This window comes from Protomyctophum bolini, assembly GCF_963924005.1.
Source record: "Protomyctophum bolini genome assembly, chromosome: 9".
NCBI lineage: Eukaryota > Metazoa > Chordata > Actinopteri > Myctophiformes > Myctophidae > Protomyctophum > Protomyctophum bolini.
In genome coordinates, this window is record NC_137870.1 from 20,424,891 (window position 1) to 20,700,685 (window position 275,795).

At 42.5% G+C, this 275,795-nt stretch overlaps 13 protein-coding genes across 24 annotated transcripts in view; 6 read left to right on the forward strand and 7 right to left on the reverse strand.

The window, feature by feature from the left end:
• The window catches only part of dqx1 (DEAQ box RNA-dependent ATPase 1), a 9,961-nt gene extending 6,477 nt beyond the window's left edge, over positions 1-3,484 (reverse strand). For both annotated transcript variants that reach the window (XR_013964603.1, XM_080772232.1), the window contains exons 1-4: positions 3,237-3,484; positions 1,002-1,360; positions 725-918; positions 1-382 (exon numbers count right to left, since the gene is read on the reverse strand). The exon at positions 1-382 is cut by the window's left edge and continues 75 nt beyond it. Coding sequence is in view for 1 of the 2 variants with exons in the window: in XM_080772232.1 (XP_080628358.1) it covers positions 1-382; positions 725-918; positions 1,002-1,301 (876 nt within the window). In the remaining variant the exon portion in view is untranslated. The remainder of the gene's footprint in view (positions 383-724; positions 919-1,001; positions 1,361-3,236) is intronic.
• Positions 3,485-4,794: 1,310 nt separating this feature from the next.
• On the reverse strand, positions 4,795-24,151 carry LOC308321156 (putative E3 ubiquitin-protein ligase HERC6). The gene is made up of 23 exons (XM_080771990.1): positions 23,851-24,151; positions 21,161-21,317; positions 20,847-20,923; positions 20,496-20,723; positions 19,983-20,074; positions 19,574-19,701; positions 19,202-19,356; positions 18,557-18,612; positions 18,328-18,437; positions 18,153-18,212; positions 16,171-16,270; positions 14,294-14,474; positions 13,710-13,861; positions 13,376-13,495; positions 13,079-13,183; positions 11,498-11,677; positions 10,475-10,615; positions 9,657-9,823; positions 9,252-9,318; positions 8,704-8,774; positions 6,219-6,402; positions 5,897-5,999; positions 4,795-5,461 (listed from the first exon to the last, which is right to left on the reverse strand). Exons 1-23 carry the CDS (start codon positions 24,056-24,058, stop codon positions 5,241-5,243), a joined length of 3,063 nt encoding a protein of 1,020 aa, XP_080628116.1. The 5' UTR covers positions 24,059-24,151; the 3' UTR covers positions 4,795-5,240.
• Positions 24,152-25,412: 1,261 nt separating this feature from the next.
• On the reverse strand, positions 25,413-28,660 carry mrpl44 (mitochondrial ribosomal protein L44). The gene is made up of 4 exons (XM_080772433.1): positions 28,473-28,660; positions 27,319-27,787; positions 26,420-26,598; positions 25,413-26,148 (listed from the first exon to the last, which is right to left on the reverse strand). Exons 1-4 carry the CDS (start codon positions 28,640-28,642, stop codon positions 25,974-25,976), a joined length of 993 nt encoding a protein of 330 aa, XP_080628559.1. The 5' UTR covers positions 28,643-28,660; the 3' UTR covers positions 25,413-25,973.
• Positions 28,661-28,849: 189 nt separating this feature from the next.
• LOC308321769 (dynein axonemal assembly factor 1-like) lies at positions 28,850-30,878 on the forward strand (the record flags this gene model as incomplete). Its single annotated transcript, XM_080772859.1, has 2 exons — positions 28,850-29,795; positions 29,938-30,878. The coding sequence occupies 2 exons, from the start codon at positions 28,850-28,852 to the stop codon at positions 30,876-30,878; spliced, it is 1,887 nt and encodes a 628-aa protein (XP_080628985.1).
• A 627-nt stretch (positions 30,879-31,505) lies between these two features.
• mffa (mitochondrial fission factor a) lies at positions 31,506-39,274 on the reverse strand. Of its 2 annotated transcripts, XM_080771437.1 has the most exons (8): positions 39,101-39,274; positions 36,849-37,063; positions 35,805-35,977; positions 35,152-35,243; positions 34,078-34,242; positions 32,883-32,939; positions 32,549-32,633; positions 31,506-32,254 (listed from the first exon to the last, which is right to left on the reverse strand). In XM_080771437.1, exons 2-8 carry the CDS (start codon positions 37,057-37,059, stop codon positions 32,123-32,125), a joined length of 915 nt encoding a protein of 304 aa, XP_080627563.1. In that variant the 5' UTR covers positions 37,060-37,063; positions 39,101-39,274; the 3' UTR covers positions 31,506-32,122. The 2 variants fall into 2 exon arrangements, with proteins under 2 accessions (XP_080627563.1, XP_080627564.1); XM_080771438.1 differs by lacking the exon at positions 34,078-34,242.
• A 1,211-nt stretch (positions 39,275-40,485) lies between these two features.
• On the forward strand, positions 40,486-46,886 carry LOC308321094 (putative E3 ubiquitin-protein ligase HERC6). Its single transcript, XM_080771886.1, has 6 exons — positions 40,486-40,534; positions 41,064-41,130; positions 41,617-41,687; positions 42,204-42,387; positions 46,490-46,615; positions 46,758-46,886. The coding sequence occupies exons 1-5, from the start codon at positions 40,506-40,508 to the stop codon at positions 46,535-46,537; spliced, it is 399 nt and encodes a 132-aa protein (XP_080628012.1). The 5' UTR covers positions 40,486-40,505; the 3' UTR covers positions 46,538-46,615; positions 46,758-46,886.
• On the reverse strand, positions 43,044-52,215 carry yif1b (Yip1 interacting factor homolog B). Its single transcript, XM_080771885.1, has 8 exons — positions 52,088-52,215; positions 49,081-49,189; positions 48,187-48,316; positions 47,291-47,395; positions 46,741-46,877; positions 45,158-45,313; positions 44,691-44,784; positions 43,044-44,594 (listed from the first exon to the last, which is right to left on the reverse strand). Exons 1-8 carry the CDS (start codon positions 52,122-52,124, stop codon positions 44,439-44,441), a joined length of 924 nt encoding a protein of 307 aa, XP_080628011.1. The 5' UTR covers positions 52,125-52,215; the 3' UTR covers positions 43,044-44,438.
• A 37,172-nt stretch (positions 52,216-89,387) lies between these two features.
• On the forward strand, positions 89,388-121,040 carry LOC308321965 (HHIP-like protein 1). The gene is made up of 14 exons (XM_080773107.1): positions 89,388-90,566; positions 102,669-102,948; positions 103,709-103,988; positions 104,392-104,517; positions 104,869-105,012; positions 112,002-112,114; positions 113,277-113,417; positions 114,106-114,180; positions 114,494-114,620; positions 116,634-116,779; positions 117,331-117,412; positions 117,577-117,659; positions 117,948-118,250; positions 119,109-121,040. Exons 1-14 carry the CDS (start codon positions 90,258-90,260, stop codon positions 119,855-119,857), a joined length of 2,958 nt encoding a protein of 985 aa, XP_080629233.1. The 5' UTR covers positions 89,388-90,257; the 3' UTR covers positions 119,858-121,040.
• A 19,683-nt stretch (positions 121,041-140,723) lies between these two features.
• LOC308321656 (eukaryotic translation initiation factor 4 gamma 1-like) lies at positions 140,724-198,869 on the reverse strand. Of its 8 annotated transcripts, none has more exons than XM_080772674.1 (33): positions 198,821-198,869; positions 186,317-186,368; positions 184,615-184,726; positions 184,296-184,376; positions 181,229-181,261; positions 179,452-179,472; positions 178,666-178,860; positions 176,404-176,497; positions 167,024-167,274; positions 158,904-158,996; positions 158,664-158,754; positions 156,431-158,410; positions 155,834-155,922; positions 155,525-155,702; positions 155,018-155,151; positions 153,851-154,027; positions 152,654-153,073; positions 151,034-151,180; positions 150,386-150,619; positions 148,802-148,906; positions 147,896-148,177; positions 147,329-147,455; positions 147,050-147,182; positions 146,608-146,879; positions 146,390-146,523; positions 146,089-146,261; positions 145,707-145,832; positions 145,500-145,581; positions 145,230-145,328; positions 144,930-145,064; positions 144,054-144,135; positions 142,907-143,047; positions 140,724-142,598 (listed from the first exon to the last, which is right to left on the reverse strand). In XM_080772674.1, exons 3-33 carry the CDS (start codon positions 184,675-184,677, stop codon positions 142,417-142,419), a joined length of 6,354 nt encoding a protein of 2,117 aa, XP_080628800.1. In that variant the 5' UTR covers positions 184,678-184,726; positions 186,317-186,368; positions 198,821-198,869; the 3' UTR covers positions 140,724-142,416. The 8 variants fall into 8 exon arrangements, with proteins under 8 accessions (XP_080628800.1, XP_080628798.1, XP_080628799.1 ...); XM_080772672.1 differs by having other exon boundaries at positions 176,395-176,497; XM_080772673.1 differs by lacking the exon at positions 198,821-198,869 and adding an exon at positions 198,430-198,478 and having other exon boundaries at positions 176,395-176,497.
• A 2,038-nt stretch (positions 198,870-200,907) lies between these two features.
• Positions 200,908-213,644, reverse strand: psmd2 (proteasome 26S subunit ubiquitin receptor, non-ATPase 2). Its single transcript, XM_080771826.1, has 21 exons — positions 213,443-213,644; positions 212,294-212,350; positions 211,828-211,992; positions 211,317-211,438; positions 210,329-210,553; positions 209,715-209,873; positions 208,988-209,132; positions 208,359-208,419; positions 207,943-208,089; positions 207,726-207,832; positions 207,382-207,509; positions 207,060-207,147; positions 205,617-205,779; positions 204,802-204,903; positions 204,476-204,621; positions 203,243-203,326; positions 202,789-202,957; positions 202,445-202,539; positions 202,171-202,297; positions 201,820-201,938; positions 200,908-201,225 (listed from the first exon to the last, which is right to left on the reverse strand). The coding sequence occupies exons 1-21, from the start codon at positions 213,569-213,571 to the stop codon at positions 201,043-201,045; spliced, it is 2,721 nt and encodes a 906-aa protein (XP_080627952.1). The 5' UTR covers positions 213,572-213,644; the 3' UTR covers positions 200,908-201,042.
• Positions 213,645-214,137: 493 nt separating this feature from the next.
• Positions 214,138-230,205, forward strand: prss59 (serine protease 59, putative). The gene is made up of 9 exons (XM_080771633.1): positions 214,138-214,362; positions 214,769-214,950; positions 216,124-216,356; positions 218,010-218,145; positions 222,273-222,387; positions 225,802-226,003; positions 226,583-226,673; positions 226,846-227,048; positions 228,080-230,205. Exons 1-9 carry the CDS (start codon positions 214,150-214,152, stop codon positions 228,187-228,189), a joined length of 1,485 nt encoding a protein of 494 aa, XP_080627759.1. The 5' UTR covers positions 214,138-214,149; the 3' UTR covers positions 228,190-230,205.
• Positions 230,206-230,520: 315 nt separating this feature from the next.
• On the forward strand, positions 230,521-243,383 carry serpine2 (serpin peptidase inhibitor, clade E (nexin, plasminogen activator inhibitor type 1), member 2). Of its 2 annotated transcripts, none has more exons than XM_080771635.1 (9): positions 230,521-230,656; positions 232,833-233,117; positions 233,945-234,172; positions 234,642-234,839; positions 238,327-238,525; positions 240,365-240,462; positions 240,758-240,844; positions 240,991-241,074; positions 242,596-243,383. In XM_080771635.1, exons 2-9 carry the CDS (start codon positions 232,850-232,852, stop codon positions 242,631-242,633), a joined length of 1,200 nt encoding a protein of 399 aa, XP_080627761.1. In that variant the 5' UTR covers positions 230,521-230,656; positions 232,833-232,849; the 3' UTR covers positions 242,634-243,383. The 2 variants fall into 2 exon arrangements, with proteins under 2 accessions (XP_080627761.1, XP_080627760.1); XM_080771634.1 differs by having other exon boundaries at positions 230,572-230,770.
• A 9,273-nt stretch (positions 243,384-252,656) lies between these two features.
• Positions 252,657-275,795, forward strand: part of wdfy1 (WD repeat and FYVE domain containing 1) — a 42,459-nt gene continuing 19,320 nt past the window's right edge. The window contains exons 1-12 of one of the 2 annotated variants that reach the window (XM_080773036.1): positions 252,657-252,855; positions 257,995-258,062; positions 258,675-258,748; positions 258,907-258,961; positions 259,547-259,697; positions 260,437-260,549; positions 263,268-263,394; positions 264,231-264,336; positions 266,667-266,768; positions 267,262-267,392; positions 267,740-267,848; positions 268,334-272,575. In XM_080773036.1, the coding sequence (XP_080629162.1) occupies positions 252,719-252,855; positions 257,995-258,062; positions 258,675-258,748; positions 258,907-258,961; positions 259,547-259,697; positions 260,437-260,549; positions 263,268-263,394; positions 264,231-264,336; positions 266,667-266,768; positions 267,262-267,392; positions 267,740-267,848; positions 268,334-268,393 (1,233 nt within the window). In that variant the 5' untranslated portion in view covers positions 252,657-252,718 and the 3' untranslated portion in view covers positions 268,394-272,575. Of the gene's footprint in view, positions 252,856-257,994; positions 258,063-258,674; positions 258,749-258,906; positions 258,962-259,546; positions 259,698-260,436; positions 260,550-263,267; positions 263,395-264,230; positions 264,337-266,666; positions 266,769-267,261; positions 267,393-267,739; positions 267,849-268,333; positions 272,576-275,795 lie in introns of those variants that run through there. The other variant, XM_080773038.1, reaches the window with a different exon arrangement.

Genomic DNA, 275,795 nt, shown 5'->3' on the forward strand with positions numbered 1-275,795 from the left:
TGCAACCAAGGGTTCTCTCCCCTGTGGTGGCTCGCGGTAAACTATCTCCACCTCACGTGATCCCCCTAGTGTCCTTTCTGTTGTCTCCGTGTCCACCTCCCCTACCTGGTCCGTGTCAAGCAACTCTGTGCTTATAGTGTCCAGTGTGAGGACAGGGATGTCTGGCCCCAGGAATGTGGTGAGGCGGGGCAACAGTGTCGGGTGGCTGAGCAGGACCACACGGAGGTCGTGTGGCCTCTGACTGCAGACATCACAGAGCAGGCCGAGGAGGACATCGGTGGGTACGGTGCGCTCCTGAAGTTCATCCAGCACGAGCACGCCGTACTGCCGCAGTAGTGGATCTGACATCATCTCCTCCAACAGAATAGAGTCTTTGACAAATCTGAGTGCAAATCAAAGAGGAAAAATTAAGAGTAAACAATATAAAAAGATTTCATAATAAATAATATATACAGTAGTAAAACTCATTGTCGATTTGTTCATGCCGTGAGCTGGCATCTCTCTGATTGGTTCACATAAGTCCCTGGTTTTAAAAATGCAGAATTTTAGATCTAAGAAAAGAAAGAATGGGTACGATTATCATTTAATCATATACTAATTAATACGGTTATGTCTGGGGTGTTTTTAAATCAGTGTTAATAAAGTGTCATATATATGGTTGGATAGTTCCTTTAACATGCTGGTCTATCTTCTATGCGTCAAAATATTGATTATCCTTCCTAACCTGAGCAGAGTGTCTGGTGTACAGCTGTCGTCATGTGGAACCCTGTATCCCACCTCCAAACCCAGGCTCAAATCCATCTCATCAGCCACTCGCAGCGCCAGGCTCCCAGCCGCTACAGAATGTGGCTGAGAGCAGCACACTAGCCCCTGAGAGAACTCGTGGGACAAAGCATACTCTACACACCACTGGGGCACCTGGAGGAAGAGGAGGGGGACATTAGTTCAACCTGAGTGTAAATGCGGCCAGCAGGTATTCATCTTTAAACATCCTGTCCTACCTGGGTGCTCTTGCCGACGCCACTGGGTGCACTGAGCAGCACCATGCTGTGGTCCTCCAGGTGCTCTAGCAGACTGCGCTTAAGCTTCGAAACGGGCAACCGCTGCCTCTCTTCCAACAAGGCGTAGTAACGTGAGGAAAAGGGCAGGCCGTCATATGGGTTCACCTCCAGGTCTCCGAGATCCTCCTCCTCGCCGTCGTCGTCGAACTCCTTAGAGAGCAGGGACGAGACGGAGAGAGTGTCCAGAGGCCCGGGATGAGCCAGTGAAGTAGAGGTACTTGCTGGATGCAACGACATCATCGGCAGAGAAAATTAGAATATGGACGAAGGAAAAGCCTCACGGAGAGGCTTAAGATCACCTAAAAGAAAAATAGGAAAAGAATGAAATTAATTTGTTTCCAATTATTGAGTGATCACTCACAAACTTTCAACCTTCCAGTACTATTGCAGAGGTTCCCAACCACTCGTACTCCCTCTGGTGGTACACAGAGGGGTCGCCCCAAAAAGTGAAATTAAATATTTATATTAGTACAGGTAGTTCTTCTGAGTTCATCTGACCAAGCAATTGGTTGAAATAGGCTATCCAGCCGTGCTGGAATGGGCATGACAGCACACCTAGCCATTAATAGACGCTTTGAGAATTGATTAATCACATCGAAATTTCATCAGAGCAACAGCGATATTGGCTTAGGAATGGAACAAAATGGGCATGTATACGCTTCCTGTATTTTAACTAAATACATAATTCATATTTATTATGGTGTTGCCAAATATATATTTTTAGGCGGTACTCCAGTATAAAAAGGTTGGGAACCAATGCTCTATCGATTTGCATGTCTCCATCATGGTTGCCTTTGCAGGGAGCTCACTCCTGACTGAGCTGCATTTTTGCCTCAGGCGGCACATCATCTCAGGATGGCACTATATATCTCAATATTAGTAATTGAATATGTAGTACAACGTCTGAAGCTGAATATTGTAACATTTTAATAATTGCAGTATAATTAAATGCAGTAGAGACAAGAGACTGCTGTTGACAATTGGACCAATGACAGATATTAGACAGCTTAGTTAAATACTTAATTCTGATTGGTCAATCAAGCCAGACATCAATATTGTTGTATGTATTTTGTTCGTAAGTGGCTGTGTAAAAGCAGGATAATTTGTCTAGGTGCTGTATGGGGCAATTAAGGGACATTTTACTCTGAGAAAAACACTTTCTCTTCAAGTGGCAAAATTAGAGCACAGAACAAGGAAGGAAAAACATTCAGCATGAATGACAGTTCAGTATTTCCACAAATTACCAGTTTAAAATATTCTGGGCAGGAACCCCTTTTGTTGTTTTAACCCTTCAGGAGGAGAACCTGGTTCTTGTTGCTATGTACACTATATAGCAACATAACATTAAAAAAAAAGTGAATAAAATATAAGGCATTGCCCAGGTCGTATAACCAGCGTTTAGAAATAGTTGTGAGAAATGGAGTGAACGCAGAATGGGAGGAGGTTGCAGACCAGCAAAGAGTGAGTTGCAGTCACGCTGACTGAGGCTTGGATAAGAGCTGGGTAGACTCCTTAATATTGTTGAATTGTTCCGTTGTCTTGATTGATTCTTGTTCAGAATGAAAGGGATTTGGGGCCTGACATAGGCCTACCAACAAGGAGGACTGGACCTGTATTGATTAAATGCCATTAAAAAAAACACATGCCTCCTTTGGCAGTGAATATGGGATACAAAAATGGATTTACTCTATATTTCCGCATAGTGAATGACAGCCTTTGGTGTAAGGGGCAGAGATCACTGTTTCACAATAAGCCTTTTTACAACACTCTTTATCTGGTGGGCGACACAAGTGTGACTGTCAAGAGACTCCAGTGGGACAAATAAGCGCCAAAGCTCTGCCCTTATTATATGATCTCCTGTGATGTCACCACCAGTGACCGAGTCCATTGAAACTGAACGCGGCCGCGCACGACCTGGATCACGCAAATAATACATTCATCATTCATGCACGCGGACCAATGGGCGCTTTTCATCAGGATAGGGTGCAATTATTTCAGCAGTGACTGCAGCAGTCAGAACAGAACACGATAAATATGATAAACGTCATCAATGTTGTCTATGCATGCGTTGAAAACAGGCATTATTACAATTGTGGTGGTGAACATAGCAATGTACAGACAGGATAGATTGTGTCAGAACTCGGGACATCAAGACCCGGACAGTGATCATCATACCTCCGGGAGTCCGGGTGATGTCTTGTCTGTGTAGAAAACAAACAGTCGTGTGATGATCTCATCTGTTGTCATGTGACGTCTAGGAGAGCCATGACGGGAACAACAACTGGGTAATCTGTCCTTCACGCTCCCATTTGGTCATTCCCTGTGTGTCTGTGTAATTCACCAATGACCGCGATCCATTAAACGAACGAACCGATCATAATCGTTGATATTGTCAGGGTTTCCGCCATGTTTGTGCCGTGTCACACGCGTGACGCGTCGTGCGTGTCACAGTGGGGCAGGTGGAGTCCACAGTCGAATGGGTGGAGCTGCTGTGTATGTTGTTGTGACTGTATCCTGGGAACCAGATGAATTTGCTCTTCTCAGGTTTCATTTGCTCTGAATGATGCCAGGGGCTACGGTTTTCCCCCAGATGAATTAACCACATTCAACCTGGCGTCTATATATTTCGGGCATGTTATACGTGCAAATGCAATAAATTGTAAATACGACTGAAATTGCGTATATCTGTTGTCATATTCATTCATAACCATGTTAAAAATATATACGGCATCGAAACCTCCAGTAGTAGTTGCTAACGTTATTTCCCATTGGCTAGTGATATACATCTTTATCAGTTGGTTATTTTAGTTATCCCTTCACCTATTGGGAAGTGTGAATTTGATTTGTATTATGAAGTCAATATGCTCAATATTCTCTCATGTACCTACCCTACATAAATGTGTATTTATTTATAAAAACTTTATTTGATTTGCCTTTAACCAATTTACCTATTTCTAAATGAGACGTGACTCCTTTGTGGCAAGTTTCAGTTTTGGATACCAATTGTTTGTGCCCACTTATGCCCTTGGGATAGTTGGGCAGTTCAGTCAGGGGCAGGGCGCACTTACCAACTCAGTGTACTAGTAGCAGGCTTGTGTAACAAAGTCCTGGGAACTGATGGTAGGTGTGGCGCTCCACCTCAGCAATCCATCTCCCAGGGGTCAAGTGCATTGTCTTACTTGGCCTACTTAATTATGGTGTCAATACAGAACATATGAACAATAAAGAATATAGCCTACATGCATGTTTTTTTTTTTAACTTTCATTTTAATATAATAAACATTACAAAATGAACATGGGTCAATGTCAATGCAGTTTACATCATAAAAAGTAAATTAGAAAAATATTTGACCCCAAACATGATTGTAAAATGTCCCTAAATAAATACTCCAGGCCATAGAAGAAATGTTAGCATTTATCTTGTTTTCCGTTTATGGCACATTAAACTCAAGAAAGACTAAATCGTTTATTCTGAGGCCTTTTCACATGGAAGTGACCATTTTCAACGAGAGGTGATTGTTCAGGTAAGGAGGTATGGGTAAACTTACATCATGGGAAGGGACAAGCGCTGAGCGGGCTCTCTCCCCTGAAACAGTGACCTCCCCCAAGGAAGGCTGGACCTCACTTTGAGAAGCAACCACACCACTGTTCCAGGCGATGTGTAGAAACACATCTGTGTGAATGCAGGGAACGCAGAGCTCCCCCACAGATCCAAGTGAGTACGCAGACGTAGTGTTGCTCCCCATAAAAGGCATTTATTTTCCTTCCATACAGCAGACAATGTTTTGGAATCATAAGTAAACACAGAATGAATAAAATGGCTAAAATATATATGCATCTTCATTCAGTCAGTGGTTTCAACGTGACTGTCTCGACACCGTCTAATCTCTGCTACTTAAAACGTGTAGAGAACCTCAGAAAATATGATATGTTTAGATGGTTAGAATTTGTGCTATAAATATAACTCCTTTCTTGCCTGCATACTCTTAAAACACAAAATCTTATTTATAAGTTCAAATATGTCAAATCAAAACAATGGAATCAAATTTGACAGAACATGTTTGTAAGTTTTAGTTAGCAAAGGGGTCAAATGTTCGGTTAAATCAAACGAAGTTTACAATGAGCTTCCATGTATTTTCTCAATGACCGTGGTTGTGATTTTACTTAATCTACACGGCATCATTCCATCCAGAAGCCTCTCTTATGGTTAATAGCTACCATAAGTCTGTTATGCAGTGTCCTCTTGACTGGGTATCTCTGGTAGATGGGCAGTAGCAACAGGGAATCACAGGGGAGGGATTCTGGGAAATGTAGTTCAAAGGACTGGGGCCGGACAGCAATTTTCATCTTAATCTGGTCCATTCCCAGGATTGGTACACGGTCACAACCTGTAACAAACACTGGGAATAAACAGTGGAATAGAATATTACAAACTGCAATTTGGCCTTTAAAGTTTAAGCAACAACAATTTTTAGATCAATGACATCACATTACATTACAAGTAGGTACAACTCAAATATTTGATGGTTGATTAATAAGTGGGTGGTATACAAAGCTGTTCTAGCTGCTACTGTGCACTCAATAACATCAATAGTGTATTATTTTGTAGCAAACATCCATGGGTGAAAGTCTAATCAAATGTATAAAAACAAGGATTAGTGGTAAATATTATTAATCTGTGCGTGCCAGCTCCATGCTGGTCTATCAATATCTATGAAATGCAAAAAGAAATATGTTGGAGAAGTAAGATGTAAGGACCTTACTTTTAAACACGAGGAAAACCAGGGTTACAATTGTTCAAAGTGAATTAAAACCACAAGCAAAATTATACTTACATAGGAAGCTTTTCTTCTGATCTTCTGTCAGTTCTTCAAACACCTTCCAGAATGTAATGATGTTGGGATGTTTGGAGTGATACTCCCCCTCATACTCAGTGTTCTAGATGGAATTACAATAAATTATAGCAATTATTGCCATCTCATGTTTAATCCAACATAGTCAGTAAAATATAATTCTACATCTAAATCACTATGAGGTCAAGCCATTCTCACCGAGCTATGAATGAAACCACCAGAGGGCAGCACAATATCATAATTACCTCTCCATTATACATCTTTTCTGGCTCAAAAGTAAGACAAAAACTGTTTTCAAACTAACCTTCTTCAATACATGCCAGTCGTATGCGTCTTGTCCCACCATCACTGCTTGTAACTCATCTGGTTGGAATAGTTCCACTGCATCTCTGTCACACACCTTGTAGAAGCCCTGCTTGAACGCCTCGAAGACTCGCTCCACAGATGTGTTGAATGTGTAGTTGACGAAAGCGTCAACAAACTCCTTCCTAGTAAACAGCAGACATAGATTGAAATCAATCAAAAGTCAAGGGATTAATTCAGAAGAACAAAATATAACCGAGCAATCGTGTAAATTGACAACGGTCAGCATATGAATACGTATGCTGCTACTCTGAGTGCAAAGGACCGTTGGCAGCTACAGAAATCCTTAGTTGATTAATAGTTAAATCAACACATCGATTAATCCTTGACTAGCCTGAGCTAACGTGTTAGGTTTCTGGTCTAGAGGGGCGGGTCGCGGCTGAGATTTGCGCACGCCCTGATTGGATCTCATCGATCTGTCCGTCACCCCCGGCCCCTCCTCTCCCCCTAGTGCAGCGCTACGTCACATAATTTGGAGCGACGCCCACCCGGAAGGGTTGACTCCCACTTTTAGACCAGAGCGGCCAATGCGTTCCTCCAGGCTTTCAATTTTTGCACCAACAAAAATGAAAGCCTGGTACCGAGGCTAATCCTTGACCGACAAATTTATAATAAGTTTGCAAAGTCAAATAGTCAATTACTGATTAATTAACAATGAAGAGGCAGTCCTAACGTGTATACTCAATACAATACAAGTGCAATTATTTACTTATTTATTCATACTATAGTTCTGTGTATACAGAATACTGTATATGCTACTACCCTCTGTAAACATCAACACATTAAACATTAATTATTTCACGTGTACCATGCCTTCGATAAGAAGTCAGTGGCATACTATATTCCATTATAACCAGAGAAAAGAGAAGATTTTGTCTGTAAATCTGCATATGCCCACACCTTGTAGCACAATGTAGCAGTGACAATCAGCAAATGCTGAAACTATATGATGCTCCTAGTAGTAAAAGTTAAAGAAAATCTGGAATGAGCCTTAAGGAAAGGCCGCATTAAGGCCACGTTCTCTTTTTATGCTCCAAAATTATGGAATACACTTCCTCAGGAAATCAGAGGCCAACTCCATCAACATTTTCAAACTAAAACTAAAAACACACCTCTTCAGATGCCCCAGCATGTATTTTTTTGTATTATTTTTCAACAAATATCTTAAATGCTTGACCTTCTCATGCCTATTTTTATCTTGATGTCTGACTTTATGCACATTCACTGTCTTGTATTATTTGATATAACCTATGACCTAACTGTAAAGCACTTGATGTATGTCCTGTCTGTGAAGCACTTTGAACTGCAACCCTGTATGAAAGGTAACAAGAACACTCGGCGGATTTACCCTTTTTGCCGACTTCTCAAGACAAGTCGGCAAACCGTGGAGAATATTCGGCAGAATCTGAAGAAGAGTCGTCGCGCGGCGAATCTTCTTAAGATTCTGCCGAATATTCTCCACGTTTCGGGGCACTTTCAGCAGCTGCAGCTGCAAGTTTCTGAATGTTAGCTACTGTGCTAACGACGATAACCAAAACAAACCCAAACCAGAAAAATAGCTGTCTACTTCCTGACTGAATTACATCTGAATAGCAACGCTAACAATGCAGAAGACGCTAACACTGAGGAGCTAAGCTAAAGTAAACGTGACGTTGTTGTGATTAAACATGCGTTCGTCTGTGGACGTCCTAGCGACGTCCAAACGACACGGGGCGAGATAAGAATATTCAGAATGATTCCCATTTGTTTTTTTGGCATTTCGCTTTTCGCTTGCCGTATGCTAATGCTCTGTGCAACTATTAGCTTGTCATTGACTCCCATGAATGACTCGTATCTCCTCATCCAGGGCGCTCTCCGTGGTGATAAATGGATCGATATGATGGCGCTTCATTTCTGCTCCTCATCCGTCTGTCCCGCAAAATATGAACGCTTTTTGGAGCGTATATAAATATATTAAGATGATCGGAGATTGTGAGGTCACTTTGTGCGCGCGCGCACACACACACACACACACACACACACACACACCGCCTCCTGGCACACACACACACACACACACACACACACTGTGAAGGCCGTAGTACTGTAAATATGACATGAATATGAATGCAAAGTAGCGGTCCAAGCTTTTGCATGCTTTTATTGATCTGCTGTCTGATCAGCGTGCATGATCATCATGCAGTAGCTAGATGCGCGCTCCAGCGCCGAGATTTCTTCCCGTTTCGGCGACTCTTCGTCACTTTCCGTCCGAGTTCTCAGACAGAACTCGGACCGGAAAGTGACGAAGAATCGGCGAAAGGGGAAGAAATCTCGGCAAAGATGAAGAACAGTCGGCGACCCGAGTTCTCCAGTATTCGTATGAAAGGTGCTATATAAATAAAGATTATTAAGGTAATCTCCATATCAATCACATATCTTATACATACTTGTTTGAGTTTGCGACAGGCTTTCCTTTTAGTTTCGGATCAAGTTCAACATTACTGCCGTCCCACGGAACCTATGGAATAAAATTATTAGATGTGCAAACGAAGGACCATTGCACCAATCTTGTAGATCAAAATCTTTAGTGAAATATCACCTACCGGTAATTGCACGTTACAGAAAATGCACAAAAGTAGGAAATCGATCTACTTACCGTTAACATCTCCCAGTATAGTGCTAAAGGTATACTGTATCTTCCCATTTTAAATCAATAGATCAATAGACTATATTCCAATCGTTTACCAGATACAGCATTGAATGCTGAAGTGATGAAGGCTAAACACCAAAACGTGTACATTGTGCTCACCCGTGCCAACTGAATAAAAGTGCCTTGTGGACATTTCCGTGAATTATGGCAGTTCCTCTTATTGTAAGGAAATCTCTCTCAGTGTACATTCTACATTCAAATCTAGATGTCCTGCTTTTCAGCTGTATATTTACTGTCACATACATGATCATACGTACATGATTGATGATAGACGAGTCAACCTACCGTGAAAGTGATCAGCAGGTTGTCAACGACATCGTCAGTGTAGTCCTCCAGGATGCAACGCAAACTCCTGAATGCATAGAAAGTGTTCAAACAGAAAAAGGTGTTCATTATTACCTCTGCTCTGTGGGGAGCCACATTTTCTTCTACATGACAGAAATGCCTTTATGCACATCAATACATTATCTTGATTGATTTAGGTTGTGTTCAAGCTTCCCCTAAGTCGTAAAAATAAAACAAGCCAATAACAGCATGGCTGCTCTGCGTAATCTGTAGCTATGAATAGCAAGTTACCAGGTGTGAGGTTTCTGAACTAAGCACAATTGGAATTTCCTTCTTTAGATACACATGTGACTTGTACCAAATTTCTGCCAGGTACAATAACATATTTGTGTCACCCAGTCTTACTCTGCAACTGCAGGTTCAAACTCCTTCATGTCGTCCAATGAGGGTTTGAAGTAAAGCAGCTTCTTGAAGAGGACCAATGGGAATGGCAGGTGAATGAGAATGTTGTTGAACATAGCCATGCCAACGAGAACCCCAAACAGGAAGTAGCTCTTCACCTCAACTCTGGGCTGTTGGCATAGATGTAGACCATCAGGGAAAGCAGTAATAGATTTTTTTTTTATTAGAATTTAGGCAGAATATCAGACAAAACCATCATCTCTTGAGGTAAGAGAATATTCAAACAAAATCACAAAATCTTCTATTCCTTTCAGCTTTTCCTTTCAGGGGTCGCCACAGTGAATCATCTGCCTACATCTTACCCTGTCCTCTGCCTCCTCTTCTCTCACACCAACTAATTTCATGTACTCTTTCACTACATCCATAAATCTTCTTTGGTCTTCCTCTAGAACTGCCAGTGCCAGGCAAGAGCCTGGCAGTTCCAAATTCAACATCCTTCTACCGATATACTCACTAATCCCTCCTCTGAACATGTACAAGCCATCTCAGTCTGACCTCTCTGGTTTTATCTCCTAAACATCTGACATGTGCTATCCCTATGATGTACTCGTTCCTGATCCTCTCCATCCTCGTTACTCCCAGAGAGAAACTCCACATTTTAGCCTCTTTAACCCTTAAACCTTTTCCTCAGTGCAAATATTCAAACATACATAAATGAGAAAAATAAATAATTAAAAACAAAGTACTAAATGACGATCACAGGCAGAAATAAAACAAGCACATGACATTAGGTGATTTCGAGCATGTGAATAATGCCGTACCTTGATAGGAAACCAGGCTAGTGTCCGAGTCTCATTGTACATGAACATCTGGGACTCTGGAGCCATCAGGTCATCAAAGACATGGAAGAAAAAGTCTCTTCTGTTGACTTCAGTCAGGTTCAAGTCCTCTTCAAACTGCACCTATGACATTTGTAGTGAAGGTGTGTAGGTGTAGGGGATATCTCCTCCTATTGTTACCTTCAATTTGAGTATTTGGCCTGACATTTGTTAAAGGACCACTTCACCACTCTTCAACCTACCGGTATCTTCTTCATATAATTGGTCCTCACTTTGTCCGTGTCTCATAGGAGGGCTGTGGGCAATTCAGAAACCTGCCCACCAGTGACATCATGGTTAGGCAGATTTTTTTTTAATTACACGGGTCGCTGAGGACGAGTCGGCTCGTCTTAAGGCTTTCGATAATGCTATAAGAAAGCCTTGCAGTCGCTCTGTTTCATTTTTGGAAGCGCTCCGGTTGCTACGGACGCTTGCTAAGGCCTCGCCGAGTCGCCAGCACTGCTTCTGTTTCTCCTTTCACAGAGAGACGGTGCCGTCTGTGGTTTTGAACATTTGTGATTATCCGGTGATCAAGATTGGAACATTGGCGTTTTCTAGGATTGGCCCCAAAACCAGACGTGCGTCATAGTGGAATTGATTCTCATCACGTGTCAACCTAAGCACCACCACTTTCGTTCACCAGGTGGTACGCAATGTATATAATATATATTTTTTAATCTAGTTTATCATGAGAATGATGGCTACCATTTTCGCATTGCAACTTTTCAGGAATAGAAAGCCTGCAGTTTCTATTAGCTTGGATTCCCCATTGATGATGTCACTGGTGGACAGGTTTCTGAACTGCCCACATCCATCCTATGACAGTGACACAGACTAAGTAAAAATAAATGGTCCTCACTAATAATCATGATAAAATAGCACCAATTATATGAAGATGGGTTGAAAAGTGGTCCTCGTTAGAATACCATGTCATAAAGTCAAACAAGAAAAAAATTAACTATTTACCATTAATTCACCACGGAAAGCATTGTGGACAGCTGCATCTAGTAGTCTGAAGGTGTCCTCTACCAAGTGTGACCGTCTCAGCTTCAGCTGCAAGTCCGGGGCAGGGGTAGCATCTGGGATATCAGGCGATGATCCAGCAGGCCACATCGAAGACCATTTATCAACCAAAATGTGTACTCTCTATAATCACAGAGAATTATTATTAATTTGTAAACATTAGTTTCCAAATTATTTTTGAATTTTTAGCAGACATACCATCAGACACAGGTTAGCCTGTTGAGCTAATCTGGGGCTAATGCGCCCGAGACACATTTTAGGGGCAGAGGCAAAACATGAAGGTGTGGCAAAACATGAAGGAGTGTCCCAAATAGATATCCCATTGCTCTAGGCCGGGGTAGGTTCACACCTGGCAGTTCAATTTAATTCCATTTTATAGTGCCAGGACACTTCACATTAGTTGAGACCCAACATCCATCAGTCATGCTCATAAGGCTTTGAGTTCTGACACTATTATTTGTCCTACAGTCATTAGACCGACAACCTACCTCAAACCCTAACCATAACCTCAAGCACGGGAGCAGCGCATGTTCGAGCGCTAGTCCGACCATTGTTCCCGCATGTCGGACTAATGCTCCGTCAGAATTACCATTGGATCCCGAGTTATATCCTACTATAAGTGTGTGTGTGTGTGTGTGTGTGTGTGTGACTGTGTGTGTGTGTGTGTGCGGGCGGTTGTAATGCACATAACTCGAGAACCGTTTCACCCACCGACTCAAATTCAACACACACGTTCCACACCCCCACAGGGAGTGCAGTGCCAGGTATCGAGTTGGTCGGACCCACGCTTCTCCAGAACCACCACAAAAGGCTCTGCTCTGACAGTGGGCCTAATGAGGCCAACTCCTTTCACCTGTGCAATTTACAGCCTCAGCCAACTGAGGCTCAACCAATATGGCTCTGCCAGTGCCAGTGGGTCGAATTGATTTTTAGCAATATTACACGAGGGTGTGGGTTAACGTGATTATTGCCACAACAGTCAGGAACGAGACAAAGTCGAGTTCCGCAAGCATCACTGAAGTGGCAATAATCACATTAAACAATACCCTCGAGTGTAATATTGCAATTCTACCACAGTTACCCTTAAAACTAAGAATATATATTACTATATTTTTTTAATGACAGATGTAGTCACTACGACCACAAATGTCCCAAGAAACGACCTAGCCTAGCCACCGAGTTTGCTAGCGCTCTGGGAGAACAGAGCAGCTGAATTCTTTGTTTTGATTAGGTGTTGAACGGTGCTGGTTTAACCCACGCCTAGAAGGCTGTTTCGACCAATCAGATTGCTTCCTCGAAACGACCTGTGGTAGAATGCCAAATACACTTTTCAGTTTGTAGTCTTCACACAGGCACATACAGTTCTCCATGTGGGACACCGGCTGACGGGTGCTATGTCAACGTATATCATTAGGTTCCCAAGTTGCATCGTTCCCAAGTAGGCCGATGGCCAACTGCGACGGGCACGTAAAGGTCTAGTCTATAATATAGTAAGATATTAAGTAAGTTTTATGTGTCTCATACCTTATACACCATTGATCGGCGTGTATCAATATTGAAGACTGCAATCTTGCAACCAGGATTTAACAGAAATGGGTAGCGGCAAAAGATGGCTGGAGTCAGTTCATCCTTAAAAAAGAAAAAGGACATCCATCATCATTAATCATCAAACTGTAATAATACCTGTACCCGTGTATAATACCTGAAAAAGGGTATTATATTTTAACCATTAATATATTATCCTGTGCTTTTTCGGGGAAATCTTTTCCCAACATCAAGAGGCATTGTTAGTAGTGATGTTACCCTGAAATTTGTTTTTACCTTCCAACTTGCGCACTGACGCCAGGCAAAGGCATCTACAAATGGATCCACATTACCAGCGATTTCCTCCACATAAAAGGTACTCAGTGGGACCTTTGGGTACTTCTCAGATTTGTTTGCCTGTAGTATGAAAATGAAAAACAAGTATATTAATTGAGGTATAATAAATGTATAATATAATAAATTATATTATAGTAATAAATATAATAAAGTATAGTATAATAAATTAGGTAATAGCTTTTTGCTAAAAGGAGAAAATGATCATATTAATTGGATCACACATACTTTCTCAAACAGAATAACTAAGTGAATGATTTTAGAGATAAATACTGACTTTGTAGACTAGTTTGAGGACTTTTAGCAAGTATTTGATCCCTAGATTGTTGGTGTGCAAAAGTCCAGTTTTCAGCATGAAGGCCATGGCCTTTTTGAACACCAGGATGACCCTCAGCAGGTTTTCAGCTTCTAGAGAAGCCCACCAGCCTCCTGTAGAGCAGAACATCATATGTATGCATTACCCAACACATTATGCACAGATGTTGAATGTCTGATCATTATGAAATGAATTATTATACACCCTTTAACCTCTTAAACCCTGTAAACTTAAAGTGAGTTGGCTCTGTAACCCGCTCTACAACAAAATGACCTACAAGCTTCATTATTTTGCGATGCATTGTAGATCTGCCATTTTCGGCTAATGTCCTTTAGGCCAAGGTCATGTTATAAATTCCCTATTTTATCACCCTACGGAAAACAGATCTGTTGCACCTATTTTATCATATTAAAAAAATAGGTGTGATAAAATAGGTGCAACAAATCGGAGATCAAGCTCAAACAGCAATTAGTCATCCTTGCATATATCCCCCAACCTACAAAATCAATATAAAAGAACAAGGGAAAACAACATGAATTGTTTACTTAGCGTTTCCAAGGTCTTCTCATTCAGGTCTATTATACAGATGGCCAGGGGTACCACAAAGTTCATGACGTGCTCCTCAAATTGGAGAAGTGGACATGTCAGAAGAATCATGAAGATCTCTGGTGATTTCATGACCTCTCTTGCCTCTATGATCTGATCCATTATATGAGCAAACTTTATCTACACGGGGAAAAGGTTAACAGTAAGATAACAGCGATTTGTACATGCCTATACCAATATATGGAAATATGTCCAAAAGCATTTCATAAAATATAGGATTAAGGACCCAGGTGGGGTAGAGGTACAACTCTCCCCCAGAGGGTTCCTCTGGCTTCATTGGAAGAAATTGCAGATTGAGGCTTTCATAAAAATGTCTGACCATTAAGGTTTTATAGAATCAAATAATACATTGACTGAAATATTTTTTCACCTACGTTTAAAGGAGAATTCCATACTAAAAGGCTTTCTTACCTTTCTTTGTAGTTGTTACGTCCCCATCAAAGAGGTCCAGGTGTTATTTTGTGCAAAAGCTCCTTATTGGCTATTTCCCCTACCATAAGCCCTAAATGAATTGCATTGAATTGAATGGGATGTATGGGATGTTGTGATAATTCGCTTATTTCCATCGCTCAAAATTATAATTTTTTTGTATATATCCTCTCTTCATAATGTAAATAATAACCCAAGCGGCACACTTTACTACTTATTTCGATTGAAATAAGCGAATTAGCACAACACCCCATACATCCCATTCAATTAAATGCAATTCATTTAGGGCTTATGGTAGGGGAAATAGCCAATAAGGAGCTTTTGCACAAAATAACACCTGGACCTCTTTGATGGGGACGTAACAACAAAGAAAGGTAAGAAAGCCTTTTAGTATGGAATTCTCCTTTAAGGGCCTACTGAAAGAATGAGTCCTCAATCATCATTTGCAATTTTAGAATCTAGTTTAACCTCTTCTGCAAATGATACATTTGTTGTTACCTAGTTTGTCGATACCATTTTTCACTCAGCTCGATAGCGCTTAAGTTATGGACTGCAGCTTGAAGTAGAAATTCTGTTGCAACTGTGACAAAATGTCTGCATTTATAAAAAGCACCGAAGTCTGACGTCAATATCGGTAGAGGGCGCAAATACACGGATTCATGTACTTTTTATTTGCATTGTAATCCCCAGAGGAGATAAGAAGTATGTTTAAAAAATAAACAAATCATCCAGGCCGTTTCACTCATATGGATATGAAGAATCAACTGACAGAGAAAACTCTATTGCCACTGAATTAGTTACATTTTCACTAGAAACAGACCATCATACATGAGTGACCCTGACAATAACGCAGAGACTGCGTGTTTCTTTTTGGACCACAGTGCTTATATGAGACGATTTTAAGGTGACCCCATGTTATTCTCCATAGAGAAATTACTTCCGTTAACCAGGCAAGACCAGGGGATGAGCGAGTGATGTCAAGACATTATATTCTATACAGGCCATGTTAGCCTGACCTTTTCTTATAAATGTGATCTAAACATGTTCTGTGCCTTAACATTGTGGTATGATTAAATTAAGTATTGCCTCTAATAAGTCACTTGAAATTTTATTGGTGAACAATTTATCTAATATATATATATTTAATATTGATTAATAGCAGTTAAGAATAATCTACTTGAAAATTGATTCATTATTGATTAGTTATTAAGACCCCATGCCCGTCAGTGTGGGGTGTAGAAAGGTGAGGACGTAGCCACGTAGGACAGAGGCCCTACATCTGCCGAGTGCGGGCTCCTCCTAAGTGGCATAATGACTAAAGTGGGAGAAAACTTCATTGGCTCTAAAAACAAAAAATATATACCGGTAATTTAAACTTGTACTTAACCTGTTCTTTGATCCATGGTCTTCTCAACATCAGGTCAAAGGTCCTATTGGCAATGTCAACATCCACCGTTAAGGCATCTGTAGCTAGTGGGGGGCCTTTGCTAAGAAAGAACAAATAACATATCAAATAACAGCCACCAAACATGTGCTGACTATGTATCCACTCACTCAGTTATTATTAATTTATAATGGAGTGTTGTAGTCGAGCAAAAAGCAGACTATTCAAACATGAAGAGTAAGGTGCTATTTAACCTATTGACGCCTGGTGCAACGTATACGTTGTTCTACCCTTGATGCCGGCGCGCTCTCTGTGTCTCATCAGCTATTGCTATACATGTAGCAACATAACTATTAAAAAAAAGAAAATCATCAGAATTTGAAGGTTTTCAGAAACCTTAGGTCAGGCCCTAGAAGGCGTTCCCAGATTCGGCATCAGGCATCAACGAGGATGGTGTTCATAGAAAACGGCAAAATAAAGTATCGTTTGCTGCTGTCATTTAAACGAGAACCGTGTTCTCAGGAGGTGAAAACGCAACAAAGTGAAACCACCTTCCAGAGTGGAAATCTTTGAGAACGCCGTTTTATCCCTTCTCCGTGTAAACAGGCAAAACGGTGAATTCGCAAAACTTATGACATCATCGCTCACGTTGGCTCACAGCGCATATGTTTATTACATTGATGCAGAGCCATATATGATATAATAGAGTTCCTGAACAAGCCTACCTCCTCGCCTACAAAGTGCTGCTCATCAGCGATGGTGAATGTAAAACCATGATGTAAATAAAAAGCCTTGTGATAGGTGGCAGCCGCGGCAGCAGCGTTTATGTAGCCTAATGTATTATAAAATATATAACCATCCCCTGGCGCGCTTTGCCTGCATGCTCTGGGCTGCGCCTGTCAGCCCAGAGCAGTGTTGTGCGGCACTCTTTTTTTGGCAAATCTAAGCCAGCAAATTTAAGACGATCTCTTCAAAATAAGAGTACCCTCTAGAGTATTTAAAAAAAGTTATTTGCACATTAACCCATTCTGACCTGAGATCAGATTCTAAAAATGTCAGTCGTTCTTCGATTTTTCAAAAATAGCAGACCTACAAGCTCGTAGCGCGCCACTCGGTGGCGCGCTATGAGCTTGTAGATCTGCTATTTTTCAATAGCTAAAGCATAACATGATGCTGACACCAAAACGGGTTCCCGGTCAGAATGGGTTAAAACTACAAATTAAGCATTTATGATGCTATAAGACACATTATGTTTCCGTGTTATTTAATTACTTATTTTTACACAGAAACATAATGTGTCTTTACAATAACTGTAATGTAATAATAATACTAATAATGTAATGTAATAATTATTTAATTAACGAAACTTTTATTCTGAAAGCAACCGAATGTCTTAAATTTGCTAGCTCTCAAACAGGAAGTTCTAGATTTGCCAAAAAGACGGAGCAGTGTTGCACAGGCTTGCGTGAAGGGGTTTTTCTTCTTGTACGTGGGTGACTGGTCTATTTGGCAGCCTGTTATCGCCACCTAGCGACATTATAGCATAATAGCACATAATAGCATAACGTGTGCGTTCTCGTGTGAAGGGTAAGAAAAAATGAGAACGCAACAAAACTTTGCCGTTTTATCTGGAGATGGTCCTCGTGTAAATAGCACATTAAAAACTAAAGATACAAGAGCTTATGCACATTACAACCCAGCTTATGTCAGGTCTAAAAAGGCCCAATGAGTGCATCATCACAGCTACTGCTCCAGATCTATGAAACATATTATGGCTGTCGGGCAGAAACCGAAAATGCATTTTTTGCCATTTTCCACCGAATATAACATAACATCACAAATTTAATTTATTGAAATTATTTGGTTGGTTCGTTTCTGCCCGGCAATATATTCTTCTGGTACCTTAATCTACAGTATTCTTTGTTTTAATTGAATTAATGTATTTATTATATTTTTCTATATGTCTCTAATTATAATGACCTTACCTGGGTTTTGTGAAGCTAGCCACAAGGCACGAACTTGTATAAAACATCATGGTTAAGTATCTGTTGGTTTAACGACATATTGGACAGCTCTGTGAATACTGCAGTGATGAATAACTGACATTCAACTTGTGCAGTGATCAAAAATATTGTAAAAAAAAATGAAAAAGGGGTGAACCTTATTGCCTCTTCAGTGCTTTTTCCCATTAGCACCCATTTCTGAAACTTCATCTGATAAAGTATCCCGAGTGGCTTCTGCACCTCACAATTTAATACCTTAATATAGTCCTAGAACAACGAAGAAAATAAAATAAAATATGCAACCAATCTACAATCAATCTCATTAAATTGAACTGGCAGACATTCATGTTATTACTACTTAAAATAGGTTTACAGCAGTACAGTACCTCAGCAAGTGCACAACAAATGTAGTTTGTACTCCATCCAGAGGATAAAACCATATCTGTTCAAACAAATGAAAACAAATGAACAATGTGAATCTTAATAATAAGCTAGCATGAGCTAATGCTAACATTAGCCTTTTCTTACAATGGAGCTGCAATGGAGGTCTGCGAACAGGGAAAACGGAAAAACATGAGTAGTAATCTCACCAATTCCAGCCCGCACAAGCTATTTAGTATTTACCACTTGTGGCCACACGGCCGCAGTCACCCACAAACATGGCTGATTGTGTTCGTTGGGAGTGCCCAGCCAAACGAGATAAACCATAGATTAACCAAACCCGTCTCCACATTGAGACACATGGATATCCTAAAAATAGGTATTTTTAAATTGGAGAAGCACTTGGATTGTAGGCATTACATTTAGTTTCGACAGATAAATATTGTGAAGAAAATAGCAGATGAGCTTGTAGATCTGCCATTTTCAAAATGTGTGCATCTTTCTTATACGAATTGACAATTAGGCCAATGTTTCACCAGTTTTTATAGTAGTTTGATGCAGTAATGGTCTTTTTTCTTAAATGGCAATGCCTGTGTGTGTGTGTGTGTGTGTGTGTGTGTGTTAAACATTATAACAGAAAATGTGTCTACCTTTGGCTTTGATTGTGGGTTTATCAGTGGTCCACGACAGGTGAACCAGCTTGGGAGTCAGGCTCCCTTCCAAGCTACCAGTTCCAAGCTGACCTTTCTCCCCATTTCCAAAAGACCATAGTTGGCCTGAAGACACCAATACGGTAGTATGGTAGCTGGAAGACCAAAACCACAAGACAGGATAAATATGTAGATATACCCTAGTATTCCAAATTATCACTACACCCCAGGTATTTTAATAAAGCAAGTGGTATGAATACATCAGGGTTATAGTAAACAGAATGTAAGTTTGAATTTTACAAAGAAAAAGAAAAAAATTATTCTCGCAATCTATATACACGTATGATACTAACAACACTGCAGTGAACATACCTGCCACATTTAATCTGTGCTGCACGGCCATCAATACCCTCTACCTGTCTGGGTATCAGTTCATTAGCAGTGGAGTTGTGCCCAAGCTGACCTTGACTTCCCTCTCCAAAGGTGAATACCTTGCGATCCTAGGGTACAATAGGAACCAGCAATTACTAGAGTGTATGTATTGCTAACTAAAAGTCACTTAATATGATTTAATGAAGATATTATGGTTCAATAGGATTTCACTTGGTGGTTGAATAGAGTGCAACAGGGATGATGTCTTATTGTACGCCAGAAGCGGGAAGTTATCTTTGATATTTTTCAATGAATTTCTGCATTGCATTTGTAAAAAGGTAAGAAATCATTTTAACAATAGTTGAACCACACAAGCAATTGGAGTGAAAGGAATGATGAAGTGCAGTACCTTTGTTAAGATAGCAGAGTGTGCATATCCGCAGCTCATGTGGGACACTACTACTGTTCTGAGGGCAGGTACTAAACACACATTGAACCTACCTGAAAAATAAATATATGTAGACAGAGGACATGATCATTTCCCCACAGAAATAATAGTACAGTTAATTAATTGATGGATGCATTTACAACAGTTTCAAGTTCAGACTTAATCTTTTCATGGTGTTGTAGCAATCAACAACTAATCTGTAGTCTACATGTTATGCCAAACAACTGAACTCCATCTACTCCAATCTGTTACTGCGCTGTCACTCATTGTGATCTGGGAATTGCGCTTAGTTAAGGGAACTACCGTTAGAAAAAGAAAAAAAAAAAACAATGACAATGAGCGGTCAACCGTAGCCTTATTATTTTATTCCTTCCCCTTCTTAAGTTCTTTCTCATCCCAATAACAATTTATGACATTCTTTAAATCAGCAATGGTATATGTGCCTGTCTGAATTCAGTGTTAGTCAAGTTATACCCTTCTCGTCCACCCGGTTGAGCCCAAGTTGGCCGTATTTGTTGGCACCACAGCAGTACACCAAGCCTGAAAGAGTGAGGAACAGGGAGTGCATCCCTCCTGCTGAGATCAGGCTCACTGCTGTCCCAGTCAGAGAGAAAATCCGGGCAGGTGACGGCTGCACTGAAATGTCCTTCCCCAGACCCAGCTGACCATGACTGTTCGAACCCCATGTGAAGACATCTCCCACTAGAAAATAAAGCAATGAATTAAACACAGACTATTTGAGGAAGAGTACACAAAGAATTGAACCAGAGATGAACAGTATTTTAATGACCATTTTTCCGTGCCCAAAAGTGTTAAGTATCTTACTTATAGTTAAGGCCACAGTATGGGAGGTCCCGCAGGAAACCTGCACCACCAGTGTTTCCAACATCATGGGGACAGGTCTGTAAGTTAATAGAAATATCTTAACATGTTAATAAAGAAAACATCATATTTTATATCACTTGTTTGAACTCAATCTAATTCTAATAATGCTTTAAATAGGGCTTAAGTGGTTAAGCTATGGTATTAAGAAGCAGTAATTTGCTTTTCAATATTATTACTACTCAGGTGTCCACTGTCCACTTAAAATCATAAATGGTGTGTGCCCATCGTGGATTTGTAATATGATGAGGTCTTACCTTGGTGTGTAAAGTTTGGTCGGACAACTGGGACCAGTACCGAGCTGTCCATCAACTCCTGCCCCCCAGGCATACACATCTCCAGAACTGGTCAGAGCCATAGAGTGATCCTTACCACAAGCCACTGTCACAATGTCATTAAGACCCTCCACACGGCCTGAAAAACAGACAGTCACACACATAAGAAATGTACACCGGTCCTTAACCACTTTCAACCTGGCATCCCCATGTTTTTGAGAACTGTAATATACACTAGAATTTTGCCGCGCTTCGGGCTGCTCATCCTAGAGTTACGTTGCAGGGCAATATGGGAAGAAGAAAATTACGGGATTTGACTGACTCCACTTCATGTTTCAGCTGTGTTTTTTAACCCAGTGTTGTGCCCTGCACATGTAGTAACAGATGGGTTATTATTATTATGTGTTGTTAACTTGTTTTGTATTATTTTGATTAGGGATACTGAAATCAAACTGCACACGCACGCGTGCGTGAGTCCGTGGTGGGACTGGGAAATAAATAATGCGCCGAAGAACTTGGCAGGCGACTGCGCCTTTTGTGGCGTGTGTGTGTGTGTGTGTGTGTGTGCCCCAACGGCTACGCCTGCAGCCTTGCCTGCCACGGCGGCTGAGGAGGGAGATCGGGCCCAATCCCCATCCACAGAGCTGGTCTTTGATATTAAGATCGAGCTCCTGGACTTGTACAGGCAGGCGGCGACAAGGAGCAAGGTCACAAGGTGGCCTGGCCAGCGAGTACTGCCACCACATCTACGGCGTACAACAGCTTCGGCCCAACACAGTCCCAGCCCCAAGAGAAGCAGAGGCTTTCAATGGTGTCAGGCTTCACAGACATCTTGTCGGACCGTGGAACACCATGTATTTTCTGTGGCGGCACTAGGCACCACCCCACCAAACGGTGCGGAGTAAGCAATGAACCCTCTAGCACGTTGCCTGCCAAAATGGCGAGAATGCGGGGCACACCCTTGGGTGCTCTCCACCATCTCGAAAGGCTACAAGCTGCAATCCCCCCCCCCCCCCCCCCCCACCATCAGCATTGAAGTACAGGTTGCAGACATTCAGGCCGAACTCTTTCCCTGCTGCACAAAGGTGCTATACAGGACGATCCAAGACAGGAACAGGTTTTACTCCCGCTATTTTCAGATGAAAAAGAAGGGGGGGGGGGTTGGGGTGAGGTCGTTCCAGAACTGCGTGGAACGATCTCACCCCTTCGTGTTCAGCAGGAAACACATGTAAGGTCCCATTTCTGAACGTGGCAGGTCTCATGGCCTCTGCCATTTCCGTTGTACGGTTATGAGACCTTTTCAGAGGTGGATGCGAGCACCGACCCACCTCCCCATCGGCAGTGTGTGCACTGCAGCATCCACCGGGCTATCGCCAAACTTTGGTCAAATTATCTCTGTATGCATTTATAATTTTATTTTACAGAGGCACTGGATGGTAGCCATTGCGCTGTCTGCGTGCATCATCACATTGATTAAATGTAGCCTACAAATAAAGAGTGCATAATATGCTTTTATTTGGTAAAATGACAATAAAAGCCAAATAAATCAATTGAACAGAATATTAAATGATGAGAATTACAATGTTGTGCACTGAAGATTAGACCCATCTGTAGCCTGATAACAACTGCACTTAAATAGAAAGACAGAAAATTACGTTTACTTAATACGTTTACATTTATGGTCTGTATCCAGGGAGCCGTTTACAATTATTTCTAACATTACGTATTACACATGTCCTTACTCCTTAGAGTTAAACATAGGCCATTTGGTTACATTATTTTCAGCTCTCACATCCTGTGAATACTGACGTAACTGCAGTGTCCCACAAATTGATACCCTGTCCTACATTGTGACTGACAAGCTCAAATGCCCTATTAGTCTCCTAATAGTTTGCTTTCTGTTGTAATTTGTAAAGCATATACATTCCATAATCCATACATGGACATATATGACAATGACATCATTAACTTGCGATGTCTCCCATCCCTATTGACTGAAAGATTATCCATTCATGAAATAACTAAAATATTGGTGTTTTTCATTTTAGTTATAGGGGTAAGTATGTTTTAAGGCATATTTGTTTTATTAGCCAGGGATTCTTTTATATTTAATTGGATAATTTCTTAACGGCGATTAACATCCCTTCAGAGTCCAAAGGTAACCGATTTGGAGCACACGGCTTTCAGACCGAAAGTCAAAAGGGCTCCAGCAACGAGCGCAAACCACAAAGTAAACAAACTCGAGAAATGCCGACTTCCCCCTGCCGCCATCCACATTGGTTTATTCTTTTAGGTGGTCATTATTATACTGGTTCGTCTACTACAGATGGAACGAATATACAAGTTTGGCCCGCCCACCGACCGTTTAAAACTGGGATGAAGAAACTAAAATGTGACTTCTTGGGACTTTAAAATGTCGACGCCATACATAGATCATGTATAAATGTCTGTCAACGACTTTACCTGTATATAACAAACATACATACATGAAACCAAGCTAATCTTAAACTATAATTGTTACATGTGCTACTGCTACTGTTGACAAAAAGACGGTAGGCTAGGCAGTGACTTGTGTATTTTTTGTTTATGATGAAGGCATGAAGCCCCATGGAACCTCTCCCCCTAGCTCGGAGCGAGAGCGGTTCCGATTGGAGCCATTTATGATGACTCACCTGGCGTCTTTGGATCGGAAACACGCTCTCTGCCGAGTTGTCCTTTAGAGTTGTTTCCAAATGACAAAACATTCCCTTTCCTAGTGAGAAATAAAGTGTGCCGCTTCCCGCAGGCGACGTTGAGCAGTAGTTCAGGTTTGTTCCACGACCACGGTTCAGGAGTCGATTTGTGGTTTTGTCCAACTTGTCCCCAGCAGTGCAGCTCCATCTTTATGCACTTCCTAAATGGCCAAAACTAAACTACTTAGCTACGACAAAAACTTAAAAGCACAGGGCCAAAGATGGCCGAAACCAGTGGCTTGTTGCCCGATAGAGAAATGCATGCAGCGCTTTGTTGCGGGAAGTAAACACGTGGTTGATGACGTTTGACGCAAACGTGCCACTACGTCTACCCGCCAGAGTGGTCTACGGCCTACGCAACTTCACCCCTGCACCTAGTAGGTGGTGGAAAGCTGGTGAAAAGTGGCAAAGAAATTAGCAATTAGACCACATACATCTGCAACTATATACAGTTCTTCTTGTTTCCTACTTATTTATATGATGTTTTTGCATAATTGCGAAAGCAGTGAGCACTTACTATGAGACCTAGCAGATCATGTCTGTCTGTGTGTCTGTCTGTCTGTCTGTGTGTGTGTCTGTCCCGCTATCCAAATATGGAGTGTGTTGCATCAGCAATCACTCAGCTCCATATATTGGCACAAAAGGGGCCAGGTCCACTCAGCTCCATATATGGGCACAAAAGGGGCACCATATAAGGAGTCCCCAAAGCAGCTATACGTCCAAAACCCAAATATGTACGAGCTGCGTTCGCTTCCCGCGTTTGCGCGTCTTACTCGTATTGTGTATGTGACTATGTGTCAGTCTGTCATTAATGTTTTTCGATTGAGTACATAGGCTTTCTTCTTGGATTCACCCTTTCAATACTTAGCAGACCTTGTATTGTACTGTACTTCCCTGTGCTTGTCATGTCCATGCAAACTGTTAATTAATTCAATCAATCAATGACAGCAGCCATTAAATAATTATTATTTTATTATTATAATTATTCTATTCAGGCCTAGTCGTTGACTCATTGGCAATCTGGCAACCCATCGGCAAAAATAAAATAAAAACAGCGCCCTCTTTTCCTTTGAATTTGCGAGTCTGTCGAGACTATAGCTCACTGGAAATGACTAGTGTCATTGGTAACAACTTTACACTACCATTTGATGTCAAAAATATGGCTTTTGCTAGTTTAAGCCATTCAAGCCATTCTATTTTCACGTACAAGGCACATTCAGGGAAATACTTTTGATTACCGTTACACAGGTGATACTCGTCTTGTAGATCAATAATAGCTTTAATTCGACAAGTGTCTGTTACAGTGATTTTGTAAACACCCATTGACCTTCTATAATAATAAAAATCACACTTGTGTGAAGTGAGGGCCGCTCTTATCATCACATTCCGTGCTCAGCCAATCAAATCATCACAAATGAAATGGGGTACACACACATCTGGGCATAGGGGGGGGTGGGTTCCCCAATTAATTTTCCTCAAGGGCCATATTTTGACTACGGTACCAGGCTGGGGGCCGAGTCGGCACGCGCAAGGTCGAGGTCTTGCCCTGAAATGAATGTTCAGGGCAAGACCCCATTTGAAAAGGACCCCCAGTTTGACATGCAGAGGCTACTGACCCCAATTTAATGCCATTTATATCTGGGACACCCCCCCAAAAAAAAAAAAAAAGATTGGGTGGGCCACAAGGAGGCACTCCGTGGGCCGCAGATGGCCCGCGGGCCGCTAATTGGGGAACCCTGGGCTAGCCCCTCAAAAATGTAATTATCTACTTTACTTTTCACTTTACTTAGCAGTCCCTCTCAGTTTAGAGCCTAAGCCTACTATAGGCTACTACTGTCTAGTATAAACTAGTATTACTCATCAATGAATTAGTGAAATACAGATGTTGCCTAGCCTATCTCTTCTTGATAAAGATGTGCACAGAAATATTCATGATGTAGACATTTTATTACTGATCAACAATGTGGTACAAAGACATCATAACACGTCATAACATGACCCGGCCATTTGGTTAAACTTTGTACATTCTCAGAGTTAACACTGAGGATTTAACTGTGTGCATACTAGGCAGTGCTGCTAGATTGGATGGCTTGCTGCTGAAAGTTCTGTGGTGGAGAGAAGTCCGATGGTCTACGATTCTCAGTGAAGCCATAGAATTTCCTCAGGGCCACACGAGCTGCTTCCTCCTCCGCAACCAGAACAGTCTCTCCTGGACCCTGACCCAGAAGCTTCTTATCACTGAAAAACATTTTGGCAATATGTTGGCATTTTGAAATTACCAGACTATCAAATCACCATTTCTTTGAGACTTCATCAGTGGTGTGGCTTTTGCTGTTGACAGATAATGTCTTGCCATGAATTTTTAAATCTGTTCCTTTCACTCCCCTACTTTTTGAGAATTACATTTCACTCCATTCTCCCACTCACAAAACAGAGTAAACTAACAGAAATGCACTCACTGACTGCACTGCAAATGTGATTCACCATATTCAAAACATGATTTACATACCTATACAGTCCCACAAAGTAGAGTGGGAGAACTGTGCTGGCTCCAGCAGACCTGATGAGACGGGGCTCTGGAAGAGGAAGGTTCTGCCGTGCAAATTCCTCCACCAGCAAGCCCATTGGGTCAACCACCATCCACATATCAAACAAGTCCTTCCCTATCAGCTGGGTGGCCAGGAAATCCTAAAGGAAGAAAGGAGAAAGAAAAGATGAAAACTACAGTGAGAGAAATAACCAGTAGGCCTATCATTCAGATCGTTTAATATTTTCTACATTGTAGAATAATGGTGAAAATAACAAGGAATCATGTTATGTAGTAAAAAAAAAACAATAATAGTATCCACTGTTTGCTTTGATGACAGCTTTGCACACTCTTGGCATTATCTTTTTTGATTGACTGAATACTTTATTAACAGTTTGCAAAATAGTACAGAGCATATCACAAACACAAAAAGTCCTAAGGGCTTGTTTCCATTGTGGTCTCAAAACACAAACATGAGGAAGTCACCTGGAATGATTTCCAATTAACACAGTGGGCTTTGTAAAAGTTAATTTGTGGAAGGTAGGGTTGGTAATGGTATACAGTAGCCTTATTTGGTAAACGGCCAATATATTAACATCTCATCTAAGCAAAGACAAATAAATGTCAAGTCTGTTAGTCAGTAAATCCTGAAAATGTCAAAAACTTTTAAAGTTTCAAGTGCAGTCGGATAAACCAGTGCTATGATGAAACTGGCTCATGACGATCACCACAACAAAGAGCACCCACAGTTAGGTCTGTGTATATTTATTACAGTTACCGGACCAATCACAAATGAAATACACCTCAGACAATTGGCCAATAAACAAGATACATTGTATTGATTGTAATATAGTTCAGAGGGAATAAACATGGCTTTTTACCCTGAGGAAAAATCCGGCTTGCTCTGCTCCACTGCTCTGCTGGAGTGCTCCAATTACAGCTGTGAAGGTTGAATACAGCACGACATCAGGGACAGGAAACTCTGCACTCATGGTGAGCTCTTCAATGCCCAGGTTCCTCGCCACATGGCATATGACTGCAGAACTGGTCAGGTGACTTACAATAGCAGTCAAACCCTGATTTGGCAAGCATGGGAAGCTGGCCTTGCTCCAGTCACTTAGGAAGCTTTGAGTGAAACCTAGACCCTGTGCACTCAACTGAACATTGTCGCCTAGGACAAGAGCGGTTGTTTCTGTGTCCATGCCTAAGGCTTGCCTTCTTTGTTGCTCCGACTGCACGTAACATGGACTGACAAAGGCCGTCTTCAAAAGCTCCAAAGAGAAATCTTCGTGAAGACGGATGCTGAAAGCTTGGACTTCAGCATGGTAATCCCAGTTAGGATGCTGAGAGCTGGAGGATAATGGGACAGGACAGGATAGTATTAATTTAGTAAAAACAACAAAAAAGAAAGACAGTGTTAGATGCTGGCTACACTGTAACATCTAACTCTGAGATTGTACAAATGGAATAAATTCAACTTTATTTGGTTCCATAAAACGTGGAGATGTAAAGTACAGAATTTTATGCAACAGTGACAACACTACCCTAAATATCAAACTTCAGGTCTGCTACAAGCCACAAGCAACTTGGATGCTAGAATGCTTTCTGGCATGTAGTTTTAATATCACCCTTGACAGGCTGACAGCCCATTTACCCAAACAGGAAAGTCCTATCTGATTGTATTAAACCAAACTCATCAGGATTACAGCTGTATGGAAAGATTGGATTCTCCTCTTTGTATCTGTACATTTTTTTGTTTCATAAAAATACAAAAAAGGAAAAAACAGCGCACTGTTTTGTATTAGCATTGTATTAGCCTAAGATTTAGACTCTCGTAGTGGTTCATCGTAGCCCCGCTCGGACCCTACGTACAGTTCGTTTACACTACGTAGGGTTCCGAGCGGGGCTAGGGACGATCGTAGAATGTCAGGACTCAGAATCGAAAAATACAGAGTCTAAACCTTAGGCTAACATTGTATATAGGCCTATTGGCCTTGAGCTGATCTCTACAGTGAACTGGCTAGGGAAACGTTACCGTGGTTTGGGAGGTGGAGGTCCTTCGAGTTTTAACTTTCTTGCCATGATGCTGGTATATGCCTTCATCCATCGCTTCTTTTCTCTGATCTGTGTGAATGAAACATTTCTACCAACATGTTGGTAATGAATACCTAATGTTCTCACACAATTTACAATACCAGACGCCATGACACTTCTCACAGATAGCGTGTGCGGCAGTCAAAACAGTCCGACGCGCGCGGACCAAACTCGTGATTTTAGTTCCAAGCCGACCGCTAACGTTACCATGGAAACGAAGAGACCAAACAACAAACTAACGAACAAACGAATAACAGCTCGTCTCTCAACTCAAGCATTATTCAGTATTTTGAGTTTTGGACAGACATAAATATAGTAATGGCAACTCAACTTCTTGAAGCTCAAGATGACAAGATAGTACATTATCCTCCTCTCATAGATGGAGAGAACAAACAGCAGATCACGGCAGGAGTGAACAGCGACCATTCAGAACAAAACAGGCGAAATAGCAAAACATCACATCCAGATAAAAAGGACAGAGAATCAGGACCAAGGATCACCAAGAAATTCCTGAAGGACCATTGCAAGGAACACAAACTTTATTTAACACCTTACCTGAATGATACATTATACTTGCACTTCAGAGGTTTCTCCACCATAGAGAACTTGGAGGAGTATACAGGACTAAAATGTCTCTGGCTGGAGAGCAACGGCCTGCGACGCATTGAGCACCTGCAGGCACAGACTGAGCTGCGCAGCTTGTTCCTGCAGCAGAACCTTATATACAAGCTGGAAAACCTTGAACCTCTGAACCGACTCTGCACCCTGAATGTCTCCAACAATTGCATACGAACCATAGAGAACATCTCCTGCCTCCTTGAGCTAAGCACTCTGCAGATTGCCCACAACAAGCTTGAGACGGTGGCCGACATGGAGCATCTGAGTCAGTGTCCCTCCATCAGTGTCCTGGACATGTCCCACAACTTGTTGAACGACCCGGAGATCCTCTCTGTGCTTACGTGCATGCCAGAGCTGCGGGTATTAAATCTTATGGGAAATGAAGTGGTGAAAAAGATTCCCAACTACAGGAAGACTGTGATTGTACGCCTGAAACAGCTCACATACCTTGATGACCGGCCAGTGTTCCCCAAAGACAGAGCATGCGCAGAGGCATGGGCAGTGGGTGGGCTGGAAGCCGAGCGCACAGAGATGGGGCTATGGGAAACACGCGAGAGGAGAAAGATCCAGGATGGTTTGGACACCTTGGCAGCCATTCGAGAAAAAGCCCTGGAGAGACGCTGTCTCAGAGAGCAACAAGAGAGAGGTAGTTGGCACCGTTTTTATTTGTCCCTGTACCCCACCCTCCCCCAAAACAAACACACACACACACACACACACACACACACACACACACACACACACCACCAAGTGTCTCAGCCTTTGAAGTTTATTCTGTTTCATTATAGGTCAGCATGAGGCCTTGAGAACTCCAGAGTCTCACAATCCCAGTGAGAGGCGTGAGACCCAGGCTTTGAGCTCATCACAGGGAGTGGGTATTCAGGCATCTGAGCAGGACAGCTGGGAAGATTTTCTACACACAACAAAGGCCTCATATGATAAGATAGACGAGGAACAACTTGAGGGAAAGTCATTAGAAGAGTTAGATGTGAGCCAGCAGCTAGAGAATCATCTACATGGTAATTCAGAGACGGCGCATTCTGTCCAAGAGACAGAGGGAGAGAATTTAGGACAGAAAAGGCAACTGAAAGAGGGACAGAGCATAGGCATGGCAGCAGTGTTGTTGGAGAGAGAGCAAAATCCAGAGACAAAACAAACATACAAAATCCAGTCTGTGAGAAAGCCATGGGTGAAAGATCAGGGGAATGAAGGAAAGTTTGAGAAAAAGCAGTCGGAGCATAAACAGCCTCTTCCTACCATGAGAGCAGATGAGGAGGTAGCAGTGCATGGTCCTGGGGCCCTGGTGACAGAAATGCAAGCAGCAGAGCACCTGGAGACTATTCACCTCCAACCACATAGCTCTCTGTATATTGATGATTTGCCTGATCTAGAGGAGGTTGACATGGAAAATCCAGACTCAGCCGGTATCTTATCCTGTAAGCAAATGTCCAGGCCAAAAATAGAGGTTATATCAAGCAATGGTGATGATGATGATGAAGTAGTAGTCAAATATCAGAGTGTGACAGAGCTGGCTTATATGTCTAAATCTACTTCTGGTCCAGAAGGAGAAGTGTTCATCAAGAGGAGTGACAGCAAGGCCTCAGCTGAGCTCCTTAACATTTCCTTGTATGGTGAGCATGTCCCAGATGTGATTTCAAAGCCAGAAAGCGAGCCCAAACCAAAGCAAGTGTCCTGCCCACCTTGCTTTCTGATTGAGGAGATCGACTAAGGCGCGATTCATATTTTATTTTAGAGCCGAATAAAAGTCTGTCTTGTCTGGCTCTGTAGAGCCTACAATGTGAGGAGGGGGGGGGTACCGTCCTAAAGTCGTCTCTTCGGTGCTACTGAAAATGTCTGACGAGCCGAAATCATTTCGGCACTACAGCGGTAAAATAGGAGTATGAATCGGCCCTAATGACCTTCATGAAATTGAAACATTCAGAAGACATCTCCCCATTTTATCTTGGTTATTTACTAATAGACTTTATTTGTGTTTGTTTTTATCTTCCCTTTTTGTTGTTTTTCTTGGTCTCATTCAGCCCTGTTTGATGTCCCCTAAAAGTAAAATTAAAGCTGTATATAGGACGGGCTAGCGCCCCTCAAAAACAGAATCATGGTGATATCTTAACAATGATAACTAACCAATAAAAAATAAAAATAAAAGTAAGATTTACTTTATTTTTATACTTTAGGGTATACTTTAGGGTAGGCGTTTCATATTCAGTACAAGAGCAGAAATGTTTTCTTTTGCCAAGGCCAAATATAGTAGCTTGTTAATGTTATCACACTTTTTAAACATAATCACTCAAATCTAATTTAGCAGTTCTAAGAAATAAGTGTCAGTGCTACAGTTAACTACAGCAGCAAGCATTTATTAAAATGGAATCTGTCATTTTAATTCATGAAATATTATTTATATCCATAGGATTGATGGCTATTAAGGTCCTTACAATAGCAAAATAATGGAAAATCAAAAAAGCATTGTCTATTGAATTCAGCATATCTTTAAAAATACTATAAGAATCCTCTTACAATACAGCAGTACAGTTCTCAGATTTATTCACATATTACTCTGCTCCCAATAAATACATTCTGTCCATAGGTATACATCTAAAATGTGGCTCAATTTGTCTTTTCACACACTTATGTTGTACATCTTAGGATCATTGACTACCACAATTTAGAGTGACAGAAACAAATATTTACAGCCAAACGTGCTTAACATTAAGAAGAAAGTTGTTCATAAAACAGAATGGTTTACATACAGAACTGTAAAAAATAAATGTACATGTCATGTATACAATAAATGAAATCAAAATATCCCTTTGTGCAATGGGTCTTCTGTACACACAGCTAGGCTTTGCTTGTATGGGGGACTGAGTGCAGTGGATAGGGTTTTGCTAACATTTGACACAGAACAAGAGAGAAGGCTCTTACTTCTCTGGTGTGGTTTAATTATAAGGCGGAAAAGCTTCAACGGCGGAACCACACCCAGCTGTTGATGAGCCAGAAAGCTACAGTAACCGAGTACAGGACCATCTCACGCTTTGCTCGCTCCTTGTTCTCCTCTTCCAAGAGCTGGAGTCTCCGATTCAACTTGATGATCTGTCAATAAAAAGAAAAAACAATATCTTATCGAGTTGCAATAATTAATCAAGTTTATCAATTTAAGAGATTATACAAATTTATATTGATTTATACATTTTCAAAAATAGGATGTACAAGGTCACAAGGTGTCACAAAGCCATGAGTTGTGAGCTTGTATGGCTATTTGACATATTGTAGGTACTTTTAGTAGATAATTAAAAATCGATTCAATAGATAATTAAAAATCGATTCAAATCATTCCACATTGATTCGGTTGACAAAGCTGAGGTAATATATTTGCAAATGGCTAACCTGACGTCTCAGGGTTGCTGCATCAACCACAGCCATATCATCTGACCCTCCATCCATAGAGGCGTCTAATGTAGATAGCGCAAGCCTTGAATAGAATGTGGGAAACTGTTAGGACAGTAAACTTACAAATGAACATATGATATTAGAACCGATGTCTACTTTGCACACTTGAAATGGATTTCCTTTGAATCTTTTACTACCTGCTAATTTGGTAATATGTGATAATAACCCTTTTGTTGTGCTGATCTTAAATGAGAATCAAGGACAGAAACCAAGAAAGAAGGAAAATCAAGATAGGAAAAGCTTGGAATCTCTGAGTGCCAGGTGGAGTTACCTGGATTCATGCAGGGGGTTGGAGATAGATGCCGACCCCCCTCGCAGTGATGGTTTGCTGAAGTGGTAGGAACAACACAGGAGAAAGAAAGGAAAGAGACAAGACAGAGACAGATAGTGATGGTAGTATGGTACTGCTGCAATACATGTAGCCTCAGCTCACATTCCCCTCCTACACATTTATTGCTTTTCTGAACACTAGTTCTTTAAAGAATGTACAGACAGTGCCTTCACTGCCTTGTAACACAATGGGGCAAATTAGGTTTTGGCTTTACTAAAACAAAACTGCAAAAAACAAACAAAATAAAGAACATTGTGGATGGAAAAATAAGGTAAGGTGCAGCAGCAGCAGTGGTCACGATCTGGTCAGGTCTCACAAAGTAAACTCAAACTGTGATTGACTATTTTGGAATCAAAGCCGAGTGTGGAAGGTTGAGCCAGAAAGCCAACAACTTTGAGTACCACAGGACCAGCGACTGATAGTGCCATTTCAATTTGTGAGAGTTCCTGATGGTGTCTGTCGTATTTGATATAAAGTACAAGGAAAATCACTCACTAGTCACTACACTAGTATTATCACTTTTTGAAGATGAACCGTAATTAGATTTCCTGTTAACTATTTTAGACATAACAGACATGTCTTAAGGTGGCTTTCTCTTCAATGCATTGAGCCAAACACAGAGAAGCCATCGCTAGTTAGAAAGGAGAAAGAGTGCAATCTGTGTAATTAACATGCAATATTAATAGTGTTAGAAACATTCATGTCAATTGATTTTGCGTGATTTGCTAGGGATGACTTCAAAACACTCCCAAACTTTCAACACACCTAAATAATGCAAGTGCACTTTAGAGGCATATAAGAGTCATTCAGGTAATAACTATTTTGTAATGTTTTTTTGTAATTCCCAAGAATATTCACTAGGGGTGCCACAGAGCAGGGATTGAATCCAGAATTCACAGTCAAAATAGTGAGACTTCATGTGTTTCAAAATGACAGCTGATCCCAGATAACTTGAGCAAATTGACCAACTGGACATAAACAATTTATACAGATAGTATAACTTAAATAAATCGTGAAATAAAAAAGGTGGCAGGTCGGGAACGGGTCGGTAGGTCAATATTTCGGAAGGGTGTGAACAGAGTGGGAGAGCTCAGTTGCGTCACGGTCCTAGCAGGAGGGGTGATTGACAGATCACCTGCTATGGTTCTCATCCAGGACCTCCAGGACCTGCTGATAGGCCCGGCGTGTAGTGGAGTGGAGGTAAGACAGAACGCCGCTAGCGCTGTACAGGTTCTGTTCGTCCTCATCCGTGGTGAGAGGGGGGCAGGGGCGGACAGGGGCTTGGGGGGGTAGGGTCGCACTGCTCAGTGGCCACCAATAGGAGCGGGCCAAGCCAGAGAGAAGAGATACAGGTAGAAGACAGTAGAAAAGGGATGGAGGGAGGGGAGGGAGAGAATGAAGAGTATCTGTCCTCAACTTACTAACTGCACAGAGATAGATAGCCACTAAGTGAAATAGTAAGCCCCCCAAAAAGAAATAAAATCTGTTAATGATGAAGGAACACTTATTCTTAACATGCCAATCAATAGAGGTGCTCCACTGACCTACACCTAATCGCTTCAATAGGAATGAGAAGATACGCAAGCATGCGACTGATTATTTTGATTAAAACTCCAAAGACCATGGAACCACAGGTGGTGACTTGACTGTTCAAAGGCATAACAATACGTGTCATTTGACATGAAGTGCTTTTAATCAATAGTTTCAGCACAGCGTTAATAAGTTAATGACTTGCACACCAAGCATGGAGAAAATTCTAACACTAATGGCATCAACAAACCTAGCAAGACCGCAGCCTCAACAATAATGAAACCAACAAGCGATACCAGTGCTGTTGTATAGACAGACACCAAATTAAAGGCAAGTAACCAAATAGGGCTGTAACAGTTAATCAAACTAATCAATTTAATTTAATAATTGATTATAAAAAATAAATATTAGATTTTTTTTAGATAAATACATATCTTATATCAAAACAAAGTGCTTCTCTATTGTTCGATTAATGCAAAAAGGTAATAATAATTAAGAATAATCAATACGAAAATAATCAACATTTACAATTATGTAATCAACAGTTGCAGCCCTATAAAAGCAAACTTACAAAGAAAGGAAGAAAAGAAAAAGCTGCAGGATGTCAGAAAACATGCAAGCTCATTGTGTGGCAGAGATAAGATGGGGCAAGTGGTGGTGTTGGAAACCTGATACTCACATGGAATCACTTCCAGACAGCTGGCCATTATGACGGATAGTTGTGTTCTCACTGGCCGAGCGTTCCCGTCGTAATCGCCCTTGATTCCGTAGCTATAAGGAGTAATAATAACATTTGAATTGGCTATGCTTTCCTCCTAATTTCCACATTTTTTGTCAAAAGGGTTGATTTAACCACATGAACCCTAGAATCCCTATTCAGGGGATGTTGTAGATATTGTAGATCCGATCGGCTATTGGTGAAGAGATTTAGTGTAGATGGAAGAAAGGATGGACCCCCTGTTAATGAAGTATGATAGGGTTTAAGTGGTAAAAAATATTATTAAAATGATTATAGAAAACATGTTTTGTAGGGGTCACACTTACCTCCCGACTTGATACGATTTTGATAGGGTGCCAATTCGTTTTAAATTGTGATTCTTAATTATAATAGTTATTAAGAATAATAGTTTGATTTATTCGGAAGACAGGCTTTCTTGCCCAATAAACAGAGCTCAGCTTACTGTACCAAGACAAACCAAATATTTGAAACTTTTGGCTGAAAATAAGTTTCATAATTATGGCAGTGGTGCAAATGTCCACAGTGCTGCTGCACCACCTCTATCCCTTACTGGAGAGAACCATGATCCCAAAAAGATTTCAACAGCTTCTAACCTCTTCATTGGGTATGGCTGGGGCTACACTCCGCTCCATCTCCATGAAGTCCAAGGGCCTTTCATTGAGGGTGAGAACTCTGGGTGGGGTCTTCAGTGATGGGATCTCTTGTAAAGTGGACTGGATCAGGTCCAGGTCCCTGGGTCTTGAGAACTGGCAGTCATCACTGTCTCCTGATGGCAAAGAAATTAGGATCACAATGAATGAGATCAATCTCTTAATGTTTCAACAAGGGAATGTTCCTTGAAACTAAAACAGTCCACATAATATCCATCCAACATATAATTTAAGTAAAGTCTGGATGCATTCGGAAATGTGCACCGTGAGCACACTCACCTATTACTTTGTATTGGCTGTGCCTATCAGAACGCACCCTACAGTAAGTATGTCTGTCTGTCTGAAGAACTACCACCATCACTGGCCAGGCAATTGCCTCTGCATTTTCACACAGACATGTACCAGGTCCATTACCTTATGGAGGTCTTAACGAGCCCCTTTCTCACTTTATCAAACTGTATGCTGTAATATTAGTCTTAATCTAGAATGCGCTCCATTGACTACACACATCCGGGTACATTGCGTTACACCATACAGTAGTTCAATAGTTGCCTAAATGCCTATCTAATTCAGTTACCTCACATGACCTCCATTATGGGTCACAGAATTCCACACTTCCACACATTGGCGTAACACAGAGAGCTGCACCAGAACACGCCAACACTCAGAAAAAGCTAATAATTTACTTACTTACAGGTCGCGCACACGTGCATGTATGATAACCATAGTTATGTAACCATATAAGTCTCTCATTTTGAATGACCAACCATGGATCCCAGGACTCAGACATCAGTGTCCTGCACTTGGGTTTGTCAGTCTCACATTAACACACGCAGAATATATAGAAGAAGTCCATCAATGGTTCTAAGAGGCCAAACAAGGTGAGTCATGAATGATGTACAAGAGATTAGCATTCAACAACACCTTGTTGATCTTGTGTGGTATAGTAGTTGCAACACAAACAGTAAGAGAGTCTAAAAGGCCTACCTGACATCACAATCCTCTCTGGAACTTGCATCATGGTGCTGTGGATCTCATGCATCTCAGCTTCAGGACCCTCTGAGCCGTATGGAGCTACTTTGAGCATCTCTGGGATTCGCATTCGTTGGCTGATGCCCTCTGTGTACTCCAGCTCATAGTGGATACGGTTCATCTCCGCCATCTCTGAGGTGGGGGAGGGGAATGCTGCAGCATTCATTTGGCTGTGAAAGACAATGCAATGTATTCAACATGGCAATCACACATAGGCTTAGTAGTAGTAAGTCAAACCATTAACCATACATAAATCACTATACATTTAATGTTTTATTCTCATAAGCTAAACTGCAGCCACCTTGTTGAGCTATGACAGAGGCTACCACTGAGCCTAATCGATTTGGCAATGTTGCACCAAAGGCCGAACTTTATCCACTGTGACAGGTTGCTGGAGTGTGCCGACCCACAGACCAGAGAGACAGGTTGCGTGGCAAAACTAACTAACGTAGGAAGTAGGGGTGGGTTCAATAAATCGATATGGCAATAACCGTATCGTATTCCTTGCCGATAATTACATTGTACCATATCGATATGGCAAGAAATGCTGTGTGTGACGCGGCTTTAAAACAAATTGTGTATCGTGATAATACCAGAAGTCAACAGGTCAAGTCATGCAGAAAGCATGCTTGGCCAAACCTTTATTAACCATGAAGTTTGTGGTCTCCCTATATCCTTTCCTTCACCTTTTTCCCTCGAGAACAAATCTTTTTGACTGAAATTGATAGCTCAAATCGCATCAAAGATCTACTATTTTCACTGAATGTTCGCCTATTTGACATTCACCGTTTGTTTTGTGTAGCTCCGAAGAGTGTAACCAAATGGATCATGAGTCCTCCTCGGAATTTAATTAACTAACTATAAGCACTAAGCTCTTAAAGACCAGATTGTAAATAAAGTAATTTTCTGACTTTCTATTTAAGGGAGATTCAAGCTCGTAGGCCTACTACTCGTGAAAGTTATAACTATTAACTGAACGAATTAGAATAACTAGATAATATATAGAGCTCTTCATGACGGACGCAAACTCCAGAACCGAGTGGAGCAGACATAAAAAAAGGAAAAATGAACCCAGGGCACCCATTGGAATGGAATGACGTTAAATCCCATGTTTTCACCTTGATACAACAAATAGAGGGAAGACTTTGTTTATAATTAATGACATGGCCAAAATAGGGATGCCCAGTTGAAAGTGGTTAAGTCTGTCTGTAGATTTATAAATATTTAACCAATGAGAACAAAGTATTAACAAGACCTTATAAATAATAACTACATTTGGATCTGTTACAACACAAGATATTTCTTTCCTGAAAAGTATTAAACCGTTATAGACAATAGAAGGTCCAGACAAGCAGAGTGATACCTATTAAACCTACAGCTACTGTAGAAAGATATTATCATTTGAATCTCTTAAAGAACTTCAGAAGATGTTGTAGAGCAGCATGTGATGAAGCCAGCGCTATAAATGGACAAAGCTCGTGATGCTGCTGTCATATGATGATAATAACAAGCCTAAAGTGTCTCTTGGAGGTATAAATTGTGCGTGTATGAAAAATAAAGAAAAAATAAACTGACTGTTACAAGTTAATTGATTCATAGCTCAAATTAGCTACTTTGCAGGCAAAATTATCATTGCTTTAACACTACACAAGAACACACTGGAAATAACATTTAATGAAGGAATACTTTTTGGGAAGAATATTGAGATTGATCACCAAGCTGTTTTCCAAGGCTGGCATGATCACCCAGCGCCACCATGCAGTCTGCCAAACAGTATACAGTACATTATTTGTGTTGTTATAGGCTGCCAATTAGAATACGGTAAGCATTAATAATTTAATTTTAGGATTAATAATTTAATATGAATAATAAAGTTAAGATAAATGCTGACTACCTGGTTAGTAAAGTTGTATGCACTACAATAATTATTGTATTAACCATTAATGGTTAATAAACGACGAGCAACTCAAATTATCACCGTTATAGCTCAATCTGACCACTGGTAGATACTAGATACAACATACAAAAGAGGTGATTTCCCACCCTTGATAGACGATCTATATTATGCGTGTGTGCTGTCTGTAGAAAAAAAGGTCTTGAACTACGACGTGCAAGAATAGATGGTTGACAATGACAGTTTAGCATAGCCAACCACATTACATTAGCGCCATTTCTAGCCACCATCTGCTATGTAATCTGTAACTTACCCGTTGGCGATTTGCTAGATCCTCTTCAAATAGAATGTATGTACATCAAGTTAATACAATTGCCGTGGAGATTTGTTAAAAAACAATCTAAAGAGTAAGTGCATCATAGAAGCATCATCCTGGACCTCTACTGTTGATGTTTGACACTGAAGCGCCGCGCCGCTTCCTCTGTGCGATGCTTAAACAGGAAGAGCCGAAGGAAAGAGGAAGTTGCGTGGTTGAAGCCTGGCCCCACCTGGCGCCTGGATACAAAATAATGATTTAGATTCTCGTGGCGTATTTTTCGATTCTGACCTTCCTAAACCAGGCTAACCAGCCATTTACCTATTCTGTCTCTGCAGCATTGTAATGTGGATGACCAGTTAGAGCTGAACATTTCTGAGAAAGCCAAGGTATGATGCACTGTGACTGTCGAGATGGGACACACCGTGCCATGTCTAGATGAGAGATGACACAGTAATCCTAAAAATGAGATGTAGTTTATAGCTAGAATTTGGTAAGATAACAGTTTACAAGTTACTTTGAAGGTGTCAATTGTGATTAAACAGCATCATACTGCCATAAATAAAGTACATTATTTCCAACAATACCAGTAAGACGCCCTGGGGGCGAGAAGCGACCTCATCCTAAAGGGCAAGGTCGCGTGCACGCATCCACCAGGGTGATGGCAGACTGCTGGACGAGCAGCGAGTGCTGGCGCTTTGGCATGGGCATGATGGCCGGGGGTCAGATCAACATAATCAAATGAATTCTGTACTGGCCACATATATGGAGCGTGTCTTGAGTGTACAGGGTTTTATGAGGTCAGATCACATATGGAATGTCAGAACAGGTCAGCTCCATACATGGAGATCTAAGGGTGGCAGCGGGGGCAGTGTCTTGAGTGTACAGGCGGTTTGATGAGGGCCCAGGTAGGGCCTGTTGAGAACTCTACTTTTCGCCGGCTGCCAGGCTGTGGCTGCACTAATAACTTTAGGGCAGGCCCCGAGGCCCGTCTAGAGTTTAAATGGACAGGTATCAAAAGGGAGACATTGAAGAAGAATGATGGTTTTTAGCAAGGGAGCTTTGAGTGGTCACATGAGGGCTGCGCCATGACACTTTCATGGACACTTTCATGGGAGCCAAACTACCCGGAAGTTTGTGTTCAAGTTGGAGCTGTCCGATATTTCATATTCCATCCTAATTGGATAACATTGGCTTTCAAAGTTTGCAGGATTGACCCCTTTTGAAACAAAAAGCATCAAATCATGAACGCAGCTTGCAATTTACATGAAATCTTTCACAGACTTTCCTAGTAGGCTGAGGAATATATCCCACAACCTGACCTGGCGGAGACTAGCTGTGCCCCGAGGGGCACTTTTTTCTAGTTTGAACTAGTTTGAACATCAAACCCTCATTGGACGACATGAAAGAGTTTGAACCCATTGTTGGAGAGTAAGAATGTTGTACCGGGCACTCATTTGGTACAGGCTTGGCTTCATGTGTCTATCTAAACAAGGGATCGCATCATACACAGAGTTGGATATCACACATGGAAATAGTTAAAGGAAGCTTAAACACAATATAAAACAACCTAGGTAAAGTGCACATAATATATTAAAATTGGCCATGGGAATGCCAATATACAGGGTTTGGGCACATATTTATTGCACCAAACCTCTGGTGCAATAAATGTGTTTCTATCATGCAGAATATTGGCACCTCAGTACCTACAGTAAGGTCTTTCTTTCTTGACTTAAGCCCTTTGCTCCTCTAGGGTGCATAGGCCGTTGACAAATGTCCTCCATTTCACTTTTAACCGTTCTTTCGAGATCTCCCCAGTTGAGCCCACATTTCTGTCTCGATACTCCTTCCTTCGTGGGGTGACCTTGTTTTCTTTTTTGCTGGAGGTTCCATTTCAGGGTTTGTCGCAGAAACTTACAAATTCATGCATACATCTTTCTGTTTCAACACATATCTTCAGGAGTTTGCGCTGCACCTTGGAAGACTACACTGACGATGTTGTTGATAGCCTGCTGATGACTTTCACGGTAGGTTGAATGATCAATCAATAATAATACACAATCTATGTCACAGTAAATATAGAAAAAACTCGTAATTTATAGATTCATATGTATTTCCCAGACGAGTTTATATATTTCCACCAGGGCCAAATGTATACATTTTGCATGATAAATGTAGTACATCTGTAGAGATCCTGTGTTGTACAATATAGTTTTCCACCATGAATTTAGGTACATCTGTAAAGTTCCTGTGTTGTACAATATCTAAATACTAAGTGAAGTTAGTGAACCAACTGCACGTTTACCTGGATGTCTATAGATTTCCCAGGGGAAATGTATACGTTCCTGTGGAAAAGCTAATGCAGACAGGTTACTAAATACATTTACCAATCCCACCCATAAATGTACACACATACTGATGAATATATTGATATACCTTTTCTAAGATTCCTTCTGTAGACCCAAGTTAGGTGTGGGCTGTAATATTGTACATCTAATAATTATATTCTATAGGTTCGATGGGACAGCAGTGGAGTTGAACTTGATCCAAAAGAAAAGGGAAAGCCTGTCACAAGCTCAAACAAGTATGTACTATAGAGTAGAATGTTTTTATTACATAGATTCAGTATTTGCTGAATCTCACTGCTCTGTAAACCTGCATATATCCTCACCAGTATCAGACTATACCTACCTTTGACTCTGGCGTAATGGTATGCAGCTTGTTGAGTGAGTTGTTTAGCCAAGTGAATGCCTGTGCCAACAGCAATGCTATTAACTCAGCCGCGCCCAAGTTGTAGCGAATCAGTCAATAGTACTTGAGAATGAAAGTAAAGGAGACAGTGATGGACGACAGTGATGCTTGTGGAACTCGACTACGTCTAGTTCCTGACCGCATCACTGTCGTGGCAATAATCACGTTAAACCACACCCTCTCGTGTAATATTGCTTAACTCTGTATTCTGGATATAAAGCGGTGCCAAGTTTGTTCTGCAGCTCCCCATTCATACAGTGCTGCAGCTACCAATTTACACCATTGCTTGGTTATATTTTGTTGATCCCTTGATTTGTATTGATTTTAATCAATGGCTGCTGTTTACTAGGAAGGAGTTTGTTGATGCTTTTGTCAACTATGCATTCAACACATCTGTGGAGAAAATGTTCGAGGAGTTCAAGAGGGGCTTCTACAAGGTGTGTGAGAGAGATGTGGTGCACTTATTCCGACCAGACGAGTTACAAGGAGTGACGGTGGGACAAGAAACCTACGACTGGGACGTGTTGAAGCAGGTTTGTTTGCTAACTTACTTTTGAGACCTTTTAAAGTTGTTCTTGAAGTTGTTCTTGAATCTTTTAGATAAATTTATGACATTAAGTTACAAGGGTGGAATGATGCTGTGTAGACTGAGTCAAAGTAATGCTTTAGAAAATACAACATGATGGAAGTTATAGCCATTATGGCACACATGTTTTTATTTTACAAAATGTATCTCTTCCACGCAGTCTATTGACAATTTTGTATTCGATTACAATGTTTATTTGAGTTTGTAGTGACCATAGCTGTGTTACATATTTTCCATTTTATTTCTAATGTCTAAGAAAGATGAAGATGCAGGCAAGAAAGGAGTTGCATTTGTATCACAATTGAATCATCTAAATGTAGCCGATAGTTTCAGGCTCTCGAAAGACTTGTTTCCAAGTAGCAGAGATTACCGTGTCCAGACAGTCATGTTGAAAGAAACCACTGAATGCATGGGCAGTGTGACAAAGGGAAGTCTGATTTATCATAATGAAGATGTAATGTATATCTTGCAGAGAATATATTTTTTCAGTTTGGTCCGATATCTGCATTTGCTTACACAATTCCCTTGTCTGTTGATCAATACATTGTCTGCTGTAGCTATATGGAAGGACTAACATTAAAAAATAAACACCAAAGTACTGTCATCAGTCTTGAGTTGAGTTTATTGTGCCATTAACAGAACAATGTTCACATTCTATAGCCTGGGAGGATTTAGGCCTGGGAGGATTTTACAGTCAGGGTTGGGGACAATTAACCTTTGTAAATGTAAACAGCATTGGCTATTAAATTGTTAAACTTATACCTTTTAAAATAAGTTAATTTATATTGGTCTTCTTCATCATACACATTTTCTGTATTGGCAAAATGATACAAACTCAGTGTCTCTGAGTTCTGCCTTTCATTTCAATTAGATTCACAATGTTGTACGTGTGCTCCTTAGCATGACAGACCAACAGACAAAAATACGTTGCATAATGGCACATCACGATTACTTTGTTATTTTGGGAAAAACAAGCTTTACTATTGAACATCAGTTAACATGAGTTGAGCACTGCCCCTTTTATACAGGGTTTCCTAAAGTTGCAAACGTACTGTTTTTAGGCCCTAAAATCACATGCCAGGGTTATGTAAAGTGACATAGTGAATCAACAACTGATGCAGAATGAAACACCATTATAGTCATTACAGTATTTCAAGTATCTCAAGAGAAAAACACAAACCTAACCTTCACAGACGTTGAATCTCTTCCCTTTATTTAATCTTTCTGCTTTAAAAGCAGTATAAGATTACTCATCCGATCTAATCATGTATTACTTCAATTGAGGCTTTGCACCGTTGCTGTTCCTATTCAAAGTTTCCAGTCAGTAAAACTAACAGATTTCACAACTTCCCTAGGTCTCTTATACAAGGGCCACTTCCTTTTTTCTCTTCACTTATTCTCGCTGAATGTCTGTCCCTGAATAGGGACGCTAGGGTTCATGTACACAACAAAAAGCAACAAGTTAAGATTATTTGACTCTTAAAATTCTCTCTTAGTGAGGATTGGACGGCTTGGCTCACCAGTGGTTACTGTGCTTCCGTCCCATGCGCTCAGAACATTTCTTAATGAGATGTCACAGACGCCAACAACCCCCCAGCAACATTTTTGTAATACATGTACTGTACATACAAACATAAATATCCCTAAAAAAACTTAATTACAAATAATTACACTGTATACAAAAACATGTAAAGCCAGTTGCAGCGAGGTGATAATACAAACATTTCTACACCGTTACATAAAAAAGAGACGATAGAAAAAGCATTACTAATGACACTGGGTTGTGCTGTGGAAGAAAAGGCAAAAGGTAATGCCACAGGTCTTTGAATGTTCTATTTGTGTGAGTGTCTTTTCTCCATGGATGGGAGACTCGCGAGCCAAGTGTGTGTGGGTGGAGAAGCAATATTACCCAGATAATGTGGCTCCTGTGCTTCATCCAAGTCCAGTTTCTGTGTGTGTGTGAGTACTTAAACAATGTTTGGCCTTGGGTTCCAAGTCTTATCTGATGAGGTGATAGGTGAGCCAGTACATGAAGATGGGCTGTACTCCAGCTATAGTCATAGTGAGATACATTCTCAGCTGGTTTCTGGCTCCCCTCACCAGCCTGCCTTCTGCTGCAGACTCGGACAGCAGTTTCAGACGGAGGGTACGGATCTGTGAAGGAGAACAGCAGGCGCCATCAGAGACTGATCAATGTTTAAACCTATTAATGCAATTTTGATGAATGTTTTAGAAAGGCTCCCTACTCACCATAAATACAAAGATGGATACACAGCACCACAGTAGAGAGAGGTAGTATGCTGACCTCCCAAACATCAGACCTGCTACTATGCCTACAATCATCCTACAGACAAACACAGTATAGTAATGAAATGTCATGTTGTACACCATATCCACTGTGATTCAAGTCTCCACATGCTTTATGTTATAACAACTTAAGACAATCAAAGTCACAGTGATGACAATGTGGGTAATAAATGGAACATCAAGCAAGAATGGGACCAAAAAGCGAGAGAGAAAATAGCCGGAGCCAGATTGTTATGAACTATGATTATGGGACTGACCTTTATCTGATTGACCCAGTACATGCATATATTGAATCACTCGTAAGCACCACTGATACACTTGATGCTGTGACAATCAACCACTTTCTTTTTTTGTCATGTCTGTTCGGAGACAGAAGAAACACTCAACAGCACTAGAAACTGCCGACATACCCAACGTATTTGTAGCCAGAGAAGGCCAGAAGGTCGATGGTGGTAAGGTCTGTGTTGACGGTGACCAGGTATAAAGACAGGAGGATGGCCAAAACCTCCATGATCAGCCACACAAAGGCTGAGCTGGCCTGAACACCCAGTAACTCAGGAGAAAACCTGGACAGAGATAGAGGCACATTCACACAAAGTTCGGGTGAAGTTGCATCATTGTTACATTTTTCATTTGGTGTGTTTGCACACTGCTTTGTCAATTGCAGCAGGGAACTTTTTATCAAAGTTAACTAATTAGTATTAGTATTAACTAATTAGTAATTATCAATTAATAAACTACACATTAAAATCCATAGTGGTGAAATTATACTTCCGTGCAACGTAACAGTAGGACGTTAAAGTGAGAGTAACGTGAATGCAGGGGGTGTGTCGGGGACTGGACGCTACTGTGTGTGTATGTGCGAAGCAGATCACTACAACTTTACAAACTTGTTCTGTAAAGAAGACGCTAGCCTACATACATAGATAAACATGGTAGGTTAATAGGAGTAGCCTAACTGTCTACAGTACACAAACAAACCTACCACTTTTATCCAACTCCAGATCAGCGGAGCAGTCAGGATTCTCGAGTTCCAGACAGACCTGGGCTCATGATCTTCTTTGCTTGTTGGTCTGCCAAATAATATTGCGTCCAGGTCGTCATACCATGTGACCTTTCCCATCACCCGCACTACCACTTTTACTGCATACTGCGAGCGCAAACCCTTTACTTTAATGCAATATTGTGCAAATGTGCGATGGAACCAAATCCCCTTCATTCATAAATATCCTGTTTGTGTGTGTAACCTTTTTGATAAATGTGATCGTCTGGCCATATTGCGATAAGGGCTTCTATCTCTTCATTAGATCACGTCTGTCCACGGGACATCTTTATGCTGCGTAATAATGCCTTCTACTTCCTCCCGCACAGAAATTCAAATTCTTCACACAGGCCCAAACAAAGCGCACTTTCCGACAATATGCTCCAGGATTCATTTTAATCACAGTAAAAAATCCTAGTATGAATGTGCCAAGACAGGGAGATAGGTAAATATTTTGAAACACCCTGGCATCCATATTAAATTTTGGACATGCAATTAGAGGTCCAAAATAAAATGGATGATGCTAATTTCATAAGTCGTTAGTTATATAGACTTACTACAGTGCTGCTTTGACAATAGAATTTACCTCTGGATCAATAAATGTATTTTTACTAGAGGCTGTCCAATTGTAATTTTTGCATGGTAGGTTCTATGATGTACCGTCACACTGTATTTATGTATCTGTGTATTTTTTTACCAGGTCGAACTTCATGTCAGCAACAATGATCCTGAAAGGATGGGAGAATGAAATAGGGGTGCCTGGTGGCTCAGCCAGTTAAAGACAATTCACTGACAATAACACTCCTTGCGAGTTGCGAGAACCGAAGTATGACTCCATTTCGCTCCTCTCACTTTCCTAGGTTTTCTGTCTCTCAATAATGTCATGTAAACCTGTGTGTGTGTGTGTGTGTGTGTGTGTGTGTGTGTGTGTGTGTGTGTGTGTGTGTGTACCTATTCTGTGTGCCCAGGGCCAGCCCGGCCACCAGTACATATGTGATGAAGCCCATGGCTGGAATGTAGAGGTCAGGAGCATTCACGTCAAAACGTGGGGCCACCGGAGTGTCCTGTTGATAGCTCACCTCCCAGTTCTGAAATACATTCACAAACTTTTATCCTGTTGGGCTTTGCCCCTTATACAAGAAATGGATTATTGTCTAGAGTTATTATATACCTGCTGTCCTAATAAATATTGGTACTATAGCTATTGGTGTGTGTGGCCACCTTCTTGTTTATTCAAGATCTCCTCTAGAGTTATTATAGTACCACTAGTTGGTACCCCTTGTTTCTACATTGTAAAGTCTCACAATTCATTGTGAACATGTTTATCTTAGACTTGTAAAACTTTGAGAAGGCTCATGATGGGAGAATGATTTAATTAATTACTATAACGTGGTGTAAATATTGACTTGACAGCTTATACATCTTTACACTTTAAATTGACATACAGTAGCTTAAAAGATCTAAACAGACTTGGGATTAGCATGTGTGTACAAAGACATACCTCATGCATGTAGGGAAACATTACCAGGCCCAGCTTCTTCCCAACGTACAGTGTATCCACAGCAAAGTAGTACTTCAGTTTAGAGATTGGGATGAATCTGTCCAACTTAAACACATAAACAGTCACTGTTTGGTTAATTATGGGTGGCCGAGGACCTCTTGTGGTTGAGATGAGGTCTTGTACTTTATTCTAAATACATTTAAACAATGTTTACATTCTTATCTTAGCTTTAAGATGTTAGGATAATTTTGTTTTCACTAAGAACGCGGGTGTGGTTCTTATTTGACCTGTGTTTATTTGAGTTAATATTCGAAGGGTATAATAGTCGAAGGGTTGTGTGGCATCAGTGCGCATGCGTAAGGTGGCTGTGGTCAGTCAGAAAATGGACGGTCCAGTGTTTGAGTACGGAGTTTAAATGTCCATGAAAATATACTTTACATAATTACCATTATATTATACTCATTTGTTATTATTACACAGTCTGATGTTTATAGTGTTTTCTTTTGTGCTTTTGTTTCAGTATATTACCTACTACTACTTCTACTACTGCTGCCATTATTGCTACTACTGAAGCTCATGCTAATAAATGCAAAATCAACCATGTGTAGAGTGGACACGGGTCGGTCTAGGAAACTGTACACAGTATACATGTAAGTTAGTGTGTGTGTTTAAGGTTCATAAGGTGGAACCAAAAGCACAGGGAGAACTTAGTTTAATAATATCCATACAATCACAGTTATTATTCTTTGACTAAAACAATTGTGGCATTATCACTTTGCACTGTGAATCAGTGAATAAAGTGTAAACAGTAATAAAATAAGTGTATTAAAGTATAATAAAGTGTAATAATCAGGGTCCTTGAGAAATCTATAGCAAAAAAAAAAATTTCATCTTACATTCTTGTCCACCATCTCCCGTCCCTGGGAAGCCAAGGAGCTGCCATATGCCATGGCCAGGTTAGACATGGGGTCGGACATGAGGGTCTGGCCAACAAACGCTGACGCTTCATGCCCGGCCAATGGGGTCCTGTCAACATAGCAAAAGATTGAGTGCAATTTTCATTATTTATTACATACAAATTTCAACTAGTTGCTACCCTAATACAGAGATACCACAATAATAGCCTGATGTGTCATTAATGCAAGCTAGGGGTGTTAATAAACCAATAAAGTTGTGGGGGAAAAGCATATTCTGTTATCCATCCACATAAATGTTGCCTCAATCAGGTTAATGATAACAGATACCATTACCATCAATACAGGCACACTTTGGTAGGCCTTTAGCCCTGTACTCAACACTGCTCCATATAGCATTCAAGTAACCTGCAGTAGGCCTAAGCTGACAAAATAAATGGTATCCTCTTCAAATGTATTGGGCAGGGGTTGGATGACAATATAGCCTTTACAACTATATATATATAGTTGCCATGGAATCAGAGTGTACAACAGTGTCAGCATCTAGTGTTATGCTGTTTGACAGTGGTTGTGTGGGTTGACTACATACATGACTGTATGGCGGGCGCCAACATTCCCAGGACTTGAGGGTAGAATAGCAAACTCAATAGTGATCATTGTTTTAACAGGCATGCCTTTTGAAGATGCTTGACAATGTTAGCTAGTTCCTTACTACAGTATATATTGAACTGCTCTTCTCTCAGTCTGCTTGCATTGGCTATTAGCACAACGGATAAAAACGACCGATTAAGAAACATAAAATGATCAAAGATTTGTGGTCCCAGACTCCCAATCCTACATATTGTAGACAGCAATTACATAACTGGCTGTCCCAACCTGTAACCTCCGCTGTGAGCACCAGGCCCAGCACCACTGGTATCATCAAACAGCTGGCTGGCATGTTGGGCACCATCTGCAGCATTGTTCCGTAGACGCATACTCGGCTCTAGAGAAGAAATGGATGGAGGGGGATGTCAGAAAATGTAGAAGCCAAACATTTAACCTGCCGTCCCTACATTGCTTAGGTCATAATAGACAAATATTTTAAGGCCCAGAGTCAGACCCATAGAGAGAGTTGCGTCACTAGCATATACTCCCATTGTAAGCCCATAGTATCCAGCTTTGCAGCAAGATGCAGCATGTCACGAGTCGGCTCTCTCTCTATGGCCCTCATTTATCAACCGTGCGTACGCCAAAATATGGGTGCACGCCGAAATTACCGACATTTTTGACATTTACCATTTCCGCCACAGCTTGAAATTGAACGTGACAACGTTCAATTTCCACGTTTGCTCCTCAGCTGGCGTACGCATGTTTTTCTGTCGCAGAACGTTTGACCAGCTGAGAGGCTGCCAAAGGCATCGAAACATATGTATTCACTCCTAAAATGTTAATATAAAACTGTATGTATATGGGCTACATGTAAAAAAAGAAAAAGAAAAAGGAATGGACCTACAAGATGTGTCTTTGTGTCATATTAAATTTATAGGAGCTTTCCAACTTTACAATTAAAATCGCACTTGATTTAAGCCATTTAAACAGTGTTTTGCATGAGCGCATACATGCGAGGATTTGGGCTGTCTGTGCTGGAATATTTCCATGACGTTGGAAAGTATAGCCTATAGTGCAGTGCTGCCTGCAGCTGCGGAGAGTCCCAACATGCATGGGTAGCCTATATACTGTAGCCTAATCTACAGTAGGCCGATGTCTTTCTGGAGTTACATGTGCAATCTCCTCCTCGTTTAATAAACCCGAAGCGTCGCTCGAATGCCAAATGTACCGCCAGCGCAAGTGGGAACTGCATCGGAGATGTAGGCTACCCAGCCAGCCCACCACCACCACTCCTCCAGTGCCAGCCACATGGGCTACGGTTTTAGCTGCACATTCATATATTGACAGTTGAGTTGAGTTGACAGCCTATCCACTGCAGCGACTAGCGACTGTGAGGCAATCTAAATAGACTGTCGAACGTGCATGGTCAGTTGATCACGGTGTCACGGACAGACAGACAGGCAGACAGGACAGGACCAGGATCGAGGAGCAGCACCTATGCAAAACAGCAGCGTGTGTGTGTGTGTGTGTGTGTGTGTGTGTGTGTGTCGAGAGGGGGGTGTGGGCAGCAAGGCACGGGAGAAACGTATTTTTTCCTGTAACCCTGGTTACCAAACTTACCAGCCGTCGTATTGTGATTGTTCATGTCGCAAAAACGAGGGCGAGGCTTGATTTCATAGGGCGTGCCAGATAGATTTCAGCCGTCACATTTATTAACGTCAGGACGAAATTAAGGAAGGATCAGCTGTTTGCGATCACTTTATAAATGCCGTGGCGACGTGGGTGTACTACGAAACCTGCACTCGAATCTGTGGCAGATTTTACACTCGATTGATAAATGAGGGCCTATGGGTCTGATAAGGACAAGGCCTAAGCCCTAAGGCAGGGGTGCCCAGATCACAAAGGTTGTGCAGGTAGACCACTTGACATGACCCTGAAAAAATATATAATTGTTTTCAAGAATGTTGCGCACAATATGTCAGTAGCATTAAAAAGTTATATATTAAATTGTCCATTTCCCCTCTATGCCATTCCAATGCGTTTGTCTTACATGAAACGCCAGCACTGCTATTCCAAAGCCCCCTCAGGTAAATTGTTAAACTATTTCCAGCAATGGGATCATATTTTTTCTGGTGGGTAGATCTTGTTGAAATGGTCATGTTGAAAGTAGCTCTCAAGTAAAAAATGTGTGGGCACCCCTGCCCTAAGGTGTTAAACTCACAGCTGATTTGTGATTCAAGGCCAAGCAGCCACATGATTACAGATAACTTAATCATGAAACCAGCATGGACTTCAGGATTTCAACTGAGCAGTGATAAGATACAGTAAGCTGAGTAAGGTAAACCATTTTTTGATTAGCAAGTCAATACAAACTGTGTAGCTAAGCCTACAATTGTGGACACATCTGCCAGTAATGCCAATTGGCCAATAAATACCTACATGTGTATGTCTTTAACTTGTCCTACTCTACTGTATTTGGGTCAACAGTATTCCCTAATCTTTGTACTCAATTTAATGAAGCTCTAAGAGCATTTCTAGGCCAATTATCTAGGGGAATTAGTTATCATCATCACATTCTTATCACATGGGCAGCACTGCATCATTCTGCAAAGCAAAACAGTAGTGCCTCTCCTCTTCATCCAAAAACAACAAAGGATCATCTGACAAGTTATTTTCGGTAACATTCATTTGGAATGTATAATGCATGTTGGCAGTCAGTGGATGTTTATGACTGCATTGGTAATTATGCATTGATACCGTAGTTTGAGAGTATACATTCCTAGTGAATTGAATGGTACTACAACGTTAGTTAACATATAAACGTTACCACGTTTACAAGGCAAGGAATACGTTATGTAAAGCAAATAAACACGTCCAGGGCACGGTTGGTACTAATGTCTACCCTGTTAGATCATTTGAAACCTAGCATTAACACTCAGTTATTAAATTAAATTAAGTTATTTTAGGTATTAGGTCACCGATTATATAACATAACCATATAGCATTTGAGAACCGCTACGTAGCTAAAAGTAGTAGCTAACCAGCCAAACTGAGCTGACGTTCACGTTAGCGTCTCCTGCCGTAAGATCTGTCCTGATCTACAAGCTAACAACCCGTCGCGGCGTTAGCGGTTGTTAGCTTGTAGATCTGTTCTTACGGCCGTCGAAACCGACGCACCTATGGAGCTAATTCTAAAAAGAATGAATGATATCAAAACTGCAGCAGAACCAAACTGCGCGGATGCAGACAGAAATCTTTTGCCTTTAAAACAAATTCACGCATAGTAACTTACGCTGTCTGAAGCCACTCTGTGTCGCTGTGTAATCCATCTGGAACAATGTAAAACAGTGTATGTATGAAGACCTCACAGACAGAATAAACGGGAGACTCCCTCCCGACTCCCAAACAGTAAACACACAAATCAGATTGGCCCAAAAGTAAAACAACTACCCCGGATGTAAAATATGAGCTTCCGCTTCTTTAAGGGACTACGGGTCATATGCGTCAGTACCATGGGTCATAGTTTTTTGTTTGCCTTGTATATTTTATTCCATAGTATTTATTTTATTTAGGTGCAAACGTAATTAAGATAGTGATATTTTATTTATTCGTGTGGTTAAATTGGTAAATATTTACGTCATAATAAAATGAGCCACGTTGCAGGCTTCCTTGCACGTCTTAAAATTGTCCACATGGTGGGAGTGTTGTCACACGTGTAATGGATGGGTGGACGGTAGGTGCGTGTGTGTGCGTGTGCGTGTGTGCGTGCGTGTGTGCGTGCGTGTGTGTGTGCGTGTGTGTGTGTGTGTGTGTGTGTGTGTGTGTGTGTGTGTGTGTGTGTGTGTGTGTGTGTGTGTGTGTGTGTGTGTGTGCGGGCCTGCGGTAGCCTGGCAAATAAGCCAGACCGAATCAGCCGTCGCACTGTTGTGCGATATTAGTCTGGGTTATTAGCCAGGCTAGGCCTGCGGGGCCATTCACTGCATGGATAAAGCTCTGTGGTTTGTTCAAATGTGAGATGATCACATCACATCATTAATCTTGTCAAAGTAAGACAATCAAAGTAAGACCATTTACAAACAAATATAATGATTGATTGATTGATTCATTCATTAAGTTTGCAGAATTACAGTAGGCCTACATTTGAAGTACATTACTGTTAACTGTGAGTGGACAACACCATAAAGCATTATGCCCACCATTTTCATTTCATCAAAACATTTAGAGACATATGAATATACACTTCTATATAGCCAAAAACAGGGAATCATCATAGAGGAGGTAAAAAGGAAAACAAAAAACATAAACAGTGGGGGGAAAAGGGGTGGGTGGAGGATTTAGATTTTACGGGGGCCAGTTTCGAATTGCAGCCATCTGTAGGTGCCCTTTGAGAGCAGTTTTGAAGGAGTCAAGGGATTCGCATGTCTTAATGACTGTTGCACATTTTGGTGGCATAGGAGCGAAATTAATTTAAAAAATCACACCTATGTGAACTGAGTGGTGCAACTCCCCTCTCTCCCCCCCCCCCCCCTCTCTCTCTCTCTCTCTCTGTCTCTCTCTCTGTCTCTCTCTCTGTTTCTGGCACAACAATAATTTAGATCAATTGAGTAGCCTATTTCTTTAGCCCATGATTTTAATAATCCAATCAAATTACTCTAAAACATATAATATACATTTTATCAAATGAGAGTTGTTTATGTTTAGGTTTTAAGTGGTTTTAAGCTGAATGGTATTCTGCTTGTTGTCCCAGGCAGCATGTTGTCAGTGGTAAGTGATCTAGCCTGATCCAGAAGTGAACCCTGTCCTGCTGAGAGAGTTTGATGGAGAGCCTCATCTGATAACCATCTGCTCATGGATAGTTAATCAGTCATGCTCCCAGTGTGGTCCTTAATCACCTGACACAAGCTGTCTTTGAACACTGTGAAGTCCATCTCTTAACTGTAACCCTCCTGTTGCTTAAAAACCTCACAGCTCAAGACTCAACTTTTGAAGAAGTTGAGAACAGAAAGAACTGAATCTTGACTTGACTACAAATCATTCTGTTTTTGGGCATCTCAGAAATACTTTTTGCATTTGGTTTGATCAGATTTTTTTGCGCTCAGTTGGGACATGTGTCTTGCTCAGGGACACTTCAACATGTTACTATAGATGGGTGATCCAAATATAAAATTATAGACCCGTCATAATGTTACTGTCAAACCAGTGACCTTCAGATTATCAGACAAGTCAACCTCTTTACCCTCTCAGCTTTGATATTGGCATGATAACTATTGTATTCTTTCTGGTCCACTATACTGTCTATATTTACTATACAGTATATGTGAATTAGACTTTCAGATTGTGTTCATTCATTTCCTTATGCCTATGCCTGACTATTTAACTTATGTGAGACTACTTTCCTTATGTCTCACCTACATGTCAGACCTTTTCACAAAAGCCTACAGTATGTTCTATAACTGTTACAGTCTCTACTGCTGCACCTTATACACATCTGCTGCTATACTGTCTTAGGTCAGGTCAGGTTACCTGTAACGAGTGTCCCCTGCAAGCCCGGTTTAACAATGGAACTTACTGGAGCATAAACTCCAGGGCCCGCAGCTTGCAGGGCCTGCAAGACTATTTCAAATAGGTACAGCTGTTGCTTCCTTCAAAACCGCATTGCGTATATGCATGTGCATGCGTGCGTGCACACATGTTTGCTTGCGTGTGTCTGCTTAGCTCAACAATTTTGTTTTTCGATACGGCTGAGTTGTGATGCGAAGCATGTTGTTCCATTATTAATGCTTCCTTTTAAAGGAGAATTCCATGCTAGAAGGCTTTCTTACCTTTATTTGTAGTTGTTACGTCCCCACCAAAGAGGTCCAGGTGTTAATTTGTATAAGCACATTATTGGCTATTTCCCCTACCATAAGCCCATTGCATTACAAATGCATTACAGGAAGGACTGTCAGTTGTATTCAATGTACTTTGTGAAATGTGTCATATAATCCCATATGGGATGGGCCAAAGTGGCATGACACAAAAATAAATCATTCATTCATTCATGCATGCATTTAATTGAATTGCATTGCATTGAATTGAACAGGGCTATGGGGTGTTATGCTAATTCGCTTATTTCCATCGCTCAAAAAACAATATCTTTTGTATATATCCTCTCTTCAAAATATAAATAGTATCCCGAGTGGCACACTTTACTACTTATTTCGATGGAAATAAGTGAATTAGCACAAAAACCCAACCCCCATTGAGGGCTTATATATGGGGAAATAGCCAATAATGCACTTTTGCACAAAATAACACCTGGACCTCTTTATTGGGGACGTAAAAACTACAAATAAAGGTAAGTAAGCCTTCTAGCATGGAATTCTCCTTTAACCATTACGATCCATGCCCTTCCTTCATCCATTCATTACTTAACTCTGCAGTATCTGTCTGTTTCAAATTCCCAATTCACCTCTACGAACAATTCACACTGTACCTGGAACGCTTAACTAGAGAATCAGACAACAGTTATGAAGGTACTGTATTGTGTATCTTTGTGTGATTTAAAGTTTTATGTTATTGCAGACAGTATAACATCAAGTTCTGACCCATTACTTCACCCAATAACTCCAATGAATTCAGGTGTACAGTATGACGAGGAAGTTCTATAATAGCTGCCAATAGAATGTACATAAACCCACACAGCTTCATGACTTGGCCGCTGTCACGCATGACAGTAACATTATGAAGGGTCTATAGGGATTTACACACACACGCATGCATGCACGCACGCACACACACACACACACACACACACACACACACACACACACTATCTCTCATGGACCGAGAAACAGATTCTGCTGTATTATGTAAACCAGTGAATAGCCGATGTCGTATAGGGATTATAATGCAGTGCGTGCAACGAATGAGCCTGGACAAATAAAATAAAATAATATATTTTTCAAAAGTAATTATGCAGAGGGGGACAGTAAGCCTACTATATATGTAAGATACTTGGGCATCTATTTGGTACAACTGGGTGACAGAATTGATGCATTGATGTAGACATTTTAAAAGCCTTTAATTCAAAGTCGCTAATGCATTGCTTTATCAGGGTGACTATTAGTCCTAGTCATCCTGATGAAGGCAGTTGTGCCATTCAACAATACTGTGCGGATGGGATGAGAACTGGAGATTAAAGGTCTTTACTGTCTTTCGACAGTTCAATTATGTTTTATGTTGTTGTTTTTGTCCCATATAGGATTACAGTAATCCATGCCATGGAGCATGCTATAATGTCACTGACAGTACATAATGTACAATGAACCAATGAATGAGGTCATCTTATCCCACTAAAGCAGTGGTTCTCAAAGCAGGGTCCAGAGACCCCCATGGCCTGGCTCCTTGAGGGGGTTCCAATTAAGGGTTCCACAGCCAAATGCGAATTGTGAATTTAAAATGCTTTATTTGTATACGCTCACAACAACGCGACACATCATAACGTACAGTATTGTGGGCTTGTAGATCTGATATTTCTCCAAAATGTTCACAAATCTTCTATTATGGGGATCCCTGGCACAAAATCTTTTCAAATGGGTGAAATATATGAAATATAAATATCAATTGAGGGTCCTTGACCTTAATTATTTGGGAACCACTGCACTAAAGGATATGATATCTTACAATAAATGCACCAAGTCTCTGTGTGTACGTCTGTACGTACATCTGTAATCCACGCAATTCGAGAACCGTTTGACAACTTCAAATACACACACGTTCCACACCCCCACAGGGAGTGCAGTGGAAGAAAAGGCTCTGGGACCCTATGTTTTATTTTATGCAGGTAAACATTTATGTAGATCAAATGTGAGTTGTTCTTTTTATAAATAGATATTGTGACAAGCCCCTAACCAGCAAACCTTGTAGACTATTGTCCCTTTGTCTTTATGTGTAGATTAAATTACAATGAGGGTGGATTTTAATTAAGTATTCAACGAGAAGAGAGACTATATACAGTATAAGACATGATTCCCTTTAATAGTTAAACACTCAAAAGGCTTAATATTATGTTTTCTAGTTTTGGTAGCCTATGTGTGTCTTAACCTGCCTTCCCATCAAAGAGTTGTTTGCACGCTATATTGTTCATAACTTGCAATATATCCTGAGCGCCAGAGGACGTCATCATAATGCCATAAATACCTCTTTCTTTTTATTCTTGTCTTACTTTGGTACCATACCCCCCTGTTTTGAGGACGTGGTATGTGCTATTTAATGAATTCATTAATTAATATGTTTCATTAACTGTAGCCTTTAACCCTATATATTTGGAACAGACTGAAATTAGATGTGCATATATTCAAAGACTGATGTGTATAATTGATTTTGCAGCTTTGCTGTATATGAATTTGTATTTATGATTGCGCTTCTTGTACAAGTTTCTTGGTTGGAAGAAGTTGTTTGTATCTATACAGGGGAATTAAGGTGTCTCTCCTACGGAGACTATAAATGGGACACTTCCGTTGCCCACAGCACACAGCACTGATGAAGGCTTGATGCCAAAACGCGTACATTACTGTCTGCTCTGCAGTATGCCATGCCAACTTATACTTGCCTTAATGGACAGTTCCGTGAGTTCTGATATTGTCTTTAATGTAAAGCTATGTGTAGAAAACGCATGACCTGACCTGATCTTCAAAGAAAAAAAAGAAAAAATCAGGGCTTTCAGAAGCAGTGCTGTGTTTTCTGTGGGTGGCTTGTTAGTTGTTTCTTTGTCATTGTCAGCTTTCATTTTGACATTCAGGCTGAACAAGGTTTCTGCGCATGTTCAGATCACAGTCAGGGAATGTCAGGTTCAAATGACCAGAAGAAGTGCTGTGTGTGGCATGGATTCAAGTTATGAATGTGCCTGTGCACTACAGTAAGTACATCTGCACGCATATCAGTGTGTGTGCGCGCACACGTGTGTGTGTGTGTGTGTGTGAGAGAGAGAGAGAGAGAACAAATCCCTATAGACCCTTCATATTGTTAGTGTGATTTTGCTTACACATAAAGGTGCTTGTGCTGGGTTCACACTTCCACGCTTTTGCATGTCTACTTATTCAGTAGAAATCCTCTGCATTACATAAGGTGTATTACGTGTGTGTGTGTGTGTGTGTGTGTGTGTGTGTGTGTGTGTGTGTGTGTGTGTGCGTGCGTGCATGCACGCAGGGATGTGCATGTCTGTGATTGCTCAGTGCAGGCTGAACCTTCAGCTTCACAATATCTACCTGCAGCTACAGTATACACCCAAGTATACACCAAGTTGCATTGAAGCTCTCAAAGGCTTATAGAGCACCGAAGTCTGATGTCACTTTCAGTAGAGGGCGCCAGTACACATATTTGATACAGCCAGTTTCTGGAGAAAATGGAATTACTTTGGCCACAAAAGCCTTGAAACAACATATGAAAGCAATGTCGCTGCTAATATATGTCACGCCCATTGGACAAATAACACATTGCGTTCCTGAGATTCCTCGTTGACGTAAGCTCAGCTGACGGTGACTCGACTCATACTAACCACAAAACATTAAATATCAATACAAAAAAATTAAGAAAAACGTAATTAACATGTCAGTTTATGTTGTGCGACGGGCAGCTGCAACCACCGCCTACCCGGAAATGTAGTCTCTGGGTTGTTTGACTCGTTTCTAACGCTTATTGTGTTACTCTTTGGGTATATTTGTACATTTCCACCTCAGTCGATGCTTCATATCCATATGAGTGAAAAGGCCGGGATGATCGGTTTATTTTTCAAACACCTTTCTTATATGAGGCGATCTAAAATCCCCCTATGGCGATTTCAATGCAAATAAAAAGTACAAGAACCTGTGGACTGGCGCCCTCTACTGACAGTGATGTCAGGACTTCGGCGCTCTATTAGGCCCAGCTTACACGTCAGCCTCTGTTTTTCAAGTCCTACCATTTAAACCAAATCAAAGCTTGTATTACTTTACATTACAGGAATAATTCTTCTTACAACAACTGTGTCAAACTTACCAGTCCCAAATAAAAGTCTCATCAAGGTTCTGCTTTATCCTCTGACATTAACACCAGTCTCTATGAACCGTAGCAGCTCTATAGTCAACATGAGTGTTATAGCTCCACAACAGAGGTGGAGCATTAAGGATGACAACTGTACTTGCTACAGTACTTACAGAGTTGGGGAGGAAAAAAACATGTTTATTACATCAAAAAGTGAACTTTTATGAGCAAGTTTTGAATTTGAGCTTTTACTTCAGCACAGTGAGATGCCATTTAAACTTTTTTTATACTGAAAAGGCACTCAATAATAAAAGGAAAAAGCTTTTTCATGTTTTATCTCGTTTGATCCACGCCTCTGATACTTTTAACTTGTAGTTGTTTTCCTCCTGTGAGCACCTAGTTGTGTTGTTTTCTCAGTCATAGTGTCTGACGTATTTTTTTGTTTGGCTTTGCTTGGCTTGGCTTGAGGCCTATAGTGAAGTGTTGCATCAAAATACTCATCTAGCGGGGGAATTGTTTTCTGTCTATTTCTAAAGGATTGAAGTCACTTCCCTTTCATATACTACATCTCACACACACACAAACACGCATGGAGGAGTGGGCTCTGTCTCTCTCTCTCTCTCTTTCAACACAGATTGTTACGTTTTGTTCTTCCTCTCCTGCTGGTCATGCTCCTCTCATTTCCATCTGATTATTGTGTGTTGTTCTATGTCTCCTGCTGCTCCAGATATCTTTGTGTACTTCTTTATGTATCTTTTTTGACAGATGTTCCAGAAGGAGACAGAACAGCTGGGGCTGGAGGGCTTCTTTCTCATCTTCTCTCTCTCTCTCTCTCTCCCTCCTGTGTTTTGGTTCTGTTTTCAAAGTGGTCAGAAAGAGAGAGAAACCTGTGAGCCTGTATCACACAATAGGTATCACTTGATGAGCATGTGCATTTCAAAAGTGTGACAGTGAATGAATGAATGAAAATGTGTGTACTTTCGGAAGTACCTAGTCATAAAAAGCAACCCATGGCAATTCCACCGCCGTGTGTGTTTGTGTGTGCATGCATGCGTGCGTGCGTGCAACAGTGAAAACAGCACATTATAGCGGTAAACCGTGCTTTAATTACATTACACAGACCAGAAGACAGAGCACTCTGGCCATTTTCAGATGTTATAAGCCGACAGATATCTCGTGTTGTGTTTATAGACAGTTGCGTCCCCTCTCAAGCGTGTTGTGTTTATAGACAATTGCGTCCCCTCTCAAACGTGTTGTGTTTATAGACAGTTGCGTCCCCTCTCAAACGTGTTGTGTTTATAGACAGTTGCGTCCCCTCTCAAACATGTTGTGTTTATAGACAGTTGCGTCCCCTCTCAAACGTGTTGTGTTTATAGACAGTTGCGTCCCCTCTCAAACGTGTTGTGTTTATAGACAGTTGCGTCCCCTCTCAAACATGTTGTGTTTATAGACAGTTGCGTCCCCTCTCAAATGAGCACTTGCCCAATTGGGCAACCTGAAAACTCCACCTGCCTAAAAGTTTTATTTATGTGCCAGTAAATACGCATGAAATGTGATATATAGGCCTACATAAAAAAAAATATATATACTGTGATACATCACTAATATATAACATATACATGGAGGGAGGATAAAGGGGGAAGGGAAGGAAGGAGAGATACCTATACTATATGGATGAGGGAGGATGGAGAGCCCCCTAAACCTAAATGCACACACAGAAAGTTTGACTATTGTCAGACAAATTGCAGATCTATAAGACGTTATGTTGGTGCAACGAGATTTGCTGAAAGGTTTATTATTATTATTTATTATCACCTAATCACCTTCAGCATATTAGCCACGGACCACCATTTGATGAGGTTTAGTCTCTCAGACCCAAAACTAAAGATTTTTTTTGTTTTTGTCCACAATTCCATGCTGAATTTAGGAGAGATAACAGGCAAACATTGGTCAAAATAACAATTATTCTACATTTTCTAATTGTGTAGACTTCTTGTAAATTAGGTAATTCAGATATTTAACAAAAATGTAACTCTTGAGAGCGTAAATGAAACCAAATGAACCCGCAAGAGTCCATTTGGTTTAATTTTACGCTCTCAAGAGTTAAAGATCTATACTCTGCATCATTTAGCTGGGGACCACCTGGAATACTCTCAAGGACCATTGGTGTGGTCCCCGGACCACTGGTTGAAAACCACTGACCTAACAGTACAATGCAACTTTCATTGTACTTTCATTGTTCTAGTGCCGGTACATCACATAAGCTAGAAGGACAGGAGCGTTTTAATTGGCTCGTTAGTAATGTGGATCCCATAATCCTGATGGACAGGTGCACTACTCGCTGGTTCCGTTCCATAGGACACGCATCGTATTGGAGGGACGACTATACTCAGTGATCATTAATTCACAAAATGACATAACTGCCATTGACCCTTTTGGAAAATATTTGACAATGTATTTTGCAGAATAAATAGAACTCTGATCCGCCTTTTACAGTAGTATGCAAGGTATAGCTGCGGACAAACGCACGCACGCACGTACACACACACACACACACACACACACACACACACACACACACACACACACACACACACACACACACACACACACACACACAATTCCACTTACTCTGGCTCTGCACTGTCACTCCCACTGCATGGGCTGAGTTGATCTCTCTCTCTCTCTCTCTCTCTCTCTCTCTCTCGACTGTGGGTTTTTTCTCTCAGTCTATCTCAGAGTGCCGTACAGGACAGACAGAGTCTATCTCAGAGTGTCGTACAGTACAGACAGAGTCTATCTCAGAGTGTCGTACAGGACAGACAGAGTCTATCTCAGAGTGCCGTACAGGACAGACAGAGTCTATCTCAGAGTGTCGTACAACACAGACAGGCACAATTGACTTGAGCTCCATTCTCACACTGAGTCGGCAAAAGGTAACGCTGTTTTTCTCTTCTGTCTTCTCTCTCATATTGTACTCCATGCCTCCTTTTCTGTCTCTTTCTTATCTTGATCTCATCTTCATCAGGGTCCTCTCTTGTTCAGTTTGCTTTGTGTAGAAATCTCATACAGATTATGTCTCTAAAGATTCTGTCAATGATAACTTCTTAGATCTTTTAGTAAATGGTGTGTTATATCCAAGGCGCTTTTCATAGATTGTGCATTACATTCACACACACATTCATACACTGATGCAGAGGAAACCATGCAAGGCACCAACCTGCTCATGGCAGGTTCAGGTGATTCAGGTTAGGGATTCAGCTCAGCAGTTCTTGCTCAAGGACACTTTGACACTAACTCTGGGGAAGCCCGGGATCAAACTGGGAAGCTGCTGCTTCCCAAGCAGACAATCTACCCCTGAGCCACTGCTGTTGTATATAGTAGAGACTTCAGCAAGTTATACTGTAAGCTTTTTACCCTGAGCCACTGCTGTTGTATATACTGTAGTAGAGACTTCAGCGAGTTATACTGTAAGCTTTTTACCCTGAGCCACTGCTGTTGTATATAGTAGACTTCAGCGAGTTATACTGTAAGCTTTTTACCCTGAGCCACTGCTGTTGTATATAGTAGAGACTTCAGCGAATTATACTGTAAGCTTTTTACCCTGAGCCACTGCTGTTGTATATACTGTAGTAGAGACTTCAGCGAGTTATACTGTAAGCTTTTTACCCTGAGCCACTGCTGTTGTATATAGTAGAGACTTCAGCAAGTTAAGCTTCCGTCTTTCTTTTTTTAGATGCTCACAAAAAGTTGAAAGATTGTTGCCTATAACGGCATGCGCTAAATAGGAATGCCAGATTGAAAATCTGGCTGTGGCTTTTATAGTTAACCAATGAAAAGTATTAAGGAGAGCTTGTGACTAAATAATAACTACATTGGATCCATTACAAGACAGGTTATTTTTATATTTCTTTAACAATAATTTTTTTTTGGGATTCTTTTTTTTATAAATGATTAAATAAACTGTTGCACCCCTACATCTGCCTAAACGGAATGAATTATGAACACTAGTTTACTCATACTGGGTTGAAGACACAATATGTAGTTACTGGAAGCTGACCTGCGACCAGCACTCCTGTGCTGTATGTAATTTGTTTCTACGAAATTATTGTTTTACCTGAAAACACGCATTTCACAGCTGCTCTGCTTGGAACAGTAAAGGCAGTCCTCCTTGTCCCAGGCAGCACTGGTAGCAGAACTTCCATACTAAGCAGGCTATCATTTCACCTATTTTTCCTATATATTCAGCTATTAGTGTAGATTTCCATCTCACACAAACATTAAATTCCCTTTCACAATTTACAATTTAGGCATTTAGCAGACGCTCTTAATCCAGAGCGACTTACATTAAGCAAGAACAAAAAGCATGGCAATACATTACATACATACAGTAGTTATCATGAAACATGCGTAAGCTAATAACGTAACAGTGGAATATCTATATAATGAAACTATACATATAAACTATACATACTATACTATGCTATACTATACATTACTATGACGTGCTACGACTATATACAATGCAATTCTAGTGCTGTCAACATAACATGCTATGAATCTGTATCAAATGCTATCTAAGTCTACAAAAAGTGCTATCTAAGGGGGTAGGGTAAGTGCTATGAGCCATGATGGAGTCTGAAAAGGTGGGTTTTCAGACTGCGGCGGAAGATTGGGAGTGATACTGCAGTTCTGAGTCTTCTGACTGCAATGGGAAGTGCATTCCACAGTTTTGGAGCCAGAAGGGAGAAGAGTTTGGGACGTGTGGAGCGCTGTCCCAGCGTTTTTAGTGAGGGTACTTCCAGCTTCCCTGCGTTGGCTGATCTGAGTGCACGGTTGGTTTGTAGGGTTCAATCATACTTGCAAGATATGGGGGAGCCATACCTTTGGTTGCTTTGAATGCCAGCATCAGAGTTTTGTATTATGTGCGGGCAGCGACCGGGAGCCAGTGGAGGGAGCGGAGAAGGGGGGAGACATGTGAGAATTCTGGCTGGTTGAAGACCAAGCGAGCTGCGGCATTTTGGATCAGTTGGAGAGGCTTAAGTGCACATGCCGGTAGGCCAGTAAGGAGGGAGTTACAATAGTCAAGTTTTGACAAGACTGAGAGAGCAAGAGCTGGGCTGACTCCTGGGTGGGGAACGGTCTAATTCGTCGTATGTTATAGAGTGTGAACCTACACTACAGGATCGAGTGACAGCTGTGATGTGTGTTTTGAACGAGAGCTGACTGTCCGGACAACACCAAGGTTCCACATGTCATATGTGGATGAGCAAATTGGCATTTTTTGTACTACAGTAAGATTCAATTCCCATTGACAATGAATGTGGAATTTATGTCATATGTGTCTGAGCAAATTGGTATTTTTGTCCTACACAAAGATTTAATTCTCATTGACAATGAATGAAGAATTCACGTCATATGTGACATGTTACGTCATGATGATGTACGATGATAAGAGCGCCCCTTACTTCACACAGGTGAGATGTTATTAAATCTGAAAATCATTTTGATCTTTCCTCCCACATTATTCTTTTAAATGTGAAAGATTAGACCAGTGGTTTTAAACGTGTGTTCTGCTGATCCGGAGTGCACAGACATTTAGAGGGGCAGGTGCTCAAGTGAAAAAAAGGGCACCTCGTGCAGTGCGTGTGAGATTTATAGATTTGGGGGCATAAATAATATATTAGAAGCTTTTTATCAATAATTGATCTATGTCATCATGGTCCACATGCTGTACAGTGTACACTGTACAAAAAACAAACAAAAACAAAACTTTAAAAAAATAAGTTTTTACTTTGATGTAAATTATAAATATTTAAGCTTTGGAGCAGTGTGTGGACCTTTTTTCTTTTCTATTATTTACCTCGTTTTAGTTAATGGATGTGTGTGCTTTATTGTTTCTTTTTGTAGGGGAAGTGAACCTTTCTTATTTCCAATGCTCTCTACTCAGAGAAAAAGAGGACAGCTAGCATTATGTAACTTTGAGTTTAGTTTGAATGAACAGATTCTGCTTTTCTAGCCACTTCCATGTAACCATTCTCACAACACACAGAGCATGTAAGCATAATGTATGTGTGCGTGTACATGCATGTGTGTGAAATATTCACTAAAATGTCATTAACTCTATGAACCAGTCGGGGACCGCTAGGGGTCCTTGCGGGGTACTAGGGAGTCCTCAGCTAAATTTCTTAATTTGTGTGCATGGTTGCCCTAAAAGGGCAATAGTAATTGCCCAACTATTTATAGAGTAACCCCAAAAGGTTTGCCTCGAGCCATATGTCAAATCAGGGTCGCTGTGAGTCAATACATCACCATACATCATCGTCATACTGTACTTAGCAAGCTACTCGAGCCCACTGTTTCTTTCTCCTTCTCCCCAAGGCCGCAAACCATGACTCATGCAAACACACTTTCCAATTCCAAAACTAACTTGAGCGCTCAAGTTAATAATAAAAAAGAAAACTCTCTTAATGGCCACTCTGGGACTCTGTACATGTGTGCCTAATTTAGTGGGGATTGGGGAACAAATCATTTCTGCAACAAACAGTGACATTTGTAGCATTTATGGTGGATTTATGGGTGGATGTGAATTCGCTGGTCATTTTTGAGCGGTGCCGAACTACTCCAATGTCTGTCTGTCTGTCTGGGGTAGGACCCATTGACCCCTGCAGCTGATTAAGGTCGCATTTGGGTCACACACTGTTGACACTGAGCAGTCAATTTGGAGCAGATCGGATGCTGCATTCATGATTTGTGGCATTTTGCACAAAATGGGCCACTCCCGCAAACTAGTGGATGCCATTCGTAGCCAACTGGAATGGATAATGAACAATCTCACTGATACATCTTGATACATATTATATAAAATGAAGTAATGTGTATCATTTTGTGAGATTTTTGGACAAACCAGTAGTTTAGGAGAGGGTGTTTTGAATAAAACATACGTAACAATTGTGTTATGTGGAACAAGGTTTGAGAGTTCAAACGAGTTTGAAAAATACTTTGGGATGAATTATTCGCACAAAAACTTGCAGCATGATGCAAATGCAATGCAATTCCAGCTCAAAGAGGCTTCACAGAGCTATACCACTGTACGCCTTTGTACAGTATACATGCAAATCCTATTTATTTAGCTGTGTAATGAAATTGGACTTGTGTACTTACTGTAATGTACTGTACTTTCATTCTGTAATCTCATACAGAAGCCAAATGGGTCCAATAAAAGAGGATACAGAATGGGGCCAGTAAAATCTTCTCCTGTCTCTTTGAAAAGGAATCTTCTATAAATGCAAATTATATATGTAATAATTATATACAACAGCATTAAATATAAACATGTGTTTGATGTGAGCACATATGACGTTTTCGTATAAATTATGCTCCCATATCTCACAGTGACATTTCAGACTCCTTTACAACAAGAGGAAGGAACACACGGCACACACTGTGGATTCTTATGGATACACACACTGACGAGGAATACGATAAGACAGTGGTGCATAGTACATTATGATACATAATGTAAACATTTCCATCAGTGTGACTAAAGCCCAGTGCACGTTCTCCTTCCAACATCAAACTTTTCTTCGGAAAGGGAGGTGACATACAAACTACAAATTGACGTCATTCCAAAATTCCGATGGCCAGTCTCAGAACTTTTTCTAAGAACTCATGCAACTACCATGCGGATGTCCTAATCTCTGTCCGAACCGATACCAATTTTGTACAATCAGGATAGAGAACTCAGACAGGACAGATATTAAACAAGTGAAATTGAAAGTGATGACACAAAGAAAAGAGCAAAATTGCAACTGGAACATTATAAAATTGAATCTGATAAACTCTCTCCTGATTTGCAACCTGCCTGGAATTCTTTTAGTTTTTGTTTATTAAAGAGCTGGAGAGACAGAGACGAATGTTACTGAACAAACACTAATGATTACTATCAGAATATAGTGCTTTAACCTTTTAACAAAACGTTTGGTTTTGACCAAAGATTATCACTTTCTCTAATTTTAATTGTCCTTAAATAATAATAATAATAAATAAATGGTAGTGTTCAGTATTTCGTTTTTGTTTGTTTTCTGTAAAATAATGGTCATTTCCCAATGTGAGAGGCGAGCAGAGTGGCTCACAGCCTCAGCCTGATGACCTAATTAATATCTCCCCTGGGTCTTAGGGAATTCCCTTTGGCCTAGCGGTTAAGATGTTGGCATTCCATGCGGGAGACTGTGTGTGTGTGTGTGTGTGTGTGTGTGTGTTGTGGTGTGGTGTGTGTGTGTGTGTGTGTGTGTGTGTGTGTGTGTGTGTGTGTTGTGGTGTGGTGTGTGTGTGTGTGTGTGTGTGCGTGTGTGTGTGTGTGTGTGTGTTGTGGTGTGGTGTGTGTGTGTGTGTGTGTGTGTGTGTGTGTGTGTGTGTGTTGTGGTGTGGTGTGTGTGCGTGTGTGCTATAGGTTCTCCTAGAGGCGGATTTCTCTCACACAGCATCACCAGCATCACGTCTGCGTGTCTTTCTGTGACACATGTCACTGCTCTACTATAAAGACTTAGCAAGCAATGACACAAACAAGAGAGAGAGAGAGAGAGAGAGGGGGGGGGGGGGGGGAGAGAGAGAGAAAGAGGGAGAGAGTGTGTGACAGCATTGTATAGCATGCAGCATCGTGCATCTTTCCCCTATCACTAGATGGATGTAGTGAATAAAGTCAGCTCGACAGTAATGCAATTTTGGGGTGTTATGTAACAGTTAATCAAACGAATCAATTATGAAAACATAAACAACAAAAAAGTCTACAAGCTCACAGTGTGTCTCGCTTGTAGATCGACTACATGTTCGAAGCATAGGGCTTAATTGCAATCAGATTAATAGTCGATAGTTTTTTTCCTGTCAATCGTATATCAAAAAAAGGTGCAGCCTTAATGCTATCCTCACCACCGATGAGTCCCAGCAGGGTTGTGTGAAGCTATTCCTTCCTGTCTCTGTGACTGTGTGCGATGGAAATCACCGGAACTCTGTTCTACTCCCATTCATTACCACCATCATCAACACATCCACAACCTCAGGCTGTGTACCATCTGCCTTCAAGTCAGCTTGTTACCGACTCTCAACCCCGTTGATGTGAAAAACTACAGATTTTTGTATTTCAAAAACTCTTTAACAAGTTTTTAACCAGCTGTCTTCCCATCTCTCATGAAACAACTTTTCGAATTACAACCTCCACTGAAACAGCACTTATTGCAGTTACAGAGACACTCTACACCAGTGGCATCCAAAGTGCGGCCCGCGGGCCAAATGCGGCCCGGAGACAGATTTTATACGGCCCTCAGCTTCATACCTGTTGTATTACCCCAACATTTTACATTGAAGTAGTTGTCTCATTCTGAAGGGGTAACAAAAGCTATATTATTTCATGTTTCACCTTGCACGTCTGGCTACATTTGGTAATGTGAAATAAGGCTGAAAAAATAAATGTGTGTTTCCTTTGTGTGTGTGGGTGTGTGTGTGTGTGCGTGTGTGCGCGCGTACGTACATACGTGTGTGAGTGTGTGTGCAAGCTTAATAGACCAAATCCATAGATCCATCCATAGTATGAGATACAGTTTCCTCTTCATTGTACTGTGTCACTGTCCTGGCATAGCAGCGGGGCTTCCCCTTTTAGCACATGTTATTGTTCACTCACTCATCCAAGGGACTCATGAACACAGGCCATATTTTGTGATTGCTTAATTATAGCTTCTTGATAGTACACGATAGTAGTACATTTACAGGTTATTTGTTCATGTCAAACATATAGGTGAATCTATTGCCTATATACACATATATGTATGTTTTATCCTCATCAAAACTATACAGTACATCAAATAATTTTAAGAGCATTACATCACTCAGTGCTCTCTCTCTCTCTCTTTCTCACACACAGCTTGTGGGTTGTGAGTGGAGGGTCTTCATGGATTCTCCATACAATGGCAACACGTCATTGCAGACGTCCACCTCCAACCTCAACGCTAGTTACTCCCGGCCGCCTGAAGAGGACGATGGCAAGGTGTCCAGCGACACCATCTGGTTGTGGATCGCTGTGCTGGCGACCATTGGCAACATAGTGGTGGTGGCGGTGGTTTGTGCCTGTGCCTTTTGACCCTACACTGTCAAATCCTGAGTGTGTTACCACATGGATTGTTTGGCTCCGAAAATGGACCACAGTCTATTTGGTTAGAATTGAGTTATATATTTAAACAGAAGATTTTACTCTATATGGGAGGAATAGACTGTGGGAAAAGGACATTTTTTCTAACTCCAAAATATAAAAAGAAATTAAGATTTTCAAAAATAAAAGATACTTTTTTATCGATGGTCATGAGATTTTGAAAGTGTGGTGAGCTTGAATAGCATTATTGTGGACCTGATTCTTGATATAAGACAGCAGAATTTAAGTCTGGATGTATTTACCTGTATCTATGTCAGCAATTGTTAAAATCATGCCACACACTGCAGCGATCATTTCATGCTAAGTTCACCCCAAATTGCATGAAAGTGGATCTATACTGTGTGACTATACCATCACTGTGTAGAAACTCCTTTACCGACCAAACTGGACTTACAGCACACATTCATATACTGGATGCCCTACTTGATCATACTACACTACAGCGTAACACAAAAGCATCAAAAGTAGTAGATCCACAAGCTCGGAACGCGGAGCGAAGCGACATGTTTTGAGCTTGTAGATCTGCTACTCTTGCTACTTTTGAATTTGAATCCTTAAACAGTTCTGGACAGCCTAGTTTCCACCCGACAGAGACACAGTCATCAGCAGCTATTTTGCCATTTTACTGATGTACAAAAGGTTCTAATCTAGTTCATTGCATTAAGAGTTTTTTTTATAAAACACATCACAGGCTGGCAACACAATATAATACTGTAGCACACATACACTTCACATGCTATTATGTCTGAACAGAGACTTTGGCCTATTTCCCTAACGTGAAATTGCACTCAGCAAGTCCTTCCCTTTTATCCTAAAGCAGCTCCACTGAACCAAATAGTTCCCTGCTAAATGGTCACCTTGATGTTATTCAGTCACTTCATCTACAGCAGTGGATATATCTAAATATAATTTAAACCTATTTTTCATACATTCAACAAAAGGTACAATATATTTTTGTAAAAATGTAAAAACTAAACAAACACGTAATTAATAATTATGCAATGGACCACTGGTTGAGAAAGACTGGCCAATAGTAATAATGGTGATCTCAGCCAGTCTGAAGATTCAAATTCATCCCCTGTCAAAAGCCTATTTCTGGAGCCTCAGGCTCCCACTAGCCCAATCCCAGCACAATGCTGGCTTCTTGTGCCAAAGATTAAACATGTTGTGTAAAATGTTTTGACCCTGGGCTGAAAAAGCTGAGACCCATGCATGGCCAGTGTTCATTTGGTTATACAAGTCAAGCTGATGTTACATAACACTATATCCCGAGATTTAGCATTCTGGATTAGACTGCTAGAAGATGACAGATGGACCAGATGGATCAGTTGTTGGGGGAATAGATTTGTTCTAGAAGGAAAGACATTTTAAATTGTATTATTTCAGGTGAATGTCAGCCCATTTCTGAGAGCAAGAGTGCTGTGATTTTTATACTTTTTCTGTTTTGTATGTGTCTATGGAGTTAACATTACTAGTGTAATAGACCCCCAGGTGTGGTTAGAATATTAAAATATGTCTTTCCTATGTATTTTTTGTTTCTTCCTGAAAGCTGAAAGTCTTTGAGTCAAAAGGCATCACAACCCATACCTGATGATCATGTTTTAGGGAGGGGGGGGGGGGGGGGGGGTAAATCACGGCACTCCATCTTTGAATCTAAGATTACCCAGAATAATATGTACCCCATAACCAGGGCTATTTAGAAAACACTTGCTGTTTGCTAATTCTGTCAATTAAAAAACAAAAGTTGTTCAGAATCCACGAGCCAGTAAAGTTTTGAGCACTGCCTAAAGCCAAACCTTTGTGTCTTTTCAAATCTAACACGTAGGGTAACTGTCAATTTGTTTTTTTGTCATTATTTTATAGAAATGAATGGCATCAAAGAAGTGGTCTCATGACTCTCATCCCTTCCTCCTTCACACATACCTCCCCCTCCCAAGATATTGGGAGTACCCCTTATTACTAAACTGCTTTGCCTTTATGTACTATTTTGAAAATCATTTTTGAATAGTTCAGATCTACAAGCTCACAACATGTAGATCGACTAGTTGAACAATTTTAAAATGTTTTTTAAAATAGTAAAAAAGACAAAGAAGTTTAGGGATAATGGCCGGGTAAGGAATGCACTTATGAAAATAGGGCCCAGTATCTTCAGAACTTATATGACATTTCAGACCAGGAGAGGAGAACAGCAGGGTGAAAATGCTGAAAGTTCATATAAGTCTATACGTGTAAGTAAGGGTTTTCTGTGGTTTGTTGTGCCTGCACCCGGACCACTAGGCCAGCGGGTGGAAGGATGAAGGCTGGGTGAAGATATAGGGTGAAGGCAGAGTGAAGGACAGAGATCAGAGGAAGAAACATTTTGTCAAGCAAGTGGCTACTTAATCCTGAATATCAGGCAGTGACTTACTGTAACTGAACTTTGCCACTAAAGTGTGAGAGACCCAACCCAGACAGAATATACCATAGGCAATGCTTTCCACTATGTACTGTATGTGTGTGCGGGCGCCATGTGCACACATTCATGCCTGTAATATAACCATCTAAGTGAATAATACGCACCCACGTGTGCGTCTCACCCGCTCCCTGTGATCCCAGCCTGCGTGAGCTGTGCCAACCTCCTGTCAGTCCTGTGAGGGATAATGACCCGTAATGTGCCTCTCTCCCCCTCTCTCTTTCTCCATCCCTCACTCTCCTCCCTCCCTCCGTTCCCTTCCTTCTGACTCCCTTGCTCGTCGTCCCAGAGGGGGGAGGCGCTGCTGCAGGGGGCTGTTAGCACGGTCAGAGAGCAGATCGGAACTCCAGACCTCCAGGCAAAAATGTCACATGCGGATGAGGAGTTACTTTACCCATCAGAGACAAACTGGAGGGAAGAGCCAGGGAGAGTGAGAGAGAAAACAAGTGAGAGATGGGTCTCACAGAGAATCCTTCACTGGAGGAGAGGAGAGGAGAGGAGAGGAGAGGAGAGGAGAGGAGAGGAGAGTTGTGAGAACCGAAAAGGGCCAGGAAATAATAATTATATATATATATATATATATACACACACAAACACACACACACACATAATGCCCATTAATCAAGAAAGTAATCGCGACAATAATTAATAATAATTAAGAATGAACACGCACGCACGCACGTATGCGCGCACGCACACACACACACACACACACACACACACACACACACACACACACACACACACACACACACACACACACACACACACACACACACACACACACACACACACACACACACACACACACAGTTGTGGTTTCTGATTGGTCGGTTGAGGTGGAAAAGGGTGAACATTGTCCACACTCCAGACCGTGCCTCATCCCTCCCAGTCATTCTTTTTTTTTATGATACATTTTTTGGGCTTTTTCTGCCTTCATTGGATAGACTGTACAGTATGGTGAGAGAGATGGGGGTGACACGTGGCAAAGGTCGTCGGGATCGAGAGTCGAACCTGTGACACGCCGTCAGGCTGGCTTAGCAGCCTAGGTGCCCAGACCTCTACACTAGCCTCCCGGGCTCCCAGGCATTCTCTATGTGCTATTGGTCAAAAGCCTGGAACTGGCACACATGACTTTAAAAATGAAGAGGAATGTAAAACCTTACCATCCATCAGCTTGGACTGGTAATCCTGCACCCATGGACTATGAAGCCTGAAACCCAACTCCAAAGAGCGTACCAATGGAACCAAATGGTCCCTTATGGGTGCTTTGGTTCCCTTGGTAGGCTCTTCAGAGTTCAATGTTAGATGTTACTGTGAGGAACGCACAATGGCTGCAGATGGGACCTGTAACATCAAAGGAAAACAACAGACACATCCATCTGTCCATGTGTCATGTATGACTGTTATCATCCTGACTAACACCGCTGTGGGAAGTGAACATCACTATTTGTTCCCTGAGGTAAGGATATAAATCACATCAGGGTTTAGTTTTGTAATAAAGAGTACTGTGTACATAAAAGAGTACTGTGTACATCAGCAGAAAGATCACCAGCAGCATTCACTCAAATACAGCCTACTACACTACTCTACTACTACACATGCAGTGCACCCACCCTTAACCACCCAACCACTCACTCACTCACTCACTCACTCACTCACTCACCCTTTGATGCATGTCAACCCACAGCTACAGTGCACGTATACAGGCCCAAATGCACTCTTCATTTCACGTAAACTACTAAGAGCTGCATTATCTAACTATGATGACATCCCCTGGAGACACTTCTCAATTACACTATCCTTGCGATGCATAATGTATTGCATTTTTTATGAACCAGCCCTTGTAGACAGTTGGGATCAAAAGCTTCAACCACAATGATACATAGACTTTAGTTTCTTCAATGATATCCCCATACTGGATTTGTGACTGAGTGGAGTTGAGTGTGAGCACTGTGAGCTGTAGGCTAGCAGGCTACAGACAGAATAATGTCTGGGGAACACACCGGGAAGCTACATGGAGCTTTGTTTCCCATATTGTTGTTACAGTGCATACTGACATTTTTGAAATATTCATGATAATTCTCTATTCTACATAGGCTACTGTTCTAAAGCTTTCCCTACAGCAACATGTCACATCATGAATGAATGATGTTAAGTACAACTACATCAGTAGTGATTATCCTTTTCCTCTCTGCTTTTTGTGCTTCTCTACAGACACCTGAGCTCAAAGAAAGTTTAGGGATAATGGCCGGGTAAGGAATGCACTTATGAAAATAGGGCCCAGTATCTTCAGAACTTATATGACATTTCAGACCAGGAGAGGAGAACAGCAGGGTGAAAATGCTGAAAGTTCATATAAGTCTATACGTGTAAGTAAGGGTTTTCTGTGGTTTGTTGTGCCTGCACCCGGACCACTAGGCCAGCGGGTGGAAGGATGAAGGCTGGGTGAAGATATAGGGTGAAGGCAGAGTGAAGGACAGAGATCAGAGGAAGAAACATTTTGTCAAGCAAGTGGCTACTTAATCCTGAATATCAGGCAGTGACTTACTGTAACTGAACTTTGCCACTAAAGTGTGAGAGACCCAACCCAGACAGAATATACCATAGGCAATGCTTTCCACTATGTACTGTATGTGTGTGCGGGCGCCATGTGCACACATTCATGCCTGTAATATAACCATCTAAGTGAATAATACGCACCCACGTGTGCGTCTCACCCGCTCCCTGTGATCCCAGCCTGCGTGAGCTGTGCCAACCTCCTGTCAGTCCTGTGAGGGATAATGACCCGTAATGTGCCTCTCTCCCCCTCTCTCTTTCTCCATCCCTCACTCTCCTCCCTCCCTCCGTTCCCTTCCTTCTGACTCCCTTGCTCGTCGTCCCAGAGGGGGGAGGCGCTGCTGCAGGGGGCTGTTAGCACGGTCAGAGAGCAGATCGGAACTCCAGACCTCCAGGCAAAAATGTCACATGCGGATGAGGAGTTACTTTACCCATCAGAGACAAACTGGAGGGAAGAGCCAGGGAGAGTGAGAGAGAAAACAAGTGAGAGATGGGTCTCACAGAGAATCCTTCACTGGAGGAGAGGAGAGGAGAGGAGAGGAGAGGAGAGGAGAGGAGAGGAGAGTTGTGAGAACCGAAAAGGGCCAGGAAATAATAATTATATATATATATATATATATACACACACAAACACACACACACACATAATGCCCATTAATCAAGAAAGTAATCGCGACAATAATTAATAATAATTAAGAATGAACACGCACGCACGCACGTATGCGCGCACGCACACACACACACACACACACACACACACACACACACACACACACACACACACACACACACACACACACACACACACACACACACACACACACACACACACACACACACACACACACACAGTTGTGGTTTCTGATTGGTCGGTTGAGGTGGAAAAGGGTGAACATTGTCCACACTCCAGACCGTGCCTCATCCCTCCCAGTCATTCTTTTTTTTTATGATACATTTTTTGGGCTTTTTCTGCCTTCATTGGATAGACTGTACAGTATGGTGAGAGAGATGGGGGTGACACGTGGCAAAGGTCGTCGGGATCGAGAGTCGAACCTGTGACACGCCGTCAGGCTGGCTTAGCAGCCTAGGTGCCCAGACCTCTACACTAGCCTCCCGGGCTCCCAGGCATTCTCTATGTGCTATTGGTCAAAAGCCTGGAACTGGCACACATGACTTTAAAAATGAAGAGGAATGTAAAACCTTACCATCCATCAGCTTGGACTGGTAATCCTGCACCCATGGACTATGAAGCCTGAAACCCAACTCCAAAGAGCGTACCAATGGAACCAAATGGTCCCTTATGGGTGCTTTGGTTCCCTTGGTAGGCTCTTCAGAGTTCAATGTTAGATGTTACTGTGAGGAACGCACAATGGCTGCAGATGGGACCTGTAACATCAAAGGAAAACAACAGACACATCCATCTGTCCATGTGTCATGTATGACTGTTATCATCCTGACTAACACCGCTGTGGGAAGTGAACATCACTATTTGTTCCCTGAGGTAAGGATATAAATCACATCAGGGTTTAGTTTTGTAATAAAGAGTACTGTGTACATAAAAGAGTACTGTGTACATCAGCAGAAAGATCACCAGCAGCATTCACTCAAATACAGCCTACTACACTACTCTACTACTACACATGCAGTGCACCCACCCTTAACCACCCAACCACTCACTCACTCACTCACTCACTCACTCACTCACCCTTTGATGCATGTCAACCCACAGCTACAGTGCACGTATACAGGCCCAAATGCACTCTTCATTTCACGTAAACTACTAAGAGCTGCATTATCTAACTATGATGACATCCCCTGGAGACACTTCTCAATTACACTATCCTTGCGATGCATAATGTATTGCATTTTTTATGAACCAGCCCTTGTAGACAGTTGGGATCAAAAGCTTCAACCACAATGATACATAGACTTTAGTTTCTTCAATGATATCCCCATACTGGATTTGTGACTGAGTGGAGTTGAGTGTGAGCACTGTGAGCTGTAGGCTAGCAGGCTACAGACAGAATAATGTCTGGGGAACACACCGGGAAGCTACATGGAGCTTTGTTTCCCATATTGTTGTTACAGTGCATACTGACATTTTTGAAATATTCATGATAATTCTCTATTCTACATAGGCTACTGTTCTAAAGCTTTCCCTACAGCAACATGTCACATCATGAATGAATGATGTTAAGTACAACTACATCAGTAGTGATTATCCTTTTCCTCTCTGCTTTTTGTGCTTCTCTACAGACACCTGAGCTCCCTACCTTGCCCTGTGGCAGAAACTGTGAACAGCAGATTTGTCCACACCTGGGCTATCAGACAACAGGTGGGGTGACAGTCGCTTTGCAGTCATCCACCTAGAGACTGTAGGAGTGTTAATTCAACTCTGAGGGTGTGACAAGTACAAGTAATGCACAGTAATGAGGAGGATGAGGAGCAGCCAATGTTCTACAGCATCGTGGCATCAAGGCTGACGGACAATTACAGTCTGTGATCAGACAACCGAGGACACAAGGTGTGAATTTAGTTGACCCTCCATTTGGTTCGTCAAGTGTATCAGTATGTGCTTAATGAAATGCTGATGAGAGTGAACAAACAAATGTGTTTTGACCAGTACCTAACCGGTACTGGTCAAGCAGATAAATGTCAGTCCTAATCATAACAACACAATGTTTGAAAGAAGGAAGGACGGATACAAGAAAAGAAGGATCAACCACAACCCAAACACACAGGCTGCTGGATGGGGGCAAATAAGATCACAAACCGGGCAGAGTCAGGTGTTTATGAGGGAAAGGTGTTGATGAAAATAAATGAGAGCTGGGTGGACAGTATACAGGGTGCTTAGATATAAAGTAGATATGCAGTAGTACTGTAACACACAGGAAGATTGTTTGCGTGAGTGAATGTGTGTTTGAGCATAAACGATCCAATGAGTGGACCAACGAATGAGCAGACGTTAATAATCAGTTTGCTGCTCAGCGCTATCACTCCCACGGGCCACAGCCTGCAATAAAACACACAAAAGTATTAGAGATGAATGAATAGATGATTCTCTTTCCTTTACTCTGTTTGCTTCCATACCCACACCCCTCCTATTCGTAGCCTTCCAACATAATGTGTAATGTTTCCCTTTCCTCCTTGAATGGCCTAAGCCAGGATTTCACTGTGCTTGCCTAAAGGGGGCAGTGTGGACGCTGAGGTGAAAATGAAAGCCTGGGTACTGAGGCTACTGTAACAGAGACAACTGAAGAGGCTGTTTTGGGTGGTTTTAACTTTTGAGAGAATACTTAGGCTTCCTGGGGAGATGACAATGTTGGACATAAGCTGAACCATTTAAACTGTACTGCACAATCTGATGGCAATATTTTTTTCCTCTGTTTTTAGCCAGCAACAAGTGTAAAGACATGAAAATATAATGCAAATATTTTTTAGTACATTTTAGGACTGAATGATGTACTTGCATGTATGGTAATTGCTGTGGTTACTGATGCACTGTAGTGTGTAGGCAATGTAGGCTAGAGCTGAACATAAAAACTATCCTGCACAAGTTCTACTGCAAATTAACTAAATGATATGCATGCACACACACACACACACACACACACACACACACACACACACACACACACACACACACACACACACGCATGCACACACAGGCGTGTGTAGTGGTCAGGTGTGTGTGTGTGTGTGTGTGTGTGTGTGTGTGTGTGTGTGTGTGTGTGTGTGTGTGTGTGTGTGTGAGTGCGTGCGTGCATGCATTTGTAATAGAGTCAGACCAATATATCTGTTGTTATTTGGTATTATTTGGTAGTCAAAGCAAAGTATAATTAAGCACAATTCAAAAATGAAAAAATAAATAGCCGATGTACAAGATCACAATTCTTTGCCTGGCTATTTTTGAAAGTTTTTGCGAATTTTTTGAAACTTTTAGATAGATTTGTTTTTTAGCTTAACCTAAATGACATGCCCAAAATAGGGTTGCCACGGCTTGAACATGGTTAACGAAATATAGGCTATATTTTAGAAAATGTTGCATTTGTTATGACTAAATATCAAAACATCGGTAATCTGTGGAAAAGGACTCTCCAAAATCAGGATGAGCATTGGTCAGGCTCTAGTGTCACATTATGCTTGTTGTTGAAATGTCTTTACATGCATCGTAAGAAATGTCTCAGTCACTCAACTGTAGGCCTACAAAAACTCTCCCAGTCCCAACCACATGACCTTTAGCTACTTAGCAACAAGCTTTAAACGCTACATGTATTAGTTAACATCTACGGTATGCCTAAATGAAATGTATTTTCAAAAATCTCATGGGATTTTGTTGACACAATCATTTCCATAGTTTAGCAATAGTTTTGAGCTCATGTTTCTTCATGACAGAAATGTAGTTGGAACTTATTTGTATGAATTGTAAAATGTTCATTCTGCAACATATTTCATCTTTCTGTACCAGCATCTTTCAGTTTTATGTACCATAATTATCATTATAATAATTGTCATTATAATTTTACATATTGTCTGTTTATAATTCAAATAAACTGATTGGAATGTGAGATATTAGTGTGACAAGCATTTCCTTTTTTTGAGTGGTGCAATGCACAGCCGTGTGTAGGTCTGTCTGTCTGTTCGTATGAGCACGGAATGTGCTCAGCTGATTGGCTGAGTGTGGAATCATTCTGCGCTCAGCCAATCAGCTGAGCATTCCGCCGGAATGTGATGTATTATGATGAAAGGCACCCTCACTTAACACAACGTGTGATTTTTTTAATAGACTTCACGTTTGACTCTTATTACTTACAGCCAGGTTTGAAATGTTCATGCATTTTTTGAGGTGCGCTAGACCCTACTATGCCCAGCTTTCTGGCCGGGTTTGTCTGAGCAAAGTACATATTGAAGATAAAAGTGGGGGCAGAAAAGTGAAGACGACAAAACAAGAATGACATTTGTGATGATTTGATTGGCTGAGCACGGAATGTGATATATGGTAATGTATGATGATGTCTGATTGATGATAAGAGCGCCCCTCACTTCACACGGTTTCAAGTGCTCAGCAGTTTACCATTGAGCTAATGGAGCCAACCTGTTTGCTCGGGGGATAAATTGAATGTCAGATCCTGTGTCTATAGTGAGACATGACCTTGACATGATTTAAATATCTCAATAGAAGAGCAGGGAGATCAAATAAAACCACCCAAATTGTTATATTGTATTAACACACTCTACCTACAGAGAAAATTACATTTTATTCATTACAAAAAAGTTACATGAGGTTTTAACTACCATCAGACAACATAACTAAACATAACTTAAGTTAAATTATACTTAATAGAGAAAATATGTATCAATACTCTAGTACAGTAAAGGTTTTCATTTGAGTTATTTTTTGTTACACCCCATGAACTACAGTTGTAGTTGTATAGATGCTGAACTTATCTTCTAAAATCATATAAAATTATTTCATACAGAAGGATGGTCTTCCTGCTTTCTTTGTCGCACCTCCAACGGTGCCATGCCAAATACAATACACACAGCCTACATTCAACTGTATGCTATTAATAACTTGAACTTAAACTGCCAAATATCAGACATTACAGTACTAAGCAAGGGTGAATGTTCATTGAGCGTCCTCTACTAATGATGAATGAATATAATTGGTCATCATTATGAATGAAAAGAGGCCGGCTGTCATCTTAGCTAACACTTGATAATGATGTGCCTTGTCTCGACAGAAGAGAAGATTGAATGGATGGTGATATGCTTTCATCTTGATATAACTAATGTAAAGTCCCTGTCTCTGTTGTCAAACCAGTCTTTGCAACGCCCAGTCCCAATCAAGCGCAGAGATGGTGACACTTGTATGCACTCCATTCGCTCTGACTGTGTGTGCGTGCGTGCGTGCGTGCGTCCGTCCGTCCCAGAGATAAAAAATCTAATGGGGGTCTGTGGTGTAATATATATCAAACTAGGGGTCCTTGAAATTAAAATGTTTGATAACTGCTGTGTAAAGAACAAATTACATGTTCCGCCACAGTGGTTTCTCAACAGCAAAACAAAATGATGTGTAAAACGAACATGCAGCCTTCTACACCTGAGACCTTCGCCTCAATGTCTCTCTCTAGCCATCACATCTTCAAACCCTACCCAGCTACACATACACCAGACGTTCCCCGACATTCTCCAACTAACTTGGATTGAGTAATTTAACCTTCACGTAGAATTCAGGGACACACTGTAGAATAAACAATAACATATTACTCACATATCAACTTAATGATACTGTAAAGTACCTCGTCAGCACCAAACTTAAAACTCTATGTCGGAGGTTTTCAATCTGTCATCTGTGTAAAAATACAGTAGTTTACACAGCCTAACACAGCCTTGTGAATTTGGTGGAAAATTCTCTGTTCTCTGTTCCAATTCTCTAGCCTAGGTACTGTAAATGTACCTTACATTCCAGGTACTTGGAAAGGATTTGAAGATAAAATTTTAATAGCCATTAACTCACTATGTTATTAAAGATAACGAGAATAAGATAATTCCAAGCACACATACATTACTCTTTAACATTCATACAAGCTATGTATTCTCGATACAACCAAAAACTATTTAAGAACAAAAATATAAAACAATTAACATATTGCGGTGACCTATTTAAGGTTCTTAACCAACGCACACCAGAGTGAGGTCTATAGGGGCACATAAGTCATTGGCAGATCTACAAAGTTCAGCACAAACTATAGACACTTGAAGTGTGAGCCAAATTATTTCATTGTGCACAATAGGGTCAAGACGGGATTATGGCAATTATGGCTTTATATAAAAACAGATGCCAGTGCAACTCAGATCTCTCTGCTAAGGAGGACCTTCCAACCCTGTTAAAATGCCTTCATTTTAAGCCTACTAAAGGATATAGTCATAATATACGAGGATGTGTCCTTTCCTACATTTACATTCTTTGAATGGAGCAATATACCCCCTGTGACCCCCTACCCTCAGAGGAGCTTGTCTCTTCTGCAATAATGCATTGGTGAATTAATTCACTAAGGCATTCACATCCAGTCTTCTTCCTCCCAGTGAAACACACTTGTCGAAAGGAAAAGAAAGCACCACAGGACTGAAAACATTGTACGTCACTATGGATACACAGTTATACACACAGGAAGCTGTCATTAATGAGGCCATTTTAACCATTAAATATATTCTTTGTTGTATAACAAAAAATGTATATGGTATACTTATATACAGTAGCATATGTTTTGCCAATTATAGATTTTTTGACACACCCAAAATAGTGATTCCTTAATGAAAGTATTTTACTTTTTTTCTTTTTTTTAAATATATTTTTAGCCCAAGATTTTGAAACCCATTTATTCACCCAGTGTCAATTATCTAATGTAATCCTGGGTGCAACACTTCCTCTGCCAACCTGGGGGGGGGGCAGCGGACTGACCTCATGCTTCCTTCTATGCATGAGAGTCCAAGCTGCTTCTTTTCACTTGACAGGGGAGAGTTTCCCCGGCAGAACGTAGCGTGTGGAATGAACACGTCATTATGGCCAGTTCCTTTCCCCTCCATCAGGTAGTTTAGAGACCAGGATTACTGCATGTTTTTTGTGAGGGTACCACTACCTACAGTAGGGAACACGGGGAGAACATGCAAACTAGAGCTGGGATCGGGCCAACTTTATACAGCCCGAACCGAGCCCGACACCGACAGCTTTGTGTCCGAACCGAAACGAGCCCGACATTCATTATTAATATATGCGTCCGGCCCGTGCCCGATACCCGACACTTTTTTCTCCCTTAATTTTTCTTTGAGGAAGGCACTTTAATATACACTGACAGCATACAGCTTGCATGGCTGTTACCTTTAGACATATTATGCCACACTATAGTCTTGTAAATTACCATGAAAGGGGTCCGTTTTATAGCCTACTACGTTGCACAGTCAGATGCATACACACACACACACACACACACACACACACACACACACACAAACACTCCTGCAGTTTTACCAGCATTGATGATTGATTTGACATCAGCAACTCTGCATTGGCAATATTTAATCCACACAGCTTGTTCGTGCAAAGTTGCAAACTGCTATTCAATCAGACAATCCGCGCCAGCGTGAGGAGATTATTGGTAGCCTAATTTGCTATGGTCCATGGGCAGGATCGAGTTATTTACTCATACTCAACTCTTCACTGCGTTCAACATCTAATAAATCAAACTATTTATATTAATCCAAAAATCACGGTTTACATGTTGTCATGGAGGAGGATCGCATCCGCCGTGGGTGAGTTCAACCTAGGCTAACGCCGTCCTCCTCTCTTCAGTGGTTCTTCCAGCTGCGCCCCATATGTAACCTCAGTCCTATACGCTCATTCTGTAGCTTCAGACCTACAGAATTAGCGTAGTGACTGAGGTTCACAATTTCACTTGGGGCTACGTTCGCTGCTGCTGCTGCTTGCAGCACGTGCATTGCAAGCTTGCGTTGTTACAAGTGGTGCTGCTGCTTGCAGACAGAGCATTGTCACGCTGCACCACCTTAATAGGCTACTCTAAAGTGCACCATGCGTCCTGGTTAACCAGGAAACACACAGAGAGACAGACTAGTCGGATCGTTTTTATTCATATTTACACTTTATTATATATATCAACAGCATGGCTGGCCCGAACCGAAGCCCGACCACCAATTATGATAATGAGCCTTACCCTAGCCCGACCCGTCGGGTACCCACGGGACCCGTCGGTTTTCGGTCGGGTATCCCAGCTCTGACCTGCCCTGGTGGAACCTGGCCTGTGCCCCGAGGGGCACTTTTTCTAGTTTGCTCTGGGATTACTGTTCTGCTGTAAATGACATGTCATAGTACAGTGCTATCTTGTGTGAAGAAATATTAAAAAGGCAGATTAAAAGCAACAGAACCTCTCACCTTTCACCTCTGGATGATGTGACGTGAAAAATTCCAGACTGGCTTTCACATTTTCAGAATAGTCACATTTTGCAGAATAGTGAAGGTTCTGCCAGCACAACATGCCAGTATATATACATCTTTACACTTTGGCACCTGCTGGAAATTGTCATTGTGCTATTTTCTCTATTGTCTTGAACAATGCAATTAGATGCGAGTCTAAGGAGGAGTCTGTAGTTGCCAGTGCAATGTTATACAAATAATGACCCCTTGGTACATACTGTATAGAAGCTGTTGCAGGGGGACAAATGCATGAATGTGCAGTATCCGACATCAGACCTTGTAGAAGCTATATGTGATACATGGATCAGACAATGTCACACTGCTCTTTACTACTGTCATTGCCTCCTCCTCACCGTCTTCCTGCTCTGCCTCGCTCTCTTTACAGAGACGCTGTACGCTGTCCAAATTATTATTAGATTTAATTTCTTTCGGTGCATGCATGCGTGTGTAGGATGTTAGGTCTTCAGGCAATCTTTCATGCTCCATCTAGTCCTACGAGGCGAATGTCTCTGGGGAGATGTGACGTGTTCATGCAGATACGTATGCATGCAAGCACTTTCAACTTAATTCAGCAGCTAATGCTCAACCTGGGCACAAGTGTACAAGCTGAGATCCAAAATTTAATCTTTGACAAATTAGCTGGCAGCGTAAAATGTGTATCCAAATAGTTCAAAACAAAGCACTTGAAGTCTGTAGCTGTAGTTTAACTTTTCAATGATATATATACATGTTGGCTGTTCTGTTTGCAATCATGTTTTCAATTATTTCAATTTAACTCTTTAACAAAAATTATTGTTAAACATCTGCATTGCTCAATTCACAGGCACTTAGAGTGTAGAGTGGCCGGATGGAAACCGCAAGGTTGCCAGCTCGAACCTGGGCTCCCCCAGAGTCAGTGTCGAGGTGTCCTCGAGCAAGACTCTGAACCCCTAATTGCTCCTGATGTGCTGGTTGGTGCCTTGCATGGTTTCCTCCGCCATCGGTTTGTGAATGGGTGAATGTAATGCACAATGCGCCTTGGATGAAGGCACTATATAAATACACAATTTACCATTAAGACCAGCTTTAAGATAATGATCTTATCATTTTCTTACTAGAAGGCACAACGCTCAATCGCAAAGTCATTACTCCTGAGCATGCAGCCATCCATCATGTTTTAAAACAACCTACATGTAATTGAGAGTGACCATATCATGTATAATATCAAATGTAAAAATAACACTGATGATGAGATTAGGCTACAGGAGGAAGACGTGAATTTTGACCAAACAGCACAGGCCCTGGACCATACGTTAAAACACAATAACACACTCGTGACTCGTGTGTTACGCACGCACACACGCACACTGTGTCTTGCCTACTGTACAGACTCATTAGGGAGAATTACAGTGGGGTGGAACTGTAGTAAGAGAGGATTAAGAGTCTGTCTGTCTGTCTGGGAGAGGCATATATCCTTGGCACTGGCAGCCACGCAGACTGCAGACTAACACAGACAGGGCAGACTCGCAACGCAGAAGTCACACTCACGGCTTGACGGGGAAGACACGTTTGCAATGTTCGAACGTCACTCGATATAACTTCAAACCAAATGCATACAGCGCTTCTTTCACCTGACAAAAATCACAATGTGATCATTTCTTGTTTCATAATAAATAATCCTATTTATAAACTTATCTCACACTGTAATAAACAATTCAGAAACTCAATAATCAAAAGAGAGATTGTGTGGATTTGAAATAAAAGCATGCTATGATATTTCTCTTGAAGGCTTTCCTGTTGACAACGCTGTCTGAGATGGTTAGCTAATAATATCTTAATCTGCAGTCTATTTTTCTTTTCCCCCTGAGAACTTAACAAAGAAAAGTGTTTACTGTAGGTTTGGACTGCAACATTTCAAGGTAATTAAGATTGGCTGTCTGATACGCAGGCTTATAGTAGGACATAACACACACACAAATAAGGCTTGTTTATATCACATTTCATGCAAAGGCAAAATTCTGGGTTATTTATTTTCTTCATTTTGTACGCACACACGCACACACACACACACACACACACACACACACACACACACACACACGCACACACACACACACAATTGACTCGATAGCAGAAATAAAGAAGGCACGCACGCACGCATGCATGCATGCATACACACACACACACACACACACACACACACACACAGTTATTTTGACTCGATAGCCAAAATAATGGCAAAAATAAAGGCAAAAAGCAGTCTATATAAGGCACGAGAGCACTCTGAGAACAGAGTAGAGCTGTGAGGTGGACTGTTGGCCTGGCCTCACTCTCTGTTTTGTTTGGCACATTTAAACCGCCTAGTCCCACCTTAGGATGTGTTTACACTGTCCGTCTGTTAGGAAGAAACACCGCTAGATGCCTAGAGCGCTTCTTCTGCTGAAAATGAAACAATCACACCCGTGTGAAGTGAGGGGCGCATCGAGGAGGGAATTCGGTACAGCTTGTCTAACTCAAGTCTATAACTCATGTTGCTATGATTAGGTGATGTAATGATGATGTAAAACAAACAGTGTCAAAACAAAATTAAATTATCTTTATTGTAAATGGGATTTAATGTTTGTGTTAGGGACAAAGCAAACATTCATTTATCTTCATTCATTGTCAATGGCTTTTTTTTAAACAAACATTGAACTAAAAACAAACATTAAACCTGTATATAAGAGGGGCTAGCGCCCCTCAAAAATAACAGGAGGGGGGGTAAGTAGGCCGTGGGTATCGATTTGATATGAGGCATATTACCACATCACATATCATCCTGGAGGTCTATGATGCTTACTTCTGTCTCTGTCAATTTGAAGACCCATGGTGATTGGTGAAGGGGCTCAGCCAGAAATCACGAGTCACAATTTAGGTCAGCTGATAAAAATCGGACCACATCGTATGTGCGTCGATGTGGTCCGGTAAACTATGGTCATCTTTTGAAAGTGCCTCACTCTACCAAAAAAGGGCAATGGCATGCCTGTCGTGCTATGTGGCAGCCCAGCCATTTGATCATTTTCTTTTTTGGCTATGCTATTGCCTATACTTAAAAGCAAAAATGACTCAGTCATAAGTGCAGGCTCTTGTAGCACCCGTTTTCATCCGTTTCCGAAATTCTTCTGTTGGTTTACTCACTGTGTTTTGTTATGGATTCAGTTAGCTCACAACATTAGCTTCTGTTGCCACTGTGTTGTGGCGTTCAGCGTATGGGTTTTATGCCGTTCAGACAATGGGTTTTATGGTCTCGCATTGGCAGTCTAGAGGCAGCCAATCATGAAAAAGTGTCCATTACAGTCGCCTTTATGGTCATCAGTAGTGGTGCTAGCAAATGTAGTCCAGGTAAAGCACCTGGTAAAAAGGAATAGTGTGAACATGCCCTTACACACAGTCACTGTGTTTCTTCTGGGCTCTCATTCATGTCAAAGTACAGTAGTGACTTTACGTTCCGTGTTATACTGTAATGTAAGTATGTAACTATAATGTCATACTACAAATGTCAACAATAATCTTTGCTGATGTTTAATTATAAAAATGTGTGTAATATACCTCACACAAAACGATGTACTACTTACTACACCATTAATCTTCCATTGATTTGTGCGTGCATGTGTGCTCTGATCTCACTGTAAACCCAAGGTCTGAGACAGATCACAGGGTTTGCAGTGCTGACTTATCATGTATGGTATGTTTGCGTGAGAGACAGAGATACAGTCTGAGTGAGTGTGTGTGTGTGTGTGTGTGTGTGTGTGTGTGTGTGTGTGTGTGTGCGTGCGTGCATGCGTGTGCCGTGTGTGTGCTTGCGCTTGTGTGTGTGCTTTCCAGTAAAAGTTGACTCATCCACTCAGTCATTCTACAGGTTAGTAGAGTTTACAAGCTGTTATACTACAGGCATAACATTGTTTTTTTAACTCTTTGAAAACCAGTTTCTCTCTCCTCCTGGATGTCAAACCACAATCAAACCGATTCACTTTTGTGCAGCCACAAAGACAAAATTATCTACTACAATTAGAAAATACAGGTATATTCCTTGATTTGATGACCTGATGAAAACACTTGCTAACAGAATCGTACAACTGAATGAATTTCAAGATGTCATGAAATGTTTTTTCCCCTCATAATTGTTTCAGTCTGAAAAGGAAGCCTGTCAACCAATTACAGACTCCACTGAGGCCGCCCGAAGAAGGTGTTTAGATTTCACATGATTTATGTATCTGTAAATAGATATAATCTGCAGAGATCACTGCTAGGTACAGAGGGAATAACAACTTCTGTGATTGTAACGTGCTAAAGTTTAGCTCAGATAGCTACGGCATAGGGCCGATTCATACTCCTATTTTACAGCTGTTTCGGCGCTGTAGTGCCGAAATGATTTCGGCTCGTCAGAAATTTTCAGTAGCACCGAAGAGCCGACTTTAGGACTGTACCCACTACTAATTGTAGGCTCTACAGCGCCGAACCGACTTTTATTCGGCTCTAAAATAGGAGTATGAATCGGCCCATAGTTGTTGTTGAGATACTGTGGGCTGTATTTTGCGTGTCTTACGTACCAGGTCTTATTCCCTAACTTGAGTAAACTAAAGACCTGGAGGCGTGATCAATGCCATTTGGCTATTCTGAGTAGCCAAAGAGCATTGATCACGCCTCCAGGTCTTTAGTTTACTCAAGTTAGGGAATAAGACCTGGTACTTAAGACATGCAAAATACAGCCCTGTATGTCTAATGCCTGCCAAACAGTTTTCCTGGAATAAGCCTAGTATTCAAATAACACTTTTTCTCTTTCTAAGAACAGGAAGTACAATTAGCCCTTCACTAAGTCCCTCCCCAACCCATCCTTGTCCAATAGGCACGTTAGCAGCGAAGAAAGCTTGCCTTGCAATTGCATATCAACCGTTGCTAAACTATTTGGATTGGCATTGGACAATTGCTTTTTGGGGATGGATTTAGTGAAGGGCTAATTGTGTCTGCAGGCAAGAGGTAGGTGCAATCCTATATTAAGATCTCGTTAAAAAAATAAGTGCAGTAATCTAAATGTCATCTTCAACAGGATGTGGTCTGTCGTATGCTGTAGTTCTGCACTATACAGTATGTGCTTACTAGAGTAAGCAATCAGGCCATAAGCAGTTCTATCATAATGCAGTTATAACTGTCCAGACTGTATGATGAAAGCATTTGGAAATACTGGAATTATTTTTGATAAAACATTCTACTTTATACATTATACTACAAATATTTGCTACAGTCAAATTATGAAAAAAAGATTATGGTGAAAATGCCAATGACAGTATCAGGGGATTTAGAGTTGGTTGGCGTTGGTGGTTTATGAAGTAGACATGATAACGTGTTAATCCATCTTTTGAACCCAGTGAAAGTGTGTGTCCATGTGTACCACATATTGTGGTAGAGTGGAGTGATGAAATGTCTGATCCCCAGCCAGACAGATGAGTCTCTCTCTTCTAAAACTGTGACTGGAACATAATGAGACACAGATGGTAGATGTATACACACACGCGCGCACAAGCAACACACACACACACACACACACACACACACACCAATTCAGAGTAATCATTTCACTCTTAACTTTTACAGTAATACAGAGTTCACACTCAGGATTTTGCTGACGTGTAAACACAATAATTGCTCCCACGTCAGAGGGCACCAGGACTATCAGAATATTACTTACTGCTACTGTGATGTTAATTGTACACCTCAGTGATAATTCCACCCGGAGAGTGTAACAAAATCTCCCAAATTAGCGGGGGGGGGGGGGGGGGAGAAATGTGCAATACTGGAGCTACGTATATATATATATAGATATATGCATGGGGGAAAGACTGGAGCTCTTCAGGGAGAATCCATTGAACCTCATTTCCAGGACACGTCTTCATTCATCTGACCGCACGCACGCACACACACACACGCACGCACGCACGCATGCGCGCACATGCACCCACCCGCACACAGCAGAGTGAATATGTCTGTCTGGAAATCATAGAATGAGGGGCAGAGGTCTGGGAATGCTGCAGGGGCGCAGGAAAAAGAGAGGGGGAGAGAAAGCTGTAACTTCAGGGCATGAGACCGCGCGTTATGTGAAGGAATGCACGTATCTTTGTGGGAGTGCATGGAAGCAAAGAGGAGAGAGAGAGAGAGAGAGAGAGAGAGAGAAGAGGAGAGGAAAGAAGCAAAGGGGAGAGAGAGAGAGAGAGAGAGAGAGAGAGAGAGAGAGAGAGAGAGAGAGAGAGAGAGAGAAGAGGAGAGGAAAGAAGCAATTGGGGGAGGGATCTGAGAGTTGAAGTTGCAGCGTGGCTGAATGAAAGAGCTTCTCTCTCTGACTCCTTCTCTCTATTTCACTCTGTCCCTCTGCATGCAGGGTCTTGTCGCTTGGAGCCAGCAAGCACATGTCCAGAGCAAACACACTGAGACTCTCCAAAGGGCACAAACGTTGGAAGTAAACATTCAACAGAAGCTGTGGAAACTGAAGCTTCAAACTACTTGGGACTTACAAAGAAATCTGGTTCTGTTTGTGGTTCTTCCTCTCTGACAAGGTGGACTTCCGTTCAACAAAGTGGTTGCTTTTTTCTTTCCTTTTTGCTGGGGGGGAGGGAAGGAAGTTTTGCCTGAATTCTGCCAAGTACTGTTTGAGAAGTAGCCATGAAATGGATATTACAAGCTAAGTTTAACTGCCTGACCTTGCAAAAGTTTGGAAATGGACTTTGAGATATTGATGCTGCCAGACTTCAGTCTGAACACACCTTTGTGTTTGCTTCCTGCCTTTATATCTCGCTTAATAGGTTCACCATCATAGATCTATAGTACTTATTGCCTTCACACAAACCAAAAGGACTGTAGGTATGTAGATAACCTGAATAATATTATGGCTACAGTATGTATCTGCCCACTCTACAGGCAGGTGTAAAGTTAGGTCTGTGTGTCTTACACATGCACATATGGACTCATGCATACATCCATAAGCACACACCCACACATTCCACTAAGCCAATTCTCAAATTTAGCAGAGGCGGGAATGCTATGGCAACATAGACAATATTATTGAATATGAAATCCCGCAATATCTCAGGCACCGACTTCTAACCTCCCATGTCCTAGTTGTGTTTTTTGAGCCTATTCTCGAAAAAAGCTTTGGAATAGGTGTGGTGTCTCAAAACCTTCTTCCCGCTGAGCTTTCTGCATGAGCACCTCTCTAAGACTACAGCATCCTCTACTCCGTCTACACCATGACCCCGAGGAGCAGCACGACGCCCTGGCTCATTCAGGAGAGCACCTCTTCCCCTTACCTCCTCCTACACCTCCTGCTGCTGCTCCTCCAGGCCTGGCGGGGGAGCTCTCACCCCCAGTGTCTGGACTACAAGCCTCCGTTCCAACCGCCAGAGCCACTTCTCTTCTGTAAAGAGTACACCAAATTCGGATGCTGCAGTCAAGAACAGGACGAAGTGATATCGAACAAGTTCTACGCCATCATGGACAACTTTGACTACTCTGGCTTCACCAGCTGTGGCAAGTACATTCGCAGCATCCTATGTCAGGTAAGACATACACACACCTTTGAGTTTGAGTGTGAGAGAGTATAAAAATATGAGTGATACGATTGGCCGTTTCTCAAATTAATTGACGTACTTGAACAACAATCTAATTGACAACCGTCAGCCAATCCAATTGAATATCATGCTATATTGCTTTCATCTAGATGAACTATTTATTGCAATTATAATATTGTATTGTATTTTGAGTTATGGCTCTGCTCCTGTGAAGCTCCCAATCTGCACCAGCATGACACAGACTGAGTTCTCAAACCCCCTGAAGCTGAGCCTAAAGATACAGAGTTACATTGACATGACAGAAGAGGGCTTGTCGCCCCCAAGTCGACTGACCAACCAAAACATCCTCTTCCTCTTCTGGCCACAATAGATGATACCGACAGATAGACAAAGACAGAGAGAGAGACAAACGGACAGGCAGACATTCAGCTAGGTAGGTAGATGATGTTTTCATCCAACAGCAGCAACTGACATGATATTATAAAAAACTATAGTGGAGAGCATAGTTGAGAAGAGGTTATGTTTATTTTGTCTTGCTGAAACCGAAGATGAAAGACTAAAATTGTTTATAATCGATGCGGTTTCACTTTGAGTGCTGAATGTTCCATTAGTTAAGACCCTGTCTATTCAGTATGGAATATATTCAGTATGGGATTCACTTGTTCCAACTTACTTTATAGGGTGTTCCATTTACAGGATTACATAGTGAGTTAATCAATGTCAGCTGGTGCCTATAATAAATATCGGCATGTATTTTGGTGAAAAATGCGTACAGTATTATACTGCGCGAAATACCAAATACCTTTTTTCTTTCTGTGCAATACATGTATGTTGCTATATACTGCTTGGTAAGTTACTATCAGTTGTATCTTGTAATACTTTTCATGATGCATTGTGGGGTATGATGAGTCCACTACATAGGCTATAACAATTTTCACTACAACATTACCTTAACTAACTATGTAGTGGACTATAGCCTATAGTGAATGATTTTGTACGCCTGTTTAAGAGGAAGGTTGTGAACACGTGGCATTCTACTTCTTTTTCCCTCATATGTCTACCGTACATAATGTATTGTACACTGTCTCACTTTACTGCACATTTGTTTTAATGATGTGGCCTGTACTTTGGCCAGGGAATGTTCCCTCTCCTTTGCACCCCCCCCCCCCCCCCCATTTCTCTGACACACTACATTGACCATTTTAACCCTTCATGGGACATATACCCTAAACATCCACGTATATTAAACATGATATACTCCACATAAATCCACACAATGACCAGGCTGACCTAACCTGACCTAAAGGCTACAATACAGCAGGAGGTTGGATAGGCGGAGGGAGTCAGGAGTGAGGGAGTGATCACCAACATGCTGCAATAGAGCTGGTGGTGACCTGTGCTGAGCATGTAGCATGAGAGAGTGAGTTGTGTTCTGCTTAAAAAGACATTCTAGATTAAAATATTGAGGGTGTAAGTGTTAGTTTGAGGGTAGTCTCGCGTTGCCTCTGTAGACTGGTAGTCTGTTGCCTCTCGCGATTTCCAAACGCTTTCATCATACAGTCTGGAGCAACGGAAGAGCTGTCATGAGTCAAATATAAAGCGGAAGTGGATACTCCTCCCCACTTCCATTTCGTCTTTACAGTCGCGCACATTTATCCTAATATAAATATAAATCATCTAAGCATATATAGCTTGTTGCTTAGCAAGGAAATAAAAAATAACCTCTAAAGATATTTTAAAATATATTCTCGTGAACGGAAATGTCAGCTTAATTCCATACACGGATTTCGGTAGTTCTAGACTCTATATAGCATTCGGAGATTGTGAAATAGTTGTCTGGCTATGCAAGATTGAGGGCAACTGCATATGTGACCGAGGGTGAATAAGTGTGGGACCACCAGCTTGACTTCCATGCCAGTCGAAACCAATGTGATGCTCCATATGTTTGAGACTCAATTATAAAACATATTAATTCTACAGGGGGAAATACAAAAAAAAAGTCATGCAGGGCAACAACAGCCTGTCAATAGCTTAGACATTGCATTAAACAAACGCCTAATACTCCTATGAGATGTTTATTTAATGAAATAGCCATATTCTCTCCACCATGTGTTAAGAGTCAACATTCTTGAGACAAAAACACACAACCCATAGTCAGAGGGGAATTAAACCCTGGCTGTCTGGTGGTTGTTTAGACTCCCATGTGGGAGAACAAGGTTGTTATCCTATGTGCTGTACCAACGCTGACCTCCTATTTAAACAATCTGCTTCTATCTGTACTTAAAGCAAATTCCAAACCAGTTGGCAATCCTATAATAGATTGCCAACTGAGACTAAGGCACGTGTTGGTGATCTAATGAAAATCCAAAGAACACCAAATTATTTACGTTAAGTATCATACAAGGTCTTCAGGAATATGCTACTGGTAGTGTTCCAGATGTAATTCACAAGGAACTAGATAAAGTGCCTCTCGGAGTCGGGGCACAGGTCTCCACCAGGGGTCAGGTTATGGAGGAAAGTCTGTGAAAGATTTCAAGTAAATTGCACACTGCGTTCATGATTTGAGGCTTTTTGTTCAAAACGGGCCAAGCCTGCAAACTTTGAAAGCCAATGTTAGCCAAATAGGATGGAATATGAAATATCGGACAGATCCGTCTTGAGCACATGACTATAGAGATACTGTGTAACGATTTGCGGGATTTTTTTTACAGAAAAATGTGTTCGAAAGTCGGCCTCATGGTGTCGCTATAACAGGCTGTTCTGGAAAATTTGGGGCAGAGGTTCATCGTTGGCATCCAGGGAGTGTGTGTGCAACATTTTGCATCGACCGGGTTAACGGTGCCGGTGATTAGCTGGTAACAGACGGACGGACAGACGGACTTGCACGCACGCACGCACATACACACACACACACACACACACACACACACACACACACACACACACACACGGACGGAGTGCAAAACATACTCTCTTCCCATGCCTTCGGCCTGGTGGAGACAATAATGACTGATTTATTCTTCAAGTAGTCGACCAACAACTGACAACATGCCGCACTGTGAAGCATTGTAAGGTTGCACATTTTTGGTGCATGATACCGTTCCACAACTAAGTAGAAATCAGACCAATCTCAGCCTCCCTGATCCTGAACACATTTGTTTAGTAGACAAGCATACTTCAGCTACTCATTAGACTAAACAACAAACTACACACTAGTTACATAGACGCATTAGTGTTTGTAAAATCAGTATTCTGAAATAAGCATATGCAGATGTTCAATACTGTGCAATAACTTTCAAAGATTCAATATTGGCGTCGTACCAACCAGGAATATACATGATGATTTTTTGTGGCAAGATTATTTAATTTCTATTAAACTCAACTCACATTCTGGGCAAATGATGCACTAGCCTAGTACATCGTGTAAGAATCCACAACATAGATTCAAATCATGCACTATGAGACACTGACATATCCCTTCCCTTCATTTAAATATGGGGTTGTGTCATTGTGGTGATTATAACCTACAGTTGGCTAGTTCTTTCCAAGGAGGGCTGGCTGTATGTTGGGTTAAATAACAGTGCTGCCACTAACATTAGACTTAAAACTGCCAGTCACACTCAAGCCCAAAACACTGCAAACTAAAAAAGTGCCCCTCGGGGGGCACAGGTTCCACCAGGGCAGGTCAGATTATTATGGCCTCCTGGTGGTGCTATAATAGGCCAATGTGAAAAGGGTGCCATTGCTTCCTACGCCTTGGATGGCAATTGGATGATTTGAGGCATTTTGTTCCAAATTTCTTTTTGCAAAAATCCACCTGTTGGTGGCGCTATAACAGGCCAATGTGAAAAGCGTGGGATATATTCCTCAGCCTAGTAGGAAAGTCTGTGAAAGATTTCACGTAAATTGCGCTGCGTTCATGATTTGAGGCTTTTTGTAAAGAAAGTAAAAATATGGACAGCAACGATATACTTTACTGAAGTTACAATTTCTAATAGTGTAGTTAGTTTTTAGCCAGGGGCCCAAATAACAAATTTGTGACTCACAAACTGTGCTGTTATCATGTGAAAGCTTGCATGGTTTGACTTTTTGCCATTTATATGTCTTATTTTTTTAGAAAATAGTGGGGAGAAAATAACTTGCCAGTGCTGCTTATTCATAATATCAGTCACCACAACATAACAACATAAACTTTAAGCCAATACCAGCAGTAAAAACCTCTGATTCCAGAAATCCCACTGCAGTTTGTAAATTGTTGTCAGTGGTCTGAGAGAGAGAGGAGGCCCCTAGTTCAACTTATCCCACTTCCAAGCTACTTATCCTGGGTAAACCCACCACACTGAGGCCTCTGTTTGAGCTGCACTGCTGGATCTCCCTGGCGCTGATATCAAGGAGACATGGGAGGTGTGTGTGTGTGTGTGTGTGTGTGTGTGTGCGTGCATTCGTTAGTAAGACAGAAGAAGGCTTGTCATCGCCACCAAGTCGACTGACCAACCAAAACATCCACTTCCTCTTCTGGTCCCAAGAGATATGATACTGACAGAGAGAGAGAGAGAGAGAGAGAGAGAGAGAGAGAGAGAGAGAGAGAGAGAGAGAGAGAGAGAGATAGCAGCTTACATTCAAGAATGTAACCTGAAGGAGTCAAAAGACCAAAGAAAATCCCACCTGTGTGAAGTGAGGGGCGCTATATTAGAGTCTAAGTCTAACTGATGTTGCTATGATTAGGTGATGTAATGGTGATGTAAAACAAACGGTGTCAAAACAAACTGTTGTTAATGACATTTTGTTTTATTAGGGACAAGATGATGTAAATTTTCCCTTCATTGTCAATGGCGTTTTTAAAACAAACATTTAACTAAAAACAAACATTAAACCTGTATATAGGATATATATATATATATATAAATATATTCGGCCCTCAAAAAAAGAATACATCCGTCATCTGTGGTGATTTCGGCTTGTTGGCTGTGTATGAAATAATTGACCACCACTGGTTCTACTCATTATATAGGCAATTTAGGCATAGGGTGTTGACTGGTCAATGTAGAGGACTAGTCAGCATTTTTTATCAATTAAAATGTACCATATTATAGGCTATAATAATTCTCACTACAAAATGGCAAACTCACTACATAGTGGTCTAAATGTGAGTAGTGAGTGTGTGAACATGTGGCATTCTCCTTCTCCCTTTCTTCTCTTTGTCTACTTATTGTACACCGTCTCACTTTACTGACCATTTGTTTTAACGATGTGGTCTACTCTGTAGGGAATTTTCTCCTTTGCTCGTTTTCTTCATCTCTTTTTAAAAAGTGTTCTTTCTATGACACTTTACCTCATTCTGCGGGTCAGTCAGGGTAGACTCCCTTTTCTCTCTCCTCTCTGAGGTATTTTCTGTTGACTCTTTGTTGAGTCATGGAGTTAAACCGAAAAGCCCACAGTTAACTCTTTGAGCCATCTGGAAAAGGACTGGGACGTTAACATGGGAGACGAGGCAGAGAAAAGGACTGGGACGTTAACATGGGAGACGAGGCAGAGAAAAGGACTGGGACGTTAACATGGGAGACGAGGCAGAGAAAAGGACTGGGACGTTAACATGGGAGACGAGGCAGAGAAAAGGACTGGGACGTTAACATGGGAGACGAGGCAGAGAAAAGGACTGGGACGTTAACATGGGAGATGAGGCAGAGAAAAGGACTGGGACGTTAACATGGGAGACGAGGCAGAGAAAAGGACTGGGACGTTAACATGGGAGACGAGGCAGAGAAAAGGACTGGGACGTTAACATGGGAGACGAGGCAGAGAAAAGGACTGGGACGTTAACATGGGAGACTAGGCAGAGAAAAGGACTGGGACGTTAACATGGGAGACGAGGCAGAGAAAAGGACTGGGACGTTAACATGGGAGACGAGGCAGAGAAAAGGACTGGGACGTTAACATGGGAGACGAGGCAGAGAAAAGGACTGGGACGTTAACATGGGAGACGAGGCAGAGAAAAGGACTGGGACCTTAACATGGGAGACGAGGCAGAGAAAAGGACTGGGACGTTAACATGGGAGACGAGGCAGAGAAAAGGACTGGGACGTTAACATGGGAGACGAGGCAGAGAAAAGGACTGGGACGTTAACATGGGAGACGAGGCAGAGAAAAGGACTGGGACGTTAACATGGGAGACGAGGCAGAGAAAAGGACTGGGACGTTAACATGGGAGACGAGGCAGAGATAAAAGGACTGGGACGTTAACATGGGAGACGAGGCAGAGAAAAGGACTGGGACGTTAACATGGGAGACGAGGCAGAGAAAAGGACTGGGACGTTAACATGGGAGACGAGGCAGAGAAAAGGACTGGGACGTTAACATGGGAGACGAGGCAGAGAAAAGGACTGGGACGTTAACATGGGAGACGAGGCAGAGAGAAAAGGACTGGGACGTTAACATGGGAGACGAGGCAGAGAAAAGGACTGGGACGTTAACATGGGAGACGAGGCAGAGAAAAGGACTGGGACGTTAACATGGGAGACGAGGCAGAGAAAAGGACTGGGACGTTAACATGGGAGACGAGGCAGAGAAAAGGACTGGGACGTTAACATGGGAGACGAGGCAGAGAAAAGGACTGGGACGTTAACATGGGAGACGAGGCAGAGAAAAGGACTGGGACGTTAACATGGGAGACGAGGCAGAGATAAAGGACTGGGACGTTAACATGGGAGACGAGGCAGAGAAAAGGACTGGGACGTTAACATGGGAGACGAGGCAGATAAAAGGACTGGGACGTTAACATGGGAGACGAGGCAGAGAAAAGGACTGGGACGTTAACATGGGAGACGAGGCAGAGAAAAGGACTGGGACGTTAACATGGGAGACGAGGCAGAGAAAAGGACTGGGACGTTAACATGGGAGACGAGGCAGAGAAAAGGACTGGGACGTTAACATGGGAGACGAGGCAGAGATGCTATTGTCAACCTCACAAACCCCAGCGTCCCTCCCTATTCTGGGCATGTCATAATAGGCCAACATCCAATGGCAACGGGAAGCTCAATGAAGGTGTCAATATCACCAATCAAATGGTGATCATTAGTGAAATCATAATTTTACTAAAAGATTAAATATACAGCTTAAAAGATGTGCAATTTGTGCACAGCATAGTTTGTGTGCCCCACTCCGCATTTGGCAATCTTCAGAAAAACATCATGTATAATGTGAAATGTATACGTACAGTATATACTGTACAATGCCATCTGGAAATAACAGGCCTATCAGAATTTAGTATTCAACAAAGCCGAGTAATAAAATAGTACTTGAAAAAAAAAGTAAGTTGGCAAGTTCAAGTTATCATGACCCATGAAATGTCTACTTCTGTCCACCAACCACTTTGTTTATTGTGCTTATAGTTTTCCTTTTAAAGTCATAAAAGTCCTCAAGTTACCTTCCCAAATCATCTCACACAGGTTTCCAAATGCCACGTCATGAACCACACTTCTAGACCTGACAGGTTTACTGCTTATAGCCGCACTGCCAGATTTTAAAGCCATTGGGTTTACAGATGTGTATACAGATGTGTACATACGCACACAGCCTTACCAGCAAATTAGCCAACAAATGCAATAATGGTGTGTGTGTGTGTGTGTGTGTGTGTGTGTGTGTGTGTGTGTGTGTGTGTTTGTGTGCGTGCGTGCGTGCGTATGTTTAATTTTCACCATGTGTGCTTCTGGGATGCTGGTCTACACATTTTGCACAGCTTCATCTGGTTACCATCCCGATCTTCTCCAACTTTGGCTTAAAACAAAGCACTACACTACAGCATGGGCACAGTAGTATTCATGTGATTTCTATAATTTATGGATTCTAGGACTTTTTCTAGGGCGATTATGTAATAATATTATTACATACTCGCCTAATAACAACTATTTGAGATAATCGTAATAATTTTGCGAATGATGAAAAATACATTTTCAAACATTTCCCAAACATAGCAGAAATAGCAGATCTACAAGCTTGTAGATCAGCCATTTATGCCATATTTATTTTATAAAAGTATTAAATGTGTCAGTTTTTCTTAAGTCATTATTTCCATGTGTGCCATGTGCAAGTTGTGATTATGAAGCCTAAAACAAACATAAATGAAAATTGTATGCATATGTTCTAAACACAATGAAATCATTAATCGCCATTATTTGTGTGACAATTAATTACCAACTTAGAATTGTAATCGTGACAGCCTTAGAACTTCTTTGAGTGTACAAAAATAATCAAACTATCCTTGTGTAGCAGAGTGGCTCAGAGCCTCTGCCTGATGGCCTCAAAAGTCTAATATCTAATCTAATGTAATCCTGGGCGCTACACTTCCTCTGCCAACCTGGGGGGGCAGCGGACTGACCTCATGCTTCCTTCTATGCATGAGGAGTCCAAGCCTGTCTTTATATTGTTTTAATGATGACGATAACTGGGGGGAGGGATGGGGTGAGGGAGAAAAAAAAATAAAAAATGGTATGTTCAAACTGTACTAAATTGTTGATGCCTACTACCAATAAACATATATTAAAAAAAAAAAAAAAAGGCCTTTTCGCCAACCCCGCCTCGGGTATGGGCACTGATGACACAGATGAGGGAACACGCCGTTCTTTGTGTGTCTTTGCTGAACCGTGTGCTATTAAGTAGTCTACTAGTGACAGTACATTTGGTTGTGGTGAATCCATTGTTATAAAACAGCTGTCAGTTGTTAGGTGTATTTACTCTTCCCTGTGACCACATAAGAACATGAAGTCCTCTCAATCAGAACAAAACTGACAAGGGTCATATGGGGACACAATTAAGACTACATACTAACTAGCCTGTGCAACATTGTGAACTGGGAATAAGGCCCTGATCTGTTGCATGTGGGAAAGGGACGACTAATACATTGTTTAAACGGCTAAATCAAACTCACTGGATGAATGGTGATATAAATTATCTGCTTAGCGTATGGACAGATACGCCTGCTCTGGTGTGGAAATAACAATAACAATCTGCTTTGTACTTTGAGTTTAAGTTGGCAGAGGTGCCAACCATTTTTCTATACCTCATCTAGAGTTTAATACATCCAAGCTAACACCACAGGGATTTATAAACAAAAAAAAACTTGTGCTATGCTCTCATTTGTTCTGTATTAGGAAAGAGTTTATGTCTCTTTGATCGTCCGCAATGGCATTCCAAAACCATAATCACTGCAGGAACAGACATCGTCCAATCTTCAAATCCCACAATGGCACACATAGTACACATACCTCGAGTCGTGCACAAACCGAGGCTTCCGAAAAACACAATCTTCAAAAGGTCAAACTGGCACAGACACGTTTGTCTTTGCCAGCTTTTGTCTTTGGTCTGATCCAATGAGGCGGTTTCCCATAGACGCCAGGCTGTCTTCCCTGCCCCATGCTGTGTTTCAATGTCCTAACAACAAATGTCTTGTTAGACTCACAATGTCACTTTTTCTTTGGCGAATTCATTAGATTTTATACAAAATGTAGTGGGGGTCCCTGCTTCTCTCTCTCAACTAAGGGGTCATTGGCCTGAAAAACCTTGAAGACCCCAGGTCTATAACTACACGGGTCAGACTCCGCAGTGTACACTGTTAACAGTATTACAACGCTGTTGTGACTGGCATTTATTACAAACTCACTGCAAGTCCTCTTCCACTCGTTGACTTCATGAGCTTGGTGTGTTTTAGTATAAACTGTAGTTTTCTCCACTCATACAAAGCCTTGTGGGTCATTTCCAGCACACGTACAGCTCTCTCTCCATCCTTCTCTCTCTTGAGCACACACACACACACACACACACACACACACACACACACACACACACACACACACACACACACACACACACACACACACACACACACCTAATTTTAGCTTCCCTCTATTGCTTACAGTCTTGCTTCAACAGTATACTGAAAATCACAGGCCTCATTTCAAAGAGTCAAAGGCACTGTTTACCATTGACATTATGGCTACATCAAAGCATGCTACACCACACACACCTCATCAGTGGTGCAGCCTAGAAATGGCACTAGCCTAGTAGCCTAGCTATCCACGTCTATGCACGATCTACAAGCCGAGTGGGCGAGTTGTAGGCTTGTATCTGCTGTTTTTGGCTGATGTTCCCCCCAGGATTTGGATGCTGAGGTTAGCTGAGTGGTTAATGAGCCTGCCTGGGGAGCCAGACCCCCTGGTTGTCCGCCCAGGTACGATTTCAGGCCAGGTCAGCAATGTGTTGATGTTTGTCCCTTACCAAGACTCTTAACCCCAAATTGCTCCCCGAGCACCATAGAATGGCTTCTCACTAAATGGAGGATAAATTTCACCTACAGTATGTGCATTTATATTATATATATATGGGCCATATTTTTGTCCGTGCTAAACCCATTATCCCTATAAACTCCTTTGCCTTTTTTTTTATATTTTCCTCTCTCTCATTAGCAGGCAACAGTGCAGCACTGTCTCTCTCTCTCTCCGTTTCTGGCAAACAGCGCCCCTACTGGTATTCATTATATGATGCTCATAGTCACATAGGTGAACACATGAACACATAGGTGAACACAGACAAAGCTGTTCCTTGGAGTGGTTGCACCACTCAAAAATAGAAAAATTCTGCTACTGCAATAATACAATAATGGTGTAATGCTTCTTATGTTTTTATTTTTATTCTTTTGCATTTTCTCACTGTAGCACTTTGAGTTTCTAAAGAATGGAAAGTGAATTGGATGCAGTTTGGCAAAATAGCTAGACAGTTAGATAACGATAAAGACAATATTCAAACCATTATTCATTTGATTTTAACACCATTATTGACATTGCCCAATATTGCCAAAGTGCTGCTGAGCAAAAGCAGTGTGTACCAAGTTGATCTACAGTACATTTGCAGCAAGATAATGGCTAAATTGGGATACAACATAACAGCCGGATGTCTGCCATATGTCATTGTGGTTGTCTCAGTCTGTCCTCATACGCAAATAGAAACCATCCATTTAAGTTACTATACGGTAGCTAAATATGCTTTGACATTAAGGCATTTTGAGCCCATGCACAAACCAGTTCTGACACATTACCCAGCAGAAATACCTAGCTGTGGGATGACCTTCTCTCTTCAATAGCACAAAGTCACAAAATCATTATCGCTGTAAGTGGGCTTCGCTGACTCATCATGATGATGTCATTATTACGCCATTACATGAGATTTCTCTAATAATAACAATAATTCATGAAAAATATCTTCAAAATCAGTTGTATGACAAGCACAAAGGGCTCCCTGGCTGCACCTTAGTGTTTTAGTGTGTTAGATTTCAATATGTATATATATATATATATATATATAATATGAATCTAAAAAACAAGACCATAATGTAACTTCATTCTGAAGTTACATGAACTTCTCTTGCTATGACTCCATTTCTTGGTCATGATGGTTTGAGTGTCGTGCCTGCCTGTGCAGGCCATGCTGGGTGTGCACCGTGCGGCTCTGACTTAATAACTGACTGGACCTTCTTGAGTTCCTTTGAAATCTGGCTGCATTTTAAGACACTGGCTGGTTATAGCCTGGCCCTGTCAGCTGACCAACAGTGGGAGACTGCGTATGGCAACCACTTAATAGATACTGAGTATAGGTCTGTGTTTACTTTCTATTCGTTTTCTCTGAAGCGGAGGAAAGAGTGGATCTTCGCACAAAAACAAACAAAAAAAGGTTTGGTTTACGTATGTTTTAGTTATACCGTAGGACCGGTATACAATACAGTATGCATATTGTCTTACGGCATGTGTTATATTCCTGGGAAGCCACGTGCCTACCCAATATGTACAGTGTACAGTAAAACCTTGCAGCTCTCAACCTAGACAAGGTTGACCACTCAGTGAATGTGTGGGGGGAAGTTAGCAAAAAAAAAGTTTCACAATAGAAGCAAGTGTGAATAATACATACTGTTTTTTGTTTTGTGTCGTTTAGGTTTACTTTTATTTTATCTAAATGTGTGTCATTATTGTGCAGTGTTCATTCTACAGATGTAGTTATGCAATACTATGCAAAGTCAAATGTTGTTCCCCCCCCCCCTTCGTTCAGGAGTGTTCACCATATGCAGCCCATCTCTATGATGCAGAGGACGCCAACACCCCCATGCGGGTGCTCCCAGGGCTGTGTGGCGACTACTGCTCAGACTATTGGCGACAGTGCCGCAATACCCTTAGTGTGCTGCTGGAAGGCATCGGGGGCATGGGGCCTGGAACCTTGGCCCGGATTTCCAATCTGACTGTGGGCATAGAAGATGATCGTGGGAGGTTCTGTGACTTCCTGGAGCTGAAGGACAATCAATACTGCTACCCTAATGTACTGTCGAATGCAGGTAGGGGATATTATGTATGAAAACACAGATAGTGCTAATTGCCAATGGGAATGTACTTTTTTCCTGTTTGTCTGGCTGCCTTTGAGGAGATCTTGAATAAACCATAGCCAGAGTACCAATATTTATTAGGACAGCAGGTAAGACAGGAATATCCAACGTTTCGGCGGTTAAGCCTTCATCAGGGAATACAGGGCACATAATGGTTCACTGTCCCTGTGATATGAGAGGTAGGGATCATGGTCATGTGGTGTCTCAAGTTCACATACAAGAGTTTATCTCAAAAATGACTATAAGGCCTCCTAAGAGGCTCTGGAATAAACATTCCTTGTCATGGAGACACTACAATGTATATAATAATTACAGCAGAAAAGCAAATGTGAAATAAAGAACCATATAACAGCTAAATCTATACAAAAATAAAATACATAATTAAATACATTCAATGCAATCAATATAGAAAATTTTGTAGTGGATTAAATGTACTGGCAATGTCTGGCTGCCTTAACCACACTTCCCAAAGATTTCCAAATGTTCTCCTTGACAATATAGAGGATCAACAAGCTGTGAGCTTATAGACAAGTTATTTCGGAACATTTCAGAAACAAAAATAGGGCTTAATTGGTAAATACACCCACATACAGTACAACGTTATCCCTCAACTCTATATCTGATTTCATGTCCGTTGTGTCTGTCTTGCACAAACACAAACTAGTCAAGTGACACAACCCTCATCTCTGCATTCCACCCCATTTCTTCCCAGAATTAAATGCGAACCTCGGCTCAGTAGTGGAAGACTCTGACGGCTGCCTGGAGCTGTGCCTAGAAGAGATTGCCAACGGGCTCCGCAACCCCGTGGCCATGATTCACGCCGATGACGGGACCCACCGCTTCTTTGTGGCGGAACAGCTGGGCTACGTGTGGGTGTATCTCGCCAATGGCTCTAGGATTGACCGGCCATTTCTCAACCTTACCCGTGCAGTCCTCACCTCACCCTGGGCTGGGGACGAGAGGGGATTTCTCTGCATAGCCCTGCATCCCAGGTTTATGTTCTGTGCTTTCTGACTGTGGATGTTATGACTATACCCATGTTGACTATGACTAGGAAAAGTAGATGTCAGCATACTATAGGGGCGCAACAGTTAAACAAACTAATTGATTCAATGGATTGAATTCCAAAACACACAAAGCTCAATGTGCCACGAGTGACACTAGTATAAAACAGGGCATAAGTCGCGGATCAGACTATACATTTAGTCCATTATAAAAGAAAATACAAATCTTTAAATAATTCATGAAAAACGCTTTTTCAATTACTTGAAAATGTAACCGATAGAATAATCGCTAAAAAGATCATCAGTAGTTGTAGGCAGCCCAACAGCAAACCAAAGTGAAATATGGCTTTGACTTTTGACTACTACTGAAACTGCTTCTTTGCCTGTATAGGCTTTCCGCGGTCAGAAAGGCCTACGTGTACTACTCTGTATCTGTGAAGAAGGAGGAGAGGATTCGCATCAGTGAGTTCATGCTGTCAGCCCATGATGACAACCAACTGGACCACTCCTCTGAGAGGTAAAGGGAAGGTACAGCGAATACATGGGAATAGAATGAAGAGAGAGAGAGTTGTTTGTGTACAGGACACACCAAATGCCTAGTAGAATTGATCACACTGAAGTTGTGGACAATTTTCTTGGTAAATAAGAAAAGGGTCAAATATTTTTATATTTTTAATTTAACAGTACAACTGACTGGGGTGTGTGCGTGTGTTTAGATGTGTCTACATTGCATACAGTGCGTCCATATGACTGTATGTGTGCATGCATTAAGTAGTAGCTGATGACGTGTATGTGTTGTGTGTGGTGTGCATATACAAGAGAACAAAGGTATGTTTACCTCCTAATATGAGCCCATCTTTCTGTTTAGAACACTCTTGGAAGTGGTGGAGCCAGCATCCAATCACAACGGGGGACAGCTTATCTTTGGACATGATGGCTATTTGTACGTCTTTATCGGTGATGGCGGACGTGCCGGTGATCCCTTTGGAAAGTTTGGAAACTCTCAGAACAAGTACGTACTGTTACATCATTTGTATGTATTGCTCCCATGAAAAGAAAATTACATTTGAACCGAAATAATTAGACCTCCTCTGCGACATCCCCACCCAATTGTTTTGTTATATTGTATAAATTAATGACATATCTGCCAAGTTTGAACATACACCAATACATCAGGAAGTCAAAGTTTTCAAAACAGATGGACATGTGATATCATATGCTTTGGTATACTGACTCCAAGCTTAATGTTTTATGTGAGAGGGTGTCAAATCCAATTCACTGAACAATTTCCATCTGCATTTATAAGACTGAATGCATAATACAGTGGCAACTTGTAGTTTTTGTGTGTAGTGTACTATCCTGTTCACTGGAGGGAATTAATTACATTTACAGACTACTAAATGCCATAAACTCTTTAATGTGGAAAGTCGTGGGTGGATGTCAGACCCATTTACATCAGCAATGATGGGGTAGAGAATGACATCATAATTATGTTCAGTTCTGCTTGTACTGGTAGCGTTTTATGGTCGGTTGGGTGTCACAATCACTTAACCACATGAACCCTTGCATCCCTATTCTGGGGTGAACACCAACAGTCTGCAAAAATAGTGATTGTTGTGAGCTATTTTCAGTGAAGAGATTTGGTGCTGAGGGGAAAAAGTAGCAAACCTAATATAAAGCCTTGGGGGACCCCTCATCTAAGTATAGTTTGGTTTAATCAAACCGTTTACACACCAATTCAAAGGGTATTTGTTGGCTTTGCCCCTACAAAACAAACACAAATAATCTAACAAACATGTATTCGTATTAGGAAGGAACGGACTGGGTCCTTTGAAATAGCCAGAAATAGAAGCTATGACATATGAGATCCTGACAGATGATGTGATGTGTTTGTGCGTCGTATGCACGCAATGTTTGGACCTCTGGTTTAAGAGACTTCAGGCCATCGTTAGCCTTTTACAGTGTTGGTAAGCGCTATGACTCAATTCTCAACACATGCATACATGTATGGCCTTTATACTACAAGTTACAACATACAGTACACTTAATGGATTACAGTACCATAACAACACTGGTACAGTTGGTGCACGTGTGTGTGTGTGTGTGTGTGTGTCTGTGTGTGTGCGCGCGCGCGCACACACGTGCGTGCGTGTGTGAGTGTGTGTGTGTGTGTGTGTGCGTGCGTGCGTGTAGTGTAAGCATAAATGTATCCATTATAGCTACAGTATGTGCAAGGATGAATCATCTTGAAGTGTACACACATTATGTATGCATCTATGTTTACATGGATCCACTGTGTTTGTGTACGTATGAATGAGTTGGCTTAAATCCTTGCATGCTTTGAAGTATTGATTTGTTGTGCAGTCATGAAGGCACGTCTGTAAATGTCTTTTACAACTGCCATTCCGCATGCTGACTGACTGTCACACCTGATTGAATCACAATGGTTGATGGATTTTATGTTAAATTACCACTGCAGGGAAGTGTTAATCATATGGGTATATATAATAATAATTTTATAACGGAAATAACATCGCCTGGATGCAACTGGGACATATCCTCAGTGATGTATCCCAAGGTCATCTGGGTTTCGGGTCTCTCAAACATCATACCCCTCACTCGGGTGACCCAGCCGGGGTGATCAAGTCCCGACTTACGTCCCAGTAGCTACCCTCGATCAGAACCACTAGGGAAAGACAGGGCTGCACAATCCGTTGGGACCACTCCGGAACTACTATGCCGGGACTGAGAGGTACTATTCTGGTATGTGGAGGGACTAGGCTCTGTGGGTTGCCTCCTGTCCAGGCCCCTCCTACGTCTCACCAGGTCCACTCCTGCTCTCACCAGGAGTACCGCGAGGACCTGTGCATTGCACCAGACTCCCAGCACCAGACACCTCATTGAGGAGTGGTGGACTCTGAATGCAGGCTCCACCACTGGGCAACGGTAGTACCGCAGACTCCGCTTGCGGCTCGAATGGCCCTCCTAAAGGCCTCATCGAAGGTTTTTGGGCTTCCTCCTCACGGAGGATGCAGGCAGGGGCGCCAACCCATACTGCTCCCGGGGTGCTGTCTACTTTCCGGCTGTCACCCGTCCCTCTGGTGGTCACCAGACTATACCTGGTTGTCACATAGTCTATTCCTGTGAGTCACTACAAACAGTACCTAAGAACATATCCTGCTACCCTAATAGACAGGGGTACATGAGCACCTGGCCGTTCATTCGTGCTCTATCTCCGACCAAGCCACACTTCCACCACACATCTCTCTATGCAAAATAAAACCTGCACACTCCCACAAAAGACATAGACTACATTGCATTCGCCAGAAATGTCTTATTTACTGTTTAAATATTACTTTTCTGAAACACGCTATTCTTGCTCAACCTCAACAGCCTACGTCAGAATCGTCATGTTGGCGTCTACTACGCCAACTACGTTCACTTAATGGGGCCAGTCCTTCACAGTGACACACGCGTTAGATCAACCACGCGACCGGGATGGTTTCTACCCCTCAATGTCGTGCCTACTCTACACTGCCATCCGAAGGCCCCTCCCCCTTTCACTGCTCCTGTGTCGCCAACTACGTTCACTTAATGGGGCCAGTCCTTCACAGTGACACACGCGTTAGATGAACCACGCGACCGGGATGGTTTCGACCCCTCAATGTCGTGCCTACTCTACACTGCCATCCCAAGTCCCCTCCCCCTTTCAGCGACTCGAACAGCAGCTCCGTCCGAAAGCCGACAGCACTGCACAGCCCCACACATGTCACACACCCAAATGAATCGAATGAATGAATAAGGCGCTTATATCGCTTTTGCTCAGTGGATGGGACATTTACATTAAAAGCTATCGGATGGACGCGTGGATAACGGCATCGTTGTGTGCACTCGGAGGGAAAGGTTCCATATAGCTTCCATGCTAGCTGCTTCAGACACAGGGGAGGGGAGTGAGATTGCCCGCCTCACGGGACTCCAGTGCGAAATAGCGCTTATGCAACAATTACCCTAAAAACAACACCTCAACTCGATGTCATTGTGAATACGAATTTCGAGCGCAAATATAATTTTTGGAAGGACACTTTCACCCAGTATGAAGCGAAATGTGGAAGCCGTGTGTGTCACACCAAAACGGGTGCCCTATATAATCCTGTAACGCCGTGCATTCTGTGCTTGCGTGCGCATTTCCCAAATCTCAGTGATTTATCCACACATCGCTCTGTGTGTGTGTGTGTGTATCACTACATTAGTTGCCTGTTCAAAACTAAACTACACTTTATGAAATCATTGTTGCAGCCTACACACATATATTCAGGCCGATTCAGAACACATTTCCCAAATCTCTGATTTATCCACACATCGCTCTGTGTGTGTGTGTGTGTGTGTGTGTCGCGTCGCCCTCCAGCTGCAATTGCGAGTGTGCGCTGTGTGGGCTCCGTCTTATGAGCAAATTTAGAACTTCCTGTCTGAGAGCTAGCAGATTTAAGACATCCGGTTGCTTTCAGAATAAAATAAGGTTATTTAATTCGTTAAATAAATAATTTTTACATTACATTATTAGTATTATTATTACATTACAGTTATTGTAAAGACACACATTATGTTTCTGTGTAAAAATAAGTAATTAAATAACATAAAAAAGTTATCTAAATGGATAAATGCTATTCACTGGAGTGCATGGACTTTAGAAAGTGGACACTGGACAAAAGGTCCATTCTGGGTCCAGAAACGGTAATTTCTTTGCATTGACCCCAGTAGAAGCTCTGCTGCTGTGAATTTTACACCTCTCCCGCTTAGCGGAGACTGTGGGGTGGTAGAGGACATCTCCCCGGACGCGTGGGTATGTCCAGATAGTTGCCTCGCGGAGCCGTCTTTTGTCCAGTGTCCATTCTGGGTCCAGAAACGGTAATTTCTTTGCATTGACCCCAGTAGAAGCTCTGCTGCTGTGAATTTTACACCTCTCCCGCTTAGCGGAGACTGTGGGGTGGTAGAGGACATCTCCCCGGACGCGTGGGTATGTCCAGATAGTTGCCTCGCGGAGCCGTCTTTTGTCCAGTGTCCATTCTGGGTCCGGAAACGGTACATTTCTTTGCATTGACCCCAGTAGAAGCTCTGCTGCTGTGAATTTTACACCTCTCCCGCTTAGCGGAGACTGTGGGGTGGTAGAGGACATCTCCCCGGACGCGTGGGTATGTCCAGATAGTTGCCTCGCGGAGCCGTCTTTTGTCCAGTGTCCATTCTGGGTCCGGAAACGGTAATTTTTTTTGCATTGACCCCAGTAGAAGGGCTCCAGCTGTGAATTTTACACCTCTCCCGCTTAGCGGTGACTGGGGTGTGGTACAGGACATCTCCCTGAACGCGTGGGTATGTCCAGATAGTTGCCTCGCGGAGCCGTCTTTTGTCCAGTGTCCATTCTGGGTCCGGAAACGGTACTTTTTTTTGCATTGACCCCAGTAGAAGGGCTCCAGCTGTGAATTTTACACCTCTCCCGCTTAGCGGAGAGTGGGGTGTGGTAGAGGACATCTCCCCGAACGCGTGGGTATGTCCAGATAGTTGCCTCGCGGAGCCGTCTTTTGTCCAGTGTCCACTTTATAAAGTCCATGCACTCCAGTGATGAGCATTTATGCATTTAGATAACTTTATTATTACTATTATTATTATTTAATTACTTATTTTTACACAGAAACATAATGTGTGTCTTCTAGCATCATATAGCATCATTTAAATGCTTAATTTGTAGTTTCAATGTGCAAATGAAACTTCTTTTTCATACTCTAGAGGGTACTCTTATTTTGAAGAGATCGTCCACCCGAAGTCTTAAATCTGTTCATTAGATCTGTTCACTAGACGCTGCCCGCTGTGTGCAGGGCACACTACTGAGTTTAAAAACACAGCTGAAACATGAAGTGGAATCTGTCAACTCCCGCAATTTCCTTCTTCCCATATTGCGCTGCAACGACACTGGGATGAGCCCGCCGAAGGCGGGCGAAATTCTAGTAATATTATATTAATATCATTATTTAATTAATAACATTAATTACATATTATTATATTAATCAAGATGTACAAGACGGACCAGCTATATTGTATGGTTTAGAGACAGTCACACTCAGGAAAAGTCAGGAAGCAGAGCTGGAGGTAGCAGAGACTAGAATGTAAATTTTCTCTCTGGGAGTAACAAGGATGGATATAGGATCAGGAACGAGTACATCAGAGGGACAACAGCCCATGTTAGATGTTTTGGAGATAAAGTCAGAGAGGCCAGACTGAGATGGTTTGGACATGGATACAGAGGAGGGATAGTGAGTATATCGGTAGAAGGATACTGAGGTTGGAACTGTCAGGCAAGAGGCCTATAGAGGAATACCCAAGAGGAGATGTATGGATGTAGTGAAAGAGAACATGAAGTTAGTTAATGTGAGAGAAGAGGAGGCAGAGGACAGGGTGAGATGGAGGCAGATGATATGCTGTGGCGACCGCTGAACGGAACAGCCAAAATGAAAAGAAGAAGAGGGTGGGAATAGCTGCTATTCAGGATAACAGTTATTGAGGATAGATTATTCAATTGTTTTTATTCTGTATTGTTCCCACAGTGATGTGGCAGCACCACAAGGTTCACTATCAGCCTTGAGTTGAAAACTATGTATTTTTCCAGACTAAGGCTAAAGGCAGCCACCATAACTGTGAATATATATAGGGTAAATCCAGGGCCGTTTCCGAGACAATTTACAGTAAAAATAAAACACAATGTGACCCCTTCAGTCCTGTATAGTGCAGTGGTAAGTCAGGGCAGTGTAAAACCAGTGTGTGATATTCACCAGGCCAACTGTTTGAACCGCAAACTTGTCTGGCCAGGGATGCTACTTTCCCACCATACTACTACAGTCTCAGAATTATACTGATGAATCAATGAGTGTTGCAAGCTTTAAAACGCTGTACTTCCCCAAACATGGATGGCCATTTTATTATTATTATTTAAGAAATAGTCACATTTCATTGACTAAATGTGTACATTTAATAGAACTTTTGCTTTGATGATGATGGTGTTGTCTTCATTGTGTCTCTTTACTGGGGCTCTCTCTCTCTCTCTCTCTCTCTCTCTCTCTCTCTCACTCTCTAACTAGAAAAGTTAAAACAAATAGGCCTATAAAGGAGGACACAGCTGCTCAAACTATTTCAGTTCAGACCCCAAATTTGAGCAATGTCGTCTTATATTGGGACCCAATTGATTGCCATTGTAGCCATTAGAAACAGAAGGCCTATATTTTGCACCACAAACATATAGGCTATACGTAGAAAATTTTAAATCCACACTGCTGTTGCTAAGGGTAAGTGATGAGAGGTTTTGTTGACATGCTTTAGTTGTGCTGGGCATGAGGGTGAGACTACACCCTGCCAAATCTAATATTGACTCTACACACTGCGAGCCACCACACACTGCTGGTATGTGGGGGAGAGAAGAGGGATGGGGGATGGAAAGAGGGTGAAAGGAGTATGGAGGGTAAGGGAGGGAAAAACAAGGGGAATGAAGGAATACAAAAATGAGGATAGGAAGAGGGAGAAGGAAAAAGATGACTGGAGGTGGGTGTAAAAGTGCATATTATTTTTAGGCCATTTGAAGAAAAGAAAAAACATATTCAACTACAGACAGTATTTACAGCAAATGTTACTATAGAAAGCTACAAGGCATTATGGTCAATGTAATGCCACACAATACATGCACCCCCCTACCACACCACACAAATATTCTAATCGAAATCATCGATTCGAGACATCTGACATTTGCAGAACCTGACCAAGCGGCAAAATATGTTGTGATGGGAGTGAGAATGCATCGGGGGGGAAGAAAATAAAAGAAATGTAAAGAAGCAGATAGGCCTATGCCACATTAAGTATACGTGTATTTTTACTCCCCACTCAAAAAAGTGCTAAAATTGTAATTACAAAACTTAAGAATCTAATTTTCGATAGAATCTAATTTTTCGCCTGTATTGTGTAAAGGTCCACTCTACTAGGCAAGGCACTGCGCATTGATGTTGACAACAACGATGATGGCGCCCCCTACAGTATCCCCTCAGACAACCCCTTCCTGGACGAGGAGAAAGCACTCCCAGGTAAGACATTGTGCCAAATAAACGTGGTGACACACTCAAATCTACCAAGGCATAGAAATAATCTAATGTCATTATATCTGGTAAGACTTTACTGGAACTCCACTTCTCCTTCATAGCAGTTGGATATGGACTTCATAGAAGCAAATTCATTCATACGGATTTCATCATTACATGTATCTGCTTGCATTCGTTTAGGCTCAGTCAAGATGTCAACCATTTATTGCAATGATATTGCATTGTATTTGACTGTGTGGCTCAACTGTGACACAGAGGAGAGAGTTGGTTCATTATTGATTCAACGATTCGATCATTAGGATCTTTTTCAGGAATTAGTATGAATAGTATTCCTGAAGAAGATCCTGTTGATTGAAACGTTGAATCAATATTTAAACAGTGGAGCTGAGTTTCTTTACCAGTGTTGCGGACTCTCACTTTTCTTTGGATGTTAACATGATGGCATGAGCTAAAAACGTCTTAAAATCTCCTTTTAAAAACAGCAGCTTTTCCAGTTATTACACTGCTGTCTCCCACTCATCCACTCTCACTGCTCACGCACTGCCTGACTATCTCTCACACCCATGAGGAATACATAATCTACGCTCGCATATCTCTCTCTCTCACTCGCAATATCTGTAGGCCTATCATAGCTACCTCACTCTTTCTCTCAGTCACACACACACATGCACGCTCTGGTGTAAAACATGCAAGGTGCAAACAAAGTTAGTTGGCAAGTAGCCTCTGCACCCAGGCTTTTATTTTCGTTCGCATTCGGCTCAAGGGTTGGCATGTGATAGCAGGTAGTTTTTAAATCCTGATGTGGGACAAACAAAATACATGGGTCTAAAATGTCAGAAACACGTACCGTACGTCCACTAGCAATGGCGACCGGAAGTGCAGCAGCGGCCCAAGCTGAACGCGGAAGGGTTGGATGCATATAGCCCATTGGAGGCTGTATGAGCCTGACTTGACTTCAGTCTGCCTGAATTACGTGTACAGTATGTAATTGGTGATAGTTGTGGAACGGTGTGTCAATTCACTGAAGGATTGAAATCTTCTTGAGAAATGCCATTTTCAACAGATTGGTTGATGTCTAGTTTAAATCGTGTAATAGTTGTATAACAGCCTACATTTGCCCAAATGACTTACCTTCCATCCATTGCAGAGATCTATGCTTACGGGGTACGTAACATGTGGCGCTGCTCCATTGACCGGGGAGATCCTACGACAGGCCAGGGACGAGGCAGGATGTTCTGTGGAGACGTAGGACAGAACAAATATGAGGAAGTGGACATCATTGTAAAAGGTAGGTTCTCACAAGTCCACCCATCTATCCATCTTCATCTGTTTATCCCTTGGATGGTCACAGTAGTAACAGTTCCAGCAGAGGATCCCAGACTTCCCTTCCCCCACCTGCTGGTCCTCGGTCTGCCCTGTGGTCTCTTCCCAACTGGGTGCCTGGTGAACCTCAGGAGGCATCAATACTACAGTAGATGCCCGAATCACCTCAACCGGTTTTGTTCTCCAGTGGGGGAAATGCAGATGCCAAAGGCACCTCTCAGTTGACAGGAGCTCTCAATTAATAATATCAGCTATCCTGGGATAACCAATAGTTGTTATTATTAAGGTATGGCCTTTAACATGGAGTTAAATTATACATGGTTACATTTTTCCGTGTTTGTGTTCAAAAAGCATTCATATGACTAACTCAGCAAACTCAGAACAGGTGTAAATAGTAGAAATTGGATGTTTTCTCATAGTTATAACAGTACAGCCTAATTGAGTAGCCCATCTTAAAAGTCATGCTGTACATACTGGATATTCGGTATAATACATATTCCGTACGATTCTGTATAAAACTACTCTGTAAATTCTAAGTGTTCATTTGATTTATCCATGTACAACTCAACATTCATAAGCAGAGTTAAAATAATACTCTGAGAAACTGTGAATTGTTGCTAAGTTGCCCTACATGTATCATTGAATCTTTGAAGGAGGGAACTATGGATGGAGGGCCAAAGAAGGATTCAGCTGCTATGATCGTAAACTCTGTCAAAACTCCTCATTAGGTGAGTCTATCTTTACTCACCGTCTCACTCCCTCTATTTTGTGTCCACACTCAATTTAAATCATTTTATATATTAACCATTTAAACCCCATATAGTTGAGTCCCTCAGGGCTCTATATTAGTATATTTTCAGTTGTCTGCTATTGTGGGGAAAGCTTTCACCAATATGGATGTTGGGGTTTAAGTGGTACTGCAATTGTGCATGACCTCATTGTGAAACAGAGATTGTTTACGGTAAACAACATGATACACTTTAGAAAGCAAAAATAAAAGTTAAAACCCTCTGTTGGTGACTTGTGTTTATCTCTGTGCAGATGACATCTTGCCTATTTTTGCCTACCCCCACAAACTGGGCAAGTCAGTTACTGGAGGGTACATTTACAGAGGTTGTCAGATGCCCAATCTAAATGGGATCTATATCTTTGGGGATTTCATGAGCGGGTATGTACTATACTACGACATTGTATGGTATTGCTGTGTACTGTATCTTCAAGTGCTTAAAGCAGTCACTACATACGACAGGGCATTCACTTCTAGTCATTTTTACTAGTAGACTAGTTGCCTAGTTCAGTGTTTCCCAACCTTTTTTGTCCCAGGGAACACTTTTCATAGCCTAAAAATCTCGGGGCACACCTAGATATACATACATTATGTATGTATGTATGTATGCATGCATAGCCTAAAAATCTCGGGGCACACCTAGATATACGGTGTGTATAGGCCTATCTATATACATACATTATGTATGTATGTATGTATTTGGTATGCATGTATGTATGTATTTGGTTAAAATGGGTGGGGTTTAAAAAAAGGCAAAAGCTTGCTCTGGTGCACTGGCCTAAAAGTGGGTCCTTAAAAACTGCTAAAACGTCTGAAATGTATGTATGTATGTATGTATGTATATATATATATATATATATATATATATATATATATATATATATATATATATATATACACACATACATACATACATACATACATACATACAGTGGATACAGGGATTAATAAAGTGACAACTTTTAAAATATCTCCATTACCATTATCCAAATTAATTCCTTATTATATATATTTTTAAATACATTTTGGAGAAAAAAGAATTGCTCATATGCAATGTGAAATGCCAACTAATTCTTAATCCTTTTGCTTGTCTTTATTGCCAAGTTGTGAAAGCTGCATGCTTTTATTGTGAAGGGTCTCAGACTCAGTTCTCACAGCCTGCATGAAAATGGCTGATCTACAAGCTCACGCAACGCGTTGTGAGCTTGTAGATCAGCCATTTTCAGCATGCAAGCATAACACGTGTAAATCAGGCATCACTGCGCTTCATGGAGGGAGGGATATATATTTTGTTAGCCGAATGAGACGATCATATGTTTGGACATCTATGGGCAACTATTTTGGACAGCTAGTTTTCGTGGCACATTATGTTTAACCACAACAACGTCACGTTTACTTTACCTCCTATAGTGTTTGGGTCGGGACATGTAGGACTGTATGTGTCTGCTCTACGTGCATATGCGCTCTGCGCGCTCCAGTCTTTCTGGGGCGAGCGAACTCAGCGAAATGTATAGCTTCTGGATGCATCTCTTTAGCATTAACATTTCAATGGCCGAGGGTCGTTAGAGTCTATTGTTCCGTGTTGTTTTTTATCGCACGTCTAATGGTTAGACGTGACACAACAACGACGCAACAATAGGAAGCCTGCAGCCCAGTAGCTATAATATTGCTTTCGGGGGAGGGTTAATGTGCCGCCTGATTTGACAGAAAGTAACACTAACTTTGTGTTACTTTCTGTAAAATCAAGCGGCACACCTGGACATATCAAACGGCACAGTAAAGTGCTGCGGTACATAGGTTGAGAAACACTGGCCTAGTTTACTAGTTGACTAGTTGTTTAACTACCAATTATGTAAAAAATAATATATATATATATATATATATATATATATATATATATATATATATATATATATATATATAAATATTTGTACATTAAAAACTGTATAATCAATAAAAACTATAATCTACCTGATCTTGAGGCCTACAAAATCTAGTAAACAGTCGACTAGTTGCTTAACCCATTTTATAAATATTGTTAATGTTTGTGTTCAGACAGAAACTACACTATAGCTGTTTATTAAAAAAAAGAAATTGGCGACCCCCCCCCCCCCCCCAAGGGGTCGAGACCCCCAGGTTGAGAACCCCTGACATAAAGGGTGGGCGGTGTACCTCACAGATGTAACATCCGATCTGCACCAAACTTGATACAAACACTGTTCAGGGGTCGGCCATGAGAATAGTCACACACAAAAAAAACCTAAACTTGTACACAAATAAAGTATGCATCACTACAGTACTGTTACAGCTGTCTGTATGTGTGTGTGTGTGTGTGTGTGTGTGTGTGTGTGTGTGTGTGTGTGTGTGTGTGTGTGCTTGCATGCTTGTGTGTAGACGTCTGATGTCCTTGAAGGAGAATACCACTACGGGTGAATGGAAGTACACTGAGATTTGTATGGGAAGAGACAAGACCTGTCGATTCCCTAGGCTCATCAACAGTTACTACAAATACATCATCTCCTTTGCTGAGGATGAAGCAGGTATTGTGTGCAGAATTCAAGTGTGTCTATGTGTGTTGGAGGGGACTGCAGAGACAGTTTCACAGGACATATGACACTCCCAGCCAAGTCTTATGAGGACGATAGGGCCTCAATAAGCCCAAAGCACTGTACGAGTGGTGTCAGATGTTCCTCTCTAGGTCTTCTTGGGTGACATTTTTAAGAGCAGTTTCCCCACTAGAGAATTCCAGACTTCAAAGCTTTAATGGCTTCAAAGAATTATAGACTGTCTGCATTCACTGGCTAGTCTGGCTGCTCGTCTTGACTCATCTCTCTCTCTCTCTGAGACTGAAGAGGAAGAGATTGGTTTATGCCAGGTCTCCATAGCCATTAATGCTTTTTACAATAACTCTTTTTTGTTTTTCTCTTACCGTCTCCCCTCCTTTCCCTTTCTTTCTGCCTTGTCCACGGCCCCACTCATCTTTCCTCTCTCTTCCCATCTTTATATGTTCATTTGCTCCTCCCTCCCTGCATTCCTTCCTCTCTCAACCCCTCTCATAATCTTGCTTTCCTCTTTGTATCTCCTCTTCAAGGTGAGCTGTATTTTCTTGCCACAGGAGCTCCAAGCTCAACAGCAAAAGCAGGATTCATCTATAAGATAGTGGACCCTTCCAGGTGAGAAAGGATAGAAACTGCACACGGAGCTATGGTTTAGACTTAATAGTTGTTTATAGATAAACCATTGTTTAGTTTAATAAGCAAGTTGCAATCTTTCCAATAATTGACCATTATAGCTTAGCTAATATGCCTTGTGCAATTTATCCACTGTTGCAACACAGGAGAGCTGCACCAGGTAAATGCAGCATCAAGCCCAGCCCAGTCAAGGTAAAGGGCAAGCTGATTCACTTCCACCCCAAGGAAGGTAAGGCTCAACAATGCATCAGAATGAAAACATTCAGGGGCGTCCACTGGCCTAGTGGTCCGGGCGCATGCCGCATGTGGGCTCTGGCCTGACAGCTTGTCGCGTGTTCAGGTCCTGTTCATGACGACCTTTGCTGCATGTCTCTCTCCCTCTTTCCTGTCTGTCTTCACTGTTCACAGTAAAGGCACAAAAGCCAAAAACGAATCTTTATAAAAAGAATGAAAATATTTAATGTAAATTTCTGTTGCTTTGAGCGGATTGGTTTATTGCACCCATTTCTTCCTGCAGAATTTGTGATCAACAAGAAACCAACCACAACCACTACAACCGTTTCCACAACGACCACAAGGAAACCAACAACAAGAAAAACGACTAGAACACCACCGACAACGAGAAGACCAGCAACGAAAGCCACAACGGCAATAAAGGCAACAACAACAACAACAAAAACAACCACAACGTTGCAGACTACAATGGCGACAACAACAGCTGCCACAAGACCCAGCCGTACCTTTAGGCCTAGTGTTAAACCGACCGGCAAGCCTACTGCCCCCACTTCAGCCCTGGGACTAGCCACAAGCATCAGACCAGGTCCTCTCTTCTTTTGCGCTTTATTTTTAATCTACGCTTTCTAGTAACTGAAACTAATTTTCAGACCCTCCAGAAATATGTATAGTATACAATGCAAACTGGATTTTATTATTAATCATCTCCGTACCTTCCTACTTTCCAATTTGTGTAAATAAAGATTTCACATAATTGTGTATGCTAATTATCACAGGATGATTCTGCCAAATCCTGGAGGGGCTGATAAATTATTCTAGTCTTCTAGTGAAGTCATGATGATGCAGGGTTACTAGCTACAAATAATTAAATGAACTAGTTGCACTATATTTCATGTCTTAACTTCTGGATAAGTTCAGAACATTGAGAAGATAATTCTGTAGGTGCCAATATTTTTTTGTAGATAGTATCAGTGATTTGCATGTATTAATGAACTCAGGTACAGTGCTGGCATTAGATTATAAAGTAGATTCATTCATAACTTCTTAAATGTTTGTTATTAGCGAGTAGAAAAACCTATGGCAGGAACAAAGGTACTTAATTGTGTATAGAGACAAATAATTTGCACTATTGCCATTGCGTCTAAATCAGAAATGATGGCCTTATTTATTTTAAATAAATCTTTTTGCATATGAATAAATGCCTCAGTTTGGACAATCTTTTTTGTGTGTCTGTCTTTTATGTCCCTGCTGTCCAATGTCAAACCTCTTTCCAGTCCAGTAGCTTTCACAGAATCTAGGTTCAAGAAACCTATTTTTCATTCCTAGTTTCAACAAATTCTGACAAATGGCACAAATTGGTCTTACTCTTTTCTTATTTTTTCATCTGTCAGAAGTGTTATTTTACACATGTTTAAACAAGGGGGTAATTGTGTTTTTCCCTCAGGTTATCACTCCACCATCATGGCTACAGCTCATATAACCACGCCTTACACACGAAGACGAGATGGTTCCGCCCGGCCACCCCCCACCCCCCAAGCCCGCAGACCCCACCAGCAGCCCCCTAGGACCACTTCACAACCTGTCGCCACCACAGCGGTAACCACTTCCCTGAAACAAGCCCAGGCGACTCCAACCCCTACGCGTCGCCCCCGATTGATGACCACCCACCGGCCACTATATTGGACCCCCAAACCACCCACGTCAATCAAGCCCAACCCCACTGTACTCATAACCCAGGAAGAGAAGCTACGGTTGGGGGATAAGCTGGACAACCTTGGGGAGGGGAACCAGGTGCAGAAGAGACCCAGAGAAAGAGCCAGGGGTCACGGTTTCAAGAGGAGAAGGAAACTGCGGGCCGGCACAGTGCGGCTGGTAAGTGCTGACGGCCTGCTGGACCGAGGCCGTGTGGAGATCTTCATTCGTGGAGAGTGGGGGACAGTATGCGATGATCTCTTCACCAGTAAGGCAGCGACGGTGGTATGTCGTCAGCTCGGCTTCACTGTTGCGCTGGCTGCGATGAAGAGGGCCGTGCTGGGAGAGGCAGACGACCATGTCCGGATCCTACTGGATGACGTGGAGTGCGAGGGTGGTGAGAGGTCGCTGCTGGAGTGCAAGAGGTCAAAGATCGGAAAGCATAACTGCTCACATGAGGAGGACGTTGGGGTCATCTGCGGTTACAGCACAGGGGTATGAGGGGAGAACAGACAGAACTCAAAACGATTAGGAACAAAATCAGGGGTCATAGGAGGTGATTTGTGGTGATGACACAAGGAAGTGGTGGGAATGAGTGGCGAGGAGAAGAAGAGAACATATGAATGTGTTCTAGTTATCACAGCAATAAGGTTAATTGTCATGATGGCTATCACAAGGACATGCAGATGCAGAAGAAGCGATACTGACAGGTGACATTAAATGTCGCTGTACTGTAGTTGTGTGGTCCTCATACACAGGAGGATAACCATTACACAAAGGAATGTATTGTAATTTAACCATTTGGTCGAAACCAGTATTTTTCTTTGATATTTCTGTTTAATTTGGTTTTGCTTTATGTTGTGCATAAAATGCTGCTATAGGCAAAACTTCCCTTTCAGTTTATACCTATATTGACCATAAATCTTGGCCCTAAGGAAACTGGGGAGAGGAGAATGTACTGTAATGTCAGAAGAGAAAATGGGTAAATACAGTATATACGTCATGCAACGCCAAGGATGAGGGCGGAGGCATGAATATCCTAATGGTTCATGTTTTGCTCAAGGGGCACAGTGCCCGTCGCAAGTTGATGTGGTCCAGCCCTATGGAATGTATCTGCATGTGCTAATACAAACATGTTTGAAATATTGTTTTAATGCTTGGGAAGTATTTTTTATGTTTTTGTATGTTTAGGTACGATTGTTTATTGCTGGATCACAGATAGACAAATTACATCATTAACTTGCGACTGGCGTAGTCCCACTTGAGTAAAAGATTAACTATTTCTAAAATTGAAATAATATTTAAGGTTTTTAAGAATCCTTTTAACACGCCTTAGCCAGATGCTTTAAAAAAAATCTGGCTCGCTGATTAAGTACTGTATGCAGTGTGTCCATCAGTAGACACCCATGAGCCAATAAACGAACAGAATTTTATTTCAGTGGTGCAAATCACAACCATATTCAGTTAATACATAGTTTATCCACATATTGTATGTACTAGTAGGCATGTTTGTCACAGTTTTCATTTAAAATGTTAAACTTTTTCAACAGATGTGAAAGAAAAAAAATCTATGGAGAAAATGCTGGGCATTCTGTTTAATTTTATGGAGTACAATGTTTCATGTTTTATATAAACAGCTATGGGCACAGGGTGCCTGGCAGTATGAATAAAGGTCACTGCTGAATGTTTTTTCTATTCAATGCCGACTCTATTAATACAGTCATCCAACTAAAACTCCACATGGGTTAAGAACAGTCAAGTTGGAAAAGGTAAGCCAATCATATCATCATCATCATCATACTATCATCATCATCATACTATAATTCAGCCAATGTCTGTGTGTGTGTGTGTGTGTGTGTGTGTGTCAGAAACACTGTCATAGCTGCACTCTGTCTGCACCAATCACTCCCACATAGGCATTGACCATAATAATATGGAGGTCTTAACGAAGCCCTTTTTTCCGATTTGACACATTAATGATTAATGATGAATTTATTAGTGAATTAAAACTGTGAAAACGCACCCAGGGCGCAGTACCCCCAGCGGCCACAGGGCGGAAAAACTCCTCACACCGGAAATCAGTGTCACAAGTGAATTGCATTGGACACTGATTAATACTGGGACACAGTTTTCCACGCAGCTATACTTTCGCAACGCACGTGTGTGTGTGTACTTTCGCCACGCGTGTGTGTGTGTGTGTGTACTTTCGCCACGCGTGTGTGTGCGTGTCTCACTACTTTCGCAACGCACGTGTGTGTGTGTGTCTCGCTACTTTCGCAACGCACGTGTGTGTGTGTGTGTGTGTACTTTTGCCACGCGCGTGTGTGTGTGTGTGTTTCGCTACTTTCGCAACGCACGTGTGTGTAAGCATGTGTGTGTGTGTGCGTGTGTGTGGACAATGAGATACATCATAGTTTACGGTAATGCATAAGGGGAGTTCCCCCATGTCCCCAGCTACATTATAATTTAGAACCCAATGGAACCACACGAAATGAACTCATTTACACTCTCACAGTTCAATTAACATTGCTTTTACAATAGTAATGGGGGTCTCATGTAACTCAGAGACAGCGTATACAATTGACGCATTTACACTCTCACATTTAACAGACATACAAATGCCATTCAATGGGGGGCTCCACAGGCATCTTCACCTTTCAAATGTCTCCACGTATATTTGTTACATCTGTGTGTATACAAATATATTATACAAGTTAAAATGAAGAGCAATTAAATATATTTATGGGGGGAAATTGTCCATACAACGGGTAAGGACTAGTTAAAATAATTAACAAAGGCAAATAGGAAGGTCAAACTTTGTTACTACAGTACAGTAGCCTATAGCATAAGCCAGGAGGGGAAAGAAGCGTGCCACCTATGTAGACGAGCTGCGGCACGACAGCTTGGCTAACAACACTGCAGAGCTCAAGAACTTGATGTTGGATACTTAGGATTTGTGGAGGGGCTCTCTCGCAGCAACAACAACAATAGCATATAAAATCATATTGAAACTGTTCCTGCTTTCCTTACCCTTTCCTTTGTTTTTTTGGGTGATAAGACAAAACAAGAAATGACTATAACTTTGCTTCTACTTAACTTAGAAAGGTGATCTAAGAGTCTATGTCCATGTTTGTGATGTCTAGAACTTCAACTGTTGCCATGGTGCAATCATGCCATCAATTTTCATGAATTATGAAACAAATAAGGTACAAATAAGGACATTTCTACATCACGTTTAGTCTGACTTTTATCATTAAGCAAATTTGCATAAATTATGAAATTATTAGGCTGAACACATTTATTTTATACTATTAATATGCCTATATGTTTTGCTTTTAATTTATTGAGAAGGACCTTACAGACAGTCTTAAGTCTGTTTAGATGTCCAAAATACTATCTTGTCATATTAAGTCATGTAACCTTGATGAGTTTAAGTTTAAACCTGGGAAGGAACCTTGAAGGAATCAAACAACATGCACAAGACATGTCTGGAGCTCTGCTCTACTTACTTTGTCTTCATGCGCACAACCGAAGCCGAGAATTTCTAGGACAGGTCGTGGACACCATATCAACAGCTGATTACAGATGATCTGTCACGCTCTTGGTCGGTTTCTAGCAAGATGTCTCTTTGGGCTTAGCAGTCACTACTTCTTCAAATGACCAGTTGGCTGCCCGCTGAAAGATCTGAGGCAACAGCAGTCCTGGAAAAAAACGAGGTCGAAATGGATTATGGGCGACAGTACCTGTTACCATTGAGCAGACTGAGCACACATGGTGTGGGGCAAACAAACAACGAACAATGTGCTTTGATGTTGGTAGATTGTAATCCAGACACAGGCCTATTCATTCATATACACATTCAGGAAATATTATCCTATTTTGAGAAGTCAGAGAAGGCATTAAGAAATTAAGAGTTTACATAATACATGCATACATTTCCTTAAAGATTGAGTCCACTGGACTCTGCGACTCCACTGGACTCTGCGACTCTGCTACTCCACTGGACTCTGCGACTCTGCTAATCCACTGGACTCTGCGACTCTGCGACTCCACTGGACTCTGCGACTCCACTGGACTCGGCTCCTCCGCTAATCCACTGGACTCTGCGACTCCACTGGACTCTGCGACTCTGCTACTCCACTGGACTCTGCGACTCTGCTAATCCACTGGACTCTGCGACTCTGCGACTCCACTGGACTCTGCGACTCCACTGGACTCGGCTCCTCCGCTAATCCACTGGACCCGGCTCCTCCGATAATCCACTGGACCCGGCTCCTCCGATAATCCACTGGACCCGGCTCCTCCGATAATCCACTGGACCCGGCTCCTCCGATAATCCACTGGACCCGGCTCCTCCGATAATCCACTGGACGCGGCTCCTCCGATAATCCACTGGACGCGGCTCCTCCGATAATCCACTGGACCCGGCTCCTCCGATAATCCACTGGACCCGGCTCCTCCGATAATCCACTGGACCCGGCTCCTCCGATAATCCACTGGACCCGGCTCCTCCGCTAATCCACTGGACCCGGCTCCTCCGATAATCCACTGGACCCGGCTCCTCCGATAATCCACTGGACACGGCTCCTCCGATAATCCACTGGACCCGGCTCCTCCGATAATCCACTGGACCCGGCTCCTCCGATAATCCACTGGACCCGGCTCCTCCGCTAATCCACTGGACCCGGCTCCTCCGATAATCCACTGGACCCGGCTCCTCCGATAATCCACTGGACCCGGCTCCTCCGATAATCCACTGGACCCGGCTCCTCCGATAATCCACTGGACCCGGCTCCTCCGATAATCCACTGGACCCGGCTCCTCCGATAATCCACTGGACCCGGCTCCTCCGATAATCCACTGGACCCGGCTCCTCCGATAATCCACTGGACCCGGCTCCTCCGATAATCCACTGGACCCGGCTCCTCCGATAATCCACTGGACCCGGCTCCTCCGATAATCCACTGGACCCGGCTCCTCCGATAATCCACTGGACCCGGCTCCTCCGATAATCCACTGGACTCTGCTCCTCCGCTAATCCACTGGACCCGGCTCCTCCGATAATCCACTGGACCCGGCTCCTCCGATAATCCACTGGACCCGGCTCCTCCGATAATCCACTGGACCCGGCTCCTCCGATAATCCACTGGACCCGGCTCCTCCGATAATCCACTGGACACGGCTCCTCCGATAATCCACTGGACCCGGCTCCTCCGATAATCCACTGGACCCGGCTCCTCCGCTAATCCACTGGACCCGGCTGCTCCGCTAATCCACTGGACGCGGCTCCTCCGATAATCCACTGGACCCGGCTCCTCCGATAATCCACTGGACCCGGCTCCTCCGCTAATCCACTGGACCCGGCTGCTCCGCTAATCCACTGGACCCGGCTCCTCCGATAATCCACTGGACCCGGCTCCTCCGATAATCCACTGGACCCGGCTCCTCCGATAATCCACTGGACCCGGCTCCTCCGATAATCCACTGGACCCGGCTCCTCCGATAATCCACTGGACCCGGCTCCTCCGATAATCCACTGGACCCGGCTCCTCCGCTAATCCACTGGACTCTGCTCCTCCGCTAATCCACTGGACCCGGCTCCTCCGCTAATCCACTGGACCCGGCTGCTCCGCTAATCCACTGGACCCGGCTCCTCCGATAATCCACTGGACCCGGCTCCTCCGATAATCCACTGGACCCGGCTGCTCCGATAATCCACTGGACCCGGCTGCTCCGATAATCCACTGGACCCGGCTCCTCCGATAATCCACTGGACCCGGCTCCTCCGATAATCCACTGGACCCGGCTCCTCCGATAATCCACTGGACCCGGCTCCTCCGATAATCCACTGGACCCGGCTCCTCCGATAATCCACTGGACCCTGCTCCTCCGATAATCCACTGGACCCGGCTCCTCCGATAATCCACTGGACCCGGCTCCTCCGATAATCCACTGGACCCGGCTCCTCCGATAATCCACTGGACCCTGCTCCTCCGATAATCCACTGGACCCGGCTCCTCCGATAATCCACTGGACCCGGCTCCTCCGATAATCCACTGGACCCGGCTCCTCCGATAATCCACTGGACCCGGCTCCTCCGATAATCCACTGGACCAGGCTCCTCCGATAATCCACTGGACCCGGCTCCTCCGATAATCCACTGGACCCGGCTCCTCCGATAATCCACTGGACCCGGCTCCTCCGATAATCCACTGGACCCGGCTCCTCCGATAATCCACTGGACCCGGCTCCTCCGATAATCCACTGGACCCGGCTCCTCCGCTAATCCACTGGACCCGGCTCCTCCGCTAATCCACTGGACCCGGCTCCTCCGCTAATCCACTGGACCAGGCTCCTCCGATAATCCACTGGACCCGGCTCCTCCGATAATCCACTGGACCCGGCTCCTCCGATAATCCACTGGACCCGGCTCCTCCGATAATCCACTGGACCCGGCTCCTCCGATAATCCACTGGACCCGGCTCCTCCGATAATCCACTGGACCCGGCTCCTCCGATAATCCACTGGACCCGGCTCCTCCGATAATCCACTGGACTCTGCTCCTCCGATAATCCACTGGACCCGGCTCCTCCGATAATCCACTGGACCCGGCTCCTCCGATAATCCACTGGACCCGGCTCCTCCGATAATCCACTGGACCCGGCTCCTCCGATAATCCACTGGACTCTGCTCCTCCGATAATCCACTGGACTCGGCTCCTCCGATAATCCACTGGACCCGGCTCCTCCGATAATCCACTGGACCCGGCTCCTCCGATAATCCACTGGACCCGGCTCCTCCGCTAATCCACTGGACCCGGCTCCTCCGATAATCCACTGGACCCGGCTCCTCCGATAATCCACTGGACCCGGCTCCTCCGATAATCCACTGGACTCGGCTCCTCCGATAATCCACTGGACACGGCTCCTCCGATAATCCACTGGACACGGCTCCTCCGATAATCCACTGGACCCGGCTCCTCCGATAATCCACTGGACCCGGCTCCTCCGATAATCCACTGGACCCGGCTCCTCCGCTAATCCACTGGACCCGGCTCCTCCGCTAATCCACTGGACCCGGCTCCTCCGATAATCCACTGGACCCGGCTCCTCCGATAATCCACTGGACCCGGCTCCTCCGATAATCCACTGGACCCGGCTCCTCCGATAATCCACTGGACCCGGCTCCTCCGATAATCCACTGGACCCGGCTCCTCCGATAATCCACTGGACCCGGCTCCTCCGCTAATCCACTGGACCCGGCTCCTCCGCTAATCCACTGGACCCGGCTCCTCCGATAATCCACTGGACCCGGCTCCCCCGATAATCCACTGGACCCGGCTCCTCCGATAATCCACTGGACCCGGCTCCTCCGATAATCCACTGGACTCGGCTCCTCCGATAATCCACTGGACACGGCTCCTCCGATAATCCACTGGACACGGCTCCTCCGATAATCCACTGGACCCGGCTCCTCCGATAATCCACTGGACCCGGCTCCTCCGCTAATCCACTGGACCCGGCTCCTCCGCTAATCCACTGGACCCGGCTCCTCCGCTAATCCACTGGACCCGGCTCCTCCGATAATACACTGGACTCTGCTCCTCCGCTAATCCACTGGACTCTGCTCCTCTGCTAATCCACTGGACTCTGCTAATCCACTGGACTCTGCTCCTCTGCTAATCCACTGGACTCTGCTCCTCTGCTAATCCACTGGACTCTGCTAATCCACTGGACTCTGCTCCTCTGCTAATCCACTGGACTCTGCTCCTCTGCTAATCCACTGGACTAAAAAACATTATTTAGCACCATGTTCGAATGCCCCCACCCCCATGTAAAAAATAGATAAAAATCACTAAAACGAAAGAAAGCAGCAAATGAAAGAAAATGTACACTCATGTTTTACTTTCTCTAATAACCTACTGTAAAACATGAACCTTGGTTGAAAAAAGTTAAAGTAAAAGTATCAATAGTGCTGTATAGAAATACTGTTTCTGTGAAAGTCCAGAATTTAAAATGTACTTCAGCAAAACTACAAAAGTATTGCCTATTGAAAAATAGCAGACCTAGAAGCTCGAAGCGCGGCACTCGGTGCCACGCTTCGAGCTTGTAGGTCTGCTATTTTTGAAAAATCATGAAAATGTGGTGCAAATCTTTTAATGTATATTATTTCAGAGCGAACGTTTTTAACTAAAATCTTTGCTTATGGGTGGGGGGGGGGGTTGTCACTGGAAAAACATATTTTCAGATCGGGGTCGGCGGCCAATTACATATATTTTTGGGGGTCCTTGGCATGAAAATGTTTGAGAACGACTGACATAGAAACATGGGCTTTTCAGAAAACTGTCAGGATTTAGAAGGCATTTGTAGTCCTCAGGTCTATGTGGTTAATGTATGTTTTGTAATAAATAATAAATAATCTGCAAAGTAACTAGTAACTAATGTTTTCAAATAAATGTAGTGGAGGTAAAAGTATAATATTTGGATCCGAGATGTAGTGGTTAGTACTAGTAGAAGTAAAAGATATTGGGGGAAAAACTCAAGTGCAACTACCTCAAAATTTTAAGGAATGACCGGAAGTACTCAAATTCCCTCGAAAACTGTTTTTAACATTGTAGTAACCTTGCAAATTGTAACATTGTAACAACACATTCACCGGTCTGCCGGGTCCACAGGCCGGGGAGAGGCAGGGAGCCAAATCTGTACCTCTCCCCCCCGCTGTTCTGAGGAGGGTTCCAAGAGCAGCAGGCATCATTCTCCTGTAAAAACAAACAAAAAAAGTATTATAAAAAGATCAGACCCGTCTGAAGTGAGTGGTACTGTACTGTACTGTACTGTACTGTACTGTACTGTACTGTACTGTACTGTACTGTACTGTACTGTACTGTACTGGGCAAGCACTCCTCCCTTGCCTGTGTGTCTGTGTATTAGGCTGTGCAACAGTGACACTTTGTGGTGAACAAACGCTATAACACTATTTTCGTGCTCGGACACAGGGACCCAGGAACACAGCCACACACATAGCCGTCTATAAAATCACACCCGTGTGAAGTGAGGGGCGCTCATCATCATCATTGTACATCATCAAGACTGGTGGTCCCTTAGTTGATCAAAATAACAATTCTTCTACATTCTCTAATTGTGTGGACTTTAAGTGATGCAGATATTTAACAATAATTTAACTCTTGAGAGCGTAAAATGATATTGGTATCATTTTACGCTCTCAAGAGTTAAAGATCTAATAAGGGTACATTTGGTTACCAACTCATTTAGCTGGGGACCCCCTCAAGGACCACTGGTGGTCCCCGGATCACTGGTTGAGACCTACAGTTTTAGATCATTACTACAAAACAACAACCACATTAAGCCCTATATACACTTCGGCCATTTGAAAATTGCTGATCTACAAGCATGCGATGCGACACATTGTGAGTTTGTAGATCTGCCATTTTTCAAAAATATTTGTATACAATTTATACATTTGATAACTTGTGTGAAATGGGACATTCTGCATAGTAATTGCGACCGTAGATTACTATGAAAACCTGCAAAACCCGTGGCTCCATCATGCCTTGTGACACAAGTAGTGAAGACAGAGCGATACGGAGGCTGCCATGACACTCCATATATAGGCATTGCATTGAGACTGGATTACCCAGAAGCCCTGAGAATTAAGCCATTTTAGACCAGAGGACGATTCTACGAATGCCTTCTAAATCCTGACAGTTTTATGAAAAACCTATGTTTCTATGTCAGTGGTGTTCAATCTTTTTCACGTCAAGGACCCCCAGAATTATCTGTATTTGGCCGTGGACGCCCATCAGAAAATATGTTGTTCCAGGGACCAGGGACCAGCAAAGATTTGAGTTAAAAACGTTCGCCCGGAAAGAATATATATTCCAAATTTGCGCCACATTTTCAAGATCTTTCAAAAACAGCAGATCTACAAACTCGTAGCACGGCACCAAGTGCCGTGCTATGTGCTTGTAGATCTGCTACTTTTCAATATTTAGCTAAAGAATAACCTAATGCTTAATAACGAGTGCTTCCAAACTAACACTAAAAAAAAAAGAATCGGACACGTCTGAAGTGAGTCTGGCCTGTGTGTGTCTGTGTGTTAGGCTGTGCAACAGTGACACTTTTCTGTGCTCGGACACAGCCAGGGACACAGGGACAGACAGACCCAGGGAACCAGCTACACACAACTGTCTATAGGAGTGGTTGCGCCACTCAAAAATATCACAGCACAGTTTTTCTTGACAGAAAGTAGCTCATAACATGTTTACGTTGGATTTTTGGGAAACAAAAGCTTTTCAGATTGAAAGAGGATAATTCAAGCTTGCCCTACTACAGCTGCAATGTTGGTGAGTTTAACGTCGTTCAATACAAGCAGATCGTAAATGCAATTTGGACCAATGGGATGTCAATGGAGGGCATTGCAACTCTACAGTCATCGCATGGTATTGTTAAGTGTTGCAAATTGTGGCTAAATTACTCTTAATCATGAAGGAATTTCCAAACTGATTCCACTATATTTCAAAGGCCCAATTAATTCCGAAATGAATAAAAAAAAAAGAATCAGACCCGTCTGAAGTGAGTGGTACGGTACGGTACTGTACTGTACTGTACTGTAAAAGCCATCCTCCCGTTAAACTTTCCGACAAACTCCGGTAAACTCCCGAATTGTACCATCACACCTGTATATTACCGTATATTAACTGTATATGCCTGCTAAATACAGTGCCCATAATTGCACGTTAACTCCTCTTTTCATGCAGTGTGACTCAGGGGGGTGTGTTGGCCGCAATTTGCAACTCAAATTGCAATTTGCAACGATTAATCACATTTGTTTAAATAATGTGATGAATCTAGAGTTGCAATACCCTCCATTGACTCCCCACTCATACTCATTGCTTTTGTGATCTGCTTGTATTAAACGACGTTGAACTCAACATCATTGCAGCTGTAGGTTTTTATTAACAGGTCGTGCTGTAGCCCTGGTCCAGGGCTTACAGCGAGTCTCTCTCTGACGCCCTGTGGAAGTCCCTTCCGCAGCCCTCTGGTGATATTCTCACTCCCGTGCGCGGGTTTTCAAATCCCAGCAAATAAACAAAACGACGTAACTACTCACAGAAACAAAGCCTGCTAGACCTTGGTCTATTCTTGTAGCTGGGAAGCGTCTCAGGTCCCCAGTTTCTCTCTAAAATCATGTAAAATGCACTATTTTAATCATTAAATAAAATGAATCCAACCAGATCGGCGCAGGCAAAACCCGGAAATGCCATAGTAGAAGAAATTACTCTGCCCGGTGAATTCAGGGTAGATTGCGTTATTAAAATGTGCATTTTAGAGAGAAACTGGGGACCTGAGACGCTTCCCAGCTACGAGAATAGACTTTTACCAAGGTCTAGCAGGCTTTGTTTCGGTGAGTAGTTATGTCGTTTTGTTTATTTGCTGGGATTTGAAAACCTGCGCACGGGAGTGAGAATATCACCAGAGGGCTGCGGAAGGGACTTCCACAGGGCGTCAGAGAGAGACTCGCTGTAAGCCCTGGACCAGGGCTAGTCGTGCTGCTGTCTCCTGTATTATGTGCAAATGCGAAACAGGTGGTATGCAGGGCCGTTCACTGACTTCAACAAGTGCTTCCAAACACCAACACTTAAAAAAAGAATCACCTGCAGAGAATGTCTTGACAGAAAGTAGCTCATAACATGTTCTACGTCGTTTAATACAAGCAGGTTATTGCAACTCTTGATTCATCCCATTATTTAAAATTGCGAGTGTGTTCGTGCGCGTGTGTGGGCGCACGCATGCGCACGTCTCCAATCCAAATGTTGCACATTAAGCTATATCAACTGTGGACCCAGGGGGGGGCGATTTGTATGAAATGTATACAAATAGCAGATCTACAAGCTCACAACATAGCCAAACAGCCACACACACACACACAACCAAACACACACAGCCCCACACACACAGCGCCACACACGCACACTAAAGTAACTAATGCAAACTAATGCATGTCAAACTGGGGGGTCCTTGAAATTAGACGGGTTGAGAATCACTATAGAGAGCCGTCAAAATATTCATATGGGGGTCCCTGGCATATCTTTTCAATTGGGGGTCCGCTGGCTAATTAGTGTCAATTTGGGGGTCCTTGGTATGAAAAAGTTTGGGAACCACTGATCTAATTAACTATTTGCGGCTACATCAAAGTGAAATTACACGCAATTCCATCAACTCCTTTAATGGTAGGCCTAAGTAGCTAATTAGCTAAGCCAGTCCACCATGCAGTGGTCCTTGAGGGTGGTTACTTCCAGGTGGTCCCCATGCAGCTATGGCGTTTAACCAAATGGACCCTTATTAGGGGGGACAGCACACTGCAGCTATGACATCTTTTTCACTGAAACAGTGTTTTTGTACATATGACAACTTTTTTTCTATATTTTTTTCTTTAAACTATTTCATGTCAAGGACCCCAAAAATGATATGTAATAGGCCTCCAAACCCAATGTGAAAATATGTTGTTCCAGGGACCCCCCAGAAGCAAATATTTGATTGAAAAATGTAATATATATTCCAAAATTGTGCCACGATTTAAAAAAAATAGCAGACCTACAAGCTCGTAGCGCGGCACCGCGCTATGAGCTTGTAGATCTGCTATTTGTCAATAGCTAAAAGTATAACATAATGCTTTAAACACCAAAAGGGGTTCCCACCCAGAATGGGTTAATCCAATGAATCGATTTAATTGATTATGAATGATTATCTATAATTTATAAAATAATCAATTAGTCCCTATTTTGGTTATGTAATTATCAACAAAAAACTTTAAACTTTGTTAATATAAATGTAAAATAACACTTATGGGGTTACCGGTAATCGATTCATGCATTTAATAAAGTATATATATACACGAGTAAGACGCGCAAACGCGGGAAGCGAACGCAGCTCGTAAATATTTGGGCTTTGGACGTATAGCTGCTTTGGGGACTCCTTATATGGTGCCCCTTTTTTGCCCATATATGGAGCTGAGTGGACCTGGCCCCTTTTGTGCCCATATATGGAGCTGAGTGGACCTATTTCATGTCAAGGACCCCAAAAATGATATGTAATAGGCCTCCAAACCCAATGTGAAAATATGTTGTTCCAGGGACCCCCCAGAAGCAAATATTTGATTGAAAAATGTAATATATATTCCAAAATTGTGCCACGATTAAAAAAAAATAGCAGACCTACAAGCTCGTAGCGCGGCACCGCGCTATGAGCTTGTAGATCTGCTATTTGTCAATAGCTAAAAGTATAACATAATGCTTTAAACACCAAAAGGGGTTCCCACCCAGAATGGGTTAATCCAATGAATCGATTTAATTGATTATGAATGATTATCTATAATTTATAAAATAATCAATTAGTCCCTATTTTGGTTATGTAATTATCGACAAAAAACTTTAAACTTTGTTAATATAAATGTAAAATAACACTTATGGGGTTACCGGTAATCGATTCATGCATTTAATAAAGTATATATATACGAGTAAGACGCGCAAACGCGGGAAGCGAACGCAGCTCGTACATATTTGGGCTTTGGACGTATAGCTGCTTTGGGGACTCCTTATATGGTGCCCCTTTTTTGCCCATATATGGAGCTGAGTGGACCTGGCCCCTTTTGTGCCCATATATGGAGCTGAGTGGACCTGGCCCCTTTTGTGCCCATATATGGAGCTGAGTGATTGCTGATGCAACACACTCCATATTTGGATAGCGGGACAGACACACAGACAGACAGACAGACACACACACAGACAGACAGACATGATCTGCTAGGTCTCATAGTAAGTGCTCACTGCGTTCGCAATAAACAAAATGCTTCAAATTATTATTATTATTATTTTTTTTACTTACATTTTTATCCCACGATTTTGTAACCCAGTTTTCTTTTTCACCCAGTGCCAATTATCTAATGTAATCCTGGGCGCTATACTTCCTCTGCCAACCTGGGGGGGGCAGCGGACTGACCTCATGCCTCCTTCTGTGCATGAGGAGTCCAAGCTGCTTCTTTTCACCAGACTTAGCGCGTGGAAGGGACACTATAGGAGCCGATCTACTATAGGCCATCACATCATGTATGTGCCATCATGCCATGTCTAACATTCCTGTTAGTGTGCTTTGTCACCCCCTACAGACATGGCAGAGAGGACATAAATTACCTGGCCATCAGAGGGCCAGGTGTTGTTGATTGGAGGTTCACAGTTTTTTACGTCTGGTTTTTGTTCTACACCTCCTTCTATTCTAAGTTACAGTTTATATGCTAAAAGTATCTTTATTTTTGTTTTCAACTTGGATCAAATAAACCTTTTGAGTTCAACTTTAACTCTTCGCCTGGACATTCCTCATTTCCCTTTTTTGGTTAAGTTTGCTGCACAAAGCCAGTCAGTTAGAAAAAGGTACTCTCAGTCAACCACCACAAGGACAAAAGGTCTCTACAGACACGTTATTCCGACCAGTTCCTGTCCCCTCCATCAGGCGCCCCGGCTGGCCAGGGGGAGGTAGTTTTAGAGACCAGGATTACGGCATGTTTTTGTGAGGGTATCTACCCTAGGGGACACGGGGAGAACATGCAAACTCCACACAGAAAGGCCCTATCGCCAACCCCCGCCTCGGGTATGGGCAATAATTATTATTTTTTTAACAATCAATATAGTAATCGCTAAGAAAATAATTGATAGTTGCAACCACCATTACTGAATTGAAGGCTTCCTTTACCTTTCCTCTTTGAATCATATCCAACAGCCTTCCTGGAGTCCCGCACAACACGTTGCATCCCCTGCAGATGTCTCTGATTTGGTGTCCAGTTGCGATTCCACCATACACCACAACAGGACGCACACATGTCCTACACAGGTCAGATGAGAAAAATGTGTTCATTAATATACTACTATGGCATCATTGGTGTTTTAAGCCCACCACACACCGGCTGCGTCCGCCGCGCGGCGCCGCAAGAAGCAAGCTATAGGCTTCAACTGATTTCAATACAGGACAGGAGCAAATTTATGTTGCAATTGTGAATTGAAGTGGCGCAGGTGGGACATCAGAAGCATTTGTCAGTCTGTCTCGAGTCGGTGGTGCAATACACCATGAATAATGCAAGACACTTCAGGACTGTCTTTTTTCCACAGTCAATTTTGACATGTTGGGATTCTACAAGCTTGTTGTGGAATTTTCCAGATAGAGCTGACTTTAACAAACTTTATACCAATATTTACTAACATTACCAGAGAACTTAAGTTGGATTTTTAATAAAAGTATACCTTGACGGAAGCCACCTCTGCCTCCTCTTCCTCCACCTCCAAACCCTGGGAAGAAAAAAAGAATACAATCAGTTCAATAGCAAATCATTTATGGACAATCCAGTGGCCCAGTTCATCTAGTTTAATCCACCTCTCTCCTTAGTTACCTTCTGTAGATCCTCCATCATCTCCATCACCTCGACCTCCTCTGCTGCCTCCTATCAAGTACAAATATTACCGTCATAAGCTGTAAGAACCCGATACATATTATTTTACTGTGTATACTTAACTTCTTCCTTGCTTTATATTTCCTTTCAATTTTCAATGTCTATTTTTGGTTGTGGCTCTTTTGGAGCGGGACGTTTGAGAGGTGGGAGGGGTGACATAAGAACCACTGATTTCAAGGGCAAAGGTTTAGCTATATTTAAGCTATCAATGTGTTGTGAAAATGTCACCGACACATGTACAGTATGGTAGGGCTTCATGAGACTTGAAAATAGAATTCCAGAATAATGTAATCTTGATTCATTCATACATTACAAGGGTATAAGGGTTTAATGGTTTGAGTAAAACTACCGGTACAATTAGTTAATGTTACTGTATGGTGAAAGCAGAGCTGTTTTGACAGGCTTGCACATTCAATTTACGTTTACTTGATTAATTCTGAAATACACCTTTCTCTTTTGCATTCATGCGTGCATGAAGAGTTTTCTGCCTTTGGCAGTATCAAGTGTAGATGGATAGTAAAGAGGGAGAGAGATGGGGAGACACACGCAGCAAAGGTCGTCATGAACGGGACTCGAACACATGACGCCCTGGCAGGCCAGAGCCCATGTAGCATGAGCCTGGGCCACTTGGCCAGCGGGCATCCCTTGGCAACTGTCTTTACTTATCATGCGCAGTAATATCGATAGTATACCACAGATTTGTATGCAGCCCAAATGTGTTCTTACCCGAGTCGCTCCTAAATCCTCCTCCTCGTCCTCCTCTGCCTCTTCCTCTTCCTCCACGACCTGTATAAAACACAGGCAACCTCAATTTGGTAAATGACATCTAATGCTGGATGTTTATTGTTGTGCTTAAGTTATTAACTATGTGTTATTTGACATATCTGCACTGTGAAACTTTAGTTAACGAACCCTAACAGAACTGTAATTTTTATTCATGCGCAAGCGTCCAACGCAATTAACTTGCCCATTGAGACAGTAGTTCAATGGTTTTGAAATGTGGGAACCCCCCCCCCCATCTTGCATTTACCATAAAGTCAGAGCAAAGTCTAAGACATTCAACTACCAAAGCAATTGAGCCGATTCAGACATCATGCAATTATTATCAGGCCCAGTACCAGTGGTGGAGAACAAATTTAAGGAATCACATTTCCCATAACATATACCTCTGTCATTGTCATGTCATCCCCCTCCTCCTTTCCAGGAGCTCCCTAAAATACACATACATATACATCACAGTCACCCTTATGAACATAATTCAACTGATAACAATATTGTCTGTTGAGCCCAGTTACATACATAAAGGTACACCATCAAGTCACTGGTAGCAATGTTCTTTTTTATGACTACTTTAAACAGTATATGGCAATATACTGTAAATGAGTGCTATAGCAAAGGGTTCATTTTCAGTCATAGTTAAAAGAACAGTCAGGATTTTGCTGTGTAGCTATGCATAAACCCACCACTGCTTGAAGCCTAGCTGGGGACTGCACCACCGGTGCTGGTTCCCTGTAAACATGGACACAGATTAAACCAAGAAAGCGTTGGGCTATGGCTTGTTTCCATTGTGGACGTCCTGTGTCATTTTATCGAAATACTATGCAAAAAAGTTGGACGCAGTCACCCTCGAAGCATGTATTTATTGAACATAACCCAAACTAAAGACTTTTTTTTTTACTAGGGTAAAAGAAAATGTCGTGTAAAAGTCGCCACACGTGGTGCGTTGTCTCATTCAATCAGCCTCAATGATTACCCTACCGGGGCGGCCTCGGCGCAGTGTTGCCAACTTAGCGGATTTGTCGTCATATTTAGCTTCTTTCCAGACCCCCCTAGCGACTGAATTAGTGAAAAGCTTCTGGCGAGAAATCTAGCTTTTTTCCCCTGGTGAATTGGGGACAAATCGTGTTGACAGGCGCCAGATATGCGCCAGAGATAAAATCTTTTTTTTTTTTTTCTCAGCCTCAAATCCGCGAAATTGGCAAAACTAAAAGTGGTCGGCGCGTCTGGTCTGGCTCACAGGTCACAGCAGGCTCAGTGGCTTCCTCGGCTCGGTTATGTGCACTGCACACTGCACAGACTGTCTACCAGTGCTTCCTCCTTTCTTGCTCTGCCTAGGCGAGTGCGCTCCGGTGCGGTATTTCCGAACGCGCCCCTCGAGCTCGACAGAGCAAGAAAGGAGGAAGCACTGGCAGCTCAGTTTAGTCTGCTAGTAAAAAATAAAATACACACTCGGATGCATAAAGTATTAACCTTCTAATTCCTGTATGGATCGGAACAAAATAGCGTTCTAAACATTAGTTAAATTGAGGTATGTTTTTTTTAAATATTACAATGAGTTTAAACGATGTGTTATCAAATGAAGAGATGATACAAACTAAGTGCACTAAGGGGCGCCTAAAAGTCGCTAGGGACGCAAAAAAGTCGCTAGGGGCGGCGCGCGCTACGCGCGCGCATATCCCACCCCTGGCGACTTTTGGCGACTTTTCGAGGAGCCACTAGCTACTTCCGTTACTGGAGAGTTGGCAACACTGCCTCGGCGGTCTACCTAACATGTTCGTCGAAACCACGTTGGTTAGCTCCTCTCGGGACCCTCGCCTATACCTTTTCTGTATTTTGGACGGCGTTACCGAGAGCCCCGAAAGGGGCTACCAGTCCACGTTGGTTTGTGTTTAATATTTAGGCCTAAATCCATCCACATCATATCATGACGACGGGTTCCGACTTTTAAACTTTGAACGTGCCGTGGTCATGGAACCTCTAAACATCGAAGTGTGCTCCTCCCCTCGCCTTACACATTACCGGTATTATAATGTTAACTTAACATTGTGTTCTCACTCATGTATACATTCAGGTTTATTTTTTATTAAAAGTCGTGTTGCAGGCGGCCGACATTCTGCGGCCTGTCTATCATGACATCAAACAACTTTACATTCACGTCCAAACAGTCAAACTCCGCACTAAAACCCTGCTGTTTTGTATCTACAGTAAGTATTTCGACACCAAGTCACGCATATTATAACACATACATTGACATAAATAAATTGTGCTCTTCGTCTTTTCGCCGACCTTACCTCTTCAAAGTTGAGAAGAAAAAGAAGGATGATTAATGAGCCACGATTGCACGTGTGCGTACGTAGACTGCGTACCGAGCAGAAGCGATGATTGACAGGCTGATTGACCTGTGACAGGTAGCACAGAGCCTTTAGACCCGCCCTGCCACGCCCCTAAAATCGCGGCGATAATACTCCCATACCCCGGCCGGTGGGTAGCACCCTGATTGGTTAGAACCATAGAGTTAGAACGTCGCCAGGCAACGGGTGGTCACTTGTTTCGTTTTGTTTGTGAAGGGGGCGGGTGGAGGTTGGGGGTTTGAGGAGTTCGCTACCGACGCCAGGGTAGCGAATGGAGTTATTGGAGTAATGTATAGGTGTAGGTAGGTGTACCAATGCACCATCGTGATTCTGAACTTTCATCTGTTCTGAAGAATGCACTGGAGCTTCTAGATTATCTTGCTAGGATGAGGATAATGATGATGACACACACGCACGCGCACACACACACACACACACACACACACACACACACACACACACACACACACACACACTGCCCTGGGCTCTAGCAGCTGAGCTGAACCAAAGTAAGTGCAGATGGTGGTTTTGATTATTCAGAGGAAGATGCCTAATGTAAATGATGTAGTGTAGTGGAAAGTTGTTTCATAGACTGAAATCACTGTGGTTATGGTTAAACATCGGTATCTGTTCAGTGTTGGAGAAAATCTAAAATAAAGTTGGAATATTCTTTAGCAGCACTTCACTCCCCCTAGTGTCACAATAGTAGAAGGCATTGTGACCAGCTTGGAGGAGGGTGGATGTGTGAAACTGGAGTCATTAAAGTGAGGGGAGGAAAGTTGTAGCATGAGAAATAAATAATGCTCTCATTACATCGCCAAAATACTAGTGTAAAATATAATATAAACCTTCCTTTCAAAATGTAATCTGTTTTTGTGGTAGCTGAAGCAAATGTGCTGCCTTGAAGAGGTCCAGAGTGGAAATGGGAAAGGGGTTTGGTTGATTGTAGTATGTATTAACAGTTTGCAGAATTACAGTACATTTCAACCACAACTCCATACAAAAACTGTTAACTGTGGGACGACACCATAAAGCATTACACTTGTTTAAAATAGGGTCCACCATTTTCAATTCATCAGAACATTTAGAGATGTACAAATATACACTTCTAGCCAAAAACAACAAAAATACACTGAGGCGAAAAAAGGGTGGTGGGGGGGGGGGGGGGGTGGTTCAGATTTTACGGGGGCCAGTTTCGAATTGTAGCCGTCCGTAGGTGCCCTTTGAGAGAGGTTTTGAAGGAGTCAAGGGATTCGCAAACCTATAACCCTAATACCAGAAGCATCAATGCGTGTCCATGCATGGAATCTTCTGCACACCTACTATGCATCTGTAGTACACCAGATGCACAGATATACCTGAATAACATATAACATATTACGGTGATAAATACCTAATTTTTACAGATAAATTATCTAAATACCTGCTTCGGTTCTCCCAACAGAATTGTATAATGTTCTGATTTGAAAGTTTGTTTCATCAACAGTTACGTAGTTTGCATCAAAATCCTAAAGAATGACTCTGATTCTTTTTTCTTTACCTTTACCAGGTTGTCGCCCAAACTGGTGACTCTTATTGGACACTCAAGTCTGAGTCCTGGAACACAAAACCTTGAGCCTTACCAAAGTGGAGCCATCCTGGACCTGTACCATGCTTTCACAGCCATGTCCCCCTCATCTATTCTGAACTCAAGTATCTGGTGTACTGAGAAGTTCTCCTTGAGAGATAAGTCAGACAACAACCTCAATCTTTCAACCCCTGTGCTGTCACAACTAACTTCGCATAACCAGGCTTTCCACCTCAGGTCACAACAGTTGTTCCAAACATTTCTTTCAAAGTTTCATACAACAGGCAGCCCAGGCAGAAGACTACTGTACAGCTGTCGGCAGGAGAAAATTCATCACTGAAAGCACAACTTGAGTAGCCTACTCAGCTGAAGGGTTTACTCCGTTACCATGATTATCCAATAATAGAGTGTATGCGCATGCATAAAGTTAATGGAAAAATAGTGGCAAAGTGACTTGTCGTTTAACATCATTAATGCAATCAGATAGGACTTTTCTGTTTGGATGTATGGGCTGTCAAGGCCAGAAAAGTTGTTTAATTTGTGACGTTCCCTTAAAAGAAACTGTGCTGTAATACTAATACAGTCCATTTGATGCTTGTACTGGGTAGACGGGAGCTTTACTACTTCTTGTCTTAAGATGAATATCTAAATTGCTGCTGAGCTTGTAGTTCTATTTTCTTTTTATATTTCTGTGAACATTTAAACATTTTCACCTATGACATGGCTAAAATGGGAATGCCAGATTCAAAGTGGTTAATGTAAGCAACAACTTTGAAACTATGACAAACGGCTAAACGAGATGCTCTTCATTGTAAACCTACAGCACATCAGGCAATTTCCCCAATTAATTCTCCCCCATTTGGTGAAAGGCTGTGCTGATTAGAAGTTAAATCAGTCTGCGGCACTGGCCAGACAAAAAGGTTAACACACAAAGCACACAGCGGCAGCATTGCTATTTGATTGGTTGAGAAAGGAAACAACGAGCTCCATTTCCTCATTCCAGCTCACAATTAAAGTACAGTAGAGGCATTCAGCTCTATTGTGTGGTCCAACAGAACAGTGGGGGCACAGAGGGCCAGAACGCACAGGGCACACATGACCGTGAAACCTGGCCCTGTGGTGCATCTTATTCTTCACAAAGAGGACGAGTGTGGCCGTTTTCTTCCTTTTATTTGCAATGTTCTTTATTATCTCTTCCAGTTTCAGATGTGAAAAGAGGCATTAATTTTCTTTAATTAAATATCTTTTTTAATAAAGTAAAGCAAAAAGGTATTTACACTTTTTTTTTTTGTCTTTTCTTTTTCTTCTTTCAATTAAATCGTAATCAATGACTTGGGGTGGATAATTATAAGCACCTTCTGCCAGCTGGGGAGAGAAACATAAATACAGGGGTGGGGTGGGGGGCCTGCCACTTGTTTGTTTCCAAAGGGGAGAGCGGGTTACATGGCATTTCATTTGCATGTTTCATTTATATTAAAAAACAAAAAAAGTATATTTACAGAACTCTCCTGAAATGCATTTCCACTCATGGAAGCAGAAAAGTATCTGTACTGTTAAACGTGAGGGATTTGTGTGTATGTGTGTGTGTGTGTATATATATATATATATATATACACACATATACATGATATACTATATATACACACCCACATACATACACAAATCCCTCAAGTTGGGATGTATGTATGTATATATGCTATGTATATACGCTATACATATATAGACATACATACACACGCTGGGAGATATATATGTATATATATATCTCACACGTATCACGTATCAATAATACCTTTTTCCTTTTTTCCCTCTTTATTGCTTTACTTAGCAGTAAAGTTAAGCAAACTTTTTTTTTTCTTGAAGGATGACCCATCGCTCTTTCAGCCCACAGGTCTTTTTGAAGTGCAGGTAGCATGTAAAAATAGACACACATCAGAGGGAAGGTGTAGGGGTGTTGCGTAGCCATTTGGGGGAGCATCGTGACCCCATCCCCCAGCAGCAAAAGGTCATTGTCCATCGCCCCTAAAGGTCATCCAAAGGTCCATGTCCAAACCTTAAGGAGTCCACAACCGTTCCTTAAACTGTCTGAAATGTCCATAGACAGCTGTTGTGTCCTCCTTTCGTTGTGTTTCATTCATAATTCTTATATTATATAAAAAAAGCACACTCCAATCATCCAACACCCAGAAAAAAGAGAAGACAAACAGCTAACCATCTACATAAGCTTGTCATATAGATCATACGCCAAACATACGCAAACAGATGTCACCACGTCTTGTCCACGTGGTGCACAAGTATGTCATCAAAAAATAGAGATGTGAGCAGCTTTTTAAAGTTCTCCTGTTGGGGTTTGTACTTTGTCATGATTGTTTTTTTTGTTTTTTTTGTGGTTAAGCAAAACTTCTCCCATAGTGTCACTGCGGAAGAAGCCATTTTAAAACATGGAGATAAAAAAGCAACACTGAAAGAACTCAGCATCTTACTCTCTACGGTGCCACAACACCTCAGTATTTCATCTTCCAAATCTTCTCTTTTTTAGTTTAAGCACTTATTTCATTGAGTTCAAAAACACATTCGGCAGCACAGGAAAAATATAATATGAAGAAACTGAAAGAAAAACAAAAAACAAAATAGTACGATCGAATGTTCGATCCGTAATACAATCTCTCCCAGTTGAAGAAAGGTTTTTTTTCTTGCTTTGTATTTTTCTGTTTATGCAGAAGGATTTTGCTGATTCAGTGTCTTCTGAATCTTCCACTCAACAATCGCACTCCCACATGATCAATGTCTGACACCCCACCAGGCTTTCTTGAAGTCCAGGGGGTGGGGCAGGAGTAGTGGGGGGCCTAGCTGTTGTCAGACTCATCCTCTGCCTCGCGGAGCCAGGTGAAGAAGGCGGTGACGGACTTTAGGGCCACACCCTTGCCCTGTTGCTCGGCAGTGTCCTTGCTGGACTCCCACTTGTAGAAGGCCTCCTCTTTGATCACGTCCTCGTCATAAAGGGTGTCAAAGAACATCCGCAGAAGGTCTAGAGAGAGAAGAGCCGACAAGAGAAGGTGAGAAGAGAGACCAGATCGAAAGTTTTACGTACCAGCCTAAAAGTAAATTTAATACACTACATTTTTTGGCCCTGGAAAGCAGCTGTGTCATTTTCAATTTGAGCTAAATAAAAAGCAGATATACAAGCTCATAATACCTTCATACACAGTTGTGGCTGTCTTGGGTCTGCTTTGCTCACGTAATATTAATATGACATAATGAGAGTCCTGGTTTGGGGTTAATGAATGGTACTAGTCTAGCGTGCATCACATGGTGGTAAACATGAATGACACTCACTGGCAGGCTGCTCCATCTCCACCATGAGGGCCTGCAAGGCATAGAGAGCTTGCAACTCCATCTGTTCGTCCTTCAGGTATTTCTGCAGCAGCTTGGCTCTGTGGTTGATCTTCTCACTGTCCACCTTGTATGGATTCTCACCTGAAGGACAAGAGTGGTGCCAAAACTGACAATGTCAAACACTCAAGCACCACTACCAACTCAAGGCATCATAAGGGTGTTTTACGTTATTGCCAACTCTGGCTGCAAAATGTATTATTAAATACTCTCAATGCACACACGCAGGTTTGTAAAGAACTTGGGCCTCTTCCCTACTTGCTTCACAAAGTTCACAGGTATTACCGATGATACTAATGAAGGCTCATTCTGGTCAAACAAGAGTCTGGGTGCTGCTATTGTGCTCACTGAAAACACTGCTACACCAGTGAGTCTCAAAGTACGATACAGACTCTCTTTCATGCCAACTGCTATCAGACTATACAATGCGAATGCATAAGAACTGCCTCCCCCCAAATGGCATATGGTCCTTGGCGGTCCTGGTCTTGTGTGGTTATGTCCATTTGTGTCTGTTTTGTGTTCTTCTGTCTGTCCAGTATTTTTAGTTTTTTATGTGTCACATTATGCTGTTTTAACGCTTCAATTTCCCCTCGGGGATTAATAAAGTATATCTCATCATCCATCCATCACTTTTCCAAACCGGAACAAGAGGTGAAAACGCCTCATGCACTGGGTGAGCAACTCAATGCAAGTGGATGGGAGGGAAATTCCGGTGCCGTCTCTATTATTTATAACTCGCGGGGAGGTAGTTTCGGAGAGGGCCGAGGAGAGATAAACCAGTGAATGAAATTGTCCGAACACGGAAATAAAATGTATTCATTCGAATGATAGTGGCTACTGCGTTAAGAGCAGAACATAATCTTCAAGGATAGAACTTCTTTATTTAAATAAAATAATGGCAAATCACTCATCATATTTTATAAAAATAAAGAAGTCTAAACCACTTTGGTGTTCATAACATATCTGGGCAGCCCTGTATCTGGCAGAATAACCATCTATCTATCCTCTGCTTGCTGAAACTGTGGTATCCTGCACATTCTAGGCAAACTGTCATCCGAGCTGGACTATGTATGGCGAGAAGTGTACTCACAGATCATGGCGGATACGCAGATAGAGGTCATCAACGCTCTGACAAACGTGTTGGAGGACGTCTGCTCTTCCTCCAGGTTGGCCTGCACACAAACTCACACTGATTAACATTCATGATGATGACGGGTGATAAGCAGGGTTAACAATGCAACTATAGCGTTCAAAAAAAAGATCACACCTGTGTGAAGTGAGGGGCGCTCTCTCATCATACATCATCTCATTCTCAATGTTTGTTCACACAGACCCTCAAAGCTGGACATAGGAGGGTCTAGCGCCCCTCAAGAATCGAACCACATGGGAATAGTGTGGCTTGAATGTTGATCTTAGACGTCATGTGGCCAGCCTGTGACGTCAGTCATTTATGACGTCAGTCGTCTCTATGCCATATCTATGATGATGCATGATGCCAAATTTGTGCAAGATGTCAGCATGATTTGACATTGACATCTCTGCAGTTTATTAGAATATCAATCCCCAACATGGTTTGATGTATTTGTCTGATTTCGACAGACAATTGCCAAAGTGTGTGGTACTGGTATCCATTAATTAATTAACTGCCATCTTGGTTGTTTGCACTGTCATAGATTTATGGTCTGTGTATGAGTGCTGTCATAGATTTACGGTCTGTGTATGAGTGCATCAAGTGTCAGCTGGTCAGAAAATCTTGGAAGTGCAAGAAATAGAAACTCCAAGGCACTGCCGAAGTTCCTGATAATGTAATTGTATTTTTAGTGACCTAACCTAGACGAACAACGTTCAGCGTTGGTTAGTCACGAGTACGCTGTAACCTTAAAGCTGATGGTCACAAACAGAACTAAACATTGACCTAGATTTGAGACCAAATGTCTTAAACCCTCTTTAGGACATTTAAGCGTACCTCGATCCAGTCGAAGATCCTGGTGTTGTCGGCATTGTCCTGGATTAGTCTGTCCAGCTGTTTGCTCATTTCAGTGGGGCTCACCTCTTCCTTCTTGCCCGTCTCAGTCTCATCGCCCAGGGTGAACTCCACATTCTATGAAGATACAGGACAGAGGACAACATGATATGTTTGACATGTCCAATAACATGATTCTGTTGGAAACGTATTGGCTGGTCTTGCACATGCCTAAAATTAACAGATAGATAGGAAGCTGTGCCGTCTTTGACTGAAAATGAGTGGTGCAGGTGGAGCTCTGACCTTTTCTGTCACAAACTTATTGACATCTTCGTCCTCAGGCAGGAAGTCTTTCCAGCCAAGGCCTGCCTCCCTCCACATGGCTCCCACCTTTATATGGTTCTGCAAGAGCAAGAGAGGAAGATCGTATTCAGACCGATGCATTCATCAATGTAACAACACCCTTTAGTGGGTTAGTTTAACATCATTCAGCATTCCAGTGTAATGAATGAATGATATTGTGACAGTGTGTCAGGGTTAATAGGGTGAGTAATTAACAGGGTGAAATCTCACCATTCCTTTGCAGAGTAGAATGAGGATATGGACCAACAGGTCTCCGGCCTTACCCAGAGGAATGAGAGGCTTGGAGATTTCCCTGCACACAGACAGACACAAAATATTTCCCTCATTAGAAAACTAATTTGACATATTGGTGTTAATTGCAGAACATGCTTCACAGTCTCAGATGTGTGTAAGCCTCCAATGAGGCCTGGGACTCACTTGAAGAGCTGTCCCATGGGGATACCTCCCTCGTGCAACATGGGGGTGATCAGCTCAGCCAGGTACAACCAGAAGAGTGGGATGTCTATAGCCATATCCTCTGCCACGTCTAGGATATCTTTAAGCCTGGAAACACAAACTGAGTTTAGGGTATTTTGCACATCAAGCCCCGATTCAAATACACGTTATGAAAATATAAGCATTTGACACTCGCATCACAGCAAGTGCAAAGTTAATTTTCTACAACCATTCCTGAGTACGTTTGCACACAGAATCTGCATTCTTTAAATTGAGGTCAATTTAAAGAATGCAGTTAAAGCTGCCAGACTGTCTCGCTAAAGAATGACTTGGCTTAATGACAGTCTCTCTCAAACGGTCTTACCCTTTGTAGTACTGCTGTGTAGGCATCATGCCAGTCTTGATGAGCTGGTGCAGCAACAGCCCCATGTGCTCTCGCACGCTGGCGTTGCGCTCTAGCGTGCTCTCCAAACCGTGCCGCACAAACACAAACAGCAACTGGGCGCTGTTCATCTCCTGTACGCACTGCAATGCCTCCTGTTGGTTCAGGCGAGCACAAACACAGACAGTTAAGCGCAACGCTGGGAGGATTTACCATAGCGTACCCAACATCACATTTCAAAGCTCTTGCTCATGTTTTCCATAGAAACGGCACGGGTGTGTACCTTCATGTCTTTGATGTGGAGATATTCTTCGATGATGGCCGTGGATTTCTTTTCCAGCTCCTCCTCAGTCAAGGCAGGCTTGGTGGGGGTTTGGGGACGTGGAGGTGGAGGGGTAGGAGCTGCCTCCCGCTTCACTGTTAAAAAATACACAGTCAGAGACCAGCTCATTTCTTTTTTTTAGACAAAGCTTCATGCCGTCCATCCAGTGGTTTACGCACCATTCTCTTTGCTCCTGGCGCGGTCTCTGTCTCTGCTACCGCGGTCTCTGTCCCTCTCCCGGTCATCCGTCATGCTGGCCACACGGCGGACAGCGTCGACTGGCCCGCGGTGGTCTCTCTCGCGGCTGTTCTCCTTCTCCCGGCTGAAGCTGCGTTTGGTCACAGTCAGTCTGTTCCTGTCGTCCCGCCTGTCGTCCCGCCTGTCGTCCCGTCGGTCATCCCGTCTGTCAAATCGGTCGAAGCGGTCCCCACGCTCTCTACTAGAGCTATTTCTGTGGTAAGGGGAGAGGAGGGGGTTGGAAATGGATTGGAGCTCAGATCTGAGTGACAAAACAGAGCCTTGTGTGTGTGTATGTATGTGTATATAATATAATTTATATATACATACAATTTATATTTGATAGAATGAATATGAAAAAATGCACAGGGCTGCTATTCTGACCTCTGAGGCACTCGTCTATCTGATTCTTGAGCGGAACCTGAGGTGGCCTGCTGCAGAGCAGAGAATCTGTTCAGGGTGCTGGTGGCCGGACGGTTGCCTGACTCTGAGGCTGGGACTGGAGCTGGAGCTGGACCTGGATACACACACGCGCACACACACACACACACACACACACACACACACACACACACACACACAGATATCCATGTTCAGTCAAACAAGTGTTGTGGTATTCTCAAGAAAAAATGGAAACGATCTGATAGACTGAAGGGTACCTACCGCTACCAGGCTCTGCAGGCTTGGCAGTACTGGTAGTGGTTCCACCGCTGCTACCTTTACCCCAACTGCCCCACGAGCCTTTACCTCCTGGAGCCAGCAGCTGGTTGTTAAAGTCAAGAATTGGAGTCTGTGGAGGTGGTGATCATAGGTTAGAACCACCTGGTAGTTAGAAGTTAGAACCACCTGTTATTTAGGACTACTGGCTGGGTGTTGGTTAGCACCACTGGTTGGTTTGCATTATCAGGAACTCAGCATGAGACGGTTGAGAATAAACTATCTCTAGGCCCATCTTTTATCTTTTACTAATTTAGTTAAAAAAAATATATATAGTAGAATATCATAGTCTCTATGTCACCAGGTCTGGTTATAATACCAGTAGGAACAATATGCCTAACATCCATGTTTTTTGGTGAGGGAAGAAACCCATGAACAAGGGAATAACAAATGGAAGACAAACTGAATAATCAGGTTTGAAACAGTTCTTTGTTAACTTGTGAGGCAACACATGGATCACGAAAAGTCCCCAGGCTATGTATTGGAACCCCTAAAGACACGACCACATCCTACCTTGGTGATTTTGCTGAGACGTGACGTGTCGATGGGTCGGTTCTTGGTGGAGATGGGGACTGTGTTCCAGCCCTCATCCTGGGGCTGGCTACGGCCCTGGGGGTGAGCTCCCCGCCCGCCAGGCCCCCCTCCACCCATCCTGCCCCCCGAGCCTCCGATCGGCTTGGACATGAATGCGTGCTGGACCTTCATCTGTTCTCTCTGCTCCTCCATCTCGGCATCTTTGTGGATCTGGTCGATGGTCTTGGGACCCTGGTCCCCTCGCCTGGGCACCCAGTTATTCTGGGACAGAGGGAGGGACAGGTAGATGATGAGTACCAGGCTTGTGGTGTCGCACTAGCAGCTCGTACTGGTTTGTGCAGTGACAAGGGACTAGAATACAAAGGGAACTGGGGATTGCCATAACAGCTAAATTGGGTAAAGTAAAACATGTTTGCCTGAATGAGGATAAGACAAGTATTGATACATTGTTATAATAACAGGTCTGATGTACAGGACAGGTCTGCATCTCCAGTTATGGGCTGATAAGAATGAAATAGTTATACACAGTTATACATAGTTAAAATCACTATACAACACGCTACATTCACAAACATACAGCACTCAGGCATGAATTACAAAATGACATAAAATATGTCAAACCAGATAAGCTATTGTTCATAAGAAAAGCAGTCATTAAAATAGTGTTTTTAATGCTGAATGACAGAATGAGTTATCTTTTGGAATTGGAGTCTTGTTGTTAGATATTATGTTATCCTGTGAGGACAATAAAACAGCGAAGAATACATACTGCTAAAAACCTAGAAAAACTACTACCGTACATAATGACATCTCATGTGCAGGTTACATACACACAATATGATAACCCATCTTGTTGTATGTGAAAAGTAGTCGTTTATGTGTTACCCGTCGCAGATCCAACACATCCTGCAGCATGAAGCGGATCCTAGAGGAGGTCTTCTTCTCCTTGATAATCTTCTCCATTTGATGGAAGTACTGGTCCATGCGAGGCTTAACAAAAATACAATTCAGTTAGTGCCGTCATAGATGCTTGCGATTTGTTCAGTAAATTTCCCTCATGCAGACAGCATGGTAGCTACATTTGTAATTTACACACAACACTTTCATCACCATCTAGTGTTCATGTGATGTTACCGCAAACTACTTCCGGGTCACACAGCCCAGCACAGCGAGAGGAGGAGAAAAACATTGTACGAGCAACAGCCGACATGTCTTAGCTTTCGCCAGAAGTGGTAATACGTCGGGCGCGATGCGATAAAAAAAAAAAAAGTATTTTTCTGAGAAAACAAGCAGCAAATAATCCACAATGAACGTTTCCTTATGGGGTGTGCGCTAGGGCATTCATTAAAAAAACGATGCATCGACTTCATTAACACAAGTCGATCAAAATTAGAAGTCCCCATATTTTTGCTATGTGTGTGTACAGAATTCAAACTGTAGGATTGGTTATTGTCACGGTCACGGACATAAGTCATTCTTTCCCTTTGCATCGGAGTTCAGCCACAGCCTTAAATACCTGCAGCTGTGTTCTCCTTTGATGTGTGCTCTCAGCGTGTCCCACTAATTGACTGGCTGTTGAACTGCGCTGTGTCAGAGTGAGAAGTACAGAAGCGCGCAAACTTTCACCCCAAACTTTCTCCCCCCACCCCCCAGCTGACAGTGACCAGCTTTACACGCGGGACGCATGAATCTCTGTCTCCGGTCAGTGCAGGTTGTTTGCATGGCTCAGAAAAGACGAAGCTTGAGGATGTTATGAGAGTTGTTATCGGAGGAGGAGAAGGGAGGAGGAAATGTTCACGTCGTGAACGTGGAAGGTAACATTGAATTCTGATCTGATGATGTGACAAACTGCTGCTGGCTGCAATTAATTATACCTATGACCCATGTCTCTATTGTGTTCTGAAGGTACAAGGGTATTTTGTGTTCATATGGCTGGAACGAGCCGTTATGCTGCACTCAGTGTGCTGTGCCAATTATGCCTTGTCTGTCTGTTGCGTTCTCTTTCTGGTCTATGTGCCAGTGTGCGGGTGCACCGTTTAGTGTTTACTATTAAATGTATGTTTTGATAATCATTACCTTGACATAGATACAGTGTGTGTATGTCTTTTCTAATGGGTTTCTGTGCCATATTGGAGAGGCTCTGTTTGACATGCTCTGTCGTTTGACATGCTCCGTATTTGAGTGTGCGCACCACCACACCCCCCCGTTATAAAACCATGCATCGACTCAACTTCCACTTTACTGTCCGACAAGTCGACAGGGAAAAATCTCAACTCGTTAATGCCCTAGTGTGCGCGCATTAATCCTAGCAGCCTGGACAGCACGAAAGGTTAGTTTTGAGTTTCGGCTGCTTGGAATTGAACCCGCCATATGGTGGTTATGGCGATCTGAGGGGTAAAATCCGTCATCTGGCGGGTTATGGGGCGGCTTGGCGTCCTGGGTGTTAATGTATTATTATGCAGTATGTACCTTGGCCTTCTCAAAGTCGAGGTCTTTGCCAATGGTGGCGAAAAGTCTACACAGGCACTCCAGGGACTCTTCGTCGTGGTTTTTGAGCAGCTTGACGATACAGTCGTGCATGATCACTTCCGTCAGCATCTTGAGCTTGAACAGCTCCCCGATGAACTTGATGTTGCCCAGAGAGCGCCTCCTGGCCTGGTCCTTGGCATAATCCAGCTCCACTTTGAGGCGGTCCTTCTCCTCCTGGTTGTGGCATTTCCGGAAGTTAATATGGCAGGTTAGCTTACAATGGATTCCTGGGTAATTTATTATACAGATTCAACATTAAAGACACATTGGTGTTGTAGTTTTTGTCAAACATCATTATTTTAGTTTTAATGTACTGACGGAAATATAATAACGATATGTTTCTTTAATATATACAACTTTAATCAGTTTCACAAGGTGAATTACTTTCTTTTTTTACTTCAGCATCTGCTCGTTGTTAAGCCCTAACCACACCAAAGGGTCAAGACGCTTTACACATCTATGTGAATGTGGAACAACAACAAGTGACAAAATCAAACTTAAAATCATCTGGGATTTTTTAGACTGACAATTTACGTGATTTATAGACTTAAATGTGGCTGACATGATATTAATAGAACATGAGCATACCGCTGGGGCAGCATCCAGCTCTTTCTGTTTCTTCTCAAATATTTCGTCATCATCTTTGTCCTTCTCAAACTCCTTCTGGCAGCGGTTGAGCAGCAGCTTGCGGAAATTCACGACTCCCGGCTTATCTCCTGTGGTGGGGACTTTGAGCTGAGGAGGGTAAAGACATGGGAGAATGGTTATCATACAGCTACACTGGTTAGTTGAGCTATAAAGGAGAATGGTTATCATACAGCTACACTGGTTAGTTGAGCTATAAAGGAGAATGGTTATCATACAGCTACACGGGTTAGTTGAGCTATAAAGGAGAATGGTTATCATACAGCTACACTGGTTAGTTGAGCTATAAAGGAGAATGGTTATCATACAGCTACACGGGTTAGTTGAGCTATAAAGGAGAATGGTTATCATACAGCTACACGGGTTAGTTGAGCTATAAAGGAGAATGGTTATCATACAGCTACACTGGTTAGTTGAGCTATAAAGGAGAATGGTTATCATACAGCTACACGGGTTAGTTGAGCTATAAAGGAGAATGGTTATCATACAGCTACACGGGTTAGTTGAGCTATAAAGGCCCTTTCAGGCAGTGGTGGAAAAAGTAGTCAATTTTCTTTTACTACGACATTCCCGCCTTTTGTTTTATGTGTTTAATCCGCCGTATTGTAATAATTAAAAAGAAACTCCGTCTTTGCCGTGGAGATGGAGACGAGACGTTCATGTTATGATGACAAAACCGGAAAAAGGGCTTCTGGGAAATTGAGGCCAATGCAAATGAACGGGGTACAATGCCTCATGGAGGAGGGTCTTGAGGAGCGGTCTTGCGGCGCACCAAGATGGCGGGTGGTGCGATCGTTCATAACAAACAGAGGAACCTTTTTTTGCCGGATTTTCAGGGATCAAAAGCCCAAATAATTCAGCGTATGCTCTAAAGGTAATAAAACAATCTCGGCAGCGTAGAATATTTGATTAAAATGTGGGTTGCGCATTTTATGGAGTCAAACTGTTAAGTAAAAGTATCAATATAATATTGCAATGTATGTAGAAATACTCTGTACAAGTAAAAGTCAATATCAAATGTACCTGAATAAAAGTACAAAAGTGTTGGCATCAAAATGTACTTAATGCAGAAAGTACTCATTATGCAGAATGTCCCATATCACAAGTATGTATACAAATATTTTCTGGATCGGCTATTTTCAAATGGATTTCGTTCCAAGGTCTCAATGCAAAGACAAACTTGTGTTTAGATCAGCTTTTCCTCCATTTTGCAATCCGTGCCCAGCTGAATGCCACGTTTCACGCGGGTATTCATTCGTGTGTAGAGGTCAAAGTTCAACTTAGTTTGTACGCAAGCACAGGCTGACTTTGTTTGATGCAGCAACATTGGAAATAGTGGGTTTTAGAGTGCAGTTGTGTGTTGTGCCTGAAAGCCCCATAAAAGTGAATAGTAAAGACAATCAGATTAACAGCAATGGGGTAGGCCTATGTGGTTAGAAAGTTACATTGGCCATCCCATCGGTTAACATATCAGTGACCCAGAAACGTGGCACAAAATGGAAGTCATTACTGGAGCAGAAAAGACCCACACACATGTGTACACTCAAACAACAAAAGACGTACCCCCATAAGGCAGCGGCACATGTTGGCATAGGCCACAGAGAAGTTGGGCTCAGAAATGGCCTTCTCAAAGATGAGGTCGATGACTCCCTTCAGACGTTCCTCCGTGTCAATGGTGAGCTCCGTCACCTGCTTCATCAGCTGTTGGAACATCTGGGGGGTCAGCTTGTTCAGGACGCTGCGCACACGCTTGAAGAGCTCTTTGGTCTTGGCCTCCTCTGTCTCGTCCTCTGCCTCCTCTGGCCCTTGCACTTGCTTCGGCATCTTGGCCTGCGGCTTCCAGGCCTTCTCTGCCTTGTTGAGCTGCACGTCTTCGGTCATCGACGAGCAGATTGTGATGATCTTCCTGGGCTCTTTCCTCTGGCCCTGCTGGGAGCGACGAGGCCCACCGCTCTGCAGGCTTATAGGAGTCATACCTGGAGGCTGGGGGAGTGGAGGAAGGTGGAAGATAGGCTTGAGTACCGATCTCTGTACTTTTATTGGTCTATAACAGACAAACACTCAAATAAATACGCAATGGCAGCCAGTAACAGGGTAACAGGTACGGTCGCCCCTTTTCCATCTCGCCCCACTACTCTAACTAGCTGTAAATAACAAACATAATTCATGTTGGTGATTATATAAAAGGTATTATCATATTAATCAGTTAAGTTCACTCTGTATATCAACGGGCATAATAGCATGATGCCATTACAAAACATGGGCTACATGGAAGAAATGTGTTTAATAAAACTAAATTAACTGCTAGAAGGTAACTTAATTAAGCAGTCACCGTCTCTGTAAAATTCAGAAAGAATAACATGACAGAGATCGACTACTATACAATTAAATAAATCTGTATACAAGATAATTTCAGAGAGGGAGGGAAATACTAAATTAACTGTTAACTACATTAAAACATTTTGCGGGGGAGAATTGGTAAAGGGGCTAGTCGTTTGGTATTGCAGTAACAGTACCCGATATAGGTTATATAGGTTAATAGTAGAAAGTTACACCAACACCAACACATGACTAGGCCTACTATTATAATGTTGACTACCAAGATGATATTGAGCCATCTTGGACATCTGTAATAACTCATTGCGGTGTGTAAATACAGAAAAGGGTAACAATATTCATAATAAAATAAAAAGTACAGAAACATTTAGGAAATATCAAACAATTTCTGGAATACTACTGTAGAGAAGCTAGCTGGTTCACCTTCTCCAGAAGATAACTTCTTGGTCCGCCCCCACCCCCTCCCCCTCCCCCACCCCCACCACCACCCCCTCCCATTCCAGGCCTGCCCAGGTTGGCAAAGGAAGGAGTGAAATCAGGGCCACAGTTCATGCCTGGTAGACGACTGGGGTCCAGCTGTCGCAGAGGTGTCTTATTGGCCTAGGGTGAGAGGGAGGGACAGATTGACAGACAATATGATAATAAGAAATATGAAGGCTCGCACGAAAGGCGAGTACATAAACTGCGTGAATATTATTCTTATATTATTTATTATCAGCAAGACGTACAACCTAGAGCTCTTCGTAACGAAACAAACAAAATAGGTACGATCCAGGTCCGTGTTTTACCACGATCATTCGGGATAGGGTCGTAGTCTCAATAACGTTTCTATTACCTTGGGTCTCCGGTCTGTTTAACATTATGTGTAATACCCAAGTGGATCCGAGAAGACTCTTACTCTGTGTTGATCGGTAGGGAAAAGCTATGTGATGATTAGACTGTCCTGGGATCAGATTACATACAACATAAGGGGGTACAACGTTGAGAGCGCACAAATCGCAGTAACCAAAGTGTGCACCGTGGCGTGAGAGTTCATGGATACCTACATTATTGAGGTGAAAACATGCAATTTAATGTAATTTATAATGCCATTATTGTAGCAGTTACATTTAATTATTGAGTATAACTGGCATCTAGTCTACTGTACGGCATTTTAGGTTTGTCAGGTCCATAAAATAATAGGTCAGGTCTGTAATATTTCGGAACAAACCAGATCTCTGAAACAAACCTAACGGGTCCAGGTCTGTTTCTTAAAAAACAGACCTCATTCATTTCCATTGGAGTCGGTCGACTCCAATGGAAATGAATAGAAATGACAGCTTCCTGCCATTTCAGGAGGTAGAGTTCCGGACTCTATAGCATTCGGAGATTGTGGCTAGGCAAGAATAAATTTCACGGGTCCATCTCAGACCGGTTTATAAAAAATCTTGGAACCTGTCTCGGGTCCGTCATTTTGGACTCTTGAAGAGCAAGTATGTTTTGGTTGCTATGCAGGACACAACGGTGTTCCCACAGTAGTAGGTATAGACCTTAGTAATTCCCTGGGGGACTCTGGTCAACTAAGTATATAAGAATTAAATGGTCAAGTACCTTGTCCAGGACTACATCACTGATGGCTGGCAGGCCCTCAGGTTTGTTCATGCTGGCTGAGATGAACTGGAAGCCCAGAAGGAATTCTCTGTCATACTTCTTCTTGTCTTCTGGGTCAAGTGGCTGCCCTGGTTCTGGAAAAGAAAGAAGGAGACAGGAGATGAATTTGGTTTGTCTCTGTTCTTTTGGATGTTTATAAAAAGGACCACATCACAAACAACATTCTCAACTTCATAGTCCCGATCCCACTGGTTGAGAAACAGTCGCTGGCTGGCTGCATAAACGGGACTTTTGGACAGATTGTGAGACTCAGAAGACTCAGGAAGAGCAAATACACAGTGTATCCAAACACCCACACAACATTAGCAAGGCAAAGGTCGGTGATGCGATGGTCAATGAAACGAAACTTAAAAGCAATCATTGAGAGAGAAGGTGAGATAAGACCACAGAGTACACAGCACTGCCAGCCGATGGTCCACAGATTGGGACCAAGGTCCAGGGACCCACCTGTTTTGTACTGGTACTTCTTGTCGGTGGCGCCTGGCTTGATGTTCTCAGCATCCAGCTTATCTTCCTTGTCTTCCCAGGTGAGGTCAGGATCTTCTGGGGCAGGAGGGGCTGCGGGGGCCTGAGCCTCCGGGGTGGGGACTGGCTCTGGCTCAGGCAGGGTCTCGTCGACCTGTTCCTGGTGGTAGAGATGAAGAGGGGAAGGAAGGAGATGAGTGAACAACAGATGGAGATCAGCCTATGGGAGTTTAAGAGTATGATGCTTGAATTATAAATTAAAAAGTGTGGTGTTAAGGCAGGTTCACACACCTCTGTAAAGGCATCCAGGAGGTCTCCCACGGCCCCCTTGTTGTTCAGGTCCTTCATCTTTCTCTTTTTCTTTGGCACAGACACAGCAGCTACAGACAAATCACAACAAACCATCAACAAATCATCTCCAGATTTGGGCGAAGTTTCAGCCCAATCTGATCTCAGCTGTAGTTTTTAAAACTTTCAATATTTTCTAAATCAAAATTGGCCTACTGGCAGCGTGTACAACAAATTCTGTGGAGTGGTTTGCAAGAACAGAAGACACTATAAAGACTTATAAACTCGGAATTATGAGGAAAGAAAGATGGGGTCTATATATATATATATATATATATATATATATTGAAAAGATGTGAGAAATACTCAGGGATTTACTTCCTTGACCTACTATCAGCATGCACAAGATATCTGGCACTGATTGTTTTGCAAGATTAGCTGCGTACAGTCTTCTAATCTAGAGTCTAGACGGCTCGAGGCAGTGCAAAAGGCAATACAACTCTATACTGTACATTAACAAAAGAAGGTTTGTGCGTATTAGTGATTTACAGAGTGGCAATTAATAATGATCCATTCTGGAATAGAGGCAGTGACACTGACCATGCATAGTAGTTTCCTCTGGGGCAGGGGTAGCTGTGGAAGGAGGGGCGGTATCCTCCCTCTCTTCAGCTGTGGGAAGAGGAGGGGTCAGCACCGCCTCTGCAGTGACGGCTGTGAACACGGCGACTGCCTCTACAGGAGCAGGAGTCTTCACCTTGGCAACAGGCGTTGGGGTCTCTGTCTTAGTGTCAGGGGCAACCGTCTCAGGGACATGAGGCGGGGTGGGTGTGTCTGGCTGGACTGTGGGTGTGAGCGCTGCTGGGACAACGCACGTTTCCTGGGCAATGGGTGCAGGCGTTGCCTCAACAATGGGTGATGGAGTTGCCTTGACAACGGGTGAGGGAGTTGCCTTGACGACGGGTGAGGGAGTTGCCTCGACAACGGGTGAGGGAGTTGCCTCGACAACGGGTGAGGGAGTTGCCTCGACAACTGGTGAGGGAGTTGCCTCGACAACGGGTGAGGGAGTTGCCTCGATAACTGGTGAGGGAGTTGCCTCGATAACTGGTGAGGGAGTTGCCTCGACAACTGGTGAGGGAGTTGCCTCGACAACGGGTGAGGGAGTTGCCTCGACAACAGGTGATGGAGTTGCCTCGACAACAGGTGATGGAGTTGCCTCGACAACGGGTGATGGAGTTGCCTCGACAACGGGTGATGGAGTTGCCTCGACAACGGGTGAGGGAGTTGCCTCGACAACGGGTGAGGGAGTTACCTCGACAACGGGTGAGGGAGTTGCCTCGACAACGGGTGAGGGAGTTGCCTGAACAACGGGTGAGGGATTTACCTCAACAATGGGTGAGGGAGTTGCCTTGACAACGGGTGATGGAGTTGTCTGGACAACGGGTGATGGAGTTGTCTGGACAACAGGTGATGGAGTTGCCTTGACGACAGGTGAGGGAGTTGCCTGAACAATGGGTGATGGAGTTGCCTTGACGACAGGTGAGGGAGTTGCCTTGACGACGGGTGAGGGAGTTGCCTTGACGACGGGTGAGGGAGTTGCCTTGACGACGGGTGAGGGAGTTGCCTTGACAACGGGTGAGGGAGTTGCCTTGACGACGGGTGAGGGAGTTGCCTTGACGACAGGTGAGGGAGTTGCCTTGACGACGGGTGAGGGAGTTGCCTTGACAACGGGTGAGGGAGTTGCCTTGACGACGGGTGAGGGAGTTGCCTTGACGACAGGTGAGGGAGTTGCCTTGACAACGGGTGATGGAGTTGCCTTGACAACAGTTGAGGGTGTTGCCTTGACGGATGAAGGCATTGCCTGGTTGAGTGGGAAAGGAACTGCCTTGACAATGGGTGGGAGTGCCGCCTGGGCGGGAGGCGGGGGCGTGAGTACATCCAGTTTCTCTGAAACATCAGGTTCAGCAATGGGGCTGTCGTCGCGCTCTGCCGTGCTAGTGGCCGGGGCCTCTGGGTCCTGTGGGGCAGGCAGCGGCAGGCCATTGGGGAGGCGGAGCTCCTCCGGCTGGGCGATGGGAGACTCCAGGGGAGCCTCCATCTGACTACTTGACGGAAGCGTAACAGTGTGTCTCGCTGGCGCTACCTCAGACACTCCGTTGGTGGTGGAGAGAGGGGCAAGGACTGCGTCTAACGAAGCAGGCTCAGCCTCTGCTACAGCCTCCTCCCCTGTCACATCCTGCTCAGGCTCCTTCTCTGTTCGGTTCTTAGCTGCAGAGGTGTGGACAGGGGCTGGGAGGGGAGCGGGGTAGGCTGGCACTTCAGGTGCCAAATGCTGCCTGTGAGATTGTTCCCTGGGGGCCGGGGGGGCGTCCATCACGTCAGCGACAGGAGCACTGGGTGGAGGGGTGGGAGTAGTGTTGAGAGGGGTGTCGCCCAGGGAGGGTGACAGGTCCAGGGGTAGAGAAGAGGGGGGAGCGGTTTTAGTGTCCGTGTCTGATGGGGGAGACTCTTTGGGGAGGGGTTCTCTCTTGATAAGTTCAGGGGTCTTTGATAGAGGTGGTGGTGTGGGCTTCCCTCTGTCATCTGAGAGTTCAACATGAGACATGAGATCAGATCAGGCCACAAACTGAAAGTAATCTATTTAATCAGCAGTACATAACCCAATATAGTACCCCCCCCCCCCTATTTGTCAAAAACTACAGCCATTACATCATTCAATGAAAATTAGATAATTTTGTTGCAGTCAAAAGGTAATTAGTTATCACAGATGCGTTATTCTTCTTCATCTCAACGAGTTTATCTCCTCCAAATCTGTGTGTGACTGTTTTCCACTCACCAGGTCTGACCAACGCAGGTATGGTGGCAGGTGTGACCTTCTCACCGTTGGCCTGTGTCACAGCTGTACTCTCTGATCCAGATACGGCTGACTGATGGAGCATGGATACAAACACAACATGAGATATAATAAGCAATAATAACCACTGGGAATTTCCACTCCTCATGGAAAAAAGAACAGTAGACAAGGCGTAACAGTGTTGCTCAAAAAATAAGAAAAATAACCAACTGTGTTGCTCACCTGTGGCGGGGTTGGGGTTGAACCACTGCGGCCACCTGACATAATCTCTTCTGTAATGTCTTTACCTCCCTGGTTAGGGTCCCGTATTCTGATCTACAATAAGTAAGACAGAGCAAGTTCAGATGTCTGTAAACCAATCATGATGTAAGGAGAGAAAAACTGTAGAGAAGACAGAGCACTGAAGAAAACAGCATGTTGATCACACTGGCTGCTTTCCCACCCTAAATGAGGGAGAGGCAGGAGGGAACAAGAGGAAGAGAATGTTTTAAAGGCAAGGAATGAAGCATTTTCACAAAAACCTATCAGACATTGCATCCCATGATGCAATGCCTTAGGTTTTCAACTGCTTTTTGCATTCTCTCTCTTTCTCTCTCTCTCACACTGTACAGGGTGGCAAGCTAGCCATGTCTCTTTGAATGAGGCTACATTTCTCACATTCTTCCCACATACTGTAGGTTCACAAAAAAAAAGAAAAAAAAAGAAGAAGAGAAAACAAAGTGACACAGATATGGAACTGTTTGTCACTCAGCTAAATGTGTTCCAGACGCTTGGTCTGATCGCAGCTCAAATTGTTTGTCGAAGCATGACTCGAGTTAGCCGACTTTGAGCTAAGTTACTAAACAAATTCCAGCGCAGGCAGGGCCTGTAGAAAAATGCCTGGCTCTGCTAGTCACCAAGTCAAAGTACAAACATTGTTACAACAGATGGCTTTCCTGCTTTACTCTGGCCATCCACATGAAAAACTAGAGAAAATGTGTTCACACAGTCACTGTATGCCTCTACAAAACATGACAAGCACATGTTTGTTATCTCACTCTATCTGTGTATCTATCCCTCTATTGAGAGAGCCAGTATGAGCCGGAATGTAACTTGTGTCCTAGGGAGCTTTACCTGCCACGATCAGTACCCCTCTCCCTGAGCTCCGGAGACCCTAGTGGGCCTCTCCCATCCTGGGGCTGGAGTAGTGCTGCCAGCTCAAAGGCCTCTGCTGGAGAACTGTCTGGGACACGAAGTAGCACGCGGATTCGCCTCTCTGTGTAACTCACACACCTACACCCACAACTGGGATAGCTAGCTAGAAAGCTAGCGCTGCAGGACCGGGCACAGCCTGCCTTACTTGCTCCCAGTAAAGCTTGCTAAGCAAGCTGTCGTTCTACCGTTCCCTCACGCTTACAGAGAGAGCAAGCAAGAGCGGGGGGGCTGGGGGCGCAGTTGAGGGGGAGGGAAAAAACTGGCCTTGTAAAGCCACGATACTGGAATGTGTGCCCCCGCCCACTGAAATGAACAGACAGTCAATGGGGGCCAGAGAGGAGGGGGAGAGCAAGGGGGAGCTTCCAGGGGAAAAAGTCCTCCAACTTTATCAAATGAGCTCCAGCTCTCAGAAGAAACTCCCCCTTTTCTCAGTCTCGCTCTCTCTCTGCTGCTGCTGTTCTGTCATTCTGCACACTCATGCTAGTCACTCCTCAACCTTTCAGGCTCTCCCTTCCTGAGAAAGAGAGAGAAGGGGGAGGGGGAATGCCACAGCAGCAGTGGAGTGAGAGAGGAGGGAGGGAGGTTAGCTTCCGGCTGTGAAGGGGAGGAGACCAGTAGCCACGTGGAGCTGAGCTATGTGCTGACATGTCCTTCCCCCTCCCGTCCCCGCCCTAACTTCTTTTGACACACAGAGGCAGAAAGAGTAAAGGGAAGGAGAGAAAGAGAGGAACAATACTGTTTGAAATGCTTCAGCATTTAATAGTAAAGCAGGGTTTTCCCAAAAAAAATTAAGGGTTGCAGGTTTTTATAGGTCACAAGTAAATATCCTAGTTTTTATCAAGTTTTGTGGTTTTTTCAGAAAAAAAAAATCTAAAATACTTTTAATAGCAGATCTACAGGCTCACAACACATTATGCCACGCTGAAAGCTTGTAGATCTAATTTCACTATTGGAATATGGCTTAAATGATATCATTCATCAAGTATGTTTGTAATTTTGGGTCGCAGGGAGACGCTAAAGTTCTCATTTGGATCTCGAGCTGAAGGGTTTGGAAAACCCTGCAGTGCAGAGAGAGAGCAGGAAAACTGGGAGAGATTGTGGCTCAGTTACAAGACTCAACTCTGGCAAAGGCATAAACTGGCTGAGCAAATCTTCAAATGAACACACTTGATCTGTCACTGCAACATGCTGCCGCATAAAGCTAGGTTATCATTTGCACGCACGCACGCGCACACACACACACACACACACACACACACACACACACACACACACACACACACACGCTCATCTCCACCTCTCACACAAAGTGCAAATGGAGGGCTGGGGCCCTTGGGAACAGGCCGAAGTCCGCACGACGGGGCCACCATGGCCAGCTGCGTGCTCCCACAGTCACACTGATAAGTGATGGGGGAGGGAGGGGTGACGGTGACACACATGCACACTGCTTATCTACTTCTTGTGGGTCTTACATCGAAAGCACAGTCTTTGCCAAAGCTCAAGATGTTCAATCATGGTTCATTCGTGTACTTTTACATTTCAGGACCGCCTCTTAAGTCAGTTACAGACCTGAAAGGGTCCATTTGGGTCCTATGCCCAGCTTTGTGTGTACCCTAAAGCGATAATTTGATTGGCTGATGGCTTAAAAAGTGAGGACAGAAAAGTGAGGACTGAATGGCCGGAATTTGATGATGTATGATGATAAGAGCGCCCCTCACTTCACACAAGTGTGATTTTTACACCCATCACATCCTGCAGTGGAACTTCAGTTTTCAGCTTCACCCAGCTGAAAAGCGTGGTTGAGGAGAGAGGAGCGTGGGGAAGTTAGGTAAGTGTCTTGGTCAGGGACACTTTTGACACATTGCTGAGGGCTGGAATCGTACCTGGGATCTAGGTTACTCAATCAGACAGACAAAAGACATTCCAGAGCAGAAACCTTGCCTCCAAAGTTTTGAGGGGCGCCAGCCCCTCCTATATCCAGCTTTGAGGGTTTGTGCAGCCAGACAATGACATACCCACCTAGAATAGAGCTTCCCAGCACAGCTAAGAAAGTGAAACCAGGAGAAGCTACAGTAGCCTCTATATGACACATATACAGTATCACAGGGACCCACCACATACCAGCCGAGGGCCATCTTGGAGAGCAGAGGAAACGCTAGACTCGAAGACATGTATTACATGATTATGTCATATAGATACAGCGTCTCAAAGCCCACCAACTTAAGGAAGGCCAGTACTATCTATTTCAATCAGTGCCCTGATTGAAAGACTAGAATGTCACCACACGTCAGGATCATCTTGGGTGAGATTGCAAAACCGCTAGCTGAGCTATTTTGTCACTTCATCTCAGTTACCTAGCATGTCGAGCAGAGTGGGCTCTATAGGGTACAAAAGATAGTGGCATCATAACTTTTACTATTTTTATTTCACTTTCCCAGGGTCAGACATCATTTTATGGGCACTATGTGTGCCCAGCTTTGTGTGTCTGTGTGTACCACGGAAATTATTTGATTGGCTGAGCACGGAATGTGATGTATGATGATAAGAGAGCCCCTCACTTCACACAAGTGTGATTCTTATGTCTCTGTGTGCACCTTGAAGATGAACAGTGAGTGTTTTGAACTCAAATCTTGGTTGTCTATGCAGGGACCAAGTAGGAGATACTGAAAGTATGGAAATATAGAGAAAATGCGTTTTAAGTTTGTACATAAAAATGGTGGGGCACTAAGGATGGCCATTTCAGTCAGTGAGTCACACTTTGGTGGCAAACTAGATATCCCAAAAATCATTGGTATGCCATGGAATCTGTTGTCCACCTTCATGCTCCCTTGAAGGTCAACCTTAACATGTCCTATAATAGACTGCCACCCTTAGGTAAAAAGTTACACTTGTACATAAGCAATCCCAGAATCTAAATGGGTGGATTACCATGAAACTTGATGAGCACTTTCAGTCTCCCCAGAGAATTTTACTTTGTTGTACACAAAAAAAAAAAATCTATTCAACAGGCAGATTGCAAGATAAACCCTTCTGATTGTAACGACCACGTGGCCTTTGCCCTAGCACCACCCTCAGGCCAAGTCTTTTCCTTTTTTTTAAGACGTTTTCACAAGCAAATACAAAGTCCTAACAATTACATTATAGTTTGGAATTCCCAAAATACACATTTATATGGCTGTAGGGATACATGTTTAACATTAAGTTTCTGTGTCTCATTTTGCAGGATTCCATGGACTGTGATCAAGGACAGAGTCTCTCCATGAAGCATGCCTATTGATTATTACTACTATATACCAGTAAGATACATGATTCTAAACTATGTCCGTCTCTAGACAAAAACCCGCCCTTGGTAACGCCCCACCTGCCTCATCGGGTCTCAGAGATCCGGATACATTAATCCGTTTGATCTGCAGCACTGATTAATGTAATTTATTTGTATTTTGTAATAATTTCGTATTAACTTAAAACATTATTGTACTGTAAAAAGGTCTCTTTTCCCTTCATCTTTATCCTTTGTAGTATATAATATTAGTTTACTATAATTACTAATTAGATGAATACATTTTAAGTTAAAATATTACATACTGGCCAACTGTTTCCTATATTCTGTATTCGGTTTTCGGCCAAGAATTTGCCTTTCGGTAATGATAATCAACACAAACACTATTTAGAACACCCAAATCAAATCATATTTACGTGTTTAATTAATTCTTCAAGCAAAGCAAATGGCATAAAAAAAAAGTTAGACTTAACATATATTATACTATTGCTAGATCTCCCTCTTCCTGCCTCTCACCATTTCTACTTTTCTTTTCTCTGTCTTTCTCTTCTCTCCGACACGGTCAAGGCAGATGGCCGCCCAGCCTGGATCTGCCTGATGTTTCTTTCAGTTAAAAGCGCCATACACTGGGTCAAAGTCAGACCCATACACTGGGTCAAAGTCAGACCCATACAGTCAGACCCATACACTGGGTCAAAGTCAGACCCAAAAATGAGGCGATCAGAAAAATTCTGACGTGTCAGAAAACTTGCACTGTAAGTAGTAGTAGAGCTGCAACAAAATTCCCTGATTCAGTCAGTCTCTTTTTTTCCTCACTGTGCACACACACACACACACATACACACACACACAATAAATCTGGCCCTAGTATCAAGCAGTGTTCCTATTCCTTTCATTGTCCTATGAGATAATCTAAATTAAATTCAACCCACCAAAATTATCTACCTCTACAGAGAGGTATATATATTTTTTCCAGTAAAGACATTGCTTCACAAAAATCCACCGTTTCAACTTTCTGTCATTAAACTCTGAAGCGAACATTCTCACCGAGTGAAGTTGTTTTAGGATGTAAAGAAGAACTGATGACGTTGTGGTTGTGAAATGCCAGTGTTTTAAAATAAATTAAACACTGTGGGCAGAGTTGTGTGCGGATAGCCTCGGAGACCGTGTTTTCTTTTCAAAATGCATGAGAACTGCCATACATTGTATTTTCGGACCAATAAGAGTGCAGAGAGGCGTCACTCCAAATGGGGTGACGTCAGTGTTCCAGCTGTGTGGAGTCGGGGGCAGGGGGGTGGGGAGGCGGGCACAATGCACATAGGTTGGTGAACCAATAGGAAGACGCCCGGTGGTCTCAGCCGGGAGAAAAGCATAGGTCTTTTTCAGGCTAGTGTGCAGCAGACTTCTGTTCTTTACATTGTAAACTACCAACTGTCCAGCACCAGCGAGGGACTCCATGTGCGCAGCGCAACCTACCTGTTTTAACACATTCCCTCCCCTTACCATAGGTGTCGATCAGTGGCCAGTGCCAGTAAAATGCACGAAATGAGCAAAGAAGAGCAGTGTTATGATGGTTTGAACTGGAAGTGTTCATCGGCCATGTTGACATATATGGTGTTAAACTTTAAGTTGTTTTAGTGTCACTCAACAATTTAGGGATGGAGCTCGTTAATTTTTATTGATAACGATCATCTTATCGAACAGGCTTATCAAGCCGGGTCCTTATCGAGACCACTATCGAGAAATTGCTATTTTTTTGTGGAAAGACGGGAGAAATTTCATTCTGAACAGAACCTTATTTGTATTGGACAGTTGTGAGTTTGTATGCCAATAAACAGGTCTAATATGTATACACAGTACACACACACACACAATATGCATATTGCAATATCTTGCTCAATCTATATTCCACTTTCAAAACAAATATGAAAGGAAGTTGTGTGTTGATATAAGTTGAAAGCGCCTGCACTGAGCTTTCAAATGTAGTAAAATTTTACATTTCTAAAATTGCAGTGTATGGGCCAGCTTTAAAGGGGAATTGTTTTGTTATATGTACAGTGTCTTGAAGTAAGTGGATATGATTTTGTTCTAAATTGAATTGAAAATAGACTTATTTGTGAATGGAGAAATCTGACTTAAAAATACATCAATTACAATGTGTGTTGTTGTTAGTCCAGGCACCCACTCTTTGGAAGTTTAAAGATGGATGTCCTTACTTTTGAGATATGCTATTTATCACATATCCAGGACTTGAGTTAAGCTAGGCTAAGCTCAGTGTTCCAAAAACATACAATAAAGTGCCTGCATGCATGCACAGTCTCTGTGCAGATGGAATTCTGTGGAATGATTTTTCAAATTTTGAAAGTCATTCCAGTCATTGCAAAGATGGGAGGAAAATGACCAATCTTTGATGTTACACTCCAATATGAAATAGCCGAAAGTCTCTGGTATTCTACAGACAGTCTTTTGTTAGAGCCACATGTTTGATAGCCTGGGGGAACTGAGAGCGATCAATGAAACCAACAGAGAAAAATGAATACAGCACACAAGCTTAAAGTCACTATGCAGTAGTGAAACACTGTAAAGCCCAACGCCTGTGGTATGTTTTGAGTACTGAATAAATAAAAGGGGCCCAAGAGGGAAATGGAACCCCTGGAAAACTGGCTTAACAGTTCCACCAAGTTTATAATACTAAGAAAAATAGACTACCAAGAAGAAATATGTTTAAATGTCCTGACCCATACAGTAAAATTAGATACACGGTAGTCACAAAAAATATTTTGAGCATTCCTATATGGGAGATACTATTCATGAACATACTGTATATCTCAACAGAAACCAGCTAACTCCAAAATGTAAATCTTTCAGGCAATGAAAAAATTAAAGTTAAGTGAAGAAAACCATATATTTAAAACAAAGCAATACTGCCTCATCAAAGTTGGTATTGTGACTTAATATATTTTAAGATACTTGCATGTGTCGTCATATTATCAACACTTTACCCCAATCCAGCTCAAGTGATAACAGCTTACAATGGATCTCCAAGCTCACAATGCATCACAACACGTGAATTAATGCCCTGATGCTTCATGACACTGCTTAAATAGGCCTACAATAACAAGCAGGACTTTAAATATTACAATAACTTCTGCAAAGAGGGGTTCACGGAGTAAATGCACCATTTACCATATGGCTAGCGAGAGAAATGCTATAAGAACTCATTCTTGTCACATTGCTCTGCTCAGAAAACACTACATAGATTTTAGAAATAGAATTCCCTATTTGAATAGCATTAGCGTCAGTGCTAAGTTTGATAAACAGGTACACTGCATAATTCCTTTAAACATAATTCCTTTTATCTTCTGATCTGCAAGCTCTGTGTGGAACACAGGGGAGAGGGGGTGGAGTTAACTGGTTATACTGACAGTTTGAGGATCGAATGGAGTTAGGTTTGGTGCTTGGAAGCCCTTTTAATACTTTTCATTGGTTCAATAATGTTTTTTTAACCACCACACGGACTTAAAGGGTGTTCAGTAGTGATTTATAAAAAAGAAAGCTGAAAAATGGAGTAAGCTGATCGGGCATAATATGATTGTAATATGATACAATATCATATTATATATTATAAACATTTCAAATATAATTTAGGAAAATATATTTCCTGGGTCCAAAATATAGATTTTCAAATATAAGCTTTTGTTAAGCACTTAAGTCCTATATACTTAGCCAAACTACAAGGTTGGTTTTAGATGGGCAATTTTACAAATTATTTGCACCTATATGCCCAAGATGAAAGTGGTTAAAAGAGCATCAACAATTATTCATCTCCAGTGTGCCGGTTAGGTGTGGAGTCATGTAGTTACTGTACCTGTTTGCGTTCCCGTTTGGTGGAGATGTGTTGCGGAGGCGGTTGTTGCTGTTGCTGCTGTTGCTGCTGCTGCTGCTGCTGCTGTAGCTGCTGCTGCTGTAGCTGCTGCTGCTGTAGCTGCTGCTGTTGCTGTTGCTGCTGTTGTTGCTGCTGTTGTTGTTGCTGCTGCTGCTGCGGGGCTGCATTCATGATAACAGGCGCCGGCTGCACCTGGGGTGTGAACTGGGCCTGGGCAGGGTAGTAGGCCCCCGCTGTGGACCAAACACACAGAGGAATGTAAACACACACGCACAGTCGCACACCCACGTCGACTTCGACCCACAGCCAACAAGGTGACACGGCCACGTCTACCTGACGCACACGCAAACGACTCACAGCATGCATCCTGTGCTTACACAACGCTATGCATTGCACACCTAATGTCACCGATGGTTTCAAATGTCCTGCACAACCATCTTGATTTAGTTTTTCCTCAAAAGTCACAACAACTGCAGTTTCATTCTTTTATAGTATATTGGATGGATTCAGTTTAATTCTGATGTGACAGTTAAGATATGGAGGAAAGGGAAATAGTGGGGATACAGCAGAGTAGTTCCATCCTCAGCAACAATCAAAAGGGTCTAGAACTCCAGATTTTGGGGTCCGATGCTGATCAAAATTGTGATGGGTACTAGACTACCAATTATCCATGTTCTGACTGATATCATTTTAAAGTGTATAATCAACAAAAAAAAACAGAAAGAAGCCATTTAATCCCTATTCAATGTGATGCACTGTGAGCTTGTACTGTAGATGTTTTTATTTTATTCTGAAAACGTTTGAAAGATTGCCCAAAATAGCAATGCCAGGTTTTAAGAGTTTAAATAATGTCCCTGATCAGCACCAGGTCTGATGTTAAGTTGCACTTTATATTGTTAACGTATTTTCATTAGTGTTACCCAACCACCTGTACTGCTTACTGTATCTCGGTTTCATCCTTAATGGGGTTGCGGTGCTGCTATGGCAACTGAATGAGATCAATAAAGGCCCATCTATCTATCATTTCAAAGGACTCCGTTTGTTTATTTGTATGACTTTGTATATGATGTGTAAGACTGATGATAAATCAGTTCAATAATTAGTCAGATAAAGAAGGTTCAACTTCTAACAAAAAAAAATCAACAAATCAACTAGTATACAGTATATACTGCTGACTAGCTGCTTCTCAACGTCTTATCGCCTTTGAGAAAAATCAATCTGTACCATTTTAGAGTTAGACGCCAGGCAGGTAGGCCTTTAAACGTTGACACAGCAATCCCTCCCCTCGCCCAGGCTTGCCTTGGAGCCCTCTACACTCAACACCATGGCCTGCTTCACAAACCCCTTTAGAGAGCACAGGCCAACCTGCCACCACCATAAATAAGAAAAATGTGAATCACAGAAGTTCAAAGGCACCACCACCCGACACTCAAGTTAACCTCAGCTGCAGATCTTCAGTGATCTTACCTGGTGCAGCTACAGTATTTCAACCCGCTTTCAATCCCATACTCCCCCCCCCTCTCTCGGATAGAAGGAAGAAAAGAAAAAAATCTCCTCACATAGAAGTGGCCTCTCTGTCTGCCTGTTGGGAGCTCTCGCTCTCTCACTCGCTCCTTCCCCCCTGAATGCATTTCAGCCTAACTCACATTACTGAGTCTGCATTGTTGACCAAGAGCGGCACAGCCTAAATATAGTCAAAAAACCACACCGACTGGGAGAGAGGGAGGGAGGGAGGGGGGTGGCGGGACAGAGAGAGAGATGGAGTGAGAAAGTCATCACACCAACGGTGGAAGAGAATGAGAGAAAAAAGAGAGAGAGAGAGGAATGCATGCATGAAATGAGAAAGGAAGGAGAGAATGGGATCTTTCTTGGAGCACTTCCCAAACCCTGTAAATGAGAGACTTGAGTTATGACTCACAGAGTTCACACAGCGAGAGAGAGAGAGAGAGAGAGAGAGAGAGAGAGAGAGAAAGAGAGAGATGTATAGAGAAGCATAGGAGAAATGAGTTGGATGGTGGTAGAGTAAGGCAAGGGTGTAAATCGACACAGCGTCTAGACACCTACCCTGGGGTGCCTCCTCCTGTTCTTGAGAGCCGCGGTTCCCCATGTCAGAACTCCTGCACCACTGTGAGCATGTGTGTGCATGCGCAAGGGTTAAAGGAGGAAGGGGACGGGGGTCGTCTTCAAACCCCTCGTCTGTTCTTCCTCTCTCTTAGTACAGGTGACCCTCAGAAAAGCTTCTTCTCTTTCCCTACTTCCAGCGTGTCTGCCTTTCGCCCCTCCCTCTGACCTCCCCCTCCCTGATCACTCCTCCCCATTTCTCCCTCCCTCTCCCCCCCCTAAAGTATAGACAGGGGCGAGCTTAAAGGGCCACTTCACCCTTTTGCAACCAGATCTAATTTGAATGATGTTTAGGACACAAGGAACACTTCCGTGGAGATTTTGTGTGTGCAATATATGTTTTAGATATTTTAGTATTTCAAAGTGCCTGTGATGTCACAGGCACTGGTCTCACTTCCTTCCTGGACTGGATGTTGTCTCAGCAAAGGTGCATACGTACTTCAGGTTTAGGTGATCATCATACTTGCGGTGATGTCCTTAACTCCATTATTGCCCGCTAGGTGGTAGCATAAGCACACCTAACCTGTGCCACCTGTCCGCTCTCACTCTACGGTCCTTGTTTAATTTCCGGGTTATCAGTGAGGTGGGGGCTGGGGTTGTGAGACATTGATCGTTAGCCGTAAGCTCATACCCCTTAGCTCTCGTCAGAAACAGTTAATGTCCGGAGCGATTACGAGACAAAGTCACAAATGATTTACGACCGTCGGGATGTGCAACAGCTCACCATGGACATCGCTCGAAGCTTGAGAGCTGGTGAGGACGGAGGCTCTCCATAGCAACCGGAGCAATACTAAAAGGTACATTGACGGTCGCCGCTTTCATGTGGTTCATGGGGGTACGAACATGTACGTACAGTAGGTGGCACATGCCGTACCTTAGCCTAGGGGGTATGATTATAATCGTAGATAGCAGAGAAAAAGTGAAGCATTTACTGTCTCTCTCTACTGCTCTCTCCGTCATCACACACACACACAGTTGGACTCTCGCTCAGGACAGGCAGCCAGGTGCTCGCGACGCTAGCTGCTTAATTTCTACAGTCTACAAACAACAGTTTAGCAGAGGAGGAGATTCTTTCTCCTGTGTTTTTGCTCTATACTGCTTCTAATCTACTCCTCTCTCTGTGCCGACAAAACCAAGGGGACTGCCCACCCAACTTCTAGACCAATCAGTGAACATGGTGATAGCTCAAGAATGAAAGGACTTGTCGGAAAGTAAAAACATAGATGTGTCGGGCACCACAGTGATAGCTGATCACCGCGGCGAGTGAAGTAATGTTGTAGTTTTCAAACCCATAGAAAACTACACTGCAGTGATAAGCTATCAACTCAAACTGGAGTATTAATAGGCCTTAAGACAGCCCTTCCCCTCGCCACAAGGAGGAGCAGTGCACCAAAGCATTATGGTCATTGTAGGAATGCAGCAATTGAGTCAAACCCTAGTCAAACACACAGACTACATTATTTTTCTGGCCATAGGGTGTAAATTTCAAATTTTGCTACTGTTATCTACTACAAATTAAATTAACTTTGAGTGACTGTAGTTTCTTCCAGCGGTGGAATGTTCCTTTAAGAGCTAAAACTAACAGGTCGTGCTGTCCAGAGAGGAAGACCTGAATATCACCCCCTCCCCCCGGTCTTGACCCTCCTCGCAGTGATCTGACATGTGTTGGGTACGAGGTCACAGCCAACAACAGAGGTGGCCTGTGTGTGTGTGTGTGTAAAGGGGGGGGGGGGGGGGGGGGGGGAGTTAAAAATACACGGCTCACTCCTCCCCACTATGTCGTCACCACCAACCTAGTCTGTTTTCACCTAGTCCCAGTCAGACTGTTGACTCCGTCAAAGGAAATGAGGGTTTTTCATTTATTTTTTGACAGATTGGTTTTCACCCGACCACTAGCACAGCTCTGTTCACTGGTCGCTGACAGTGACACCTACTGCCCTGGAACGCTGAGGCAGGGGTGTGTACTAGATTGGGGCATTTCTATGGGTTTGCAGCAAGGACAATTTTGTTTTAATATTACAGCATAGAGGCAACACATATTCGGATTTCATGAAGCTTCCTGCCTCACATCTGTAAGGCGATTGTGGAATGTAGCCAATGTAATACAGATTCATACACATGTACGCAGCTATATTTGTATTGTGTGTGTGTGCTTCATTGTGAGGTCAGGCCACTCTGACCTCATGGCACATGCTAGATTCCCCAAGCAGGTGACACTATATTATGTCACATACACTCAATGCTGTAACTACTACACATCAGAAAGTGTCCTTAATTAAACACAGTTAATTCAAACAAGTATAATTTCATTGAATAAAGACTGTGCTGAGAAAACATGCACGTAGGCAACATGCAGCCTGGATGAGAACCCGTAAGAGAGACAGGGACATTCTGGTGGACGGTTCCAGGGAGAACCCGTAAGAGAGACAGGGACATTCTGGTGGTTCCAGGGAGAACCCGTAAGAGAGACAGGGACATTCTGGTGGTTCCAGGGAGAACCCGTAAGAGAGACAGGGACATTCTGGTGGTTCCAGGGAGAACCCGTAAGAGAGACAGGGACATTCTGGTGGTTCCAGGGAGAACCCGTAAGAGAGACAGGGACATTCTGGTGGTTCCAGGAGAACCCGTAAGAGAGACAGGGACATTCTGGTGGTCGGTTCCAGGGTGTTAGGTCTCAAGGAATTACTAGGAATTACTTTTCACTTTTTACTGTAATGATCATTTAAAGGCTTGGTGGGACTGCTGGTCAATTTCCGTTTCAGGGACAGCCTTGACATTTCCATATTATTACGTTTCTTACATTGAAATGCCGGATCAGGCTGGTCTCACTCACAGTCAGTTCTCTCAGACCGATTCATACTTCAGTGGGACACAAGTAGATGGTGGGTATAGCGCCTCGATGGCGCAACCACTAGCAACTTCTGGGTTTCAAGTTTACATCAAGCCACACAAGGCTTGGGGAAAATGAAAGGTGCAGAAAATTGTAAAGAAGGGCAAGACAAAGATTACTGTGCTCAGACACACTGTAGGGATTTATATTTCATTACAGTATCTTCTGTTGACCAAGGACAATTAATCCCAGCTCTTTCACATCCTCACAATAGAAGAAGAGGGAAGAGAGAGAGAAAGAGAGAGAGAGAGAGAGAGAGAGAGAGAGAGAGAGAGAGATTCAGCGTAAAAATAGGCCAAGTTGCCCTTTAAAAACCCATCCAACCCATGAGAATGAGGCAGAATACACTCTTTGATGCTCCACTTAATGTTCCAGCTGATTATTTCCCACTAGGATTCACAATTACCAACTCCCCTCAATAGTTTAACAAGGCAAAGGGTAAATAAGGACTCTCAGTCCAGACGCTGGATCAGCAGCTTAAATCTTAAAACAAACAAAATTTGACGCTAAGTTACATCAGCCCTTTGTCGATATCGGCTCCCACACATTAACCCTGAAGCTGAAATTAAACAACAGAGTGCATTTGATTCATTCCGACTTCCAGTGGAATATTAAACAAGTCCATTCAAGTTCAGCCTTGAAATAGACCAAGTGTTAAACGTATAGGGCTGTCCCTCCCTGCTCATACCACATTGAAACTTCAGTTTTAATTAGCATTAAAGCTTCAACGCACAACATGAACAGACACATGTTTTTATCAATTTCTGAGCTTATTAAATTATATATTGAATACACGTGTTAGTACTCAATTAATTCTGATTGAAAAATCAAATTCACCTAATATCCCATTGTGCTCCGCACAACACAGGAGGTTATTGGCACAACAGTGATGTGGCCAGGATTGAGGCGCTTGTTCCAAGTTCCACAAGCATCACTGAAGTGCCAAAAAGGACAGCAAAGCACAACCTTGATTTAAAATTTCAATGTTACACAACAGTTACCATTAAAATTAAATGTCAAAATGTCTTATATTTTGGGGCAATTTGCAGTTTTTTTTTGCAAATGTCATCTCTGTTGCTCTAGAAATGCAAGGGATCTGACAGAGACAACAACTAGTCCCTGTTTACTCAGCCAGTCCAGACCCATTGAGATGGCTCTGTGCCAGTACTGTACTTGAGCTTACTAAATCTGATGTTGTGACTGCAATCTGAATACTGCACATAAAGAAACAAAACTTCACTGGCAGTGCTTAGTTCATCCTCATTATGACCAGTAAGACGCCCTGATGGCGAGCGAAAACTGACAGGGTGAGGTTGCATGCACACATCCGCCTGGGTGACGGCAGACTGCTGGGCGAGCGCTGGTGCTTTGGCATGGGGGGGGTCAGATCAGCATATGGAATTAATTCTGTACTGGCCATATATGGAGTGTGTCTTGAGTGTACAGGGTTTGATGAGGTCAGATCAACATATGGAATGTCAGAACAGGTCAGGGTTTGAGGGTTTGGAGCGGTGGTGCCTCAGGGGTAGAGTGGCCGGATGGTAACAGCAAGGTTGCCAGTTCAAACCCGGGATCCCCCAGAGTTAGTGTCGAAGTCCTTGAGCAAGACACTGAACCCCTGCAGCACGTGCATTAAGCTAGGAGGCTAGGTTAGTTAGCTATTTAACCTGGTGACTTAAGGGCTTATACAGTGCAACTTACGTTAGTATTCGTGAGTGTAGCTATCACTGGTGCAATTCGGGGAACCTCTCGGTACCGAGCAGCAGGGGAAAGCCACTCGTCCTTAGGTAAATGGTGCATTTGTGACCAGATTTGACTGAGAGCCTGCCATCGTGCAACCAGAGAAAAATTATTTTCTTTTTCCAAAATGAGTTAATAGCACAGGCACTCTTCACATGCTAGATGTCTGAAATAATTGTCAAGAGCAGAAATAGACATGTAAATATGAAATAAATGCTTAAACATGTAGCTAGGTGTAATGCTCAACTCGCCATTTTACTCTAAAAAACTCCAAAACTGGTGGGTCAAACTGAACAACCAATATGTTAATTTGACATGAAAAAGTCCAATGGCAGTCCCTCAGTCAAATTTGGCCACATTTATATAGCGCCTGTATCCAAGGCGCTTTACATAGATTGTGCATTACGTTCACCCATTCATACACCGATGGCAACGGAAACCTTGCAAGGCACCAACCAACCAGCAAATCAGGATCAATTAGGGGTTCGGTGTCTTGCTCAAGGACTCTTCGGCACTAACTCTGGGGCTCCAGGTTCGATCTGGCAACCTTGCGGTTACCATCCATCACACTACCCGTGATCTATATTGACGGAAATTACAATATCACAGTGATAATGAAGCTTGACTGTCTTCATCGCAGAAGAGAAAACGAATAACGTATGTTTATTTATTTATACCCTGCTATATATACTGCTCTCCTTTGCCTTTGTTCTTAACCAGAGCAGCCTGGGTAAGCCTGTCCTCAATCCACCTTAGCACTGCCACTCCAAAAAAAACATGCCAGCTGCCTTGGCACAAGGAATAAAAGTCTGAAAACTCCCAGATACTTTTGTCAGGACTGGGCATGTGCATGTATGTGTCTCAGGATCTGTGTGTAAAATGTTTGTGTTGTTTTGCACAAATGGGGGCACTATGTGTCATTAAAGCGTAAGCACAACACGCAATTACGATTAGACAGTAGACACAGATCAGACAAATAGTGTGCAAGTGGCAAGTAGTGACCCTTTGTGTTCCAATAGTTTCAGTTCAGCTAATTACATTTTACACTGGGCACCGTTTGTGGACAGGGACAAATTCCAGAAATGCTCTTTCAAATGTTCCAACAACTGGCTCCTGGTCCAAAACCACACTGAATTACACCTTTTGTGTGTTATTACAACACACACTGCCCTCTAAAAAAAATGCATACTACACCCAGAACAATTATTTCCCCCACTGACTTCTGGATCCAATGGCCCTCATTTATCAACTCTGCGTACGCCAAAATATGGGTGCACGACGAAATTACCGAAGTTTTCGGCATTTACCATTGGCAGATTTAAACTCAATTGATAAATGAGGGCCAATGAGTACAATTAATGAATGTACAATAAAATCACTCAAATACAAAGTACATTAAATGCCAAATGGCACACCCAGGATTGTGCGAGAGTGTGTGTGTGTGTGTGTGTGTGTGTGTGTGTGTGTGTGTGTGTGTGTGTGTATTCTCATGGCAATGTGTTACAGTTTAAACAAAGGCACGACATAGCTTAGATAAATAGCAGCAGGGGATCATTGGGTTTGTTTTTAGGTCATCGGGGGTTATTGTGGTGTACCGACATAGAGCAACCACTAGATGGTGAGGTAACACACACAATGAAGGGCAAAGATTACACTAGTGCACTTTGCAGGGCCTTTGTTATAAGGTCAAAGCTGTAGTGACCTTAAAAACCCAGTGTTGACTTGGAAAATAACTGTTCCATTTTTAGATCGTTTTGTAACCTTTTCTGGTCTGTATATGGATCAGGGGTGAAACGATTAATACAATTATCTATAGATTTAAATAAATTAATGTTTTAGTAATTTAAACAAGTAAACGTATAAAACAATTTTGAGATGTTTGCAATCAGAGACATGACATTTACCACTATTTTGTACTCATTGTGTGGTTAAATTAATTGCATTGTTTAATTGAATCATCAAACAATCAACAGGGTACAGAGGATGCAATTTTTTTATTATAAGGTTAAAGGTCTAAATCACGATAGAAATCATTGCTATTGGGTGTTTATTCAGTAACGGGGGTCTCCCTTCTCCCTACCGCTTTAGTAAACCAAGTACAGTCATTTTTATTCAGAGATAACTCCACAAAGACCATTATCACATTAAATTTGATAGAGTTCAATTTCTAAATATGTCTGTCCATTTTGTTTTAATTTCATCACATCGAATTTCACATTTTTATCCTGGTATCAGGTCTTTGTCCTGATTGGACAAAATTGGTTTCCTGACCTGAACATGTATTTTCTGTTTACTAAAGTTATGTTGGAATGTAGAGCTATTTGACACTAAATAATATCACTTACACCCCCATTTAATCTACTTACATTTAGTCTATGATGAAAATATTGGCAGCCCTTCAATTAATTATGTGGGGTACACTTTCTAGTATACAGTGGCCGTGGCCTGCGTGTTTGTGTGCGTGTGTGCGTGTGTGCGTGTGTGCGTGTGTGTGTGTGTGTGTGTGTGTGTGTGTGTGTGTGTGTGTGTGTGTGTGTGTGTGTGTGTGTGTGTGTGTGTGTGTGTGTGCGTGTGACGCGAGGCCCATCACGGAGCCTCTTACCATAAGTACCATATTCAGCAGGGCTGGTGCCAGGGTAGAAGCCAGGAGTGCCAGCTTGCACTGGGTACTGTTGGGGTGTGGCCACATAGGTCGCTGGTCGGTACTGAGGAACATAGAGAGGAGAGAAAGAGTCAGTTTGCTTGGTGAAACACTGCAGTTAAACCACTGTCAAAGCACAAGAAGATTAACGCGCTCCTGTACTGTAGTCAACAAACCTCCTTGCCTCCTCTTAGTTTTTTCACATTTTTTTATTTGATAGACGGTACAGCTTTTTGGCATGTTGGCTTTCATTGCACCATGAAACAGGTTATCAAAGTCATTAATGTATCGGCTCATAAGAAAGTACTGGATATGCAAAAGATCAATGCCTTCCACAATGGATGCCTCCGTAAAATCTGCCGCATCTTCTGCCCTGAGAAGATCTCATTCTCAAATAAAGATCTGCACAGGATGACCAGGTGCTCCAGTGTTGGAAATCAAACGCCGCCGTCTACGATGGCTGGGTCATGTGCTCCAAATGGCCCAGGATCAAATCCCAAAGGTTGCACTGAGATGGACCCCAGTAGGGAAATGAAGTCAAGGTCGACCCAAAACGACCTGGCGACGTACCGTGACAGCTGAGCTAAAGGAGGTGAACCTTATAAATGGCATGCAGTAAAGGCCGTCGGGATCGGGAGTCGAACCCGTGGCACACTGCCAGACTGGATTACGAGCCACGGTGCCTGGACCATTGAGCCATGGCCCAGAAGGAGATGGACCTTACATGGGGCGAAGCACAACATGCAGCACAAGACAGGTTCAGATGGAGGCAGATCGTCAAAGCCTTATGTCCCACTTGGGACGAAGAGGATTAAGTAAGTACATAAAAAAAGTAGCCCACAGTTCCCAAGCCGTGTGGTCCATATATCAGGAGCCTATCTCTTCTTTCTGTACCGCAATTCAGCTTAATGTACAAGTACACCCCTGGACATGGCACTAGTATGTCATAGGGAGCTACCCCCAACTCAATCCAACCCTTGATGTTGTATGCGACGAATTAAACATATGAATAGTGCAGGTAGAAGGCACAATCCACTGTTAATTAGGGTGGCCATATTGCCATATTTTGTGTTTTTGTTTTACAACAAGGTTAGGTCTGAGGGAGGGAGAGGACAGTACAGTACAGAACAGACCCCTTTTGTGTATTACATGTCACATGTTATAACATGCGATTAACCGTGCCAGGTTGCACAATGTAGATTTAAATGATGATGACATAGACACACTGCATTTGACTTATGAGGCTTAACCTGCCACTGGTACCACAACTCTCCACTTAATTTATCTTCCAATTCCAAAGCTCCTTCATTTATCTTCCAATTCAACGCTTTCCGTTCTTTGTTGACATGAGTCAGTAGACAACTAGGTAAAGGTCTCTGGGTGCATTTGTTTAAAGACACTCAGAATCCTCCCAGTAAGATTGTGCAAGTTTCCAAGTTTGATAGGTGGCCTTTATATTTTTTTAAGGAGAAGCTCAACTCCTCCCTAGGAAGATTCTCACCCCTTGGAGAATTAGGATAAGCAGGCGACCAGCCTAAACCCTCCACCTACCTCTTTGGATGTACAAGATTCAAGTGGATGGCATACTCAAGGTGGCAATTCTTTTTTGTAAACATCAAAAATCATAACTTGCATTTCTGGGTCATTATATTGTCAACAATATAGTACATTTAGAAAAATCCTAGAAATAACTATAATTTGTGGGTGTCAGTTGTGAATGTTTCTATGTGCATGAAGTGGGGGGTCTCAGGTTGTGTCAGATGTAAGAACAGGGGCTCCAAGGAAGAAATGGTCACTCAGGAACCACTGCTATAGTGAAACGGGCAGTATGTCTGGCCAGTTAGCTGTACCAACAAATGCAAATAAGAGTACCATAAGCAAGCTGTCCTAATGTATACCATGAGGACCGACATGGCTTGCATCTATTGCATTGTAACAGTCCCTTTCTAACCTTGCTTCTGTGTTACTTTTAAACAAAAACACACTCCGCATTATGGGTAGGGAATAGGGATCAGCTGAGCAACGTGAGGATCGTGCTAACAGAATAGTGGAGGGGGCAGATTTACTCGAGCATGAGACCACACACTGCAGAATCTCTCCATTAATAGAGGGAGGAGAAAAGAGTTGCTCTATCCACAGACCATGTGCATTTTACAAGAGACATGCATGTGCATTCCGTAGCCAGGTATGGAGCGCCAATTTGCCTATTCACGTTTGTTTTGGATGACTTACCTGTCCAGGTAAGAAGTAAGCCGCTGCCTGTGGTGAGCTGGGGAAAGGCAGCTGCTGTTGAGGGATCATCATCATCTGGGAGCCAGGTCCTGGCTGGTAGATGTGGGTAGGGGCCACCGGCCGCGGGCCACTGTTGGGGGGCACCCCCCGAGGCCCGCTACTGGGGGGCAGGTTGGCCCTGTTTGTATAGTACGGCTGGAGAGACAGGGGAGCGAGACAAATGAAGGTGGGAGCAGAGGAAGACGAGATGTATTGGAGAAAGGAAGGGAAAGTGATAAAGGACAAACATGAAGAGACGGAAGAAGATAAAGGAGAAGAGAGAGTGAGAGAGCAAGTGTGATGATGACGGCAGGGGAGGGGAGGAACAAGGATAGAGGAAGGAAGAGACATATTAGGGAAATATTGTACCTCCCCTTCTTGTGAAAATAGGGCAACCTCCCATACATATACATTCAGATACGTCACTTGGATCAGGTTGCCCCTGCTAGTCCAGCCTAACAACTAGAATTGTACTTTGTCCATTATCCAAGTGGAAGCATATTGGCTCCGACAGCCAGGAAAGATAAAGCACCTAGCACCGGTTCATTGAGAACTTCCTCATTGGCATTCTGCTGCTGGCCTGGGAGCCAACCACCACAGCCAGTAAAATTACGCCAGGCAACAAAGCACAACTCTGCCAAATATTACACATGCAATCACACATGCACGCACACACACACTCCCACATGGAGGGTGAGAGGAAAAACAGAGGAGGCAGCCGAGAAAGGAAAGTGAGGGATAAGTTACCTGCAGCGACCTGAAGCCTCCCTTCAGCAGCACAAACACAGACCACACACAGACACATCCAACGGAAGCAAAGAGGAAGAGAAGGGAGGGAGAGAGGGAGTGAGGAGAGAAAGAGCACCACACAATCAGTTACAGAGCATAGCACCCAAAAACCTACTACATTGAGCAAAGCAGTGAATTAATGAGCTGCATGCAGAGGATAATGCAGAGTGTGTGCCAGCAGATATGGTCTTGTTATGCTTGGACATAAAACTGTAGAACTAACAAACCATTAAGCACCAATTAATCACCCTGACATTCATCTGCTGTGACAACAAAAAACACCTGGTGTGAAGTAGACAGCTTAGTGTTGGAAAGCAGACTTAATTTCAAAAGCAGCTCATTTACTCTTCCATTACATTTGATTCAGCTGGAAACTGCATGTATACAGTATGTGCGGCAAGCCTGCAACATCTACATCATTTGAAATGTGTCCGTCACACGTGAGAGCTTGAAGCAGTGGTTTTCTCCCCTGTTCACTTGACAAAGGCTGCAGGCTAGACAGTCACATGGTTTACACAGTGTACAAGGAGACACCTTTTATACATGTTTATACAAAGGTTCCTTCAAGTGACTGGTTTGGTGGTTGCATTATATTTTCAAAATTTGGGTTCAAAAATGTTTTGGGGTATTCTGCTTTATTCATGACAAGACAGTGTGAAGAGACAGTTCAAATGAGGCAAAGTCTTCAGAGGTAATCAACCACTGGAATGTTGAAGTTAGACGACACACAGAGGATTTAAGATAAACCTGCTGTCTAGAAGCAGGGTTTTGTTCCCTGAAATACAGGCGGCAGGCTTTGGTGTTTAACAGCGGTTTTATAATAGATTTCTACATCCGCACTGACACAGAGTTGTGTTACATGAGAAAGAAAGTAAGGTCAAAGTCAGCAGGCTTTTCATTATTCTAATTAATTAAGGTTTTGCTCATTTGTTTTCAAGATTGTTCCATTGGTCATCAAGTTATAATCTGATCATTCTTGATGATTAAAGGGGATTTAGCCATTTAGCAAACCTAATCTGTCTAGTCTGTGTATCAAGATACAGGGATGCAAACAAATGTAGGAAGAGCTACTTGAAGGAAAAACATTATCAGTAGCCTGGCCTAATATCGTCACCATTATGACAAATGTATGTTGCTAATGCTAACATGAATAGAATAGAACATGCTATTAGTATTCAGATCAGCATGAGTCAGATATACTGGAGCATGGACCATTTCCAGAACTCATAATGTTACACCTGCTGCTACGTACTGTAGCTAATGCTAGTAGTTTGCCAATGTTAAACAGTGTACAACTAAATCTAAACCATATCAAATAATATTAGTCAGCCAACACAAACTTCAACATCTGTGGGGAGTGGACGCTGCTCTCAAAATGTCTGTGCAGGCAGAATGGAGTGTAATGCAGTGGTGGTCCAGATTCAAATGGGCTTTATTGGCATGTGGAAAATAAGTTTACATAGCCAAACCAAGTGTGAAAAGGCGACAATTTGTTTGCATCCCTGATAACAAAGAATCTTTGCAAAAACGCATTACCATTTACCTCATATTATAAGAAAAATGACAGCAATTAAGCAACAGTGCTTACAATAGCAGTCTTCAAGCCAAGCTAGTGCTTGGGAAGAGCTTCAAAATATTCCCATTGGTTTGAACATGTGTTGTATGGCTGCCCTTGACTGGAGTGAAATCACCCCACCCCACCCCACAAGAGGTTAGTCAATTGTGCTGTTAGTACCTGTTGGTGTATAGGTCGGGGCCCTGGGACAAACTAGAGTGGGAGGAGAGGCACACAAGACAAGAGGTTAAAGACCCCACAGAAAGATCAGCAGACAGACTCAATGCTGGACTCAAGCCCCCCACAGGTTTACATTTTAATCCAATTTAGCTTACACCCAGGTGAAGATCAACTCAAACGGCACGCCATGCTCAAACACCCAGAAGTAACAAATACATAGTCGCTATCGGGCAGAAACCTTGTATATTCATATTTCATCATTCTATTTTTTTCCCTATGGCCTACTGTTGCTAACCTGACGCTGCCAGATCCAAGAAGCTTGCTACACAAGTTTGTTTCACAGCTTATTGGGATCTGGGATCTCGGGAGCCAAGTCGATGACGGGGCTGTTCCTTTTTTTCAAGATACTTGGTAGATGATTGGATGGGACCGTCTGTCTATCACCGTGTGGGCGTGCAAACAAAACCAATCATATTGACGTGTCTATATAGCATCACATCTGGTTTTGCACATATCCCGCCCTTAGCTCACGCTGATTGGTTCGAACCGGAGCGGTTCGGTGTCCATCTCAGATGGATGCTGTGTTGGGGAACATGGTTACCCAATACCGCCCCCATCTGGCAGGTTATACTGTTGCATAACAGTGTTGTGGAAAAAATGCATATTTTCAAGCTCACAACATGCTGCATTGTGAGATGGTGGATCTGCTCTTTTTTTATGTTTTAGATTTCCCCTAAAATGACATGCCAAAAATTATCATGCTATGTGTAAAGTGGTTAGAGGGACACTTTTAGCAAGACACCCTTTTTGCAAAACAATATGTGTTAATGACATTTAGAACACTTTCCTGGGGGTCTTTATGTGCATAATGCAGTTTTAGATATTTTAGCAGTGAGCCTCACTTCCTTCCTGGACTACAATTCCCATAATGCTTTGGTGTACTGCTTGCTACCTTGTGGACAGGGGGAGGGCTGTCTTACTGAGACAACGGGCGCATTCGGAAATGCGCCCTGAACTCACTGGTGTGCTCTCTTGTCGTTCGAAAATCCAGTGCGCGGTGCACCGGGTGTGCCGAGTGCACGCACTGAGCGACCCTACCCTGAAGCTGGGGTTGTCCGGTGTGATTCATGTGAATGCGTCACAGCTGTGGTCGTTCGTAAATTAGGCACACTGAACACGCTCCGAGACGTCACCGCCCACCACACTCAATAAACTGACCACATTTCCGGTGCGCATTTCCGAACGCGCCCAACATGTAGTCCAAGGAAGCCATGACACTTTCATGGAGGCTTTCATTGGAGCCAAACTACACCCGGAAGTTCAGCAGAATGCACTGGAGTCAATGAGAGCCCAGTGACCAGCTCATGAACAAACACTATTTCTGAATGACTAGACATTTTGTAAAGTAATCACTTCTGGAAAATAACATTAATGTCTGCTGTGTTGCTTTTCGATGTGTACGCTGTGTCATTTTCTTTCTTAACGTACCAAGTATCGCGAGACTTGAGCTAGAAACGATACCTGCTGCTGTTTAGATCCTCAAATAAAATTATATACTGTGCACTCTGTGCATATCGAAAAGCAAGTGATTAGAAAACAACCTGTTTTATATTCCTGAACTGATAATATGAGAAAGATCTCAATTGTTCAGAAATAATATTATGAGCTGGTCCAGCAGGCTCCATTCACGGCCATGTATTCATTGAACTTCCGGGTGTAGTTTTGCTCCCATGAAAGTGTCATGGCGCAGCCCAGTCACGTGACCATTTCCTTTCCTTCTCAAAGCTTCCTTGATGTAGTTCAGGAAGGAAGTGAGCCCAGTGTCGATGACATCAGAGACAATGGGCTCAATGCCAAAATATCTAAAACCACATATTACACACATAAAGACCCCAGGAAAGTGTTCTAAATCTTCTAAACATCATTAACATATATTTTTTTGTAAAAAGGGTGAAGTTTCCCTGTCTGTCTGTAAAAATAACAACAAGAGCTTGTGACTAAACAATAACTACAATGGAACACAGGTTCTTTTTTCCATTTCCTGTTTCGGACATACATTTTCCGCCCGACATGAGTCAAAGCAACCCATGTGGATACATACAAGAGACTGGGGAAAGCTAGGTTATTATGCTTTGTAATTTGTGGAGCTTGACTGCAGACTGAGTAACAGTTTTTGGTGCAGAGATGTAGGTGAACAGACCTAGAGAGAAGGTGAGCTTTGGTTCTATCATGTCACAGAAGAACAGCCCTGGAGCCAGGACCTTGAAATTAGACTTTCAGCATTTGAGCAACAATGCTTCCTAAAAGCGTAATTAATAAGTAAATGGAATTATGCCGCAGTGACATGGGTGAGAGGAGTGTATTCAATAAGATGGAATGGAATCACAACCTATAGCTCAAACCATGAATATGGGGGGGAAAAGTGCAGTTAAACAAAACGACATTGGTGACATTCATTCCAAACTAGAATGCTAAGGAACAACTATTTTGGAAGTCTGAAGTGAAGCAATGATGTTAAGGAAGTGGGTGGACTGAAGGCTGGGGCCGATAAACATAGAAAGGTAGGCAAGCTTCTGTGACGCACGCGGAAGCTTGCCAAGCGTCCGCGTTCGTCACAGAAGGGGACATTCGGTAAGTAGCCAATCAGAGGCAATTTAAATGTTTGTTTTCTCATGCCAATAAAGCTTCTTTGGATTAAATTAATAAATTCCAGCAAAGACGCGCTGTGATTGGCCAGTAGTCACTTGAGTGGCAGCGACATCGCGTGCCTTCTGCACTTCCACTTGACTTCCACGGGAGGCGGCCTTTTTTCCGACAGCATTCTAGCCGACGGGGCAACGATCCGATCCGCAGCGGGGGGACATTCGCTGCGATGCGAAAAAGCGATGGTCCGACATGCGCTGCTCCCGTGCTTGCGGTTAGGGTTAGGTTAGGATTGAGGTTTCGGATCAATATGCTGTCGGAAAAAAGACCTGCACCCTTCTTCCACCTTACAGTGCGATACAGGTCGCTCCAATGAACTGCAGCGGTCTACGAGGCATCTAGGTTTTTATATGCTGGGGCCTACCTGTCGGGGCTGCGGTGATGGGTTCATTTGTGGAGGCGGGGTGGCATACACCACAGAGGGCTGCCCAGGGGGGTAGGAGGGCTGTGAGAGAGAGTCAGAGAGACGCATGAGATGAAGAGAACACCGTGAAGGAAGATGTGTGTGATAATTATATTTTCTTTGACTTGATATTGATAATGATCGACTAGAGCCCAACCGATTAGTTTGGTCAATATATCAGTTTGTTTGATAGTTGATCCCCCCCAGGCACACACACACACACACACACACACACACACACACACACACACACACACTCTGACAGTGAGGAGGATATTACCTGTGAGAGACCAGGGGAAGGGGCAGAGGGGGGTCCCGTTATAGGCTGTGGTGCTTTATTCATTTCATGGAGTTCGGCATGGAGGGACGTGGGACACGTACCTGTGTAAAAGCTGGAGAAAGAGAGGGGGTGAGTCAGGAGTTAGGACAAAGGGCCAGAAAGATATTGTCGCTGTCGGGCAGAAATCTCCTGTGCAGAAATCCTGGTTTCTATACTGGCTCCCCCCCTGGTCAGTTACCAGGGAAACTCCCCCCAGCCAGGTGATAAGAAGCGGCCTGCTCACTCCTCATGCATTGAAGCAAGCAAGCATGAGCTTAGTTCTGGGTTCTCCTCAGGTTGGCAGAGGGACACCGGGCCTCCACTTGCGTCTCCGTCGCAACGTGCAACACAGCATGGGTTACTCCCACGCACCTGTCCAATTATCACAAAAAAGCTGCTGACAGTAATACAGCTCCTTAGAAATACTCCTTAGTGTGGTGTGCATGCCATGTGTGGAAAATAATTTAGCGAGGGCAGCTGATGAACAGGAGTACCGTAGCATATTGGTGCCAATCCTTTTGTGTCATGGTAAATAACAATTATTGTTGGGCCATCATTCAGCCTGGTGTAATAACGTGAGAACACAGCTGGCTGGCCGACCTCACTCTTTTTGTGAATCTAATCTGTTCTGATGGCAGGACTAGTGAACTGCGAGTAGAGTCATTCTTCTGAAAATCAATCGATTATATTTTGATGTGAGTGCATTTATCTTGCCAATGATAAACATACTTAAGGACTTTTCTGCTTGACTTGACTTCTTCATCAGCACAATTACCTAGACAGCTGAATGTACACTAATGCAGCGCAAGAGAGGGAGTTAGTAAAGTTCTGAGGCTAAAAAAATATAGATTTATGGAGGCAATAGGATATAAGAGGAGGCTAATGAAACATTTTAATGACACCATCGCAAAAACAAATGGGACCAAAATCAGACCAAATCGAGGCATTTCAGTGCCCTTTCTCTGTATTGTATTGTATGTGATAAAAGCCTGGCAACATCCTGCCAAGTTGGCCATTTCATTTGATTTTGAATGAACCCAGACAGTAAAAATATTAAATATCTGCAAATTGCTGGCTGTGGGATAAATGTTTGAGTTTGTCAGGAAAGCAAAACAAGGAAATGGGACATTGCTGGCTGTTTGTAGATGGGAGAGGGAGTGACTGACTGTTACGTCGTACATGTTTCAACAATTGTAGATGAGTCAGTCAGTAAGGGCAGACTTGTAAACGAGGAGTCAGATTAGTCCTTGCAGAGAAGTACATGCTTGCAGACAAGCTATGCACCCAAACCACATATAATGGCAGCAATGTCATGTCATCATAAATGGATAGCAAAGACGTGAATGTTTTGAACAGAGGTTGCAGACTTACAGTGCACTTTGCCATCAGTAAAATAATGTCACCCCCCCCTCTCCCCTCTCTCATACAGTATAAACACCACACATACACAACAGAGTATCAGGGAAATATTACCAGTTTCATATGCATTCTAAATTTATACAGGCTATAAAACATTGTTGATTAAAACCTCACAAGGAGCACTAGAAACATGTTACGTTTTATTCAGGAATATTAGGATATTCATAAATATAAAGATAAATGATGAATCAAGTATTGACAGACATACCGGTAAGCACAAAAAAAAAGATCAAATGCCACTTACACTTATTTATTTAGGTCCCAAATGTGGGAGAGCCTCTGTGGATCGGTTTGTCCTGAGAGAAAGACAGATGGAGAGACCAAGAGAGACAGAGACAAAAAACAGATTCAAACTAATTAAAAACAAGCCTGCTTATTAATTTTACAATACCAAACAAACACAGTTGTAGTTAGGTAGTAGGCCTGCCCCCTCAGTTAATTGACTGGTTTTCTGCTGGTTGACCACTACATTGTTAGTTGTCAATACAGAGTAAATTTCCAGAAAGATACAGCATATTTATAGCATAAGTATGCTTTTACAGTATTGTACTCAAATCTAAAACATTTGTCAATTAAGTCAACTAGTCAATTAGTCAATAAAAACCTTGACCAATAAGTATTTATTTCTGGTGCTAGGTAAAACAGCTGAAAGTGACAATACAGCAGTGAAAATCTCAAAAGCGTTGGCGGAATGGCGGCAGCCGGTTAATAGCCGATGTGTTCATTTTAATGATCATCAGCATTCGGTCAATCAATCAAATATCAGACGGTATAACAATGAAAACTCATTTAAGGTAAAAAAAAAAAAGTATTTAATGTTATATTATCTAACATATAATTGAGCGAAGCAATGTCGCTGTCTGCATGTCTTTATCTGCCTGTTTGTTTGTCTGAAGCAAATGTCGCTGTTGCGCATGCGCACGATTGACTACACATCCGGGTCACGTTACACCACAGTGGGTTGCCTGACGTCCGCCGACGGGTCGCGCGCATGTGCGTGCGTGTCAGACCACGCAGGCCGACCACTAAGCCAGGTCAAATAACATAACTCTTAAACTCTATGGCACCGACGGGATTGTGTGTGTGACAGAGAGACGTCCGTAAGTCCGAGCGAGGAATAAACAGACCACCCCATGGCGTCTAATAATAATATTAATTTTGTTCCCATCCCAACCTCCCCCAGCCCCAGACAGAGTACAACTCAAAATACATACATCAATACTATATGATCAAATAAATCGCATTACCCACACTAAGATTGGACGAATTTATCGGCAATCATAGATTGGATGAGTCCATCTCCGAATATTTTTATTAGGCGATTTTCTCCGCAATTTTATTTTGCAAAATAATACTCAAGTCAACCTTATCGAAAATCGGACAGCATTTATTCGTTTATTCCTGCAAAATAAACTTTAGTCTCTGTGACACCTCTAGGGGCCGCAGTCGGCCTTCAAAGATGAGGAATAATGCATTGAATTTGCCTGTCTACTTCCTGATTGGTTAGTCATTTGCTGTTGGGAACTTTTTGACCAATGACAAAGCTTCTAGGAAAATCTTTGAATGCAGACTGAGGCCCCTAGAGGTGTCACAAAGACTAATTTGTTTTGGGAGCGTTTAACCCATTGCTGGCTGTCTGAATACTAAAAAAGAGAAAAATAACGTTACAATAACTTTAACCTGTACAGCCGCCAGTGGAAACCCCCTCCTCCCCTTGTAATGGTATGCTGCATTGCCCCAGCAGCAGTTACTATAGCCTACATGTTGTTTACGTCCGTCACTAGGGACCCTGTTTAATATATAGTCACACCACACCCGAATGCACACTGCTGTCGGGGGAAAAAAGAAAAAAGGAAGAAAAGGAAAAGACGAGGAGTGACAAAGCGTTAGCAACAAGCTACGCTAACAACACCAGGTGGTGGTGATGTTGCGGATGGCGCTGCAAAAACAGGCAGATGTACAAGCTCTCAACGCGTCAGACGGGCCGCGTTGAGAGCTTGTAGATCTGCCTGTTTTTGACACATGACCCGCTGTGAGCCGTTTTCACATTGCTTTTATAGCACGAATATGTCGTCTCTTGGCGATTTTGGGGCAGACGGGCAATAGGAAAACTTTGGCATATCACCCATCCTTAACCCACACTGTACATCATTTGGTGTTCATATATTCAAACGGGTAAGGAAAGGACTAGTTATTAAAATGGTAGTGCTTTGCCAATCATTTAGTGGCCCACTTGCAATACCCTCATGGCACACCATGAGTTCGGGCCACAGCTTGAGAACCACTGCACTACATACAGGTCATTGGTCTTTATTCCAGTGTAATAATTCACCTGGGAATATGAACCCCTAACAATAGGGTCACGGTGAGAAAATATGGTCTGTAACTTACTTTATCTCTCTCTCACTCACACACAAACAAACACACACACACACACACACACACACACACAAGCCCTGAGTCATGATGAATCAGGGTGTTTCTTTTAAGTACTAGGAGAAATTGTGCTTCTGAGAAAAGGCATTTATCAGGGATGTTATAATTATAATTCAATATAAGCAGCTAAACACAAACAGGAGGGTGCAGATCAGGAAAAACATTGACACAGGCTCATCCACGTTACAACACAAAAAATGAAGTAAGTGCTATATGTAAACTAGGCCAAGTTAGGCTACAGGTGTGGGAACTGAAAGGGAATAAGCTCAAAGTCTCATCCACAGTCTGGGCTCTGCTGCATGTATGCTTTTTTAGACCAGAATAGCTTGCAACCACACGCCATTGATTTCATTGGCTACTCTGTCTTCACTTTGACTGGGAGGAAGTGACGTGTGCCTGCTTGTAGCCAGTCTGTTTACATTATGCCATTCACCAGGTCTTGCCAAGTCAGATGACAACTTTAACAAACTGGTCAATGCACCGGGGACTGCGAATTAGTGACAGTCCGACATCCCGTTAATCTGACTATGACATGGCTGGTTAAGACTCACCCTGTGGCATCCACATACGATTATGGTTAGGGGTTCGACTAATGAGCGGTCGGACCAGTGCCATGCTACCGAAGCGCATGGCTATCGGCTGCTTCATGGCATGGGTATTCGCTCACCTAGCGTCTCAATTGGGGACACCACACGAGTTGTGCCGAAACAGTCTGTCGGCACAACTGCCTTGATGGAAAGTGATGTAAAACTAGTAAAAGTTCTCCTCAAAGCACAGGTCTCCGCCAGGTCAGATGGTGGGCCAGCAATGTTTGGAATTCGCCAAAGACACCAATCAGGATGGAGTATGAAAAGTCAGACGGGTTCGTCTTGATTACATCATTATGGAGATTAGAGATCATGTGTTCCGATTGTGATATCAAACAATTCATTTTACGTAAGTCGACCTCCTGGTGGCACGATAAAAGGCAGATGTGAAAAACGCAGGGCAAAGGTTTTTCCTTAGTCTCTAGGGGTTGTGCATACAACGTTTTACGCAGATAGCCAGATACCTACCTACCTAGGGTAGGTGAAAACGCGGATCGGCCTGTTATAGCGCCACCATGAGTCACGTTGTGTTCATGATTTGAGGCATTTTGTTTAAAACGGAGCACTCCTGCAAACTTTTAAAGCCATTCTAAGTTCTAAACCTAACCCTGGAATCTTACAAATCTGAAAGAGTCGTTTCGTAGAGATATTGTGTAGAGATTTGCGTAATGTTTGGACAAAATCTGTAGGAGTATGTAAAAAGATTTGTTTTGCAAAAATCAGGCTAATGACTGATGAAATTTGGGGCATCCAGGAAGTGTGTGCAGTTTCACTGCCATCATGCCAACGGTGCCGGAGATTAGCTGCTCACAGACGGACGGACAGACAGACAGGGTGCAAAACATACGTCTTACCAGGCTGAAGACAATGATTACCGATTATGGTAATCTCACATTTCATATCACACACACACACCATAGAGTAAGAACTCTGGGGGGGGGGGATCTAAATATTAATTTAAAATATATTGCAAAACAGTAGTATCAAGAAGACGATACATAGTCACGTTTTAATATTGTGATATATCGTGGGATGATATATTGTTACACCCTGTGTGTGTGTGTGTGTGTGTGTGTGTGTGTGTGTAATCTGTGTATTTTCTCTGTTCCGGGTGGAAATATGCTGAGTGGAACCTGGTTCGATACTGAAAATCTACTTGCCCAAGACTAAGCCTCCTTCCTTCTGACAGTGTGCTAAAAACTCAATATATAGCAGCCTACTCAAGATGCTGTAACTAACATACAAATACATTGATAAGGGTGTAGGCTGTGTCATTTGTGTGAAGCAGTAATAGAAGCAAAGTTTGGGATTTCTCCACCACTACATAATATGCATGTGCAATGCATATTAAACCTACAACACTGCCTTCCTAGCCAGAAAGGGCACCCCAGGGGACCCGATTTTAGCGGGAGTGTGTGCAGAGGCCAAGTCACCACCCCCATCTCAGGCTGTCCCACCCAGCCCTGGTCATTTGAGCTGGTCAGAAACACGGGAGAGCAGTATCCCCACCACCACTGGTGAAACATGCTGCTTCAAGTGTTGCATAAGCCCCCCATGACCTGATTAGGGTTGGGATTCGTTAGGATTTTAACGGTTCCGGATCCATCCCGGATCCCTCTTAACGGTTCCGGTTCCTAACGGTTCCCTTAACGGATCCTAAAATTATTTTTTTCCCCTTTTTTCTGACAGATTATGCTTTTATTATAACTAACCTAACCAAGTACATAAACACAAATGCATTAATTCAATTATTGAAAATGCACTATACAATTATGAGGTGGCACTATTATTTAAACTTTACCACCACCAGCTAGCCACCACAACAATATCATTGTTGCAATTTGTACTGTATATTGCAATTTGTACTGTATATTAAATATACAGTACACATTGCAATAATGATATTGTTGTGGTGCCACAGTCATTGGCGTTCTAAATTAACACCATTAACAACAGTTGTACAATACGCCTAGCCTAATGAAAAGCTCTGTAGACGTTAGTAGTTTTTATTTTCATTCTCGTACCCCGCCGGCTGTGGTGGAGCTGTGGGGAGTGGGGGCACGGCTTTCCGCATAGCTTACAAACGCGATGTGCCTAGATTATTCTTGTGAGTTGTGATACTGTCCCACTCGCTCCGCGGCGGTCGCTGAATGCACAGAACAGTGGGCGTATCCTCCCCGACCCCACTCACTCATGTAGGTGGGGTGACGTCACCCGAGGCTCTGCTTGCATGCATGCAGACACAGCGGAGCTAAATGACGACTGATGAGAACCGTTTGGGGAACTGTCGTAAAAAACGATGGAACCGGCTCCGGATCCGCAATGTCGGAACCGGGTCTGAAATGGACCCGGTTCCGAATCCCAACCCTAGACCTGATAGAAGCAGAGGGAGAGAGCACATGGAGACCGCTAGTAAAGGCCCAGGATATCGGGTCACTCCAGGAAGGCTGAGCAATTCTGTTCACTTAATATGGGTCATTGCCAAATATCTCAGACAAAAGTGAGTCAAATGTAATCTACTTCAATATTTCTATAGTTGAGTCATCACAAAACTTGCAGCACACAATGCATACTCTGAGTTGACAGCACCTGGATTTGAACCCATGACCCTGTGCTCCAAAGGCGAGAGCTCTACCGACTGAGCTATGCAGACACAGTCAGTTGACTCATTCTAAACAGTAACATCATTCATATAGGTATTAGGTGCAGAAGAAGAAGTTTCACAAAACAGCAATTTTCATTGGCTCAAAAAAAACTTCATTTTTTCACTTAAAACAAATTACGATTACTACGATAGTACTACAATAGTACAACGATTATTTGTCCGTATATGTCCAAAGTTCACGTGTCGAAGTTTTCGTGCATTTTGATCAAAGATCCTGGGAGGAGATGCATTTAAAATGTTTTTCATATAATTAAAAATGGGTGATCTAAAGGTGATCTAAAGGTCAGAGGTCAAAGGTCAGAACACGAACACACACAAACATCTGGTTGGCTTAAGGCTGCACAATTTACAGAGGCAGAGGCTCAAATCACATAGCACAACAACGGGGAGAGAGACCGAGAGACACCATCCTACCACACTGGATTTGTTAGAAAGAAAGAAATATACATACGTTATGTTAAATGTATATATCCGCCTTCTGACATTTATCTCACTATTCCCACAACAATATACAGAAAAGGCTGATTAAAATCTCTCCAAAATGCACTATTTTTGTCATGAAATGAAATGCATCCAACTGCATCCAACGGCGCAGGCTCAACCCAGAAATTTAGAAGTAGAAAACATGACTGTCCGGTACATTACTTTATTAAAATGCATTTTAGAGTAGCTGGGGAACTGAGACACTTCCCAGCTTTGAGAATAGACTTTTAACAAAGTTTAGCAGGCTTTGTTTCAGTGAGTAGCTACATCGTTTTGTTTATTTTCGGTTCATTCTAAACCCTCGCACGGCAGTGGGAAAACTGCTAGAGAGCAGTGGAGGCGTGCCTGGCAGGGCATTAGTGAGAGACTCGCTATAAGCACTGGACCAGGGCTAGGCTGGGTATCGATATGTATCGCGATACGCGTTGATTTTGAATAATGACTGTGTCCTACTAAATACCTACTAATATACTTTTGCAGAGTCTAGACCACCGATAGCTGATATTTTGACAAAGAATAATGAAACTGATGACAGCATTTTCTGATATGGTAATTGATTTGAACTCACCCCTAGTAGCAACAGTGGTGCTGGCTGCTGCTCTGACGAAAGTCCAATCAGCACAACCGATGATATTTCTAATATGATTAATCCGTTCTCAAATCTTCCATTAACGGTTACGTCACTTACGTGTATGGTCATGTGTATGGCTGGAGACCAGAGAGCCTATTTCAACCGATTGCTTGGTCAGAAGAACTACCTGTAGTACTTATTTAGATGGAAATAGGCAAATTAGCACAAAACACAAACGCCATTGACAGGTTATGATAGGGGAAAATAACACCTGGACCTCTTTGGTGGGGACGTAACAACTACAAATAAAGGTAAGAAAACCTTCTAGTCCAAAATTCATCAGCAACATTACAAAGCTGATGAATGTCAATTTTGTGCAGTAAGTTCAAAGCAAATGTAAGTCACGTAGTGACGTAACCAGTTTCCGATGGTGGTAACAAGCTGGGAAACAAGATAGTTTCCCCACTTCGTCCATGTGCCCCTTGTGTGCCAACATTCAAAACCCATATTTAGCCACAGTTTGGGTTTTCAAGTTTCATAACATAACAGCAAACTCACTAGCACCAAATGTCAGATATATACAGTACTGTACATTTTTTTAATAAAAGTTAAAATAATAAGAAAATAAAAAACACTGGCAGCTCAGCTGAGGAACACCTGCCTTGTGTTTGTACTTGGACTATTTGTTTTCATCTTTCACTCTGGCTAAAGTCATCTTTGGGCCAAAAATAATATTCTCTCAGATTGTTGACTGAGAATTGATAGACAATGCTTGCCTGTCATGGCTATATGGACAACTATTTCTCTAACATCTCAAGGCTTATGTGGAATCAGAGGCGCCAAGGTGCTGAGTCTTGTTAAATGAACTAAAAACAAACATATCACTGACACTGGATTTTGTATTTGATAATCAAACAGGCAATGCCAACTGCACTGGCTAGCTAACCGAGTTTGGTCAGATTACTTTGAAATGTAGTAGTTTACTTAATATTTAAAACCCTTGGTTTACAAAACATTTTTTACTTCAAAATCAAACTTTGAAAAGATTGCACCTTGATGCAGTCAAATATTCTGACTTCCACAAATGCTATAATGATAATTATAATAGCCTAAGTAATAATTTTAAGTTTTTCAGAAAAAAAAATTGATCGAGAAGAAACTATGATATTTCTTAATAATTTCACCCAAAAGTTAAACGCTAATAACAATGTATGCCTATAGAGCGCCGCAGTCCCCGCCCCCTTTCAGAAAGCGAGTGGCCCAGGAAGTGAAAGCCCCATGCATTCTGCCATCAGCAGTTTTAATATAATTTATTTAAAGACGGTTACGCCGCGGACAAAGCCAATTCGGATCGTGACGAATCATGACAATGAACACAATATTTTGGGCCGATCAAATAATTTATAAGACGAAAAATAAAACAAATAGTGTTGTCTCCTGACTTTCTTTTCTTCTTTCTAATGATTTGATCGTCCCAAAATATTGTGTTCATTGTCATGATTCGTCACGATCCGAATTGGCTTTGTCCGCGGCGTAACCGTCTTTAAATAAATTATATTAAAAGTGTCGATGGCAGAATGCATGGGGCTTTCACTTCCTGGGCCACTCGCTTTCTGAAAGGGGGCGGGGACTGCGGCGCTCTATAGACATAAAAATAACACTAAGTAGAAATTTGGGTCGCTACGCGGCCCTCACCTCTAGAGTTGGGACCAGCACTCACACCTACATGACACCACATGGGGCGGCAGTGGCTCAGGGGTAGAGTGCCTGGATGGGAACCGCAAGGTTGCCAGTTCGAACCCGGGCTCCCCCAGAGTTACTGTCGAAGTGTCCTTGAGCAAGACACTGAACCCCTAATTGCTCCCGATGTGCTAGTTGGTGCCTTGCATGGTTTCCGCTGCCATCGGTGTATGAATGGGTGAATGTAATGCACAATCTATGTAAAGCGCCTTGGATAAAGGCGCTATATAAATGCACCATTTACCATTTACCATTTACCATGACACAGCTGATCTGAGTGATATGTTCTATTAGCGAGTGAGTAAGGTATTGTAACTTTAGGACTGACCATATTCTCTTGCGCACACACATGCACATTGCACACTCTTAATTGAGGAGGCTGGTCCGCGAAACCCCAAGTGGTCTGCGAAGCACTCGCTGGACAACTTCCGTGGACGCCAGGTTGTAATTCCCTGCGCAAAGGTGTTGTGGTAAGATGACAGCACTGACACACACAGTGACACACAGTTAGCGTGTGATACTACAACATATGCGTTTCCCATATGCATCGCACTTCCAGCTACGGCAAGCAGCAAAGACCATGGGTGTTATACTAAAAAGTGTGTGACCCATAAAATCTGGTCAACAAACAGCATACTATGCATAGATGTTGCTCCGGATGTAATTCGCAAATATGTGACCCTATAAAATCTGGTCAAAATGGTCGTGTCTGCAAATGTTTTGTTTTCTATCATGTTTTTAGATGATTTCTACACCTACACTTTAGGCCTGTCTGTGCATTAAGGCTGTACCCTAGCCCTGTTTTTAGGACTCGAACCTTCGGCAGGAACCTTTGAACCATTCGTTTCTAATTCATTTGAAAAATAACCTTCAAGCTCCGAACCTCGGTGGGCGGGGGGGTGGGGGAGCACGTAACTTTGGGAAAGTGTCATAGTAGCTTGTTTAAAACTGAAACGGACTTCCTGTGCATAACTTCCTCTTCAAAATAAGAGCAACATGTAATGATTAGTCAACACTAGTTTTATTTCTAAGTCTACTTACAGGACTCTGTATTGGCAAGTAAGTACACAAAATTAAGTTGGGAAAAAAAATCTATTTCTTAGATAGAAAATCAGTATCGTAAAAAATATGCTATATCGTGAGTATATCGTTATCATGATATAAAATGTTCTATATCGTGATACTATACGAGATTTTGTCATATGGCTCAGCCCTAGTGAATTGTAAATGCCTGATTCCATTCTACGTCCGAGCATAGACATGGCAACGCCCCGCCTGCCTCTGATTGGCCTACAGAAACTGCCCGTCTTGCTCCCATGGTCTCAACAGAGGTTATTCCGAGGTGGGAAATAATACAAGTACAGTATAATACTAGATAATGACAGCTTGTAACTAACTTGTACGTTTTATTTTTGTATAAGAGGAAAATGTTGTTTGCTTTGATTGAATAATTTAATGAACGTTGTACGTTTTCAATGTAATGAGTCCCGGGATGCAGGGATGGTCTTTTAGATGAGTCCCAGGGACATTTTATGAGTCCCACTTCAACGACGTTAGGAGTCATATTTTGCTATTTTTTACAAATTGCAGCATTTAACTCCCATTTCATTTTATATGGTTAAAATGTGGTTATATTCATTTAGCAAAGAATTGCTCAAAAATCCAGGCAGAAAATCAGGTATAAGGGACCTTCGGGACTGCTTGGTCCCTGAAATATCTGGAAACCCCATATTTGTATTGTAGATAAGAGACCCTACGAATTTCACCCACCTTTTTACTTAAACTGTGATCATGTGACAATAAAGAAGATTCTGATTCTGAGATTGTAATTGTAATTAGAATGAGAATTAGCCTCTACCATCTTCCTGTATGAGAATTTGCTTATACAAGGTGGGCGAGTCACCTGATTTACATCTAGCCGCCTGACCGGCCATATGTCTGACAATGGCATACAGGCTGAGGTTGTTGTGTAAATAACTGCATTCTATGCTGGTGAAAGGCAACCATCCCAAACTAGAAATGTACAGCATCTCTCTCGTGTTGCTGCTAAAAACTCAGCTTCCCATCATGCACCTAACTGTGCACAATGTGAAGATCAACAGTGCCACATGGCTGCTAAAAACTCAGCTTCCCATCATGCACATATGCACAGTGTGAAGCTCAACAGCGCCACTTTGTCACCTGTTGGTACTCTAAACAGACATACATACACGCATGCAAACAATAGTGAACATTGCTGTTCAATGGAGTGGTTGCACCACTCAAAAATGCAATCAACCTTCCTTGAAATGTTTAACTGTGATCCTATTATTAAGTTTCCGAATGTAATCTGGACTGATTGGTTATTTATTTTTCGTAATCTCATAATGTAATATTGATTACATGTATGTAACCAGTTAGTTACCAACCCTGTTGCTAACCTAACCTCTGATAGCATTGACAAGACGTCGGTTTCGTCCATCGATTAAGCGTGCGGCTTTAGCTACATGCCACAGAGGCGTGTCTGTCTGCCTTTCTGTCTGTGTAGCAGCCAGGCATGCACACGACATAATGCACAAGCAACCCCCGAACATATGACCGCTGTCAAATGCTTGTTTGTGTAAACTGAACACCGACAGCAAACATCTGGCTGAGAAGACGTGCTGCTGAGGTGTGATGCGCTGCGCCACGATGCCGTTCACTTCCTCAGGCCAGACGAGGAGATACCACGTGGTTTTCCGTGCAGCCGGCTTTTTCACGCCACACCTCACAAACGATGGCTATAATATGACACCTCCTCATGTGACACAACACAGCAGAAACAAACGACAGGCGAGGCTACCCGCTTGCTGACTGACATCGCGTGTATAAATTAATGGAATACAATACGATCGTGAGAGAGTTGGCTAGCCTCGTATGATCCCACCACGCATACAGTAGCAGCATTCACCGCTAACTACGTTATGATCTCGCTGCCGGGGTGCTGGCTGGGAGTGGTGGCGGGTGGCTGTCAACAGCGCCCAGACAATCTGATCACTGTACACCAACAATAATGTCCGAGATGAGAAAACATCATATAGGATCCTAACGCTAGCATTCTCACCCAGGTCTCCGTGACAGCTCACCTCGCTTGAATCGCTGATTATGATGCAGTGCGGTGCAGTAGTAGCGGCAGCATCATCACCAGTGCAATGTGGGCTGACACGATCAGGACAGTAAGTCAGCATGCCGGTACGTTGGCACCCAACCTAGGCCTCATTAATAACAGCTACCCGTGACAACACAACGACCATTAGCGCCCATCAAGGCCCAACCGAAGCTGTCGGCTGTCACAGGCTCAGCCGTCTGTCGGATTCAAAGCCACACGCCTTCTCTGTCTCCAACATATTTCCACTGCCAGTGACAGTCTCTCAACCACTGCTTTGCTTTGTTGCTTAAGATAAATTAACACCACCAGCCTGTCAGGACATGCTTGTTGTCCCTTCTATTGATTAACTCCCATCATCACATAATTAAATAAACAAAACACCAGCTCTATAGTAACGAGCACATAATCACAACCAACACACACCGCTTCCATCTTTGCCGGCAGGATCGATTAATGGTTTCACGTTGGTTGCCATCACATGGTTTTCGGTTTAGATAAACTATTAACGCCCCAATGTTTACAACTACAAGAACAGAACCAATAACAGCACAATGTACGCTATTTAAAAAAAAATAAGCACAAGCACCACTTTCTAGTACAGTTGACTGGCAGAATGTTATTAGCTAAGCATGTTAGCATGTTAAACTAGCCGACGGTTGATATTATGAATACGAGTAGAATGGAAATGACGTTAGCTGACATTCCTAAACAACTATGTCATGCAGACAACACAACACCAGTGCCTTACCGAGATACAAAATGTTTCCATCTTGGGGAACTATAACTAAAATGTAAAAGTTTAACGTTCCTCTGTTGTTTGAGCTAATGTTAGCCTGTTAGCTTGCTAGCTTTCTGGGGATGGCTGAAGTAAAGAAAGAACACCCACGTCGTCTTTAGCATGGAGCTAACTGGAGGTAGCTAGCTATAGTAATCCCCCCCTGAAAACAGCAGGAGGACCAGTCAGCAGATATACCAGGCAGTGCAGACAATAATACATGATCTTCACTTTAAAGTAGAACACACAGCGGGACAGGCTGTCAGTCTGAGCGTCATGTGAAACCCATAACTGTCTCTCGTTACAATAAAATATATATATATTTTAATACAAATAATAAAGTGAAGAGACCGAGGTGTTTTACCTTTTCTCTCCTTGAGTCCGCAGAGCCGGACGGACGGAAAATCAGCCCGGAAGCCGGTACCAGGGGTAGTTCCGGCGAGATTCCCGTCACGTGACCATCAGTCTTAGAGCCATCAGTAGACTAGACTAGACAGTGGTGGAACTTGGAAGTACTTATTCTTCTACTTTAGTTTATTTATTGTTCGGTATATATATCATTATTCATTATGTCATGTAATTTTGTAAATGATAGCCTGGGTATCGAGGCTATGTAATTTTGTGATAGCTTGACATTTCAACATCATACATGCAGTGTATGATGTTGAAATGTCAAGATATCACAAAATTACCACCAGCCACCACCCTATTATGGTAAGCTCCATAGGGTGGTGGCTGGGAAGCTATTCAATAAATACGCAGTAAACATTACAGTAGGCTGATTTAAAAAAAATTGAATTAAAAAAAACTGTTAAACAGCACTATAGGCCTATTGTGTTATTATTAGTGCTCATTATTGCTATAGTGTTTGTTCCGTTCAGTAACAGGAGTCTCCATGTCTTTCCAGCTTTTTATTAAACAGAAAATGCATTTTCAGTTCAGGATACCAATTTTATCCAATCAGGATAGAGAACTCAGTCAGGATACAGACTAAACAAGTGGAATTGTAAGCTATGACAAAGAAATGAGCAGACAACATTGGAACTGGAACAAAAAATTAAGCTGATATAGCTACTCTCCCCTGCCTGAAAATGTGTCACTACCTGAAAATGTATTTTCTGTTTATCAAAGAGCTGGAGAGACAGGGAGACTCCTGTTACTAATACTGAACAAACACTCTGCAATGATTACTATCAGAATAGTGATTTAACCTTTTAACAAAAAACTTTTTGTTTTAACCAAAGTATCACCCTACCTTTAAAATTAGACAAAAAAAATCTCAAATTGGTATTGAGACCTCAAAATATATTTTGTTTAAATAGCTGGAACACTCCAGTATAGCTCCGTTTGGAACTTCATATTCCAAACGGAGCTAGTCTATAACAATGATCACAATCAGAATGGAATGTAGAGCTATTTAACCCTTATTTTAACAAAGTAATATCTCTGTAGGCTTACAGCACCTTTAAGTTCATTCAGGGAAGAGGGATAAATAGGACCCATTGACTGTCACTGACTATGTAATATTCTTTGCAACTGTGGGCCACAGGCCTCAGAAAGCCTGTATGAAGTGCTTTATATGAATCAATAATAGCATTGTTAAGGGTAGGCAACCTTTGGCCAATATTGAAGGGTGACTGAACACTGGCATAAGTGTGAGAGAGAGGATTTTTGGTTTAAAATAAACTATTTAAAACAAAACATGTCAAATAAATGACAATGTTAACAGTTCTTCAAATTTTTATGTAAATTACATCCTGCACTTAATTCTACATTCATTAAAACTCTGAAATCTGACTGGGGAGGGGGTCTGGGAGTGTTATTGCGTTGAGTCTAATGATCATTATAACAATGTGAAAGAAATTATTTAAAAAGAAGGGGAAAGGTTATATTTGTGGACAATCAAAATATTATATGTTGGATTTTTGGTGTCATTAAAATTAATGTTGACATGGCACATTATCCAGAAATTAAAAACATAGATAATTACATGGAGTCAGTTACTACCTAAAACACCTGTGGTCTTCATGGCTACTTACTTTTTTTATTGATTTTTTGAAGGGACAGACAGTAGGCTGACAGGAAACGGGAGAGAGATGGGGGAAGACATGCAGTAAAGGCCGTGTCGTGTACACACTGCGACTTACCAGTCGGGTGCCCAGACGGTTACGCCACCGCCTGGGCCTCTGCCTATATTTCTAACTAGTGCTATAAACGCACTGCCTACAAACCTCTTTGGTAAGGGAGGTGAATGTCTAGGGCTAGGCTATAATAAAAAACCCTATAAAAACCCTATATTTTACAGTTAGAAAGACAGTGAAAAAATATAAGCACAACACTTGACTTCAAAAGATTTATTTGAACAAGTGATCCACTAATTAAGAGGGGACAGGCTTAAATATAAAATAAACCATTAGACACTGAATAGTGACATGCAAGAAGGCAGATAAATTTAAACCAAGTGAACCATAAGTTTTATTTACTTTAAACTTTTACAGCACTGTAACAAAAACAAAAACAAAATAAAGAACAATGTGAAAGCAGTGTGTGTGTGTGTGTGTGTGTGTGTGTGTGTGTGTGTTTCGTCTACGATTCATAGTTTGGGTTCTTGCGGAGGATGACAAAGCCTTCCAGGATTGGGGTGACGGGGAGGTACTCCTCTGTTGCCAGTTCAGCTCGTTCTCCATGAGCCAGCAGCACTGGTGTTGTGTGGGTCTGAAAACCTGTGATGGCCTTAGGCTTGCCTGCCTGGCCGACTACATCCACAGCCTGTGAACAGATTACAAAGACAGGATTTATTTGTTAAAAACTGCAGTCAATTACAATTTGTTCCTCAAACCTGATCTTTAGGACTACACGGTTATGATCAGACTGGCTTTGTTTATTCGGACATTCAATCAGGATCATTAAAAAATCTGGCCAGTCTGAAAATAGCCAAAGCCATAACCACTCATAACTTATAATGTACTTTGTTGACCAAAGTCTCTTGTGTGTCTACTAGACCCTTCCCTTTCCCCCAGCCCCTACAACAAATGTGCCTGATAACATGAATCCTGTTAAGTTTTGTGTTAGAAACCCCATGAGATGCTGTGGTCAACCTAGAAGCATTAAGCACAATGCCTACTAGACAGAGGTTTCCACAGCCCTGGTCCTCAGGGATACTGCCATCTTTTTATTCTACCATGTATTTAAAGCTGCAATCCCCAACTGTGTGTGTGTGTGTGTGTGTGTGTGTGTGTGTGTGTGTGTGTGTGTGTGTGTGTGTGTGTGTGTGTGTGTGTGTACAATTTTGACCCATCTCGTCCAAATGCCAGCACCACCAGGGTTTCTTTAGTGCCGGTTATACAGTATTAACAATCTTACCTGTCCGACTCTGACAGATACAGGCAGTGGTCGTAGCTCCTCGTCGAAGGTGACAAGCATACGTGGCTGCATGGCTGCTACCAGCCCATAGAGAACATAGTGAGACTTCCCCAGGATTACTGCAACACACAGAGAGAACAGCAGGGGGCATTATTAACACAGTACACTTCTACACTACCAAGTCATGGCAGAATACACAGTTATGTTCCACTAAATAGTTAGTATATAATTTATTTGAAAAAAATAGTTTTTTAATGGCATTAGAGGGAAAAGCCAGGAGGAGGAAACAAATTTGTTGTATGGAGATAGAGGGAGTAATGTAAGGAGGCCAAAGAGGGAAAAATGACTAACTGTTCTTGACGTCAAGGAAGGAGACGAGAACGGTGAGTAATCCGGCCACGGCCACCTGACTCATCAACTGCCGGTCGCTGTGGTATGGACACAAGGTCAACGTGCCTTTACCCAGGTGAGTCAGACCCTGCAGAGACAAGGGAGAGCTGTAAGCCATACACACAACAAACATGCACGCACACATGCCAAGCATAAATACATACAGTACCTGTCCCAAACACATGCATGTACTTGCAGGCGCACACACACTGAAACTACACACAGAGACAGTTACCTGTGCCAGTCGGACCATGAAGAGGTTGTTGGGGTCTTTAGCGTGGTACTGTGCCAGCTGTCGCAGCATGGCAGCCAGACGGGCATTGTTCGTGCCTGAGGACAAGATGCAGAAAATACACTTTGTGATATGGCATTGACACTCTCAGACTATCATTTGTAAAAGAAAACTGTACAATTAAAACACATTGACTGCCAAGGACGTGATATTGCGTAATGCAGTTGCCCTGGTGCTACACTCTGCACTCAACCACAAGGGGGAGGAAGAACAGATGTGTCCGAATGCTCTTTGTGGATTATAGCTCTACTTTTAATGTCTGTTGGAAATAATGCTACAGTACCTACCGCTGCCAACCATGCCCATGGCAAAGATGGAGTTGTGGGAGACCTCAGGGTCAGCGTCGTGGGAGAACTTGCTGAGCGTGTCCAGGATGTTGAGGCGAGGGTTTGACACTGAGATGAGGGCCAGGGCCAGGGGCACTGCCCGCCTCAGGGTGGGCTCACCGTATCGCAGCTGGAGAAAGACATGAAAAATGATCAGAGGATCAGTAAGAGATATGAAGATATTTAAAAAAAACTAAACTAGGTCAGACACAAATTGGGAAAAAAATGTTAAGAAAATGATGTGAGATATCGAACCAACAAAGCAATAACAATGAAACTCAAACAAGGAAAATGGAGAGCTAGTGAGGTAAGAGAACAAGAAAACTACTGCTAAAAAATAAACAGATTAATTCATGGACAAACAGAAGAGGAAGCAATTAATATTGATCAGCCGGTGAAATGCTGCTATACTGACCAGGTGTCCGAATGTCCGTAGTGCCATCTCTGATCCAATTTCCTCTCCCATGGCGATGAGCGCAATACCTAGAACTGCCACACCCTGAAGACACACAGAAGACATACATTGTCATCACACTACAATAATAGCACTGAGTCTTGTGAAAATCTGGATGGTGCATTCTGCGACTATCATAGACCTAGGGTCGTTTGCACCAAGAAAGTTAAAGCTTAGTTTAGTGTTAATCAGGGATTTGTTGATCAAGGATTAATTTTAATTCGAGTTGTGTTGCACCACTTAATTTTAAGCATTGCTCAACAGATCTGTGATTAAATCCTTAACCTGGGATTAAAATCCATTAAACTGTGATTAAAACTTTAAACTGTGATTAATTCATGGATTAAACTTTGTTGTGTGTCCGCCATCTTGGTTTTGCGCTGTAAATAAACAGCAGCAGTCGTGAGCATCATTAGCATTACTATTTCATTCATATTTGAGAATGTTTAAATGAAATTATAGTGCCTGCAGCAAAAATATATATAATAATAAAAGTCGCCTCGCTCGCTAAAAAAAACAGACGTATGGTCACTCCGTGGTGCGTGGTAGGTTTATAGATCTGTTCCGTCGATCACACACACCACCACTTCCTCCGATAGTTTCCCAAACAACAACAAACATGTAGAGGTATATATGCTGCCATGTTGTTTTCAATTAAACCTCCTCTCCTGCTGGTTTAGAATTAATCCCTTATCGATACTTAAATCAAAGTTTAAAGTAGTGGTGCAACAGGATTGACATTAATCCAGGTTTACTGTGAAAATTAAAACCAAGATTAAAAAAACAAAACCAAGATTAAAAGGATGGTTTAAAACTAAACCGGATTAGTGAAAACTAGGTTTAAAGTTTGGTGCAACTGGATTAATAGATAAACCTTGATTTAAACCAGATTAAGGCTTAATCTTTCTTGGTGCAAATGGCCCTAGTCTATTCTAGACGTTATTGTATTTCAACATTCAGTTTCCTTGATTTCCCCCAAAACAAACAAGCAAACAAACAGTAGATTTGTTGGTCAGCTGTTAACTTAGGTAGCAAGCTATTATGTCCAGTAGTTGTGGTTAAAGAAAACTAATGAGGAATTATATTGTTGGCTTCTCTCTCCCCAGAAAGAGGAAATAGTAAGCCTTTGCAAAATACACAATTACTCTATATGTAAAAAGCAACAGCTGCCCTGATGTGTCCATATGTCGTTACCTGGTGGGAGCCCATGTCAGCAGTACTCTCCTTCTTCTCCTTATCTTTCTTGTCCTTCTTGTCCTTGTCTTCTTCCCGTTCCTTGGCCTCATAGTGTTCACTACAGATGTGGAGCAGCTGTTGCACCTTCAACACATTACCAGAGCCTGAGTGGAGGGGAAAAGAGAGGGAGAAGGGAGGGGATTTGTGAGGGGAGAAAGGGAGGGAGGTAAGAGGAAGGCAGGGGAGAGAGAGATAACACATTAATACATTGTATGAATGCAATTGTACTGTATGAATATGCCAGTGATGCGATGTCTGAAGATGTGTTGATGTGTGAGGCTGACCCGCGTAGGCACAGATGTCCACAAGCGTGTTGGCAAAGCTCCGGAAGGGTTCAGGTACAACCTGCAGTGCTGCCAGAGTGGTTTCAATGGCCTCTCCTTTACCTGAACACCACACAATGACAATGGAGTTTGTTATGGGACATACAGTCCACGCACGCACACACAAAACTGCACTTTACAACAGCTGAGCTAGAAATTTATATTGGTAAAGATATCTGCTTTTGGGTCCATCTCCCTTTAAAAGTCTAATTGACTTGATGTATTGACTTCGCCACGAGTTTAAGTCAAATGGTCCATTGTATCGCATCGTAAGGTAGCGCAAAATGCACTGTGGTCCATTTCTGTAGATCGCTCCTCAAAGGCAATGACATGGTAGTCATTCCCAGGTGGAAGCCAATCCTATGAGATATGAAATGGAAGCTCAACATAACCTATTGATTGAATACTTTATTCAATCAATAATAAAGTATTTCCTGTGCTTTTCTTCTTTCGTTTGCAGAAAGAAAGCACAGGAAAGTACAGTTCAATACAAGGTCTGCTAAGAGGAGTCCTTTGTACTAAATTCCTCGAAAACAACAGCTATGTGTCATCTCAAGCAACACAAAATAATTTATATTTTGTCATATCCTATACTAACCTCTAAGACTGGATACTGAGAAAGACTACCAGTGTAAGCCTGGTTTTCAAGCTCCCAAGCCACGAAGGGCATGACCATTTGACCATTTAACTCGTGGCGAAATCAGTACTCGCCTCAAGGACACGTAACTGAATAGAAACGACTATCAAAACAGCAGTAAAGCTCTGGCCCCTCTCACCCAGATGGTTGAGTCCCAGGCCCAGTGGCAACCAGCGGGCATATGTGTCTTTGAGCTCCTGCTCGCTCTTCTCCATGATGGTTTGGACGATGGTGGAGGTCACGTCTCCATTGCACGACCCCACCGCGATCATACCACACGCTAGAGCCGTCACACCTGCTACCTGCAGGTCACACACACAAAGGCACTTCAATATTATATCATATATAAGTATGTAAAAGGTATTGCTAGGTGATAATGACTTAAAAGATGAATTGCATTATCTATGGGCCAAAAACATCTAAATCAGATGTCATGTTAAGCTAAATGCCAAAGCTCCCTCTAAACTTTCTAAAGGATCTCAACCTCAGGTTGAGATCATCTGTGATCATCATGTGACATTAACTGCCAGGTATTCATTTATTATTCCACCACCAGTGTTTTTCAGTGAAAACCCTTATTTTGAAGGATGCAATTAAACACTGTGTACTGTGTAGTGGCGGATGATTCTTTCACCCGGAAAATACATTTTGTAACCACTGTCATCGGTTCTTTAGCGATATGAGCTGTTGAATAAAGCTTGGTTTGAACAAAACCGCAGACAACAATCCGAGATAAAAGTATTTTTGTACGGTAAGTCTAATTGCATTGAGCCGAATAGAGACAGATAAAGAGTTTTCACTTCCGGTTCACTAGTATACATAACTGTTTATGTATTTGTGGTGTATGTACATTTTCTAAGTGTCTTGTAAGTCTGTGTGGGCTGGGCATCTTATGATGCAAGACACTATAATAAACAGCAGTGCACATTACTGGTGCGCCAGTGCGCATGCGTCGTCAAAACGTTTGCTGTGCGGCAGATCAAAGGCATGCGAGGCGCGTTCGCGTACCAACAGCTGAGACAGGAATTTAGAGAATCCTGACACAACAATATGGTACGTACAGCCAGGCACTTAAAAGAGATATTAACAGTATTACTGCATAACCCGCGTTCCCCGCTATTTAATCCAATATTCTACGCTGCCGAGATTACCTTTAGAGCATACGCTGAAGTATTTGCAGCTTTCAACCACGAAAATACGGCGAATTAAATGCATTAAACAAATAGCGGGTTTAGCATATTACACGTGGTGGAACGCTGGATTAAAGTTAAACAAAGTGTTAACATCCTGTAAGTAGACAGAAATAAAACTAGTGTTGAGTCTGACTAATCATTACAAGTGGCTCATATTTTGATGAGCAAGTCAGAGCACAGGAAGTCCGTTTCAGTTGTAAACAAGCTATGATGACAGTTTTTGCAACTGACAGGGAAAGTTATGGTGAGCTGTCAAAGTGCTAGTCGCCACGTTAGCGACCATATTTACAATATCAAAACCATGCATCTGTCACTTAAACAATGTAGGTTACACACGTTGGAATTACTTAAAACATGAAACCTATAACAATCTATCTAGTAGAGCTCACCTCCATGCTGGATTTTGAGTCTCCCATGACAGGGAGAAGTAGTGAGAGAACATCCTCTCTGTTGGAGCCAGCGTACGCCAGGCCAAGTCTGAAACACAAAAGCGACCAGAAGGTAAAATGTCAAAGCCAACACTTCCCAACTTCCACCACAACTTAGACGATATCTAAGACACGCTACCAGTACACAGGAAACTATGCAAATGCAAATAAACTGCTTCCAAAAGAGTAATACCAGTGTGCAAATTTCAGACCAGTTGGCTAGTCAGTGAGAAGAAAAATGGATGAGGTTGGACGGAATGACAAATGAGGGTTTCTTCCTCACCCAAAGATGGCTCCTATCCTCATGACGTTGCTGTTGTGCAATACATAGTCTGACAGAAGAGCCAGGGCAGGGTCACACTCATTCCTGACCCCAGAATTCACTATACCACAGGCCAGGAGAGCACCAGACTGCAAACATAAAAGATACAAAATAAGTGATGTTAGGGCTCTGAGCTTCTCATAACAGTAAATGTTTTGTTTAGTATAATTTGGTGCATATACAATATTTTCATCTGATCTGTATTGTCAGTAGAAAGCAACGAAGTCCAACCTCTATGTAATAACACATTTTACTTGATTCTGACTCCGTAGTACTAATTACAACAATTCTGTCCTGAAGTTTACCTTGATGTAGTCCTCAGAGGAGTAGAGGTATTTGTCTATTTGTGTCAGACCACCGTCCACATCCCACAGTAGAATCATACCCAGGGAAGCTGCAGCACTCAACATGCCTGTCGACACAAATACACAGCCATTGAGCCACCCAACCATATAACAATATCAAAATAGGTCAAAATAAAAAAGAGAAAAAGAATAAAAGTTGACTTGAGTGCCCCCTCACCATGGTCCTTGTTCTTATACAGCCACTTGTTGCCATCGTCTGTGAGCAGCTTGTCCTGACCGAAGGCGGCGTTAACAAAACCGTTGACAAAGGATGAGGCCAAGTTCATGCGAGCTGAATCCACCTGAGAACCGCTGCCTCCAAACCCTGACACACACACACACGACAATGGTTATAGGTAGATGGACCACAACTATTTGTCATTCAGAAAACTTTAGTGTAGCAATCAATGCTCTTTTAAGTATTTATGAGCAGATTATTTTGAACTGTGAAAAAAAAAGACACACACACACTACTGTTGGTATTATTATACATGAATGGTTATGCAAGTAAGCATAACTGCAAAAACAATTACTTCTACACACGCAAATCTCAGATTCATTGTGTGTTCCAAAAGACAAGACAAACATCCTCACTGTTGTTTTCAAGATGGGTTTTGTAGATGTCGTCAGGGACTTTGGGTTCCATGATGTCCAACTGGGTAAGGGGAGGACGAGTGAGACACACATTAAATTACATTAACACGGGGAGAGATGTGATAATAATATATAGCGCTTTCCATAGTACTCAAAGATACTTTATATGTGTGGGGGTCAGGGGAGGGAACATAAGAAAAAAAACGTAAATAAGTAATTAGAAATTAAGAATTAAAACCAATACAACAGTACAAGTTAAAAACAGGTCAGCTTGGGAAGGCTAGTCTAAACAGGTGGGTTTTCAGTGCGGTTTTGAAGGGAGGGAGGGAGGGGGCATCTCTGAGTCTCTGTGTTTGGGGAGAGAATTCCAGGGGGTAGGGGCGGCCACAGAGAAGGCCCTGTCGCCCAGGTTTTGCGCTTGATCTTTTTGGGGATCTCAAGTGCTCAAAGATAAGAAAAGGCCATTATCCTTCATCTCCTGCCCATATTCCCACACCATTACCCCTTCAACATCATCCTCCATTTCTAAAATCACCATTACTGCCTGCATTCTTTGATGCAGAGAGGGTAAGACACTCAAGAACACAGTCTGCGTGATAATGTAATTTTCCACACTTATTGTTTCCTACCTCTCTGGCCAGGGCCAAGAAGTTACTGTTGAGTTGAACATTGGACATGATCTCCGTCAGGTCCTCGTAATCCTCCACATCTTCATTAAGCTCCAGGAACATGCCGTGACGACCCAGCATGAAGGCCATCTCCTTCTGAATAACACTGCAAGGCATAATCACATCCAATCTATGATCCACGTTTCCTGTCTGGGATTAAGTGTTAACTTTAAAACTTAGTTAAAAAAGGGCAATACGTAATCAACCACTGTATTTCTATGGTTTTTAGGGTCAGTGATCTACTTTTGGTATGTGTCACACCACTTTCCCTAGATTTAACCATATACCAACTCATATGGCAGCCTTTCCTAATCTATGGATTGGAGAATTTGGGACCCATTGGTGCAAATCGACTCAAGTGCGAATCCAAATTGCAAATAATTGCGAAAATCCAAATTGCGAATCCAAATTTGAATTTTACCCTGTACCTTCCTGTTATTTTCCTTCTACTCTTCTATGAAACTGAAAAACATTAAGAGCTTGTACAAACCAAAAATATGTCTTCTTCTGAATATGTAATATGGCCTAAAATCTTCTGAATATGTAATATGGCCTCAAATTAAACCGTGGCACAGTCAGGGACACTCACAATCAACTCCTTACATTTTCCTGCACTACTTCTGCCAGGGGACCACATGTGCCTCAGTTAATCTTTATTAGGATCAACATTGTCTTCTCCAGGGCTTACATGTCCTTGCAGGAGGTGAAGATGTTCTCCACCAGCTCCACATCATTGAGCATGAGGGCCAGGCGCAGAGCCTCAGGGTAGCGGTTGAACTTCCTGAAGATGTTCAGCGAACTTTTAAGCAGTGCAGAATTCTCTGGCTCTGGGACGTAGCTCACACAGCTGGAAGGGAGATTTGTCAAGTTAGAGATGTCAGACAATGTGTACCGTAAGCTATGAATAGAATTAATCTTCCAAGCAAAGCCTAGAGTTTCACAGTTTGGCAGCCCCTGCCAGTGACAAAACCAAGGCCGAGAACAGATGTGTTTAATCTACTTGAATCCTTGGACTCCCACATTTATAGTAGTATGGGCTCCGAAATTTGGAGTACCGGTAGTCATAACTGAAAGAATCTTTATATTATAACCATATTATAACCATATTACATTAGAAATGGGTTGCAAAATCGTGGGATAAAAAAAATAAGAAAAAATAAAAAGTTAAATGTGAATATAGATTTTAGCTTTATTTTTTGAGGGAACCCTTACATAAAAGCTCTGTGGACCACTAGTGTCAGTAGCGGACACTGAGTCGAAGACCTGGGCCCTTGAGAACATTCTCATGAAACATGAACATACCTGGTGAGGTAGAGGCAGACCTTGGCATAGGCGTTATCGTCTATGTAGTTCTCAAGCATGTCCAGCCTCTCGACCTCCATCAGCAGGTCGCAGGCCTCGTGCTCGGCATTGTGGGCCATGTTGTATGGTACAATCTCCTTCACCAGCTTCAAAAGCGTCTCCTGCTGTGTCTTGTCGTTTTCCTCAATCTCCTGCCACTCCTTGGCCACCTCGCCAGCCAGGTGCCTGCCAGAGAGAACGGTATTAATGTAGATAACAGTATTGAACATAAAGATGAAGTATTCATCTGGCATTCCTTTTATGCAAGGGCCACCTCTGATTTTTGTTTGTAAAACACTAGTTTGTATATAAATTGTGTTAACACAAAAAAACAACAGTTAGAATATTTATGAAATGCTACCCTGAATACTCAAATAAAGACACACCAAAAATGTAGTTAAGTGTACTCAAATCAAGTTACTTCATTACTGTCCACCACTGGTCATTTGTAATCTGACAGTCATGACGGAGGTCTCCGTCCTATTAATTAGTACGGTGTGATGCCCTAGAGGCCTAGACGGAGATTGATTAATAGGACGGAGATTATTGATATCAAAACGCATCACTCCACAGGCTGGGACGTCATCGAAAATGTTCCCCCCCTGTTTAGCTGACGACACCGAAAATCTTAAAACGTTAACTCTTGATATAAATCATTCCGTCCAATTCTAAGCAAAGATTATGTGTTAGACGGCCCAGCGCGGTCCAGTCGCTAGTCGCGGTAGATTTAATCATACCTCCCGTTGTTGTCGATCGCCTCTTGAGTGTTTTGGCTACATTTAGCTGCTTCAGCCACATCCGGGATAACATCCGGTCCGTCTGTAAAAGTGCTCCGCTTCTATAAATTTTTGGGTGCTCTGATTTAATGGATTAAATAACCCCGGGCAATCAAGGTGTTAAGTGGTGTGTCCCTTCACAGATGCTGTTGAGCCTCTTTCTTTTGTCCTACCTGACATATTCGTGTCCCCATGAGGCCAGCTCTTCCTGGGAGCCCAGCAGACGATACTTGAGACATTCCCTCTCACCGCTCATGGTCATGGCCAGAACTGATGCCACATCAGCACAGAAATGCTGTAGCACACAAGCAACACAATCCATTAACTCAGTAGTTCTCAAACTATTTTGTGCCAACTGCCCCACAATCGATAAGTTTAATTCAAATCAATATTTTGTTACAATCGATTAAATCTATACATTGGCCGCCATAGCAGAGTGGCTAAGTCTGACTCTAGAGGTCACAGGTACGATTCCAGCCCTCAGGTATTGGTGAAGCTGAAAACTGAAGTCACCCCGTGGGATGTGATAGGATTTTTTTTTGTATCTAATAAAACTCCATAAAGACAAATGAATTGTCAGCATAGTCTTGACACCTGTGCCTCATCCCAGTAAAACGTATCTTTTTTTTTGGTCTCAGAAGAACATGCCTCATATTTAAACTCGTCAAGCTGGTGCCAGCTCACCTTGTTCTCGCCGTCTGGCATGCCCTCATAGATCTCCTTGAGTTTGCCATAGTGTGGGCGCAGGAACTTGAGGGGCTTGGGAACTGAGGTCATGGATGTGGTGGAGGAGCGGATCAGTCTGCGTAGTTCCTCTAGGGCAGGACGGTGCAAATCCGTGTTTGTATCCTTGTTGTCAATGGGGAAGAAGAAGCAGGTACGTTTATGCTAATGTCATTTACGGCTAATGGTGAACCCTGGCCTCTTCTAACTTCCTCCACATTATTAGCCTACACTCCAGAGCCGTTTGCAAGATCTGTAGTAGTCCGTCTTCCCCCTCCCTCGAGGATAATATTATTCAGATATACAGTGCATGTGTTCACGTAATACTGCTAATTCCCTGGGGTAAAATGGGTAAAACAGCAATTATTTGGTTAATAAAATGTCTCCATTTGGCCACCCCAAATTGTAATTTAGTTGTTATACTCACACCCAGTCTCTCCACCATCAGCTCCAAATCTTCTTGTAGCTGTCTGTCTTCCTCAGACTGAGGAGAGAAGAGATAATCACACATCATAAAGAAGGGGGGCATATGTTAGTCCGATGTACCAATAGTCCGACATACGTGGCCGGTTAAGACTCACCCATGGCTTCCGCGTGCGGGTTATGGGTAGGGTTAGTAATGTCGGATTATTGGGACGTCGGACAAAAGCAACTCATTCCATAAAGAAGCAATGGACACAAGGACTTCTTTAGCTGTTATAACAGAGATGCATGATTTCAACCAGGCAGCGCTTCACTGACAGATTATGCTAGCTAGGAAGCAACCAAATAAATTGAGTAGTTTACAAATCTTGATGTTACTCACTCAACACTCATATGCGGTTACAAGCAATAGAGTGTTGGTGTGGCATGCACCACATACTGCTATGTACTAACTATTACAATTTTGATGTAATAATCAATTGTATGGCAGTAATACAAATAGCCAGAAACACAAGTTACCACAATCCGCAGAATATCAGATTAAATCATAATGATTTACAGCAATGCAGTAACTTTTGGTCAAACAAGTGTTATACCTAAGCTGTCATACAACATAAACAGGCTAACGTAAACAACTGACGAATGTAGATGTACATACTATGTGCCGTTTTATTAATTTATTTCTTCTGCTGCTAAATTTCATTATTTGCCATTGTATATTATTGCTGTTTTTCTTTGTTGTTTACGCTATTGTTTTACTGTTGCTACAATGTTGAGTTTTTTAATGTATTATGTACTTGGACCTAAGACATCTTGAAAACACATTGACAGCAAACGTCAACAGTCACTCACTACATTAGCCGGTGGCAAGCTAACCCGGAGTTAGCTTTAGCTGACTGGAGTTTTACACACACAACAAGCAAGCAGCATGACTTGCAAATACAGCAGTTTATTATTGAACTTTCTTCAGAGACCTTAGAGAGGGCTAAACGAGTACAATGTGCATGTTCACTAACTAAACGTGTCGTTCTGTAGTGGTGTGTGTTGAATGACAGAGGCCTGCTCCTCCGTGTCGCACAGAGGAGCAGTGACTCAGGCAAAAAACACACACGGCTAGCTTCACCTCAACGAGGACACAACGACTCATTCTTACCAGTTCTTGTTCCTCCTTCGTGGCCTTCTTGTCCTTATCCTTCCCCGTGGCCTTGTCCTTGTCTTTCTCTTTGTCCTTCTCCTCCGTCTTCTCGGTCTGCTTTTTCTCTTTGTTTTTGGCGTCCTCCATAGTTTTACTTCTACGGACTCTCGGTTAGCATTGAAGTGAACGAACTGAAGAGGATGGATGGATGGATGGATGCGTGAGATACGACTTCTTTGTCGGTTTGAGTTGAAGATGAGATGTCGCTACCGCCGCCTGTTGGCCACTGGTTCTTGACGTACACACTCTTTCTAACTCCATGGCGCCGGCGGACCCCATTTGAAAAGATTATTTGCCAGGGATACTCATACTGGCACTCCTAAAAAAAGTTGCATATGAATGATTGATTAATTGATTGAACATTGTATTAACAGTTTGTAGAATGGGTAGGGTACAGTAACGGTTCAATTAAAGTATAATAATAGGCCTACATGCAGGTCAATACAAAATATGAGAGGATAAAACCTAAAAATCACTAAAAGCACTACGACTTGTTTACATAAGGGTCCTCCATTTTCAATTCTTCATTAATTAATTCGACAGATGGCAGCCTCGGGCCGCATTACTACGGCATCCTACTATACCGTGCAAGAAGAAGAAATATAGTCACATGATCATATGGAACTAAATCACATGCTTTTGTTTCCCTTTTGCAATTTTGCAGTATGGCTCTCGCAGGATGTAGAGCGTTTTTTTGCAATTCAACCTTTTTCTTGTTATTTCTCTGTGTTCTTTGCGATGGCCACTTCAAAGGCTTTAGGAAATTTCATCAGGTGAAGGTTCTGGGCACTGTGGGCAGAGGGGCTGACTTTGAGGAGCAATGGTTCACCCAAAAACTGGATCACTTTAATGGTGCAGACAGCCGAGTATGGAAGCAAGTACGTACGTTTCTCTCTCTCTCTCTCTCTGTGTGTGTGTGTGTGTGTGTGTGTGTGTGTGTGTGTGTGTGTGTGTGTGTGTGTGTGTGTGTGTGTGTGTGTGTGTGTGTGTGTCTGTGTCTGTGTCTGTGTGTGTGTGTGTGTGTGTGTGTGTCTGTGTCTGTGTCTGTGTCTGTGTCTGTGTCTGTGTCTGTGTCTGTGTCTGTGTCTGTGTCTGTGTCTGTGTCTGTGTCTGTGTCTGTGTCTGTGTCTGTGTCTTTCTGACTGTCTGCCAGACTTGTCATGCAGAATTACCATATGACATATATATATATATATATATATATATATATATATATATATATATATATATATAGTATCCTGCTATCCTTGAATACTAACCCACATTCTCTCCTTTGTGCCCCAGAGGTACTTTGTAAACGACAAGTTCCACCAGGCAGGTGGTCCTGTGTTTCTAATGATAGGTGGAGAGGGCCCAGCCAACGCGGCGTGGATGGAGAATGGCACCTGGCTCATCTATGCCCAGAAACTAGGAGCTCTGTGTCTGATGCTGGAGCACCGCTTCTATGGAAAGAGTCACCCCACAGTGTAAGTGTCACAGTCACAACAACTACTGTTTATTTAATGATAAAAGGTGCATTTATATAGTGCCTTTAATCCAAAGTGCTTTATGATGTGCTTTAAAATCACGCATTAACGCATGCATTTATGTCGATGGCAGAGGAAACCATGCAAGGTACCAACCTGCTCATCAGGAGCAATTATGGCTTCAATGTCTTGCTCAAGCACAATAAGACAGGTGACACATTGCCGGGGATCGAACCGGGAACCTTACGTTTCACAACCGGCCACTCTACTCTATGATCTACTGCCGCCGCTCTTTGTATACATAAAAGCCAAACCCCTTTTGATTCTTGGGCTTTTAGGGCATTTTTCTGCTCTTACAACTCTCATAATTGTTTTCTATTCTGTTGTGAGAGTTGTAAGAGCAGAAAAATGCCCTAAAGAGGGGGACCTTGTTTTCAGAATAATACTCAATGGCTGGTCCAGAACACGTTCACCTGTGGATGTATTCTGTAGAATAGTCAGTGGAAGTAGAATGATGTACTACTACTGTCAAATAAGCTTAGTGCACTTGATGCTGGGTTCCTACTCCTAGTTTATGTTGTCCAGTTGTAATACATTAATACAGATGGGCAATACAAAGAAGCATAATGAACATATGAACCAAACTCTTCAATACAAGGCGGTCTCTTTCTTGACCCATATTTGTTGTTGTGTCCAGTTCACCACTAGATGGCAGCCTTTCCTTCATATTTTGTAGGATTTTGTGTTTTAGTTCTCATGCTGACAAAGTCCTAGCCTGACACTCAGCCTGAATTTTCATTTAGTTTCACTCCATTATTCGCCTGAACATAATTTTTTAATGTGGCTAGTGATTCAGGGGCTGGAGCCAGGCTAACAAAGTCCAATAATGTTGAAGAAACCATGAATAATGGTGTTTACCTCACTTCATGTTTATGTGTCCCGTCACAGCAGTTTAAAGGACCGGTATTGAAACTTACTGGCTAAGTATTAGTATTTCAGCATAACGCGAAACATATTCTGGTAAAGCACAGTGTAAATATGTTAACTTTGTCCTTCCTTGGTTGTTGGTCATACTTGAAAAACATATATACTGTATATATTAGGGCACTTAAATATGCACTTGACTTTGGACTAATAAATTAATTAGACTGATTCTTCCTCCTATCCATTCAGTGACCTGAGCACAGATAGCCTGCGATTCCTCAGCAGTCGCCAGGCCTTGGCCGACTTGGCTCACTTCCGCACGGTCATGGCAGAGAGTCAGGGACTGGCCCAGAGGATGTGGGTGGCATTTGGTGGCTCGTACCCAGGTTCACTGGCTGCCTGGTTCAGGCTTAAGTACCCTCACCTGGTCCATGCCTCTGTGGCCACCAGTGCACCCGTTCATGCTGCAGTTAACTTCCCAGGTAGGATGAAACATAGTGTGACACAATATGCAGCCAGAGAGACAGATGGGCTCAAACACAAACCTAGCCATCAGATTTAGAATCAGAAACACTTCATTCCAAAATAGGTGGTATACTGTACATCCTAGCCGCAATTTGCAACACTAGTTTTTTTTTACAAGGGGGTGAATATAGAGTTGCATTACCCTCCATTGACATCCCATTGATCCAAATTGCATTTCCGATCTGCTAGTATTAACCCATTTTGACCTGGGAACGATTCTACAAAATATTTTCTGTCAAGTTTGGAGTGTTGGACAAACGCTTTGTAGATTGAAAGAGGATTATTCAAGTTTTCCCTACAGCTGCAATGGTGGTGAGTTTAATGTTGTTTAATACAAGCAGATCGAAAATGAAATTTGGATCAATGGAGGGTATTGCAACTCTAGATTCATCCCATTATAAAAGAGGCTAGTGTTACCAAACGGTTACCCAACTTGGATACAGGACTGCCAAAACGTTTATGGACATACAAGGTTGCTTCATGTTTTTACAGAACATTACATTCAGACAATACTAGAATAAAGGAGATGGCAGATGTTGACGTTTACAGGTTAACATTTGGCCTTATATGGCTCAGTCTACTCTTACTTAGCCTGTCTAATAAGCCAGACTAATTTGTTTTTGCCAACGGCTGATTCGCGTCTGGCGTTAGCCAGGCTAAGGTCATTACACATTAACTCTTACTCTTATCACTAGCAGGGTGGTACATGTATGCCTTACAGAGAAACCACCCGTTCCAGACATACAAACCAAATAAAGCTGTGTCCTGTGTTAATGTAATCTAATTTGAGAAAAAAATCATTGTTCAGTTTCTTTGTAATTTCTGCTGCCATTTTTGCAGCAGTATTATGTAGTATTGCAGTATGTGCTGCAGTATGTGACATGCAGTAACAGTATGTGTAACAGTATGTGTTAAAGATGACAGATTCTCTCTCTGTCTCTATCAGTGTCGTCTGTATTGTGTTTGGCTCTGGACCTTGTTTTCTTCAAAGGCTGTACTTGGCTTTGACCAGGGACCATTCCTTTTTCCACCCACACACGCACACAAATGCACACTGTAAAATCCTATGAGGGTTCACTTTAACAGTTAAATTAACCCTCAGGATTTTGCCATGCACACACTTTGGCTTCATTGCAGTCCCCAGCGCACTCACACACGTGCGCGCGCACACAGACAACCGTATTGACGTCAAATCTTTCAGATGTAGCACACATGATTATTTCCCGGAACAACACGGGCAGTATTATTACCGGCAAGTGCTTGCCTCTTACTCACAGAGAGGGGGTGGACCGAGTTCTCACAACATTCATTTCTATTCTAACACATAAACCGCAACATTCCCTGTTTGGAAAGTCATAATTTCACCCTCACTGAGTTGTTTATATACACACATGCACTCAGGTTGAGCTTTATTGGGTTAATTAGTACTGTAGCTGACAGAAGACCAAGTCATACTTTTTAAGTACATGGTTTTAAAACGGTCTTGATTTGTCCAATTTAATTTAACCAAAATGTTATTATTCTTTCTTTGATCCATCTGTATGTATGTTTTTGTCCCTTTCGTTTCTCTCTCATTTGCCTATCACCCACTCTGTGCTCTGTTTTGTCAGAGTATCTGGAAGTGGTTTGGCGTTCTTTAGCCTCCGAAAATGCAGAGTGCCCCCTACTGGTGAAAAAGGCTTCGGACACCCTTCTGGAGCGCCTCAAAGACCCAGAGGCCTGGGACAACATCACCAAAGACTTCAGGTACAGTAACGGCTCCACTAAACAAACCCTTCAGTTTCTTATGAATAGGCCTACTAATGCACTGTATCTAGTTCCTGAGATAATGTCTATTTCCACCTTTTCATTGAGCGATCGTGTCCCCCAAATGACAACTCTCAAACTCATTATTTCTTCTGGCAAATCAATTAGCCTCTGTGTGTTTTAGGTCTGTCAACAAATATCCCATATAAATAAAACATCTAGCCTGGGTTCCAGCCTGATTCACTAGGTTCCGTGTTTTTTTTTGGTCACGAGCGAAGTGCTCGTGAGAGCATAAACATGCTGTGTATTTGAATATTAATAAAAAACACACACTTGTGAAGTGAGGGGCGCTCTTATCATCATACATCACATTTCGTGCTCAGCCAATCAAATCATCACTGTGGTACACCAAGCTAGCGCCTCTCTCTCTCTCTCTCTCTCTCTCTCTCTCTCTCTCTCTCTCTCTCTCTCTCTCTCTCTCTCTCTCTCTCTCTCTCTCAAGAAGAAAAAATGTACACCTCTGTTTTCTTGCTTGCTGTCCACAGACACACATTCTGATTTGGTAGAATGGTAAATGGTGCATTTATATAGCGCCTTTATCCAAGGCGCTTTACGTAGATGCAGTACGATACAGTACTATACAGTGAGTACTATACTAAATGTACACTTTGAATCACACAATGTCACTCACTTTAACACATTAACACCGGGGAAGCATCTGTGTCATTTTCGATTTGTGTTTTGGCTATTCAAAAATAGCAGATATATGGTTTGATTATAATTTCATGTGAAGGTAAAGGTTGTTCCAACATAGCACATTGCTCGGAGCGACAAGTCCGGACTTGTATGTAAACTATTATACAGTATGACTTAACTGAGGCCTAAATGAGGCTACAGAATCAAGAGATCAAGAGACTCAATAGACTTTCAGAGTTTATTTGCCTTTTGCACTAATACATAGGAATTATTTGTGGACAGCTCAGTCAGTTTTTAAAGTACAGATAAGAGATCTAATTCTAAATACAATACTGAAAAGGAAAATCTGTAAACAAACCCTGTCATCTTAAAAAGCTAAATATGTTCAGTTCAGCTCGAGTTCAAGCCTTCAAATACAATAATAGTAATAATAATAAAAGTACTACAGTTACAAAAGAACACCAGTGTGTATATAATAAGATAGAAGTATGAGTCCTTAATAACAGGAGCAAGATGGGATCAGAACAGCACAGGTGTGCCTGGGAACTGCCGTGCAAGGGTGAGAGTTGGAGAGGGGAGCACTGCGTTGCAGGTAGGCTGTTTGGGGGCCACCATTTTAGAAGGGTCCATTTACAGCTTCATTGTTGCCCTCCCCCACCCCCCTCAGGCCTTTTGGACCGAGTCCATAACACTGGAATGTCTGAACCACTCCAGCCCTCTTGGGAGGCTTGAATCTCTCGATCCGTATACTTACATTTTTACCAGTGGCTTGAAAAGCACTATGAATGTGAATCTATCTATGAATATCCATGAAAACTTTGACATGCTAGTCATACTGACACCCGCTGACTGAGTTCTGATTGGCTGCCTTTCTATGCAACCAATAGAGGGGGGGACGCAACCAGACACTTTCAATGCCATAGTCCAGGGGTTTTCAACTGATTGTGAACCAGGAACCACCACCTTGACTAAGAATCAACGTGGGGACCTGGGGATCTTGAAAAATATTTTTAAATAGTTCAACTAGCCGATCTACATCCACACATTATGAGCTTGTAGATTGGCTATTTGAACTATTTTAATAATAGTAATAGTATAGTAAAAATGCCAAATACGTGCAAGATATAGCACATGATGACATGATTATATGGGCACATTTCCTAATAATGATGACTCAATCAGGCAAGCTTCACCCTTCACCACTTCACCCTTCTTGAGATTCTATCTCCCTTATCTGTGGAATTTCTTAACCTCAGACTTCCCAGTAATTCTGATAACATTGACACACTTCCACGGAACAGTGCACAAAAGGTTTAGTGCACTGTTCCATGGAAGAAAATACAAAGTCTTCACTTTGCTACATTACTAAATGCATGGTCAGGGACCACATGCAATACCTTCATGGACCACCAGTGGTCCACGGACCACCTGTTGAATACCCCTGCCATAGTCGAAACGGTCACGCAAGCAGCGAAGCAGAGCACACCGGAGCGCGTCCCCGTTTCACACCAGTGAGAGGAGGGAGGGGCTAGCCCACACCACCGCAGTCAGCGCACACAGAAGTCAAGGCAGACACAGCCGTCTGTGAACTCGTGAAGCACAACTTGTTGAAAGAAACAACACAAATAAAAACGTATTAAACTTAAACAGCTTAAACAGAAGCCCAACACGAGGATAAAGGAAACATTCCGTTCAAATGTCCAGTTGGCTAATTCACAACAACTACTACTACTACTACTTTGCTGTTGAAACTTTGAATTTCTCTAACTATTAAATAATATAGCCTTTCCATAGGAGTATCTTTTTTGTCCAAGAAGAATACAGGCAGAGGCAGTAACATATTAAGTTATGTAATAACTAAAACATTATAGTAGCTATAGGCTATTATGGGAAATGTAACTCGTTTACCTCAGAGATTTTTTTCATTCTGGATACAACCATAAAATGGTCTAATCTAATGGAATAAATTGATGATCAAATGTAGGACTTTTGACGATTAAACTAACTAACTAGGGCCGTTGCCTTGCCCCCACCACTGTGATGTTTTATGGCTTTTCTTTGATGGTATTTTCTGCTTGATTGTTCCGAGTTGTTGTAACAACATGGTCCGTTTATATGAGGAAGTAGGGGGAGTTAGTGTATTTTATTTGTCTGGTTAGCCAGGCAACTGTTATAGTACATGATGTCACAGGCACACAGTGTATCTGTGCTATTTTGACCGTGGTCTGTGAGGACAGTGTCCTCATGTCTGTCTGAGAACACACAGGGACGTGCAGACATTCCCTCATACAGATATGCACACATCACATCACGCACACACACACACAAGCTTGAAGCATACACACACACAAGCTTGAAGCATACACACCAGACCTTTAGTCTGCCTGGCTCCCTTACCACAATGTTTGCGTCATGGATCCATCCTGACCTACGCACACAAATTAAGTTTGGGTCATTTCTAAAACTGACCTATAACATAATTTGTAGAGAAGCAAATTAGCACTAAGAAGATTCTTTATGAATGAAAGTGGCCAGTTACTAATGACCACACACATTTTGGTCTGTAGGCAAATACAGGCAGGCATACGAACTCTGCTGCCTTCTGGATGGTCCACCACCTCCTCCTAATCACTGTTAACTTGACGGATAGCCCTATAATCGCGTGGGTGCGTGGGGCTGTGGCCTAACACATTTGTTGTGAGAGACCTGCAGATTGCAAGAATGCTAAGACATTGGCCAAAATTCTGTTCAGTGTCTGTGATCATTGGCAGTCACCACATATGGAGGAGACTATCCTGTATCCTAAAACACTTGTTGAGTTTCCCACGTTTGTGCATCTACTACTTTTTGTGTTTTATGAACGCAAATACTTGTCAAATGTGTGGGTGTGCATGCTTGTGCAAATTTACACTCCTATATACATAAGGGCTGGTTATTGAATTATGCATGTAAGCACAGTGTGGGGTTTCAAGAGAGCTACTGTAGGAGAGAAATGTTGAGTGGCGTCCAGTATGAGGGTAATGCCATGTGTTTTCAATTAGCTGTCACCAACTGCACAGTAAAAAGACCAAAGGTCACAGGCCACATTGTACAAAACCTGAACCGTTTCTTTTTTGTGTTAATGTAACTCAGGAGTAGGGATCCACTGAAAGGGAAATTCTTGATATAATGACAGTTTGATGACAGTCTGTAGGGGCCATAAGTTAGTAGCAATCAAAGGTATACATTACACATGAAAATATATTATCAGAGTATACACATTGGTACAATATTTCCAAACTCCAATCAGGGGTGTTTACATACTGTTAAATGCTCTGACAGCTTCAGGGGAAAGAAACACTTGCCGAGTCTTGAGCCTTGGGCTTTGAGACACCCCAGGCGCTTGCCTGTCCGCATGGTTGTTCCTCACTCTGCTCTTTTTCCTCGGCCAGACTGTGCTCCAAGCTGCAGCTCCCATCAGACATGGACTCAGCCTACCTCCTGGAGACACTTGCCGGAAATTTCATGGATGTGGTCCAATACAACCAAGACAACAGGGATTTTGAGGTGAGGGAGGTGTAAGACTAAGATAGAGTATTAGAGAGAGAAGGGGGTCAATAAAGTTGAGGTTTATTGCTTTCAATTGCTACATACAGTATGCTGTACCTGGCAAGTTATCATAAAGTAATCGCGGCAAAGAAAACTATTTAGTGATTCATTTATAACAAATAATCCCTCTGTAGTTTAGGATACATTTAGCAGAATAGTTGTCTGGCAACACACAGAGACACGACACAATTAGTTTGGTGTGCAATGCAGATGTTTTACTTCACCTTTATTTAGACTAGAGAGAGAGAGGTTTAGAGTTTACACTAGATGAAGTATAAATTCTAAAGTTTAAATGCCAAAGTACCAAAACAATGTAATTCATTCGTAAATAATATCCTGAAATATCATTGGTACTATCACTAGCTGACCATTTAATTGCACAAAATAATTTGCTCACTTTGGAAATGAACTATAATATCTGTGGGTTTGACATACTATACTGATGAAGACAGCATGTTAGCATAACAATGAAGACACTGAAACTTGTTTCTCTCCACTTTTTGCTGCGGCGAGTTGGTAAACCGGACTGCACCTCCAAAAGAGGGATCCCCAGGGGTTTTCCTCTGGCCTGTTTTGCTTATCCGAGATGTGGGTGGCCCCTCTTGTAACCCAGTTAGCTTGTGATACAGCAAAGATTAGACAAAAGGGGCAAGATACTGCAACAATATCATTCCAAGCTCTTTCAGACAGTTTCATATTTGACAACAGATCTTCCCTCTGTGGCTGTGTTTTGCTTCCATGCACACAGAAGTATGTCTTTCTTTGTCCCATCAATATATATGTAATTTGTAAAATAAAATAGCAAATTGTGCCTGATTTGCTGGGACCAGAGTACATGGTGTGTATATGTACAGTATAACTAGCTCTCAATGATGACGTAAGAAATATGTGGATTAAAGGACCCAATGCCGGAGTGTAATTGGTCTTCGATTGTGACGTAATGACGATATGTTTTAGTGTTAAAGGATTAAAGGTAATGTTCCTGTGTATACATGTATGTAACCTGGTCCCAGCAAATCAGGCACAATTTGCTGTTTTATTTGCATACGAATCAAAAGTGGTGGGTTGGCTGGGACGTTTTTTGGCGCAAAGTAACCACAGTATACTGCTAATCAACTTACAAATTACATATATATAGTATATGTATGACTAGCTCTCAATGATGACGTAAGAAATATGGTCATGTATGTAAATCTGGTCCCAGCATATATATAGTATATGTATAACTAGCTCTCAATGATGACGTAAGAAATATGTGGATTAAAGGACCGAATGCCAGATTGGTTTTCGATGGTGACGTAATGACGATATGTTTTAGTGTTGGGAGGATTAAAGGTAATGCTCCTGTGTATACATGTATGTAATCTGGCACCACTGCCGTATCAGGCACAATTTGCTGGGACAGTGCATACGCATCAAAAGTGACAGTTTATAACGGTCGAAAGTACTTGCGCGCTCTGCTTGTGCACTAGTTGGCCATTTATGGCCTACTAGTGTGCAACAAGCAAGTATGCACTTGACAGAGTGCAGTTCTAGTTATCTATCTATCTATCATCTTTTCGGTCCCCTTTTTCCACAATGACACACTCTTCCTCCAACTCTCTTCTCTTTCTCTATCCTCATGTTGCCTTGAGGAGACGTGACTCCGGTTACCAATAAGCTGATGTGAAAAAGCAACAAAAGAGTCTTTGGTCTCTCTGGTTTCCTGTCGCCCCAGGCGACAAGAGACACTTTTAAAGAAACCCAGAGGAGCAATGGGCTACGAAGTCCACATCGCTAACACACAAACACAGCAAGAAGCTGCCTGCTCTGGGCCAAAGGGTTGAAATGTTGGGCTCACTAGTACACTACCAAGTTTTAGGTACCACAAAGGAATTTGGAAAAGAGGAGTGCAGGATGGAGCTATGTGTAACCCAAGCAGGGGAATCAAACCTTGGACTTCCACGCTCGAGGTGTTGGCGGGGAGGGGAGGGGGACCAGGTAGATGCAGGTAATACAGGCTACGGTATTACATTTTTGAGCGCTGCTAACCGCTCCAACGTGTCTCTTTGTGTGTAAGTCTATATATTCCCCCCCTGCAAGACAGTCCAATATAGGCTACTTCTACAGTAACTAAAATGCATTCCCTGTTGATTGTGTGTAAAACACTACAGAACATAGGTTTCTTCTGGAAACCTACTTGGAACGATGCAAGTTGGAAATGAATGCCCCACCCAGTTATTATGTCTCTGTATTGTGTCCCTTTTATGCCCATATATGGAGTTCTTCGTCGGGCATGCCCAAATATGGAGTTTATGCAGATGTTAGAAGTCAGAACATTCATTGTGATGTCAGAACAGGCCAGTTCCATATATGAAGATATAGGGGTGATCAGGTCCAGAGCCCGGGCAGAGGGTTTTGTGCTGGTTCTGGACAACCGGCTATCCGATGGACTCAACACCGGGCACTGCACTCCTGTGGGGGTGTGTAACGCATGTGTCGAATTTGAAGTCGGTGGGGCAAACAGTTGTCGAGTTACGTGGATTACAGACGTACATACACACAGAGACTTGGTGCATTTATAGATAGATTTGTAGTTTTGCATTGATGTGATATATTACATATTTTAAATTGGGTCATATGTTACTATGAAATCAAGAAACCAGTGAAATCTAGAAAAAATATTCGTTGAATAAGAAAACAACAGGGAAATCAGAGGAGAGGAGGTCCTGAATGATAGGATCTCATCTTACATCTATAGATAGGGGCCTTAACTACTATGCCATCTCTCGACACAAGTACATTCTTGACCCAGACCAGCCTCTCTGCCAGTGCCATTCCTTCTCATACATGCCCAGATAGTTTTGATGAATATAAACTCAAGGTGCTGGTATTGCACAAGACCTGCACAAAGGGCTGTAAGTAAATATAGGAAGTACAGTGAGACTCAAATCTGCGATACATTTTTCAGCCCCAAAAATGGTAATGGTATTTGGTTTTATGGTGAATGCAGGAATATACTGCTCTGACTCAACATTTTGTTTCATATGTGTGTGCGTGTAACCGTGTATATAAAATACCATTGTTTTTCAAAATATTCATAAATAAATCTACAAGCTCACAACGCATCGCTTTGCGTTGTGATCAGCCGATTAAAAAATTCTTGATGGCTTAAATGATTCATTCTTAGGGCCGATTCATACTCCTATTTTAGAGCCGAATAAAAGTCGGTTCGGCGCTGTAGAGCCTACAATCAGCTGAAATCATTTCGGCACTACAGCGCCGAAACAGCGGTAAAATAGGAGTATGAATCGGCCCATAATGTGTCACAAATTCCTCTTTTGGGTGTTTGAGCTGAAAGGTTGGGGAGCCAATGATGTTGTGCCATTGCAGGCTGTAGTGGGTACCAATATCACCATCAAGGTGCTGTGTGGGGTGATGGCAGACGCCTCACTGGGGGGACCCTACGAGCGCTACGTGGCCGTGGCACGCCTCATGATGGACACCTTCTCAATGAAGTGCCTGGACACCGGCTACGACAACTACCGTAGAGACATGACAAACACGTCCTGGGATGGACCCGGTGCAGGAGGAGGTAGGTGGGCTGCATGCAAGAGTTTTAACACATATTTTGAGTCATTTGTTCGAGTAGCTCAGTCGCTAGAGCGCTCATCTTTGAATCACAAGGTTCTGGATTGTGGATGAGTTCAGTTGGATCAGTCTGTGGTGCTCCACCTGGCGTAGTACCTTGTAAAGGGCATTGGCGCCCTCTTTCTTGGCTGATGCCAAAAATAAACCCCTTCTACTGTACTTATTACTTAATTGTGTGCTCATCATTTCAGGCTATTTTTGTTTGCGCACTTAAATAAATGTATATCACATCCATATATATATATATATATATATATATGGGAGAAGTCTACTCTACGTACCCCTGTACCCCTACTATTACAGTTCCAGCATTTGTTTCCTCTGTTGATGCTGGTGCCTTAGTCTAGTGGGTATCACTGTGAGAGGAAGTGGTCTCTTAAAAAGTTGCTAGGGGGGGCTGTATTGCGGCTGTATTAACTGTCCTCCTGCCCTCCCTCCTGGGAGTATTTGGTTTCATGCTCTTTCCTTTCTTTGTTTTCATTTTGTGTATGTGCGTGTGTGCGCCGTGTGGCATGTGTTTCAGGGAGACAGTGGGTCTACCAAACCTGCACTGAGTTTGGTTTCTACCAGAGCACGGATTCACCAAACCAGCCCTTTGGTGGCTTTCCACTGCCGTGAGTATTTTGTGTGTGTGTGTGTGTGTGTGTGTGTGTGTGTGTGTGTGTGTGTGTGTGTGTGTGTGTGTGTGTGTGTGTGTGTGTGTGTTGGTGATATATTCATTACAAAAACACCATTAACAGCACTTTCCACGTCTGTGTTAGTAATTTTCCTGTTTATGTCCACTAGGTACCACGTCAAGCAGTGTGCAGACTTGTACAATGTGAGTGCTGAGACACTGGCAGAGGCGGTGGCCCAGACCAATGAGTACTATGGCGGCTACAACATCCGCACCACCAGGATAGTCTTCCCCAACGGCTCCATCGACCCCTGGCACGCCCTGGGCATCACCCGCGACGTCACTCCTGATCTTCCCGCGGTCTTCATTAAAGGTAGTAGTGCAGCAGATGACAGCAATGGTTGTGAAGTGTGAAAGTGTGATTTTCTTGATTGTATTTCAGCATATATTTGCCTATACTTTTGTAATGTCAATCACCAAATATATATAGACAATATGTTAGGCCAATAAAAAAGACCAAATACCAAATGTCCCACTTTAAACAAAAGAAGCCTGCCGGCTGCCGGACTAAAAGCACTCCCACAGTATGTTTCTGAACATTTTCAAACGGTTAACATTTATAACCATCTAAATTAAAACATTTAAAAAACACAAATCCTTAAACCTCTTTGGCCTTCCTCTCCTCTTACCTGGCATGTACATGTTTCAGCATCCTTCTCCCAATTCCCCCTCATCCCTCCTTTTTTGAGTGGCTCCTATGTCCAGCTTTTAGTGTGTGTGCACAAACTTTGTCCTACACAAACATTACATTCCCATTGACAATTTTACGTCATAGTGTAAACACAAACATTGAAGACGAAGGTGAGGACGCAAATTCTGATTGGCCTGAATGAGATTATGTATGATGATGTTTAACTTTAGAATAATTAATGAATTACCTGCCAGCACTGCCAATGTTGCATGTATCATTTGAATAATGTTGGCAGTCTGCATGACTAGGGCTGAATACAGGCTTCCTGGGCCTACCCAGTTATTACTCACTGCAGCAGAAAGCAAGGGTTTGATCTGACCGTTTACCCACTGCAATTAAGGGCAGTCTATTTTACTTCAGCTCTATTATCATTTGTTGCTCCACCCTACCATAATACACAACATTAATTGTGACTATTAAATATATACAGCACATGTTTAGTATTATATCGAAATAGGGAGATATGGTCTTTCATTTAGCAACATGACCTTGAGTGGATCAATGCCTCAAAAAGCCAGAGCTCGCCCAGTGTTTTATTATGTTCTAGTTTGGAAATAAAACCATAGAGCTATATAAGAACACTAGCAGTTTTAACTGCATAGTCATCTTTTATACCTCTGTTATCCCATCTGTCCATCTCTCTTGTGATCCAGGGACAGCTCATTGTGCCAACATGTACCCTGCCAGAAGCCAGGACCTTCCCCAGCTTACCATGGCACGAGACTACGTCTTCATTCTCCTTCAGCGATGGTTGAAACAATGACCTATGATCAAACAATTACTTTAATTAATTAGTCACTAGCCAATCGGGCACTAGAAAGCAAATTGATCACTTTGGAGTTTGATCACTTCGATGTTTAATCACTGATGCTTGAATCAGGCTTCTGCTTTTGTTTAAGCACTGAAAGGATTGTTTTGCCTAGAAAAGGCTCTAAAACCGCTAATGTGAGGCTATCTATTTTGGACTGATGAATTATAGAGATTTTCTTTCTTTTCTTTTTTTCCCCCTCCATTCAGATACATTTTTATCTATTAGCAAGGTAAACAAGCAGGAAAAGGGCGCACACTAGAATTGAGGAGGTGCTAAAGGCCTAAGGCGATGAACGGGGCGGCTGTGGCTCAGGGGTAGAGTGGCTGGATGGTAACGCAAGGTTGCCAGTTCGAACCTGGGCTCCCCCAGAGTTAGTGTCCCTGAGCAAGACACTGAACCCTTGCTCCTGATGTGCTGGTTGGTGCCTTGCATGGTTTCCACCGCCATTGGTGTATGAATGTGTGTGTGAACGGGTGAATGTAATGCACAATCTATGTAAAGCGCTATATAAATGCACCATTTACCATTTAACAATGAAAAAAAAGGAAGAAAATATCTTTTAGCAAGGCCCTAGATTTTTATTGTATAATTTAATTTCTCGTTTTGAATAATATCTCGAATGTCCCTACTTTAACTATCTGTTCTGGGAATGCACAATAACTGCCCAGCACATAAAGTGGGACCTGAGTACCGTACTTAGAAATGTATTTCATGAATACAGATATTATTGTTGTAATGTATTATATACTGTGATGATATAATGTGATGAATGTTGGGTTTTAACAAAAAGGAAATGCTGGCCGGTTCTCATGATCTTATGTAGATCTTGTAAACTGGCAATGTAACTTGTAAACTGACAATGTTTTACCAAAAATGTGTTTTGGATCATTAACAATATACTGTTGCTCGATCTGTATCCTCGTTAATTTTTATCCCACGATTTTGTAACCCAGTTTTTCTTTTCACCCAGTGCCAATTATCTAAGTAATCCTGGGCGCTACACTTCCTCTGCCAACCTGGGGGGGGCAGCGGACTGACCTCATGCCTCCTTCTATGCATGAGGAGTCCAAGCTGCTTCTTTTCACCTGACAGAGGGGAATTTCCCCGGCCGGACGTAGCGTGTGGAAGGGACACGTTATTCCGACCAGTTCCTTTCCCCTCCATCAGGCGCCCCGGCTGGCCAGGGGGAGGTAGTTTTAGAGACCAGGATTACGGCATGTTTTTGTGAGGGTATCTACCCTAGGGGACACGGGGAGAACTCCACACAGAAAGGCCCTATCGCCAACCCCCGCCTCAGGTGGGCCCCCTGCTCGATCTGTATCCTATGGTATTAACAAATCACATACTTGGTTGGTTATCCAAAGGCATTTGGCTGTGTAATGTCCTTATATTGTACTGTCTGTGTCAAACTTTCCAAAAGAAAACTAATTAATTTCACATTAAATTGTTACACAGACATGATGCAGCACAAGTTTAGTTTCTTGTGAAATGTTTCGTGTCTTTGGCTGTGTCACCATGACTAAGACATGGGGCAAGAACATTCAGAATATTGGGTAATGTTAAAATGCTCTTATCGTCTGTCACATTTTTAATCCAGATACATGTAGAACTTTCATAGCATGCTTGTCTGCCATAGGGGAGGGGGGAGCCCCTGGCTTAGGGCATGATCCCAATACACAGCTGTGTGGGTTGTGTTCATTCAATTCCTCAGTAAACCTCTCAATACACACACACACACACACACACACACACACTGTTTATTTTCACAACAATCTACCCTCTGCAGCTGGACTTGTATGACCCTGCTCAAGCAAAACACACATGCACACAACCATCCCAAATTCCTGCCATGAATCTAATAAAACCCATCAGCACCATCCCAGGTGGGTGGCATATGAGATTTTGTATTTCCTTTGTTTGGTTAATGTGTGTTTTGTGCTGTGTGCACAACTGCATGATATCTGCCTAAAGGGACTCGGCTGGATTCTATTTCTAATGCCACTGTTAGCCTACACTAGTGCGTGTGTCTCTCTATCTCTCTGTGGGGTTGTGTTTAATTCTGTTAAATAAATGGACACTGTGTTGCTCATGGACCGGTGTACTTTTCATAACTTAAAAGTGCTTTTAGAATGTACATAGCCTGTAGCGTAGACTTATTAATTTGCATAGTGGTTTTAAGATGTCTCATGTCTGCATGGAAGGCGAACAAACACGTCTCCTCCTGAGGATGTCATTTCCTGCTGTATAGTGTAAGTGTACACAACACGCTGGTAACTGGTTGACTGTCACACAGTCACTGCGTATGAGTTGCTTATTCCAAGTAACCCGACTTGAAGAGAAGGAGAAGGCGGAGTTCGAGTGTAAAAAGCCTCCGTTAAACGACACGGGATCAGTACACCTCACCTTGCGTGGACAAAAGGTATACATTTCACTTTTGATTAATAGAATCCGAGCGGGGAAATCTATCCAGAAGACCGAGAAGACGTGTGTTCAAAAACAAATATCCCGTTTCACGTGTGGCAACTCGGCCAAGGTAGGCACTGCGGAAGACACTTTAAGTTTATTTACCCTGCAAACTGTATTATTTGGCTTTGGGTTAAATTAAGTGTAAAACGTACGCATACATAGGCCGATAAATGTAAACTGTTCTCAGTGATTAATAAGTCGACGTAATTTAGATGGGCTATTTCTGTTTGTTTATTTGCGTCCACATGATTATCGTTGTTCATAATCAAGGCTTCTCCTACAGGTGGTGCAAGTGCTCCATATTTTGATAACGGTCTCTTTCCACTCATTTCCACTGTCTTCTTGCATAACCTGGTTCTGTATGCAGCTTTTGCATTTTTACCGTGAATTCGATTATTTAGTCTATAGCCAGCCCAAAGAGCCCCATTGTGAACCCGGACATGTTGATTACACCAACGTTTTATGTTATACATGTATCAATGTATGGGTCCCCAGCATGTAGAAACTGCCGGATGCTAACTTGCATATTTTGAGCAATTTTCGTAATCGGCATAATATGTGAGCATACCATTAACAACCTATAGGCCTAGAAGGCAAAATATTCAAAATTTGCTTTATGTAGCATGTGACATGTCAAACTAAGGTTTTCATGATGCTGAATCCATTTCCAAGCATTAGTTTTGCAACAAAAAAAAAACACTCATTGGACTAAAAACGGCCATGCCCACCAATTGTGCTGACATCACATTTTTGAATATTTTGAAAATTGCTCAACAATCTTTCAATCTGCGTTTGTTTCATATAAATCCACCGTAGACTAGACGTGTTATGACTAATATATGAACTACTTTCTGTCAAGAAATTCTCTGCAGGTGATTATTTTTCTATCTCAAACCCTGTTCACACCATACAATGTTTGGCTATGGTGGTTATTGTCATCACTTGCAATCCAGACCGTGTTATCCAGAGCGATCAAACATGTCAAAGCAAGTTAAATGTGAAAGTACTGCAAACATTGTCAGTTATTATAAGTGGCCATGGATTTGAGTGCTACAGTATGAGAACAAAGATTATGCTATGACATGGCTTTTTCAATGAATTGAATAAAAAAGGACCCCAATGTAAACAAGCCAATATACCATAATAGGCTTTCTTGGATTCATCCTTTTAGCAGACCTTGTATTGTACTGTACTTCCCTGTGCTTGCTCCATGCAAACGGTTAATAATGTATTCAATCACTCAGTAACCCATGAGGTGAAATTAACAACACCATCTGAACTACATAGTCAACAAACTGAAAACCCTTCCATTTGGGTAGATCTAGCTCGCCCCAAAACACACTTGCCCCAGGTCAAATATGCCTATAAACCTAACCTTATTCATAAATTTAACCTCAGTAAAACTATGCCTAAACCTAACCATATTCATAAATTTAACCTCAGTAAAACTATGCCTAAACCTAACCATATTCATAAATTTAACCTCAGTAAAACTATGCCTAAACCTAACCATATTCCTAACCTTAACCTCAGCAAAACGTATACAAGAACCGCTGGGGGTGAATATGTTTTGGTTACCATCCTGTAGAGTAGACACTGAGGTTACATTTTAAGTTGCTCCTCAGCCGAGTGAAAACCCAAAGTAATTGATGTTGATGTCTTGAAGGACCCCAATGGAAACAAGCCATAGGCTTTCTTAGGTTTAAGTTGAACTGTACATCCCTGTGCTTTGTTCTGCAAACTGCTAATAAAAGTATTCAATCAATCAATTGTGAGAGAGAGGCTCTATCTCCAGCTTGTTTAACAACCTAAAAGTACTTCTTTGACTGGGGCCCACAGGGGTCTATAATTGGTACATTCTTCACATTTTAACTTGTTTTTACACGTTTAGTTGCTCTGGATATTAAGAATGTCTGAATGTCCAGAATAGGGACATTAGGGTTCACGTGATAAAAGTAGGTGAACAGATTAAAAAGTGTTTTATTATAGCAATGTCTATACGGTACAATACAGGTGGAAGACCTGTGTTGCTTATAAATATTTTTTAATTAACAAAAGAGGAGGGGGAGGGTAGATTCTGAATGTGATGATTCCCAACACATTGAAAGGTACCTCTTTTGTATCATCAGGTGTTCTGCAGAACAGTATGGGGCACTCCATCTTTTTGTGTCTGGGTGTGCTGGTGGTGTTATGTGGCCACAAGGGGGTGCAATCTCAGGCTCCTAGTCCCAACTATGGTGAAAGAGGCTCTGATTTGGGCTTGCAAGTGTTCCAGCATGTAGCCCGCTCAAAGCCCCTGGAAAATGTTGTGCTCTCACCCCATGGAGTGGCTTCTATCCTGGGCATGCTGCTACCAGGAGCCCATGGAGAAACCCGAAGGCAGGTGCTCACTGCTCTTCGCTATAAGAAGAATGGTAAGGGATTTTCTTTTCCTTTTTTTTTATAGTGTTTATGCCTTGTCATCATCGCACCTGCTCCAAATTACCTACCGGGTGTGCGGAAGTCATCTCTCTCTATACTGTATATAGTGTTGATGCTAAAATTTGAACAAAGGTGAATACTCAGTGGCCTTTTGGTTCGAGTGTCTGGCGTCCGCCCTGAGATTGGGAGGTCAGGGTTCAATCCCACGGCCGGGGTCATACAAAAGGGGCACAGGCTGTACATCATGGCTGGGTGATGCACTGTACTTACGTTGGATACGATTTGTCCACATTTCCATGGTGTATTGATGTGGTGTCATATTGTCATATTGAATATTTTACATGCTCTAATTGGACTTCTTGTGTAAATTAATTAATGCAGGTGTTTAACAAAAAATGTACTTGTCTTGATCGCAACAATGCAAGCAAATGTATGGTTTCATTTTACACTGAAGAGTTATAGATCTATAAGGGTCCATTTGGTTACCTCTAATGAAATTATGGTAACTCCATTTAGCAATAGCTGGGGACCCCCTCAAGGACCACTGGTGGTCCCCAGACCACTGGTTGAAAACCACTGCGCTACAGAAACATGGCCCTATGGGCCACAAGGTTTTACTGGGAGTTCATCTGGTAAAACAAGGTCTGGACTCCGTACACAAAATGTACAACTCAAACTGTCATTGTCATGGCTGCAGACCTTGCAGGTGTGCTGGTTGAATGTATTGTTTGTTTTAAACTTTTGTTTTAAGCGTTTGTTTTAAGCCTCAACTGAACTCCACTGCGTGAGAGCTGATTCCATTGTCCTTTCTTCCTGTTAGGACCTTACAAAATGTTGAAGAAGCTCCACAAAGCAGTGACGGCCAAGTCAAACCAGGACATTGTTACCATCGCTAACGCCATGTTTACCCAGGAGGGCTTCCCCATGGAGGAGGCCTTTGTAGCCACCAACAAGGCCAACTTTCAGTGTGAGAGCAGAAGCCTCAACTTCAAAAACACACAGAGGGCAGCAGATGAAATTAACGCCTGGGTCAACAATAAGACCAAAGGTATGTCCTTTTTGTACAGATCTTTGGCTTTGTGGTCATTTCACCTTTCTTTATGCAGTTGGGTAAACAAAGACAAATTATTTATTTATTTAAATACTGGTAATGAGAAAATAAATGAAATCCTCTCGGTTTTAGAATTTCCAGACATTGTGCAAATAATCTACTCATATTGCGATATGGGTCCATTGGGCTGTTCGGAAAGTATGATATATTGGTTGCAAAGGCAGACCTATTGTCATTCTCGGCCAGAAAATGTTTCCATATTCTCCATATTTCAATTTTTACCTACGTCGTCATACTACTACAGTGTCAATTGTCAAACAAAAGTAGCAAAAAATAGCAGATCTACAAGCGTGAGAATGTAGATCAGCTATTGTAACGCAGGTATTTTTTTTCCATTTCCTGAAAAGTATGTCGTTTTGGACATGCAAGCTTTCTGCCTGACAGCAACAATATCCTCTTTGTTCAGGTCACATCCCCAGCCTCATCAAAGCAGACATGCTGGACCCTGATCTGACCCGTCTGGTAGCAGTCAACTCCATCTACTTCAAAGGCCTTTGGAAGTCCCGCTTCCAGCCTGAGAACACCAAGATGAGGAACTTCAACGGAGGCAACGGGGATGTATACAAGGTTCCCATGATGTCCCAGCTGTCTGTCTTCAACATTGGTGAGTGGTTGCTTGACCTCCTGTCGTATAAATAGTATAACAATATGTGAAAAGAAAATAAGCTGTTGTTTTTGGCATTTGCTGCCTAGTTGTCAAGTAGTGCCATATTAATTTCTTCCGTACTTGTGGTTTTCGATGGTAATGACAATATGTTTTAGTGTTGGGAGGATTAAAGGTAATGTATGTAATCTGGCACCACTGCCGTATCAGGCACAAGTAGTCATTACGTAATTTGCTGGGACGGTGCATACGCATCGAATATGCTGGGACGGTGCATACGCATCAAAAGTGGCGCACAGTATACCGCTAATCAACTTACAAATTGTCACCTATTGTAAGACACCTATTACCGGTACTCTGATCATGATTTAGTATTAATATCACTATAGTCCAAGATTAAATAAATTTAAAACAATTGACAATTTACAATAAATAATGAAATAATTATACTGTATACGTGATAACATATTTTATTTCAGTTTATATACCTTTATTTTCATCGGATATCGATGATTTATTTTTCTTTGAGAAACTAAAAAGTGATCCAGAATAGTTCTAAATCGATAAAACTGTATTTATTTTACAGATAGAAACTTGTACCATACTTAATAATACTACTTTTTTACATGCATAAAGTAGGTAGGTAGCAAATAGTTAAACCTAATAATTCAACATTTCAAACGTTCCTTCACAGAGAAACTGAGATTTGACAGTTTGTAGCGGTCGAAAGTACTTTATTTATGGCCTACTAGTGTGCAACAAGTATGCACTCGACAGAGTGCAGTTCTAGTTGATACTAGGTTTTGGGAGTCCAACCCATAGACATAGAAATGTAGACGCCTCCTTCGGCTCTGGGCCGTCTGTATCTCGTGGGAAGGAAAGCCATAGATATTTAAAAAATAGATTCCTCATTGGCCGCTCAGTTCGTTGGAGCCATGTGTGTCGAGTCTGTCGACAGGAGGGCAGGACAATTTACACTCTTGGGCGGAAGTGCGCCGGAAGTGTGGAAGGCACTCTACGCCACGCTGCCACTCAATTGAGTCCTACTGGCCAATCACAGCACATCTTTTGAGAGACTTTGTCAGGCCTGAACATCCGCTCTGTGACGCAAGCGGAATCTTCTGTGAAGCACCACACATTACTTGGTTTAGACTAGTCATTAGTCCTACAACTACAACATATCTCATCCAGTGCCACCGGTGGATACCAGTTTTGGCCCTCGTTGCCACCGAAGCCCATTATAAATAAAAGAAAGAATTTGTAATTATATTGTGCATGTAATGTGCATATCATCACCTGAACACCAGATTAGAGGAATTTTCGAAATCTGTAGTAAAAAGTAAAATAAAATAATTTAAAATATTTTTGAAAAATAAATAAATAACTGCGCTCCGATATAGTGTTGGTCATTTCTCATAGTTTATCAATGTAATGTAAAACGGCACTGCAGTGCCTTTTAAAGGCCCCTTGTGTGAGTGCTTCCTAAAGCATTTTAAAATTGAGCATAGAGCATCCTTTTTATGGTTTACTACCAATTTAGTGTCCATTTATATGATTGGTGACTTATACCGCGTATACATTACACTGTAGTGATGTATTGTAGTGACTACAGTACATCAGTTGGATAGATTTGACCCTGTGTGAAATTAAATGATATACCAGTGAGTCTCGCAGAGTAATAAAATAAGTCAGGTCAGTGGGCATGGATCTGGTGCTCAGCTCACCCGCCTTTATAGTTAATTTACTACAGTTTGTCATGAAGTTGCTTTGGATATTCTGTGCCTTGATGCTTGGCTTAATTCCTCAAGTCCTTGTACATATCAGAGGAAAGTGTTAAATAATTATTATTATTTTATGTAAAATATGTCATCTTTTTATTTAAATGTTCAAGGGAGATAACAAAAGAAAAGAGAATGCAAGTTTCTAAGGTGCAAAAAACCATAACCCCCTCAGCTGTGGGTTCATGTGGTTGTGTCTTTTGAATATATTGTTTTGGGTTTTATTTTATTTTATGTGGTACTGTGTTTTTATAGCCATTTAATAAACATGACTTAAACACATTTGCCTGTACTCTAGCATCATTGTGGTTTGGTGTTCTTTGTTTGGTCACAGACCTCTATAACCCCTAAGGCAGTATTGTGCAACTAAAAACCCACAACAGAAGAGAAATTTGTAATTATTTCAAATGTCAAAGCAGTACTATTAGTCCCTTTCCCACTGGTCTGAAAACCCATGTACACCCACTAACATCTGGCTTTTGGCTATTTGGCTTTTGATGCTATTTAGTGGGAGCGGTAACAATCTGCATTCATTCCCGGGACGGACAAATGACTGCAGTAATAGTATACACTATGCAAATGTATTTGACTCCAGCTTCGATAGGCAGCGATGGAAGCATGACACCCAGGTAGACACGGTCAGAGCTATTGACAGAACATTAAAAAAATATTCAATGTGAAATCGACTTACAGTTGATTGTGGAATTTTTCTGGGTGCTTAGAGATAAGAGCATGAAGAATGCAGAGGTAACATTTGCCATCGGACAACCATAGTTCCAAATATTGAATCCTAATAATCGTTATCTTTACATACATACAGTGACCCCAAAATTTCACAAACTTGCCCCTAAAAATAGATATGTGTAAACTGGAAAAAATAATTTACAAGCCCAGTGTGCAAGTAAAATTACAACCTTCTGTAATATTTTCAATCCAATGTAAAATTAATTCTACCTTTTTTGTAATCAGAACCCTCCATCCCCATGCCTTACAATGAATCAATTTTAATGACTGTAATTGCATGAGAGAGAGACACAGACACAACAAACTTACTTATTTATTTTATCCTAGGAACAAATGTATTGATATATGTTTATTGTGTATGCATATTAATGTAACACACCAGTAAAACAACCATAAAGGCATATCCGTCTACTGTGGCTGGCTGTCAATAACGTATTTCTTTCGAGTTTTACCACATAAAAAAAAGAAAAAGACATATAGAATGGACTCTACCATGTGCCCCGTGCTACATGGCCCTTAAACATCTGTTACTCTTTCTGTGCCCATGACGTCTTTAACGACTTGGTTATTTGTGCCCATGACTTTAACCTATTTTTATGCATACAGACTAGCCTCGCATCCATGTACCGTAGGCGGGTGTTGTGTCCGTAGGAGACGATTTGAATTCCGCTATGGTGGGCGATTACATTTTCCCCCTCCATTCACTCCTGTTATAAGCACGATCTTTAGCAGCGTTTTTCTCTGAATCTTTTCTCCATCTTCGCCTGGATTGGCAAATAGGCTCAATGAAAAATCTCCAGTTAGCATATTAGCCCTTCTAGCGGCACCGAAGGAGCCCTCGGGTGACTTCTGGTCAGCGGCGCTAGTTTCCTGGTTCGTTCATTTTACTGTCCGTGTCCGTGTGAATGCTATCTTCACCATGACCACAGGGAGTCATAACCTTCAACATTTTGTTCTTCTCTCAGGTCTGGCCAGTACTCCACAGGGGCTCAAATACAAAGTGATTGATCTTCCATATCATGGCAACACCATCAGTATGCTGATCCTCCTTCCCTATGAAGATGACATGTCCCTCTCTGATATCATCCCACACATCAGCACGGCCACTGTGCAGAGCTGGACCAAGTTGATGCACCAGAGGAAAGTCCGGTTGCTCATTCCCAGGTAAGATGAACACGCACACTTTATTTTATTTGGAATTTTTTCTAGAAGATTGTCCCTTTGTTGTTGCAGCAACTCGTGTGTCAACTAAATCCTTCATTAGAGATCGTATTAATGCAAACTAGATTCAACGAACTCAACTCTGAACACATTCTAAATATGCCTCCGAAATATTGTACTGAGCAAATGGACTGTTACCACCTTCAATAATAATGATAATAATAGTCTTTATTGACAATCTCCACATATATTTTCATGTCATGGACATTTGTACAGAACATTAATAATTCTACTCGAGTTGGAAGCATTAAGACCCGGTGAAGTAAACATTGAAGATGCTACAAGCAGAATCTGCTAGAGCTACTTACAGGTGTTGCAAGTTCCTCCTCTTTGGAAATCCTCGGTGGATGGATGATCTGAGCATTGCGAGTACCAGCTGTCAGGGTCATCAGCTGGGAGCCATCCTTCCTTGATGTTTCGCCCCTTTCATCCCAGAACATCTCCGGATGGTGGGGCCCGCGGTCAGGGACGTCTCCCTGCCGCTCCCTGCAGCTGGACTCGGGACTATGCATGGCAGGGGCGTCCTACTCCCTGAGCCAGGTCTGAACCTGGCCGCATACCTTCTGCTTCTTGACTGGTTGTCAGTGGGGCTAGGATCCTGCAGGGTTCCAACTGTGGGCTCTCTTCAGCCATATCCATCTTGATGTGGTCTCAGCTACAGTGGCTATCTCCCCAGTGGCTTTCTTCAGTTGCTTGGGATCCAACCCGATCTTCTGCAAGAAGTAGCGCACTGATGTTGCTGGGAAACCACGGCAGCCAACTTCGATGGGGAATAGGGATGCGTGCCATCCTTTGATAAGAGCCTCATCAATGGCTTTCTTTCTGAAAAATAACATTATTGTAAAAAGATTCACGCGTTTATTATATTGCTATTTACAATGAGAAGTGGACGGGAGCTGGTGCCACTTGGACCCGGACGTAATGTAGGACTACAAAATGACGTCGGACTAAAATACAGAATAGTTCATTGTGTCAAAGTGTGCTTGAGCAAGACACTTAACCCCTAACAGCTTCTAAAGTGTGTGTGAATGGATGCATTTATTGAACATTGTAAAGAGCTTTGGAGAAAGCTACTATGTAAATGCACTATGATAAATACTGCTTCCTGTGACAGTTTAGAATCTGTATCACACAATGATTTTGTAAATAATAATACTCATACTTATTATGATAGTGCTCCAGTATTTTCAGTGCTACATTATTGTGTGTGTGTGTGTGTGTGTGTGTGTGTGTGTGTGTGTGTGTGTGTGTGTGTGTGTGTGTGTGTGTGTGTGTGTGTGTGTGTGACTCTAGCTTAGAGGAAGCCTTTATGACTAAGGTCATTAAGTACCAGCCGCTCCTCCAGACCATCATTGAACTAGGCTATAGGTGCAATCTATATGTGTTTATCTTCGGCAGCCTAGGACATGTACACAGTTTGGTCGTAAGAGGCTTCCAACAACTTGGGATGCCAAAAAAAGCAGCCAAACGGCTTCTGAAATTCTGTGCAATATCTTCCACTATCGGTAGCCGCCAAATATGGCGAAGACGCTGTTACCTGTACCCCTGAAGGGTGTGTGGGTATTTGTTCGGGTTTTGCTGACTGCATTCTGTACGGCACCTTGTAAATATTTGTGTCCTTGTATTTGTATCTCTTATGTGGACATAAATAAATGATTAAAATGTGTGTGTGTGTGTGTGTGTGTGTGTGTGTGTGTGTGTGTGTGTGTGTGTGTGTGTGTGTGTGTGTGTGTGTGTGTGTGTGTGTGTGTGTGTGTGCGTGCATGCGTGCGTGTGTGGTAGATTTACAGCTGAGGCACAGGTGGAACTGGAAGCCCCCCTTGAGGCGCTAGGGATAACAGACATGTTCAATGAGGCCAAAGCTGACTTCAGACACTTGAGTGAGTGACAGGCCTGACGGCATGAATCCAACCTCACATAGCCCGTCTGACCATTAGCTTCATATTAAAAGTATCACTTTTTGTTTACTGCAACGGAAGCCACAAATAACTATGAATCACATCTCACTGTCCAGTGTGAAAAGCTGAATCACTCTGCTGTTCTTTTCCGGCTTCTCCCACTATTGGAATAAACACCTTAGAACACATGAACACACTTTTGTTTTTAAAGCACTTTAGCGACCCCTTGTGGATTAATGTGCTGACCAGTGGAAGTTTACGGCATGTATTTTCTCAGGTGCTGAGCCTGTGTTCGTATCCAAGGCTCTCCAGAAGGCTAAAATTGAGGTGAACGAGGACGGGACAAAAGCAGCAGCTGCCACTTGTGAGTACTAATCTAATGTGTTTGGGGGTCGTGATGCTCACTTGTATCCAGGTTTTCATATTGATATTTTATGCATTTTTTTAATGTAATTTTTGTTATGTCTGCTATTGTGTAGTTTCCAAAAATGTGTTTGTTTTTCTGCATAGCTGCCATTTTGCAGGCGAGGTCTTCTCCACCATGGATCATTGTAGACAGACCTTTCCTCTTCCTCATCCGACACCACCCAACAGGTACCATACATTTCCTGTCCAGGTTTACTCAACCATGAATTTGCAATACTCAATAACCAGGCCAGCATGAAGTGGCATTTTGGAATATTGGATTCTATATTCACATTATTAGACCATATCATAAGGCAAAGGATGAATAACACCCTCATGTCACAGGCACAAGCTAGTCGCTTTGTCTTGTCACAGGTTCCCAAACCTTTTAGATTGTGACCACAAAAGAGAAATTAGTTAGTTTGCCCGGGACCCAAACTAGTGAAAATAGCAGATCTACAAGGTCACAACGCAAAGCTTCGGCTCGCTCCACGTTGTGAACTTATATATCGGCTACTTTCACTACTTCTTAAAGATTTGTTGTCTAATTTATGGAATTTCTTAGATTTTTCTTTTATTTCTTCATGAAATTAGTGAAACAAAATCATTGAATTGGTTTTAATTAATTAAATGTGTTGCTTTTTGGGGGAATGTTTTTTGAAAATGTTTTGAAATAATATTAGAAACTAAATTTAGGAAACCAAAAATAAAGGGACCCACTGTTTGGGAAACGGTGACTTTGAAAAGACATTGAATAAAGAAAGTGTTCATCTGCTTTTCTCCATTTATTCCTTCAAAACACCAAATGTCTTTACCAAAACTAGCCGATATACCAGCGATATACCAGTTAACAGAGCAGAGGGGAGACGACAGACAGAGAACCTGTCGCTTTTTAGTTTAGAGGGACATCAATGCCTTTACAAGGCCGACTTTGAAGAGTGGAATTCTCAATAATACATCCCATTCCCGACTGACTTTGTTCATTCATGTCTATAATTTGAACATGTCACAGGCTTATATGTTCTACCTACCGCAGAGCTCCGGCGGTGTGTTTTACCGTTGTCAACTTGTATAATTAACTTGGCTGAATTTTGGGAAAATAACCCAGCTAAATGGGTAAAGAATTTCCCATGCATTTTTCCCATAGACGTTTCAAAAAGTATTTATTTAAAGATCTGTAAGCCTCGGACAAAGCCAACTCGGATCGTGACAAATCAATAAACCAACAACACAATATTTTGGGCCGAACAAATAATTACAAAAAAAGTGTTTGTTGTCATGAATTGTCACGATCCGAGTTGTCTTTGCGACTGTCTGAGGCTTATTTTAAATTATTACTTTTTGAAATGTCTATGGGAAAAATGCATGGGAAATTCTCTTCTGGGTCTCTTGTCGTTCTGAAAGGGGGCGGGACTGTGACGCTCTATAGCGCGTGGTTAAGCGCTTTGACTCTCTAGCGTCTCTGTTTTGGGCTTGTCAATATGGGTGAACAGCTTCCAAATTCAGATCTAAAAGCTCACAATGTGAGCTTGTAGAATGTAGATCAACTAATTTCACTATTTTTCATATGATCAAGAGCTTAAGTGGTTAAAATTGTACAAATACAGACGTATGTTCTGTATAACATTTCAAGTTTCCTTAAATAAACATCCAGCTGGATGTTTATTTAAGGAAACTAAGTTTGATGGATGTATTTGTTCTCTGTTCCAGGTACTATTCTGTTCATAGGTCAAATCAATCAGCCTTGAGCCTACAGCAACCTTCATCTGTGTGGGACTTAATGGCACTTGACACACACACACACACACACACACACACACACACACACACACGCACGCACACACGCACACACGCACGCACGCACGCACGCACGCACGCACGCACGCACGCACGCACGCACGCACGCACTCTCACACACACACACACACACACACACACACACACACACACACACACACACACACACACACACACACACACACACACACACACACACAGAGAGAGAGTTGTTGGTACCCTCATGTACAATGTGGACATGTGCTTTTTATTATGTTAGTCATTGTTTCTGTAATGCAACAGGTTGTATAACATTTTGCAATGACTACATTTCCAATTGTTTTAAATTCAACTTTTGTATACTATTTCAATTTTCATGCATTTTTTACAAGACCATGAATGTCAAATATTTGTTTTATCTGAACTCTGAAGATAGTTTTGTTTTATTTATCGTGTTACCTTTTTAATTTGGTATGTACTCCATTTTAGAAATCATTTCAGCTGCACACCATCTAAATTGTCAGTTTAAACTGCCTGGTGTGTGTCTGTCAACAATGTAGCCCTAGAATGTCTCCTGTTACATACAGTATTCTAGGTCTAACAACAATATAGCTTCTTTGAAATTAATGTTCTCTCATTTAGGAAGAGTTATGTTCTGTTGTCAAACTTTACTTTATTAATATTCAATAAAGTGAACAACACCCACACCCATAACAATGTCAGTACCTGTTTTGAGTTATATTTTTGTAAAGAAATTCAGCTACAATATGCCTGCCCTGCAATATTCAGATGTTCATATATCTGTGAAATGTAATAGAATTCTTAAATTTCATATTTGATAAATGAAATTCTAATGTATCAGTTCAGATTCAGAAATGTTCCTTTTATGCGTGTAAAAAATATATTCTAAATTCTAATACTGAGTTAATTGTATGCAGAAGTTCAGAATTTAGTGTGGCGCTCACATCCTGGAAATACGGTAATCGTTCTGACAAGAGCTTACGGTCCGCTGACGCTGACCCCTCCGTCTTATGAGCAGTTTTAGAACTTCCGGTCTGAGAGCTAGCAGATTTAAGACATCCGGTTGCTTTCAGAATAAAATAAGGTTATTTAATTCGTTAATTAAATAATTTTTACATTACATTATTAGTATTATTATTACATTACAGTTATTGTAAAGACACACATTATGTTTCTGTGTAAAAATAAGTAATTAAATAACATAAAAAAGTTATCTAAATGGATAAATGCTATTCACTGGAGTGCATGGACTTTATAAAGTGGACACTGGACAAAAGACGGCTCCGCGAGGCAACTATCTGGACATACCCACGCGTCCGGGGAGATGTCCTCTACCACCCCACAGTCTCCGCTAAGCGGGAGAGGTGTAAAATTCACAGCAGCAGAGCTTCTACTGGGGTCAATGCAAAAAAATGTACCGTTTCCGGACCCAGAATGGACACTGGACAAAGAGGCCTCCGCGAGGCAACTATCTGGACATACCCACGCGTCCGGGGAGATGTCCTCTACCACCCCACAGTCTCCGCTAAGCGGGAGAGGTGTAAAATTCAGAGCAGCAGACCTTCTATTGGGGTCAACACTCAAAAAAGTGCCGTTTCCGGACCCAGACTGGACACTGGACAAAGAGGCCTCCGCGAGGCAACTATCTGGACATACCCACGCGTCCGGGGAGATGTCCTCTACCACCCCACAGTCTCCGCTAAGCGGGAGAGGTGTAAAATTCAGAGCAGCAGACCTTCTATTGGGGTCAACACTCAAAAAAGTGCCGTTTCCAGACCCAGAATGGACACTGGACAAAGAGGCCTCCGCGAGGCAACTATCTGGACATACCCACGCGTCCGGGGAGATGTCCTCTACCACCCCATAGTCTCCGCTAAGCGGGAGAGGTGTAAAATTCAGAGCAGCAGACCTTCTATTGGGGTCAACACTCAAAAAAGTGCCGTTTCCAGACCCAGAATGGACACTGGACAAAGAGGCCTCCGCGAGGCAACTATCTGGACATACCCACGCGTCCGGGGAGATGTCCTCTACCACACCCCAGTCTCCGCTAAGCGGGAGAGGTGTAAAATTCAGAGCAGCAGACCTTCTATTGGGGTCAATACTCAAAAAAGTGCCGTTTCCAGACCCAGAATGGACACTGGACAAAGAGGCCTCCGCGAGGCAACTATCTGGACATACCCACGCGTCCGGGGAGATGTCCTCTACCACCCCACAGTCTCCGCTAAGCGGGAGAGGTGTAAAATTTACAGCAGCAGAGCTTCTAATGGGGTCAATGCAAAAAAAATTACCGTTTCCGGACCCAGACTGGACACTGGACAAAAGACGGCTCCGCGAGGCAACTATCTGGACATACCCACGCGTCCGGGGAGATGTCCTCTACCACCCCACAGTCTCCGCTAAGCGGGAGAGGTGTAAAATTCAGAGCAGCAGAGCTTCTACTGGGGTCAATGCAAAAAAAAATACCGTTTCCGGACCCAGACTGGACACTGGACAAAAGACGGCTCCGCGAGGCAACTATCTGGACATACCCACGCGTTCAGGGAGATGTCCTGTACCACACCCCAGTCTCCGCTAAGCGGGAGAGGTGTAAAATTCACAGCAGCAGAGCTTCTAATGGGGTCAATGCAAAAAAATGTACCGTTTCCGGACCCAGACTGGACACTGGACAAAAGACGGCTCCGCGAGGCAACTATCTGGACATACCCACGCGTCCGGGGAGATGTCCTCTACCACCCCACAGTCTCCGCTAAGCGGGAGAGGTGTAAAATTCAGAGCAGCAGAGCTTCTACTGGGGTCAATGCAAAAAAAAATACCGTTTCCGGACCCAGACTGGACACTGGACAAAAGACGGCTCCGCGAGGCAACTATCTGGACATACCCACGCGTCCGGGGAGATGTCCTCTACCACCCCACAGTCTCCGCTAAGCGGGAGAGGTGTAAAATTCAGAGCAGCAGACCTTCTATTGGGGTCAATACTCAAAAAAGTGCCGTTTCCAGACCCAGAATGGACACTGGACAAAGAGGCCTCCGCGAGGCAACTATCTGGACATACCCACGCGTCCGGGGAGATGTCCTCTACCACCCCACAGTCTCCGCTAAGCGGGAGAGGTGTAAAAATCAGAGCAGCAGAGCTTCTACTGGGGTCAATGCAAAAAAATGTACCGTTTCCGGACCCAGACTGGACACTGGACAAAGAGGCCTCCGCGAGGCAACTATCTGGACATACCCACGCGTCCGGGGAGATGTCCTCTACCACACCCCAGTCTCCGCTAAGCGGGAGAGGTGTAAAATTCAGAGCAGCAGACCTTCTATTGGGGTCAACACTCAAAAAAGTGCCGTTTCCAGACCCAGAATGGACACTGGACAAAGAGGCCTCCGCGAGGCAACTATCTGGACATACCCACGCAGAGGCACAGAGACAGGATTTTGCAATAGTATATGCAGGTTTGCAAATAATGAAAATAATTGTTGGCTAAATGCAACTCTACAATCTATACTGCATCTACAAGTAGTACAAGATAAATTGAAACCATTGACACCTACTTCGATGGTTCAGTTGTCATCTATGCCGGGGAATTTAGCAGCTCTCATTCAAGCGTTTTTTCAAAATCCAGGTCACACATTTGATTGCAAAACAATCTGTGGTGTCACTCAACAACTAGTGAATAGCATCCCAGACTTGGCTTTAGGAATGCACAATGACCCATTAGATTTTATACACAAACTAGTAGTTTGGTTGAGTATGTGTGGTGTCCACACAGTTGTTCAAGCAAAACATACAGACATCTGTACATTCTGTGCCTGGACAGTTGAAAGCAATTCTTCTATTACTAATATTTTTGCATTACCGCTGCCACAGAAAAGAGAGTCCCTCAATTCTCTTTTCGAACACTCAATCATGGAAGGTGTAAGTCCAGACAAATGTACAACATGTGGTTGTGATATGAAGCGACAAATATGTTGGAATGACTCTCCCGATTTCATTACTCTTTCTCTGTCGCGTGTTACTGATCGTGGGGCGGTGAGCCGCAAGCATGTAGAAGCATCTGGTGTAATCGAAATTCCTATTTGTGATGGCGGTAAAATTAAGTATAAGTTGGCCTCAATCATTTGTCATATAGGCTCTATGGCCAAAACTGGACACTTTTGGGCAGACTTGATTTATGACAATGTTGTAATTAAAGCAAATGACACAATGATAGAAATCTTACCAGCAGCAAATGCTGTGCGAGAGTCAAAAATAAATGGGTGCTTATATTTCTATGTGAAATGTGGTGATGCTGGCATCACAATAGACAAGGATAATAACAGAACAATAACGGAGGACAATTTGGAAGAAGATGATGTGGTTTTATGCAATGAAAGTCTAAATGACAATATGTGTGAACCCATACCATTACCAATTCTAACATTTCTACAACAGACATCTGCTTTCAAAAAATGTCACACACGGCTTGAAGAAGCAGCAGCACAGGACTCAACATTTAGACGGAAACTTGATAAATTCAATCTAGCCAACACATCAGTGTCATTAGTGTCTCAGAAATGTTCTAGGACAGACGTATGCACCATATTAAACAGCTTTGTAGAATACACACTTCGGTCTCCTTTCCTTGGAGATGACCTGCTTTGCCTGAAAAGTCTTAGTCTGTATAGTTGTACTCAATGTGGTGACAAGGCCTTGCCATCTACAAAGAACATGTCACAATTCATAGTGCAGCCACTTGACGTGTCACAAAAAGGCATCTTAGACACTATTGCACAAATATTACCTGCTCAATCTGAACAATGTGAAACATGTCAGCAGGAAAAGAGCTTATCAACATATGAAGTAATTAACAGCCCACAGACCTTACTTCTCCTGTTAAGAGTTGGCACAAAAATTCCAACTACGTTCAATTTATCCTGTCTGTACCACCAAAATGAGTATGCTTTGACCAGTATGTGTGTATTTTTCGACAGGCCACCATATGCGACATTGTACATCCGTATAGATGATAAATGGCATATCTGGACAAATGAATCGAATGACACAGCAGGCTATACCTTTGAGCTGATGCAAAGAGCATCCGCTCAACAGCACAACAATACATTAGGCACAAGTAGTTTCTATGTCGTGTCATACGAGAAAATAAAAAGTAAAGAAATAATCAAGTTTCGTCAGGACAAACAAATGCATAAATGCACAGACAGATGCAATCAACGCACACAAGTGACACCCATTCCAAAGCTAGAGGTAACTCCTTCACCTGACTTAGCTTGCGTAGAGAAAGCTAACGGGTGGCTGTGTGATAAGACAATCGATCAGTACCATCAGCTCTTGCTATCTCATCTTGTTGACAAAAGGGCATATATTTGTCCCAGCATTTTTGTAAGCCAACAGTTAATGAGTCTTTATTGTGGTGACATCAGCATACTACCAGATGTACCAAGAACATCACAGAATTGGTGGAGCTATGAGTTGGTAATATTGCCAGTCAACCTCCAAAAGACTCATTGGGGAGCAATTGTCATAGATTTCTCTAAAAAGACAGTGGAGGGTGATAGCATAGTCTTAGATGTTGTTCTAATGGATTCAGTCCATACGTATGAACAAGACCTGGTTAATGTATTTGGTCCACTGCAAAAATACTTAGCCTTACAGTATTTTGCAATTCATGGTAGAGGTATGAATATCACATTTAGATATGAGTGTTATGACAGTTGCCCTCATTTCATAACACAAACTGACAACAGTAGCTGTGGTCTCTACACTTGTTTATTTTCCAAAGCTGTTCTGTTTGATGTGAGTCTCAACACTTTCCAAACAGAGACTGAAAAGCGAGATATCATATTGTATGAGCTGACAGGAAAAAATGTATTGCTATGAGTACATAGTTTAAGTACTGCACTGCACTAAAAGGCTCTGTTTTATCTATGTTGTAGGAGAACTTCGACAATGGAGGATGCGAGGGACGCCAAATGACACGTCCCCACGTGATTTAATCCAATAGTGCTTACTGTGATCATCTAAAAACAAACGTTTGAAATGTTTGGACTGAGCTGGTTTTGCTTTAAAAGTACATCTAACTTTTGATCAATTTGTGTGTGTGTGTGTGTGTGTGTGTGTGTGTACAATGTTTGCACTTAATGTTTGCAGTGATGCTTTGCACTATACCTTTTTATACATTTGAGTGATGTGTGCACTTAGGTACATTGCATGTTGTACCATATTATACATTTGAGTGACGTTTGCATTGAGGTACATTGCATGTTGTACCATATTATACATTTGAGTAACGTTTGCACTTGGTACATTGCACGTCTTACCTTTTTATACATTTGAGTAATGTATGCACTTATAGGTACGTTGCACTTATAGTACCATTTTGTACTTTTGAGTGATGTTTGCACTGATTGACTTTGTAGTTTTTGCATGTTTTGCATGTGTTTGAATAATGTTTGCTGTATTAACACAGATGCGCACACACATGCAGTAAATTGATCAAATCTGTGACTACTAAACTATTAAAGTAGCTTCTCAGTCCACATTAAGACAAATTGTGATGTTTAAAAACAAATATTGTAGGGATTTGGAAACTTTAAAATGAGCGTTTTATTTCTGATTGTGATGACCATTATTTTGAAGAGTGATTTTTTCTTCTTGACATCTTGACATCTCCCTGAACGCGTGGGTGTGTCCAGATAGTTGCCTCGCGGAGGCCTCTTTGTCCAGTGTCCATTCTGTGTCTGGAAACGGCACTTTTTTGAGTGTTGACCCCAATAGAAGCTCTGCTGCTCTGAATTTTACACCTCTCCCGCTTAGCGGAGACTGTGGGGTGGTAGAGGACATCTCCCCGGACGCGTGGGTATGTCCAGATAGTTGCCTCGCGGAGCCGTCTTTTGTCCAGTGTCCAGTCTGGGTCCGGAAACGGTAATTTTTTTTGCATTGACCCCAGTAGAAGCTCTGCTGCTCTGAATTTTACACCTCTCCCGCTTAGCGGAGACTGTGGGGTGGTAGAGGACATCTCCCCGGACGCGTGGGTATGTCCAGATAGTTGCCTCGCGGAGCCGTCTTTTGTCCAGTGTCCAGTCTGGGTCCGGAAACGGTACATTTTTTTGCATTGACCCCATTAGAAGCTCTGCTGCTGTGAATTTTACACCTCTCCCGCTTAGCGGAGACTGGGGTGTGGTACAGGACATCTCCCTGAACGCGTGGGTGTGTCCAGATAGTTGCCTCGCGGAGGCCTCTTTGTCCAGTGTCCATTCTGTGTCTGGAAACGGCACTTTTTTGAGTGTTGACCCCAATAGAAGCTCTGCTGCTCTGAATTTTACACCTCTCCCGCTTAGCGGAGACTGTGGGGTGGTAGAGGACATCTCCCCGGACGCGTGGGTATGTCCAGATAGTTGCCTCGCGGAGCCGTCTTTTGTCCAGTGTCCAGTCTGGGTCCGGAAACGGTAATTTTTTTTGCATTGACCCCAGTAGAAGCTCTGCTGCTCTGAATTTTACACCTCTCCCGCTTAGCGGAGACTGTGGGGTGGTAGAGGACATCTCCCCGGACGCGTGGGTATGTCCAGATAGTTGCCTCGCGGAGCCGTCTTTTGTCCAGTGTCCAGTCTGGGTCCGGAAACGGTACATTTTTTTGCATTGACCCCATTAGAAGCTCTGCTGCTGTGAATTTTACACCTCTCCCGCTTAGCGGAGACTGGGGTGTGGTACAGGACATCTCCCTGAACGCGTGGGTGTGTCCAGATAGTTGCCTCGCGGAGGCCTCTTTGTCCAGTGTCCATTCTGTGTCTGGAAACGGCACTTTTTTGAGTGTTGACCCCAATAGAAGCTCTGCTGCTCTGAATTTTACACCTCTCCCGCTTAGCGGAGACTGTGGGGTGGTAGAGGACATCTCCCCGGACGCGTGGGTATGTCCAGATAGTTGCCTCGCGGAGCCGTCTTTTGTCCAGTGTCCAGTCTGGGTCCGGAAACGGTAATTTTTTTTGCATTGACCCCAGTAGAAGCTCTGCTGCTCTGAATTTTACACCTCTCCCGCTTAGCGGAGACTGTGGGGTGGTAGAGGACATCTCCCCGGACGCGTGGGTATGTCCAGATAGTTGCCTCGCGGAGCCGTCTTTTGTCCAGTGTCCAGTCTGGGTCCGGAAACGGTACATTTTTTTGCATTGACCCCATTAGAAGCTCTGCTGCTGTGAATTTTACACCTCTCCCGCTTAGCGGAGACTGGGGTGTGGTACAGGACATCTCCCTGAACGCGTGGGTGTGTCCAGATAGTTGCCTCGCGGAGGCCTCTTTGTCCAGTGTCCATTCTGTGTCTGGAAACGGCACTTTTTTGAGTGTTGACCCCAATAGAAGCTCTGCTGCTCTGAATTTTACACCTCTCCCGCTTAGCGGAGACTGTGGGGTGGTAGAGGACATCTCCCCGGACGCGTGGGTATGTCCAGATAGTTGCCTCGCGGAGCCGTCTTTTGTCCAGTGTCCAGTCTGGGTCCGGAAACGGTAATTGTTTTTGCATTGACCCCAGTAGAAGCTCTGCTGCTCTGAATTTTACACCTCTCCCGCTTAGCGGAGACTGTGGGGTGGTAGAGGACATCTCCCCGGACGCGTGGGTATGTCCAGATAGTTGCCTCGCGGAGCCGTCTTTTGTCCAGTGTCCAGTCTGGGTCCGGAAACGGTACATTTTTTTGCATTGACCCCATTAGAAGCTCTGCTGCTGTGAATTTTACACCTCTCCCGCTTAGCGGAGACTGGGGTGTGGTACAGGACATCTCCCTGAACGCGTGGGTGTGTCCAGATAGTTGCCTCGCGGAGGCCTCTTTGTCCAGTGTCCATTCTGTGTCTGGAAACGGCACTTTTTTGAGTGTTGACCCCAATAGAAGCTCTGCTGCTCTGAATTTTACACCTCTCCCGCTTAGCGGAGACTGTGGGGTGGTAGAGGACATCTCCCCGGACGCGTGGGTATGTCCAGATAGTTGCCTCGCGGAGCCGTCTTTTGTCCAGTGTCCAGTCTGGGTCCGGAAACGGTAATTCTTTTTGCATTGACCCCAGTAGAAGCTCTGCTGCTCTGAATTTTACACCTCTCCCGCTTAGCGGAGACTGTGGGGTGGTAGAGGACATCTCCCCGGACGCGTGGGTATGTCCAGATAGTTGCCTCGCGGAGCCGTCTTTTGTCCAGTGTCCAGTCTGGGTCCGGAAACGGTACATTTTTTTGCATTGACCCCATTAGAAGCTCTGCTGCTGTGAATTTTACACCTCTCCCGCTTAGCGGAGACTGGGGTGTGGTACAGGACATCTCCCTGAACGCGTGGGTGTGTCCAGATAGTTGCCTCGCGGAGGCCTCTTTGTCCAGTGTCCATTCTGTGTCTGGAAACGGCACTTTTTTGAGTGTTGACCCCAATAGAAGCTCTGCTGCTCTGAATTTTACACCTCTCCCGCTTAGCGGAGACTGTGGGGTGGTAGAGGACATCTCCCCGGACGCGTGGGTATGTCCAGATAGTTGCCTCGCGGAGCCGTCTTTTGTCCAGTGTCCAGTCTGGGTCCGGAAACGGTAATTTTTTTTGCATTGACCCCAGTAGAAGCTCTGCTGCTCTGAATTTTACACCTCTCCCGCTTAGCGGAGACTGTGGGGTGGTAGAGGACATCTCCCCGGACGCGTGGGTATGTCCAGATAGTTGCCTCGCGGAGCCGTCTTTTGTCCAGTGTCCACTTTATAAAGTCCATGCACTCCAGTGATGAGCATTTATGCATTTAGATGACTTTATTATTACTATTATTATTATTTAATTACTTATTTTTACACAGAAACATAATGTGTGTCTTCTAGCATCATATAGCATCATTTAAATGCTTAATTTGTAGTTTTAATGTGCAAATGAAACTTTTTTTTCATACTCTAGAGGGTACTCTTATTTTGAAGAGATCGTCCACCGGCAGTCTTAAATCTGTTCATTAGATCTGCTCACTAGACGCTGCCCTTGCCTTGCGAGTGGAGGAGATTGAGAAAACAACAGCTGAGCTGAAAAATAAAAACATTGCTAGTATACGATCGTCATGGCAGCAGAGATTCACTCGAGGCCACAAACATCCAGACCAGTCCTCCTAAACAAGATCGAGGGACACTCGGACACCGTCACCGCAGCCGTTTTGATACCGAAAGAAGATGGAGTGATTACGATTAGCGAGGACCGGTAAGTTTGTAAGCTAGTGTTGGTGGGTACTGGGTAGCTCTAAACATCAGCAGCTAGCCAGGCTCAGTCTATTTCTTGGGTTTAAAATCAATCATTGGAGCCCCTGGCTGAGGAGAACTACCTTGTAAAATAAACCAAGTGTCCTCATTCCTCAGATATCTAATTCCCATAAGCTGTGGTTGGTGAACAAATGACGGTCGGATATGGACTTTCCAACTTCATCCGTCTAGTGGGCGCCTCCCTTTAAATAGCCGGACCCAACGTGAGATTGAGAACCTTAATGCCATGCAGCAACCATGGGGTGCAAATTAATGATCAATTAAGTTGGACCTGTAGTTATTTGGATCCATGGTGTGCACTGTGCATGCTTCAATTTGGGGTTTAGCTGTATAGTCATAACTGTCACAACATCATGATGATGATATCAATGATCGATGTCTCCCTAATGCGTTACATTTCTCAATGTTGGTGCTGAAATCATCCCAAATACAGAAAAGGTAAACAAGGGTCTCGAAAGTGGCTAGGCTCCCACTCCCAGCTGTGAAAGCGTCAATGTTATTAGATTGTTTTAGACGCAATATTCTGATTTCTGACTTAAAAAACGGCGACAGAATAATATGATTACAATATTTCATTCTGAGCTCCAATTTACGTTGATCTATGACTATTGTAGAGAGAGAAGTGCTGAACAAGTGAAACATTCTCACTTTCAGGTCCCATGAGACTGTTGAGACATGATTCTATATCGAAATGCTGTTCTGTCATAGACAGAAAACTATAACAAGAGAACACTGGAACCTTTGTTCATGAACTACTGTACCACATGACTATTGACTCCGCTTTAGTTTATATTTGGTTTTACAATACACATTTGGGGACACTGGGGACCTTACCTGAAAGTTGTCAGTCAAATGAGTGGCGTGGCAGTGCTGCTGAACTCGAATCTTATTTTAATTCTGTAAACATTTATTAACGCATGTATTACATAGTAGTGACAACATCCTTGATTCCTTATTGTGGAGATTCATTCAAAGAGTTGAATGTACATACTGCCAGCATGAAGGGTTCCTTGCTATTATATTTCCTGTTGTCTTTAACCATTATCACTCTCAGTTATTAAAGGCCTATTCATAGTCTGGATTTTCGGTGGTGAGGTGACCACCACTCCGGTGGTGATCTGACCACCGGAGCTGAAATAACGTTGAGCGGTGGTGAGTAAAAACAGAGAGAAGGGCTGGAGCGGTGGCGGTGATTTGCTCTTCACCGCGGCTCGTGACGTCATGTTGTAGTTCGGTGGTCACCCCACCACCGAAAATCCAGACTATGTATGAACCTTTAGTCCATAGCTCTAATGCGCAACGCATTAGAGTTATGGACCAGAGCTACTAAAAAACAGGGTGGCCAGGGTGAACTTGATGGGTTCAAATGGAAAAAGTGGCGTCTGATGTTCTATTCGGGTCCCAAGTTCTTATATAGTATTTGTTAGAGGCAAATTTATTTTCCATTATGTCATTATTCTGCACATTGCTGTAGTTAGTACATTTTCCCAACCCTTTATCCTTATGTGCAATTTCCAGATCACAGTCGGCGATCAATTTGTTGGGGACAGAACAGGAAACGGATTGTAGTAGGGTTATGTTACAGATTGGAGAATTATAGTACATTTCAAGCACAACTCAATACAAAACGTAACTGTGGACGACCATAAAGCATTACACTTGTTTACAATAGGATCCACCATGTTCAATTCATTATAACATTTAGAGATGTACAAATATACACTTCTATATAGCCAAAAACAGGAAATCATCATAGAGGAGGTAAATAGGGGAAGAAAACATATACAGTGAGGGGAAAAGGAGGTGGGTGGGGGATTCAGATTTTACGGGGGCTAGTTAGTGTGGTTGCCTCTGGAGAGGCAACCAGACTCTTGTAATTGTAACACTTTATTATTATTATTCCACACCTGGAGTAAGACAAAGTTTGCCGCCCTACAACAACAAGAAGTTTTGACTGTACGCACTTGAGCCATATGTCAAATTGACCGGAAAAATCGGGAATCGTGTGCTTGTACTTTGCTAAGAGAAATGTTGTATATTTTATTTGATATGAATTTATTAGTGAATTAAATTTCCCCATTGACATGAATGGGGAAATGCAAAAAAACACATTCAAGTATTTTTCCCTCTGAGACTGTAAGCACTATAGTTACAAAACTTTCAGGGATATTTCCTAATTATCACTAAAATTAATTAAAAATATATTTTTTTAGGTCGGCCTCATGGTGGCGCTATAACATCCCACTTTACCTTTTGGCTCATAACTCTTGAACCGTAGGTCGTAACATCAAAATTATTTTCCCCCTGGATTCCTTGGGTCATGACGCGTCTCCCCATATAGGCCACGCCCTTTTCCGCCATGATGGATTTTCCGCCATTTTGAATTTAGTCCAAAACACACTTTTTGCTTTTCCCCCTACAGATTTTGTACAAATGTCACAGAAATCGGCACACGTGACCTCTGGACCCATCCGATTAAAAAACCGACTTCAGAATTTCGATAGTGCGTGTCGTTCGGCCGTAACCGTCGTCCGAAGTCAGTAGGAGGGGCCTATATCACGAAAAACGCCATAAATCACGAACGGAATGTCCAATCCATCCGAAATTCGAATCGCACGTCCGGGGTGGTTCGTTCGACCGAGTTCCGAAAGCAATTCCATTTTCATCCACAGGGGGCGCCGCAAACGCAATAAATGTAACCGTCTGTCGGGAAAACATGAATTTCGGGGGTCGAATCCCCTCCGAATGACTTACACGCGACCTGAGACGTGACTCGAAACCGTAGCAGGCCGGCGATATCAGCGGGAGGGGTATACATGTAAGCCGCCGCGGCAACCACACTCTGCAATTTTTCAAAATTGCGACCTTTCTAGTTAGTGTGGTTGCCCTAACAGGGCAACCAGACTATTGTTATTGTAAATGAGCGATACTTTGCCGCACTACTCCTCCCACAGTTTCTGCCGCACACACTCGAGCCATATGTCAAATTGACCGGCTTCATCGGGAATCGTGTGCTTGTATTTTGCTAAGAGATGCGTTGTATAGTTTAATTGATATTAATTAATTAGTTCTCCATAGACTTATAATGGGGAAATCGAAGACTAAATGCAAGTATTTTTTTCCATTGGAGAGTGGAGACTGTAAGCGCCATATTTACAAGACTTGGGAGGGAGGTTCATAATAATTATGAAAATTAATTGAAAAGGAATTACATCAGTCGGCCTCATGGTGGCGCTATTATTTACTTTCCACCACTGGGTTAACGGCAGGAGGATGAGTTAACAAAACGTCAACAAAGAGAGAAGTATATGACCAAGCTGTCCGTCTGATGACAAAAAAGATTACAAAAGAAAGGAGAGAGAAGTATGACTAAGACACAGAAGTGGTCAATGTTATCCTCAACTTCATATTGACATCTGTTGTCCAGATCATATCTCGTTGCAGGGCTGAATCATTCAGGCCGCGTAGTCAAGTCATACACCCAGCCAGGCCACCCTATCCCTTTACCCACACACGTGTACGTTTGGATTACAACAGAGCCATAGAGTATAGACAGAGTTGCGACATTGAGGGCGCAGAAAACAGCCCGGTCACGTGGTCATGTACTCACGCGAGCCCTATCGACTACAATACATTCCGTAAACTTCCGTATTTCAAATCTCTGTTTTTATGCCAAATATTGCGATATCGATACGATATACCATATTACCGTTAAAATGTCATATTCTACATTTTAAGTGTTGCAACACTTACATACACGCACAAACATGTGTGAGGATTGAAAAACCATAAAACCTGGGTGATCTATTCTACTGTATGCTATCAAATTGTATGTTTATTCATGCAGCATAGTACTGTACAGTATATTGGTGTTTTAAGAAGTATGTTATACTTTAGCTATTGAAAAGTAGCAGATCTACAAGCTCATAACGAGGCACCGAGTGCCACGCTACGAGCTTGTAGGTCTGCTATTTTTGAAAAATCGTGAAAATGTGTTGCAAAACTTTGAATATATATTTTGTCACAGCAATCGTTTTTAACTCAATCTTTGCTTCATGGGGGGTCCCTGGAACAACATATTTCCAGATGGGGGTCGGCGGCCAATTACATATATTTTTGGGGTCCTTGACATGAAAAACTTTAAGAATGACTGACATAGAAACATAGGGTTTTCAGAAAACTGACATTTGCAGAAATGTCTTCAGGTCTAAATGGGACCGGACCACATCTCCATGATATGATCTACTGCACCACGGATATGTCAAAATGAAGTCGAAATGAGTCATAGTTCTCTCTTTTTGTATCTTTTTGTCATCAGTTTCCTCCTTTAAGTGAAAGAAAAGTAGTGTAAAAATATCTTTTGTATATTCGGTTTCAAAACAGGCCGTATAGGCCCTTTACCGTTTTACCGTTTGTCGCAAAAACATGATTTTTGGAAGATAAATATCCTCTGAAGTAGTTATGCATGATCACAGGGGTGACGTGACATTGTAATTGGCTGGCAATATTAGTGGGAGGGGCCTATGTAAGCGACTGTGGCAACCACACTTTGCAATTTTGAAAAATTGCGACCTTTCTAGTTTTGAATTGCAGCCGTCCATAGGTGCCCTTTGAGAGCAGTTTTGAAGGAGTCAAGGGATTTGCATGTCTTAACCATTGGTAGGCATAACCAAACCAGTAACTGTGTTCACAGTAGAGAGAGATTGCAGTTGCTACTTGCTACTAGACCAAAAAAATTATAGACAAAAACATGATTATAAAATCAAACTCCATTGGATATTAAAAAAATCACACCCGTGTGAACTGAGTGGTGCAACTCCCCTCTATTGGTTCTCTGTATCGTTCCAATTTGTATCGTTCCAATTTCATTCTCTCTCTCTGTTTCTAGCACAGCAGCGCCACTTTTTCCCCTACTGGTACTCTAAACATAGTAACAGTCCCATAGTGACATTGCTGTTCCTTGGAGTGGTTGCACCAAAATAAAAATCACATACTGTCTCCTGTCCACACTACCGATACCGATTATGCCACTGTCATAAAAGATCATATTTGACTGTGACACTTTGGCTATTCCTTTCAGAACTATCCGAGTATGGCTGAAGCGAGACAGTGGCCAGTACTGGCCCAGCATCTACCACACAGTGTCGTGTAAGTAGCATGTCTAAACGAGCACATAGAAAGTGTGTCCATAGTGTATTATGCATGTGATTGCTGTCCTACCAGTTTCCTCTCATCCACAAGGACGGCATTTTGCCAGACATGACCGTCTGGTTGATCTATTCTGGTCTCAGATAACATGAGAGAAGTATAACAAAAATGTACACAGTACTGTAAAACTATACTGGTTTGATCACAAGAGATGAGTCTGACGCAAATGTCAATTAATTGTGGGATATTAATCCTAATACCCCAGATATTGTGTTAATAATATATTTGCCTGCACAATTTACCTTAAACCAAGCTTATGATTGAATCCATGATATATTGGTACCCCTTATCATTTTATATACAACTGAACTTCCCCATATGATTAATTCACACTAACCTAAAATGCGTTTGTGTCATCCATACACAAAATGCTAATATTACGCAGTAATAAAGCGTAAATTTATTTTTAAAATAAGATTGATTTTTCACCATTGTTTTGCCAAACAGAATGAACTACATACAGTAAACTAATGGCATGGCATCTTCTCTATGTGTATCTATCTCTCCCTTGTCACAACACATTTCTTTTTAACTTTGCATCTCCCTCCTTAGCGCCATGCTCCTGTATGTCCTACCACCATGACAGCAGGCGCATTTTCATCGGCCAGGACAATGGCGCTATTGTGGTGAGTGAAACTGAGCCATGATGATATTGACACCCGGGTCAACTCCACTGGTGTTTCACAAATGGCCCAGTTTAAAAACAAAACTACCAATTCTGGTTTTAAGACGAAACCATTATTTTCTGCATGTTTTCATTTTCTAAAATCCTCTGGGCTTCCAGGAGTTCCTCATCTCTGAAGATTTCAACAAGATGAGTCATGTTAAGACATACCCAGGTGAGATCTCAACAGAGGGGCTTCTGACTTGCACAAAGTACATCTAATCAGACCATTAGTGAAAATACCCCCACTTTACTCTCTGGCTTCCTTATAGTTATGATTACACAAATAGTCAAATACCTTCATCACCTACAGTAAGCCCAGCGATGGCGCTGGGAAACCATTGCATTCAAATTATACCTTGATTACACATCCCATCACGCTGGCATTATTGGTTGGTTATAATGACACTTTTCTCTCAAATCAAACCAACAGCCACTCAGGCTCTCATGGAAAACAATCTTAGCTGTAGGGAAACTGGAAACCCTGCCGTTTTCTAGAGGCAGAAAACCAGATGTCACTGTTGGAACGCTCCATCTGGTTTCCACTAGTGCTCTTTTAGCAAGAAAGGAGAGAAGAAAGGCAAATCCACAAGGACTCAGTTGGATTTGCTGAATGGGAAAATATATCTTACATCATGCTCATCACTGGCTGCCAGCAGGGAACCCTCATTTGATGTGATTTTATTTATCCAGTGATTTGTATTTGGATGAATACATTGAATGCAACTTGTTTGTGTCTGTGTTAATGTGTGTGTTGCAGCCCATCAGAACCGGGTATCGGACATGGTGTTCACTCTAGAGAGTGAGTGGGTTGTGAGCACGGGTCACGATAAGAGTGTGTGTTGGATGTGCACAACGAGTGGCAGCATGTTGGGACGACACTACTTCACCGCCTGGGCTTCGTGCCTACAGTATCCTTCCGTGTGTGTGTGTGTGTGTGTGTGTGTGTGTGTGTGTGTGTGTGTGCGAGTGTGTGTGTGTGTGCGTTTCCAATATGTAAAAAAATAAATTGGAAAATGATCTGAAGTATACATAATTTGTACATGCTTGAACATTTGATTGTTATGGCCTAATATTTCTTTCTATAATTGCTGCAAAATGTATGGCTAGACAGTATTAACACTAATTATGATAAGGACATTTTCTAATCAAACCGTGGGGGGCCTTGGACACGTATACACGTCTTTAGGTCCTTTTAAATTATCAAACGAGATCGCTGTAATTCTTCAGCGATCCTAGACTGGTTTTGAGCATACGCACTGCCTTCCTTGTTTGCAGCCCGACTAAAGTGTCAGGCCGTTTACTCTAAATCTACGGCGCTCTCCATGGTTTTGATCAAAACGGCAATGTTCTGTGTTAATTTCTGACTTCAGCAAGCATCTAGAGACTTTAGATGTGACGGCATGAGCTAAGAATGGAAGATTATGCCTCCCGGTGTAATGGAAGGCGGGATGAAATTTGTGCATGTTCAAATCATGTATACTTTCCGGTTATCATGAACACAGTATATATGGCTTATCTCCAGAATAGATACCATAATAACGCTTCCTTTCATCTTGAATTGAGTGTTTTTCCGTGCAGGTGTGTGTGTCACTCGGTCAACGTTATGACAAAGAGCTTTTAATCTTTGAGCCTTGACTAAACGCCCAGATACGACCATGAGACACAGCATGCCTTTATAGGGGACTACTCAGGACAGATCACCCTGCTGAAACTAGAGAGACAAACCTACTCTACCATCACTACACTGAAGGGCCACGAAGGTAATGACAGCTCTGTTCTGGATGGGCAATTAACCTAACCTGATGCTGCCAGATTCAAGAAGCTTGCTACACAAATTTGTTTCACAGCTTATTGGGATCTGGGATCTCGGGAGCAAATTCGATGACAGGGCTGTTCCTTTTTTTCAAGATACTTGGTAGATGATTGGATGGACCGTCTGTCTATCACCGTGTGGGCGTGCAAACACAACCAATCATATTGACGTGTCTATATAGCGTCGTATCCGGTTTCGCACATGTCCCGCCCTTAGCTCACGCTGATTTTGGGCATATATTAAAAATAGCAGATCTACAAGCTCATAGTGCGCCACCAAGTGGCACGCTACGAGCTTGTAGGTCTGCTATTTTTGAAAAATCGAAGAGCGACTGACATAGAAGACATTTTTTTAATCTGATCTCAGGTCAGAATGAAAACTGTCAGGATGTAGAAGACATTTTTAGAATCTGATCTCAGGTCAGAATGGGTTGAGTGCAGTAAATTAATTGCACTTTGAGCACAGCACTTTATGAGCATGATGAAAGTCTCAGTCTAAGGAGTTTTACTTCTATTTTCTATACGGTGAGCGAGTCTTTTTTTCTGTCAAAGTTTCTAGTATGTTTTTGAGACCACTGCTACCGTAGTCAAGTTTGGAAAAAAAGGACGGAGAAAACAGTTTTCTCAGTGCTTCTGGGCAATTAAGTGAAAATGCATCAATTCAAAATGTAGGGCCTCTCACTGACTTAATCTTGCTCATGTTGGCTAATCGAATAATCGAGAAGCAGTTATCTGATATTCTTTTATTTTAAAATTCTAATATTTTCAATAAAGACCGTGTCAGAGAACTGTGAGGTCACAGTGTAAACTTGTTCATTAATCATCTGAATAATAATCGTGATATTGATTTGAAGCCATATTGCCCAGCCCTAGTACACAGTATGATAGGCACGTAATGCATGTACACACAGAGCACAGATGGATCATGGGAGTTGTGCGCACATGATTAGACTTGACATACAAATGCACAAATCAGTATGCTGATCATAAAGCCAGATAAGTAGACATGACTGCACCATTATGATCGATGACCCAGATTCCTCCCGGGACTTAATTATGTGAACAAAATGGAGAATGCTTGATATGACCACATGAACAAGCAGTAACTAAATATGGACTTCTGAACTAGGGTTGAACTTCGTCAGTCAATCCAGCGGCATAATTAAATTATTTATTGGGTTACATTTTTAATTGTTGTAACTTGTAAGTAATACTGTATAATCAGTTTTGTGATGTATCATGTAAAATAAAATTCTAATACATCCTATTTACAACCACAATATGTTCAGATAATTTCTTGTGATGAGCATTTTCCATCCATTTGATACTTAATTACCTTACTTTAATGTAATTTAATAGTCTTAATTAATGGCATAGATTAATCAGTTACGATAATAGTTGGTTGCAGCCCTGTTATGCACACACATTACCATGGGGAAGCAGTGATAGTAAATGGACTATAAAGATAAGCATTTCCTATGCGTGACCTATTTCACTTTGTGCCTCAGTGTATTTCAGTCTCTCACTAATCGCTACTTACTTGGTGCATTTGTATTGTAATTATGTTTTTTACGGTTTCACCAAAGGATCATTGTTAACTGCTAGCAAGACATACAGTATGAATGAAATATGAATTTCAAAGACACATGGACATGGTCCTTAATCCTATGCTAAGAATCATGTGAATAGCATGACTGCCTGAGGAAGAGCTTTTTACTAGAAACGTGTCTGGTGTAGACGGCAACTGAATCTGTTTGTTTCAACCTTTTTTTCTATGTGGGCAACATTAAACATACTTTTGCTTTTAAGTGGCTACCACATTATGACCAATTTGAGCCTTTTGGAAGCTCTTTTTCTCACTTCACTAGTGCATGACTGGAAAATATTGATTATTTGCTATTAATTTGTCTGGAAAATCATGGGGTCAGAGGTTTGCAAATCAATATGATGCTGTTGCTGAAATGCTCTGCATTGTATCATAATGTCATTATCTGCCTGTTTTCTATTTTATTTTATGAATGACAGAAGAGGCATAGTGCTTGACTGTTGCAAGCACTAGGCAGAAGGCGTTGTAGGCCTTCAGCCAGATATATGCAGAAGACGGCAGCTGTTTGTGTCTTATTGCTGAGCTCCAGCTAATATTCTCAGTCACCTCCATTCTTGTATTTAGCCACAATTTGAAGGTGGCTGTAGTGCCTCCACGAGGCACCGGATGGAGCCAGCAGGCAGACATGCAGCAGTCTTCTGCTACAAGTGTCCTATTGCAGCTCAAAATCAGTGGTGGTCACTGGTCAGTAACTAATATTTGAAGACTTTCACTCTATTTTATTTTAAATGGAAATATATATTGTGAATTAAATACGTAAGCCCTATTTCAAATATTGTGAAAATAGCCAATCTACAAGCTCTTCTGAAAATGACAATTTTTAAAGTTATTTTGTATTTGTATTTATTTATGTTTTGAACATTTTGGGGACGTGTTCAAAATGTCAATACAGCAATGCTGAAATGTAATTTGTACTTAAATATTGACTACTTACTTTGTCCACCACTTCTCACAATGCATCTTTAATGCATCTCACACATGAAACAAATGAAGTGAATGTGCCCTTTCCCTTCTGTCTCACCCCGTCTCTGTCATCTCCACACCTTTTACATACCCCAAGGTAGCATAGGGGCGCTGTGGTGGGACCCAGTCCAGAGGCTGCTGTTCTCAGGGGCAGCCGACCACAGTGTCATCATGTGGGACATCGGAGGCCGCAAGGGAAGGACTCTGCTGCTACAGGGACACCAGTAAGTACCTGAGGAACGGGTGTGTCTGTGTTTGTATGCCTGTGAATGAATGAATGGGCTGCCTTTCACAGCCCATCCCGGTTTACAGGATTATTCAGACACAATTTACAATACATTTTATTTCCTGTGCCAACTGCCAACACGCTGACACCAAAATATTAAAGCACATAATGTATACAGCAAGTAGTCCAATTGTCAAGCTAGAGACTAGAATGGAGGCAAGGACAAGAGAGAGTTTGTGTTTACGTTACAAAGGCATAATCTAATATGAATCGGATTGGATGGTATCACTAGCTACAACAAGCTCAATGGGGTGGCTGCAGTGCTGAGAGAGAGAAAGGGAGTGAAGCTGATGTTCTCTCTTCCATATTGTTCTCATTAATATGTGATACAAACTAAGATTGAGGCATTTTTTTTCTCTTGTATCAGATAACTAATTGTTTCTCTCTGTCTCTCCCTGCCTCCCATCTCAGCGGCAGGTCTCAGTAGAGCCAGTAACAGCTGTCCCTAGAGGCAGACTGTATCTTCTCTCTTTAATCTTCATACATATTTCACTACCCTGCAGCGCTGCTGTAAGAGCTATAAAGCCAAGCCATGCACACCGAGGCATGTCTGTCCAAGCCAGCATAGATCCTGTTGCACTGTTGTTGTTTTGAAAACGAGAGTTGTGTGACCAGCTGCAGGTGGTTCTCAGACACTTCCCAACCCATGAGGAGCAGGTATTTACCTCATGGTCTACCGTGTCCTAGGAAAGGACCTGTCCCTCCTCCTCCTCCTTAGCTTTCTACCCCCATTATCATCTTCCCCCTCTGCGTGTCCCTCTGTGTACTGTGCAGTGAGCGCGTGCAGGCGGTGCGCTACCTACAGTTGACCAGGCAGCTGATGTCGTGTTCCGCAGACGGAGCTGTCACAGTGTGGAACATGGACACGACCAGAGAGGAGGTACAATTCATCACACACTGGATCCCATAGGATGGAATACAATAACCACTTAATATACTGGCCCTATATACTGTACTTCAGTGGTTCTCAAACAGTGGGTCGGGACCCATATTTGGGTCACGGACCCATTTGTATGGGTCGTTTACTAAATGTTTATTATTTCAAATGATTTTCAAAAGTTAAAAAAAATAAATCACACTTAAATACAAATTCTAATATTTTTCATAAAAATAAAGGGAAGCTCCGCACACTAAGATCTGCGCACAATAAATGTATTTATTTAGCAAGCTTTCAGTCTACTGACCTTCAGGCAAGCTTTCAGTCTACTGACCTTCAGGCAAGCTTTCAGTCTACTGACCTTCAGGCAAGCTTTCAGTCTACTGACCTTCTTCAGGCAAGCTTTCAGTCTACTGACCTTCTTCAGGCAAGCTTTCGGTCTACTGACCTTCAGGCAAGCTTTCAGTCTACTGACCTTCTTCAGGCAAGCTTTCAGTCTACTGACCTTCAGGGAAGCTTTCAGTCTACTGACCTTCTTCAGGCATGAAGAAGGTCAGTAGACATGCGCAGATCTGAGTGTGCGGAGCTTCCCTTTATTTTTCTCATGTTCCCTTTGTGGCTCCAGCACCTCACTTAAGTTTTTTCAGCGGATGAGCAGTGGTTCTTTTTACATAAAAAGAAAAGAAAAAAGAATACAAGCTCTCAATGCGTTATGGTGCGTTGTGAGCTTGTAGATCGACCATTTTCACTATTATGAGTCCCAGGGAGACCAAATATTTATCTTTTTGGACTAGGCTTAGAGAACCTCTGCACTTAATATGATGAATAGCAAAAGAAGCTGTTCTACAAGCTCCTTTTTATTTATGTTTTGAGTATGTGTGCCCAGAATTGGGACGCCATGGTGTACTGTAACTGGTTAACGGGAACAGAATGGAATAGAAGCTGCTGAATTACATCAGCACTGTGCACACTTATTTTCTAGGATAGAGTAGCATATAATAATAGCCTACAATATAAGAAGCTTCTGTATGTCTTTTCCATAATACGCCCATGATCTCATTTAGGTAGCATTTATTGTGATTATTTATGCAAATCAGGGAAAGGTTGGGGAAACCTGTGTAAAGATTAAACAGCCTGTTTCCATGGATACTGTGCAGTAACGACACATTACCGCCCTCTGCTGTTGTAAGGAGAAAATAGATGATGTGACATTCTGTACAGTACACCGACTACTGAGACTAGGCTATGAACTGTCTTGTCTTTCTTGACAATAGGATTGATATCAGCCAACATTCCATTTAAGTGTATAGCATAGCACACAATAAGGAAAGAAAGTTTGTTTGTCTAACACATGGCGTGTAACAGTTAATCAGAGAAATAAGAAATAAGAGATTGCAAAAGGGGGCACCGCTGGCCTCGCCGTTAAGGCACATACCACAATATAGGCTCTAATGCAGCCTGACAGCAACACCGTTATGGCACATACCACAATATAGGCTCTAATGCAGCCTGACGGCAACACTGTTATGGCACATACCACAATATAGGCTCTAATGCAGCCTGACAGCAACACCGTTAAGGCACATACCACAATATAGGCTCTAATGCAGCCTGACAGCAACACTGTTAAGGCACATACCACAATATAGGCTCTAATGCAGCCTGACAGCAACACCGTTATGGCACATACCACAATATAGGCTCTAATGCAGCCTGACAGCAACACTGTTAAGGCACATACCACAATATAGGCTCTAATGCAGCCTGACAGCAACACCGTTATGGCACATACCACAATATAGGCTCTAATGCCGCCTGACGGCAACACCGTTAAGGCACATACCACAATATAGGCTCTAATGCCGCCTGACGGCAACACCGTTATGGCACATACCACAATATAGGCTCTAATGCAGCCTGACAGCAACACCGTTAAGGCACATGCCACAATATAGGCTCTAATGCACCCTGACAGCAACACTGTTAAGGCTGCAGTTGCTCTGTCACTCCCCATCTCTCTCACTTTTTTATGTCTTTCTCTCTCTTCATTGTATCAATAAAGGCAGAAAGGCCTAAATAAAGAGTGCAAAAGAAACATTTCTTTGAATACCAAAAATAAATAAATTAAAATGCAGAAAAAAGGCTAATAAAAGTGTTTATTCATTGTATTTCCTCAAACTAAGTCCCATTTAGCTAAACTAACAGATGTTTTAAATGTACAGTGTTAACACGTCGACTTGCTGTTAATGTACAGTATGTTCTAGTATCTGCTATAAAGATTTTCCTGTGTAACAGAAGTGTGAACCTGTGGACTCCTGTCTCATCTACTGTAGGCTCCACAGTGGATAGAGAGTGACTCGTGTCAGAAATGTGAGCAGCCATTCTTCTGGAACATCAAACAGATGTGGGACTCGAAGACCATGGGTCTCAGACAAGTAGGAGACCTTCATCTCCTCACACCCTGGCCTTGACCCTTCACAAGATCACATTATATATTATTATAAATCACAGAGATAAAGAAAAAATAATCCGATCTTGGGTCATCTCAGTACAGGTACCACATTGGTCATGCATTCATGGATTATTTTATTTAATTTTATTAACAAAAAACATCAAAATAGGCCCGGAAGTTTAGCTCAAGGCTGCTGCTGCTGAGCCCGCCTAACGGAGTGCCGCGGGTTCGACTCTCGATCCCGACGGCCTTTGCCGTGTGTCTTCCCCCCATCTCTCTCCCCATTTCCTGTCAGTCTACTTTCAACCTACTGTAACAATAAAGGCAGAAAAAGCCAAAGAAATCATAACCATATACCTCAAACTAAAGTATTCATACTACACAAACCATACAATTTACCTTTGAGGAAAGTCAGATCCAATGTATCTATAAGCGGTTAGCCCAGACTCATTTCCAGGTGTATTTCCTGTCTGCAGCACCACTGCAGGAAGTGTGGCAACGCGGTGTGTGGGAAGTGTAGCTCCAAACGCTCCACCTACCCCATCATGGGCTTTGAGTTCCAGGTGCGAGTGTGTGACGCCTGTTTTGACACCATCAAAGAAGAGGAGTAAGTACCTGGACTCTCAGTTCAACTGCCCGACTGCCTCACTGTTATACAGTTTATTAACCACTTCAACCCTGCCATCCTTATTCTCAGTTCAACTGCCCGACTATATATAAATGTTTTTGTTTTTTTAAACATTGACAAAACTGAGGACAGATGATCAATGAAAGAAAAGATATCCCCCAAGAAACAAGACAAAATGAAAATCAAACATCACTTACAGACATTACGAGCCCTGAGTGACCCTTGTCAACTCGGTATATAGGGTTTAAGTGGTTACCGTAAATAAATACCTGTAACTTGGAATTGTGTGTGTGTGTGTGTGTGTGCGTGCGTGTGTGCGTGCGCAGTCGAACACCCTTGGCTACATTCCACGAGGGGAAGCACAACGTTGCTCACATGGACATGGACCCATCCAGAGGCCTTATGGTGACCTGTGGTAGCGATCGCATCGTTAAGGTCAGCTGTTCCACTAACTTCACATAATTACAGAAAAGACAAAGTCTGTCGTCAAGAGATTCAATTGAGTAAAATCTGTAAATATCCTACACAGCTGTATCCTACCCGGGATTTGAGCCCGGTCTAGCTGCTCTTCAATAGCAGAGCAGGTAGATCCACTACAACCACCCTAGTTGTGGTACCATGCTGATTTGTCAAAATGAAAGTGTCAGTGAAATTGGAAAAAGAAAGAAAAAGGGACAATTGACGGACGGGTTAAATTGTTAAAGATTAACCACTAGTTTGAAACCTAAAATGTCATTCCTTCATTGGTATATTGAGGTTTTATTACTCTTCTTAAGCCCAATTTAGGCTCCAACGACTGTGTCACACAAAAAAGGCAGAGCTACAAGCTCAAAGCGCGTTGTTGTGAGCTTGTAGGTTGGCTATTTCTGGCACGTATGGATAGTTTGTATGGAGCTTTACTGGGCATTTTCTCTCCACAGATCTGGGATATGACACAGGTGGTTGGCTGTAGCATAGCAACAGGGTTTTCGCCTCGCTGAGAGGCCTCGCCCCTCCTCTGGGATCCCCGTTTTCCACCAACTCTCTGGTGACAGCTGTCTGACTGCAGTTGTCATGGAAACCCCACCATGCATATATCCCCTCCTATCAGCCATGTCCAGGCAGTGTGTGTACTGTATGTGTGTTGGGAGGGGGAGGGAGTTTGGGGTGTAAATAGCTTGCCACTTAAATTAAATAGTTAGTCCAACCAACAAATTCCACTTACTTCATTTCCCCCGAAATCCACTATACTGATGACCCAGGAGTCTTATTTGAAAGTGTGTGACTAGTTTCGACTCCTGTATTTCATTTGACAGAATCCTAAGCACAATTTGTTTGAGTGTGTGTGTGTGTGTGTGTGTGTCTGTGTGTGCGCGTGTGCGTGCATTTGAGTGTGCATATGATTCCTCCAATGGGAGGAGGACTGTTTACGTACTATAGTTCTGATTTAGTTCCTTTGACAAAGGTCAGTTGTTGTTTTTTTGCACTGTAACATTGGGGTTTCACACGATTGCCAACCCTCTAGTCTTGTTAACACAAAGCTCGTCATTGACTTTGCAACTTCACACGCCTAACTACACCCCACTAACTGCAAACTATTCAGTTTTAATGCCTACAACAAATGTGCATAATTTGTATAGTACAGTATACAGTATGTGATTGGGCTGACATTCAAGTCTGAGTGATCAGAGATCAGTTTTGTTTGTTTAAGTCTTTCTAACTATTTCTCTCACTTTCACTAGCTGGCCTTAAATCACTCATTTTGTCTCAGGAGTTATTTCATGGTCAGCTTTTATCACTTGGGTTCACTCTTGCCAGCAGTGGTTGGGAGCCTGGGAGGTAAGGTAATCATACTGTACCAGAACGCAACAATTGGCCACCAGCACTCCATTCATCTAAATTAAAATGTCTAAAGACAAATCATTCTCTGAAAGTGTTCTTTCACTTACATTGATGCCACTTGACATAGCACTGATGTTGTAGACCAGTGGGTCTAAACTTGTTAATTTCAAGGACCCTCATAACTCAGAGTGTACAAATTAAACCAAATGAACCCTAGCCTGGCCTAGCCAGCTTGCTTTCTGGTCTAGAGGGGCGGGTGCACAAGGGGCAACCACTGGAAGATATTGGTTCACCGATCTGAGGTCTCAATTGTTTAGAAATTATGTCTGTTATGAGCTGGTCACTGGGCTCTCATTGACTCCAATGCATTCTGCCGAACTTCCGGGTGTAGTTTGGCTCCCATGAAAGCATCCATTTGCTTTCCTTCTGAAAGCTTCCTTGTCCTAGACCAGGAAATGTCTCTCGTTTCCCCAGGCTTACATTTTTTGAGCCGATGTCTTTTCCAGACACACAGGAACGCACCCAGGGTGCCGGCCCGATTCCGGCGAGCCGCCGCGCATACGAAACAGTTGAGAAATGACAGAGTTACCGTGTGGGTTCCCTCTACTCTACTTTACCCTCTATTGTACTGTACTGGCACACCCGAAATCACCATATATAAATATACAGTTAATATATTTGTGTGAGTGTGTGTTAGGTTGTGCACACAGGTGGTGAAAAACAACCATGCTGTTTTCTTGCTCAAACGCACCCGCCCACCCAGCCACACAGCTACCCAGCCACACGCATAGCTCCGTAAGGGAGTGGTTGCACCACTGAAATAAATTTGAATCCTGTGGCTCTCATGATTCACATGCAAGCCATGTGACTCCAATGTGGATCTCTGACTCTCTGTGGCTAGCCTGTGATGTCAGTCATCTATGATGTCATGACATGTCTATGACATTTGACCCCAAAACTTGGGCGAGGTAGCAGCCCAATCCGTGCCCCATTTACTAAAACTGGAAGAGTTGAGCTCTTCCATCAAAAAAGTATATAACATGCGAAAATAAATCGGTGGAGGTACTTCTCGGGCCTATTTGGCACTGATTGGTCCAGTGGTTTGCAAGATTAGCTTTGATTGATTGATTGATTTAATAGTTTATTAGACAGAAATGTAAAAACAGCAACAGAGTACAGTCAAACAGGGATAGCACCAAAACAGGTCTTTGATGCAAAGCCAAGCCATGCCATACAAAAATGTGTATATACAATTATACACAGTATTATCATCCAGGCATGACAATGGCAAGGACAATGACACATTCTGGGTGATAAATAGTTTATCACATTCCCAAAGCTTTACTTATTCACAATATGAAAAATAGAATTTGATTACCGTTACTGTAAACAAGGAACTTCTTTGGTGAACGGAATTGGAGGAGGTGGTGGAATTTCCAAGCACTGTGGCTTTCATTTTGTGGTGCAAAATTGGGCTTGGGCACACGTTAAACAAAGGCACTTATAGGTACAGAACTGGTACGAATGGTAGGTAACATTTATTGGTGTTTCGTGGTCCCAGCTGAAAAGGGTGAATTGGCTGCTCCATGTGTTTCCACTTAAGCCTTAAAGACACCTTTTCTACAATGTGCTCATGGCTGTTACCTCAGTCACTCTTCATTTACTTGAATTGAATCTGCATGTCTTGGTGGATTTTATTCTTTCTTTTCCTCGTTTCCCATTTAGGCCTATACATTTTCACTGCACAACTATCCCATGGTTAACGTTTTCGCCACTGCACTGAATTGCACAATATGTGTATGTATTTGTAAATTCCATGTTCCTTTTGTGAGAGAGATTCGCTTCAGAATGGCTGTATTTGACCTATGTAGTGTAGTGTCCTTACATTACATTGGCTAATATGCTTTAGTGTGCAGACTAGCGCTTGCCTTATTGTATGTAGGAGCGGAGTAGGAATAAGCGTTATAATCGTTTGCGATTCCTGATTTAAAAATGTTGTCACATTCCAGGTTTCATGTAGTGTGTGTATTTATATGTGTAGCTATGTTGCTTATGTTTGTCCATCGCATAGTATTCATTCCCACCACCAGGCATGTCACATATATCCATGTCATAATTATATTCATGCATATCCCATCCTGGTCCATTGCACCGTGATTGTCATAATAATGTTCCAAAATGTGACAGTGTAACATTACTCTACATTCATGGTGTTTCTCATACTGCTACTGTTGTTCCACACCAATGTCATTAGTCCATTGAAAATGCCTGTGGTATTGCAAGTGGCCCCCCAAATAATCGGCAAAACATTATGACTAAAATTATATTAATATTAAAAAACACCTTTTAGTATTTATTCTTTAAAACCTTGAAAGAAATGTGTTTTCATAGCGATACCAATGAATAAGTTAAAGTATACTACGTTCCATTGATCCAAGCAAGCTGGAACACAACCCATAGACTGATAATTAAATAAACACGTGAATGAAAATGCATGCGGCCCACCCATCTTCTGAGTTCTGACCCATCAGATGGCTGGGCTGCCAACACTTTTATCATACAAGTATACTCAAGTTGTCCAAGAAGGGCATCGCTGGTCTAAAGACACACATAGTCACCAGGGACTTACAGGGTTATTGAAGATGCATTGCTACAGTACAATCAGGATTCAAACCCCAACCTTTCTGTATTGGTTGACAAGACCTGGAATTCTTGGGTTCATTAATTTTCCTTCCCTCCTGCATGTGGCAGATTTCACTGTATCATCCTTTAATTTTACTCAGAGTTGCAAATATTATCACTTAGGATTTTACTATGTTTGAGCTTAGCTCACTAGTCTAGTTAGTAGATGCACAGACAGGTGTGACTGAGTGGGGCAGTGCTTGTAATTTGGGTTCATTGCTTTGGTTTTCTTTTTGATATGTAGTAATGAAAAAGTATTTAATTATTGTTCCGTCATTGTTTTGTAAATGTTATTGGGGTTTTTTTTGCCAAGTTAAGAGCCCTGTGTTTGTGTCTACATCAGTTCATCCAACAATGGGATTGATTGGCCTCATTTTAACTAGAGGCCCAGGCACACTTTCTGAATTTTGCTAATTCAAAGCCTCTTTTTTCAAACTGAGGCACAGACCTGTAAATCTGTAACTTGATTTTAATAATTTTGTTTTCTTCTAACTGCTTGTTAAAGTTGCTGTTCCAATTTGTTGCTGTAATTGTATATCTCCATTTTTTTTTAAAGAGACCTTTTGGTTGACGATTATAGTACTGACTTTTGTCTTTCTGTGAACTTGCTGATCACAGAGAGGAAAGTGATGCTTAATAAAATATATTATGACCTCTTGCACAGACTGTATGCTTTACTCGGTAACCGCTTCACCAGGCTTTCCACCTCGGAGGAAAGCCTGGTCTCTATTACAAAATTGCCGTGTGAACCGGTCTGGAGTTGATGATATAACTACGTAACGTCATGTTGTAGTATTGTTTGTAGTCAACAGGCAGGAACAATCAATCGGAACTTCCTTTTCCCTCAACAGTGGCATGCACAGATGGGCGCTAGGGGGTGTCTCTGCCTCTGGAAAAACGTTCCTTTTTGTTGTACAGTGTACACTGTACAGTGTACAGTATGTGGACCATGGTGACATTGATCAATTCTTGATGAAAAGCTTCTAATATATTATTTAGGCCCCAAAATCTATAAATCTCACACTATTAAGGCAACCGGCCGGTTTCACATGCTGCACAAGGTGCCATTTTTTTCACTTGAGCACCTGCCACTCTAAATGTCTGTGCACGTCACTGTCCCTCAAACCAGAAGAATAACAATAAAAGCTCACGTAAGCCTTCAGCTTTTATTGAGAAAAATCAGGTTTGAGGGTAAAGGAAGTTCGGGATGATTGTTGACTACAAAACAATACTATAACATGACGTAGCGATATCACCCGCTCCCGACCGGATCATAAACCCAAAATGGAATGATGCCCAGGCTATTTACTCTGTACTGGCTAGCCTTTAGTTTTCAGAGAGCAAAGGTAATGTCTGTGAAAATGTGTTTGTTGCAGTCATTTCCTCTTCTACCTCCATTATCATGTCTATTAAACAAACAAATCACAAATGGTATTTTAACCTATAGGGCAAAACAGACATGGAATCATAAAATAAATGCTAGTATTCTGATGTATATAATATACCATACAGAGGAGAAATGTGCACGCAGCAGACGAAGTGAAGTTCCGTGGTGTTTATTCAAACGGAGTACAGCATACAGCAACAGCATCACGCCAGCCATGCAGAGATGCATGGCTCACGTCTCCCACAAGGCTCACGCCTCGACTGACTGACTAAAATGATAGCATTGAAGCCACCTTTTAAACACTCCACATTTGGTCAAGGGGATCGACATGGTGCATATCTATTAGTAGCAAAGTCCATTGATCAACTCAGGTCAACACAGACCCCTAATTAACATACAACGGAATTAGACTCCTAGCTACTCCTGAAGAGACCGACACCCCTCTCTAGCAGCTGTTCACCCAAAGGTCTACTGTATGTAAATTTACACAATTGACTAAGGCCTTGCAACACAGTATAATTATGACTCCTAATATTCTTCATATTCCCCCCTTGATCATCACAGATGATCATCTAAAAATATGGAACCATAATTATCTTACACCCCCCTTGACCCTTAGCTTAGACAATACATTCGAGAAACCAAATAATAACAGCATTACAGTACAGAATTCCCCCAACATGGTTTTCAAACAGACATCCATACGTATATGAATAATGGAAAAATGATTAGTACAGTTAACTGACATTAAACAATACATATGCCGCTTTCAGCTCCATTATACAAGAGCACTTTTTGATACGTAATAACCTACGTGGTTTACGACTAAACTCTGCTGTCCAATGTTAAATAGACAGACCCCTGTCTGTGATGAAGATGTTCCAGGCTTTCCTTTTCGTCCCATCTCTGTTGTGAACGGAGTTGGGAGGGGGGAGAGGAATGAGGATGATGATGACGAGGACAGCGGGACAACAGCAGTGAACAGACTCTTGAACTTTGGTCCGTGCAGCTAAGCGAACATTTCGAGGTAAACTAGGAAGAGCAGCATACATGAAGAACTTTCCTTTGTCCAAATTCGGAGGGGAGACGAACTTTCCTTCTCTCTGTTTAACAAATAGTGCGTCAAGTTTGTTTTCAGCATGAATTATAATAGGCCTCATGTTGGTATGTGTTTGTCGTATAATTAGATAAGTTGAGTCATTTAGCCTAATTATGAATCAATGAGGAATTTTCCTATGGATATGAAGAGATATGTGATATTATTGTTAGACTCTGGCGTGGAATGTGTATCTACTTGGATCACCAGTGTGTGATGTTGGTCAGGGTAAATCCGAGAGTGGTTTAGCTGGCATTGTGTATTTAACATTGGACAGCAGAGTTTAGTCGTAAACCACGTAGGTTATTACGTATCAAAAAGTGCTCTTGTATAATGGAGCTGAAAGCGGCATATGTATTGTTTAATGTCAGTTAACTGTACTAATCATTTTTCCATTATTCATATACGTATGGATGTCTGTTTGAAAACCATGTTGGGGGAATTCTGTACTGTAATGCTGTTATTTTTTGGTTTCTCGAATGTATTGTCTAAGCTAAGGGTCAAGGGGGGTGTAAGATAATTATGGTTCCATATTTTTAGATGATCATCTGTGATGATCAAGGGGGGAATATGAAGAATATTAGGAGTCATAATTATACTGTGTTGCAAGGCCTTAGTCAATTGTGTAAATTTACATACAGTAGACCTTTGGGTGAACAGCTGCTAGAGAGGGGTGTCTGTCTCTTCAGGAGTAGCTAGGAGTCTAATTCCGTTGTATGTTAATTAGGGGTCTGTGTTGACCTGAGTTGATCAATGGACTTTGCTACTAATAGATATGCACCATGTCGATCCCCTTGACCAAATGTGGAGTGTTTAAAAGGTGGCTTCAATGCTATCATTTTAGTCAGTCAGTCGAGGCGTGAGCCTTGTGGGAGACGTGAGCCATGCATCTCTGCATGGCTGGCGTGATGATGTTGCTGTATGCTGTACTCCATTTGAATAAACACCACGGAACTTCACTTCGTCTGCTGCGTGCACATTTCTCCTCTGTATGGTATATTATATACATCAATACTCTTGACAAAAAAATATTTAATTAAGCATGCATTACAGAATAAATTAACACCAAAGCTTGTTACAGTCAGTAAACTCCCCTTTTCTAAGGTGCTGGGCAGATATCACAAGTTCACATAAATGGCATGCAATCATACAGTGCTTATCTAAAGCACTTTACAATGTGTATAAACATCCCATTGCACATATGGCAGTTGTGAATGGTGTGTAATTAGTGAGAGCAACTCTCAAGCTTGAGCTCAGCCTGTGACATACTGTAAGTAAACAATACTACTGGCACTGGAATTAAATCATTTTCATAGACATTAAACATTGTCAGCAATACTGCACGCATGTTACATTAGACACATGACAGCAAACAATGGTGAACATTAGGTTGAGC

Bases quoted from the DNA above. Each gene is read 5' to 3' on its own strand.
- prss59 (XM_080771633.1), top strand. From the start codon at position 214,150: ATGGCTCTCGCAGGATGTAGAGCGTTTTTTTGCAATTCAACCTTTTTC. The intron at 218,146-222,272 runs GTACAGTAACGG...TTCCTCGGCCAG, and splicing joins AACATCACCAAAGACTTCAG to ACTGTGCTCCAAGCTGCAGC. The intron at 226,674-226,845 runs GTGAGTATTTTG...TATGTCCACTAG, and splicing joins TTTGGTGGCTTTCCACTGCC to GTACCACGTCAAGCAGTGTG.
- psmd2 (XM_080771826.1), bottom strand. From the start codon at position 213,571: ATGGAGGACGCCAAAAACAAAGAGAAAAAGCAGACCGAGAAGACGGAG. The intron at 210,554-211,316 runs GTAGGACAAAAG...TCTCTCTGGCAG, and splicing joins TGGGGACACGAATATGTCAG to GCACCTGGCTGGCGAGGTGG. The intron at 208,090-208,358 runs GTGAGGATGTTT...TGTGTGTGTCAG, and splicing joins AACCCATCTTGAAAACAACA to GGTTTGGAGGCAGCGGTTCT.
- serpine2 (XM_080771635.1), top strand. From the start codon at position 232,850: ATGGGGCACTCCATCTTTTTGTGTCTGGGTGTGCTGGTGGTGTTATGT. The intron at 240,463-240,757 runs GTGAGTGACAGG...GTATTTTCTCAG, and splicing joins AGCTGACTTCAGACACTTGA to GTGCTGAGCCTGTGTTCGTA. The intron at 241,075-242,595 runs GTACCATACATT...TCTCTGTTCCAG, and splicing joins CATCCGACACCACCCAACAG to GTACTATTCTGTTCATAGGT.
- LOC308321156 (XM_080771990.1), bottom strand. From the start codon at position 24,058: ATGGAGCTGCACTGCTGGGGACAAGTTGGACAAAACCACAAATCGACT. The intron at 20,724-20,846 runs GTAAGATACTTA...TTTATTTTCTAG, and splicing joins TACTGTGGCCTTAACTATAA to TGGGAGATGTCTTCACATGG. The intron at 18,613-19,201 runs GTAGACACATTT...TTGTTTGAACAG, and splicing joins ACCCACAATCAAAGCCAAAG to ATATGGTTTTATCCTCTGGA.
- mffa (XM_080771437.1), bottom strand. From the start codon at position 37,059: ATGAATGCTGCAGCATTCCCCTCCCCCACCTCAGAGATGGCGGAGATG. The intron at 32,634-32,882 runs GTAACTCCACCT...ATTCTATTCAAG, and splicing joins AACCCCCTGCATGAATCCAG to GCTTGCGCTATCTACATTAG. The intron at 32,255-32,548 runs GTTAGCCATTTG...TTTTATTGACAG, and splicing joins CAGCAACCCTGAGACGTCAG to ATCATCAAGTTGAATCGGAG.
- yif1b (XM_080771885.1), bottom strand. From the start codon at position 52,124: ATGGATTACACAGCGACACAGAGTGGCTTCAGACAGC. The intron at 49,190-52,087 runs GTAAGTTACTAT...TTTCTTCTCTAG, and splicing joins ACAGAGTGGCTTCAGACAGC to AGCCGAGTATGCGTCTACGG. The intron at 48,317-49,080 runs GTTGGGACAGCC...CTATGTTGACAG, and splicing joins GCTCACAGCGGAGGTTACAG to GACCCCATTGGCCGGGCATG.
- mrpl44 (XM_080772433.1), bottom strand. From the start codon at position 28,642: ATGGCGTCTGGTATTGTAAATTGTGTGAGAACATTAGGTATTCATTAC. The intron at 27,788-28,472 runs GTAACGTTTCCC...ATTATCCTCCAG, and splicing joins CCTCCACCTCCCAAACCACG to CTCTCAGCATCCTAACTGGG. The intron at 26,599-27,318 runs GTAAAAAGCCAT...TTCTTCCTTTAG, and splicing joins AAGCCGGATTTTTCCTCAGG to GATTTCCTGGCCACCCAGCT.
- LOC308321094 (XM_080771886.1), top strand. From the start codon at position 40,506: ATGAAAGAGTTTGAACCCATTGTTGGAGA. The intron at 41,131-41,616 runs GTAGGTTGAATG...TATATTCTATAG, and splicing joins GCCTGCTGATGACTTTCACG to GTTCGATGGGACAGCAGTGG. The intron at 42,388-46,489 runs GTTTGTTTGCTA...TTTTTTTACCAG, and splicing joins ACTGGGACGTGTTGAAGCAG to GTCGAACTTCATGTCAGCAA.
- LOC308321656 (XM_080772672.1), bottom strand. From the start codon at position 184,677: ATGAATAAAGCACCACAGCCTATAACGGGACCCCCCTCTGCCCCTTCC. The intron at 158,411-158,663 runs GTGAGTGGAAAA...TTGAACTCTCAG, and splicing joins ACCTGCGTTGGTCAGACCTG to ATGACAGAGGGAAGCCCACA. The intron at 155,703-155,833 runs GTGTGTGAACCT...CTCTACCACCAG, and splicing joins TCCTGGATGCCTTTACAGAG to GAACAGGTCGACGAGACCCT.
- LOC308321965 (XM_080773107.1), top strand. From the start codon at position 90,258: ATGACCCCGAGGAGCAGCACGACGCCCTGGCTCATTCAGGAGAGCACC. The intron at 105,013-112,001 runs GTACGTACTGTT...TATTGTGTAAAG, and splicing joins TTTGGAAACTCTCAGAACAA to GTCCACTCTACTAGGCAAGG. The intron at 117,660-117,947 runs GTAAGGCTCAAC...TTCTTCCTGCAG, and splicing joins TCACTTCCACCCCAAGGAAG to AATTTGTGATCAACAAGAAA.